At 33.5% G+C, this 288,358-nt stretch overlaps 1 long non-coding RNA gene across 2 annotated transcripts; it reads left to right on the top strand.

The window, feature by feature from the left end:
* The first annotated feature begins 131,896 nt into the window (after positions 1–131,896).
* Positions 131,897–283,371, top strand: LOC146997411 (uncharacterized). Of its 2 annotated transcripts, none has more exons than XR_015041036.1 (3): positions 131,897–132,431; positions 204,812–204,954; positions 280,707–283,371. It is a non-coding gene; the product is annotated as an uncharacterized LOC146997411 (long non-coding RNA). The 2 variants fall into 2 exon arrangements; XR_015041037.1 differs by lacking the exon at positions 280,707–283,371 and adding an exon at positions 272,253–272,385.
* The last annotated feature ends 4,987 nt before the right edge of the window (positions 283,372–288,358 follow it).

Below are 288,358 nucleotides of genomic sequence, written 5' to 3'. Positions count from 1 at the left end.
ACATTTGAAGCAACAGATTGAACAGGAATAGAGAATGAGAAAGGTCAGAAAAATCTCAAGACAGATAACGAAAATCAAGGAAGAGAAAGAGTCCTAAAAGATATAATGAACTATATGTTATATGTGAGATACGGATAATCGCGGAGATAATTAAACTATGCGGTAGTACTCAGTGGATTCATGTAACTTCATTGTCATGTGCAGAATTATCCATTGCTTCCAAAAGAAAAGGTAATACGAGGTCTGACACAAAAAAGGAGACTGAGTGTGTACCTTGAAAAAAGAGTGGAGCTGGCAACAAATGTTTTGGTGGAATCATCACAGACATCTCCTCTATGCATGGGCCAGTTTCGACTTAACCGATAACACTCGTTGGGTTATTGAATGAACATATGAAACTATTTTCTTCCGGAAAAAGTGCCTAATGTAAAAACGGAACAGCTGATCAACATCAAGTTTCTTATAAAACTAAAGAAATCAGCCACGGAAACATTTCAAATTTTAACTGAGGCTTATGGAGATGAAACTTTGTCTCGTACACGTGTGTTTGAATGGCATAAACTGTTATCAGTGGGAAGGGACAAAGCACGCATGTCAAAATCATAAATCAAGGCAATGTTAACTGTTCGACATCAATGGAATTGTAATGATTGAGTGGTTCCCAGTGGTCAGACGGTGAATAAACAATACTACAATAAAGTACTAAAGAGTTCGTGAAACAATTAAGGAAAAAAGGCCGCAGTTGCCGATCGATGGATGGTTGTTGAGGACACTGCACCCGCTCGCACGGTTCTATCTGTCAAGCAGTTTCTGAACAGCAAAAACATTACTGTGATCGTGCATCCTCCTTATTCCTCTGATTTGGCTCCATGCGATTTTTTATTGCCTAAAATCAAATCTTGCTTGTTCTAAAAATTAAATCTAGTCATTTGACCTCAGTTGAAGTGGTTTAGGCAAAAACGGAGAATTACCTGAAGGCTTTCAAAAAACCTCGTTCCAGAACTGTTACCAGCAATAGCAGCACCGAATGCAGAAGTGTGTGAATGCAGAAGGGAACATCTTTGAAGGTGATAACGTCACGGGGAACTAATTCTGTAAGTACAATAATTTATTGGACTAGTCTCGTTTTTTTTTTTTTTTTTTTTTTTTTTTTTTGTGTGTGTGTGTGTGTGTGTGTGTCACACGTTGTACATTAATTAAAGCTCAATATCAAACAACACTTGTCATGTAGATGGAGAAATGTGTTATAAAAAATAAATTTTCTTTTTAGATAATTATTACTATTGGTTGAAATTACAGGGAATTTATAATGCAACAGGCCCAATATGTTGACAACCACATTTCGTTTGGAATTCGATACTGGAATTCTCTTTTATGACTCTTGACCACCATTTAACATTTCTTAAAAGCCCACAGTCTATTTTTATTTCGAAACGTACATACTAAGAAGTTTTCTAGTGCTTCGACGCTGTTTACATTGCACTGTGTTTCTGTATAAGCTAGCGAACATGATTACAATTCTCTCACGATACAGATTTAAATGTAATGGCAATTATTCAGATCTTTCCTCTTTTATTTTATTTAACCAGAAAATACTGAATGGCATCAATATGTCTCAGAAGCGTGCAACAAGCTGACCACTACCGTATCCCATATACCCAATCCAAATTTAACTGATATCTAACTACTATTTAAAATTTACCTTTAGAAAACTTTGTTTTCTTATGCATTTTAATTTGAGAAGACAATTTTTCATTTAATTACCACATTTTAGATTCATTTACTGCATTTTTGCTTGCCATGTGTTTCTTCAAAAAGTACTTTCATGCCCTTCTTTCTGAATTGTTTATTCTCATTTGTTCTGCTTCTTCTAGTGCAGTATTTTCCCTTATACTATCCATTTTTATGTTACTCTTCGTGTTCTACTAGACGGTATAGTGGCTAGCAGAGGCTATTAGCTTGTTTGAAATCGCAGGATGAAAGTTCGAAACAAGATTTTGTAATTTTGGTATGTGTCTTTTTGCCTCCTGTGCACTGATTTGTGTTTTTAGTAACTTGTGTAGTTACTAAAAATACATATATATAGTAATTTGTGTATTTAGTAATTTTTGTATGTATCTTTTTGACTCTTGTGGTGGCTATTTGTACAGTTTTTTTGACTCATGTGGTGCACCATGCGTATAGCTGTCGGTGATGAAATGGCTAAATGGCAGAGAAGTTCGGCAACTGGATATACACAAGAGCGGGCAGGGTGCCTCTCGATGGTCTTTACTTACAGAAAGCCCCCCAAATCATTCTATAGTTATTAATATATTATATGCTAGATTTGTATGCAATTTTCCAGCTCTTGGTTTTATGAAATTATACGAAGAAGAAAACTCAGAGGACCTTTAAGGTTCCTTCCCTCAGTTTCTATATCTTTTACTTAGAAAAAGCGCATTAACACTGAGGAACAATTTGTACACAATTTCTGTTGAGTTCAATTTTTCAGCTGTTAAATATATATGCTGATTTCAAAACTGTAGTTAGTTTTCTTCTTCCTCGTCGAATTTGTTTCTACACCTTATGTGAATCTGACCACTGCTAATGGCATCGAGTGTGAGGTCCATACCGATGTAGAATCAAATTCTTCTTTGTATACAAGTTTAGCAGTGTTTAGTTTTCATTTATGAAATGAAACTTTTCCTTATGTCTGATAGTTTGTATAATAAGTGCTTAAATAGACCCGATTAATTTTGTTACATATGTGGCAATTGTACAGTTCTCAATCAAAAAACAAACATGAGTACACTTGACGAGCAAGCCTATTTTGCCTATTTTGAAGGAAAAATTTATAAATCATCCGGATAAATCATGGGCCGCGTACAAAATGTGCCAGAAACGTGTAGAAAGTTTACAGATGTGGATGAAGGGAATACGCTTTAAATTTCCACTTGGTATACGTGTGATTTGGCGAGATTCCAAAGATCACTCAAGGGACTTTTACTTTTGTATAATGCAAACTTCATGATATAGCAAGGAAAACAAATGTAAAATGCAGCATCCTAGTTCACCATTAACTAAACGCTCAATTCATCACCCAGGCGAGCCCCAAGTGTAAGTTTTCAAGGAATTTTCTTCTTTAGAAATACAAGAATACGATTCTGGAGAAAAAATTGCTTGAAAAGGGAGCTAGTGTATCCAACTTTCGATCAAGAGAAAATGCGTCTCTGCAATACTTTCGAAGTGATGATGGATAAGGGTATTGCCATAAATACATGGTTTAATGGAATAGTTGGGAACTTCAACCTATAATGCAACTAAATGGCAACTATTCATCAACAGCTTGGAGCAGAGCTTGAAGTGTGTCCTCTTCCACAACAAAAATTTATTTGGTACACTCCTAATAAGCCACTTAGTTTGTTTATGTAAGGAATATGAATACATAAAGACAAACATTGATCTAGTGATTCATGTGTTATTATCTGTTATAATAACACATGAATTAATAGATCATCTGTTCCGACCTTAAAATGATCTGCTTCCTCCTTGATCAGCAGCGCGGATGTACCAATTATCCTTGGGTTTTGTGTATGTCTTCCAGCAGAACTCGGGAGAAACATTGGGTGCTGGCAGATTTTACAGAAATTTGGTGATCGAAACATTCTATATCAGCTACGTGTCTGCAGAAAAAACGTTATATTTCCACCTCTGCATATAAAACTGAATGTCCCGAAACAATTATTAAAGTTTAACCAATGGAAGGATACTGCTTCAAGTAACTCATTTCGGCATTTCTTAGCTTGTCATTTGAAAAGATAAAGGACAGTATGATTAATGGTCCACAGATTAGGCATCTCCTTAAAGATGAACACTTCATCGGAACAGTGGTAGAACTTAGAAGAGTGCTTTGTTGACATTCAAAACGTTGTCAAAGACTTTCTCGGAAATATAAGAGCACAGAATTATAGCAATATTGTCTAACAACTTTGTAAAAGCTTGATAATATTTGGTTGCAACATGAGCATCAAATTGAGCATCAAATGATAATTTCTCGAAAAATCTTAGTGCAGTCAGCGATGAGCAGGATAAGCGACGGCACAGGCGACGATCTGAGGCAGAGACGAACATGGAAGCACAGTACTAAAGCGGATGGGATGTACATATAATGGCTAACTATTGCTGGAGCATCAAATGAGAGTGTCAACAGATTAAACGCCACAGGAAAAGCCATAAGCGAAAGTTTTTACCTTTATATATATGTTTACATTTTGGTTAAAAACAAATTTGCTATTTGTATGAACACAATTTAATTTACAGTAAAGATTTGTAGCCTTTGTAGGAATTCTTTGTGAATAGTATATTTGGTAACAATTCCTTTTATTTTTCACTTTTTATGCTTATTTTGGATGACTTAAGAGACAAAGAGAGGTATCCGGCAGCTAAAAATGGCTTACGTGATAGACAAAAACTGAGCTTATCTTTGGATTCAGAGATTAAAATTTAGTCAAAAACAAGCGACAGATTAAAGGCAACAAATCTGCTATTCCTCAGTGTACTGTACTTAATTGATCTACCAGAAATTGATATGATACATAAAATTTTACCTTTCATACAGCTTACTATTTGAATCATTATTTTAAAATGAAAACCCTCAAAACATTATCTATAAAATAAATGACATGCTCAGAGTTTAAACTTTACTCTTTAGAATCCAATAACAACATTTATTTTTTAAGGAAAATTAATGAATTTTCTTCTGATCCACAGACAGGGACAAAAAAACAAAAAATGCTTTTTAGTTAATGGGTAAACTGTGTTATTTTAATTAGCTGAAAGCAATAAGCTAAAAATCTTACTTGAAAGCACTGAGAGTTTTAGGAATATTCGGTTTTTCTGATAATGAAATTAATTTTCGACACTTATTTTCTGTACGTATGAAATTCCTCAACTCTTTTTATACTAAGAGATATACTGTGTCTAGAAACATAGCCTTAAGTAAAACGCTCATTTAATTTAATTGTTTGGTAAGCTCCTTTGACATGTTTGACTGAAAGCAGTTGTTCTGTAAGATTTTTTATCATTTATTATTCATCTGCAAAAAGATACTATTCGAAGACGGGATTATTTATGGATTTCAGTTACTAATGTAGGAAGATTTGCAGAGGTATTTTTATTTTATGTGAACTACGGAAGATGCTAACTACGGAAGAAATCAATGTATAACATAATAAAATGTTGCATTATTTGAGTAATGATCCCATAATGCAAACAAATGTTAACTTGGCCAGATGTTTTGGAGCTTTGTTTTTTTAATCTGCTTTAAAATATATATAACTGATGATCAAACAAAATTTTAGTGTTCAAATTTAATTAGCTAAATTAAATGGCTAATTTTTGTTGCTTGTTGACTCTTCAATCTAAAATTTACCTAAATTAGTTTATCTTTTTAGTCTTCTGCTATGTTAACACTGACTTCCCTACTTGTTTGGGTCAGTATAAACATTTCAGGGTTAGGATTACTTGAAAGTCAACGTCTTTTTCCCCTTATTACTGTGGGAGTCATCAACGTCCAATGCTGAATGAGAATTGCCCGTTATGACGTCATCAGTATAGCATCACCCAGCGCAGTAAGAATCATCCCAGACAGCGCTGGGACCTGGTCGAGAGTGGATGGCAGACGTGAGCAGACGGCTCACACGTCTTCAAGAGTTATTAACTTGATGTTATGCCTTAAAAGGACTTATCTTATGTTAATCCTGCATACCGTTAACTTCATCTTTATATACTTTTTTTATTTACTTTTATTTCTTTCTATTAAATAAACCATTTAAATATTACTTCGTGATCTCATGCTGTGAATCAAGTCAAATTCTACAAAAAAATATGGCGACCAACCGTGCGGCCTCGAATTCCAAAATGTTCGAGTAGTAGAACTGTGCTTTGAACTGTGAACTGAGTGAACTGTTGTCACAAGTTATTCGATTTATTGGATTACTCGTATAAAGTGTGATTACCCAATTGACGACGATCATCTGTCGGGTGAGTACAAAACTTTCTTTCCAATATGAAGTTAGTAGAAATTCCAGAATTGGAAGCAGCTTTAAAGAACAGTAAAAGTTCTGAAATCAAAAGTTTGCATAAGCTTATTTTTAATACTGATGGAGATCGAAATAACCGGAAAAGATTACGTGAATTTTCTGGCTTTATATTTAAACCAGATTCTGAAGAATTTAATAAGAAAATAGATGCAGTGCAGAATAGTTTTACTTTGAATGAGTTAATTAAAATTTGCAATGTACTGTGCATAAATTCAGAAGGTTTAAAGACGGAAGTCGTAACCCGAATTGTCTCTTACCTATGTGATTTATCTGTATTATTTGAAAATGTTTTGCATGAAGAAAATAGTGATATTGAAGATGAAACTATTAATAAATTTTCTGAAGTAATGCTTGATGATAATCAAAGAGACAATCCTGGTTTTAACGAGTCTCAAGTAAATAACAGTATGCAGCTTCCAATTCAAGATCATTTTAAACCTCATCTTAGTTTTTCTGATATTGAAAGTATTGTTAATCCTTTTTCTGGTAATGCATATGAAAATGTTGATAAATGGATTGATGAATTTGAAGATGTTATAAACTCTTTGAAATTGAGTTATTTGCATAAATTAGTTTTTGCTAAAAGATCATTAAAAGGTAAAGCGAAACTATTTATTCAGAGTGAACCTAAAGTTAATGACTGGTGTAAGTTAAAAAAGCTTTTGAAATCTGAATATGGTAAAGCTTTTAATTCTGCTGAGCTGCATGAAATGTTATGTAAAAGTAAATTAATGCCTAATGAATCCTTAGATGAGTATTTTTTGAAAATGAAAGAAATGTGTTCGCGAGGTAACATTGAAGATGCTTCATTAATTAAATATGTTATTGATGGTATTCCTGATTCTGTGGTTAGGAAAACTATACTATATGGTTGCGGAACAATATCTGAATTTAAACAAAGACTTAAAATTTATGATAAAATGAGATCGGACAATGATAAGTTTAAAAATCCGAAAACGAAAGTAGACACTCAAGTTAAAGATAGAAGTAAGCTTTCGTCATCAAACCGAAATCAATCTAACGTTAATAAGGTCAAATGTTTTAATTGCCAGGAATTAGGGCATTATTCTAAGCATTGTGTAAACAAATCAAAGGGTGTAAAATGTATAAAATGTAAGAAGTTCGGGCATTATTCAACGAAGTGTCCAGAGCAGACCCCCGAGACACATCAAGCAGCTTTATTACAACGAATTTGTGACAAGAATAGAATTATGAAGACTGTAGAAATAAATAATCATTTAGTTAATAGTTTAGTTGACACTGGTTCAGATGTAACGATATGCAGCGTAGAGTTACACAAGCAGATTGGTTCTCCTAATTTAAATTGTAGTGATATCACATTAAACGGAATTGAATCAAAGCAAACGTACCCCATCGGCTTTTTTATTTCTGATATTTTAATTGATAGTTTTTCACTTCGTACGAAAATTTATGTTGTTAAGTCATTATGTAATCAAATTGTATTAGGTTTAGATGTATTGAATCAGTTTAACTTCTCTTTTACCGAGAATGGCCTTCAAATAATTTCTCATCGGAATAAAAGTAATGTAAACTTGATAACTGCTGAGTCATCTCGAAATTCTAACGTGCGTTGCGTTATGGGAAATTTGAATATTGCTATCTCATTGAAGAATGCTTATGATCCTTCGCGATCGTCTGGCGTCTCTGTTAATGTAAACAAAAGTCCCGAAAGCGGAAGTAGCTCGACGTTTAATTACCTTTCACATCTGGTGAATGCTATTTCTGTCAACGAGATTGATTTATCGCATATTTCGAATGCAGAACATAAAGAAAGACTGTGTAATTTAATTAATTCTTACCAACCACGGAAAAATAGACAATCTGACTTCAAGATGCAAATAAATTTATGCGATGATATTCCTGTCTGTCAAAATAGAAGATACATGTCTTTCGCGGAACAAAAAATTGTTGACGATCAAATTAAGGAATGGTTGAAAGAGGGCATAATAAAGCCTAGCAATTCTAATTATTCGGCGCCTATTGTTTTGTGTAACAAGCGTAATAACTCGAAACGTTTATGCGTGGACTATCGGAAATTAAATAAGAAGATTATTAAAGACAAATTTCCACTACCTTTAATTCCGGAAGTACTTGATCGCTTAGAACAGTCCAAAGTTTTTACGACACTAGATTTGAAAAATGGCTTTTTCCATGTAGACATAGACGAAAATTGCACCAAGTATACCGCATTTGTAACACATAATGGTATCTACGAATTTCTTAAAGATCCTTTTGGTTTATGTATTAGTCCAAATGTTTTTCAAAGGTATATTTATTCAGTATTTCGTGACTTGCTAAATGAAGGTGTACTAATTATTTATATGGATGATATAGTCATACCGGCTAATGATGAAGTTGAATGTTTAGACAAATTATAAAGAGTATTCAAAACTGCTTCGGAGTATGGGTTACAAATAAATTTCAAAAAGTGCCAATTCTTAAAACGCAAAATTGAATTTTTGGGACATGTAATTGAAAACGGAACTATTCGACCATCACCTTCCAAAACTGTTGCTGTTCGAAACTTTCCACAACCGCGTAACTGTAAACAACTACAAAGCTTTTTAGGACTAACGGGATATTTTCGTAAATTCATTCCTCAGTATGCTAAAATAGCTAAACCTCTTAGTGACTTACTTAGAAAAGGTATTGGTTTTAAGTTCGATTCCGAACAACAGGAAGCTTTTTGCAGATTAAAAGAAATTCTCTCTCAGGCACCTGTTCTACACATATTTAGGCAAGGATATCCATTAGAACTTCATACTGATGCTAGTAGTCAAGGCTTTGGTGCGGTATTACTCCAATTGTCTGATGATGGTAATTATCACCCAATCCAGTATATGAGTAAGAAGACTTCACCGCAGCAAGAGAAACTCTGTAGTTACGAATTAGAAGCCCTTGCAGTAATAGAAGCTCTGAAGAAATTTCGAAACTATTTGTTAGGGACTAAATTCCAAATTGTAACTGATTGTAGTGCTTTTCAGAAAACTTTAGATAAGAAAGATTTAACTCCTAAAATTGCGAGATGGGCAATGTTTATTGAAGAATTCGATTACGAAATTGTACATCGTTCAGGAAGCCAAATGAAACATGCTGATGCTTTAAGTAGAAATGCTTTAATTTTAACATCATACACATCCGATGTAACTGAGAAGATTCGGTTAGTACAACAACAGAATGAAGATGAACATGTGAAGTTAATCAAGAATTTAGTTGAGAAGGGAGAAGAAAATGGATTCTTCGTGAGAAATGATATTTTGTACAAATTTGAAAATGGTAAAGATCTTCTAGTAGTGCCAGAATCCTTACAGAACGAAATCATAGAGAAGGTACATAAAAAAGGTCACTTTGCTGTAGATAAAACTGTGAATGCTGTAGAGCAAGAATTCTGTATTCCCAGACTGAAATGTAAAGTTGAAAAAGTAATTCCTAACTGTATAGAATGTATACTGTACAACAAGAAGCAAGGAAAAGCAGAAGGATTTCTTCATCCTGTACCGAAAGAAAACGTTCCCTTGAGTACGTATCATATCGACTTTATTGGACCTCTTCCATCGACGAACAAGAGATACCAACACATTCTAACTGTTGTCGACGCTTTTACGAAATTTACTTGGTTCTATCCAGTGAAATCACCAACTACACAAGAAGTTATTTCAAAATTGAAGCAACAACAGACTGTATTTGGAAATCCAGCCAGAATCATTTCAGATCGAGGTAGTGCCTTTACATCGAAAGAATTTTCAGCTTATTGTACTGAAGAAGGAATAGAACATGTCAAAATTACTACCGGTATTCCAAGAGGTAACGGACAAATTGAGCGAATTCTTAGAATTTTGATTCCTGTTTTGTCAAAATTATCACATGAAGATTCAACGAAATGGTTTAAGTATATTCCAGATGTCCAGAGAATAATCAACAGTACAACTACGAGAAGTACAAAATATTCACCGTTTGAGCTTCTCATAGGCACGAAAATGAAGGACAAAGAAGATTTGAGAATTAGTGAGATATTGAATGAAGAATATCTAAAACAATTGATACAAGAACGTGATGAAATGAGAGAAGATGCTAAAAACAACATTTTGAAGATTCAAGAAGAGAATCGAAAACAATTCAACAAGAAACGTAAGAAACCGAAACTATACAAGATTGGCGACTTGGTAGCCATTCAGAGAACTCAATATGGGACTGGTTTGAAACTACGACCTAAGTTTCATGGACCGTATAAAATCATAGCTGTTCGATCAAATGACAGATATGAAGTCGAGAAAGTAGGATGCCATGAAGGACCAAATTTGACATCTACTGCGGCTGACCATATGAAGCCATGGTCAAATTGATTTGATGTTTGTATCAGCTCAAAACCTAAGGACCTGATACTCTCTTTTTTCTTTTCTTTTTTTTTTTTTTTTATTTATCTTTGCAGGTACATGATAGTGATGTCCATTCAACAGACATCGAGGACGATGCCTCTTCAGGCTGGCCGAAGCTGTGGGAGTCATCAACGTCCAATGCTGAATGAGAATTGCCCGTTATGACGTCATCAGTATAGCATCACCCAGCGCAGTAAGAATCATCCCAGACAGCGCTGAGACCTGGTCGAGAGTGGATGGCAGACGTGAGCAGACGGCTCACACGTCTTCAAGAGTTATTAACTTGATGTTATGCCTTAAAAGGACTTATCTTATGTTAATCCTGCATACCGTTAACTTCATCTTTATATACTTTTTTTATTTACTTTTATTTCTTTCTATTAAATAAACCATTTAAATATTACTTCGTGATCTCATGCTGTGAATCAAGTCAAATTCTACATTACTTTACTTACTTTTTGTAGGAAGTATGTAATCCATTTGTTTAATTTAAGCAGTAGGGAGCCTGAAACCCGGTTGCTTAAATAAAATAATCCCTTTGAAAATTTATTCATTCAGCATCCTGAATGCTGCGGTAAATTGAATGTTGATAACGATATATATAAAATTGGCTTTCTGCTTATTTCGTAGAAACAGGCTAACAGTTAAGAGTTTTCGCAACATCTTAGCCCTTTATTTAATGTTTTTTCACTACTGTAGAACTCTTTTAAGAACATTATGGGAATTGAAATGATACTTACTGTTTTTTTAGCATTGTTTACAGAAAAACATAATCTAATATAACAGAATTTCTGTTAAACAACGGTCAATTAAAAACAATCAGAAAATAAACTTAATTGGATTTAATAATTGAATCATAGAATAATAGTAATAATCTAATAGTGATCGTGAAGAAGTACTGTATTGAAGCACTTTTATAGCAATAATAAACTTATCAGGTACTTTCTCCCTCCTTTCTATAACCTCCGTGTTGTAAAGTTAGCACACTCATCGAGTACTGGAGAGGTCCAGGTTCGAGTCCCGGCGATGGCGTTGCTCATCTTTTAAGTCTCCTGCTTCAGAATACCCATCAGACTCTACAGTGGCGCCCGAACTAAAAGATGGTGGACGATGATTCTCCACCACCAGTATTTGTTGATTTCGTCCTTTAATCCCCAGTCGCCCTTTAAAACGTGCGTATACAAGGTACTTAGATAGGTTGGCTTGGTTCGGGTATTCTGTTTGAAATTTTCCAACTAGCACAAGCCAACCTACCTATCTTAAATCGCGAATCCTGGTGGCGATTTTCTCCCTCCTATCTGTATGCCTTTTTTGCGTAACGGTAGCACACTAGGCGCTTATTCGAGATGTCCGGGTTCGAGTCACGGCGAGGTCATTGCTCATTTCTCATGTCTCCTGCTTCAAAAAATGCTAATGATTCTACAAACTGAATATTAATAGCAATCTGAAAAATGTATATTGAATTGTAATTTAATATATTCATATTAATGGAATATATTGCTTATAAAAAATGCTAGTTTTGTGAAAATAAAAACAGTAATTCAGTTTGGAAATATATCTGAAAAATTTAAAGATATCTCAAAAGCTCCTGATGATTTGGAATGGAATTTGTGTTCAGGGCATATAATTTTATTTACAGATTTAAAAATACTTACTAGTTTAAAAATTTTAATTGTAATATCGTCTCTTTTTAATTAAATTAAATTATATGCGTATCTACGGGAGGTAATTATTTTAAAGGCTAATTAAATAAAACTAATACAAACTCAAAATTGATCAAACTAATATAAACTCTATTTAATTTAAAGACTAATAAAATTTAATTTAAACATATAACATGCGTTAAAGTTTTTAGCAGTAATTTTTCGAATCAATATTTCTTCTTTTGTTTTACATTATTTATAAAACGGTTAGCTAGTAACATAAAAACAACTTGAAACATAAGTCATTTCAGAGGAAAAAATTCATTTAAAAAAATACACTAAATGACATTTTAAATGACAATGTCATTTTAAAAAAATACACTAAATGACTCTCTCTCGTCGGTTACGCATGTGAGTTTTATTAGGATATTACAAATACATTTGCAGTGCCTCAGATTCTATTAATATTAATATTGTTTTCGTACCATCTGGAAATCTGACTTTCAGCTCCCGTCAGCAGATATACCGAAAACGTAACTGGAACTGTGTCGAAGGAGTTTGAACTATCCGTGGTCATACAATATTTGATTGCCGCTCTAATTAATTTTGGAAACAATACACTTATTTACCAGGACGGAGATGGATAATGCGGTTCGTTAACTTCGCGATCCATACTTTTATTATAAAAGCATTTGACGTTCTTGCATAGGAATTACTGCTAGATATATATGATCTGCAACAATATTGCTAAATAACAATATTAACGAGCGAAATCACGTTCAGTTATTTTAAAGGAGAAACGTTATGGCTCTGGTAGTACACCTGTTGTGGTTCTAAATAACTTAGCCTAGTCAATTATCATAAAAATAGTGTGTTACGTTTGATTCGTGATGTGAATTATCACCAACAGCATATCTAACCATCCAAAAACAGATAGAGAATTTAAAAAAAAAAAAAAAAAAAAAAAAAAACTTCAAACTTATTTTACCTTATGATTTATGAATGTTCAAATTAAAATATACAAACCAAATACGCCAGCCTGGTTTCATCACAAAGCTTCTTTTCCAAAATGGATATAAATTCTACAGTTTTAATCTAGCCAAGGCAAAGACAATAAGCTTACGTAGATCGCAGCCGAGATTCAAACACATACTTACTAAAAGAGGATCTAACCTCAGTATACAGTATTTACAGCCAGACCAGCATTAGCGTTGTCAACAGATTTTGTTAGAATCGGCAAGGCAATGGACAGCAGACGAAATCCTCAGTAACCTCAAATCAAATTCTCAGTAATCCTTAGAGGAAATCCTGTTCGTAAAATTCTAAAGTTTGTGGTAAAATTGCTTGCCACTCAAAAATGCATAAATTCTGGAATGCATTCTGGAATTCGTAGCAGAAAGACAAGAATTAGAAGTACATTAAAATAATATTTCGTTAGTAAACCTTAAACATAAATGGCGCAAAGTTTTTGTAGAATATGAAGTCTACTTATTTCTGCTGCACGAACTAAATAATAATAATAATAATAATAATAATAAAAACAAAATCTGAAATGTTTCAGATTTTAAATTACGTCCAAAGGGGCGTTTTTTAACATTTTGTGTGTTACCTTTCTTTATTAAATATCATGTTCCTCGCACTTAAACCATAAGATCCAGTGCAACAGCAATATCGCAAAATAGTTTTAAAACGAGCATATCTTTAGAATTTCCGATACAGAGGCTCACGCGCTGGAGATAAAAATGTTTTTTCTGCACAACGTTGCCATTGCTCGCTTTGAAATCCTTGAGTTTGTTAATCAAAAATTCGTCAAAGTTTTAAAAAATAGGAAATCGATCATAAAACAAATTTCAAATTTCAAATTTGGTCTTCCACATGCTCATATTCGTTGGAGGATTACGTTATTCAAAATTCGATGACTCTATGTACCGTTATTTTATGACAATACGAGAAATATACATACATTTATGCAGATTTTTCATTATTTAATTTCTTCAAATATAATGCAGGACTCTAACATTTTGTGGCAACAGTTTGAAAAGTGAACCGACATTTATGAGTCCGACGCAAAATGCCAAAACGAAACTAATAGTCCTTCGGGATTCAAATCCCTTTGGACTAAAAAAAAAAAAAAAAAAAAAACACCAATGTTACGAAATTTGTACATATCCGTATAATACGTATAATCCATATATTATCCGTACATATCCGTATAATCCGTATAATACAGGGGTCAGTCTATTTTTCATAAGTAAATGGCTATCTGTTTAATTTGGCGAGCTATCGCAAAGCTGGCGACGGATTTGACGACTAATTTTTATCTCCAAATTTGGCGAGAAATCGCTGGAGACTATTTGACGACATTTTAGTCTGTATGACCCTGTATCACGACATTGCTGCTGTGCTGTTAGTAAATATTACACAGGACTAACATAAAAAATGGATATTACCTTATAAAGTGGGGTTTTACGGTATATTACTGTGTAATAGTTAGTGTACGTGACAATGTGAATAAATATTGAAGTTCTGGTATGTATCGAAGAACATATTTTGTCAAAAGGGTCAATAACTCAACATATCTTATTGTTTTTCACTCAGCTAGAGAAGATTGTAATACTGTGTAATTATTAGTACACAATATAATGTAAGTAAATACTTAATTGCAGACAAATCACCAGCATAGTTTCTCAAACTGACGAATATTTTAGCAAATATTCATGATATTAAGTATCTTATTCAGCCTTTTAGGCATTTTTTCATTGAGATGTGCGTGTGTGAGTTTACTGTTGAATGCATACGCGTTCGTGCTAGATTGAATGCACAGAGGTCCGATGATAGATTAATGAAATTTATTTTCATCAAATAAAAGACTTCAAAGTTCTGGAATTTTCCGCAGAAATACTCGTGCAGGTGTTCACAGTATCACAAAGTACAATTAGTAGTTACACTTCAAACTACTGAGAACCTTAAACGTAACATAAAGTAAAGCGCACATAAAGAGAAAGCTAACACAGAGATATCTCAATTCACGATGAAGTAACAACAAAAATAACTAAACAACACACTGAGAGCAGCTGCTCTCTGCGGCATTATATAGTTTTCAACTTGCAGCTGAGATATTTCTAGTTCTTTCTGCTTATCGAAATTAGCGGAACGCAATATGAGGGTCAAATACGGTTGCAGCTAATATACTGATCAATTACATTTATTCAATTATAATACCTATTACGGTGATGCAAGGACGCAAAATTTGGCGACTTTGATTTGGCAAACATAATTGCCAAATTTGGCACTTTTCGCAAATTTGCGACAAAATAAGTCGCCAAAAACATTTCCAGCTTGGCGATATCTCGCTAAATTACCCAGATACCCATTTACTCGATGATAAATGGACTTCCCACTGTAACTTTTCCGGCATAGCTTCTCTTTTTGGAATTTTCCCTTTAAATTAATACAGTTTCAAAAATAATTCCACTAAAATCATCTATGTACAAAATTCTTAATAATATTATGAAATATAATTTATAATACAACATATATTATTAAGATTGGAATATAACTTATTCTACGTAACACATTCTGTGAATTACCAGATGCGACGTAGTGCGGGGGGGAAATACCGCCTACGCGAAACCTCTTAGAATCCACAGCATTTTCTTAAAGTCTTGCACGTCGCCATGTCTTCTGTTATCATCCTATCTATTTAAACTTCATTTGAATAACTGCACAGTTAATTACATATAGCCTACCATTCATGAAATTACACTGCACCTACTCAAAATTAATAGAAAACTCCGTTACATTAGAAAGTTATTAGATAATTCAGGTGTGTTGAAGTGTATGAGATAGATAAAAAAAACAGTGATACTGTTATACATCATATTTACTGCAATTAAAAGGAAAAAGCTTTCATTCCCATTCTTTAAATTTTAGTAACTTAAAAATAACTGTAACTTATTTTACTCTTAACTGCCCTCATAATAAACTTCTGTGAACTATCCTCTATATATGCCCTAATTACAAGGAAACAGGAAAGTGACTTTTTGAATTTGTAATGGAATTTTAAGAGTTATCTAACAACCAATAAATTATTGAGTGCTTAAGCAATATTATCCCTGCCATATTTGTCCTTCTCCTAAAAGAGCGAAATTATTTTCCATGAAAGAACCAACCATGAATTTACCTTCCAGTATCCTATGGATGGAAAATATCTAAATAAATTCTCTATCCTGTGAGGTCCCAACAGCCTTTGATGACGAATAGAGGTTACTCAAATATCATTATTCATGTCATTAATCGATAAACAAGAATTGTTAATGAGGGATAAATAGCATGTATAAATAAAGCTTTGCCTTTAATATCATCTCCCCCTTCTTGAGGTAAACTTGTAGTGTTAAATGTAAAAGATTTTGTCTGAAAGGTATTTTAGCATTTAGCAAATTTTTAAATATTCCTTGATGCGTCAAGTTGCACGAATGATATTTAAAATGTATTCTTTAAATGACTGACTCGTGAAAAGGTTTAATCCATTTATCTTGTCTTAATTAATAAACGTCTACCTAAAAAACGACTTAATAAGTATTAAAATAGATGGAATTTATATTAAATTTCATGGATTGGTAAGAAGAATAATCGTAATTAAATTGGATCCGTAGTTTAATGAAATTCGGAGATGAAAATTTAAGGGATTCGTACAACTCGTAAAACAATTAAGTAAACAATATTAAAATATTTACCTTTTTCTCATTTTTGCTATTCCAAACAGCTTCAGTCTCTTACAGCAGAGGTAAGTGTATTACATGAAAGTAGTTTAAAATGTCCTACCTTCCATCTTTGGCAAAAATAAAAAAAATAATAATAATAATGACCGATCATCTCAAAATTTTGTATTGTCGGGCCTTCATTTTCCTGGAGGCTCAACCAATCATCTCGTTACGACGTTGTCCAAGACAACAAGAACAGTGGACAATATGTGGACGACTGTAGACAAGAGGACGAGTTTGAACATGGTCGCTTAGTAGGTATGCGTGAAGCGGGCTGGTCATAGCGATCGACAGGCCGCTACCTGCACCGTACAGACAGGGAGCTCAAAAATGCTGATAACAGTGGGTTGCTGCAAGGAACTTATAGGCAGTGTCAAAGCCCTGGAAGGCAAATTGTACTAGTTCGAAGAATGAATGCACAATTCTGCGACAGACCTAAATTGCGCCAATGGAATCATTAGCCCCTATCCAACATATTACAGCCTGCTCCATACCATCCGTGGCACCTTTCTTCATCTCGCAACACTTATCTGAGGCGGGGTTGCGCTTATAACTGCCTTCAGCATATGCGCTTTTAATACTCCAATATCGACAAACTCGACCCAATATTAACGGCAACAATTTCAGCTGCAACATAATTCCAGATAATGGAATTATGTTGCAGCCGATTGGCATAGTATTGTGTTCAGCGACGAATACCGCTTCAGATTTAGAGCAGATGGCCATCGTATCCGTTAGGAAGGTGCCAGCAATCCCAATCAACCTTTGTTTTACACAGGCACGCAGCCATTACCGTTGGTGTAATGGTTGGTGTTTTTCCTCTTACGACAGCAGGTCGATTCTAGTCATCCTGCATACAACAGCGCAGCGATGTGTTGATAACATCATGCTGCCGTTTGCGTATCTTTCATGGCACACGATCTTGGAGCCATTTTATGATAACGCTATATCCCATAGACTCGTATACCTCTGGACAGTGTCCGAGCTACTGACACTTCTTTCTTAGAAAGTAAGATGACCTGACATTTTGCCAATCGAACATGTATAAAATATGGTAGGCCGTTAGATTCGGGCGCCGTAAAAGTGTGGCAGATCTGGAGCAACAATTGAGAAGTGACGGGTAGAATTTATCGTGGAATGAGATTAGTAATCCTTATTATTTCCCACCTCAGAGTTTAGAAGAGCGCATCGTGCCAGAGCCGTTCACCAGTTACTAATTTGAACATTCAGTTTGAAATTGCAATTGATGGGTCCAATGGCCTTGAATTGTTGATCATTTCATTACCTGCGTATGAGATTTACGCATGTTTAATTTTATTAAAAGCAATAATTTTTTTTTCATGTTGCTTCTTTTTTTTTTTTTTTTTTAAAGGAACGTATTTATTTACATTGAAATATGTATTACAATTTGTTTCACTACTAAAGCAACAAAAATGCTATTTAGTTTATTACTATTTAGTTACTAATTTAATTTAGTTATTCTCCAGTCTTAGATGAGTTTAGCTTGTTTTATTACGATATAGCACGTGAGGGCTCACTGCCTAAAGGGAAGGATGGCTTCGTGTATGATGTTCTGAAGGAAGATTAATGATACGTTTCATACAATTATTTATTCTTTGTTTGAAGTGTACACCTCAAAGGTACTGTGTAACATCCAGTGGAAGAAAAGAATAACAGAATAACTACAAAGGCTTTACTTGTATAGGCATTACGTTCTTTTAAAGCTGTAGAGGTGCAAAATATCCAGTGACCTCGCCGGAACGTGTATCTGGAGCTTTCGAATACGAACCGAATGTGTTACTGTTACTCCACGAAGGCATGTTGGAAGGAGGGAGAAAATACCTTATATACTCTCCCCTTTTGAAGAGGGAATTGATATTAGGCAACCCAATCACCAAATCCTGGTGGTGACGAATTATTGTTTACCACTTTTAATTCGGGCGTCACTGTGGAGTCATTCAGTTATTTTGAAGCAGGGTATGTGAAAACGTGTAATGCTCTCGCCGGAACTCGAACCTGGAGCCTTCCAATACACACCAAGTGTGCTTCCAATTACGCCACGAAGGCATGTAGAAAGGAGAGAGAAAATATATTATAAGCTCACAAACTCTAAAATAGCGTTTACTTTGGCTATTATGCCATATTCACATTTTAAGAAATGAAGTGCAAGAAGTAGTTTTAAATTTTGTAAGCAAATTCATGTATGTGCATGGTTTGATGCCCCTGAAATGGCAAGCACTAAAGCATTAATCCTTAAGTCCAAACATTTATTTCAGTTTGATTATTACAGCTATATTCCTCTCTCTTTTTGTCAAGTACATATAATAAGTGTTAAAAGAAATAGCTTAAAACCAAACTGCTCTATGGGGAAGGTGGGGAGGTATTTCATTATTCTAAAAATATACAAAAAATATTGTGGTATGATCAAAAACAATAGTATCCCCCACATTGCGAAAGAAAGGATTTGTGTAAAACCGCGAGAAGGATGAAACACCAAAAGAGGTTTACTATAGTTCAAAATCGTATAGCCTCTTGTGAGTAAGGAATAAATTAATTTCTGAGAATTATTCAAATAAATTCTCTGAAAAAATTATTTTAAAAGACTTAAAAGCATCTCATTAACTCTCTGTAGAATTTTCAAGGATAAATTCTGTCAGCTGGGTTTGAGTAATTAATTCAATGAATAGATTATTTCCTGTAAGGTTACAGTAATAAATGTAAAATTGCGATTGAATTTATTTGCAAGCCATTTTCTATAAATATCATATAAATGTTTTGTGTCGTAAATGTGGGAGGCCTGCCCTCTTATTTTATGGACTAATAAAATTAGTCGCTTGATAAATAAACGTTAACTATGGAACAGTTATTTGAAATTGTGAGATATAACACATCTAAAACTGATGTAAATAAATTGCAACAACCTTATTTTCATCTGTAATAAATGTTTATCTTAATGGTCGTAATTTAAAAGGACTAGTGCATACTGAAGCTAATCATTAACTTTTCGATAATGAAAGCTAACTTGTGCGTTAATGTTTTATGTTTTTTAGTTTGGAAAGTTGCCCATCTTATTAGTCAGTATCTATTCCAGACGATTTTATCATTTAGCTGCTATCTGTTCATGATTAAGCGAAGGTCTTATGGGAGCATTAGATTTGCAATCAATTATAATACGTTCATTACTTTAGTCCATCACAGCTTTCAGAACGCATCATGAAATTGCTGTCACAAATATGGAGTTTTGTCCTTTTTACTCCCTCTCTTTATTAGCATTTGACATAGATTCCCGTCTCAGTAATGGCATTTAGCATCTCCTCTGTTGAACTCTGAAGCTAAATTAGGCTCTGTTCAATCAAGAACTCGCCAAGAGAGTAATTACAGAACTACGGAACTGCACTTACCATTCCGTGGAAAATGGCGTCTAGTTAATAAAGAAAACATTACCTTTCGTTGTCTAAATTGGAAATCTGGCTGAAAAGAAAGGTATTCGTGGCATTGTGAGCGAGAACTCTGCAGAAGGGTAGGAATAATTAGAAATCTTTCTAGCTGGTTACCTGAAACTCCCTTGAGTGGCTTCTCCTCAATCAAGAATTGCGATTGCATTTGAGGCACGCAGCTTCACAGGGGATTGCTAAAGACAGTGGCTTAAGTCAAACAAGAGTTAAATTTCTATTGCGTTTTATTATATATTGCAAAAGGAAATACATGACGAAATGGGCTAATTATATGAAAGTTTAAGAATTTTTTTCCATTTTAAATTTTTAGAATAAGAAAAGCAAACAAATGAAATAGGTATTACATATTCGTTAATTGCACAAAGTACGTTTTCCCTTTTTAAAGTATCCTTAATGATGTTTGTTTTCTTTTAAGCTACCGAAGAGTAACCAAAACACATGTATTAATCAAAGTATACTTTAACAAAGAGTGTCGCAAAGTGATTTATATAGTTTAGTTTTAAATGCTGTCCTCGCAGTGAGACAAAGAAATTATGTGAATATCCAGAAAATGTATAGTTATCCCTTCAAATCTCACATAAATACATTAAGAAAATATTTTTATTTACAAAAAAAAAAAGAATTCATATGTTCAAATAAAAAACGCAATGCATTCTAAAAATTATTCTGAGAATATAAAAAGAGCATAAAATACATTCATCTAGAAAATAGATCTAATAACTGAATTTGAAGATAGCAATGGAACACAAACAAGATATAACATTGGAAGTACTCCTTTTAAATACTGTTTTTAATTTCGAATATTTATGCTCAAATGTTTCGGCACATTTTCAGATATAATTTGTAGATCATTGCCTGTGATTCCATATTCAGGTTATCAAACTGCGATGAAATATTATTAAAGTTGAAAAATAATTTTAAAAACTCAATACAACATTTCTTTTATCACGTTATACAAGATTCGTTTGACATAAAATATCTGATTTTTTCCAGAATAATACATCCAATTCTAATCTGAATTATATGGTTTTCTTCGCTGTAAATTGCATAGCTGTTCTGCATGTGAGTATTATTGTGCTCTGCTGGTTCGTGGATTTGGAGTAATAGATGATAACACTTAATGAAGAGTCAAATCAAAATTTATTCGCCAGTAAGCACTATTACACAGGACAGTTCAAAACACACGTTTACACTCGTCGAAAAGCTACGACAAACACGCTGAAACACTCAGCAACAACACAGCCTTCAGGCTATAACGATAAAGACAGCTTCACGGCTGGTCCGAGAGGTTGCAACTTGATAGTAGTAACATCTTTGCTGCGTCATGTGCTACTTGGGAAAGCACTACAGTTCTTGACTCGGTCGAACGCTCTTAATCTAATCTCTGAACTCACGGCACTAGTCTCTCTGACTTGACCATAAACTGAATGGAGTAACGGAAGCAAAGCTCTCTTTGCTCCGTATGTTTTAAAAACAAATCAGTTGAATAGCAAGAATGCATTTAAGGGGACACTACTCTCTCCCAGGACAGGTAGAGTATGTATAGCTTTAATCTACCTTAAAGAATATTCTCGGGAAAACCGCTAAGAATGTGTTCTAGAATGTTCCTATTCCGTGTATGACACATCGCCAATTTTGTAAGCAAATATCGCCGAATGGGCAGTTTCGCGCCAAATCTGGCAACCCTATCGTTGCCTGCCACTTTCTGGGAACACTAAGTCGACTTTGCGGTAATAGTATCTCACCGCGTAGCAACTGGGTATTTCGAAATAATATTTTGTCTTGTGTCTAGAGAAATAAGAGAATTTATAGAAATATTAAATATTTCAGTGTTTGATTAACAACTAGCAAATGGATATAAAGATAATACAGCAGACATATTGGCACAAAATACAACAAGATGTTTTGAGAAAGAAACATTAGCGAATGGTCGCTTATATAGTAGTTATAGTATACGAATAAAAATAAAACTATAAGAACTTACACATGCAGCAGCACAGACTTAATAGATTCGCAGTAAGAAAAGAATGTAGCAAGAAGCGCTGCCCTAAAAAGAGAGGAATCAAAAACAGAATAAATAATAGAATTAAGAACACATACATATACAAGAATGTATCAAAATTAGTAGCATTCATAAGAGAATGCAAAGCTTTGAAATAATAATTGAATTGAAAGATGAAATTGATTAGAATTTATTTACTAAAACGCAGAAGACTATATAAAGCAGCAGTATTTTATTCTTTTCTGATTACCAACGAACTACAAACTATGTGCCACTCATATTAAAGTCAATATTTCTTTTTGGTTCTTAGCGATACAAAACATAAACGGCAGCCTTACAGACGGCCATATATTTATAATGAAATGCTGGAATAAATTGTAGTTTGAAGCGTCTTCCTCCAAGTTATCTTTTTCATCAGTTGGCATTCCTCGCTTGAAGTACGGACGAAGATGTTGCACGTGTACAACTTTCTAAAACTTGTTCTATGAAGTCTTAGACATGATCTATAGCATACGGCCCCACCTGGACGAATAATAACAAATAGACGAACAATAACAAATGGACCCCTACTGGATGAACAATAACGAATGGTTCCTTGAACTTTGGAGAGAGTTTATGATCTCCTTGTTTCGTATAATGTGAGATCTCCTGTCTTGAAAGAATGGAATCTTGGATGGGGATCAAATTGCGTTTGTTGCCAGTTGTATTTTATACACTTAATTTGCGGCTTGGGCTATGCCCAACGATGATAAAAGCTCAAGTCGATCTATGCGTGGCGTATCATCTGTGAAGTTCCCAATATGAAGTTTATGGGGAAGACTTGGCTCATACCCATGAAGTAAATAAAATAGGGCTCCATTAGCGGAATTCTCATCGCAGTTATTTGAATTTTTAGTAGTCATTTTTATTTCTTTGTACGAAGTAATGTAATCACGAAAAAGTTTGATTTTCAGATTTCAACGGAAATATCCATTCCGTATCTGATTATTGTACTGCAATCGAGAAAAATTTCGTTTTTCAGGATTTGAGCAAAAACATCAAAGCCCCGAATTTATTTTTACCAGTTCCGTCATGACGTCTCTACGTATGCATGTCACATGAAATATAAACTGTTCGCAGTAAAATGCTAATACTTTATGTTTGAGACTCTTATAATATCTAGTTTATACACCTCCCTTTTTGGTTGAAATCAGCACTGCCGAAAGGGTCCTGTTCCGGTTTGACTAGAAACTTTCACTATGCCAATGTTCCGGTTTGATTAGAAACAAACTTTTCTCTGCCTCAGAATGGCAACAGTAAGAACTTGACTTTCGATTTGTTATGACGCAGTTAGAACGCTGCTCCTAGATGTAACATTAGATTCGAATCTAGATTCTAGATTAGATTAATTTTAGTATTTTAATAAATCCTTTTAAAACTAGATTGAGTATTTGATCATAGAATTATAGCTGAACCAACGCTTGCAGAAATTTAGATGTGGCATTTAGATACATCGTTAGATAGTTAGATGCGTAGGCTGCGACATTCGTGATTCGATTAGTGTACATTAGTGCGTACATAAACAATTTTTTGGTTCTATATGCCGGGAAGTCGGCTAATATTCGAAAATATGGATTCGTAAGTATGGATTAGCACGGTGTGAAGTGTGCGAAGCCTGCAAAAAACAGGTAGGATAAGTTTTCTATTTTAAAATAATGATGGAAGATCCTGTGGCTAAGCTTAAATCGAAACGCAAAGTATTAAGGACAGCAGTGTCCAAGGTACTAAAGAAAATTGAGACAGAATTAAGCAAAAATGACGTTAGTATAAATGTAATAGAAGAAACTTTAGACATATTAAACGAAAAGGCAACAACTCTGAGTGATTTAAACACTCAAATAGAACAGGATTTGAAGGTCCCAGAGGATGAATTTGAACTTGAAGTTTCATCCGCTCTAGAATATGAAGAAAAAATCCAACTGTGGCAATTTAGGGAAAGAAAAAAATTGAGGGAATTGCACAAACTCGAAAATTCGGATCCTAATGAAACCGCTTTAGATTCCAAACTTGAAAATAATAAAATTATTCGCCTTTTAAAATTGACTATCGCTAAATTTTTTGGTGATTCTAGCAATTGGCAGGAATTTTGGAGTCATTTCGAGGCAGCTATCCATAACAATGACTCATCGAAAGTAAATAAATTCAGTTACTTAAAGTCATTACTAGGTGGGGTAGCTTATAATGCCGTTTCCGGACTTTCGCTTACAAATGAGAACTACGATTCAGCTATAGAACTGTTAACTAACAGGTTTGGGAGAAAAGATTTGGTAATAAATGCTCACATGAATAAACTGTTAAATCTTTCCCCTGTTAGAAATGTAAGGGGTATAGAAAATCTTAGGAATTTATATGATCAGTGTGAAATTCAAATTAGATGCTTAAAGTCAATGAACGTGGTATCAGAAACTTACGGTAGTTTACTTTTCCCAATATTGTTAAAACTAATTCCATCAGAGATAACATTAGAATACAGTCGCAGTAGAAACAGTGACCAAACATGGAACGTTAACGAATTAATGGAATTTATTCGTAAACGATAATGTAAACAACAAGCGCAGTAAACAGTTTGAAAAAAGTTCGAATAAAACGTATGAATATGTTGCTCCAGTCGCTAGTAGTAAATGCATATACTGTGACGAACTACACGATTCGGAGCGCTGCGAAATTAAAACCGTGGAGGAGAAAAGAAATATTTTAAAATCTCAAGCCCGATGTTTTTTGTGTTTAAAATCTCAGCATAAAATTAAGCAGTGTAAGGAAAGAAAAATGTGCGAAATATGTAATAAAAAACACAATAGGTCTATTTGTTTCCACCTCGAAACCAAATCGGAGAAAAACAAGGTCGTGTCGACAATTCCATCCAGTAAAGAAGATGTTCAGATTAGTCAATTAAAAACCGAAACTTTCCGCAGTGCATTGCTACAAACGTGTACTGTGATGATACGTCCATTTTCTGAGAAGGATAATTTAGAACCAGTTCGTATTCTCTAGACAATGGATCGATGAGAAGTTTTATAATTCGGGACATTTCGGAGAAGTGTAAATTACCTGTTATTCGAAAGGAGACTTTGTCCGTATTTGCCTTTGGGGTTAACCAGGCAACAGAACAAACTTACAATGTTGTGAAAGTTAAACTAGAAAACAGAAGTAAACCATCCCTAAATATAGAAATTGAAGCTTTAGAAACTAACCAAATATGTGCAATTAATTTAGCTTTCAATTAATTTTGATATCCCAGTTTCCAAAATTAACAAAGACATAATAGGACTACAATTAGCTGATTCTTATGAATTCAGTGACAAAAATATTGCTGTTTTGATCGGAGCAGATTACTATCCTGAAGTAATAACTGGTAGACTTAAACGTTTTAAAAATAATCTTATAGCTTCCGAAACAATTTTTGGATGGTGCCTTCAAGGCCGGACTGATTCTAACGGTATATTGTTAAACATGGACATTATTGTTGACGACAAATTGGTCTCAACGCAGTTAAAGCAGTTTTGGGAATTAGAAACATTGGGAATAAAACAAGGGAAGGAAATTAGTAAAATAGACAATGACATTTTAGAGAATTTTAACAGAACTATCAAATTTAAAGAAACGCGATATGAGATTAAATTCCCTTGGAATGAACATTCGTCTGAATTAAAAACGAATTACGTAAATGCAGAAGTTCGCTTCAATAAACTGGTTAAAAGGTTAAGAAATGATCCACTGCTTCATCAGCAGTATCACTCAGTTATAGAACAGCATTTAAAAATGGGTATAGCTGAGGAAATTGATCCAAGTTCTGAAGAAACAGGAAGAATTTATTACATGCCTCACCAGCCAGTTATTCGACTTGACAAACCCGTGAGAGTTGTATTTGATGCATCCAGCCATTCGAAAAATGAATACTCTTTAAACGATTGTCTCTATTCCGGTCCTAATTTAAATCCACCATTGTTAGAGATATTAATACAATTTCGTATACATAGCATAGCATTTACTGCCGACATTGAACAAGCCTTTCTTCAGATTTCTCTGTCACCTGAAGATAGGGATGCTGTAAGATTTTTGTGGGCAAATAACCTTACAGATAAGGATGGGAAACCTAACACGAAAATACTTAGGATGACTTGCGTTTTGTTTGGAGCTACATCCAGCCCATTTTTGCTTGCCGCTACTATCAAACATCACATAAATACCTTTAAAGAAACAAATCAGAAAGCAGTTAAACTATTGAACGAATGTTTATACGTAGACGATTTAATAGGTGGGGATGAATACGAAATGAAGCTAAACTCATGTATGAAGATATTAGATATATTTTGAAGGCTGCTGGTTTCAATATGCGAAAATGGAAAACAAATTGTGGGAATCTGCAGGAAGCTTTTGACGAATACGAAAAGGGTGAAATCCAGAAAGTTCTGAAACAGAAGGTATTGGGATATAAATGGAATTACAAGGAAGACCTTCTGAAGATAGAATCACAAAATCTAACTAATCAAGGCAAAACAAAGTTAATGACAAAAAGAGAAGTTCTTAAAACCATCGGAAAGCTTTACGATCCCATTGGATTTATAAGTCCATTCACTATTAGGGCAAAAATACTAATGCAGGAAATTTGGCAACTTGGAGTAGATTGGGATGATCCGTTACCATTGGACTTTGAAAACAGAACGAAAAAATGGATTAATGAACTGTCAGCGATTCAGGATGTAAACATTCCGCGACATTACTTCCGAAAGACTAACAAGTCTGAATTGAGAGATATTCAAATGCATTGCTTTACCGACGCAAGTCAGAAAGCATATGGAGCTGTGATATGCCTACGATACGTCACGACGGACAGTGAAATAGGAAGTAGTTTTGTCATTTCCAAAACCAGAGTAGCTCCACTGAAGAAGCTGTCCCTTCCAAGATTAGAGCTGATGGGGGCGCTCATCGGAGCAAGATTAGCCTCGAATGTCAAAGAACAGTTAGAGAAAAGTCTCCAGATGAATGTATATTTTTGGTCAGACTCTTTTGTTACGTTACATCGGATAAAAGGCGATTTAAATAAATGGAAGCCATTCATCCAACATCGAGTAATGGAAATACGAGAGAAAACATCACCCGAGTCCTGGAATTATTGCCCTGGAGATGAAAATCCGGCTGATATGCTGACCAGAGGAACAAAGACAAATTCCACGAAAGGAATAACGTTGTCTGAACTACGAAATAGTGACATGTGGTGGCATGGACCTAAGTGGCTATTACAGAGCATCGATTCGTGGCCTAAACTTGCAGAATCAGTAAGAGATTTCAAGGATCATGAAGAGCTTGAACTTCGAAGGGGAGCTGTAGTGAACTCAACAGTCACAGGTGAAAATTCCATTGAGAACGAATTCATTAAAAGGTATTCGTCATTCAGCAAATTGATTAGAACTACTGCGTGGTGTTTAAGGTTTGCGAACAACTGTAGAACCAATCCACCATTAAGAAAAAAAAAGTTTTTTGAGTGCTTCTGAATTACAGAATGCAACGAAAGTGCTAGTCAAATGTGTACAACATTCTGAATTTCAACCTGAAATTAAGTGCCTGCAATCGAAACGATCAGTTCCAAGTAATAGTAAGGTTTTATCCTTAAATGTATTTCTGGATGAAGATGAACTTTTACGAGTTGGTGGGAGACTACGTTTCTCCAATCTTTCAGAAGACCACTTCTTTTACCCAAAAACATCAACTTCTTTTACCCAAAAGACATCATTTCACTGAATTACTCATAGATTATTATCACAAAAAAATCTCTTCATTTCGGGAGTTCAAACAACACTTTCTCTTATTAGACAATTATACTGGATACCTTCCGGACAAGATAGAGTTAGACGCGTTATAAGTAAATGCATGACGTGCTTTCGAACAAGGAACCTAACCATAAACCAAATGATGGGAGACTTACCTAGAGATAGAGTTGTAATAACTAGACAATTCGAAAAAATAGGACTGGACATTGCAGGTCCAGTTATCACCAAGCCTAATTTGAAAAGATCTAGAGTTACGTTAAAATCATACATCGCGATATTTATTTGCTTTAGTACAAAGGCTATTCATCTAGAAGTAGTATCGGATTTGTCTACTGAAGCATTTGCAGCATGTCTTAGGTTTATTGCCAGACGATCTAAACCATCCATTGTTTAGAGTGATAACGCTACGAACTTCAAGGGAACGAAGAATGTTCTTGATAAACTCTTTAGAATTTGTAGATCGGATCTTATTCAGCGCTTTAGTTCCGAAGAAGGTATAACATGGAGATTCATTCCTCCTTCTTCCCCGCATTTTGGCGGAGTATGGGAGGCTAATATAAAATCAATGAAGGGAATTTTGACAAAGGTCGCGAAAACGACAATTTTGAACTTTTCGAACAATTTGAAGAGCTGTATACATTAATTACACAAATAGAAGCCTGCTTGAACTCTCGACCTCTATCACCTATTTCGGCTGATCCAACAGATCTTCAGCCTTTGACTCCAGGTCATTTCCTAATAGGAGCTCCACTTTTGTCGATACCAGAACCGAATGATTCTGTAGATTCTTTGACCTTGTCTTCTAGATGGACCTTAATTCAAAAATTTAGATCTAATTTCCGGAACCGTTGGAGCATAGAATATCTTACTCATTTGCAGAACCGCTCAAAATGGAATCAAGTGAGATCCAATCTCAAGGCAGGACATTTAGTCTTGTTAAAGGATAAAAACAAGACACCCATGAAGTGTACACTAGCTCGCATCGAGGAAACCTTTCCTGGTGCAGATGGACTAGTACGAGTCATAGAAGTCAGAACTTCAGATGGAATCTTTCGCCGAGCCGTCTCCAATATCAGCCCACTCCCATTTCCAAATGATGTTGGACAATTGTCCAACGGGGCCCGGGATGTTCCGGTTTGACTAGAAACTTTCACTATGCCGATGTTCCGGTTTGATTAGAAACAAACTTTTCTCTGCCTCAGAATGGCAACAGTAAGAACTTGACTTTCGATTTGTTATGACGCAATTAGAACGCTGCTCCTAGATGTAACATTAGATTCGATTCTAGATTCTAGATTAGATTAATTTTAGCATTTTAATAAATCCTTTTAAAACTAGATTGAGCATTTGATCATAGAATTATAGCTGAACCACCGCTTGCAGAAATTTAGATGTGGCATTTAACATCGTTAGATAGTTAGATGCGTAGGCAGCGACATTCGTGATTCGATTAGTATACATTAGTGCGTACATAAACAGGTCCCTTACTCGAAGGGTTTTTAAATACAGTAAAAGCATGTTACAAGCTTAAATTAAAACTTTAATGACCTTCCAATATTTCTGTTTTCATTTTATTGATAATTGCATCATAATAATTTAAAACGCATAGTAATAGAAAAATAAAAGAGTTATATTTAATTAATGATTAATAAATGGACTTTTACTCTATCCTAATATTTCTGGAAACATAGCTGAATTAATTTTTATAAATACCTGATGTTATAGAAAATAATATTTTAGCAACTGTATAACTGTCTAATTTATTAAAGAACTGGATGATCGTTTCTCACTTTCAAATGAAACAAGTTTAAATGTAATGCAGCAAAAATGTGTATATTTTGTAGAGAAAGGATCAGATTGTTTTTCAAAATTGATGCAATGATGTCATTGGACCATTCTACGATGCTGTTAGCCTGAGGCGAATAAGGCGGTGTTGTTGATTGTGTAATTCCATATTTTTGCGTAAACCGCCGTCGTTCGCGTGCAGTGAATGCAGTTCCTTTATCTGATAAATACATACTCGAAGGCTCATATCGAAGTATGTTGTTGTGATACGATGTATACGTGGCTAGAGATGCAGAGCCTTCGTAACCAGATAGCTTGTGGCTTCGTCAATCTAAACAAACATATTACGGTTCGCGGCTTTGGTTTGTGGCAAGCATATGATTTGATGAGCGGATATAATATCCGCGATGTTGATCGAATTGGCAGTTGTTGCAATAAGCCGTAGGCGTTAGTGTTTCAGTTTGACATTTGTGACAACTTCTGACGCATATTTGTCCACAATTATCATTACACAAAATTGTGAAGACTTATTGTGGCGTCCGTATATCCGCAATCATCTTGGCAAGCAACCAAGGTTTGTTTCCGCACTGTCTTTAGAATCGATATTAGATTTCAATCCATTGTCCTTTACTCAAAAAAGTGTACTGTTAATGATATCATAATTGAATTTCATCAAAATTATCTATTTACTAGGGTTTTTGTCCTTTAAGCGAGCAAAAAGTATACTGACAAAAGTCCTCACTCATCTGTTTTCCTAAATTTCGGATCCATAACTTGGAGTAACCCTTAAACAAACAGGTGATGTTGGAAAACGTGTGAGATCATTAGCGATAATATATTGCTTGCCTGGTTGGTGCACAGCTGTAAAGTAAAATTGAGCTATGTTTACCAATGTCGCGGAAGTTTCCATTAATTATGGATTTTTTGACAACACCTGTTGTTATAGTTCTGGGTAAATTTGTGACCAAGAAAATATAAGAGGAGTTTCTCAATGAGTGCCTAGTGTACAGCGGCCCACTCCAGCGCATTGCTATGATAGCGTATTTGAAAATTTATTAAAGTGCGTGATCTATATGATGAACAGATGAGTGAGGACTTTCAATGATGCGGCGTTTTCCATCCTAATCTCTAAATAAAACTTCACCTAGTCGAGAATAACAAAAGTTGGTAGCTCTTGTTTAAAACATGTAAGAATAGGAACTCTAAAAATCACAGCTTTTAAGGTGTCGAATGTGAGCTGTTGGTCATCTGTCAAAACAATGACATTATTGGTGGTCTTTTATTCCAATCCTTTTAGAACGTTTTAGAACGGGTTTAGCAAATAACAGGGGTACTAACGAATGTCCTTCCTGAATTGATGGGAAAATTCAAGGAAACCATGGATTTCTTACATTGATTTAAGAGTCGAGTAGCATTCAACTGATGCTTTGTAATTGGGATCACGGCCGTTCAATATCCTTAAAAGAATTCGACGAAAGAGGGTGATTTCTGACACTACGAATTACGATTTTTCTAATATGAACTGGAATCCCGCATTTTGCGTTGCTTCCAGGATTTTATAAAGCATTTTAAAATGGAATTTGAAAACATGCGCTGTTCAATTACCTTCAAATTATGTAATTACATTGACGATAGATGATTGTAAGCTAATTTAATCTTTGACGGATGACTGTGAACTAATTTAATAGCTTTCATCATTGTAGATGGGCTATTAGTGACACTAAATGGCATTTGGGGAAACTCGTTATGTCCGTCAGAAGTGACAAAGCCAGTTTGTAGATGTCAGTCTCTCTGAAACTAATCCTACTGACTGCGCCATACATGAGAAAGTACTTAAAAGATTTTGTAAGAATATATACATGTATAAGAACGCATCAAAATTAGTAATATATATAAGAAGAGGTAAAATCTTGAAATAATAATAGAATTGAGAGAGGAATTTGATTAGAATTTATTAATTAAAATGCAGACGAAGAATGTATGAACCAACAAAACGTTTTTTATTTCTCCAATCAACGAACAATAGACTAGTATATCCTTACATAATTCAATTATATATTCCTTCTTTTATGTTCTCCGTACACAAAACGCAAATGTGAGCCTTACGAATGTAACAAGATATATGATAACGTTACATAAAAATTGAGTAATTGCTTCAATAGATAAAATTTTTTTCATAATATTCCTTTGTTCAGAGATTTCGCAAAGATTTTATGTCTTGAGACGTGGAATAGTTAAATTTTGCAATTGTAGAATGTTGCACAGCAAAAGTAATTATATCAACTACCATTACATACATATTCTACACGATATGTAATGCATATTAACTATACCTTTGCGTTTTTGTAGTCGAAAATGCATTTGTTTTAAATCATAATATAATACCGTATAACTCTTACCGTTGTGCGTAGAAAAATAATACGCTAAATGATTTGTAGTCTTAAAAAAGCATTTATCTTAATTAGCCAAAACTACAAATAACTGTGAGAAGTAGTAGTGCAACTAATACCAAAACTACCAATGTTTAGTGACTTTTCCGCTTGATCATAAGACCTTTTGAAATTAGGCTAAACAATATATTAAAGAAAATAGAAGATATAGCACACGTAAAAACAAAATTGGGCTGAATTAAAGATTTACATGCTTGGTGAATGAGTTAAACTTATCTGTATGCCATTATGAAATATTAGGAACGCAGCATAAAAGCATCAGCGAAGAAGGCAATGGCAAATTATGCTATTAATTTCAATACTGCTGAAAAAATTAGAAATGAATTATATTATAAATCACATGAACTCGTTGCATTATAAATTACAGCAGTTATAAATATTATTAGCGTGATTTACCGACTATCTTTGTTAACAAATAATCAATTTTACAAATAATTCAGCCTGAATCTAGGTTAGAAACCTGCATGCTGAAGATTAAGCTTTACAAAGGTGTTGTAAATATCTTCTGTTAACTAGAATTATGATGCAAGAATTTGTAAAAATTATCATTTAAATCTAAATTGGCATAAATACAATACAAATTATATAAATTCTATATACATGAAAACTTAAATACAGTGCAACAATACGTGAACAAGAAATGGATAAAAAGGGAAATAAAATGCCAAGACATGAATATAAGGGAGTTCTAGGAAAATTCTGCAGACGCTCATAATTATCAATTTATTAATTACATGTGTATAAAAATTAAATGTATGCCAAAGTACATGAGGTAGATAATTGGAAAACAGAATAAATATTTAAACGTTTCTAGTATTAAAATATGGACTTTGTAAGAAAGTTAAATAACCTTAAAATAACTTCAAGGACTAAAAATGGAAACCTTACTTGCAATACTATTAGTGTGAATTTAGAACTACTTAAGAAATCCAATTTTTAGATTTAATAAAGAGAAATGTTTAAATTAAATTAGAACTGTTTACCTAAAATGGTGAATTGAAAGTTAAAACCATTCTGCTAACTAAGAAGATTTGTTAATATTTATCTAGACAAGAAACTTGTTTAAGATGCGCTACAAATCCGATATTTGATAGGTTGATTGTGTATCAGTTTTTTTTTGTGTGTCTATAACCTATCAATTTAAATATTCAAAACTGATGTATATCAGCGACTAATATCTACAACTTGGAAAGTTTTCAATTCTTACAGAAAATAAAAAGGATCTGGCTTATCATTCTTTTAAGCATCATAAAACTTTAAAATGAGTGTAAAATAAACTCATTTTTGCTTTAGCAGACGCCAGACTTTAAATTAATATTTGTTTTGTATGCATAATTTTTACAATATTGATAAACGGAAATAAAGGCTTGCAGTTTCAATAAAATGTCCCATTAATGGCGATAAAAGCCTTTTTGTAGCACCCAATCATTTTGGTAAAGAAAGAGGGGACAGAAAACGTCGCGCAGTTAGTGGATTAGATAATAGGGGGACGGGGATCTTCGATCAAATTTCGAGCAGTTCGTACCCTACCCGTGAAAAATGTGCAATGCTCTCGTCGGATCACCGGACTACACGTCGAGTATGCTTCCAGTTTCATTACTAAGGTATGGGAAACGAAGGGATAAAATACTTTACAACTTTTTTGCCTAACATATATTTCATGTTGCGCGGGTTTTGTTCTATGTTTGCATTATTGAATCAACTCATGTAGGGAGTATACTGCCACATGTAGCGCAGCTTTTCATTGAGAACAAATATTCAATTAGCCATTAACACTAAATAATATGCGAGAGCATGCTTCAGAGAGGCTTGCAGTCTCAATAAAATGAACCAATAATGTCGATAAATGACTTTTTGTAGCACCCAGTTTTCTTGGGAACTCAAGTTCTTAGAAAGAGTGAACAGGAAAAAGTTGCGCAGTTCGTCTATTAATATATATATTCTTTTTATTATGTTATACTCTGTTTTTGCATATAAATTATACAAAAACAGAATGTAACATAACACGGAAATTGTCAATCTCTAGATATAATATTTACATTTTCATTCCCCGTAACCTAAGAAATTTGTACAACAATCATTTGTGCAAGTTATATCGTAAATAGTCTTTCTACTTGCATTAAAGCATTTCTTTAATTAAATATTAACATGTTTAAAATAAGCTTTGAATTATGCAAAATATTTTAAATATGAGAATTTTAAAATTTTAGATGCGTTAATTTTTTAATTCTGCCGTTTGATTCTGTTTGGTAACAATATATAATAAACTGGAACATATTATGTTTTTAAAATTAATTATCATTTTTACCTTCCAGCACGCACGTATGCGGAATATTTACGACAAATTCAGTTTTTAATGCACACTTTTCGCATATCGAAGCTGAGACGTCTGAATGTCATTGCTATTCCTCCTTTCTACCCTTCCCCACATAATGGAATGTGCCAACAGGAAGTCATTTGACTTTCTTTTTCTAACTGGGCATTTGTGCTACGTGGCACCTTTTCCGTAAAAGTTACGACACGCGCGTGTTCGTGAGTGAAAAATTCGAGAATATTTTTTTCTCAAATATTTTGTAATTTTGTGTTATTAATTGCCGTGTATTATTTTAATTTGAATACATTTGGCTCTCTAAATTTTATATCAGTCTTCATGGCAAAAACATATGTGCAACCAGCTGATTTTGCTCGCATTTTTCAAGAATTATCTGATGAAGAAAAGGAAGACAAGAAAACCTTTGGAGGGGAGAACAATAGCGATTTGCATTCCTTATTTTCTTTTATTTCTATTTTTTTTACAAATATATTAAAATATTAAAGTTAGTTTCAAGTGCGTTTTTGTTTTGTTTTTGTTTCAGTAAGAAGTAAACTTCCTTGCAGAAGTAAGTAATGCTAAACTTATTTTTTTTCCTACCAAGGTGTTTTCCTTTTTTCTTTGGCCATACTTGCCTTTGATGAATATTAAAATTAGCTTCGGTTTTAAAATATGATTATTAAATAATAAATTTAAAATGATCTATAATGAAATACATCATTGCATTTCCATCTCACTAACATAAGAACTTAAAAATAATTTACTTATATTTGAATGTGATAGCATTTGTATTTTGCAATAATAAGATTAATATTTTATTTTTTAACAAATTTATTATCAATATTACTCATTTCTGTCGTTTTTCGTGCCAAAAACGGTAAAAAAACGGATGTTGTAAAAAATACGACGCTCGCATGCTCAAGTAAAATTGCCAAGCGTGCGTGCTGGAAGGTTAAGTAATAAACCTCTATTCACAAAAAATATCAAAGAAATTCTTGCTTTGAAATCAAGCGTCATTTTTATTGATTATGCTTCTTGTTTAGTTTGCCGATAACGAAGTGAAATATATTATTATGCATTAATATAATTTCAGGAATTCAGTGATAATAAATAAGGGATAATTAATAATTAAACATTTGAAGTGTTAGACATCTTCAAATTTTTAATTAAGTCTTCTCAAGATGGCAAAACTCTTGCATATTTAACGAGACGAATAAAGAATATTATTTTGTTATATTCAAAATTTCAGCAAATATAATGCCTGTATAAAACTAATTCCCTTTTCTCCGAATGCTGCAGAAATTAAATTAACTTCCATTTGATTATTCACCACGATCGATATATTCACAACTGCCTTTTAACAAGACTGTCATTTTGATAATCAAAATATTGTGCTGTAAGCTAATTGGTAAATTTTGCTGCTTGAAATTTACAAAACTTTTATGTGGCGCATTTCACATTGGATTTCTGAAAATTATTTGGCTCATTTAAAATAAATAAATAAATAAAATAAGTAAAACATTCTGAAAGGTTTCGGATTTTACAGGTTGCAGAAAAAGTTTTGTTAAGATTGTTTACGCTCTCGCTTAGCTCGCAGACCACATACAATTCAACAGCAAAATTACAAAAATATTAAAAGCAGATAAACATCCCCAATTAGAATCCCCAATGCAGTTTTAAGAGTTAGCATGTATTTTTCTGCCCCCCCCCGTTTTTTCTCGGTTAATGATATCAGTATTTAGTTTTCTCACTAAGATGGTTTCACAAAGCTTCTTTTTGTATTATTAGCGATAGAATTTACTGTATTTATTAAACAGCTCGTGGCGCTTACCCCATATAAAATTCGATTCAAGAGTAAAATCACAAAATAAATTAAAAATAGCACACCTTCAGAATTTCTTTCTTGCGCGCTGGTTTAATAATAAAAAAAAAAAAAAAATATTTTTTTTACAATGCTGCCACTGCTCGCTTTGAAATAGTAGAGTATTTTTAATCAAAAATTCGTTAATGTTTTACAAAATATGAAATAGATAATAAAACAAATTAAAAATTCAAAATTCGAATTACATACATACATACATACATATATATATGCGTATCCATGTATGTATAGGTATCCATGTTCGTATGAAGGATATGTTATTCAAAATTTGATGGCTCTAGGAATCGTTGTTTTTCTACAGTGAGAGAAACATGCATACATTCATGAAGATTCTTCATTAATTTCTTTAAATATAATACAGGGCGGTAATAATTGATGACAACAAAAATGATGTTTTAAATAGTTTTGTGTAACATTTTATGAAACGTGAAACAAAGAATTTGATTTTCAACTTTGATTTACTCTCAATTCCTATTAATTTGGGTAATATCGATGACGAAGTCCAAACTCAAACCCATGATTAGTTCGATCATTTGAAACTTTTTAATTTGGAGAATAAGTCTATTTCTTCATTTATATGTTTTTTCGCCCAGTGAGGTTTCGCCGACAAATATCTTTTGCCATCGACGGGCGAAAATTCGGCTTCCTTTTGATGATTATCTCCTCCTCTCTGATTTTCTTTCGCCCATATTACTTCTGCCCTCTTTCTCCAGCGAAGAAGTTATACTTGCAATAACACTGGCTCCTGCCTTGTTCGTCAAAAAGCCAAGATTCTTCTGTGTTTTTCTGCTCGTTAAGATATTCTTGGCTTAAAATTTTTCTACAGCTTAGTTGCATAAAGCTGTCTATATAAGTATGCAGCATAAATAACAATATTTTATGTGATATTATTATGTAATCAGATGATTATTACTGAACTCAATAAACATATGCAATGTTCCTAAATTTTAGTTTATTTTATAACTACTCATCTATTTAAAGCATTTTCACGACTTTACGTAATAATTTAGGATTATATGATGATTGTCTGAACTCATTCGTTAAAAATTTACTTTTTCTTTCACAATGATGAACATTTTGAAAATGTTAAAAGTGTAATTTCCGATTGAGGTAAAAATTCAAATTCAAACATTTGAGTGGTATTCTTAGGTAAAAGCGAATGATTATAACGAATTTCGCATGATAAAGCTAAATGAATGTTTTTTAATCCAGGTGTTAATAATTTTGGATGCAGCTGAAAATAGTTTAAGATTAAGGCACTTTATTGCTGTCGCATTGTTCATCCTGTGACTCAGGAATATGATTTGAAATTACTGTACAACACTTTATTTAGTAATATTTTTACGTGAGCTACCAAAAACCTAGCAGTTCAGGATCGAAATTATGCTAGCTGTTGTTCAAACATTACTTAACTTAATCTATAGAGCAAAATTTTACTCAGCTTGTGTCAGAGCTAAAGAAATAATACAATAAAAATTATAAAAATAATTCTAAAAGCTCTAAGATTTTATATTACGCGCAAAGCGACGTTTTCTTCATTTATACACACATACATGTTTCGAAAACATTTCGGTTAACGCCAATTTGAGCTAAAACTAATTGAAAACAGCATAACTTGAGAACTTCCGTCAGGCAATCTCGCCCCCCTGGGGATAGAAATATTTTGTTCCCTACAGTGTTGTCATTACTCGCTTTGAAATTGTTCTTTAAAAAATTCGTTCAAGTTTAAAAAATATAAAACTGATAATAAATTAAATTCCAGGTGCCCATATTCAGATGCAGGACTACGTTATTCAAAATTTGAATGCTCTAGGTACTCTTGTTTTTTTCACAATGCGAGAAATTAATGCCGATTCTTCATTATTTAATTTTTTTAAATATAATACCTTGCGATAATATTTAGTGGCAACAGTTTGAAAAGTGATGCAACGCTTTTAGGCACACTCAACGCAAAATGCTGTTCCGAGACTAATAACCCTTTCGCGTTAACGCCCCTTTGGGCTAAAAATTGAGGAGATGAAAGCGAATTTAATTTGATGTTTAATTTGAAACTTAATTTTAAATAATGTATGCCTTTATTTTTCAGGCTGTCTACCTTTAAAAAAGATTCGTATGGATTACTTAAATATAACATTATACTAAACTCGGGCAGATAAAAATTACTTAGCAGCCTAAACGATATCAAGAATTTTAAATAAAACCCACAGTATTCGTCTTGTAAAAAAAAAAAAAAAAAAAAAAAAAAAAAAAAAAAAAACTTTGTTTTTTAAATAACTAAATTGCGATATTCAAAAAATGTTACTAATCAAACGCTGCGTTCTTCTTCTTAATGAGTACTTAAAATAACCATTTTCAAAAAGTTAGACTGCATTAATCTTGTTTAACATTAAAAAGATAGAGGATGCCAGTGAAAAATAATATCCTACTTTTGCATGAAAGTAAGCATTGCTTTATGTATGCGGAAGATTAATTTTAGAAACTAATTATGTTAATGCACTAATTTAACTATTACCATAAGGAATTAACCAGCTATGTTATTATTGCTTATTACATTAAATGATTTGTAAATAACTAAATGTCTAAAATAAGATTAAGACTGTTACGTTCAAAATATTAAATTATTTAATCTAAAAAAATCTAATGTGTACATCACATGAATTCCTTGTACGGAATATTACGCATTTCTTCTTCATTTCGTTTAAACTTATTTCCTCGAATTTCATTAGAGATATATTTCTCATTCATTTAATTCCGTTCTAACTATGCGACAACGCGAAAATACATAAAAACTAAAAAAAAAAAAAAAAAAAAAAATGCTAAAAATTGAAAGATATAGAAAAATATAAAACACCGTATGCAGTTGAAACAATTAAAAAAAATTACAGCTAAAATTAAAGTTTCTACGCAAAAACAAGCAATTCGGCCAACGGGGAAGAAGGCACATTTTAGGTGCACAAAATTGAAAGTTTACTTTTGGTTTCACTCGGCAAAATGACACCGAAGGCGTAGAAACTGACTTAAATCTTGTTGACGCTATGCTGAGTCAATATAATATATGGAATAGTTTAATAACTTAAATGATAATTCCAGAATAGATTAAGCATAATTTAATTCACAGTAATAAAACAAGACATTACTTTGTTGTTGAAAGGCTTAGTTTCTCTAGATTGGCAACATATCCACTATTCTGCTAAGTTTCAAATGTAAACAAATATGGCTGCTGTGGTAAAAAATTAGGCTTTTCCGCACTTAAACAACTTTTAAATTGTTGATAATTTTACAAATATAAAGTGCAGGTTAATTAAAGGCTTAAAAACCTTAAATGGAAAATAAGAACATCATAATTCAATCTATTTTAAAGAAAAAAATATGCAATTTACAAACATATATGAATAAAGGAACTAAGTTCACTGAGCCGAGTAGCAGAATATATATATATATATAGATTCGTTTTTGAATTATGTGAGATACATACATACATACGTATGCAAGCACGTACATAAATATCTCTATTGAATCCATTTTAAATAAGTTTTATAATTCATTTGGGTAAAAAGAGTCCTTTTTTCTGTCCTTATCTATAAATGTCACACAAAAACGTCTTTAAATTGCATTCGAAGGGGTCAAAATGGATATTTTCGTTGAAATATGGTACCCGGAATTTTTCGTGATTACGATATTTCCTTACTTCGTACAATTAAAAAAAAGCAATTTTCAGCTATTATATATAACACAAAATCAAGTTAAATTTTATAAATGCATATGCAAAATATAATATGAAAAAAAATCTAAAACGGTTAAGATTTTAATGTTCGCCTAAAAGGGATCTTTCAAGGTTTATTATATTGTGGAATTACAACACATTTTATAGGATATTGAATGAATATACATTGTACTATATATCTTCTTTATATTTATATAATTCTATATATCTTTTATATATTTGAAAAGTGACAAAATATATAACGAAATTTTATAAAAATAATCAATGTTTTTAATTAGCTATATCATGAAAAAATGTATTTTTGATTTACCTGAAGCAGTGTCAAATGTTAAGAAAGAACTGCATCTATTGCTTTTAAATATTCTTAGTTTGTTCATTAGTAAGTAGCGCATAGATTAAATTTGGATGATAAATGGATTTCTTACATTTTACCAAATGGAAACTGAAATGAAAGAAAATTGAAACACGCGTTAAAACGAAACAACGCAAAATCACGTTTCGAGTCTCACAGCCGTTTGGGGCTGAAAGAAAAATAACGTTATTTAATATTTCGATATGAATGTAGTACTAACAACACTGATATTATTTTCTAATTAAAGTTTCGTTTTTTAATACGTGGTCTCTCTTAATTGATCTTGCCTTAGACGTTGAATCAATGAATATATGCTTAAATAAGGACCGGTAGCAATTTTTAACTTGGATGACACTTTTCAGCGTGACAATATTAGCTCTGGATCTATCATCTGGGAAGTGATTCTAGATACTTTTGCAAACGAAACTAGTTAACATTTAATAAAATCGCGCTCCATTTATAATTATTTTTCATCTAGAATATCTGTGTCATTTTCAATTAATAGTATTTCGCAGATACATAACAATGAATTCTTAACAATATTGTTGTCTTTGTGAAACTTTCTTTGCGTAGAGAGAGAGAAATGAGTAGGAAAAGAAAAGTTGAGAGAAATGAGTAGGAAAAGAAATCCTTAACAGTATACAGTCTTTGTGAAACGCACCGTAGAGAGAGAGAAATGAGTAGGAAAAGAAAAGTTGAGAGAAATGAGTAGGAAAAGAAATCCTTAACAGTATACAGTCTTTGTGAAACGCACCGTAGAGAGAGAGAAATGAGGAAAAGAAAAGTTTCTCGAGATTACTAATTTACTGAATTATTTTTAATGTACTGAATGAAAGTTAAATGATATATGTAGTTCCCCTATCTGGCATGTAGGGCTGAGATTAGGAGGACACCAGGGAAACTGGGAAAAAGATGTTTCTCCGTAGGGTGATAAGGCAGTAGCAAAATTGGATGAAACGTCATTTTGGGCGAAAAGACATATAAACCCATTTTATACATGAATTAAATCATTATTCAAAATTCGCTTCCATATTCTCTCGAGTGTGAGCCCGCTTTCCCTCTTTCTGCTATGCGCTGTTATCCTGGATGGATTTAGACTTATGAGATTATGGCAAAGCATTCTAGGGCCATCTGTCTAAAAGAAGGGCTGCTTTATGTCGGCTTTTTAAGAAATAATGGCTCGCATTCGTGCCACATGTAGGCATCAAGTCATATTTATATTTTATTTTCACTTACGATGCATATGATGTTTCGTTTTGGTTTACTCTTCCAAATTGATAACAATCAATTGAAAAAAAAAGTAAAAAGTAAAAAAAAAAAAAAAAAATCTGAAATGTTTCAGATTTTAAATTACGTCCAAAGGGGCGTTTTTTAACATTTTGTGTGTTACCTTTCTTTATTAAATATCATGTTCCTCGCACTTAAACCATAAGATCCAGTGCAATAGCAATATCGCAAAATAGTTTTAAAACGAGCATATCTTTAGAATTTCCGATACAGAGACTCACGCGCTGGAGATAAAAATGTTTTTTCTGCACAACGTTGCCATTGCTCGCTTTGAAATCCTTGAGTTTGTTAATCAAAAATTCGTCAAAGTTTTAAAAAATAGGAAATCGATCATAAAACAAATTTCAAATTTCAAATTTGGTCTTCCACATGCTCATATTTGTTGGAGGATTACGTTATTCAAAATTCGATGACTCTATGTACCGTTGTTTTATCACAATACGAGAAATATACATACATTTATGCAGATTGTTCATTATTTAATTTCTTCAAATAATATGCAGAACTCTAACATTTTGTGGCAACAGTTTGAAAAGTGAACCGACATTTATGAGTCCGACGCAAAATGCCAAAACGAAACTAATAGTCCTTCGGGATTCAAATCCCTTTGGACTAAAAATCTTGAAGCTTTCAGATTTTATATTACGCCCAAAAGGTCGTCTTTTTAACATTTTGTGTGATACCTTCATTTATTACATGGCACGTCCTTCTCACTTAAAGCACATAAAATTCAGTCCAACAGCAATACGACAAACTATTTAAACACAGCATGTGTTTAGAATTTCCGATACACAGTCTCGTTATACACAGTTAATTGTAGTTTAACAGCCCCTATTAGACAGATTTTTAACGTTACTGATTTTAATGTAAATGCCATTAATTTTAAAGTTTTTAAATCATATTCTATTGCTCTAATAAAGTTTATCAATGAAAATAGGGCGCTGGTAAGAATCTTCTATTAAAATTGAATTTCGTATTTATATGGGTTTTAAATATCTGTGGTGTTCTATGTTGTGAATTTGTGTTTATGGATTTTTTTTGTTTGTTTGTTCGTTTATAAATTTGTGTTAGATGTGCTTACTTATTTTTAACTTAGTACTTTTGCTTATTGTTTGGGGGTGGCTGGGTTACTGGCTGCCCTCGTTTGTGAAGGTACGGGGCCCCTTCGTTTGAGCTATGGGGACACTCGTGTCCAGGTAGGCTGAAGGGAGACTCCAATTCTTACAATTCTCTTACACAGTCTCGCTCGCTAAAGATATTTTTTTTCGTACAGTGTTGCCACTGCTCGCTTTGAAGTCGTTGAGCATGCTAATCAAAACTTCGTTAAAGTTTTATAAAATTTGAAATATATAATAAAATAAAAGGACTTCGTTATTCAAAATGGATGGCTCTAGGTACCGTTGTTTTTTCACAATGCGAGAAACATCCATGCATTCCTGTAGATTCTTCATTATTTAGTTTCTTTAAATATCATGACGATAATATTTGGTGGCAATAGTTTTAAAACTGAACCAACGCAGAAAGTTAAACGACGCAAAATGCCTTTTTGAAATTAATAGTCCCTCGGATATAACGCCCCTTTGGGCTAAAAATTACACTTTATTAATATTATAACAGTGAGAAATGTACTTTTCATGGATGATTTAAAAATGCTTATATATCCAGAATTCTATGCAATAGTTTCGCGCAAGAGAAAATTTCGAGGTAATGCAGTGATATCATTTGCTTTCACTGCTTTTAGATCCCGCCTTTTTCCTCTCATTTTTTATATATTGAGTACAAAAGTCTCCCTTCCCCCTTGATATTTGTGATCATAATTGTTTTATTATTTAGCAATAAATAATACATTTAGACTGCCCCCGATTAATATGCATCCGGACTATCCGGAACTATCCAGGATGAATAATCCGGATTCTATGTTAAACTTTTGTTGTCTCTGAAATTTTGGCGTAGATAGTTGTATAATATTATAGAATTTAATTCACATTAAACCTACCTACGCTGTTGACCATATATATTTTATACCTTTCTCTCTCTTTATTTACATTTAATTATAAAATTCACTTTGAAAAAACCCTAGTGATGATTGCGTCTGAAAACTCTGATATTTTCGTAATTTCGGGAGGCTTTTATTTAGCCCTTTTTAGTAGATAAAAAGTTGTAGTGTTTTATAAAACTATATTTACCAGCCATTTTAAGTTGCGTCACTTTCTGAAGTGACATTTTTGTAGCAGCTTTTTAAATTATATTTCAGATATTTGAGACAACGTATTTTATTACTTTATAAATACGGATGAGCGACACTTAAGTACGAAATTATATTTTAATTAAAAAAAAATCATTAAAATTAAGAATTTAATTTTGAATTTCTAAGGCATTTAAACATTTATTGCTTTGTTGGTCAATGAAAATTTGGAATATGATTGTAATATGTTGTTTATTTGGTACTATTAATTTAGAAATTTTCATACTGTGTGCTGCTGTATCAATCTTCTTTAATTACTAATTTTCCATCATTCCTTTCAATTTTTCGTTTATCGTATTAAATGCCCTTTTGGATCTCTTAATGTCTTTAGTTTCCATGCTTCTGTAATATTCACATACCTTATTTTTAGTTTTTTCTGAACCCTAAAACTGTTCTTAAAATCATTTCGTAGATTTTTAATGATAAATTAAAACTTATGTCTACTTTTATAATCTCATTAGTTTTGTATTATAGCATATAAATCTGGCCCTTTTAATGAATAATTTTAGAGCCACTACATTATAAAGCTACATTACTTATATTTAATCTGTGCCTGATTATAATTTGGGGATGGAATTTGGTGATTAAGGAATTGTCCAGCTATAACTTTAAAGTTCTCGTAGACAAATAACTACTTTATTCCACTAGTAATAGACACTCTATAAATTACAGAGTAAAATTTCATGATAATGAAAGTCTTTTGAAATTACCATAATTGATATGAATGCACGCTTTTGAAATGGTATTGTTGCGTGCGTACGGGTTCGCTATGAATTGAATGCACAAGTCGAATGAAAAAAATGAATAAAATGATTATTACCACAACAAATAAAACAAAATGCTTAAATTGCCTCAGATATTCGTGTAATATCCCAATATCTCGCAGTAGTTATCTTTTAAACTACCAAAAACGTACAACAGAACTTAATTCATAACAGAGAAACATACAGAAAGCTAATCCAATCTCGCCCCGAATTCGCCACAGTAAATAACAACAGTTTTATTAAAAAAACTCATAAAACAACTGAGCTGAGGTGCTTTTATATCTTTTTAAATCGGCCGCACGAGAGAATTCTAGCAATTTCTCGAAAGCAAAAAAAGAGTAGAATTATTGTTACAGTTAAATACACTAGTCAGTTACATTTATTCGAATTAAATATAAATTAAAAGAGATATTTATTTATGAAATGTTAAATGCAAGTGCTCTTGTATTTTAATTTTTTCGGATAGCTTTCTCTTCAAATAAGTCGCGTGCAGCATTGCACGGGGAAATGAAACAATTTATTAACAATTCTATTAAAAACTAGCAGCTTCGCTGCCAGCCTTTGTCTGGCTTTTAAATGTACCGGAAAAAGTGGCTGAAGGGAACACCAAACTTTAAATTTAAAAACTGCGTAGAATTTTACTCTGCAGAACAACTTCATAAAAAAGTTATTATGTACAACAAAATTACAACGAAATAAGGAATATCCCTTAATACAAATATTAATTATCCTAATAAATAAATTAACCAATTTCCCTTTGGAAAATCTTAAGAACTCAAATGGTATAAAGGAGTTTAAGAACTTTGTTTCCTAAAAAAATCACTCAAAACTTTTCAGTATCTTAAAAACAGTGAAATGAGCAATAAATAACATAAAAGAATACAAAAAACAAAAAATTCTGAAAAGCAAAGTATAACTAATGATATTTTATCTTATATTTTCAAGAGAGAGAAAATTGCAATGAAATAAGCTATATCCCTTAATACAAATATTAATTATCCTAATAAAAAAATTAACCAACTTTCCGTTGAAGGAAAAAAATCATGCAAAACGTTTCAATATCTTGCAGACAGTGAAATAAGCAAAAAATAACATGAAAGAAACTCAAAAAACAAAAAAAAAAAAAAAAAAAAAAATTCCGAGCACAATTTTAATCTGCAGAAGACCTTTATCACAAAAAATAATAAAAATGTATTATATATATATATATAAATGACCATGAAATATGCAATCTCTTAAAAACAGTGACATAAGAAATACGATGAAAAATTGTTGCCAAACCCATATTTCTAAAAGAATGAAACTATTCAAAATGATGCGATTTCATCAAAAATCTATCAACATTAATAAGAAAGAAAATTGTTGCCAAAATCACATTTTTAACGATGTGAGATGTGAGAAGTGTACGCGGAAGCTTCATTTAATTTTTTTTTTTTAAATAAGAAGTATTATCATTTTTCCAAAATTCTTTTTGTAAAAGCAGTCGCAAGAATGAAAGTTTAACGTGTCCAAAAATCAAAGAAAAATAAACTGTACATTTTTAAAAATAAACTTTTTTAGAAAAAATCAGATAATCAGATAATCTTAACACCGTTGAAAAGGTGTTAAGCTCACTTTGTTAAATAAATTCGAATTTAATCAATTTATTGAAACTCGAAATTAAATTAATCGAAGTTCGTAAAATAGCTAAGTACCAACATTTCATGACGATGTGAAAATGGAGTGTGTAGAGTAAAATCTCGCTTTCCTATTGCCCATTATGTCTGAAAATGACGCGATTTCGTCACAAAACATAAAATAAAAAATTGAAAAAAAAAAATCGAATTCGAATTTCGAAAAAAATCGCTTCGAGGTGCACTGGCTCTTGTCTAGATGCACCTATGTACCAAATTCCGTAGCCGTGGGTCTATTAGCTCACGCGCTGCGCGAACGAAAGACACACACACAGACAGACTCTTTCTTGTATTATATGTAGAGAAGATAGCAAACTAAATAAATAAATACAAAAACCGTAACACTATTTATTGTTGCCTTTTATTTATCTAGTGCATTGCCATGTCATATATTACATATTTACTAACTGGACTATAAATCCGGATGCCTTCTTTAGCGCATGTCGAATTTCCTATACTATATCATACAGAAAAACTGACGTTGCATATGTCGGTAATAGGACGTCGAATATGATAATGAATTATTTACAATGAAATATAATGGAATATAGGAAATCCTTCATAATGAAAATATAGCTGACTGAAATTTTGACATTTGGTTCTGTTGTAACGAGAGTTCGCCGACCAACCGGATTATTGATGCTGACTGCCGTACCGAAGTGCTTCTTATCCCGAGAAGGTATGGATGTTTGTAAGCATATAGTGTCTGTGTAGCAGAGGACACTCAAAATAAACGGCAAGCCGATACGCTTTTAAGAGGCTTGTGGTATAAAAGAGGGATGGGGCACCCTTGGACTGTCCTCCAGGGTGTTCTGTCTCGAAATTCCATTCGGAGCGTCAGCTTTAGCTATGTCAGCAAAACCTTAATTATTCAATAGCAATTATGTCAGCAGCATACCTGCACCATCAGTGCTACTAGAGATGTTCTGGCCTAGCTTCTATCTGTAATAAGGTTGCTAAGAAAAACGTTTCATAATTATTGACTTGTTGTAAGTGTAATTGTCGACACGCAAAATATTTACACTTCTGCTGCCATACTTATTCCTAAGCATCTACTCACCTAGTGAGGTTACGTAGCTCCGCTAAGTAATAAATAATGCTGAAAGTAATATAATTTCATGTTGTTTTGAAAAAGAGAGTTATCTTTCAGTCATAAATGATCACACAGATAAAACAAAGTGCTTAATGACTAAAGGACCGCAAACAACTGAGCGTGTTTCAGATTTAAACATTCGTCACACGTCTTCTTCTAACTCATATCATTATTACTCTGAACAACAAAGAAAGCTCTTCGCCCACAAATTTCACCGGTAATTTGCCTCGCGAACAAGAACGCTTTGGCACTAAAGAGTTTGATACAATCTCTCTTATCCGACTGTGGGATTATTTGTTTCGCATTTATTTTATCTCCCATACGCCCGCGTCAGAAAGTTAGCGAAGTCCAGGTCGCAATTTGTGAGAACCAGTGATTTGGGTGGGCTGGATTGCACTTTTGCTTAGTTGGTAAAGGCCTTCGTAGCATTAGGTGTCCTGAGGGGCAGTGCCCCTCTCTTAACAAGGAAACGTGAGAGCTGTTAATGCGACTTAGATTACTTCCTGTGTGCGTGCTCCTCGCCCCTCGACGGGTTATTACTGGAGCTCAAACTCATTCCATATCCAAAGATATTTTGAGGCAACGCGAGATCTTTTTGGGTATAATCCTCAGAGGTGTTTCGCTAATGATGTAGATTCTTCAATAAATATATAATGCGCTCGTAGTTATGTGTATATTGAATATAAGATGCGAGAAAAATATTGAGAGATGTTGAAAATTGTTTCAAAAGTTGCTGAGGATGATACAAAAATGAGTGAGTTCCGACTTAATAATTTATTCACTTATTTTTTTCTTATTTGCGTGTTACATATCGAAAATTGAACAAGAAATGCATTTAATATTATAACCTCAATCAATTATCTTGAAGAAAATGTAATATCGTTTTTTTGTTTTTATAACAATAATAAACAATTATTATTGTAACAAAGAGAAAAAAAAATCTTTCAGATTTATATTACGCCCAAAAGATCGTTTTTTTATAACGTTTTCTGTGTTACTTTTATTTATTAAATATCATGTTCGTATTTAAATCACTTATAATCCAATTCAACACCAATATCATAAAACATTTAAAAGCAGCCAAACAGCATATCTTTAGAATTTAAGATACAGTCTCGCGCGTTGGAGATAAAAATGTCCTTTACCATACAGTGTTGCCATTGCTCGCTTTGAAATTGTTCAGTTTGTTAATCAAAATTCGCTAACGTTTTACGAAATTTGAAAGATAATGAAACAAATTCGAAATTCAAATTTCGGGCTGCCAGATGGCCATGTTCGGTTGGAGGAATACTTTATTCAAAATTTGATGGTTCTAGGTACTGTTGTTTATACACAATGCGCGAAAACATTCAAGCATTGATGCAGATTCTTCAATATTTAGTTTATTAAATATAATGAATTGCGATAATATTTGGTGGCAATAGTTTGAAAAGGGAAACAATGCGAGAAGCATACATACATTCATAAAGATTCTTTATTATTTAATTTCTTTAAATATAATGGAAGAGGACAATTTAAAAAGTGATAAATCGCAATTTAACTATTCAACACAAAATGCCTTTTTGAAAGTAATGTCCCTTCTGGGTTAAAGCCCCCTTGCGCTGATAACCATAACTGATGCTGCACTTAGATTAATAAAACATTGTTACACGTTTGATTTTTCTAACATTTCCTGACGTTCTATTTGGTCAGGCATGACCTTTCAGATATTCCATTTCGTCTTATTCCTGACGGCATTTGAATAACATAAAGCAGCTCTATACTGTAACCAAGACAGCTTTTTATATTATTTATAATGTGTGGAGTATAATGTTACAAATCCTAAAGTTTAATTATGCAAAATAAAGTGGCATTCACGTCACACATCGAAAAATCATATGTATTAAAAATTTTGAGTGGCTGTAAAAGTGATGTTACCATTTTCGCTTTGCTAACATTTAGTATAATCTACAGTAAAATTCCAGTACAGTAGAACCAACAGCAGGACTGTATTTCAATTTAGCATCATTTAGCATACGGTGTTTGCTCTTAAGTATTAGTTTACATATCTCCTAAAACTTTTGAAAATTTAATTTTTTTTTCAATATTGCATCATATTTAATTTTCAATATTTTCCTTTCTAAAAGACGACTTAAGCTTTAAATGCAAATACTATTTTTGCATTTGATGCAGTACATGAGTAATCAGGAGTACCAAATAATTAGCAGTACTAAAAAAGGCAATGTACATTGATTATTTTGTTCGCTACTGATTACTGATTAACTTGATTACTGAGATCTTCTTTTGGCATTCGTGTTTTTGTTACAGTAAACTGAAATTACATTTTTTAGCAGAATATCATTTTTCAGTTTCTCAATTCGTCTCGGCCAAAAGCCACTAGGATCAGAAGGAGGAAGGACTGATTCTACTTTTCAGGAAGGAGTAAACAAAAGGAAACGTAAGTATAGAAGGCCAAATATGATTTTTCTTTGTTTGAATAATTTCGATAAATATTCTAATTCGGAAATTAATCGGAAGATTTACTTCCTACAGTTTCGAAAAAATAAACGAATAAAAATGAGTCGGTTTTTTCTTGAATTTTTTTGACGAATTTCCTGACGCCAAGAATGGCGCCAAAGAAGCAGTGTTTCCAAGATGGACATTACCCAAAACAACGCCAAAAACGTTGCAAAAACATTAAAAGTACGCACCTTCTGCATTCTTAGCTTACCGTCAGCGTCGCATGACTGCAGCCACGTACAATTCTTAAATACAATCTACGTAGTTTTCTTCCTACCGAACTTGGTATCCTGGTAGACGTGAAAAATGGGCAATGCCCTCGTCGGGGCTCGAACCCCGGATCTCTGGACTACGCGTCAAGTATGTTTCCAGTTTCATCACTAAAATATGGGAAAAGAAGGGATAAAATACTTTACAGCGTTTTTGCTTAACGTATATTTCATGCTGCGCAGGTTTTGTTCTATGTTTGCATTATTGAATTAACTCATGTAGGGAGTATACTGCCCCATATACCTCATCTTTTTATTGGTAAAAAATATTCAATTAGCCATTAACACTAAGAATAATATGCGAGAACATGCTTCTAGAATATTTACCATGTGACGTGGATTGAAAAAGTTGCTTTGATAAAATGTAGGAAGTCATTTTAGTCCAAAGAGCGATTCCCTCAGAAGGACTACATTAATTACGTTTTGGTATTTTGCGTCGATTCACGATAAGCGTTGTTTTACCTTTCAAATTGTTGCCACCAACTATTATCGCCCTGTATATTCAAAGAAATGTAAATAATGAAGAATCTGCATAAATGTATGTATATTTCTCGCATTGTGATAAAACAACTGTACCTAGAGCCATCCAATTTTAAATAACGTAATCTTCCATAGAATATGAGCAAGCAGAAGCCCTAATTTGATGAAATTTGTTTTATTATCGATTTCATATTTTGTAACACATCAACGAATTTTTTATTAACAAGCTCAACGATTTCAAAGCGAGGAAAAGCAAAACTATACGGGGAAAATTTATCTTCAGCGCGCGAGACTCTGTATCGGAAATTCTAAAGATATGCTCATTTTAAAATTATTTTGCAATATTGCTATTGAACTGAATTTTATGGTTTAAGTCCGAAGAACATGATATTTAGTAAATAAATGTAACACACAAAATGTTAAATAACTCCTTTTTGGATGTAATTTAAAATCTAAAACCTTTCAGATTTTTTTATTTAATTTTAGTTTTAAGCATGCACTGTTTACTGGAAGAAGGTGTGGATTATATATATTTCATTTCTTATATCATTGGCAGTTTTGAAGAAATAATTAAATGCACAAAATGAAGCTTAAATAGCTTTGTTTAAACGATGTTAGTAATATTTGGCATCGTTTGCGACATGAACTCATTTTCTCCCAAATCACTTACAAGTTTTTTCTAGTTTTCATGTCTTACTTGGGAAAATTTTTTTTCTTAGAGAACATTTTTCCCTAGACACATCTCAAGCAATATATTTTTTCTCAGAGCAAAATTAACTTAATGAAAATAGGCAGAACAGATGGTACCATCATAACAGTTTGTGTTAGCCTATTCTTTGCTAGCATTTTAGTTCATGATCTCAAGTCAGATGCAGATGGATCTCCCCCTCCTTCATTTCATTGCTATATATGCTGTAAAGAACGAGTTTTATTGCAGTAATTTGTTTTACAAATTATTTCACGACAGACGCTAGTCAGCCACGGAAATGAAGTTTGCAAGAGTTTTGCTTGATTAAATTTTTCACATCCATAAACTAGATGCCTGTGTTGTTGACTCTATCATTTTATTTTGTTAAACTTTTGATTTTTACATCTTTATTTCCAAGTTCAATATTTTACCCACAATATTGTCAAGGAAATTTTACACCGAATTCTCTAAATTATTATTTGCATACAAATTAATATAGCATGTAAACACAGAAAGGGCACTTTTTACAAAAATAAAAAATAAATAATAAAAATTAAAAAAAAAAAGTCTGAAAAATTGCATATTTTAACGGCCGCCTAAAAGGGTTTGTTAAGATTTTTTACGTTCTTGCTGAGCTCGCGGTTTGAAGCAATATATTCTTCGCACTCAGGCCATTATACATCACAACAGGAAACCTGCAACAATTTCAAAAACAGCCTAATAGTATACTTATAGAATTTACGATGTAGTGTTAAGTGTTGGCACATATTTTTATGTTTATTTTCAGTCTTTCTCCCAGTTCATCTTTTCAACTCTTTTTGTCTTTTTATTATTAACATTTTGTGTGCTTACTTATGTTATTAAATACCACGTTCTTGGCTCTTACTGAACATAAAATTCGATTCAAAAGTGAAATCCCAAAATATTAAAAAATAGCATATCTTTAGAATTTACTTTAGGCAGTCTCGTGCGCTGGAGATAAAAATTTTCCTTTTCTGTATAGTGTTACTACTACACGCTTTGAAATCTTTGAGTTTGTTACTAAACAATTCATTAAAGTTTTAGAAAATAGGAAATACTAAATAAAATTAAATTCGAATTTCTGTATTCGGGTATGCAGATTCCCCTGTTCGGATGAAGGAATACGTTATTCAGAATTTGATGGCTCTACCGCTGTTTTTACACAATGCGAGAAACATGCATGCATTCATGCTGATTCTTCATTATTCAATTTCTTTAAATATTATACAGGACGATGATAAACTTACTTTCAGATGATAAGTTTTTAGCTTCCATTGCCTGTATGGACGAGATAGCATCAGTGGTGTAAAGATATAAACTTTATTTTGACATAGAATTAAATCATGCAGTTACGAACTATAATCTCAGTTTTGAGATTTTGATTTTGAATAATTGGGAAGTTAGTAAACGCAAAAAAATATTTAGATGTCCGACCACTCCATTTTTCATCTGTAGTAGTTCTTCTATCAGTGTTGTTTTTGTCAAATGTCTTGACGCTTCTGACACGTAGAAGGGATAACAAAGGCTTTCATTTACATATCTATAAAAATATAAATTGTGACTCCCTTTGTTCCTTCATCACATTGAAAATGATATGCTTCGTTTCTAAGCCTGATAGGTCCTGCTGGTATATGGCAGCTAATCGGAAGCGATATCATCTATTATTTAAACATGATAGGGATATTAATTGAGTTGCAATGAACTGACTTTGTTGCTGAGAATCTACCCATAACATAAATGACTGACTTGTATCAGTCACAGATTTACTGAACCGGTTTTAGAGGATCCAAGCACTACCAGCAATTTAATATATATAAATAAGGTGCTTTTTAATTTATTGTACGAAGTAAAGGAAGTATTCTAGTCGGGAAAAATTTCAGGTATTGCAATTCAGAGAAAATATCTATTTTAACTGTTCTCGTATTCATTTGAATGATGTTTTCACCTTACATTTGTACGCACGTACAGAGTAAGGGACACTGTTTCCAAAAAGGATTTTGAAAATAGATTCAGAAGAGACTTTTTAATGATGTCTGTACGTACATGTGTACGGATGTATGTATCTCGCATAATTCAAAAACGAGTAGCCTCAGAACGTTGAAATTTTGTATATGAGACTGCTGTAACTCCTAGATGTGCACCTACCTTTTTGGTTATAATCGGCCGCACCAACTAAGTGAGCTAAGTTTTCTTTATTCTCATATGTTGATGAATTGTGCATTTTTTCCCTTGAAATTTGATTGAACTATATTGCTCTTATGCTCCGGTTAAGATTTTTATGCCTTTGGTTAATCTGCATGCAGTAGTTCTAGAATTATCAAAAATTTAAATGTTGTTTAAATTCCACTAAGCGTAATGACGCCCGCATTTGTTTATATTTGAAACAGTAGCAAAGTCAGTTTCTGCACCTTAGTCTCTTTTTGCCGAGTTTGGCCAAAACCTTCGCGCAACGAAAATTCTGTCTTTTTGCCTATTTTTAAATAATTTAAAATCTAATTTTAATTGCAAAATTTATTTTTAACTTTTTAAACTCTCTTTGGTGTTTTAGGTTTTACGGTATTTTGCAATTTTTAATGAATATGTTTTGAGTTTTTATGTGTTTTCGCCTCTTACCGCAAGATGAGAACAGAATTGATTGAATGAGAAATATATCTCTAATGAAATTCGAGGAACTGTGATTAAAGTAAATGCAGCAAAAAAAAGCCCAAAATTTAGCATGCCGTATTACGATCCATGTTTTGTCCACATCATGTTTTTTTAAAAGCGATTTTTGACAAATTACAATGAAAATGATAATTATTGAAGATAAATTTATTTATACATACGTTTTGCAAACACGCATCGACGCGGTTTAGAAAATTCATGTTTTCTAATTTTGAATGCTCGCAAAAATGTGTTTTGTTTTCGCACAAGAAAATGACTGTATATCAGTTGAAAACGAATTCGATGTAAAATCCAGCATATATAGTATAACGGAGCGTATATAGATAATACTTTGCTTTTGCTGTTTTAATCAAAATAAATTAGCACATTCAGCAGTTATAAAAGTAGAGAGAAAGGTGAGAGAGGTTGAATCAAGGATTGCATCTAAAATATATCTTACGTAGAAATAAATCTTGGACATGAACGATAGCAGTACACAACAAAATTTCTGTTTAACTTTCGTTATTAACTACTGAGCGGAAGTCCATGGAGGTAGGAAAGGAAAGAGGGGCCAGTCGGCACTAGAAGTGAAACACTACTTTGAAGCTTGGTCACCAGATGGGGTGTTCTTTGTTTACATTCAGAAGCTCGCTTGACACGGTTCTGATAGTATTTCGACACACGACAGTTCCATACAAATCGAAAAAGGGGCACTTTTGCATGAAAGAAACATTCATAGTGTGATGGATAATAGCAATTTGTATAGTTTAGTGACATTTACGCAAAAATCAAATCTTGGTTATTTTTCGATAACTAACAACAGCGCGATTTTGATTATGAATTTCTTTTATAAAATTCTAAGCTGTTGAACTACAAAAATATAGATTTTATGAAAAATGTTATGCTTAAAGAATTAAAAATACCTTATGGTACATTTAAAATTGTAACGTCTTTCGATACCCTTGATACAGTAGTCGCTACTTTTATTTTATTTTCAAAACGCCAAAATGTTTTAAATAAAACAAATTTTTTTCACATCCATATATTATTGTTGCATATTATTGCAAAAACCATGTATCTGCCTTTGACAAAAATACATAAATATTAATTAAATTATTTATAAATGTATTTGAAATTAAGAATTTATTCACTTATAAACAACTGTGAAAGTACTGTGAAGATATCTAATTATTAAATGTATCTAATTTATAATGATTATAAATGTTATCTAAATATATAATAACCTTAATATTGAATTGTAAACACAGATTGAAATCCTGTTGACAAATATGTTATAAAACTATTTAAGCAAGAATTGTTCGTATTGGAAAGCAATCTGTTAAAAGGTATTGTAAAGCAAATGCTATGAGATGCGCACTTAAGAAAGTAATAAAGAGTTTTGGAATATGCACTGTTGAAATGAAGGGTAAAAAAAATCTGATAAGTATAATTAAAAGAATTATTTCCCTTACATTTTATAATAACTCAGTTAAAAGTTTTAAATAATACTTAAGAAAAAAAAAACTTATTTTATTCCCTTTCAGAAATGTTCAGAGAAAGTCAAGTACTATTTAAAGTATTTCGCTAATTCCTAATAATTCTCTAATTTAAAATGAACCGAATAGAGCATTAATTATAAATTGACTTACATTTTTCGATTTAAAAGAAGCCAAAAAATCATGTCATATTTAAGAAAGTATTTTAGAAAGAAGCTTTATAAATAGAAAAGGAATAATGCATAATTTTAATATTAATAATAGAATAAACTTTGATATTAATTTTTATACCTTAAACGAATAAAATCGAATTACCTTAATTTTTTTCTAATGTAATTAACGAAAACTTGTGAAAATATTTCATTCAAATTAAACCATTCTGAGAAAACTGTCCTGTGAAAAGTATAGCATTTAATTCCGTTCAGAATGAAATGTTGTTTAAAAATATGTTGTTTTCATATACTCAGGACTCTGAAGTGTTGTAGGAAAAGAAAATATATACATTTATATGTATATTTACGACGTAATTACAAAATATTTACATCCAAACGCGTCAAATCCCATTGAACTCAATGGTAAATGACCCAATGTTTTGGTCACCAAGTAGGGATCGCCGGTGCTTCAGAGCAGCGTACGGGAGAAACTTGTTTAGGGCAACTCCATCTTACTTCCTACCTCCATGCAGAAGTCAGTAACTTGGCGCCTATCTGATTCTCAATTTCCGACTCGGTCAAAAGGGATGGGGAATCTACTCAATCCTCTATGCTAAAGGTATGATGTTTATGTTTACAAACTGAAGAAGTGATGTTGACCTACATTTGGATACTTTATGAGACTAGAATAAGCAATTTAAGCAGAATCTGTGTTTTTTCACAAAAAATCTCTCGGTATGATTCATATCCTTGAATGTATTTGTATATGGTGTGCGCGTTTTTGCATGCAACACAAGGGGATTTTCGAAAGTTATTCAACTATCTACGAGACCTTTCGACAGAAGAGATGAATTTTTCGAGGTTGCAAATTTGTTTACAGCCTTAAGCGGCATATTTCGCGGTACGCTTTCTAACATCTGACTTCGTTGTTTAATAAACTGCAACATCCATCAAATTCTGGAACGTTATTTGACATGAAAGTCATTTAAAATCTTTTCTAGGCTCTCGATCAGGTTTCTGAATAACATTTATTAACAATGTCACCGAAAATTTATCAGAATCTAATAACTTCCGTTCTTACATGATCTAGCATTGCTCGAAGTCATCGATTTCTTTGGTCGACACTTCACTAAGTTTGGAGTGGTTTATACAGTTCTTAATACGTGTAGCTACGATTATTCTTTAGTTCTCGCAACGGATGCTTTAAAGAATAACCCATACGTGTCGTCCAATGCTTGTATTATTAACTTTGCTTGCCTCGGTGCGCAGCGTGTGAATGAAAACGTTTTTGAGGATACTTTAAGTAAGGATTTTACACATTATATATTATTAAATATAATTTTAAAAGTACTCCACTCCTCGGATAAACCAGAAAATTCATATAGGGGGAATTTGGGGAAGAGGAATATTAGGTGTTTTGAAATTCGAGGCACTAGATTCATCAATTTTTAGTTAGTTTTTCGAACTTCTATTTGAATACTGAGTAATGAGGTTTACAAATCTTATCCCATTTGTCTCAGGACGTGCTTCTAATTCTACTAAAGCATGCACTGATTTCCTCTAAATCCTCGTCTTTTGTTTTTTTTTCTTAATATGCATTACGCAGTTCATTAAAATCCTGAAACAGAATATTTAAGGAATCTAACTTCTATATCAATACAGATTCCTCAGCTGCATCCGAAACGGCTAATATGAATCATTGTTTTGCTAGCTTCTATAAATTTTCCTATACGATTAAGCTTAGTCTTTAAGGCAGAATTCTGCCTATTCAAATAGACATTCTTCTATGGCTTGAAGGAGGACCATGTGTTAAAAATAAGAAGATCACAATGTTACTAATACAAGAAATATTACTAGCACAATATTACTAATAACAAGAAAACTAATTTATTTTATAAAATTTCAAGGTACAAAGTAAACGATTATTGAAGACACTAGAATAATATTAAAATACAAGTGAGCATTGCATCTTTAAAATTTTTACTGTCGTAGCCAATTTTAAGAAGACAAATCTTTTATTTTTTTAGCTCCTTGTACAAAGTGAACGAAGTATTGAAATAGTGAAAAAAATCAGTTATCATATTTCAACATTAATATCCATTTTGATTTCAACACTAATATTCATTTGACCCATCATCTCTGCGTACGGGCACAATACAGAACTGTTTTTGCCAAAACGAATTGTAAAATATATTTAAAATGGATTCAAAAGGGATTCTTTCGTAATGTCTGTACTCATGTACTATATGCTTGTATATGCATGCATCTTGCATAACTCAAAAATAAAAGTCTCCAGAATGGTGAAACTTTAAATATGGGTCTGCTATACCATTTAGTTGTGCACCTCCGTTTTTTATTTCAATCGAAGTACACAAGTGTTTAAATGACGAAAATATTCATGTTTGGGCAATGTCAAATCTAAAAATAAATTTAATTTTCTGCAAGTAATGAAATTTAACTTTTAATGCGGTATTTTGGTTTCTATAGATAAATCTGAGAAAGTTTTATAGTTGTTTTTACAAAATTAAATTAGAAATTTGACTCCCGTACAACAAACATTGAACGCTTTGTTTATTTTCAAAATTTAAGAATTTTATGTCATTTTTCACTTGCCTCGCGGAATCGGTTAACTAAGTTAGAATGATTGGAGGAAATGAGTTTAACTGAAGAGCAGTAAAAATTGTGCATGACTTGATAGGCCGTAGAAGGAAGTCATGTGGTGTCCAGATCAGAGTTTAAAAAAAAAATATGTCTATTAATTTCAAGCTTTAAGTTAATTGCTTCTTAATTCAGTTTGGTCAGTAACTGAAGCTATTATTTTTGCTTAAGTTTGTTTAAAGTTTGGCTGTAAGTTTTAAACTGTAAACTTTTGGTAAACTTTAAAATTAAGTTTGGAAACTTTAAAAGTTTTTCATTTTCCTAATGTGAAGTTGTTTAACTTTAATTAAGTTTAGGGACTTAGTTTGTTTTGTAAAGTTAATTTTGAAACTTAAGGTTATTTAACTTTTAAATTTATTAACTTAAAAGTTTTGTTGCTGCACATTTTGGAGTGTTAATTTTAGTTTTAAATTTGCTTAAGTTTAACCCCCGTCTTTTTATTAAAGTTTTCTTGAATTCATATTTTCTGATTGGCGGTAATTCAGTTGATTGTAGAAGAAAATCAATCTTGAAAATGATTACTCATCCTTATTTCTTCTGAAGAAACCATTTTATCATGTGTGTATTTAATTGAACTTTCAGTTGTCAAATATTGGTTTTAATTTACAATACTTAAATTGTTTAATTGTGATGAAAACCCTATTTACTAGTTCAGTATTTTTTCAACCAAAAAGTGTTGACTTGGAATTCGTTTCTCAGAATTTCCTTATCTTGGACCTGCTGCGTCCCAATTCCTTTGCCAAGTGTTCCACTATATGTGCGGAATTGCATATTTTGCATCCCTTAATTCCTTATCGCCGAGATTTTTTACATGGGTTTCTTCCTCGGGGGATTACTTACAGGGATGACAATTTTGACCGTTAGGTTTTCATCTGTGTCGGGCCGAGACCCCGAAGCGAGGCTAGTGTTATACGTCATTTTTCAGAGGAGGGGTATTTGACCTCTCGCAGTGGCTTTGAAGGCGTCATTACAGAACAGCGTTGTTAGCCAATTTCTGGTAGCCAGAGAAGATATTCCCCTACAGAATCACCGTTTCATTCCTTTTGGATTCCGTAATTGAGCGATATTCCTGCTACTCTCATCGCCAATTGTCAAGGTATCCGCCAAGGAAGAAAAAGGGTTCGCTGCTGGCAGAACGGAGAATGGGAGCCTGACTGCGTCCATGATTCCTGTCCCGAGTTAATTGAATTAATTACTTACTTCTTTCTGTTATTTTTGTAGATAACGCATTGATCCAACCTCTCCGCGGGAGGGAAGTGTTTCCCCGCAAAAGTATTGCATTTCCATCGCCAGCTGTAACTGTTATTAGCAGGAGAAACTTGTGTGGGATCCCACCCATGTGCAAAATTTATAAAATGTTAAAGGTATGTTACGTATTTTTTGTTTCTTCAGATATGTTAGATGACCAGCCACCACCAATTTACTTCAAAATGTAACTTTGTATCTCAAACATGTCACTAACAATAAACGTTAGATATTTTTCCATACTTATGCTTGTTTGTTTTAATTTAAATTAAATTTTAGACACTGGACCATCTTATCTACACTGCTGGCCACAAAAATTGCAACACCAAGAAAGACAACAGATATCACAACAAAATTTGTTTAGTAGATAGCATGTTGACCAAGTATCAAATGACTAAATTTATAGACTTTGGTGAAGTGTGGTTCCTTCCAGAATCAGTAGCCAGAGTAGCCGCCATTGTTGGAGAATCGCCGCTGCCACACGCCTCGGCATTGATTCAAAGAGACTTTGTGTTCTTGGGGTACAGCAGACCAATCAGCTTTCACAAGTTGTCAAAGTTGTTCTGGTGTGGCAGATTGAGATGTAATCTGGATAAATCGTTCAGCAACCATGGTCTGCATGTCTCTATCTTCGAAAGATCCGGACAGCGAGACGGCCAGGGAAGCAATTCAATCTGGGGGGATTGACGAAGAACCCTTGGACAATGCGTGCCACGCGTGGTCGAGCATTATCTTGTTGAAATATGGCTGTGGTCCAGTCCTGAAGGTAAGGAAGGAAAACTGAATTCAGCACCTCGCAGTTGTAGCGCTGGCTGTTTAAAGTACCGGCAATGCGTACTAGAGGAGTGCAAAAGTGTTATCCAATACCGCCCCATATCATAATACCCGGTGCTGGACCAGTGTGGCGGTGCATAACGTAGCTGTTCAGCATCCTCTCTCCACAGTGTCTCCAGACTCGAATCCGACCATCGTGGTGTTGCTGACAGAAGCGTGACTCGTCAGGAAAGACAATTTCATTCCATTCTGCCGTCCACATCCTTCTTTCATCGCACCATTGGCGGCCTGAGACGTCCATGGTTGTGCGTCAAGGGTAGACGAAGCAATGGACGTCTTGCGGACAGACCACTCTACTGTAAATGGCTTCGAATGGTACGCGCAGACGCTGTATGATGCGTTACAGACTGAATGTGCTGTGCTATGGTTCGTGATGTGACTGAGCGATCCGTCATTGCCATGCGCCCAATGTTCCTGTCATCACGTGAATTGTTGCACTGAGATGGATGCGATCGAACACGTCGGTCCGTCGTACCCTCCTGCATCCAACGGTTGCATATCCGCATTACAGTTGTTTGGTTTTGTCCAACACGACTGCCGATTTTCTTGAAAGATAAACCACACTCTCAGTAGGCCACTATCCTTCCTCTGTCGAACTCGGATACTTGAACAAACGATGGTCGCTGTTTACGAAGCATAATTGATCGTTTAAAAAAAATCGCAAGAAAAACACAATTGCCGAACTTGAAATCGTCGAAAACTAGAAGCCTTAAGTAGCGCTTTGAATTAGCGCCACAGGCACGCGTGATGTGCGTCTGCGCTGAAATTCTAATCATTTGCATATCTCACCTCCGCTAATGTATGTTGTAAACTTCATGTTATTTGCATGCTTCCTTCAGGCTGTTGCATTTACGGTGGCCAGCAGTGTAATTTGCTGGGTTTTGTTTGCTCTGACAACGCAATAATTTTAATTGGTATGATTGAAATACTTTTTATTTGTGTACACCTTGATGAATGCATATTTGTTCTTGACTGGTATTTATCCTGTTACACAGTGATGTCATATTACACTATCATGAAATTACTCCTTGAAGAGAGTTTTAATATATATAATGCTATTTACCAAATTTGATATTGAACATATTTACACATTACCCATCTCAAGTTCTCTAAAATGTAATTCGTTTAGTTTTGTAATGGTTATATGTTATACTCAATATTGTTATATACTTCATATGTAACAAATACATACATTGTAACCATCTTCAAAAGATGCTGCTACTGCAGTTTGAGAAAATGCTTATGAATACACGAAAATCCTCCAATTCTCGGATAAAATTAGAAATTCTGGATGCGTCATATTCAAATTTGTATGAATATCAGCCTGCAAAGGAAAATTTGACTTTTAGATTTTTTTTTCTCTCTCAAGATTTGACTGATAATATCAGTGCAGAAACTTAGAAGTATTTTCTGTGTTATTCTTAGAAAAGGAATTATTCATTATCTTGAAAAATACTGACGGTCAGACCTGCAACTCAATGATGGGTTGCATTTATGCAACAGCTGGCCCTAATGTATATCTTAAAAGTCTTTACGGTATCCCGACAGTCACACTGATATATGGCTTTAGTGCTGCGTAAATCCCCAGTCTGTATTTTATTCAAATGTAACTACCTAACAGGATTGAAATTTCAGCAGCAGATTTATTTATAATGCAGCATATATCCTCAATGTCAACAATGGAAAACAAACAAAACGAATATTACTACAAAATTTCAGAGAAATGTAATAATTAAACACGCATTTCTCACAATTATTTACTTCAGACTGTAGTTTAGAGATACCTAATAAGCAGTATTTATCAACGATTTTCCAACTTATCAATTTTAATAACTTTTCTTGTAAGATTCCAAATTCCGAAGTACGAAGAATTTCGATTGGATTCTTTGTACAATGTTGAAGAAATGGAGTTCCTGAACTGTCAAACTTTAATGAAACAGTATAAGTAATTCATAGGAAAATTAACATGGATCTTAATTTGTTAGGAAAATAGATAATCCCATACTAAAAGAAAATTAACACAAAAATATGGTACTTGTAAACAAATATATTCAATTGATTCTTAACAATGTTCTTTATAACTTCACGTTTGATCTACTGTTAGCATTTTAAAAATGAAATTAAAACTCTGAAAAGTCATAAATAACATTATATAATATTAAAATACCCACTTCAGCACGTAATCTGTCACTTGAGAATTTGAGAATGATCAGCATCAGAATGTGTAAATTACTTTTTTGTTTTTATTTTCCACTGACATGTATAACTATTTAATTTTTTCCCTCTAATTCTCTTTGGATTTGAAATATATCGTTTTTTATTTACAAATTTTTAATGTAGTTTCAATTTTTAATTAGTTTTAAATGCAGTTATGCATGATTTCTTATAATTTTGTGCATTTATTTGTGCTATATAATTTTATATAAATAAATTGGCTATAGTTCAAATTAAAAAATTAAATTTCTTAATTTTAAACTTTTAGCAAATTCAGTTTTACACCTAAATAACATTAATGTTACTATAATTATTTGGGTAGTTACAAAGAAATTCGCAAATTTAATCCCTGAAAGTTTCTATTAAAGCACTTCTGGAAGTTTCTTGGACAGGAGTTGCTGTTAACTGTTTAATTAACTGTGGGTTCAGTTGTTATCTTGAAAAATGTCGGTTGTTATCTAGGAATCTTGATCTTGAAGAATTTTTTCCAACTAATTAATTAAGTCTAAAAATGTTAGCTCAAATAATACATAAAATATTTAAGAATATTTTGAGTAAAGTTCCTTTGACTAATGACCTTCGTCTCTTAGTCATTTCTAATCTTTAATGGCAAATTTAAACCAAATAATGCATCAAAGATTCTAAAACAAACCTGAAGCAAATTTCTTTCGGAAATAACTTTCCGTTAGTCTGTTTTGCCTTTCTTGGATAAAAAAAAAATATTTCAATAGTTCAACAATGGAACGAAACTAAAGAATATTCGAGAAACTAGTAAAAATGCTTTTGGGAAGGGTCCACCTTGTTTAAAACCTCAAAAGTTTTCTAACTTTTCATTTCGTTTTAGAGAAACGCATTGCTACATAAGCATAAAGAGGGTCTTCTGGTGGCTCCTTTCCTTCAAGTAGGAAACCGCAACCTCCCATGTTAGTTGGAAAAATACCATTCTCTTTCTTCATGCTGCAAAACTACATTATCTGGCAGTTTCGTTATAAGTTAGGTATGGACGGAACGAAGAAAGGTATGGAAAGGCATTTACAGAAAAAAGGGAGACATCATCGCAATCCTCGCTGGTAGATTTTGGACTTCGGACCAAGGACCAAGGCGTTTGCTTACGGAGCACCTTTACTAAATAAGCAATTATATCCAAATCCTCATTAATAGGGAATAAATTAAGAAAGAGCAATAAGTAAAAAAACAAGAACGAAACCATTACGTATTCAAAGCACCAGAGTTCAATAAGACCCATATCACACACGCACTTGTTTTACACGAACAACCGTTTCAGACAAATTTTTTGCCTGGTTAAGAGATCCCCTAAAGGGACAGGAAAATGAGATCCCTGCGCCTAACCTGAGAAGAGGTCAGGCGAGGAACGAGGTACGCGCTTTGGGAATGGATGTGTAATACCAATTACCAACGCGCGTCAGTGTAAATAGTAATGGAATAGATTGAAAGAAGTTGAAGGGGGCAATAGCCAAGCTTAGGGAAAGGTAAGGTATACTACGTGAACTCAGCGAAAATCACTAAGAGCCTTGGTAGGCGGTCGAGGGTGGAAAGAGATCATTGACCTAAGAACTGGTTGAGATGTCTGACTTCCGTTGTCCTACGGCTTAGCTAAAGCAAAGTATGTCTATCTAAAGAAGGAAAGGCTTCATAGACGTAATGCAACCAGTTTGTCTTCTACGCCGCTAGAAAGAAGAGGGAAAATTAGCCAAGGGATTTGGCGACGGAACCTGTTGGCGAGGATTTTCCACTCTGTGATGTACCGGACCTGGCCGAGATTTTTCTCCTCTGCAACATGTACAGGAAATTGAGGAACACGGGTTAAGATGAATAAGAAAATTAGGTGAAGTTTCACTTTCACTGACTCTTGAATTTGCATTATCCATATCCTAATTCCTAGTTCCGCTGATATGCCGGAATTAGCATGCGAGCTTGCATGACGTGATCCGGCTCTCTGAAGTAGTGTCATTCGACGCCTGGCTATAGCATTTTTTGACTGACTGCTGCCGTTGTTAAAGGAGCGCTGATGGTAAGGCAAAGGATGTGAGCATTGCCACGTGGGTGTTGAAGATTCAACTCATTGGTCTGCAGGAGTCTTGATTTTCTGTCCTGCGTCTTGTGAAATATCCACATCGCGGTTTGATGTCTGATTTTATATCCGTGGCGCTTTTTATCGACAGATATTTCACGCATGCGCAGCTGTTTCCTTTTTCGTTCGAAGGGAGCCACTCCTAATACTGCGAAGTTTTTAACAATACATATTCTTTGGCTAGAGTCCTTTTCTCCTAACACCAACCTCACGAGAGGATTTTCGACTTGCCGCATATTTAAGAGTGCCCCTGTGCTGCACAGACACTATACATTTACAACATCCATGCCTTCTGCGGGTTTTGAATTCGGGCCCTTCGGTATCGCAGTAGGCTCCCCTATCCACTATACCGTCTGTCCGGCAAAAAAGAGGTATTCATTTCTGAATGAGATGAACGTCTTTAATGAATCGAAATAAATTTCACCCACCTGGAGAGGTTTAGCTATAGAGTTTTTAATGGACTGCTGACGTAACTGTCCTAGATATTCCACACAGAATCTTGCTCTAAGTTGTTCTCTCACCTTTTGTAGATACTTAGCTCGTTTACTCAGTTTTTCCTTATCCACTGTATCGATATCAGGTACTCCTGATTTGGAAATCTCCCGCAGGAACATTTCTGGAGTTAATGGGGATGAATCTTCAACGTCTTCCGACACGTAGGTAATTAGTATTGATTACTCTCTCACAGTCGCATAGTACTGTAAGCAGCTCCTCGTAATCCAGGGCAGCACGACCTAGAACTTTTCTCAGAATCTGTTTCACCATTTGAACTAAACGTTCCCACCAACCGCCCCACCAAGGTGCGGAAGGAGGAATAAATTTCCACTGAATTCTTTGCTCAGCGGCTTTTGATCGCAGACTCTCCCAATCAATTGTATGCAGAAGGCTCTCCGCTCCTTTAAAATTACTGCCATTGTCTGAGTATATTATAGATGGTCTTCCGCGACGAGAAATGAAACGTCTCAATGACTGGAAAAAAGCTTCAGTTGTCAAGGATGTTACTGACTCCAGATGAATGGCCCTATAGACCGCACATGTGTAAAGAACAATATAAGCTTTTCGACCATCCTTAAGGTAGAGGGGTCCTGCCAGATCGACACCCACTATCTCAAAAACATTTGCATCACGTACTCTATCTTTCGGCAAAATTCCTGGAGTTACATCACAACTTTTGGATTTAAATCTTTGACATTTAATACATTTTCTAATGCAGTTTCGTACTGTCTTACGAGTTTTGAGGATCCAATACTTTTCCCGCAAATGAGACATCACCATAGAAGTACCAGCATGCAGCAGCTCATTATGTGCATTCATTATTAGTAAGTTTACTACTGCATGATCAGATGGCAAAATGACAGGAAACTTAAAGTCATCAGTATCGTCGCGATAAGAAATATTGGTTTTAGCTCTGATCAAACCATCACGATCAACTATAGGTCTGAGGTCTTTAATTTTGTCATCGTTCACACTCTTAAATGATTCTCTTTGAACAAATAACATAAGAGTTATGTCAGCTCTTTCAATTTCCGAAACTGACAAAATTTTGGAGGTTTCGTTTGTAATTCTTCGTAATTTAAAGTAAAACCTAAGAATCCAACCTAACATGCGTACAATTTTCTTTATGGATGAAAAGTACCTGTAATACCAATTGTCAGGTTTAGAATCTTTGTTAAGAGTTGTCAATACTGATTTACGCCTTTCTGAATTTATGATCTCTTCGTCCGGCAAATCGGTGCCTCTTGACCATGACGATTCTGGTTCTAACAGCCATGATGGGCCCTCCCACCATTTCGACAGCAAAAACTGTTTAACTGAACAGCCTCTAGAAGGGAGATCGGCGGCATTCAGCTCCGAAGGGATGTAATGCCAATCTTCTATTTTTGTAAGTGTTCTGATTTCTTGGACACGATTCCAAACGAAAGTTCCCCACCGTACGTCTCGCTGGATCCAGCACAAAGCGGTTGTTGAGTCAGTCCAGAAGAATGTTCTTAAATTTGGCATGTTCAAATCTGAAAAGACCATACGTCCCAAGCGTGCTCCAATTAAGCAGGATAATAATTCCAAACGAGGAATGGATATACTCTTTAAAGGCTTAACTCTAGTGCGTGCTTGCACAAAATTTAAATAAACCTTATTTTCGGTCTTCACTCTTAAGAAAATGCAGGTAGCATAGGCATGCTTGCTGGCATCGCTGAAAACATGAAGACTTACATCTTCGTTAACCGATCTGTCAATATTAAGCCATCTAGGAATTTTGACATCAGACAGCAGTTTCATTTCCTTTACCCATTGTATGGACTTCTTTTCTAAATGTTCTGGCAATTTTTGATCCCAATTTAATCGTAATTTCCAACACTCTTGCAATATCACCTTTGGGAACAGGGTAACGGGAGAAAGGAAGCCTACTGGGTCAAATAACTTATGCGCGCAAGAAAGGAGTGTTCGTTTACTCGCGACAATCTCCTCTTTCTTTAGTGACTCAATTTTACAAGAAAGAGTATCATCCTTCAAATCCCAATTTAACCCTAGAACGCAAACGAATGTATCTAATTTAGAGTTGGGAATTATTTCGGTTTCACAATTCGACCGCCATCCTCTAAGATTAAACTTTCCCAGTGACAATAACATTCTCGATTCTAGTACAAATCTATTCAATTCTTCAACATTCTTAAAACTAGTCAGGCAATTATCAACATAGAAGGACTCCTTCAAAATGTTGGCTGTAACTGCAAACTGATCAGGGGCACGATTTAAATGATAGTTCAACGTAGCGGCTAACAAAAATGGCCTACAGTTAAGCCCAAAAACCACGCGACAATGTCTGTAAATTTTAGTATTCTCTTCTTCTGCACCTTTCCAAAAGAAACGCAAATAATCTCTATCCTTCTCTCTTATACCAATCTGCAAGAAAGCTTTCTCAATGTCTGAAATTACTGCAAGAGGATATTTCCGAAAACGATTCAACAATGTTGGAATTATTTCTATTAGGTTGGGACCTTTCTCAAGACAATCATTTAAGGAAAGTTCTCCTTTGGCGTGTGCCGAAGCATCAAAAACTGGCCTTACTCGCGTAGTTTCACTAGATTCTTTAAAAACCGGCCTATGAGGCAAATAGTGCTCTCTATCTACTTCGCCTTCATTTACCTCTTCAATAATTCGTTCCTTCAACCAAGTTTTAAATACTTCCTGATAAACTTTAATTTGATTCGAATCTAATAATTTCCTTCGCGTATTAGTCAGGCGTTTTTCTGCCAACGTTTTATTATTAGACAAGCGAGAGGGGTCCAGTACCCAAGGTAATGCAGTTTCATATCTCCCGTCTGAATCCAAATTCAAATTTTCCTCAAAATATTGCATGGTCTCCTCATGAATTTCAGCTTTCGTTTTAGACTCAACTGGGTCATTTATACCAATAACGTCTAACTTCCACAAGTTTTCTGCTGATCTTTCGTTTAGCAATAAAGAAACACATGCAAGAGAATCATTTATACCCGAAGATTCCTTCGCTGGAATTTTACCCATTAAAATCCATCCCAAACTTGTTTCCATCGCGACCGGACCACTTTGTAAACATTTAATATTTCCGGTGAATAATTTTCCAGCAATATCAGAACCTATCAACAATTTAATGTCACTTTCGTTTTCGAGAGCATTACCCTCTACATCTGACACTTGAATATTTAATTTACGAAGTTCTTTCAACCAAGGACCTTTAGGTATTTTCTTAACATCAGAACAGATAACAGATTCACTTAAACAATGCACACTACATACATATTTATTATCAAGGCTACTCAAATTAATTATATATTTAGAATGCAATTTTTCTTTTGTTTCTACACCTCCGAATAATTTATGAACTAATTTCACTTCACCAACACTGTTACATTTCAAAGAATCTGTAATATCTTTCGTTAAATAACTTCTCTCGCAACCCGTATCTATAATCCCTCTGACTATCCTTTCCCTGTTGCCATTTTTTACCCTTACGATTAATGTTTGTAGTAACACATCGGAGCTCGCGGATCTGCTAGCCAAAACATTGACCTCGTTTTTCGCCACAGGCTCTACTTGTTTAGTCTCTTTCAATTGAGAAGGAACTTGTTGACACATTACTGCCAAATGCCTTTTCTGGCAAACTAAACACTTAACCTTGGACTTACAGTTACGAGAAATATGGTTTTTCTTCAAGCATAATAGACATAAACCCTTCTTAAATATTAAATCTTTTTTATCCTGATATGTAAGCGTACTAGCTTTAAAACATTTTTCTGTTAAATGTGGCTTATCACAAAATAAACACGATTCCTCAACTTTCTTAATAGGAGCATTTTCTTTAAATTTGTCTCCTGTATACAAATCATTACAAGTAGGAATATTAGACTCATCATTAATGTAACTTTTAGATTTTATACTTTTATCAAAAGAAAAACGCGCTAATTTAATTCTCTCTTCAGATATCACTTCATTTTTCAAAAACAGAAGAATAGATTCAAGATCGCTCTTACCTTGTTGTGACGAGCTCTCCCGTTCCCTCTCCCACACGCGTAAGATGTCAGGGGGCAGGCAAGATTCAACTAACGGAAAAATAACACTAGCGTATTTATCTTCAGTCACACCGAGAGATTCCAGAGCACGCAGTTTTGTTTCTAAACTGTCGTACAACGATGATAGCGCAAAGTCCTTTTTGGTTGCATTATTATTTATCAACACAAGATTCAATAAATCCCGAACGTACACTTGTATAAGAATATCTTCACGTCCAAAACGATTCTTTAAATGTTCGATGACTTTCGGATAATTTTCTTTAGTTGTCGGGAAACTCTGCACTATTTCCCGTGCTTTCGATTTGGCAGCAGTAGCCTGGATCAGATATACGAATTTCAAATGATCATCTAGCACTGGATCTTCGTGTATCTTACTAAAGGTATTCCAGAAATTCAACCATTGTCGTGGATCACCTGTAAATTCAATCAAATTTATTTTCGGAAGCTTCAAATTCGTTGCCGTTGTTCTTGAATCAACAGTTCTGGTTTCATTTACCGATGCATGAGTCAGCAAATTTTTCTCTAGTTTCACAGTGATTTGCTTCACTTTCATCCTGGCTGCTATTAATTTCTCCTTGTAAGTCTCACATGACTCAAATTCTTTAGTATATTCTTCTTGCGAGACTTCTTTCGATTTTGATAGGAGATCCAATATTTCTTCATCCAACTGTTGTAGTCGAATTCCTTTATCTTCCAGGATTTCCAGGGACGATAATAGAACATCACTGTTCAATTCTGACTCATTCAAATGTCCATGTAGGCTATTATATGCTTTCGTGAAGGCTGCACGCAGTGGTATTCTTCTTACTTTCAAGGCTTCCATTTCTGCTGTTAAACCATCAAAAGTGTCCTTTACCCAACTAATGCGTCCTGTTAGACGGACGCCACTTTTTATTGTGGTGGTCCACGGTTTGAAAATGGTTTCTGAATCAGAAGAGATTCGTGCACTAACCTAGTGCTTCGCATTAGAGAGTAAAGAACATCTATGATATAAAAATATACTTTTATTTACACAGCGAAAACGCGCAGCAACATTATTAACGAAAGCTCATTCTCCTAATAACATACTTCTTTTTACACTCCGCTTGCGCATGCGCAATGACAATTACCAAAGGAGCTTGGCAGATACTGCCATCTGTTGGATAAACTATTCGCTACACTAGGCATTGCTGAAATAAAACAAAAATAAATAAACAAAGAAATAGAAAAAAGAAAGAAGAAATCAGAAAACCTGTTTCTTGAATTAATGTATTTACTTCAATCAAAAATTTTAAAGAACCTCCTATTAAATTCATTTCTGCAATTATTAAGAAATACGTCTCCGTTAAATTCAGTTACACTCAGTTTAGTTTCACCGCTATGAAACTATGTTAAATGCTGCTGTTATGATAACCGTCCTTTTCCTAATTAGATTCAATAGAAGCTCTATTTTTGTTAGAAAAAATTAAATTAAATTCTTCGCTTATAAATATTCAGCTCTGATCCTTGAACTGTATAACGATATGCAGATGAAATAGATTTTTCAAAAACAAAGCGTTTCTTTCAAAATTTCTGAAATGCAAATCATAGAATGCTTATTTTTCAAAAACTGTCTTGAGCTTTCTGTAAGTGAATGTGTTTAATAAATGCAGAATTTCCATTGTGCTTTTAAATGAAATCTTTAGCAAACAAAGTAAAATGAGATAAAATGAAATGCTAGTCCTTTTGATTACTCACTAGAAATTTTATTTATTTATTTGGGGGGTGAAGAACAATACGAGGTTAACAAGGAAATAGTATTCTCGAAATATTTTTTCCCCTCTTCGCTTAAGAACAATGGGATTAAGCATTTGTTTATTGTGGAATTGCAGTATGCAGATTAATTTAAATCCTTACTCTTCATTCTATAATCAAATATATTTGTATTCAATTCGATATTTTGCTTTGTAAGCATCTGAAACCTGTTGAGGCAAAATAGAGATTTGATTTTCTGTAAACAGTTACAGCATTTTTTTTTTTTTTTTTTTTCATATTATAAAACACACACATCATGAATCAATATTAACACTGATGCCCATGTTGATTTATCTGTAGAATGCGACGTGCCGAATACGTTTAAGTATTTAAAATATTTTTCATAAAGAATTTTCTTCTTCCTTACCGTAACAAAGACCCAATCACATTATGTTTCGACTACGAGGGACTTAACATCGAAAGGGACAATTCTCAGAACCCGCACATTTCCAGGGAACCCACGTAGCTAGGTTACCATTTTCATTTTCAATTTACTTGAACGCCAAATAGTAATCGATTATCGTTCAGATTGAGATCACGTGATCCTTCAAAAGCCGAACTTTCGTCGGATTGGTTGATCTATGCACGGGACAGAGCTGCAGCCGAAAAATTTTTGGCGAAGTTTAAAAAAATCCCGCGTAGCCGGTACGTCGTTTCCGTAGCTAGGCGGGTCTTCGCTTCCATCGGGGCTCTTTTTATAGGAATCCTCCCGTTTAAACCAGTGCTACCAGAAATCTCGTTTCTCAGAAAAGACCCGCCTAGCAGGGACCGTCGTTAGATGTGAGCCTTCCTCTTAAGCCTTCATTGTGCAAGTGCAAGCATGTCCCACTAGCAGGCGAGAGCTCTGGGTTTTATTCCCGGCAAAAACATTGCTGAATTAAAAATTTTTTGCTCCGAAATAAACCTAATGACTCTACGCTGAATCACATATCTCAGATCTCTGTCATATCTCTCGGAACATTGTGTTTTTAAACTTTTTTAAGTTGTAAAATCTTGGTTTATTTTTTATTTATCATTGCTGCAGATTCTGCAATTAATTACTGCCTCAGCGGATTTTCAGTTGTTAGCATCCCAGCGATTTAACATTAGAAACAGTACGTACCTTTTTCGACTATTCGTTTTCGGCGTCTTCTTGCCATGTAGATATAGCTCACGGTTTTCCCCTTTCCGAACAATAATGGTGCTTATTTTGCATTTCGGAATTTTCACAAGGTTTTTCAATTATGGAATATGAATATATGTCTTTGGAAAGCTCAAAAATATATCCTTCAAATCACAATATTTTTACATGCGGCATTAAAAAAAACTAAGTTTATAAATAGTAGATCATATTTGTCATTTAAAAAATAAGTTCTTATCAGAAATGTTTAGTCCAAAACATTTGCTGTTTTATAATTCTTTATTGAAATGATTTAAAAATGTGTAAACACTATCTGTGTAATAAATCATTTCATGCGTAACCATTTAATATAGTCATATTATAATATTTTAAAACGGCTGATAAAACAGCACAAATTTTTATCCACATGGTAACTAAAAAAATTTAAAATATTGGCTCTCGAGATGTACAAAGTAGCCCTCCCTAGAGTAAAACATTATGATCAAAATTAATTTAAAATCTGTTTGCTTAGATATAATATTCAAATGTCTTATAATATTAAAATCTCATATCTCTGGTGTTTAACATATATACAGTATAACTCCAATTATCCGAACCCCGACTATCCGAATCGTTGATTATCTGAATCGCTTTCAGAATTTCAGAATTTTTCAGAATCAACTGAAGAAGATGAGGTAAAAAGGGACAAGAAGCTCAAGAAAAGGAAAGGGAAGAGACAGGAGAAGATGAAGATGACGTATCACTTGAGAAATTAAGAAACATTCTTTCGAAAATTCCTGGATGTTCAGAAGTGAGTGCTGAAGATACAGCAGAATGGATGGTATGTGATTCGTCAGACTCAAATGAGTTTCAGATTCTAAATGATGATGAACTTATTGAAAATTAGAGAGAAGAAAGTGTCGAGGAAAAAGATGACTTTAATGTCGAAGTTGAAGCAGACACGGGACCATCAATTAGTGAAGCGTCTGCCGGCCTTGAAACTGCGTTGAAGTGGATGGAGCGTCAGCCCGAGTGTGACCAGCTTACTTTAACCGATATGTTCAGCAAGGAATGGCAGTCAGCACTAGTAAGTACTATACAGTGCGCTATATAACATGTACGTAAAAGTGTTGCCTTTTCATTTTAATTAATTAAAAACCTCTTTTTCTTTAAAAAAGAGTTTTTTCTCCCATTTTCAACATACAATACTCTCAGTAAAATTAATTAACGTAGACCCTTTCTTCGGGAAAAATCCTATTATCCGAAATTTTGGTTATCCGAAAGGGGGTCACAATTGATTCGGATAATTGGAGTTCTACTGTACATGTTTTTTACGAGAAATATTCGTCTTGAAACATAGTAAATAATCACTTAATTTAGCATATCATAATGGAACTTTTTTTTGAATTAGTTAGCGGCTTTTTTTCGAATCATTCAGAATTAAAATGCTTATTTCTTTTAAAATTTATTCACCCAGCACAAATTACACAAAGGTTCGCAGGATAAGTTAATTAATATTAAAAATTACGAAAATTATTCGCAAATGTCTTTTGACTCCTTTGGCTTCCTAATGCTAAACAGAGCAAATGAAATATTGTGCACCATTCATTATTCATTTTGAATAGGCATTTATCTTTCTTTTTATTTCGAATGCTGTACAAAACGACGATTTAAAATAAAATGAAAGGAAGAAGAAAGTATTTTAGAGATAGGATTCGAGAACAAAAGAAGCATTAGATAACGAAAAAAAAATCTGCGACGTCAGTTTCCCTGATGACTTCCCCTAAGCTTTGATAAAAATACAAGTTAAACAAATAGTTTCCCCAAAGCGCTTTTGCCACTTGCCAGCACCATCTGCATCCAAAGGTATAAATCTGTTTATGTGACTACGTACCATCGAATGTGGAAGTGGCATTCATGCCATGATGGCACCTCCTTTTTGTCAGAGTTTCAGTTCTACTGTAGCAGATGTTCGATAGAGATGTCATCCCGGAAAGTCATATGCTAGTGACAATTTTCCTCGCTCCCGTCTCTTTTTATTTGATTGCATAGTTGACTGCTTTGTTGGGGTATGGAAATAGCAAAAGAACACAAATGAAAGATGTGGCTGGATTCTTACAATAAAAGAGGCTCATGCAATAGCTTGGAGAGAGTTCAGTATGAGCTATGAACTTGCGAGTATATTTCTGGATAATAAAGGGAATTTTAACTTTCAATTTCATTTAGAATGAACGGTAATCAATGAAGCAAAATTTTTTTGTATTTCTGAGGAGTATTTTTTAATAATTCAGATAAATATTTTACCCAAAGTATTTCCACAATTTTTTAACAAATTTCTCTTTGTCAGTGGGTTTTAGATTAAGTATAAAAGCACATTTATGCAAGGTACTTTCTATGAGTTTCAATCTTCCACCAATTTATTGCAAAGGTTCAAAATGTATCATATAAAATTGTAATTGCCGTATATATTTATGAAAAGAAGATTTAGCGTAATTAAATATGTTCATTAATTAGCTTTTAACACAAGCTATGTTCCTAGCATGCATTTATAAATACTGCGCTATAGTCTGTTACTGCACAATAGAAATTTCAAGGTCTTAAGCGACACTTCTCATTTACGATCGTAAGGTGTGCCGCCATCAATAAAAAGTGGTAATTAGAGGCCTTTCGCAAATTAAAGAAGTCAGCGTTTCTTCGATACTATTTGCTACAATGGTTATGAGGCACGTAATTGGCCTTGAAGTATATATTTTAATATAACAGGCTATAATTGTAAATAATAATCCCGCTAAAATATTTTACATAGACTGTATGCAGCATTTAATGACGAGCTGTGTCTTTCTTCGTGTAAATTCGGCTGTGAAACATTGAGATTTCTGCTATGCTTTTAGGGACTTAAGAGAAGCGTAAGACATTGTGCTCCAATTTTTAAATATCCATATATATATATATATATATATATATATATATATGGATATTATATACATATATATATATATATATATATATATATATGAAACGGGAGAAATACCCACACTGGGACCGAAATTCTCGAATACGCGCCGAGTGTGCTACCGTTACGCCACGAAGGCATACTGGAAGGAGAAAAAGTTCCTTATACACACCCCCTTTGAATCCAGACACCGAATTTTGCTAGTGACGAATTCTCGTCCACCACCTCTTAGTTTCGGCGCCACTGCAGAGTGATACGGATTTTTTTATACGGGAGACGTTAAGAACAAGGAATGACCTCTCCGGAACTCAAACCTAGACCTCTCGAATACCGCCAAGCGTGCTACCGTTACACCACGAAGACATGCTAGAAGAAGGGAGAAAATACCTTATAAGCTTAAACTATTAATATATCCTGTTTATTTAAAACACTTTCATGAAATAGTTACGCAAGAAGAGAAATGTGATATTTGTATGAAAATAATTCATCTGATCAACTAATTTTCTTTTTATAATAGTTTATTTATCACAACTGAAAGTCGAGAATTAATGAAAATCTTTCAAACTAATACCTATAAAAATTAGCATTAAAATTAGTAATTTACCAATTGTTATTTAAAATATTTTATGACACAATGTATCTTTAATTACTTAGTAATTTTTTTGCAGGTGTTAAAAATTACAAATCAGAAACTGGGATCAAAAACCATGTTAAAAACGACATTAAGGTGTAAACGATAAAAAAAACCAAAAGGAACAGAAATGACTTTTTAAAAACACTTGAATCAACTATGAGAAAAAAATGCATTATGTTTCTACTTTTTATTTAGGCTTTTCGAATTTTTTATGACCATTACAATCTGTTACGACAGAAAAACCTTCACAATTTTTTCGTTCTTGTTTTTCATTATTTTTATTTTAATATTAGGACTATGATGATATAAATTCTTCAACTTTGGCTATATAAGGAATGCTTCAGTGCCTTTCATTTTAATTTAGTCTTAAAATAATAAATATTGCTGACAGAAAATTAAAAGGAATAAGGTAATTCCCAAATTAAAAGTTGCTTTCATTCTAAAGAAATTTTCACACATTTTTTGCAAAAAATTCTCCTTTCTATTAGCCTTTTATTGCAAAGATATACGCAGATTTTACAACACGAATTTCACAATCTCAAAACGTCTAAAATTTCTATCACTCTGACAGAAATTTAAAAACATAGGGGAATTGTTGAAGATTCGAACTACTCTTCTGTGTGGCGACATATATGTTGCCATAATAAAAGTACATAACTTCATGTTTAAATAAGAATTCAAAGAAACCTTGGCATGAAAAATATTTGTCTGAATAGTCTCTTCTTTTTTATCTGCACCCGATAAGTACCTTCTTGTAGTTTGATTTGCGTAAGTTGCCTTTCTTTATACAGAATTGTTGGTACAGACTACAGTGCAGAAAACATTTACGAAAATATTACCTGCAAAGACAATCTAAATCAACACGTACGTCTTTGAAGCTAAATTATTCAGTTATACTTTAGAACTACATTCTCTGCGATAAAATAATGTATTCACCTTTCACAATTATTCTACATGTTCACAGTTTGAAATAAAAAATTGTTGACCTTGTAGGATTTATATTTATTTTAACTAACATTTATTTTAAGTTTAAGCTATCTTTCCTGTCAAGCCTTTACTTTCCCCTGGAATTGCCAATGCCAGAGTATGTAAATTTTATGTAGAACGCGCAGAGTATTTAAATTTTTAGCAGAAGTAATTTGAGTTAAATAAAAGGGAAACGAGTTTGTAGTTGTGCTTTCTTGATTCACGAGCGTCAAGGTTGCTTGGTAGAAGTTTAAGAACCGGGCGTTTCGGCCTGTGTGCCTGCTTCGGCAGTTAGTTGAATCTTTGAACTTCTTATTCTGAAAGTTTGCTGAAATCTCAGCTGTATCTTAGAACGCGGTTAAGATAGTCACGTTTATAGAGCCTCGTAGATAGTGACTTCATTAGTTATGCATCCTGTTATTTATTTTTAGTTGTACTTTTCTCTTTGTATTTAACCGCCGGGTCGGCGTAGTTTGTGAGCGTCAAGTGAACGCATCTGTAACTTCTAAAGTGGAATAAAAAGGGTGTTAAACCCTTCTTAAGAGTTTGTGTAATTTCCAGTTCATAGCAGTCACTACTACTGTTGCGGACAAGTTGGGGCCACGCAACACCACAACCTACAAAAAGAAAAAATCCGATGTGGACGCCATATGACATATCAGACATATATGCGACCTATTAAAGTATTCGCAGTTTTTGCTGCATTTTATTTAAACTTATTTCCTCGAATTTCGTTAGATATATTTCTCACTCAATCAATTCAGTTCCCATTTCGCGGCAAAGCAAAAATACATAGCAACTCAAAGTATATTCATTAACAATTATAAAGTACGGGAAAACATACAGTACTAAAAACAGCTAAAAAACAATTTATGCAGTTAAATTAAAGTCTATGCAAAAACTAGCAATCCCGAAAGAAGGCAGGAAAACAGATTTTTCGGTGCAGAAAAATGAAAGTTTACGTTTGATCCCACTTGGCCAAAAGACACTGAAGTTAGTGCAATAACAGACTCAATTCACTGTTCAGCAAAGAGTTTAAAATGTAAACAAATATCGGCTTAGTTAGGCTTAGTAGCACTCAAACAACTTTTAAATTATTGACAATTCTTCATCTACTGCATGCAGATTACTTAAAGAATAAAAGCCTGAACCGCAACACAAAGACAACATAATTCAAGCAATTTTAAAGCATAAAATGCACAATTTACCATTACATAAAAATAAAAAACCGAACTCACAGCCGCATAACAGAGTAGGTATAGAGTATATTAGTATACATACACTTAAATACGCCCAATTACAACCAAAATAGAGGTGCACAATTTCATGTTATAGCAATCTCATCTTCAAAATTTGAACGTTCTCAGTTCATACATATGTACTCGTGTACAGACGTCACGTAAAACTCTCTTCTGAATACATTTTAAATCCATCATTTTTACTTCCTACATGGAAGTAAAAATATGTGGCAATAAGTAATAGAAAGACTCCCGAAAACAACATTTCTGATTGTTCCACTGACTGAAAGGTAAAATACACGTATGGCACAGATAACGTTTGCTAATACGATAAAGAATATATCATGGATCAGTGGTATATTTAGTCCAAAGGGACAATTTGCTCAGATGGACTATTGATTTCGTTTTGGCATTTTGCGTCGATTCACGATAAACGTTGTTTCACTTTTCAAGTTGTTGGCACCAAATATTATACCCTGTATCATATTTAAAGAAATTGTATTTAAGAAATAATGAAGAATCTGCTGAACATTGATAATATGAACTGAGAAAAGACTGAAAACAAAAACAGAAACTTATATATATTAACACTTAACGCTACATTGGGAAGTCTAAACGTGTGCTGCTATGCTGCTGTTAAAAGTTTTGTAATTTTGCTGTTGAATTGCAGCAGTTTTGCTGTTTGAAAAACTTTCAGATTTAGTTTTTTAATTTTTAAATTATCTATGCCATTTTCAACTTCTATGCCCCAGCTTCTAAAGATTTTTGTCTTGAATGGGAAAGACTTGTTAAAAGTTCATATAAATTTCAAAAATGAATTAATAAATTATGATGGCTTCTCTTATGTGTTTCATCCGTGTACAAAGACATAAGTAAATATCTAAATGCGAAGAAGAAAATAAAATGGGTGAAGAAACGTCTGTCATACGAGCTCCAACATTTTCTAACAAAAGAATGACATAAAATTGAGCATACATCTCAATCTGGTAACTGGGTAGGAGAAATGATTGATAATATATCCATTTAGTCATATCTGTAATGCAACCCGTCTCATATATATCTCTATAAAACTACGAAACAGACTGCATTAACTCAGCCATCAGTTTGCTGAGAGATATGGATCTGCAAATCCCAAGATCGTCTTCCATCATGCTTAGTTTTTTACTCTGTTTTTGACAAATACATTATTAAAACACTCTGAATGCTATATATATATATATATATATATATATATATATGAAATATATTCCTAGAGTATTTTCGTACCGTTTTCAAAAATGATATGTATGTGCCTCTTGAAATATGTCCGAAAACATTCAGGCATAATAAAATACATAATTAGGGTAAATATCAGAGGCATTTTGGCATTAAAATCAAGCAATTAAAATCAATCTTATTGTAGGTTTGAAAATTTGGAGCTTTTTAGCGTTTAAATTGAAACTCTTCCAAAGAATCTCTAAGGAGAAAAATGAAAGCTTCCATAGACGCAATGTAAACCTGTTTCGCCTCTGCGCCGCTGTACCGAAGAGCCACGGCTATGCAGTGAAACACCAGCGCAGGGTGAAATTTAAACAGCGCAGTTCGAGGAGATAGTAAATTTTTTGCTTTGAAATAACTCAAAATGTTTTATTTTCATACATTTCTGGATTTTTATGAGCAAAAGGATGTTAGTTGGAATTTTGGGGCGAATTATAGAAATCCTGTCCGATTTTTACTTTCAATTTAAACAGCGAGCCGTACGAAGACAAAATTTAAATGAAATAAATTACTTAATTATTTTCTTCTGTAAACTTAAAAAGGGGGGGAAACACATGCCATACAAAACGTAATAAATTTTTATGGATCCATAGTTAAAATTTTACAGTGAAATTTTAAAAGCAAAATTTGCAATAACTAACTGAAACAGAAAAAAATATTTAAAGACAATTAAAGGCACCCCTAAATAAATTGAAAACACTGAAATACATTATAATTATTCGACAACAACTTTAAAAACAAATTACCATGAAAACGTTTAGACAATTATTTGGAATGACCATTGTGAAAACCAAGAGCAAAGTTTTCACCCAATAGTCAAAACCATTTCATTTACAGCATTACATTTAAAAAGTCTTTGATTTTTTATGTGAACAACGTGGTAAAAGATTGCTAACAGGGCCGACGGAATGCTGCATTCTTTGATGCTGCTTTGTTGCCTCGTGATGTTATTTCGCACATGCGCAGTGAGTTACGGAGGGTGGATAACTTTGGAATGGTTTGCCCCTTTAAAGTAAGCTTCAGGGATATACATAATGTGTCTCTTCGGTCTGACGGAGCCACATTTGCCCCGGGGAACCTTTACTTCTTTGCAATCTTGCAATCAAATTACATTACAAATACCTTGCAATCAAATTACATTACAAATATAATATCATTGCATTTCTAACAAACAGCAAATTGCAATAAAAATGAACAATTATCATATGTCTAACAGACAGAAATATGGAAACAAATTACATTAAAAATAACTAAATTTTAAAATTACTAAATTTTAACAAGATTAATGTATTGATTAATTTATTTTGGCAGGACGATGGCATTAGGATTTACAAAGAATTTTTTGACTTTTTACGTATGTATTTGCTGCGATATGAGTTACAATTTCTTATAAAAATTGGCATTCAAACCTTGTAGCAATGTGACCAGATAAAAATGGAAATGACTCCAAAAATCAATATCGCGACCTCAAAACACAGCGTCAACCCTTATTTGTCTACCCTCAATTCAAATTTTTTAGGATTTTTATCCACCTTGCAACTCCACTTTAAATTTTGATGACTCCAGCTGTGGTCGCGACCCATATTTTGAATATCACTGGTTTACAGAAATGCAGTCTTGAAATATTTGAGAGCATCGAAATAGAATTTTTACGAACACTTTCTTTTTGAATTATCTTAACATCTACAGCTTTGCTAGCTCAAATAAAAGCTTCTTGCAGACATTAAAATCATTTAATATGTAGAGTTTGCTTAAAGTGCTATGTTTTGTACTTAGTTTGTAGAGACATTAGGTTATTTCGATGCTGCAGTCGTGAAAAATAAGCAATGTCCTCGCCGGGAAACAAACCATGGACATCTCGATTTTACGCGCCGAGTGTGCTGACCACTACACCACGAAGGCATGCTAAGAAGACGGGAGAAATACCTTACAAATTTACGTAATTTTTTCTTTAAACATATAACAATTATAATATTCAGGCTATCATCTCAACTCTAATAACAACAGTTATAATTTTCCGGCTATCATCCTCATCTATATTTATCACCGTTAAATTCTTATTCAAACGATTTCTCATACATTTACAGCTGATTTTTTTAAATTTGAAAATTGTAACATTTTACCGTTTGCTTGTTTGACGATTATTCTGCAAAACGTTGAGTTGCTTGAATATTTTCTCTAAGATTTCATCCAGTGCGAAAAAATGTCCATTTGCTTTCTTCAAAATCTTTCATGTCATTATCAAGGAAACGTTTTGTTTTTTACATTTCTATCATCATTCGTTTTCATTTCAGAATCGGTCTCCTCCTATTCGGTTAATATTTTTGTTTTGTTTAGTTTTTGATTGGTCCTGAAACATGCTACAGTTATTACATTCAAGTCTTCAATCGAATCATTCAGCTCAACTTCCGTATTGTTATCCTTCATTGCACCTAGTATCTTCTCATACTCCGGTCAGATTCCTTTCAGAAATCGGACATCATTAAGGAGCAAGATCTTCTTCACTTATAACTCCTGACAAAATATCAAATCGCAAGTAGGTTCTGAAAACTACTTTAGCTTTACAGCCAAACCTAGTTTCACATAGAGCTAGAGCAATGTGTTGTATGCTTCTTAAGTTAAATAAATTCCAATCCAGCTGAACATTTTGTTGTGTTGTTTTCGCAGCATCCACGTGCAAACCCAAGTCACAACATCTTTTCAGTGCTTACGTTTGTTCTTTCAACTGAGACTTGGGTTTGATCATGTTTTGGCTTTACATGAGAAATTTTCAGTTCATTCCACATACCATAATCTTCTTCCATAATTGTATTACCAAATTCTCCGACATTGTAACCCTGCAAGATGAACAGTACTCCATACTTTCTGAATATATCGGGCAGATGAGAAGCAACGTCATTTGATTTTTTTGTTTTAATGTTCTTAATAGAATAAATTTTATTAAATGGTGTTGATAAACCATTATAAAGTGAAATTTCACGTTCGACTGTGAATGCGTGTCCATGAGATCAACTTCACTCTTTGACTTTAATTAACTGCTTTCATTGGTTTAACAGCAAGGCCTTTTTTTAAAGCTTTGTTTCTTTTGACAAGGTTCACAAAGGCTTAGAAATATCATTAAAATTTTAACAGTTATGTTCCTATTCTCTGTCCTAACCTGCTTAGTCATTCCGTGTTGCATTCCATGGCCGACTACACTATGAATCTGATGAATTATTTGATAATTCTGCTCCATAAAAGTTGTAGGCAAAAACGCAAAACACTCTCATCATTAGATATTATTCCTTACTCAACTTACTACAATAGTCTCCAACATAGAATGATCAGTAAAACACCATGCTCTGTTCTCCGAGCCACTTTTATTTGTCCCACCCTATACAAAAGTAGTGCAGAGAAATTAACTTGTAGAAACACAGTGAATAGTAAATTCTTACTGCGTTCCTATTATCCCCTCCCAAACAAAAGTAAAGTAAATATATACAGAGAGGCATAGGTATGCTCCTGTTGCCTCCTTTGCTAATCTGTCAGCAATTTCGTTACTATTTACATGAATTTACATATTGGCGCGTTTTGAAATTTGATAACTTTTTTTAAGCCATAATAACGCCAAATGTGGTTTACGCACTTTGTGAAAATTATTTGAAAGTATGAACCATGCCATTTTTTTTCCGCTCGTCTACAATGAAATGAAGGAAAAGAAAATTGGTTGCTACAAATTAAGAAGTTCGCAAAGTAAATGATTCTTGCCGCAAATGAAAGAAAATGCGCCAAGATAAATTTTTGAATTTATTAGTAAATTTCGCAGCAAATTTTACAAAATTTAATATATATGCATAATTTGAGTCTTAGAATCGAAATGTGTAAAAATATTGGCATGTCATTTCAGACAAAGTCAGATTTTGTATCAAAATACCTATTTTAGAAAAATGCTATATATAAATCTAATATATATCCTAAGTCGCGCATTCGAGGCATGAAAAACGCAATTTGAATTTCGCCAGTCGGCCCAGTAGAACGGGACATATAGAAGTCCCTTTTTTTTCACAGTATACATTAATTACGAATACTAAAAGAAACATTCAAATAATTATGTACTTGCAATATGTATTGCTTGCATAATATACACTTGGGATTTCCATAAAAGTGTTATCTGAAATAATTTCCGTGAGAATTCTGCTCTATAATGATATTGTACATATGCAGGTATGCATGTAAGAAACAAATTTAAGTTTAGGAGTACGTACCATGACATATGTTACCAAAGAATTCTAGAAGAGAGTGAAATTTTGCTTTTTCATCTTAGTCTCGGCACATAATTGTGTTATAACACAAACGAGCGCAACTATCCCACTCATAATGTAGTACACAAAAGTTCGCAATTTGCTGTGCTGTCATTGGTCATATTTCTTACTAGCGCAATAAATAAGGAACATAAATCGCCCATAACCTATTCGGCACGCCGGACGCAGTCAATGTTATCAGTCCACCCCTAAATCAGCGATGAGGCGTTTCCTACACCGGTGTTGCAACCAGGCTTCAGTATTTTCTACAATGAAGAGACTCCGGTATCGTAGATCATTTCGGGGACATTTCTTGGCTATTAATCATTCTGCGTCCTCAGGAGTGATGACGGAAAGAAATCACTTCCGACTAAGGATTTTTTTTCTACGTGCAATTCCTCATCTTGCAGAGACGAGTTCTGGTAAACCACGTCGGAGGGATCTTGATTTATTAATCAATCAGGCTTTCAAGAAAATTTCTGTTATTATTAAACTGAGTTGGAGTTTTTTATACTATTAGTGTAGAGAAAGCGAGAAACCTTTTCTTTCATTTATATAACGCATTTTATACGTCAAATTAGCGTAGAACATATAAAATTTATAACAAATCTTCAGAATTTTCTGCAATCCGTATCTCAAACAGTCTAAGCTAAAGTATTCAGTATAAGTATATATAATTCAGTATCCAATTAATACTCTGTAATTATTTACTTGCATCAGAAAAGAATGCAACATTTATGGCCACGTTCGCGAAAATAGTGTCTCTGCATTGAAATCCGAAGCCGCAAAATCGTACGGAAGAATTCCTTGAAATTCAGTAAACTTCATTAAATTACTTGAACGTGAGTTGGTATGGAGGCTAGAAAATATGAAATTTCCTACACAGTTTTACTCGCGTATATGACGGGTTCTAAAATTGAAATTCTCAAAGAATTTAGTATTTTTGAAATTACAATATGACATAACATTTTCAAAAATTTATTGGAAACTGAGATTTGGAGAGAAAAATGCAATTTCATGAAGTTATAAAGTTTCGTTTGCTTTAGTAGCATAGACTTTCAAGCTCTAGAAAAACTACAGAGGAACTACCCTCTTGTCTGTCAGTAGTCGAATCAGAAGAAGGTCGTAAATAGCCCTTTAATTCGATCACAAAGAGTTCACAGCCAACCCCACTTGGATTTACATAAGTCAACACCTCTAGTTTAACTTAAAAAAGTAATGGGAAACTTAAAATAAAATGTAATTAGACTAGCCTAACGGTCCTCATGATAAAGTAGATGTGCAGGAAGGCTCTGGTTCCTAAAAGCCGGTGAGGCAAGAATAATGGCTAGAAAATTTTACACCACAGATTCAGGTCGCTAATAAGTCACGGTAACAACGTGGCCTGAAACAGGCAGAACACGCCGTAAAATCAACTTGCGAAACTTTCGCTAAAATAACACTTCTTTCTCCCTTAATCTAAAAAAAAAAAAACGCGCTATCTAACTTACATTCTGGCATGAAAAGTGTAGGGAAAAATGAGAGCGACAGGAAGTTGCTTTAACTCAAAATTAACTATTGGTCGAGATAATTAAATAAATCTTCACAAAGAAACTGTCTCTTAAATGATTAATCTAAGAAATTCATTCTATTTTTTACTTCATTGTTATGTACGTTCTCGCAAGCCTGATTTCACACTGCTAATAAAAAATTGAATCGTTATTTGTTTAATGCACCTTAAATATAAATTTTTAGCCAAAATTTCACGACAAACACGATGTTTATAAAAGATAAATCGCGGAACTCTCTTGGCACTGAATGCAATCTGCAGTGTAAAAAACTTCTATTTCAGGAACTGTTGAGTATTCATCCTTTATATTATATAACAATTGATCGTACTCCCTTTTTTATTATTTCGGAATTAAATTGCATATTTTACAAAGCAAAACGTTTTGAGAGATTAAGTCATATTTTTTCCCAAGGTCGAGTTAATAACTACTTTGAGGAAAATGATGCCCAGTAATGCCACATACTCTTGACTAATAATATCGTAATTGTTGGGGGAAGTTAAAAAGAATGAGTTGACTGTGAGCAGCGTTTCTACTGAGGAAAGACTCAATCAATCAACGTTAATGAAACTGCTTCTTATTTGCCAGAAGACTTTTTTTCTTGACAGATGAACCAAAGGAAACAACAATAGCTCTAATTAATGAAAAATTGGAAGCTGCCGAAGGGTATCGTTTGAAAACACGAGAAAACATAGGTATTTAGGAAAGACAGAAACACAGCTATAACAGAAAAGTACAGCTATTCGAAAATCCAGACAAAATGGTCACGATCTTTGAATGAAAATCAATTCCGTCTATCTAGCTTTACGTGAAGAAACTGTTTTGTATTTCTACTAGTGTAAAAATTAAGAAATAGTTTATATGTTACGGAAAATTTAATGAACTGAATCTCCTGTTTTATCACATTTCACTGAGTTGATTTACGTATTGATTTACTCAAATCACAAATATTCTCTTTTGTAGCTTACTGTTAAAAATAATTAAAAAAAACCATGGTTTCTATTTGTTTTAAATATATGACAGCTTTATAGGTTATAACTGCGCAAATGTATGTGATTTTTAATTAATATCTTTAAGATAATTTTTATGTTGAATTTATGTCTTGTCTACTACTGTGGTTCCTTTTTATTGAAACCTCCTTCATTTATTTACCTATTAAAAAAAATACTTAACAAGTGATCGAAACCAAACTGACCACAACGCAATTAGTCTCCAGATCGTTCCTTGAATTAAGTCTAAAATTTAGAATTCCTGCTATATAACCACGACTTCCTTGAAGAACCTGTAATGCTTTATCGTTACAGTTTCGTTTTGATGTTTATGTTGACAGTGTCGAACCGACAGTCTTCCAGTGAATGTTAATGATCATTTGAGAAAATATATATCATTATCCATTTTTCATAGCTATAGTAGCACGACCTTTATCTTGTGATTTTTAGATTTTAAACTGTCATTTCTTGCGATGCAACGATTTACGTTCTTTCTGCTTAGTACAAATATCTGTGCTGTCGTTATGTGTGTGTATATATGTGAGTATGTATATATGTAAAATAAATGTGAAACAAAGCTATTAAACTTAATCAATTGCAATAGATCTCCAAATTCATAAATTTTAACTACAACCATCCCCGCTTCAAAGGATACGCCTTCTTGTGTCACTTTACTACATGTTACGTCATTTTTCCCTGCAGTCTCCCTGCACTGTGACATTTGTAGCCCAGTCGCTGCTCAGGATTAATACAATGACTTTTCTGGCTGTAAATAGTACTGAAGTGAGCATGAATTTATTTTCCTCGTTTGCTGCTGTCTGAATAATCGACGTCTCTCGCTTCGCCTTCTTCTTCATTGTCTAAAATGTAAACTATGCTTATCGAAATAGTGAAAACTAAAACTGACGTTTTCACCAGCAAGTCAGTTGTAATTTTCACAACAGCCCTGAGCAACTCTCTACTCAACCATGACTGAAGCGTGACCTGTGTTTCAGCTCCCCCCCGAAAACCATATCACCATACATATTTATATGTATGTGACTGTGTATGTGTGGACATGTGTGGGCGTCTTTAAATGCATTGTTTCGGAAGTCTGTCAGCGCTATCTTAGAACTCATTTAGAATGTAATATATGTTCAGCCTGTCCTTATTCTCTTAATAAACTGATCATGTTATAGTTTTTCCACTAATCATGAAGTAATTATGGGTGCCCGAGTCCAAAAATCCTTTGACCATGTGGTTTGATTTAAAAACGGTGTGTGGGGAATTATGTGGCTTTACGTGTGGCAAAATTAAAAGCTAACTAGAGAGCTAATTTTAAACTGGCAGCAGAAACATCCGAACTAAGTCTGCTTTTTTTTAAAGTAGCTTAAATATTGCTTAAATACGTTTAAAATTTACATCTACGTCCTACAAAATTTCCATTCCGGCGGTAAATTGAAATCAGGAGAAACAGGAAAGTCAAACTAAAAGTAATTAGTTAGAATAAAATAAAACCTTACACATGAGCAATAATTATTTCAGAACTACAAATAGTGTCAGAACTAAAAACTCATCATGTACTTATTTCAAGGATCACGATCACTTTGAACATCATGACATAACGAGCAATAGGAACAGGGACACCTGCTAAGAAGTCACTGAGGCCCATCTGCTTCATTCGAAGAGAACAAATAAGAACAATGTATTACGACAGGCTATATTAAAGACTTTAAAGTGTTTTGGCTGACCTGTATAACTCTCCGTTATCAGGTGATATTGGAATAATAAAAACTGTTTAGAAAATAAGAGAAGTTGTTTATTTTCCACAGCTACAGATATTTATAACTAAATATATCAAGTACAGTAGCATTTTCCAGTTAGCTAAGGACAATAATATCCCGGTCAGCTACCTAAATAGCATAAGAGGCACATTTCCTAACGAAATTGTAGGAAGTGATTTGTTAGGCCCCTACGCGTGTAGTAAAAGAAAATCAGATTTTGCTCGCGATTCTTGCTAATTTTTTGAGTGGGAAAAATAATTCCTCTGAGAAAAGAACTCCCGAAAATTGTCGCATACTCATTTTTAAATACGTTGCGATTAAAATATTGATGTACAATAAAGGTCTGCTGTCCGTAAATCAAATTTTTGAGCAAATGTGTACGGCTCTTATATAAATCATTTTAAAACGGTTCCTTATCGACCACAGTAGAATTTCACGCAGAGGGTGAATAGAAATATAGCAGTTAAAATTACTCACATCTATGTAAGAAATTACTATTAACGCTTAGGTAACTGTGTTAATGAATTAGCTGCTAATAACGATATCACAGGTAGAACTGCTTGAGTTATGTCTAGGAGCTGATTACGCCTCTCCTCACACACGTTTTCGTGGAAAAAAACCTTTGTTTCGTGGAAAACGAATTTAACCCTTTGTTGCATACAAATAATCTAGAGAAGTTAAACGAAAATATTTGTATTTTTTCTACTTAAAATAACCTTAGTAATAATAATAAAAAAATATTCAAATTTCATTTTAAATATTTGCTACAGTTTGTCCACTGCAGTGGAGAGCATGCATATACGTACATGCATACAAATCTCTTCCCAGCGATTTACGGTCATTGCATTTGAAATCACTTCCTGCTTTGTTTGCAGTAATCATTACCATCTTCTAAATGGTAAATCTGCAAGTGACATGTGCATACAGATCCCTGAAAATACCTTCATTTCTTCGATTGTGGTTGAATTCATTTTGCTACGATTTTGTAACCTGTACCTATTGGATTCAAATGCCAAATGTTCTAGAAATTCCTTGCCAAAGATAAACATTTCCAGTGGTGTTTTGGCTTGATAAGCAGTACACTTGGCTTCAATTCACTCTTTTCGGTAGATCGTTATCTACCCACTCCACAATTTTCTCAAACTGACATTTAAAATAAAATGTCTAAAATGACTAATTATGAATAAAAAATGGCAGTATAAGAAAATGTAAGCAATTTTATATAATGTTTACTATGAGAAATTGTACTAACTTGGAAACAGAAGTAGCAGCCATTCTCCGAATAGGAAGGCTCGACAGTTGAAAGTTCTAATAATATAGAATGAATAAACCACGAATGGAATCTGTTAAGGTATTTACAGAAGAATAAATAAATTTAAACTTTTGTCTACTAGAGTGGACATGGTGCAACAAAGCGTTAACTTTGCAAACATTCAGATATTAGTGGAGAGACAACGCGCAATTCAAATTTGCACTTCAGATATAGCATGTGGAAAACAAAACTTTTATTAGCATAAGGAAATGCATGAAGTCGACTCTAAATGGAGATATAATTTTTAAAAGCTAAGCAATCATTGTCTTAAGCACCAGAAAGAAAATTGGGAAAATTCTGCAATATTCGAAGTTCCCCTTTTTAATCGAGAGAATCAAAGACACTGTTTTGTGCTTAGAAGAAAGGACTGATGAATCGGTAAGAGCAAATGAGTGTCAAATCAAAAGATACTATGAACGCTCATACAAGCTGTATTACAAGCATACTCTGGAACTACCAGCTCAGGCCTGACGGAAAGGTCACTGATTGCACAGTGGGGGTTTGCAATACAAGAAGTTGGGCAGAGTAAAAGAAAGGATTTAGTGCGTAGTTCTAAGGCATCTTCTAAAAGAGACACCCATCATTTTATTACACAGCAGGTGAAAGGAATTCTACGTGAATCAAAGACTGATTCGAGAAACGAATGGAGCCAGGAGTTGATAGTTACCAGACTCCGCCGACGATTACATGTCAAGAGAACCATTACTTACAGAACATGGAGTAGATTTATGGAACAGAGGATAGCTGACTTCCACAAAAGACAAAATATAAGTAAAAATTTACTTTAGTTCTTCAAGTTTATTTTGAGTATAATATGTGTAATGAATTTGATAATGTACTTTTGTTTTGCCTCAAGCGAGAATATCTAAGTTAAATGCATATTTGTGTATTAAACAGGAATGTTACCTTGGTCCAAAAGAATTCAAGTAAAAGAAAATTTTTCTACGGAGTTAAGTCAAAAATTAGCGTATAATATAAGCGTTTATGCAATTTTGTTTGTAATACAATTTTTATGCATGCATTTTACTGTATATCTACTTCTAACCACATAGAATTTGGTTAGCAAATTGTTGAAATACTACAGTTTATATATACTATTTCACCCCAAAAAAGCTAGAGAATTGGGTGAAAAAGATTTTAAGAGTAGAAAAGAAATTGTAAATAACTATTCTTGTACTTGTATATGCTACATCTTGTATGTCTCAGCTGTTATTTTCCCTCCCAGATTCCTGTCCCAGATGTTCCCAGATGTGAGACAAAGTCTGCAATGCTGAATACAGATTTAATAAAATTTTGTAGAATCACATGAAATTAGATGAAATTTTGTAAGAGCTGGCTCATACATTCAAATTTTAGAATTTAAAAATCTGCTCCAAGTATGCGCCACTGTAGAGTCATTAGGACTTTTGATTTTAATTAGTTTTATTTCTGGAGATAAAAATTAACCCCCTATTATGATTTGAAACTTTGTAGAGACATAGGGTTATTTCAGAGCAGGAGAGATGAAAAATGAGCAATGCCCTCAGCGGGACTTGCCGTGTAAACTGACTACTACACCACAAGGGCATGCTAAGAAGGCGGGAGAAATACCTTACGTATTCCCCTTTTTAAAGGGCGGTTCGAGATCAAGGGACCCAGTGGCAAAGAATCATCATCTACCACCTGTTTTTTTATTTCGGGCGCCACTGTAGAGTCATTAGGATTTTTTGAAGCAGGACACATGACAAATGAGCAATGCTCTCGCCGGGATTCGAACCACGGACTTCTCAAATACGTGTGTGCTAACCACTACAACACGAAGGCATGCAAAGAAAGCGGGAGAAATACCTTTAACTTCTTTTCATTGTTGGGTATTTAAACCGGGGATTTGAATGAACTTAAGCATTTTCTCAGTTAGAACTATACGAATGTACGACGAAATTTGAGACTTTATTTCTAAAGTTGAAATATATATTTCTAAATTAGACTTTATTTCTAAAGTATGCCTTTCAGAATTAATCACACTTCCAAAAGATACTAATTTGTAATATTTCAGCAAGGGCCGTATCGAATTTTCTGCGTTTTGTTTTAGTTTTTTCCATTACATTTTAATTGGCTGTTAATAATAGCATTTTATGAAAAAGTGATCGAGAAGAAAGATTTTACGTTTGTCGCATTAAATGTAGCATTGTTTAATAATGGTATTTTTTGAACAATCCTTACTGCAAAATTCCTCAATTGCGATGAAAACCAATTTTATATTTTGTTAATGCTGCTAAAAAATGAAGCTCCCCGCTGAGAGTAATGAAAGATTTTGAGCTTTTTTATGTCGTGTACTCAATGCAATTCTCAAGAGCTTAGTTAGATAATTTGTTTGAATAAATATTTGATAAAGCAGCAAGTAAATTATTAGAAGCATAAATAGTTGTTCAGAAAGTAAAAAATAATGCTCTATTTTCATTCCTATTTCTGCTACTTTAATTTTCGACTAAGAGTTCACAATAACTGTTTTGCATACAGCATTTATTACCTTGGAACGGTACAAAATAAAAGCATAACCTTAGTTCACATCTGAGAGGAAGCACTTTATAGCACAGAACGGTAGGCTAGTAAAATGCTTATTTTTATTATTAAAGCCTAATTCCGATGTGGTGTAAAAATGTTGTTAGAAGTGTTAAAATAACTAAGTGAATGCTAAAAAATTTCATATCACTGAAATCTGGGTGTTATCATTCATCTTCTAAATCCACTTACTATAATCGCTGGTTTTGGTTGGTTTATTTGATTACTGCAAAACACTCGAGGGCAGAGAGCCCTCGAGTGTTTTGCAGTAATCAAATAAGTATAAGAGCCCTCGAGTGTTCTCTGCTGGGAACCTTCGTGGAGGACTTTCTAAGTGAACCTCTCTCTACACATTACATATGGAGAAAATCATGAAAAAGTCCATGCAGGCAGCCTATTTGCCGAGATTCGAATCCCGGACTAAACTACCAGTGTTCAGAGCCTTTGCCCTTCTTCTCCTTGTTGATTTAGTGTTATCGTTGAATGAAACTTAACAAATTCGTAAAAAATTCAGGCTAAAATTAATGAGGTAATAATTAATGAGTATTAAATAACTTTCGTTCTCCTTTTTTAATTTTCTATATATGGCAACCAATTGAGCTTTTCCTCTGATATTAAATCTAAAAATTTAAATTCTTTACCACATTTAATTCTCTTTCCATAGAGTTTTTAAAACAGAATCATTTTGTTCTTTTTCCAGGCTTAGTGATGATAAGAGCAGGAAATTTATTCCCTGAGATGGGTAATTTGTATTTAGAAGAGTGAATAAATATACCATCATACGCGTAAGCTATCGCGGTAATATAGTTTGGTCGTTCAACCGATAAAACTATGCTAAAAGTGATATTCCATAATACAGGATCAGAACAAGATCCTTGAGGACAGCCTTTTGTTTATTTTATTTTTATTACTTCATTATTATAATAATAAGCAGTTCATTGTCTTCCAGAAGTTTCATGACAACATCAAGTAAATTAAGGAACACTGCGCTTCTTTTATTATTGCTGGCCACCAAAGCGTATTAAAAGCACTTTTAATATCTAGGCTTAAGATAAGTGCGTGGATATCTGCTTTTCTATTTTTATCTATTATTACTTTCAATTTAGGAAGCATTTATATCAGGTGCGAAATCAGTATAGACGATCATTTAAATCTTTTTCTGCTAATATAACATTTGATTATAGTGACGATAAGGTTTTCATGTATTCTACTTAAAGCATAAAGAAGGCGGACCGGCTGAAAAGATTGAAAAAAGCTCGAGAATTGGGTGAAAAAGAGTTTAAGTTCTTTATGTTTTTGAAAGAACATAATTTGGCCTATTTGAGGCCTAAACTTTAAGAAATATTTTATACTCTAAGAATTTAGTGAAACAGTTACAGAAAAATTTAGAAAATATGCTTTAAGTGCTATTTTAGTCATATTTAAACTTATGTAATTTAGATCTAGCATCTTTCGTTGAGGGAGATTATTAAATACCTGATTAATTTCGTCCGTGATTAAAGAACTATTATATAGTGTAAAAAACTATTATATAGTGTAGAAAATTAGCGTACTTTCTTTTGCTCTAAAGTGTCTTCAGCAGGTATATCATCTGAGAAAACAGAGTCTAAAACATCAGTAGGTCCATTAGAAGTGAACTTTATTTTTTACCTAATTTCAGAGTTATGCAGATGCAATTCAATAGGGTTGAATAATTTGCCGGTAGCTATTATATGCAGTATACTATATGCATTAGTGCTCTTTAAGAAAAGGTTTACCAACTGCTAAATTTCGCTGAAATATCATTTTTATAATGTACTCTTTCCTCTTTAAGCTGAACGCCCACCAGCGGTTGAGTAGTAAAGTTGTTAAACACTGGCAGTTCTGTTCGTGGTTTGAATCTCGGCGAACGGGCTGGTTGCATGGGCGCTTAAGTATTTTCCTTATGTGCAACTCGTATAACAGACAGTTTCCTCTAGAAGGTTCTCCACGAAGGCATCCTTCTTCTTAGGCAGGCAGCCCTCGATTGCATTCCCATAATCAAGCAAACCATATTGCTTTCGACAAATAGCAGTCAAATTATAGTCTTATTACTTAAATTGGCTTGTCAAAGATTAATCAGGTTCACACACAAAATTACAGCCAAGATCTTATGAATGAATGTAACCTCACGCTTCTGCACCATTGGAGCCAAGTCACACAGTATGTCGGCGGCAGCTGTGTCTTGAACATTTTTTTTAGGAGAAAGTCTATAATATTAGTATAGAATAGTGTCTTTAGAGAAATGTTTTACCATGGAATGTTTGTACTCCCATGTTTCGTAGTAATAATCTTATAGTTTTAAAAATATGTATTTGAGTATAGAGTCTACTCTTCTACACTTAATAAAAGTTGATTAATGACTTCAAATATTAGAGCAATTAATGATGTTCTTTTATTACAAACTTTTTCAATATATAATTTATTCTAGGAGAGGAAGGATAAAAGGCACATGGATGTTATTTAGGATGCATGGTCAACTCACATACGTCCTTAATAACAAATACGAAACGCTGACTAGTATTGAAATATACACGAATTTTTTATGGCATGATTATATTTATGGCATGGTATTATTCACAGACATGATGAGAGTTCTCTGATGAATAGATGATGGTTTCTAAGGTTTGTGGACAAAGATGGCAAGATATGTAACTCAGTAAAGATATTTTCGCGTAACTTTGCTACCCATCTCACGTTCTTTAGCAGAAGTCACGTATATGGAAGAGGTTTCGCGCGGATTCCATTGAAGCTTCGGAACCAGAAAAGGATATTGAAGAGACATGGGAAGGAGGAAGGTTTTTGTTGCATTTCCTGTCGGGTATCAGCAGGGGAAGTAGGCACAAGGACCACCCGTAATGTATGATGCGTTCAAATAAATAATATTTTGCTCCGAAATACTATCATAAAGAACATATGAGGTATTTCTATTATAAGCCATATTTGATACACAGGTAAGGAACAGAATAGATAAGATCCGAAGATAATTCAATCAAGCAGCAATTGTTGCAGTGTATGTTAGAATGTTTAGAAGTTTGATTAACAATTTTGTTCGGAATATACTTTTCTCTATAAGAGAAACTAATTTTTTATCGTTATAATAAATTCTTTGATACATACTTATTGCTTATGCTATGATTTGAATGTTATTCTTTTTCAAAGAGACTTTTCTATTACTCACTAATGAGGAAAATTATTTTTCTAAAGCATATCGAAATCGCATTTAACAGAAATGGTGTTAAAAATTACATTGAATCAACAAATTTGAAAATCAGTCATCTCCGATGATTTTAAACAACATACGCTTTTCTTCCCCTAATCTTTAGATGTAAACTCACACAGAAGAAGTTTGGATACATTTTAAAAATCCAACAAAATGGCGAATTCTTGCAGTTCGCACCTAAGGACTTACCGAAAAGACATAATTTTTACCTATAAAATTGTTAAAAACTTTATATATATATATACAATTTTAGTGAAATTATCTGTAAAATTCTAGTATCTCTTCCGTAATGTAACATGAAATGCCTTAAGTATAAGCCTTTGCAGAACAAAGAAGATTATATGGACAAGTTTATTTAATACTGAGGTAAATGGCTACCACTCTATTTTTTTTAAAGTTTTAAGATAAAATGTTTCCATTTTTATATATTTTTTCATGTATTTAGATGCTTGTACTTAATTTCCTTATGTTTTCTGAATTTTAATGATATTGAAAATTAGTTAGCAACACATATAACCTTTTATTTTATTTACAATTGAATTTTCATAATGTAAAATTTTCATTAGCCTAATATGAATGAGATATTGTTATTGTATTTATTAAATATATATATATATATACATATATATATATATATATATATATATATATATATATGTCATGATTCCGGGAACATAGAAGAGGAAGCTTGCAGTCGTCATAGCTGAGCGTGAAGGCTTATAGATGAATATAACAAAACATGAAATTGAATAATTTTCAATCTTCATTTTCACACATATAAAATCATCTCCATAGATCCAATAATAATGAAATGCGATACAATTCTACGATACAATCATAATGAAATATGATAAATTGCTGTTTACATTGATTCTTAAATAAGACGCAGGCACTTTAGAAGGAGAAACAAAGCGAGGAGATATTAACAAGGTGGGAGCTAGCAGAAAGAGTGACGTAATTAACTGCCAAGGGTTTTTTAGCCAGAGTAGGTGCGATTCTAAGCTATGATTGGTTAGTTATTAGTTTTGGTTACCCTTTTCAAGCAACATTACGAAATGTCGAAAGATCTCGAATTTGGGAGAACAGGTGAATTTAGGGGGAGATCATCAAATCTAGAATGTTAATTTTGAGGTCGTCAGTTATATTTTAAAGTAGCTATCATATTTATTATATCTTATACAGACACACATATATGTATATATTATCACATTAACGAAATTAAAAATCAAATGTTATTTACTTAAAAAAAATGTGTAATTCTTTTCTGAGCAATAATATTAAATACTCTGAAACACCTCGCATTTGCCCTTCATGAAAACAACTTTATACACTACATAGTTTTGAAATATATAACAAGTTACAGAAATAAATTTAAATATCCTTTTTTTCTGTATAGATGTTTATATTGCAAAACTCAAGATATACTTTAAAATGAGAAAGTATTGTTTAAAAAGTTTAAATGTGGCATTTAAGAATAAAAAGAGATACAAACATAAACGTTTCAAAGAATGGCAAAGGAAAACAATCATTATTTCTAGTTCGTATTAAATAAAGAACACAAAATCGTAGTTTTTGGCAGAGAAAATCTAGCCGAAAGTGGACTTAACTTTTAAATCAAAATGCGTTCTAAGTATATATTTTATACACATTTGCTTATAAACGTGGAAATTAGAAAAACAATGTCCTCTTTTTACGGCTGAAATTTTAATTTAAGCATGGCAGTTAGCCATAAATCTTAGAGCCAGCAATGAGAACCATTAATCATAAGCTTGAGCTTTTACCATAAGAACTAATACACGAAAATTTAATCTTTTAAGCTAGAGAACTGTAAGTATATTAGGGACTTTCGAATTTTAAGTATATTATACTCTTTGTGGTTGAAATTCTGTATATCCGAAAACTAGAAAAAATGAAAGAATCAACACTTAAACATAAAATTATTCTGTTTGGAAAAATATTTTTCTCTAATTCTTAGATATAATTATTGCATATAGATTGTGTTCGCACGATTTGTGGTTTTTTTATTGCAGCAACGTATTCTAAAAAATGCTGTTTTTGTGTACATGTAATCGTGTCACGAATTCGCACTCTGACATTTACGACGGAAGGCCGTTTATTACATTTACTGTGGAAACACTTCCCACTTCCTTTTCCATTGTTTTCCATTGTTCATCAGTTGTCTTTGGTTGATATGCAGAGAACATAAACTAGTCATCAAAATTAAAGGATAATGACAAAAAATAAATGTGACTCATAATTGGTGAAAGGTTATTAAAATTTATACAAAAGTATTAATTAACATAAATTACATTGATTGGCATTTGATTATTCACAAAATATTGATGTTAAATCCAAACTTATGGAAATTGGAAAATGTTGGAAAAATTAGGTAGCCTCTTGTGGAAAACTATTTTCTTTAATACCGTGTATGGTCACCTCGGACAGATATGCATACCTCACATCTTGATTTCATAGATTTTACAAAAGTGTTGATTATATCTTGTGGAATGGCACGCTACTGTTCTAGAAGTGCACTTTTCTTCAGATCTGGAGGGTCCAGGGGGTGAGTCAGGTGGCCAATCCATTCGAGTGATATTTTCTGTTTGCAAGTATTCTGACACCACATATACTGTATGAAGCCGAGCATTGCCATCCATTAGCAAAAGCTCTGGGTCAACAGTCCTCTAAAAAGTTTAAGTTAGGAGTCCAATACCCTGTCCACCATAGCTCCGAGCGGTAACGTAGGGATTGGCTTACATTAATATTCGTTGCAACCTTACATTAACTCCTTGAAAGATGTGCAGCTCTGTGAGGCCATTTGTCGTCATTCTTCCCGAGACCATTAAATCGAGATCGCGGAAACAGGATATTTCACGGTCAAGGAGGGAAAGTTGAGTTGTTCATATCTCTCTCCAGATAAAAAACACATCTAGAATCACTACTTAGGTTCTATCGGAACACTTCAATAAACAATACTCGATTCCCACCGTCTTGGCTCCACTGAACATGACGACGGCACTAGTATAAAAGGACCCTTGTGAAATCTGTAGTGCGTGGGAAACAACCCATTGGTTTTTCTCACGTATATTCCAACCTCGTTAAGCCTTAGTACAGCAGCAGTACGGTTAATTCGAGTTCTTGTGGCAACCTGAAAGTCTAAAACCAAACTTCTGGTAATCGCTTCTCGATTTCTTTTAGAAGACAATGACGGCAAACTGTCTTCTGATGCAGTTGTTGCTCTTGACCACCCTTGACCAAGGTGTCTATAAACTGATCCAGTGTATAAGAAGCTGCTCCAAGCTCTTAATATAACAGTTTGGAGAATAATCAAATTTCTGGTGACATCAATTTGCGTTTGACCTCCCTCGCTTCTACAAATTAGTCGCCACTTATGACCCTGATTTAAATGATGTCCTTGAGTTATAACTACTGATTACTGATCACTCTTCGAAACCACATTCCACTTTAAACAACTCTAGAAATCTCGTCCCTTGCACACCGCATTGTGAATCACCAAATTTGCATACTTCGGGTTATAACGTATGAGCGGAAGTGCATTTTTTTGACTAGATGTATTTAATTAACATAGATAACTACAGCACTGTGCATTAGTAATATGAACGTAGGGATTGGCTTACATTAATATTCGTTGCAACCTTACATTAACTATGTTTTTTTTTCTGATTATCATTTAATTTTGAAGACTAGTGTATTTTAACAATTTGAAAGCATTAGTTCTGTCTCAAGAGACTTTGATAGAAACTGTGAATGTTATATTTATTATAACTTCTTGTATTTCATTATTTTTTCCTCTAGAAATTTATCTGAAACTTTTGATGACTTTATTTTGGCGGAGTTCAAAATATTTTATACTGTATAGGTAATAAATCATGGCTTTAGTGTCAAATAGAAGTGTCCAAATATTCGCTTTGGATACAGCAAAGTTAATTTTTTAAAGTTTTGACGACAGTTCATAATTTTCACCTTACTTTATGGGAACAACTAAATTTGAACATAATTTATTTTCTTAAACTTTTTTATATTCTTGAAACCAAGTTTTAATATCATTTGTTTTCTTTTTTAATATGGCATTTTGATAACATTCTGTTCCAGTCCTTTAATTGACAACCCGTCGTCTATCTCCAGAACAATTTTTATTTTTCATGAGTTACATAAGTTTCTTAATGAGTTCTACGTTTGGCTTAACGTTGTACCACATTTCTCTGAAGACGTCAAAAGCCTTTTTTTAATTTAAATTTTTGCATTATATTTTATTTATTATACAGATTGTTACGAATTTTGTATTTAGTTAGATATTTTTAGTAGAATTATAATTTAAAATGTTGTATTATCCCCTGCAATGCAGCAGGAGACAAATATTAAGAGAAAGCTATGCTCGAAAAATAAAAATACAGGAGCACATGCATTTAATCTCTACATATAAATAAAAGGAAGAGTTTGTCTGTGTGTCTTTCGTTCGCGTTGCGCGTAAGCTAATAGGCCCACGGCTACGAAATTTGGTGTATAGGTGCATTTAGACAATAGCCAGTGCACATCGAAGCAATTTTTTCGAAATTCGAATTCGATTTTTTTTTTTTTAATTTTATGTTTTGTGAGGAAATCGCGTCATTTTGAGACATAATGCGCTATAGGAAAGCGAGATTTTACTCTACACACTGCATTTTCACATCGTCATGAAACGTAGGCACTTAGCTATTTTACGAACTTAAAATAAATTTCGTGTTTCAATAAATCGATTAAATACGAACTTATTTAACAAAGTGAGCTTAACACCTTTTCAAAGTGATTTTTTCTAAAAAGGTTTATTTTTTAAATAGGTCAAATATCCAATTACTAATATGCACGTTATATACATAATTTCGTAATGAGAAATTATGTATGTAACGTGCATCTCTATCTTCCGTAATGAGAAATTTATATTCTTCTAAATTTGCACTGAAACCAAACAATTTGAATGTAACAACAGTATAATTGTAGTAATAGGATACTTAAGAATATGTATAATTTAATATATACAAAAACTTCAGAATATCTGTTTTTAGTAAAAGAAAAGAATATGCCTGAAAGAAGATTTGTTTTTATTAAATTTATTCTCAACATTCAGTAGAGGTAATTTTATATTGGAACAGTAGCTGTAGTCCTTATTGTTGTACTGAAACTTGGAATCAAGAAACAATTGAGTAAAATGACCTATTTGGCTTGACGGCAGGTCCGTAATGTCTGCGATGTCAAGTTTGAGTTTTCAACCATCTAAAAGACACCCATCTCCCTGCTCCACCTGTGACGTAATCGGATCACGTGCGTCTGTTGTTCCGAGCCAGTAGCTTCGGCTTTGTGTCCATACATCAAACTCTTGAAAAGGAGATGACAGGGTACAAAACAAGAAAGATTAGACATGTTCGGCAATTTTGAGACAAGAATAAATTTGCCGAAGTTATTTTTTATAAATACAACAAATCATTTAATATGCCTCGAGAGTCGAGTTTACTGACCATTATGATTACATCAATGTAGCAAAGATTAAAAATTCAACTCTCCTTAGGTATCTTAAACTAAGATTTGCCTGGTATCGTTTTTTCTTTTCTTTTCCTTTACAAATCTTTGTTATGAGTGTTCAGATGAATAAAAGAAAGTCTTCTGTGTCTCATTTGAACCTTTTTCACGCAGCTGTGTTTAGACTAGCCTCACGTTCGAGCAGCAAAAAGATGCAATACCTATGCCATTTAAAAAAAAAGTGTCAAAAATCTACGAGGTTTCAAATTTTAACAGTCACCCAAAGGGTATTGTTATGGTTTTCTACTTTCTCTCTGAGCTCACAGTCTACCACCCTGCTCTTGCATTCACACTTATTAAATTCTCTTTTTTATGTCTTTTTAGCTTTATTATTAAGCATAGTTTTCTTCGCACTTATGCCATATACAATTCAACGCCAAAATCACAAAAATTTTCAAAAGCTGCATAGCAGTCTATGTTTAGAATTCTCGACGCAATTTTAAGTATTCGTATACATTTCTATATTATTTTCAGTCTATTAGTTCATCATATCGATATTCATTTTTCTTACTACGATGACCAGTAAAACTATTATTTTTTTTCATTACCAACTTTTTATGTGTTAATTTCATTTATTAAATATTATTTTCTTCGCACTTATGTCAAGTAAAATTAAATTCAACACCAGTGGTACAAAGTATTAAAAAACAGAATCTCTTAAGAATTCCCAGCAGAGTGTTAGCGGTTGCCATACATACTTTAACATCGCTGTATCATTTGTTTATAAATTAGAATGCCGCGTGACCAGCCGCCTAAAACCGTTATCAAAAAAAAAAAAAAAAAAAAGAGAAAAATTATAATAATTTTAATAAATCTAGCTAATTTAATTTTATGAAAGTATCGAATATTGACTATAATATAATTAGACATCTCATAATTTGAATACGTGTTTATTTAAATAAATCATATTAAAAATACAAAAGATTATTCTTAAGAACTGTGTTTATTGCTTCTAAATCGCTTAGTTTATTACTCTAACTTTCCAGTATCCAATTTGAAAGTATCTTAGGCTTTACTGAATGGCAACACGCTTACGCTTGGAAGATCGGAGTAATTTATTTTCGGCTGTAATTTATTAATATATTGCTTCCTCAGAACTATTTTTGATTAAAATTAAAAGATACATATCCTATATTATTTCCAAATGACAACAGTCTCGCACGCTGTAGGTAAAGATGTTTTCCTTTGAACGGTGTTTTCATTGCTAGCTTTCAAATCGTTGAGTTTGTTGAGCAAAATCTTATTAACGTTTTAAGAAATAGGAAATAAATAAGAAAACAAATCGAAATTCACAATTTCACATGATTGGACGGAGAATTACGTTATTCAAAACTGGATAGCTCTGTCTGCGTTGTTTTTCCACAAATGCGTAAAAAATACACACACATATGTGCACATTCTTCATTATTTAATTTGTTTAAAAATAATAGAGGGCGCTAATATTTGTAATGGCAATAATTTGAGAAGAGATTTACCGGTTACAGCGGCCTATCTAAAATCTCATTTCGAAAGTAATATACAATTCGAGCTTACGCCGTTTTGGGCTAATATAATAAAATAAATCAAACCAAAAGATTATACACCTGGAGACGTGAAAAATAAACGATGCGTTTGCCCGGACTCGAGCCCGGGACTCTCGAGTACGCGCCAAGTGGGCTAACCGTTACAACACGAAAGCATGCTGGAAGGAGAGAGGAGATACATCGTCCGATCCGGGGTTAGGAGCGAAAGATTAATCGAACCTTATATTCTCCCCCTTTTAAAGGGCGACTGGGGATTAAAGGACCTACCTAGTCGCCAAATCATGGTGGTGAAGAATCATCATCCACCACCTTTTTTAGTTCGAGCGCCTCAGTAGAACTATTAGGTTAATTTAAAGGAAGAAGCATGAATGAGCAATGCCCTCACCGGGATTCGAGCCTGGAACTGTCAAGTACGAGCCGAGTGTGCTACCGTTACATCACGAAGGCATGCAGAAAGGAGGATGAAAATACTTTAAAGCGTTATTAATTCCTAAAACAGTCGTACCTTTATTTTTCTACGATTTACAGAAGTTTATTCCACAAGTAAAATATACATGTCTAACTTAAATCACAACAAATTTTATTTATTAACATGGGGAGAGATAAAGGCTGAGCGGTTTTTGGTTTTCATGGATCCATTACTAAGATGTTAGATACATCAAAGTGAAATTTTATTTTTATTTATTCTTATTAATTTTAGATATACAGTCTGCCCTCTTCTATCGACGGTAGAAGTAAATTAATTTTAAAGGAAGCGACAACACAAAAATTAGCTACTTAATTAGAAACTATCGTAAAAGTTCAAATTAATTATTTTGAACAGGGCTAATTCTGATGTTTTTATAGTTGCTTGCATTATTTATTAGTAAATGTTCTAAACTATAATTAATACTATCACTTTTCTTAGCTTTTTAAATATGACTAATTTAATGTTTCTTAATATGAGTCTAGAGTGAAAGAAAATTAATTTCTACTCTTAATTCTAGCTAATATTACAGATTTTCTTCACTTTTAATTACGCAAAGTAAAAATGAATAGACATTTCTTTTATCTGAGCTAACAAATTACATAACTTCCTTATTAGAACTTAAAAATTTGAGATAGATGCGAAATTTGATTAGTCATATCTATGCAGGAGCGACATGACAGCCAGACCACAAAACCTTCATCAAACTATCACTACTGAATAGGATCAGCAATCATACCGACCGTGGCAGGTGAGAATTTCCAAAATTTCGGGATACTAGGATTCTGATTCCGTTTATAAGATGAACTGATTATCGCAGCCACATTATGAATTCTATACATATTTAACTAGCGAATAGAATATAGTCAAATATTTAGCAAATAAGGCTGATAGTATGTTCGAAGACTAGTGTATATGTAACTACACCATTTAATTATTCAGATTTAAAGAGTTTGTAAGTGACTATAATGAATGAAAAGGAGACACTTTGCGTTACAAACGGTTTGTTTTGCTCTTGGTTCGTCCTATACCCTATTTAAAAATTTAAAATAGGAAAACATTCAAAACGTAATAAAATAATTTCAGCACATTCGTAAGTAGACGATACACGAGAACCAATGTTCAGATTAACCCTTTGCGGCACAGTGTGTCCGGTCTGGACACACCTAAAACTTTCAATCTGTACGCACAGAAAAACTGAATGAAAAGGATTTATAGGTTACTATAGGTTACTCGGAACCTTCTTTATTTATAGTAGATGGCAGCTCAACACAAACCAGTCCATATATTTTAGCCGTGTTTAGTTTTTTAAGACCCTCATTCTTCAAAGAAATCTTCCAGATATTTTTAGGGTATAAAAGGAATTGTTTTGAAAAGAAATTTCTATGTTATGTTTTTGGCTGTATGCTGATCTCCTTATTCTATATTAGTTTTAAATTTTTACCTTGAAATCTTTCCTAAAATCAAACGGCGAACCCTAGAATCTAGGACAACTGAGAGTCTCTATTTTTTGTTTCGCCGCATCTTATCGGTCAGTTCATTGAGAACAATGCTCGTTTCAGCACTCTTTTCGAAGCTCTATTTAATCAGTGTGCCCTCTTCGGGAACACACACAGAAATAAACGATAAGTGTTATCTTCACAAAATTTGACTTGTGTACTCCTCTAGGCCTAATTAGACTGTCTACCTTTTTTTTAATAAAAATTCCGACTTTAAAAGGTAGCGTGCCGGAAAGGGTTAAAAGGACAGTAAACGTTTTACTTCCTTGGATGAACTAAAGGAAGTACTGTAATCGCGAGAAAAGTCGGGTATCATATTTCAACGAAAAGATTCATTTTGACCGATGTCGAATTCATTTGATGGATTTTTTTGCGAGATATCTGTACGTACAGACAGAATACAGACAGAAGGACCCTTTTTTCCAGAAAGGATGGTAAAATGAATTTAAAATAAAATAGATTCAGGAGAGATTTTCCGTGACGTCCGTACTACGTATATATACTTTTCTTGCAGAAATCTGAAACGAATAGCCGCAGAACTTTAAAATTTTGCATATGGGACTGCTATAACATCTAGTTGTGCACCTTCCATTTTTGCTGCAATCAACTACATGTTTATGTAAACATATAATTCCCACCTTCATATCCGGCTCGATAAGCTCAGTATTTTTATTTCTGCATGCTGTTAAATTGTGCATTTTGGGTTTTAAAAGTGGCTGCATTATATTTTTCTTATATTCCAATTAAGATTGTTATTATTTTAAGTAATCCATGAAATATTTGTAGAACTATTGAAAAATTAAAAGTGGCTCTAGACCTAATGATGTTGTCATTTGTTTACATTTGAAACTCTTAGTAGAACAGTGAAATAAGTCAGTTATGGCACTAACTTCAGTGTCCTTTCTCCCAGTGGGCCCATAGGTTAACTTTAAATTTTGTGCTCCAAACATTTGGCTTTCCTGACCGTTGGCCGAATTGCTTTTTTGCAGTTTAAATTCTAATTTTAATTCTAAAAATGTTTTCTTAACTATATTTGACTGTTTTAGGGTTTTCTGTATTTTACAAATTTTAACGAAGATGTTTTGTGTTTGTATGCATTTTTGTCTTGTCGCGAAGTGAGAGGTCAATTGATTGAATGAGAAATTTATATCTAATGAAATTCAGACGAATAAGTTTAAATAAAGCGCAGCAAATAATGTATATACTTTAATTGGTCATACAAGGAAATCATGTGATGTCCGTATCAGATATTTTACTTATAGCAATTTTAGGAATGCAGGTACTAATAGTGATGTGCAGCTAGTAAAACTGTAGTTCTGAGATTGCAGAACCTAAAATTTAAAAGTTGTTAGCAATAAATACTTTAATAATGTTCTTGTACTAATGTATATTTTCTGCCTAAAATATTGAATTAATTCTCAAGATCAATACATGTTTTAGAAATTTATGTAATTTCGATGTGTCTAAATGTCAACTAATCTTCAACGAATTTGAGAAAGTAAATTATAAAATAGCACCACCTTCATTTGTTTATTACACCGCGTATGGTCATAAAAATTAACATCCTACTTACCAAAGAAACTTTAACAGGATGAAAATTTAGTCCCAATAATATTGTAATTCTGTAAGATTCGAAACTGATAGAAACGCCAAGTATGCGAATTCCGCCAAATGTGGTTGGGTTAGGTTAGGTTATTTAATTACGGCAAAGAATCGAGAGCTCTCTGCCTAAGGGGAGAGTTGCCTTAGTGGAGGACTTTCCAAGGAAAACTGACTCGTATACACGTTACACATGGGGAAAACCACGAAAACACCCATGCAGCCAGCCCGTTCGCGGGATTCGAACCTCGGACCGAACTACCAGTGTTCAGCGACTTCACCGCTCGGCCGCTGATGGGTCCCCGCCAAATGTGGACTTTGGTGCAGAAGCGCAGTGAAAGAACTTCGCAAAGATTGGCAGTTGAGAAAGGAGAGGTGTGGATGTGTATGCGTGAGCCGGTATATTCTGCCGAAGTTCTACTATGTAAATTTAATTTATAATTTTTTATTTGTGTGTGTAAAATAAAATCACATTATCGTGAAACTGGTGTTTTCATTCTGGTGTTTGATCGAACTTTTATCACGAATTATCAAATTTTTCTAGGTAATGGATTATGCAGTGTAAAACCGTAAAAACACTTGAAGAACGAACCGTTGAGTTTCGTTCTTCAAGTGAAAAGTGTTATGATTTTAAGAATTTAGAAGTGTTCTTCAAAAGTGTTAATGTGTTGCATTCATTATTTACGAGGATAAGTTAAGTAAGATAAACTTTATAATTCCATGATATGCATGAGAATTTTAATACATTGTTCTCGAAAACTATCGTTTTCCCACACATATCGTTCACCATTTCCGAGTTACAAGTAAGCACGAATAAATAATTCAGGCATCCTTCGCTCCTCGAATTGTAATTTTAATAATATATACTCGGCACTTTGTTTGCTTCATGCATTGTTCCGAAAATGTGTCGATGTTTTTAGCATCATTTCTGATTTTTGTTTTTGTTTGTGTGTGTGTGTTTGTGTTTTCAAGAGTAACTGTGCCGCGAAACGGTCTAGTGGTTAGGGAAGGTAAACCGCTGAGTTGGCTTCCGACTCAGGTATAGATATATCCATGTAGAATTGGTTAGTAGTTAGGGAATCCTACTGCGGTACGGAAAGGCCAGGGTTCGAAACCGGGAGAAGGCATGGATGTTTGTAAATGTTTAGCGTCTTTGCGGTATGAGGACAGTCTAAATGTTTAGCGAGCCAAAAGTCCGCTCGTATAATTTGGTAGGAGGGCAGAGGGGTGGAAGGTCCTCGGACCAAACCCTCGGCAGCTCTCCCTCAAAATTGAGGTAAAAGTCGAAGTTCAACCTCCATGGGATACATGGACCATAAAATAAATGGACCAGACAGCAACAAAAACTAAAGTGACTGTCATGTTTTTTTTTCAGTCTGTGCGCACTAGAATATAGAAGATAGAAATAAAAAAGAATAGCAGTGGTGTAGAATTTCACCAAGAATTACAAAGTTTTACAAAATGTTAAAGTGTTTATCTATATGTGCAGAGTGAAAGCGGCGTAATCCATGCAAAGATTTTAAGTCTCGAAACGTCGGATGCTTGGTTGAAGAAAAATTCAACTTAGAATGGAAAAATAATGCGCAATTTATATTGGTTACTGGATGATTTGTTGTTATTTAGATAAGTAATATGCTATGAAGTTTTCTTTGGAGTTTCTAGTTAATATTGCCAAGTTGTAATACAAAGGGGAAGTTTAATTTCTTCAGGAAACTATTGATACACACTTATACAAACATTTTTATATGTCTATGGGCGTCTATAACCGTAACACAAAACGAGGCGAGCATGGTTTTGAGGTGAAGTACGAAAAGTTTCGTTTGAACGTATCAGTTAATCTGATGTATAATAATTAGCCTACAAGCAACAGATTAGTATATGCTTTGTGTTCTAGCAAAGTGTTTCAACTTGCTTCCCACAGGCCGCCTCCAGCACCCGAAGCAGTTTATACAGCCCTCGATTGTATTTCGTTTTATTATGTATTTATTTAAATACGGTACTCGTAGTTTGAGAGCCATAGATATATGGAGTTTACATTATTTCATAAAGAGTACAGCTGGTCCCCTTGGGGATGGTACTTATCAACCTGTTTAAGCCCCGGCTGTGACTCTTATTTCATTCACATATTTGGAAACAATTCTCTGGAAGCTATTTTTGTAGGAAAGCGAAACAAAAGGGCAATGGAGAGAGGGAAGTAATCCCTGTAACTAAATATTATCTCTTTTGATTCGCTGAGATGTTAAGCCTCCATAAAAAATTTACAGTGCCTTTATTTTAAAAGAAAGGGATCACTTTTAAGGGAATGAAATAAGTATTTACGTTACGTATTGGGAAAATTCATGAAGTTCTCGCGTTGCAAGTCCGTTCATCGTCGTTTAAATTCTGTCAAAGTAACTGCGTTCAGCGGATTTGCCCATCGGCCGGCGAGTATAATTCGATTTGAATAAATATGTTTTTTAACACGTCTATCTGATGGTTACACAGATCGAAAGATAGCAGAAAAAGGACTCCGTCAACTTGAATGTAAATATAACACCTTCCGAGTAAAACGAACGTAACACAATATAAGCAAAACCTAGCTATAAATCTTGGGTACTCCTGATGAAGTGATCATAAGGAAATCGCTTCAAGCAAAATCACTGCCGACAATTTAAATGAAACAACGAAAATCCAAAGCAACAAATAAACGCTCGATATGCAAAACATGCTGGAATAAAATTTGAAACTGGATGACATTTATTTAAACATTCAACTAATTTGCATAGAAATTGACAAAAGTAATAGAAAAGAGAAAATAATAATAAAACTGGTTAATTTAAAAAAATGCTTACGACTTCACAGCTCGAGCAAAGCTTGAAACAATTTCTTGCTGACATATTTGATTAAAAAAAAAGGATTTTTTGCATTTTTTTTTCATCTAAAAAATCCTAAAAAGATGGCTTTAATTACAATTCCACTTAAAGTAAATATAATTTTTTAAAGTTTTTGTGAATTATGTTTGATAGTCTAACAATAATAATAATAATAATAATAATAATAATAATTCGTATATTTGCTAAAGCAAGTCATAAAATCAATCCTTGTTTCATGTAAAAGAAGATCAATCCTTATTTCATTGAGTCATGTCTTAAGTTTAATTTAAGCACAAATTGTCCCAGTGCCTTATTAATTTCTACATTGTTATTTAACATTATTTTATAAGACTCACTCCCTTGCCTCATTAAGGTAAATTAGAATTCAGAATAATTTGCTTTGAAGAATTCATTTCTAACAAATAAGTATGAAAAATAAATAATGATTATTCTGGCTGTAAAAAGTAACGAAAGCTCATATAAACAAACCGTGAATTGGATTTAAAATTTAATGATGTTTCCGAAAAAAAGACATTTATTTCCTTGACCAAAGCAACATGAGCGATTTTCTAAAAACCTGAGTTACTCTTTCAGGACTCGCTTTGAGGGCAATTGTATCTCGTTTTCCGCATGCGTCCTCTCCAAGAGCTATCTAAGAACCAAACGTGCAACCAAAGTGTGACGACTGCCACAGGGAACCCCAAAACGCCTCATTTCCAGTAAGATGCCATGCCAAGAAATTTAATATACTCCATAGTAGCTTCTTTTTTTTTTGTGCGATTTTTGCAAACTTATTCAGACTTTCTTATGCCAACGCACTTGCACACGGCCTTGTGTGCAAACATGAGTGCTTGTATGACATATATTATGCATTATATCAACCTATATCCTTACTATATTTCGTTAAATCTGTCCATAGCTTCTCAAGATAATCAACTAAAATGCGGAAATTTTCTAATTTTAGAGAACAGTGTGCTTTGTTCTGAAAGATAATCTTACTGATTTGCATAACTTTCCGTCCCACAAGTAAGCTTAATTTTCCGAAAATTTGGAAATAAACTTATTAAAATCGGAAAAAATCCTTATAGGCAGACATAAATATTTGAAAAAATAAAAATATTCTACTGTCGAATCCAATCCATCGTGCTGGCTAGATTTAGAATGGCTGTAGTTAGATTTATGGTTCTAATTTTTAAGCATGTGCCTCTGGTGGCGTGTATTTGTTGCAATTTGAACCATAAATTCCAGTCATCTACATTCATAATCTAAATTTGAATCATCTACTTCCTTCTTCTCTGATAATTTTGATAATTTTACGATTTCACGTTATACAAGTGTAATATTACTCTAAATTTCTTAGACATCAATTGCGCAACTGAATAATAACAACGCAACTTTAAAGACATCTGCACTGGTGTTTGCGACTAAGTTGCCAACATATCCGGTTGCTACATGAAAGTGCTTGAGTTACATTCTTAGGTAGGCGGATATTTCAATATTCTTTAAAGAAGCTTTAAAAATGGTTCTGCAACTTTATCATCCATGATTTTAAGCATATTGCAACTCCGTTTTATCAGTTTGAAAAAAGAACGAGGAAGGAAATATGATTGTCAGGTAAATTTTTTACTTTTGTTCAACGAGAGTAAAATTTGAGTTGATCCAGGGGTTGATCCAGTTGATCAGGAAATATTGGGTTTTCCAATCTCCTCTTTGTTCGGATCTAACGACTTCTGATTTTTCATTAACAACAACCGCTAATATCGCATTGTCAATACAAATACCGCCTTGTTCAAATGTCGTTGTTCGACCATCTTCCTCACTTGATAACGAGTTAAAACCCTCGGGCTACGTTAGGATTTATTAGAAAGTTAAAATTTGGTTTTTTAGGTGGAAACATTAAAAATCCTTCTGCCCTGACTTCTTAGACGTCTTACATTTTTACTTCCTTGTACGAAGTAAAAAGGAAGTATTGTAATCGCGAAAAGCTTCAGGCAGCATATTTCAACGAAAATATCCACTTTGACCGCTTTCGAATGCAATTTAACGATGTTTTTGCGTGATATCTATACGTAAGGACAGAATAAAAGACTCTTTCCCTCCAAAAAAAAAAAACTAAAAAACAGCTTTAAAATGAATTCTGAAGAGAATTTTTCGTGGCGTCTGTACGAACGTATGTACGTACGTACGTATCTCGCATAACTCAAAAACGAGTAGCCTCAGAACGTTGAAATTTTGTATATAAGACTACTATAACATGTAGATGTACACCTCGTATTTTGGTTTCAATCGGCCGCGCCAAACGTATATAAATATATTTATAAATATATCCACTCTGTTACCCGGTTCAGTGATCTCAGTTTCTTTACTCTTATATGTTTGTAAATTGTACATTTTTTGCTTTAAAAATGATTGAATTATGTTGTTTTTATCTTCCGGTTAACGTTTTTATGCCTTTCGTAACTCTGGAAGCAATATTTGTACAATTATCAACAATTTAAAAGCTTCAGGCAAGTACGGTTAAGTTTTAAATAACATGGCGGACATATTTGTTTACGTTTGAAACAGCTGAATTGTAGATTTGTTGCCAATCTAGAGAGACTAAGCTTCGCAACACAAAAATAACGTCTTCATTTATTATTGCGAATTAAATCAGTCTTAATCCTTTCTCGAATTTTTTCGAGGAAATAAGTATTTAAGATTTACTTCGTAATTTTTAATACAGCTATTTTGAGTTTTGATGTATTTTTGCCTTATCGCGAAGTGAAAACTGAATTAATTGAATGAGAAATACTCAATCGTCTGTGAAAAACTGTTTCTTTTTCGTTTTGTTTGCTTAATTTCTTTTATACATCGTTCTAGCTTTGTTATAGTATTTGAATAGAACATGTGGCAACGATTAGGTAATTCTTTAAATGATATAAATTTTGTGCATTCTGAGTTATGATATGACCAGGCCTCCTTATGAAACTTATCGGAAACAAATTTCCACCTGGATTAATCCTCTTAATTTCAAGTTTTTCGGAAAACAGAACTTTTCAAGTTCGTATTAAGAACGAGCTATCTAATATCAGTGTAATGAAAGCAGGTGTCTCTCAGGGCTCGAATTTTTCACCTTTTCTTTTTAACATCTACATAAATGATCTTCCCAGCCACAAAGATGCCATTATCGCCTGCTATGCAGACGATACTGCAATTCTCAGCAAATCCATCAATCCGCAAAGAGCCATCCAAAACCTCCAAAATGCAATAGACTATATCTTCCCATGGTTTAACGTTTGGATAATTAAAATCAATGAAAGCAAATACACTACAATTTATTTCCAAAAGAACCCTTTCAGAAGACATCTCAACAATATCACAATTAATAATATCTCCATCCCAAATGAAAAATGTGTTAAATATTTAGGCGTTTATCTCGATCAAAAACTAACCTTCAAAAACCATATCGAAAATATCTGTAAAAAAGCTAACCAAGCAATAGGCAGTATCTATGCACTCATAGGGAGAAATTCTAAACTTAGTCTCGCTACAAAAAGAGTTATCTATCTACAAGCTATCCGCCCGATTTTACTGTATGCTTCCCCAGCGTGGGTTGCAACTGCAAGAACTCATCGCGAAAAAACACAAAGAATTCAAAACAAGGCCATACGAATAATTACAAATGCGCCTTGGTTCATACGAAACAGCACTCTTCACAATGATTTAAAAAATTAAACCCAGGAATTCTGAAATTCTAGAAGCTTCTCATAACTTTTTTATGAAATGTGACAGTCATTCTAAGAATATCATCAAAAAACTAGGAAATTATGATTTCACAATTGAAAAACGCCACAAGAGGCCCCGCACTATTCACCATAATAGTCGGTGGTAATGTATTATTTTTGTTTTCTTCTTAGTTAGCCAAGATTTTACTTCATTTTCTTTACTTATAGATTTACTTATCAAATTACAAAGCACTATGGACTTTGTTTCTGCCAAAGCAGGTAGATTTTGTGTGTAAATAGTTTTTACTCTTGTGAAACATTTCAATGTACTGCAAATTGTGTTTTTCATCATTTTACTTGCCAATTATTGCAAAGAATAGTTTTTATGAAATTTTAAAAATGCCTTACAATATATCCTGCAAGAGATGGAGCAACCAGGGCTCTAGTCAACTAAAATGCTTTTGATCACTACTAATAGATGGCGTCACACAAGCATCTCTTTTGTTCGAAGTTTACTTATTCTAAGGACGGCGGCACAGGAGACTCCGTCGCTAGTAATCTCTGAGTTCTAACACAGCATGTGTACAAGTACTTCCATATTATTGGATACAACTTACTCGATTCTTCAAGCATTTAAAAGTCAAGTATCATATATTGGTAAAGGCCGTTAATGGTCGATTGCCTCTTACTAAGTGATAAGACATAGACATAGACATAGACATAGTTATGATATGAACGAAATATAATACTGGTAAGTAAACCTAGCGCCAGAGTGTCGCTATGGTAAACAAAGTGAATTTTAAAGAATGCATTTATTCTATTGTGGTTTATGCGCTGTCGGCGAAGTAAGTTTAATTCAATCTAATAAGTTAAATGAAATGCAAGAAAAAATACGTATAATTTAATATTCCGTACAAGGAAGTCATGTGGTGTACACATCAGATTTTTCTTTTATTTAGCAAAATTACAAAAACAAATGGTATTTCACTAAAATTATTCCTCAGAAATAGTGGCCTTTTTGTTTACGTATTTTACGGATTGAAAACCTTTTTTTAATGAAAGGCATAAGAACAAGTTATTTGTATAAATAGGAATCTTTTCCCTGCATATAATCGTTTATTTGTTTTGATATTTTATTTCCTTACCATTACAATCATCACATTAACTTTGTAACTCTACTGCACAAAATCAGTATAATATATATATGTAGGATATAACAAAATACGAGGGCTGCTTTAAGAATAATTGGCAACTTCAAAATTAACTGTTCTAGATTTGGTGCTCTCCCCCTAAATTTATCTCTTCTTCCAAATTCGAGATCTTTCCATATTACGTAACACCGCTTGAAAAAATTAAACTAAAACTAAATTTAACCAATCATAGCCTCCACAATTGCATCTACTTTGCTATAAATACCGCTCGCAAGAAATTGCGTCATTCTTTTCCTAGTTTCCTCCATTGTTAGCATATCCCCCGCTGGTAAGCACACTTGTCTTAAAATGACGTCGTATCCCTCTATCTGTGTATGTATATAAGAATTATTTACCTTTAAAATTACACTTTCTACGCAAAAACAAGCAATTCGGCCAGCAACCAAGAAGGCAGATTTTCCGGTACACAAAACTGTTTTTTGGTCCCACTCGGTATAAAGACACAGAAGGTGTAGAAAGAATTAATTCACTATTCTGGTAAGTTTTAAATGTAAAAAAAATATGGCTGCTATGGTAAGAAAAATTAGGCTTGGCTGAACTTACACACACAACAACTTTTAAATTTTTGATAATTCTACAAATATTGCATGCAGATTAACTAAAGGCATAAAACCCTTAACCGGAATATAAGAACAACATAATTGAACCATTTTTAAAGCAAAAAATTGCATTTACAATCATATAAGAAAAACTGAGGTTACGCATCCGAGGAACGGAGTATGTATATATATATATACATACGTTTGGTCCAGCCGATCGTAACCAAAAAGGGAGATGCACACCTGCGTGTTATAGCAGTCTTATGCACAAAATTTCAACGTTCTGATGCTAATGGTTTTTGAGTTATGCGAGTTTTGAGCGCCAGGAAAAAAATCTCTTTTGAATTTGTTTTAAATAAATTTTATAATTCATTTTGGGTAAAATAGACGTTTATCTTGTCTTTACGTACAGATGTCACGCAAAAACTTCGTTAAATTGCATTTGAGGGCGGTCAAAATGGATATTGTTTTTGAAATATGGCACCCGTTATTTTTCGTAATTACAATACTTCCTTTACTTCATACAAAGAAGTAAAAAGTGTCAGTTGGTGAAATGTTTCATTTTGCAGCATGTCTTTCTCCTAACTTTTCATTATAAATAAAATTCTGTATTTGATGCTCTTAATATATTATTTTCTCATTTGTATAAAATACTGCGTACCCTAGAAGCATTATCGATTAAGCCTTTGTGAATATTAGCGGCACGCAGTGCTGTTAATTGGAATCGATTAATCCTGAAAAGTGCTACGTAAAGCTTAAAAGCTCTGCCCTTTTCTCATATATAGATTGAAATGACGTTTAAGCATTAGAGCAATCTAGATACGAGCTATAATTAAATAATTAGGATTTCTAGTTTAAACCCTCCATTTACCTCTAAGCTTAAAAAGAAACGTGCATGAAGCATCATATTCTTGAAACACAGCGTAAGGAAGTATAAATAATTTGCATGATGGATGACTCTTAAATATGCTTTACGAGTGACAGGTGCAAATTTTTCAATTTGCTAGAAATCCACTGATACCTCAGTCAATTTAGAGGAGTATTCTACATTTCTTGTTAATGGAAACAGGGATGGAATAAGATAGAATGCTTTAGATGGTGTATCGATCGGAAAACTTTGGTTATGGTATAAAGAAAGAAAGATTGTCTGCATACATTGTTTATGAAGACCACTCTTCCATTTTTTATAATGGAAGGTACAAATATTATACAAAAAATAGCACTGTTAATTATTTACTCTGAATTTACATTTTGTTTAGTCCAAAGGGATTTGAATCCCGAAGGACTATTAGTTTCGTTTTGGCATTTTGCGTCGGACTCATAAATGTCGGTTCACTTTTCAAACTGTTGCCACAAAATGTTAGAGTCCTGCATTATATTTGAAGAAATTAAATAATGAAAAATCTGCATAAATGTATGTATATTTCTCGTATTGTGATAAAACAACGGTACATAGAGTCATCGAATTTTGAATAACGTAATCCTCCAACGAATATGAGCATGTGGAAGACCAAATTTGAAATTTGAAATTTGTTTTATGATCGATTTCCTATTTTTTAAAACTTTGACGAATTTTTGATTAACAAACTCAAGGATTTCAAAGCGAGCAATGGCAACGTTGTGCAGAAAAAACATTTTTATCTCCAGCGCGTGAGTCTCTGTATCGGAAATTCTAAAGATATGCTCGTTTTAAAACTATTTTGCGATATTGCTGTTGCACTGGATCTTATGGTTTAAGTGCGAGGAACATGATATTTAATAAAGAAAGGTAACACACAAAATGTTAAAAAACGCCCCTTTGGACGTAATTTAAAATCTGAAACATTTCAGATTTTTTTTTTTTTTTTTTTTTTTTTTTTTTGTATTTTGAGTATCCAGTTATTTCATTCTATTTTTCTTGTTGAACTAAAGGACAATATTATCTCTCTTCCTTATAATCAGAAGAGTATTCGGAAGCAATCTTTACATAAATGGTGCTTCGAAGGTATAAAATTATTTGATACATTTAATACTTCTTTATTTATTATTTTTAAAACTAATCAAAATCGAGATTGTACAAAAACTAACAGTAAACATCATTTTTCTTGAGCGATTTCATGGATGAAACTATGCATTTGATTTAAGTTCAATCCGTTGAGTTTTACTACAGGAATTGTTCTAAGCAATTTGCATCCAGACATCATCTTGTTATCTGTTGTGAACCGTGCAATGATTTCATACGAAACGTACCGTAAATAAATAAGAATTTTTTTGTCTTAGACGAATCTTGCACCATTATCTTTAGCCTTTATTCTAGCTTCAATTCTTTAGGAATTACTAAAATGAATAATGATGACTAAACTGAAAATGAAATCAGGCTACTGAAAGCTTGATACAGTGATAATAATTTATGCTCATAAAAATCAGAGAAATCATTTTAGAACAAGATAAAAATTTTAAGGACTCATTTTTCAGCATAATCATTTAATAATTATAAATAATAATCGTTCATCATGCAAAACTGTACTTTTCAAAATGAGACTTTATCATTCCAAATGTTATAGATATGCCTTTATCTAATCAAATGTATGAGTATGCTCTTATCTAATAAAATGTATGGTAGTGATCTTATCTAATAAAATGTATGGTAGTGATCTTATCTAATAAAATGTATGGTAGTGATCTTATCTAATAAAATGTATGGATAAAAATATATGGTAATCATTAATATAGTTCCATACATATTTTCAGGGGCGCTGTAGTATAACTCGAGAGCGATTCAGTAGTGGAAGATACATGCTGCAAACTTGTAAAACGTTTTTACTTCATGTAAAAAGAAACATTAGAATAAGAAATTTCTTGTTTTAGAATCTAAAAAGGGAGATAGCGGGGAAATTCAAAACAAAAATGTAAGCCATTTTTAAAATATTTATTTATTATGATATCATTAAATAATAAAGCATTAAAATTTGGGATTCGAAAGTTAAGTAAAACACGATATAGAAGTTGTTGCGTAGTGTGCTTGGATTATTAAAAAAATGTTCGGGGACTTTTAAATTCTGCATCCTTGCTTTGATAAATAAACTGCAATTTACGTTCATATTGCTTTTCCTTTTTCTTTGAAAAAGGAAAAGCAATTTGAACGTAAAAAATCATTCTTGAAATTTGAAAAAAAATCATACTTGCTTCATTTATATTTTATCTGTTTTTAAAATGGAGTTTTACAGATTTATTAATTGTTTCTGCAAGGCAGAGCTACAGAAGCTCCAAAATTAGTGCGTAAATATAATTTTTTTTGTGGCAGTCGACAATACTACTTTACTACTACTCAAACTACTTTACTGCAGCAGACCTAACTTTCAGACCACTAATTCTTATTAATTTTTTCACTACGTAAAGGGAAAATATTGAATCTGAATATTAAAGTACCAAAAGTCAAAGTACATTTAAAACAACTGAACTGTATTTTGGCAATTCTCGAGGAATTTAAAGACCTAAGGATTTCTTTTTTCATTAATTAAAGGATTAATATTAGGATAAATATTGCAGCAGACCTAAATGTTATTCTCACTAACACTTATTAACTCTTTCACTAAAGTAAAGGAAAAATATTTTATCTGAAAATTAAGGTACCAAAAGTCAAAAAGCTGTTTAAAACAAGTCAAATGTGTTTTGGGAATACTTGAGGACTTTAAAGACCTAAGGATTTTTTTGCATTAATTAAATGATTAATATTAGGATAAAGAATACAGCAGAATTAACTGTTAGCTCACTAATTAATCCTTTCACTAACGTAAAGGTAAAATATTGAATTTGAAAATTAAGGTACTAAAAGTCAAACTCCGTTTGAAACAAGTGAAATGTGTTTTGGGAATTCTAGAGGACTTTAAAGACCTAAGGACTTCTTTTTGCCTTAGTTAAAGGATTAATATTAGGGTAAATAAATGTGTTGTTTTCAAAACAATTACAAATTATATTATGAAACATTCAAAAGATATTTATTTAAATATACTTTTAAAGTAAAGTTAAAATTCAAAACAACGGAATTTTATTTGGTTGGGCATTTGTCGATACGCGAGGAATTTTGCATAGTGAATCAATACAATTTAATATTTAGCTTGTGACATACAGTCAGAATATTTGTTACAGTACTGTACTTTCTCATAGTAGCTAGATATTCATTAAGAGTATTTCATTATGATTTCTTCAGCTTATTTTAATGCTCCTTATAAGTGCGATATGAGAATATTACACATGACACAAAACTGTGAAGAGTTCTTCCATTATTTCAGTCCTTCACTAGGCCTTGCAGGGATGAAGAAATAGTGTTGATAAATTTCGTCATTCTCAAGAAGAGTGCCTGCAGGGTGTCGGTGTTTCATTCATTGTACTTCAAGATGTGGAATTTCTTTCATAACTTATATTTTCATTAAGATGAAAGTTTCCGACGGGGTTGTTATAGTTGCGTAATTTTCGTAAACTAAACTGTTCATGTCTGCCTTTCATTTGATATATATTTTTTTATAAATGGAAAGCTTTGTTATTTGATTCCATTCCAACTAATCCCGATAATCTGTAAAGGTACTCACAATCTCTTTATCTGTTTTCTTGAGGAAAGACATTTAGTTTCTGTGATAAAGGGCACTGTGATACCATTAACACCTAACTGAACCGATTTGCCACCTCCTGACCATTCTGTTTTGTCTTTTCCGGGAGCGAGTTCAGCGTTCATTTTCTCATCACCAACGAGTTCAACAATGAGCTTCAATATTTATTTTAAGCTACCTGAAAGAACACGACGGCCCATCTTAAAGAAATAACGAAAAGAAGCACTCTATCTGTCTTTTCAGATATGCTAAGAATGCGGAAACAACAAACAAATTGTTTGCTGTGTTATAAATGTTACTATTAAAAAAGTCTTAGTTGGTGGAAATATTAATTGCATTTAAAATGATTATGTATTCCTAATTTTAACAAAAAAATGTTTTAGAAGAATAATAAGACTCAGCTTAATGTGTTAGGAATCTTCTTCTTCCTTTCCGCGTGTCTTCAATGTGGAACTGGTAAGTAAGTCCTGCTAGCAGTGGGGAGATCCGTTATTAAAATCTCGGCCAAGCATCATTGATTTTTCATGTTTCTTGCTTCGATACATCTAATGACTCAATTTAACATGAAATAAGCATTGCTGAAAAAAAAAAACTGTGCTTACGGTTAAAATGTGTTCATCGACTGTTAAACTATTTCCTGATAAGCTGTCCTGCTCAAATTTTACACATATGATCATTGGGGATAAAAATATAATGTGGTAAGGCGATAAGATTCTGAAAATTCGATTTAGATTTTTATAAATTTAATGTTGATAAAATTTGCGCGCACATCTTCGTTGAAAGAACAGACAAAACTCTCAGAATTTTATTCTCTGCATCATAGGCTTGAGCGAGATAAAATGTTTTATATGAAATTTATCTGGACTTTTTAGCGTGATTTCTGATTTTTATGGTGAATTTTTGGAAATTCATTTCTTTTCTATTTTTAACGCAGTGGAATTGCTAGAAATAAAAGAGTGACATTTCATTGTTGCGAAACGTATTCTCAATTGAGTAACTTACCTGAAAACGTATTATTGGAACTAAAAATATGAAAATAAATTACGGTTGAAAATGTCATGTAATACAATTCATTTAAACCTCATTAAATAATTATGCACAATTTTGGATCACGAATAATAAGAGCATGCCCCCCCAAATAACATAATCAGTTAATCAAATTTCATTAGCAAAAATATAAGCCATTATATTTGAAAAAAGTTATCAAGGTCCTCAAGACGCTTTTATTATATATAAAACTGCTACAAAGTTGTAGATTAATTTTGTAAATGTAATTGTTTAATCGCTTGGTGCCATGAAAGTATACGATAAATTAGTTTTCTGCTTTTTATTGATTAACCATTTTATGAATTTTATGTAAAAGCTTATTTTATAAAATTTAATTATATATAGGCTGAACAGTAGTCACGACTTTAAGAGGCGATAAAATGAGAAATTGTAGAAATTGAAACAACGTTTGAAACAACGTAAAATGTAGAAATTGAAACAACGTTTATGTAATGCATGCTCGTGCATGTGCATTGTGCGTGTTTCCAAGTTTACGTATTGCATTCCACACGTGTTATGCCACAAACTTGTTTCTTTTGAACGTGCTATCACCTATTAAAATTGTGAACATCTGTTCAGTTGCACCTTGTCTTTTTTTATCTTTATATATCTATCTATAATTAAGACACAATGGCACGCTGAATAAGTACCAATTCACAAGTCAAACAACAAAAAATCAGCGTTAATTTTCAAAATTTTCACAGGACTAGCACCACTTGGTCACAGGACTAGTGCCACTTTGGCGTCACTTGCTTATTCCTGTCCAGGCTTTCTTATCTTATCTAATCATTATTTCCTATCTTGTTCATTTGCAGTTTTGCAGCTGAGGATGGTAGTTCGGTAAAAACATCGAAACTAGTCCTGTGAAAATTTTGAAAATTAACGCTGATTTTTGTTGTTTGACTTGTGAATTGGTATCTATCTATAGTTAAATTTTTCTTTAGAAATATTAAATACATTGATTTTACCATTTAGCTGAGTTTTCCCTCTTCGGTGTTCTAAAAACAGGTTTTATCTCCTTTAGTTCCTCTAAACGATCTATACTATTTTGAATTTAATATTTATTTTTATGAAAATTAACTCTATAGTATATCTTTCTCTATACTCAGCAAAACTGACGACGTCTCCTCTAAACTGATATCTAAAACTTTTAATCAAATCATTTCTAAATTGTGAAGCATGACTCCGTTAGATGCTTGAAAAATGTGCAGCTAGAACTTCATGTTCAACATATTGTAATAATACGTTTATTATTCTTAACATATTGTAATAATACGTTTATTATTCTTAACATATTGTAATAATACGTTTATTATTCTTAACATATTGTAATAATACGTTTATTATTCTTAACATATTGTAATAATACGTTTAGTATTCTTAGCGAGCTTAAACTAACCAGACGATAGCAGACTGGGAAAGGAATTATCCTTAAATAGGACAAAATCCAGAGAAAGGAACCTTCATTAACCCAATATTGGCAATAAATGACGTCGTCTCATGCTTACAAAAAGTCAACACTTTTGGCTTCACTCGAAAGGTAACAAGTAACTTGAATAGAATTAAGCTAGCCTAACGGATTTTCACAAGTCACTTAAAGCGCAGGCAGGATCTGGCACAAGTCGGCACAAACAAGAAACACAAAAATCTTATCGCTAGTAAATGAAAGATAACAACCAGACGTTTAGGCAGAACACGATCTCTCTCTAAAATAACTTTCCAAAACCTTTCGAAATAAAAACTTATTAAATTCCTCTAAACAATAAAATAAGTCGATATAATCTTCATTCGTGGTATTTTTATTACATATTATCACTCTTTTTGGAGGATTTTCTGATGGAATAGTTCAGGGGATGTTAGACAAACAAGGAACAATCAGTTGCTGGACTAGCTAACAGTGCTGAGTTGTATGAAACATTAGGCTTCTGGTAGCTTTATACTTCGAACTTTGATACAAAAGTCTATTTTAATAAGTTAGGGTGGGATATATCTTCAAAACAGCATTTTCATAGAGTCTAATTTAGTACATGTTGCATTCATCTGTATTAACAAGTACGTATTTGAGCTCAAAGATGGTTCCTCGGTGAAAGCTTGTCTTTTGGGGAAGCAATTTTGATCACACAGGCGCAAGACAAGCCATGAGAAGGGAGGAAAATTAACGAGAGAACTTTAGGGTGTCAATGTACTGGAACTAACGGCTAGCAGAGTGAGGAATTGACACAAAATGTTCGTGGGATGATGACCTGTGACTTGTTAACATCATTAACTTACAAATTACAATTTTCCGTCTCATTAATGCTGCGTTTTATAGAGTAAGTTTATTTAGAAGAAATTCTGTCTTTCTACAAGTCTTGAATAACTGTCAATGAATAGAGTCTAATTCTTTTTGACTTGTTTTTCTAGTGAATACCTAGAATAGTTGAAATTTGCTTTCGAAATTTATTGCAAAAACGTAATTTAAGTTGCATTTATATACATATAAATATATGGGTAAAAAAGACGAAAAAACTTATATAGTATATATAGTATATGTACGAGTAAACCATGAGAAAATACTTTTCACATATTATTATGTATTTCCGATATCTAATGGACTAATCTAATTGACTGAGAGACAATTCCAGTTGGTTTGAAGAATAATGGCACGTCCATGCATCAGTTATTATATTGCAATTACGGGTCAGGTACTGAGAAACTAAACTGCTATAATGGAACTCTAAACATCCAAATTCCGAGTCATGGTGCTGGAAAAAGCTGAATACTGTTCCGAGAACGAAAATTAAACTGAATGTTAAGAAAGAAGTACAATACGTCAAGTGAATTAGTAATAGAAAATCGAGAAAATAAAAGATACTTTTTAAGCATACTTTTGTTTAATTTAAATAAATAAATATTTTCCTAAATGCTCTTTTGAACTTAAATTATTGTGAATTCACTGCTAGATTTATTTTTTCCTGCTTTGCAGGAAAGTACCCGCTGCTGGGCATTTCGTAACAATAATACTAATGACTACCAGTAACATAAAATACCAATGAGTCAAATGCCAAATTAAATTTCGCATTTGACTCAGTGGTATTATATGTAATCTTGCCACAAGTTGTTGAGCTGTAAGCACAAATTGTTGTTTCTGTTATTTAGTTATAAATACTCTTTTACGTTCTTTTCAAATTTCTGTTGTTACTCGAGATATTTCTAAGAGTGTGGACACTTCGGATGATTGCAAAGCGCACTAAACTCTAAAAAACCACAATAAAGATTGTTCGCGTTTTGAAATATTCTGTGTATTAAGATGCGTAATCTGAAGAAAAGAAGAGTAAACCATTTGCATTAAAAAAGATAGTAGCTTTGTTGTTAGAAAATAATACAAGTCTGAGATTATACATAAATTTGAAATTTTAAGAATAAAATTAGTCCTCTAAGCTCAGAATTTATAACTAAGCTTCATTCGAATAACATAATGTCTGGATTTTAATGTGGGCATCATTCCTCAAATGTAATTTGTATGACGTGTATAATTTCATGTTAACTAACATCTTTTGAGACATTAACTGCAATAAAATAAAGAATACATCCCAGCCGAGATATTGGCTAACAGCCGTACCGAAGGGCAGGAGTTCGAATCCAGGTGAAAGCATGGATATTTGTAAATGTAGAGTGTCTGTAAGGCAAAGTGGTACTTTAAATATTCGGTGAGCCAAAAGTTTTGTTGATAGGTTAGTGGTAGAGGAAGAAGTGTAGGAAACCCTCGGACACGCAACCCGCTCGGGGTGCTGTCCTTGAAAATTGGAGCGAAACTGAGCAAAGCCGTACTATCACCTGTAGTATCACCTGCTCAAGGCTCCTGCTAACGACAGGTGCAGACTTGCACTCCTTGCCAGGATAAAATTCAGGAGTTAGTTATGATGCTACTGGCAGACAAGTGAGTTAAGTCACAACACAACTGTAAAGCACTGAGGAGGAAGGCGTGCACTTCACCTGAACTTCTAGAAACATGCCAACTTACTAGTCTGCATTTACTATTATTTTTTTTTTCTTTTCTTTGGGAGTCATATGAAATGCAGGAACTCTGGCGACTGCGGCTTGCATGATCTCGTAGATCCGCCTCTGAAGGAATTAAAAGTTATATAACTATAACATTTCATCGTATATCTCAATCAGAAACAAAAAACAGGTAATTTTATTACTTATAATTATATAACACTCAATAAGTTACAATACTTTTAAAGGAAACATTGCTTTAATCACAGAAATATATTTTCAGAATAAAGTTAAATGCAAAACGTGCATTTAAATGAGTCTCAAGACACAGATAAAATAAAACTATTATTGCGCAAAGACAAGACAAATTTGGTTTATCGATGCAAATTATAAACAAATAAACAGTATTTAAATTAATGTTAAATATTTATTTCTTCTCTATAGTTGAATAACTAACTTTACAAAGCAAAAAGCAAATCTGCTCAAATTTGGGGTAAAAGTAATTAACATTCGGTAATTACTATCGAATTCAGCTTATTTAAAATATTTCTTTTATGTATTAAGTGATATTTAATACCAAGTCTTTTCAAAGATTCTGCTCAGTTTTCATAAGGGACAGAATAACCAAAGATTTAATAAAAATTAAAAGATTTACTGTGATAATGATTAAATTATGCAAAAGCCTATACCATCTTTTTTCCAGATTTGGAAACATGAGACAACATTCAAAATCGGAAGTAAGTAATATAACTAAATAACGAAGAAATTGTGGCAACATGATATATTCATGCTTTTGTATCGGTAAAGAACAATGGCTTTTCTTTTACTAATCTGTTTCTGAGACAGGGTGGCAACGGGAGCTCCTTTAACAAAAGACGCCATAATGAGAAGCAATTAGCCCAATCATTAATTTTGCATCCTTTATTCTATCAGTTTAAACAGGATACATCTTTTCTTTTCTTTTAAAATTAATTATATGATTTTTTTTTCTTCACTAGATTTGGCAACAAAGTGCTTTTTATGAAAGGACTATTTGGCTTGCTGTTCAGGAATTAATAGATAATTCGATGAATGAGCTTGTAAGTGATTTTTAATAGCTAAGAGACAATGAACGATATTCGAGTGCTCATTTTTATACCATCATCTGATCTGCGCATTTAATGCTGAAGGATTTTCCAACCTAATATTCATATATATTTTAAGACGGTACAATATAAAAATACAGAAAACATTGAAGCATAGTTATTAAGACTTTATGCTACAAGGTATTTTCTCCCTGCTTTCAGCATGCTTTCGTGGCATAATTGGAAGGGTACTCGACGCGTATTCGAAAGGTCCGGGCTTCGAATCCCGGGCAATGCACTGCACATTTTTCACCAGTAATTCAAGAACCTAATGACTCAATAAAGTATTTTATCCCTCCTTTCTGCATGACTTCGTGATGTAGCGGTAGCACACTCGGTTCGTATTCTAAGGGTCCAGGTTTGATTTCCGGCGAAGGCATTTCCTGCTTTTTCCTGTACATCTGATTCGAAATAACCTAATGACTCTACAGTGGGGGGCTGAATCAAAAGGTGACGGATAATAATTCTTCACCACCAGGAATTGGCGATTGGTCTCTCTAATTCCCAGTAGTCCTTTAAAAAGGGGAAAATATAAGTTATTTTCTCCTTATTTTCCGCATGCCTTCGTGGCTCAACGGTAGCACACTCGGCGCGTATTCGAGAGGTCCAGGTTGGACTCAGGAGAGGACATTGCACATTTTTCACGTCTCCTGCTTCAAAATATCCTAATAACTCTACAAGGAACGCGCGAGCTAACAGGCTGTAAACGATAATTCGCCACTATCAGATTAACGTTTGAGACCCCTAATCTCCAGACCCCTATATATATAAATTAGAATGGTTTAGTGTTCGAGTCCCGGTGAGGGTAATAAAAATTTTTCAAGTCTCCTTTTTCAAAAAAAAAAAAAAACCTAATGACTCTCCAATGCTTTATACAGAACAAAGAACATCTTACGAAACTTCGAAAGTAGGATTGTTAGGACAGAGCGTTAAGAACAAAACATGTCTGCCAGACATAAGAGGGTTCAAATATTCAGCATTGCGTAAAAACGTCTTTCACCTACTCAAGACGTAGAGAGATCCTGTGAAAAGGATAAACTGACTTACTTGGGTAGTATGAAGTTGACCATTAGAATACGCTAAAGGCGGAGATTGGGGTAGAAGTAGAAAAACGAACGAAGCTATCAATACTTTTATTCTTATCACAGTATAGAACAACATGTTTTACAAGAGTGACTAATGCAAGTCATTAAAATAATTCAAATCTGTATAAGTTGCCATTCTCGAAATTGCAGAAATAGAGTTTAAAAACCTTTTGTCAGACCATTTTTATTAAACATTTTGAAAAACTAAGGATAGTTCCTTAACCTTCTTTCTTAGCCAGGTTACTTGATATTGGCTAGTTGTGTTCCATTCTCTTTCGACATATTTATGAAACATTAATATATAACGAAATGCCCACAAATGAGGGCGTAGTTTCGAATCCCACTTCTGGCAGTGTTAGAAAATGCCCAGCTTCGGTAAGATAGCTTCCCCGCATTGCGAGTTTAGAATTTGGCGCTAAATTACCCATTTAGCGACAAAATTGGCGATATGCCATAGACGGAGAGAGGACATTCTAGAACGAATTCTTACCGGTTTACCTCAGAATGTTCTTGATAGCAGGTCAAAAGCTATATAATTACCCCGCCTGTACGCGGAGTAGCAGTGTATCGTGAGTACATCGTGAAGAATATCTAGAGTACGTTGAGTTCAGTAGTAATGTCTTGAGCTCCGAGAGCAATCGACCGAGTCGGGAGCTGTACTCTAGTGTTTTGTCGGGAAGAAAATGCAGCGAACAATATGTATGTCTTGCCTATTAACTTTCCCGTGTACATGTCTTCAAATATGGTATATGTACTATATGCAAATACGCATACTAAGAATTCTCTGCTTTAAACTAGAACAGTTTCAAGTTAAGTTAGAGGGTTATGGTATTATGTTCTTCGCGCTGAATTTAATTTCTTGCTCCTTAAATAAAATTTATCCACAAAAATATTGTAATAAAATGTTTTTAGGCTAAAATACCCTAATTTTAATAAGGCAGTCTTTCTGCTTCAAGATAAACTATTAAATCTCCAAAAAATATACTGTAGAGTTTTTTTTTTTTTTTTTTTTTTTTTTTTTATGTTCATGATTCTCAATGAGGAAACACTAATTGATCACGGGTTTTAATCAGTTTGCACAGGTTCTTATAAAGCTCGCCAAATGATTAAAATTTTCAAAAGTACCCAAATTTTGTCTGATGTTTTTCGATACTTTAGAAATACTTTCATTCCGCCTAACACCGTTTGAGAAAATACAGGGTGTATTAGTATAGCGGTGACAAATTTTCAGGAGAGATAGAGTATACCTAGACGAGGAGAAATCACGTACCAATGCATGGTCGGAAACGCTTCTCTGGCGCGGTAGGGATGACGCATAGCGCAAGAAAGGGAGCACACAAAGAGTAACACAAAGCATGTTTTATTATGTTTAGAACAGTCGAAATCTAAAAATTAAAACAAAAACAAACAACGATCGTCATTAAAGAAAGTTTTCGAAATTATAACCCCGGACCGGGTGCTGGCCTCACTTTTCCGGCGCATTGAAGATCGCATGGAAAATGCAAGATGTACGGTTCCTGCATCACGGTCCGAGTCGTAATTTCGACACCCTCTTTGATGGTAATCGTTGTCTATTTATGTTGCTTTTTCTTTGTTTTTGATGTACTTCAAATAATAAACATGTTTTCTTACCCCGTTCGTGTCCTTTCTTTCTTGACTTTTGTGTCATCATTACCGCGTCAGGAAAGCGTTTCTGACCATGCATTGCTATGTGATTGCCCATCGTTTAGGTGTACTCTATCTCTCCTGAAAGTTCGTCACCGCTGTACTGATACACCCTGCATATTTTTAGTATGATTGGAAGCATATGGTATTAGCATTCGGCATTTCTTTTTCTGTTTTAATGCGCAAAATAAATAACATTTTTTTGCATTTTATCAATGCAAAAAAATAATTGTCTTCTGAACTGCTGTTAAACATATCTTATTACCTTGTTAAATATTTTCTCGAAAACAGATTATTATTCGTTAGTCTTCATTTAAATATATAGCATATTCTTTCCAGTTACAAGAATATAATTAATCATTCAATTGCACCTTTTTAGGAATCATTAAAACAATCTGATTAAATGTTGTACTTTTAAAACCTATTTTGTTGTTTATTTGTGTTTCAAATTTTTAAACTATTATTTTCTTGCTACTGCTGTACACAAGGCTTAGCGGAATTTATTGACGTGGCAATAAAATCGGCATAGCGCAAGTCATTATGTCTTGAATGACTATAAATTTCGTAAGTAGTAGTCAGTTTAGTTTATATTGATGAATATAATAATACAATTAAGACTAATATATTTAAGTATATTTTAGTTTGTGTTTATGAATATACTGGTAAAATTAAGAAAAACACATTTTAGTATATTTTGATTTTTCCAGGATTTCACATAGGCTTCGGTTCGATATTTCATCCCTTTACTCAAGTGATCTAGTAGAACAGAGGGCAAAACTACTATTCCTATAGGAGAACAGTACACAGTTCTCGAAATAATAATTGTCAATTTTTGTTGTTGTTGACTAACGCAGACTTGTCTGACCTATAGTCAGCCCAAGCACTCGAAATTCTTCTTGGCAAGGAGGGCAAGATACGTCTGTCGTTGGCAAGAGCCTTGAGCACCCTAAGGGGTGGGTCCAAGGATTTATCATCCCTCTTACACTATCTTCAACCTCTCTAGAGGACTTTCGGCTCGCCGCATATTTAAAGTGACTCCAGGCCACTGCACGGACACTATACGTTTACAAACATCCATACCTTCTCTGGGATTTGAACCGGGCCCTTCGGCACGGCAGTCATCGACGCTAACCACTATACCGCTTAGTCGGCAAGAATAACTGTAGTTGATTGATTTGGAAGCAGCAACTGTTCCAATGTAAACGAAAGACATCCGATAAGAACTGAGATCCGGGGACTACATTTTTCACACTAGCTACTAACAATGTGTCCCTCTCAAGCTACTCGTTCTTCATTCCTGCTGTTCTGTGTAAATGAACGTCATGGCCCATCTGATATAGCTGAATTACATGAAGTATATGAAATTTGGAATCTTAACTTAATCTTAATCTGGCAGAAGTTTCAAAAAATTGATCTTCATATGCTTTCCCTCAGTTACTATGAGCAAATATTTACATATCAGTGTGATGAAGCCCTGTATCAGGAATGATACAGGGCTTGAAATGAAGCCCTGTATCAGGAACTAAACGATTCTTTCTCTCCAGAACATGCCTTACTTATTTTCAGGATCTAGGGCAACTGTGATTCACTTGAAACGAATTTATTAGCCTTACGCATTTCTGGTCTAATCGGCTGCTAATGTTATATATCGTCTCTTGTATTCAGATTAATATATCAATTCAGCTAAAACAAACGCAAATTGATAGCGACCGGAATTTTTTTTTTTGGCCTCTATTTCAAAGTATTTATTTATATAAAGTATTTTATTTCTGTTGTAACCCTTGTACGGAAGGATGGGGGGGGGACGTCCACTATAGATTGCGCTATAATGCAGAGTTCATTTCATCAAAGGATATTGAAGCCCTAGAACGATCGGGAAAGGGTCTCCGACAAATTGTTTTCTTCATGTGTATTGTTTCCATAAATGAGACATGACAGATTTTGTCTCAAAGGAAACGGGTAACATCTATAATGGCTTTATGACGTCCAATGAACAGTTTAGGACATCCCGCACACCACAATGACAAGGGAACACTGAAACCTTAATTAACATTTAAAAAGTACTAAACGTGATTTGTATCTTAAGTCGAAGAATCATTTCAGGTTAAATTAATCCTCCGCTTTATAAAACTGCCGATGTTTATAACTGTCAAATACATGATAGTTTTGAGAAATTTATAACTATGTTCTTCGTGTCCTTGGAACTAAACACAAATCGACACTGTTACATTTTAAATAGTAAAATCACAGATAAGCTTCCTGTTCTTTCCAATATTTACCAAATTTGTAAAAAACTAAAGGATAAATACTATTCACAAAGACCAGCGTTTTAAGTATTCATTAAGAGCATTTAAACTTGATTACGAGGCACAGAAATGTACTTAAATTTTAATTAAAAACGTTTTATATCAGCCTAATTAATTATTCTATGGATGAAAGTATTAAATGTAAATTGAATCTAACATTAGCCTGCTAATTATCTAAAAGAAATGTGTTCGCATCATGTGACCTAGTTACTAAAGAGCAGAGTATAATAAGCATAGATTGAAATCTTTATGTTATAATGTGTGAAAAACCCATGACACCTAATTTATTTAAACTTTCAAAGTGAATTAAAGGTTTTTAGAAAACGTTTGAAATCTTTCAGATATAAATACTTATGTTCATGTAAGATGCTCATCGTAATATAATATATTTCTTTGGTTGAAGAGACGAAGCATTTCTGGTATTTTCTGATCGAGCGATATTCCGTTTTAATATTTTTATTTTAATCTTTACAAGTCTGACTGAATTCATGTGCTGTGACAAAGTGAGAATACACTGAGGCGAAAAATCGATCTCCAGTTTGTTGATTTGCATTTGAGAAACGCTCAATTATTGCTTTGTCATATCGTTTTTGGATATGATGTAAATTGATAATAGCATTAAATGTAATTTGTTACTTAATTACGGAAGCATGTGTAATGTTTTCAAGTCACATGTTTTGTTACATCTGCTCAGTATAAAGAAAATGGTAGTAGATAAACTGGTCAAAACATTTAGCTGTCAACTTCGTGGCACTGCTGACCGATGGAAGAACTCAAAACGACAATATTACATGTGTTTTCTATGTGTGTCAATGTAATTATAAGGTGTTTTGGAAAAGCTTCCGTATGGGCGTTAATATACTATACAGCACTAGTTTCAACCCTTTTTTTCTTATGCTTTACATTGCTGGGAACTTTGATTATGCTTGAACTCTTTAGATGCAACCAGCGTTAAGCCAAGTAACTGAGTGATGATTTTTGACTAGCTATCATCCAGGGACACAAAGCTCTTTACTTCATATTCCTGTGGATGAAATAGACAAGGTCGAAAACACTTACTGCAGGGTCTGTGAAATGAAACCAAAAGTCCTTTCGAGGCATAATTCCTAGAGAAGCAGCTGGGTATAAGATTTGGATTTCATTTCGTAGAAATTTTTGGGACTAAATCCTTGTAACAAGGAGTAAAAACGCTCATGGTCTATGCTCGATGGCAAGCACAATGAGCAACACAAAATTTAAACAAGATTGCAGAGGAACTACATAAAATTTGGACCCAACAACAGGAATAATAGAGCAGAGTTGTGACTGATGATCAATGACGGCATATCGAAGATGTACAAAGTTTACTGTGAAAGCGAGACGTAAGAGAGGGAAATGGGACACTGTGGCCGTCTCGCCGTCGGGAGATTTCGCCGTCAACACATATTTTTTTACACAACTGTATTATATCCTGCGTATTTTATTAAGTTGATTTAAAATAAAAACTATGTTTATTTTAATAATTTGCTTTGGCGTACAGTTTTATACAAATACACCGTTGCACATGACATATTAATTTTAAGAGAGTAAAGTTCTCAGAAGATTAATGAGTAATTCCGTTTTCCATTCGGATTTCACAAAAAATTTGAATTTCCTGCTTGTATGAGGGATTTCTCTAAACTAGCCGATTAAAATTTCAAGATATTATGGCGAATCATGTAAATATTTTACCCGCATAATTTTAAAATCGATAATATAAATTCTGTTATATCAGAAGTTTAGCCGCAGTTCTCTTTGATTACTGATATAATTTTCCAACTATGTGTAATTTTTGTCTCACACGTATAAATAACTATATATATTAAAAGAAACCTTTATTAAGTATTGCGAGAAAGAAAATTTCTCAGATCACGCCGTTCATCATCATCATAAGATTAATCGTAATCGCAGAACTGCACGTGCATATATAAACGCCAGTCAAACGGGTTTTTCCCTCTCTCTTGGCTGACGTCGGGTTCGTACGATGTGCGCGGCTTCGCCCCTGCATATCTCGATCATGGAGTGTTGTCGCTCTTTTGAATGGTAAAGAAGCAGCAGCCAAAAATTGCAAAAATTAGATGAAAATGTTTAGATTGAAAATTAATCTGTCTTGATGCTGTGCTAAAATTTAAAACATCCTCAAGTAAATTATTAATGTGTGTTCGCATAAGAAAGTGCATTGTCATCGATGTGTCTCCATGTGGTTATTTCCGTGTGCTAAACAGAAGAATGTACGAAAAAGACATTCTTGCACATGTGTTAAGTAATATTGGTATCATACGTAATTAACGTTAAAAGATTTCCAGTGCATGAAATGAACAATGTGAACAGATTGTGATTTTGTGTTATATCTTCAATCAGACGGCGTCATTTTTCCGTTCTTCTTATTTCGTTTCTTGTGATATTATTTTTTGTATGGTGTGTCGATATATTTAATCCAGAAAATGTTTTGATTAAATAAATAAGAGATAGATGAAAGAAGTGTTTAGTGTACTTATGCAAGGTATCTGGGTAAGTAAAGTATTTTATTACTTATTACGCGCAGTGTACTAAGTGTACTAACCATATAGAATTCAGGCCAGCAAAAATTGGGCACGTGTAAATTGATTGATTACTTGTAGGTATCTAGTTAAGGTAGATTGTAACAATACAACACCACATAATGGTGTACAACACCACAAATAAACAGGATTATTAAACTAAATGTATTTAAATACGAGTATAATAGGGCAAGGTAAAATACAGTCATATAAAGAAAAATATGTCTGACGGCGAAACGGCCATTGTGAAATGGCAACGGCGAAAAGTCCTAGACTCCAAGAGAACTGATTAAAGCTTGTGACAAACAAATGCACTCAGACTTGCATCCAGCAATATCTCATTCAGTCTTGATGCCACGATAGTTATATTCTCACTTCAACTTCTAGTAAAATGCTCATTAAGTAACATTTTTATTACATAAAATTTCCGAAACGGAATACTTTACTCTTTTTTTATTGATTACGGCGCCGGACACAATGATATCAGTCAATGGAGGGATGGCTCTTGGAGGACTTTTTAAGGAGAACTGGCTCGTATGTACGTTACACTTAGGAATGCCATGAAAATCCCATGAATCTAGCCTATTCGCCGAAATTCGAACCTCGGACCGAATTATGTTTAGCATATTTACCCCTCGGCTGCTGATTGGCCGAAGATGAATAATCAATGCGGTTTTTTTCATTCTTCGATGTTCAGTTATTTTCTGTAATTCACGATTTTATTATAATTTATTGCTTGCATTTTAAAAAGACTAAAATGTTCATCAAGGATGACGCCTAATTGTTACTAAAACAGAAAATAAATTAATATTCAATAGTTTTTATGCAAAAAATATTTTATTTAAAATGCATATGAATATTAATGCACTAAAACGAGATAACAAATTTATTATATAGTTTAATGAGAATAATAGGTTGCGGAATCTGCAGAATTCATTTACAATTTTATATCGCGAATAATAAATATATGAGATGCCTAAATATTGAAATCTATTAATTTATTTGCGGTGTCAAATGTATAAGCTATTATCTTCTTTAATTTATCATATGTGCCTCACGTTTTTATTGTTCACGATATAAAATTGTAGATGAATTCTGCAAATAAAATTATTTATTTTCTTATTCCCATTCCATTTATTTTCTTATTCATATGATAAATTATTTTCCTGTATTACTGCATTATTTATGTCTACTTTAAATAAAAGCTTTTTGTATACAAACCATTTTAACAGCATTTTATTTATATGATAGGGTGAACAGGAATGCTGTAAAATAATAGGGTAAAAATAAGCAATAAGATGAAAACATTTCAATACATATTTTTTTTTAAATTTGGATTACTATTTTAGGAAATTAATACAAGAAATTGATTTTTCATGATAAACTAATAAATAAGTAAATAAATAAATAGTTACAAATCTTTTGAGCAATTTTGGAATGCAGAAACCCTTTGAAATGAATATGAATAGCTAATAATGCATTTAGTATATAAAAAATTATTAACTTCAGTTATATCACGCAGAGAAGGAAAAGTGGTGAAATTTCGAGAAGAAAAGAAAATAAGAATAATGATGTAAATTCTGTGAAATTTAGAGGGCGATTTATTCTGTAAACATCTGATAAATATTCAGAGGGTATACCGAAGTAAATAAAATTAATGGAAATCTCTGTTTACATTTTGACGCATGATCGTTTCATACTAAGCGATACGAAACGCTAAGACAGCATACACAAAGTAGCAGTGTCATCAGAGCATGCATATTAACTATTTCATAAAAGCAAATTTTTTAAAAATATTCCTAAGCTCTTTCTTGATCTATGAGAAAGCCATTTTAAACTAACACTGTTTTATAGTACGTCTGAGTACGTGTGCGTGTCAAGAATCATAACGTTAAATTATTAACTTGAAGTTCTGGAATCCAAAAGGTGCAGAGGAACATTCAAAATTTATGAAAGGGACGCTTTTATAAAATGACTCGGTTCTTTTTTGTTAACGGTGCGCCAGCAGTAACCAAATATGCAACTATTCATATTATAGTACGAACAGTTATTATGGATGTTATTAAAATAAGTCTTATAAAGTTTACATTTATTTAACATAAAGTTATATATCAGGTTATCTTTATATAAGGCTTTATAATAATAGCATATAAAATTTTTGTTTTCTTGTTAGTCATGGAAGAATGGTTCCCAGAGCATCAAGGACGTCAGATTCCTATTTCCACCACGGTCTTGAGGGAAAGCACAACAGGGGTGATCCAAGGATTTCCCACCGCTCACACCTATCGCCAAACCACACGATATGACTTTCGGCTCGCCTTATACTTAGAGTGCCCCCATGTCGCAGTCACACTATACATTCACAAACAATCGCTCAATCTGTCTAGGGATCAGTGTGCCAAGGTCCAGAGTTTGAATCTCAGAGATGGCATGGTTTTCTGTAAATGTATAGTGTCCGTGAGGTATGGGGGCACTCTAAATATGAGGCGAGCCAAACGTCCTCTCGAGAGGTTGGAGAAAGAGGGGTGGGAGATCCTCGGACCCGTCCCCCAGCGTGTTCTCCATCAAAATCGGGCCGCGGAACTGAGCTAAATCGCACTGTTACGTGAAAGGTGCTCAGCAGGCATAAACATGCGCCCTTGCCACGAGGAACCACGAGGAACTGAATATACGAGGGTTTTTCTGAATATAGGTCAAACAAGTGAGAATTAGCAACAACAGCAACAATATTTACAAACATTCATGCCTTCTTCTGGACTCGAATCTGGGACCTTCGTTACCACAGTAGGCACCCTAACCACTATACTGTCAGGCGCACCTTATAAGGTACATGGTAGTTATGGATAACAAGTAATGACCTATAACACTTGTCTTATTATTATATAATAAGACTGTCTTAGGTGCGTGGTAGGTCTGGATGTCATTGCGAATAAGTGAGAAGCATAAACATCAATTCAGTATTTTTTTTTCTCCTAAATCTTGATTCTACTTTTTTTAAAATTTAATTGATGGGAAGAATTGTGAGATTGCGAGGGAATGCAAATTCAAAATAAGCGTTAGCACGGTATTACCCGTTATCATCCAGATTCCATCCTAATCGAGCTAATTCTATTGCACGATAGGACATAAATATTTTCAGGAATGTTCATCGCAATCTGCTGCTCTATGAGTCATATCTAATATGGTAACACTGAAGTCAATTCGATAAACACTTTTTCTTATTTTTGCAGTCCTTCATTTTATATTTATTCTGGACGTTACAAAATAAAAATTTTACTCAATAATATGTATGCATTGTTAGGTGGCTAACTAATTAGTTTTTGCATTAATGTTTCTGTTTGGCACTAAGTGGTGCCTCGTTTACGAAAAGAAAATTCGTAAACGCAGTCATCGCTTATGTGTGTGTGTGTGTATTTAATTATGGCAAAGCACACTAGGGCTATCTGCCTAAGGGGAGGGATGCCTTTCGTGGAGGACTTTCTAAGGGAAACTGGCTCGTATACGCGTTACACATGGGGAAAACCACGAAAACCCCCATGCAGCCAGCCCGTTCGCGGGATTCGAACCTCGGACCGAACTACCAGTGTTCAGCGTCTTTACCGCTCGGCCGCTGGTGGGCCATCGCTTATGTTTAAGTCTAATATTAAGTTAAATATGTGTCAGCAATTCGTTTGGAGGAACGTCAGTAACGACTGACATATAGATACTCAGCTGGTCAGTTGCAATAATGCGTCTCTAGAAAGCATAATTGTTCCTCAATTCGACATCGCAAGAATGATAGAAATTCACAGTGAAACAATAGCATATAAGTCTAACTCAAATTATTATGTTTTATTGTTGAATATATTACATCATGTTCTCTAACTGCATAAATATATATAACTGTAATTTTCACAGTGTTCTGTTATCAAGTAACGTATATCTTGTTTGTAAATTTAATGCAACTTACATTTTGTTGTTGTACTGTATATATTTAATATATGCCAAGCATAAATCTTCTTGATATGATAATTTATATTATAAGAATTGTGTACTGTAACTGCAGGGAGAGTTGTTTTCTTTTAATTCAGTAAAATTAGTCTGGTTCTTATTAATAAATGGCTTCATCGCAGTTTACATTTTAAAGTACAACAACGTGAGTTGACTATTGTGCGTGATCGTGACTATTGTACTTTATTGTTATATCGCTTGCAAGTTTTGTAAATGTTGTATATTACTTTTATGTATTTCATTGTTATGCAGTGTGTACTTTATCTTGATCGTAATAGTTCCTGCCCTATAACATGTAACTTGTTTAGTGTTTGTTTGTAAAATAATATAAATGTAGTTTTAAATTTGCAAATACTCTTTATTACATACGTTCTGCCAGTTCGTGTATTTGTTATATAAGTCTTAGAATATATCACAACATTCAGTCTGAGAATGTGCGCTTTAACTGCATGCAGTGTTCTAACTCTCTTAATTTTGCAAGAAGAGCTGGGGTCTTGTTACTCTGGTAAAAATGCTTCTAGAACCGATTACCTGATGATATCTGCGTCTAAAGAACTTCATGGTTTCTCACTGGTATTTACTCTAAATTTTATGCATTCTTTTGCATACATCTTGGATTTGCAATGTGCAGTTTGTATATTTATCTTAAATGTGTAACTGCCTAGCATCAAATTTGGCTTCTCTATAAATGTTCTGTCCACAACTAAAACGAATTTAATCGGTACGGCTCAGTTAGATAGCTGCGAATATCGAGTCGCGTATTACGTACGCCTGGGGCAAGGTTACTCTACTATATACATGGTGCACCTCAAACGGTATAGACATTACGGGGAGGAAGGGATGCACAGTTCTTTTATTTACATTAAAAAAAGAACTTTTATTATAACCCCTACTTAATTTACTCGGGGAGGGAGGTTCGACTTCCTTCCCTATGCTGTCCGCCACTCAGCGGAATGGAAGCTCAGAAAAACTTTGAATTAAAATGTAGCTTTGATTTATAACAATTTCTTGTTAAATTGCAAGAAACAATCTTAGAAGCACAATTCACAGTAACGCTTCAATGAAATGGTTCTTTATACTTTACGAAAATTGGCACTCATTTTGCTACTTCGTATGTATTAAATTTTTCACTTAATTCGCAAAAAACAGAAAATTTTCAAGCTTGTTTTATTTTCTGTAATCAACAGAAATAAAGTTTTTATTAATTAGCAGTCAGATGCTTTTAAAAATAACATTTATGGTTGTTTTAAGATTTTCTAATAATACATTCATAGCTCATCGCTATCATTTTAGAAATTTCGTAAGATCTGGGGAAACATCTTTTGTAGAAAACATTTCATAGAAATCATCTCCAGGGCCAGCAAAGAACAGTTATGGATTGTTATCATAAAACTATTGCTGAATTTTCTCTCAGCTCCTTCAAGGGATATTTATATGCTAATACATTAAACACATATCTTTATTTATGATACTTATCTGTGTTTTTTGCAAGTTCTGAATTTGAACAGTAGTCAAAAACTAAAACCCCTAAATCCACTTTAAGTACAAAGAAAGACAATAATTCACTTTTACGATACCGCTTTTGATACTTCTTACTAACTGTCGACAATAGCGGCACTCCATAAAGAGCTATGGAGAAAGAAAATTAATTTAAAGTAACTTATTTAAGAGCATTCATAAATTTTAAACATGTATATGTTTATATTTTATTGTAGATAAGTGTTGAATAATAAAAACATATTCAATCTTCTTAAATTACAAAAAAAGGCTTTCTCGCAAATATTTGCTTTATCCTCTCTTAATTACATTCTGGCAGTAAGTATTCCAAAGGGATGTTGTCCACTCCATTCATTATTTAACATTTTTTCTTTTGCTCGATACTCATACTACTTAATAACAAATACTTACGTTCAACATCTGAAAAATGCTCATAAATGTTATTACTATTCTTTAATGGAAACCTTTTTACAGTTACAAATTACTTTTGAATTTTAATCGTATTCCTATGCCAATATTTGAAAAAGAGAAATACTTGTATTTGATATCAGAAGGGATAAAGGAGTTGAAAAGAATTTTGGAAAGATAATCTTAAGAAACTATCATATTTTCTATTAAATCAATAAATGAAACAAAATGTTACTTGGGGGATAATTAAATTCTATCTTTTGGACGTATTCAGTCAAAAAAAATTATTTATCATTCATATTGACAAAGAAAGTAAAATTTCAGGATACCTGTTAACATTTTGTATTCGCTTTAGTGGAGATTCAATGACAATGATTGCTCTTTAAATTTATTCAGGCTTCAGGTAAGTCTTGCAAACATGTTTAATGAATTAATTAAAGCATCAGTTATCTTTGTAATAAGTAAAAGTTTTCAATTTTATTGTTGCTCGCGTACGTGTTCATAGCAGATTGAATGCAGAAGTCCGATAAAATGTTAATGAAATTTATTCTTATCAAAAGAAATATAATAGAACCTTGGAATTTTCCTCAGAGACTTTCGTACAAGTGTTCAAAATATAATGAAGTAATAATCTGTAATTATCCTTCAAACTACTAAAACGTTAAATAGAACACAATCTACATCGCAGAGAAAGCTAATCCGATCAGGAATAACAACAGCAGCTAACTAAACAATAACTGAGCTGAGGTGTCTTTCTCCGGCTTTTTAAAGCTTTCAATCGGTCACGAGAGAGTTCTGGTAATTTCATTGCTTCTCGAGGTTTCTGGAAACCAACAAGAGGATGGAATTACGGTTACAGCTAACACAGTAGTCAATTACAGTTATTCAATTTCAATACACATAAAACAGATATCCATTTATTCAATGTTAAATGCACGTGCTCTTATATTTTTACTTTTTCTACGTAGCTTTCTCTAAACATTTATCACGGGCTGCATTGTACGGGAAAATAAAACAATTTTAATTAAAATTCTACTACAATTAGCTATCTAAATTAGAAATTCTTTACAGTATTTATTAGAAAAGTTAAGAAAATTGAATTATCAAGGAAAAATAAGTTACAGAAGTAGAAGACTGCTTGTATAAATTAATACTAAAAAAAGTACGCCTTACTTCATTAATAATTTTGATCACATTGTTCTAATAATAAGGAGCATCTTTTTAAATATTTATCGCCACTACCGTCTGATAGTATCTAAATACTTTTTACAATACGTCAAATATTATTTCATGGAAGTCCCTTTGAATAAAATATACAGGGTGATTATAATTAAAGTTTAAGTTTCAAAACGCTATAGAAAAAGAACCACTCATGAAAATGATGCCAAATTTGAAAGGAATGTTATTGAAGAAGGCGGAAAGCGTATGGCAGAAGAAAAAATTTAGTTTCAAAAGTTAGCAACAGATGGCGCTGCAAGCGGAAGAAGACAAATTAAAATGTTAGCTAAATTTCAGTGTTATAAAGCCGTCAGATACCAGGCTGTTCCTCATTTCGCGTCTCAGACGTTCGCCATGGGTGTTTCACTGCAGGACCGCTCTCTGCTGGTAAAGCTGTATTACAAGAATGATGATTGTGCAAGAGTAGCTCTGCAAAAATTCAGGACACTGAAGGGTATAAAAGAAAGCGTTGGTCCAATGAGTGTCGTAGGTCTAAAGAAAATGATGCAAAAATTCGAAACGACAGGTTCGTTTGATGTGCAATCTGGTAGAGGGAGAAAACGAGTGCATTCGACGGTAGTTGAAGAAGTGGCCACAGCATTACAGGAGGGGTCGGCCGGTGGTGTGCAACCGTGCAGTGCACGAGGAATTGCCCGAACATTGGACAGGCCTACGAGCACGGTGCTGAAAATTGTACGAAACATCCTGCAATGCTATCCGTACAAAATTGGCCATGTGCAGGAGTTGCTTCCGCCTGACCTGACAGCTAGGGAGACGTTTGCGTTAGAATTCCTGGCTCGCATGGAAGTGGATAATGAATGGCCGTGGAAAATTTTGTGGAGAGATGAAGCCCATTTCCATCTGACAGGATACGTGAATACCCAGAATTGTCGAATATGGGCAACAGAAAATCCACTGGCAACGCACCCCGTACCACTTCATCCTGAAAAGGTCACGGTATGGTGTGGCTTTACGGCATCATTCATCCTAAAACCACATTTTTTCGAGCTGAGTGCTTCCGGTCCAGTTACTGCAACCGTCACTGGTCAGAGGTATGCGTCTCTTTTGCGCAACCACGTGATTCCAGCTCTGCAACAGCGTGGATGTGTGGATGAAATCATTTTTATGCAAGATGGCGCTCCTCCGCACATTGCACATCCCGTGAAGCAGCTGCTGAGGCGCCATTTCGGAAATGCTCGAATTATCGGCCGTCATTTCCCTACAGCCTGGCCGTCCCGATCGCCTGATCTTACTCCGTGTGATTTCTGGCTGTGGGGATATCTAAAGGATGCTGTGTTCCGTGCTCCAATTGCAAATTTAGCGGAATTAAAGGCACGCATTTCGCAACACATTCTGAACATCACCCCGGAGACACTGCGATCCGTTGTGGAACATGCTGTTTGTCGCTTTCAACTTGTTGCACACAACACCATATTGAACATGTTTTGTGCCAGTCTCGCGACAGTTCCGAACTTCTTTGATGAATGGTTCTTATGCGGTATGTCGCCGCAAAACTCTTGAAACCGATTTGTCCCTTTCGATGTGATATGTACAGTCATGCAAATAAAATTATTCAACAATTCTAATTTGTCAATGCATTTTAATGTGTAACTTCTACCTTAGCCATTGTTTTACGAATCGCTTCTCGTTTCTCGTCGTGATTTTGCCGCTTACAGCGCCATCTGTTGCTAACTTTTGAAACTAAATTTTTTCTTCTGCCATACGCTTTCCGCCTTCTTCAATAACATTCCTTTCAAATTTCACATCATTTTCATCAGTGGTTCTTTTTTTATAGCGTTTTGAAACTTAAACTTTAATTATAATCACCCTGTACATAAAAGTGCTTAATATGTACAGCTATTTAGATTGCGATATTAAGTTTAACGAGGTTTCTTGACAAAATTTAGTATGAAACAAAAATAAATTTTTACGGTTTACTTTAAAAGTGAAATAATCCTTCAATTGGACGAAATTTTTATCGATAAGTTTTAGCTACTGAAAATATCTTAAAAGCATTAAATAATTACTTCACACTAAAGGTATAATTAAATTTGTTACGTTGTTTGAGTATAGGTAGCAGGAAGTTTCTTCATAATCTAGTTTTGTTGGATAACTATGGGAGGAATAATTATGAAGGTCTGATTGTCAGAATCTTTTTCAGTCATTCACCTGAGGCAAAAGAGAAAATGCGCTTTTCTGTGATAGATTATTCTAATACATCAAAACACACAAGGCTATCAGCCTAAGGAAAGGAATACCTTCGTGGAGGGCTTCCAAAGAGAAACTAGCTCGCAATTATTTTACATATGGGAAAACCAATGAAAGCAACAAGCAGCCAGTTTGAGTTTGTGATCGAGTCGAATTCCCAGTGTCCAGCGATCTTACCCACTCGGCCACTGGTGCGGCTATGCGCTTCTACATACTATAGTATGAAATTAATTGGTACAAAGTGATTTTTCGTAATTTATGTGCATGCTTTCATATAGAATGGTAATAATAAACATTAATAGGAAATATTTCCTCCTTTAGCAGAAGTAATCTCTAGAATGCGCTTAAGCATTGAGTGAACTAGTTCCGCATTACTAGTTTTTTTTTTCCTTTATCATGGAACCGCGTCTTTCTAGAGTACTGAATCATGTGCTCTTTGTCATCCAATTCGCTTTGCTCAGATGGTCCTTGAAATTGTGTCACAAGTTTTCGGTTGAATGCCCAGGTCTATTTCCAGGCCAATATAGGACAATAATTTGATTTTTCAACATGAAGCTTTTGATGGATTTCGAACTGCCGTATGGACCCAAGTCATTTTTAAAATGTCCCTTGAAAGGTTTAAAAAACATACAATTTTAATTTTTAAATTTCTATGTACTTCTACGAATTCATCATTCCTTCAACAGAAACTAGACTTCCAGTGTCATCTGCAGTGAATAAAACAAACAAAACTTTTGTTTTTGAGGGTAACAGTGAATCAAAAGACCAAAACATTTATTTTGAGGGTAATTTACGGATTTTGGACTATGCTATAGTTTATTCATTCACTCTTACTTCATCTAGCAACGTTAGATTTGTAATCAGGAGCAAATAAAAGCGTCTCATCGCGGGAAGTGACCTTTTTATTGTAGAGACATTAGGTATTTTTTGGAAGCAGGGTAGATTAAAAATTAGCAACTCCTTCCCCGGAAATCGAACCACGGACCTCTGGAAAACGCGGCCAGCGTGCAAACCACCACACCACTAAGGCACGCCAAGAAGGTGGAAGAAATACCTTATATACTCCTCCTTTTAAAGGGCGACAGTGGATTCTAGGGGACCCAGTAGGCAAATCCTGGATGTGGAGAGTCATCATACACCATCCTTTCAGTTTGGGCGCTACTGTAGAGATATTAGGAATTTTTGGAAGCAGGAAAGATGAAAAATTAGCAATGCCTTCGCCGAGAATCGAGCCACATACCTCTGGAATACGCGCCCAGCGTGCAAAACGAAGGCACGCCAAGGAGGTGGGAGAAATACGTTATACTCTAATAATTTATGGCCCAAGATTTGCATTTTGTTTGCCCAGAGTAATCGTTTTTGCTTCGTTTCACGTGTCGAAAGTTTGTATCTTAATTCTTAATTCTATTCTCACCTACCGACAAGCACTAAAATGTCTATGTAACACATTTGAAAGATGAATATCAATAGTGAATGGATATCTTTTAAGGTTTTTGTTACTAGAAATCGATCAGGTTTTGGAGTTACTTTACTTTCCCTTCCACATTTGCCCTTTCTTCCTGGAGAAAATGATCCGGGTTCATTGTCTTTCCTCAGAATTCGAGAAATGTTCAAAATTTAATATCAATCGCGAAAGGGATATTTTTTATGGTAATCAATGGATGACTGTTAAATGCGATAACTTTTGTTCTCTTTCTAAGCGTTATATCCATTTTTGCCCTCTAAAATTAACGAATTAAAACCTATTTAAAAATATGCAGAAATAATTTCTTTTCACTGAAACAAGCTTAAAAATGGTGCAATGATGACAGTTTATTAGCCCAAAAAAGGATTAGACCAAAAGGGCTTTTTTTTGGCACCGCTTCGATTTCTGCTTTGGTTCACTTTTAAAACTGTTGCCACGAAATATTATCGCAATGTTTAAGAAATTAAATAACGAAGAATCTGCAAGAATACATGAGTATTTCTGGCATTGTGAAAAACCAACGGCAGCTAGAGACATCAAATTTTGAATACTATAGTCCTCCAACCAAACAGGGGCGCTCTGAAGCCCGAATTTTGAATTTCGAATTTGTTTTATTATCTATTTCAAATTTTGTTAAACTTTAACGAATATCTATTAACAAACTCAGCGATTTCAAAGCGAGCAATGGCCCCACTAAAAAAAATGAAAGAAAATATTATATCCAGCGAGCGAGACTGTGTATCGGAAATTCTAAAGTTATGCTGTTTTTAAATATTTTGTGATATTGCTGTTGAATTGAATTTTATGGGGGTTTAAGAACATGATATTTAATAAGTGCGAAGAACATGATATTTAATAAGGTAGCATACAAAACCCTAAAAACGCTCTTTGGGGCTTAATATAAAATCCGAAAGCTTTCAAAATTAACTCTTTTATTTTTGTATAATTCTTTGTGACTAATGCAGACATTCAGACAACATTAAGACAGATAAAACTGCTGAGGCCAGCTGGATTTATATGCAAGAAAATAACACATATAATGTTTTATAATTCAAAATTTCGTTGATTAATTAAATTCGATGTGAAAGCTACAATAATAACGTTTGTCAATTTCCTTTCGAAATGAAGACAAAGAGACAGATAATTTCTATTATTGTAAATTCTGCGAAGACATTTATTGTTCTGTTTTCACAAGTGGCAAAGTTAAAATTAATCTTAAAGAAATTTTCATATTTGTATAAGAAAGTCCTAGAACAATCTTGAAAAATATAAAATTATAACAGTTATAGTATCCAAAATTGCTGAAATATTTTTATAAATTATTACCAAAGCAATTTTGCCGAAAGTTTGATCGTTTATTTCTTCATATGAAAAAAATAAATTATAAGGGCTGGAAAAAAAATCAGCTCTCTGCCTACGGGTAAGATTCTGTTCGCGTAAGAGTTTTAAAGGATTTTTAAAGTTCTGATTTTTTTTCTTTTGAGGAAAAGTACGAAATCCTCATGCAGGTTGCTCATCGGAAATAAAATCCGGAACTAACTACCAGGGTTTGATCAGCGTCTAAAGAAAATACTGGGTCAGTGTATATCGCATTTTTTTTCAAAAACAAGTAAAATACAAGCTTATATTCAAACTGGTTTTACAGAAACATTTTACACACAAAAGAGATAAACAACTGAGTTTTTTGTTTTTAAGGAGAAAAGGTATTTTCAATATTCCCTTCTAGGAAGTTTCCACTGAGATCATTCTGTTTATATATATCCATATAATTTTTAACGGAAGTAATTTTCGTTGCATAGTAGAAGTTACTAGTATGGAAGTTACTGCGAGCTTTCGAATAAGTAATTCTGCAATACATCTAGTGGGGAATTAAATAAAGTTTATTTCCTGTCATTAAAAATGGCAAAGCAGTTAGGTAGACACAAAAATCCGTAACACATATTTTACAGCATTTTTAATTCCTTCTACGAAGTAGGAAGTATTGTAATCATGAAAACTTTTGGGTATCATATTTCAACGAAAATATCCATTTTGACCGCTATCAAATGTAACTTAACGATAGTTTTGCGTGACACCTGTAATAAAGATATTATGTGCTCTTTGGTTGTGGTGTGTATGCTGGTTCTTTAAATTTAAAATCTCCAAAATAAGTCCAAAATTCCAGTAACCATGCCTAACTTTCATATCAATGGTTTTTACATTTTCCTTTCAAGACATAGTTTTCAACCTAATTAATTTTTCTTTTTCTAATTGTACGAAGTACCTAGTGCACAAAGCACGCTAGTCTTTATGACAAAAGCTTTTGTTTTCTTATGACTATCGTTCAATTTAGCACATCTGATTCGCCACCCGGCACTTAGCTGATAGTGGTTTCTTTCTTCCGCGGAATGGCATTATCCTGTTCGTTGTCCTGCAGGATAGCTTAGGTTAGGAGCCGTCTCGTCTTGTATAGCTGTACGTAAGGACAGAATAAAGCACTTTTCTCCCCAAACGAATTATAAAACTGATTTAAAATGGATTCAGAAAAGATTATTTTCGTGGCGTCTGTACGTACGTATATATGTATATATGTATTACGATGAGAAAGAAAACTGGAGGTAAACAATTTCAGCTGTTCACAGAATATACGAGAAAGTCTTAAAGACTTTGTGACTTCATAAAACTAAACTTTTTCTGTCTGGATTATCAGGCCGCTGAGGTTTAAATGTTAAATGTTAGTTGTTTATAAAACATTGAAAATACATCAATGTTGCCCATATTCCATTGAAAAATTGTAAGCAGATCATTATTAAAATATAAATATATTCATAAAATCATACTTATTTCATATTATTTTAGATAACAATAATAAAAGGAATAATACATAGTATTTAATTTATAGTTTTACGGCCAGCATTATTAAGTATTAGTACATATGCTGACACGGAATAATGTGAACAGCTAATGCACAGAAATACCTCTGGTCAGCACTTTTATTGAGCTTTAAGTTTTCCCCCTTTGAAAACTGAAGAGAATTGATTAGGTTACATATAAAAAATTGTAAAAAAACTTAAGATTCGTATTCCAAGCCGGATCCTAACAGGTGATCGCTGAGATTAGTCTGGCCTCCGCCAGTGGCAAAGTGATGAAGGGCACTGAGTACTGGGAGTTCGACATGACTATGTTCTTGATTTTCTCCAATGTAACTGGAAAAGAACGAGTTTACCTAAGAAAGTCTTCTCTTGATAGGTTTCTCTTCTTAGAATTCTTTTTCTTATAGTTTTTGTGAGCTTTCCCATATTGCATCCAGTGGGTGAGGGTTTAAGTGGGCTGAATGTTGAGAGACTGACCAAGGTTCCATTCCAGGCGACCGTTCCAGGCTGCCTGAATACCTGAGGCATTCCAGGCTGCCTGAATCGTTGGTCTTCAGGTTGTGCTCTTATGTAACGTGAATGCGAGCCAGTTTCCTTAGACAGTCTTCCAAGAAAGCATCCCATCTGGGAATATAGCTATCGTGTGCTTTATCATATTCAAATAACCTAACCATATTTCAGTAACCTAAGCCAACCAGAGATTGTTCTGAATATGCATCTTCCTTGCTTTTCCTCATAACAAAAAGGGAAAACCATCCCATCTGTACGAAATTTTACGTCCGTAACCGTTGGAGGAGAGTTAAGGCTAGTCCCTTAAACGTTACATGGAGCATAACGATTTTAAAGTAGAATTACAATAAATTACAAGCCGGAAACTGTGGTATGGAATAAAATCATTACAATCGAAAACCTACTACTGTTTACAGATTGATTAATATATGTAGTCAACAGAGAAATTATAACTTAGAATTGCTTTCTACTTTCGCACATTGTAATTAAGTTTTGCTTTCTATGTGCCCACGTAAGGAAATTTCAGATTTGCACTCAAACACCTGCTGTCGGGATTTGTGACTCACGTTACTTGCTGACAAGATTTCACATTAAACAATGCGTAGTGAGATTGAAATTTAAATTGCAATGCTTGAGTAGGTAGGTTTGTAGGTAGGTGACGGAGGGCGGGCACATTGGTTGCTGTCAGTGGTAACCAGGAATATGTCTGTCCTTCTCTAGTAACTGAAGACAACATTGTAAATCTAAAGATCTCCATCGGGAGTTCATGGAGCAATAGCAATTGCATTTATACTGCTAACCATGGATTGCAAAGGTGCTGTTGGTAACAACAATGGTATACAAATTGTGCTGATTACATAATTAAATTATATATTACATATTATACATAACATATGCGTTAAACATACGCAAACATACACATAGAACACACTGTAGTTTATTGTACACTACTACAAACATACTAATACGTAAATGAGTTCCTGCACATAGTCTGCAATTGTAAGTTTGTTATGCTTAGTGAGGCTAGCTCAGAGAGTGTGGGTTGATGAAGCTGGCAGATATCTTAGCCCATTGCAGTCATGATGCTGAAGACTTTACAAAGTTTTCTCATGATAATTATATTTTTTACAACGAAGCGTAAATATGCCTCCATCTTGTTTGATGGAAGTAACAAGTGCTTTGATGAATTTAAGCAGTAGTTGTAAGCATAGTACTCGATCCTATTGAACACCGGCACATACTCCTGTATTATAAAATATTGTGCCTCCTGCAGTACGAAGGAAATGGGTCTTGAACAGTGACGAAGCGGGAGAGTTGCGAAATAGCAATGTACTGCATAGTTGGCAGCTTTCTCAGGTAAGAGTATGCACGTCATATGTATCACTGTTCTTCCATTCTTGTTTGCCATTGCTGCTTAACTTAATCCAGGAAGAAACGTGTGAGATCTGAAAAGCACGCAAGTAGGTTTCCTGTCCAGCACTGATGTTATTCGTTGCTGCTTTTATGAGCCAATTTGCTGCTTCATTGCTTATGAAACCTTCGTGAGCTTTCACCCAAACTAATTTTATACTTTGGTCAATGGCTGTTGATGATCATTTGTATTTCAACTACGACCGGTGCAGTTGACTGTGATTACTGACAACCAGAAGTGACGGCATGCTCTCAGTACGCATTATCTTGATATCACATCTGTTGTCTGTTGATGACTGCGTTGGTTATTAAGGCTTCATCTTGAAAGTTACTAATGGGAGAGTATAGGTGGCCTTTCCATGTACAAGGTATGCTACACTGATTCGTATTCGCATTACATATGAGGAAAATTCCATGCAGTTTTCTTGTTCGCTTTAATTTATGCGCGAATCGAATTACCCTGTTCAACGGTCTTACACTTGACCACAAGTGTGATTGAAACGTGGTTACTCAATAGAAAGCTTTCAATAAAACTGCCAAGAACCTAGCCTCTGGTTCACTTTAATTTACGTTACGACTTGTGAAATATTTGTGATAATACAATCAAAGAGGGTTATCATCTGGAAACACATATGTACAATTTTGTCTCAAAAAGAATGCTCGATTAGGGACAGAAGCGTTGAAAATTCTACATGGCAGATTTTCAAGGATGATTGGGAAAATTTCTTGGTAAATTTTGAGTGAAAAACTAATTCAATATAGGGAAAATCATTTGAAGCTCAGGATGCAATACGTATTTGAAACCTTACTTATTTCCACTTTTCAATATATAATTCTGAGCGGTTAGTTCAGCGTTATCGCAAGCAAAATTCTCCTATAGATAAAAGATTTCTACAACATTTGAATAAAGTCGGAATAAAAACATATTCATATAAATTTGAAATCGTGTGTTACACGAAATCCTGTGCGTGGTAGGAGGCCACAAGCCGCCGTTCGGTAAATTGGCTGAACACTAGTACTTCGGCTCGGTGTTAGAATCCCGGCGAGCGGACTGGCTGTATTGGCGTTCCTGTAGTTTTCTCTATGTGTCATGTGCATTAAAGCAAGTTTAAGTTAGAATGTCCCCAGGAAGGAACCTTTTCTTTACTCAGATACACTTCTAGGGCTTTGCCATAATTAAATAAACAAAACAAAATCTTTGTGTGGATGACAAAGTTCAATTATGTATTTGAATTCAGAAATATAAATATTTTCAGCTTTATATATACATATTCGTGAGTAATAGAAAAGTCATGATTTGCTTCTCAGCATCAACAGGAACTAATATTTTTAAGCAATTCCTCCTTTACCATTCAAAAGATTTCTGATCTAATTTTACATCTTGGTTTATCATTTAAGGTGTAATAAGTTTCATTAAATGATTTGGTTTTCCCCATGTGTAACGTGTATACGAGCCAGTTTCTCTTAGAAAGTCCTCCACGAAAGGCATCCCTACCCTTAGGCAGATAGCCCTAGTGTGCTTTGCCATAATTAAATTAAATTAAATACACATTAAATGATTTTTCTCATTTACGAAATTTTATACCTCAGTTTTTCCTGTGTAAGGCAACAGAGATATAACAAATCTTTTACCACATAATCTAGAATAATGTCAGAAATAATTAGTCAGTTGAATATTATACGTAACTCGCTTTATCTTTTACGGTGCGTTGGTTTCCGCATTCTGCAGATGAAAGAACGTCTAAAAACTAGTATTTGTTCATCAAAATGAAAACGATAATTTGTAAGATATGGGCCCTTTTTCAAAAAACAACATTTTTAATAATTATAAGCAAACTCCTAGGATTAAAAATAATTTATTTTGAATGATAAAGTTAACTTTATCAGCAAACTTAATTTGATGGTACATAATTTCGATACTAGGTAATCATTTGACTCGAAAAATTACGCTATGTGAACGCTGAGCGATTTCAAATTAACGAAATGTTATTCAGAAAATGCCATTTGCAATTTAGAGTAGTAACAGGATCGTAAGTATGAAAATTCCAAAGTGAAATAAAGATTCATAGACCAGCTAATCAATTTACATAAGCGAGAATCTGTTGAATTATTAATTCTTGCCTATTATTTTATTTAGAATAAAAAATAATAAAAAAAAAATGCGAATGACTGAGAATTAGTGTTATGTGTTAATCCAATTATCTGTAACTAGAATCTTTTGCAATAATAATTCTTTGCGTCACTTAATTTACAATTTAATTTTTTGACGAGTAGAGACGACAGTGTGCATATCTATGCAACATAATATTTCTTAATGAATTTATTACTGAAATGATATTCACTGAATTAATACTCCCAATTGTAAAAATAAGGTATCTTAGCGTTAAATTTATATTGAGTTTCAAATAATCGTTCAAACAATTTTATGTTGGTATTTCGAAAATTCAAATGATAGTCAAAGCTCTAATGTCAAAATGCTAATGTCATGCCTAAAAAATAATAATTTAGAAAGAAAATTCACTTAAATTTTAATTTCCCCTTTTTGCCCCTTTTTCTCTAGCTTTTAAAATTTCAAGCATAAATAGTTTTTATTCTATTATTAGAAATTTTAGTTTACATTTGAAACTTATCAGAATAGTGATGAATAGTGATTTCAGTGACTTTTTGCCGAGTGGGACCAAAAGGAAACTTTTAGTTTTATGCACCGAAAAATCTGCCTTCTTGCCTGCCGGCCGAATCGCTTGTTTTTTTATAGAAACTGTAATTTTAATTGTAATTTTTTTTAATCGTTTTAACTTTTATATTTTACTATATCTTTCAATTTTTAATAAAGATATTTTGAGGTTTTATGTATTTTTGCCTTGCCGCGAGGTCTATGAAATAGCGGCTATGAAATAGTCTAAGACACAATAACACGCCGAACAAATACTAATTCAGAAGACGATGCAGCTGACGATGGTGGTTCGGTAAAACCATCGAAACTAGTCCTGTGAAAATTTGAAAATATAACGCTGATTTTTGTTGTTTGACTTCGGAATTAGTGTGAAATATTCTATTTCTTTATCTATGTCTAATGTAATTCGAGGAAACATGTTTAAATAAAATGCAGCCTTCTAACTCCTTTGCACTTCCTTCACCCCCAAGACCGTTTTTGAAGAGACCCTCAAGCATGTATTTAAGGAATGCTTTTCTCCTAATTTTTCTCATCTTTAACTGGAAAATTTTTGTTTGTCCTTCAGTTTCTGCCAGAGTCAATATCAAACTGATGACTTAACAGCATTTTATACACTTCATTTTCTGTGTGACGTTAAACATAATTTTCGTTTGTACCTTCATTTTCAGGTAACCCGCATTTGATACCCCTTTTCATAAAAGGCTGTACCATATTTGAAATCTGTGCTCTTCCATGCAAAGTTTTAACAAAAATTACCACTCACATGTATCCATTGAACTTGCAACTTCAAAATTTGAGAACCAATAGAAATAACTTGGTTTGCACAGACGGGAAAATCAATATAAATATTTCAAAAATATAATGGATTATTTTAAATTCATTATACCACAAACGATATATAACAAATCGCTTTTCTATAAATTAGATTTTTTGCTTGGAAATACGCTTCTTAATTTGTGTAGTAGATGCAAACATTTTAGATCGATACAAAATGAACACAATTTTGTGGTCGCGAATAAATGTATTTAATGATTCCAGTCGCCACGAAAGTGGTCTTCTTAGAGAAAAGTATTTTGATTAACAACAGCAATATCTTTTAAGCTTTTAGAAATGTTAATTGTTTTAGAGGAAATTAGCAGAAAAACGTTCACTGCAGAATGTAAATATACGTCTAAAGAAACAAATAAATTGCAATGCGGACAAAAAGTGAAGGTGATATCGTTATTACCTCAAATCAAATTTTAAAGGAAATGAATTAGTTAAAACTAATATCATATAAAATTAAGTAAACTTGTGAATTTCCACTTAATTAATATATCTAATTTCTTTGCAATATTCAATTTTTTTCGCTAATCCCAAGCATTTCTATCGAATAAATGTATTTTTTATAATTTAATGAAGTCCGGCTCAGCAACAGATTTTTTACTTTGTTCCTAGATATTGAATTGTAACCTGAAATTCATATTAGCCTAGTACATATTATCCCTTTCCTGCACAGTGTGCCTAATCGGACACACCCAAAACATTCCCTCCGCACATAGAGAAAAAATTGAATGGAAAAGGCTTTTTAGGTTACTTTTAACTTTCTTTATTTATACTAAATGGCAGCAAAATGCAAACCAGTCCATACATTTTAGTCATGTTTAGTTTATAAAATCCCTCATTTTTCAAAGAAATCTTCCAGATTTTTTTTAGATATAAAAGGAATTGTTGAAAAGAAATTTCTATGTTATTTTTCTTGCTAAATTATATTATTGGCTGTATGCTGTGACCTTTATTCGCTCTTAATTTTAAATTTTTGCCTTGAAATCTTGCCTAAAATTGAACGATGAACATATGGTGTGCCCAGAGAGGGATCACTGGGACCAGACCAAAAACTGCGCATTTGTTACACTGCTGTAAGTTCTTTTAGTGAGCGCATTCACACTAGAAGAAAGGTGGGTGCATAATTGAGTCTCATTTGCTATATTTTTTCTTCTTTTGAGATAATTATTGGTTATCAACTGAGAAATTGTTGGGTTGTTTTTCTGAAGATCAGAAGTAATTTTATCAGTTAGTTCTTTGATTTTTCACTAGATCCGTTCACTTTTTTTTCTTTCGCTTTCGCTGAAAGAAATATTGTTAGCTGTACGATTTTATAGTTTTGAGTTGCAGTTGTTTATTTAATTTTGTTTTATAGTTTATATTTTCTGAGTTGTAGATATACCATAAGTTTTTTTTTTCTTTCATTTAATTACTTTACAAATGGACCATTCCTGAACCCCTGAAAGTGCTGAACGAATTGCCTTCAGATTGCGAATATGATACCGATACATGTGCAAGACATGAAATATTTTGCTCTTCTTTTCCAAAGGTGGTGTCGATTGCTTCGAAAAGTACCACCAAGAAAAGAAAAAAAAATAGAGTAAACTGTAACTATGAAATGTCAATTATATAAATATCATATAACCAAGTTACAGTTTTTTTCATTTATACTCATGTAATCATCATATATTCAAGACAAGTGTTTTTTGGGGGGGTTAAAATAACAGCCCTCCCCGTGGTGCACCCTGGTAATGCTAATTCTGCTACCGTTATCTCAATCTAGTGTTTTTTTAATCATAGGCAAACTATTTTACTCTATTACGCGCTTTCTAGCAATTCTCGCATCAGTGCTCTTTTCGAAGCTCTGTTTGATAAGTGAGTCCGCTTCGGGCACACCCATAGAATTAAAACGGTAAGTGCTATCGTTGCAAAATTTTATATCTGTGCTCCTCTAGGCCTGATTAGACTGCTTACCATATAAAATATCACATACGATATTTGCTGAAATTCCAGCTTTTAAAGGTAGCTTGCAGGAGAGGGTTATATGTGTTTTTCTATTTATTTAACAATGGATGAACATATATTCATCTGAAAGATAAATACTGTTGAAAACCTAATTCGTTAAATGGGTATTTTTATGTTCTCAGTCCGAACCAACTAATTACTTAATTGCAAATATTTGTCATTACAATCTGCCTGATATTAAATACTTTTATATTGTAAACATTAGAAAATATTCACTAAGAGTACATGCCATGTTCTTTACGTTAGATGTTTCTCTTTGCCACTTTTGAATTCAGGTATTTGTAATCATTTGAGTTTCATTTCTGTTTTCTTAAAGCCATAGTGGTATGAATTTAGTTTTGATACAAATGGAATATTATTTGCATAGCTCTTAAAGTTAATCAGACATCCATTTTGTGTTTTCTTTCAAAACAAATGATCTAAAAATGATAGATAAATAAATAAATATTTCCAAAGCTGTTCTTTTTTAAATTACTGAGATTCCTTTTAAAAACAGGCAGCATTATTTAAATACCACGCATTAAAATCTCTTAAGGTATTTGAGCAGTATTTAAAAACTGGCATTTCGTAACATTCCAGATCGTTTTCATTTTTTACAAAAGTACCTCCAAAAAAGTGATAAATGTAACTCACCTCTCGCAAAGTTTCGAAATCCGGAAGATTTCTCGGAGCCTTCTGTCGAAAGCTTTTAAAGGAAAACCAGGTGCTGCTTCCAAGCACATTTGTTCTTTTTTCTCTTTATTCTTCGAGACAGGAATTCTTACCTAATCCCGAGGATTGCAGCAGTCTGATCTTGAAATATGCATGGATTTAGAAAAATTTTACGACTTCACTGGCCAGCTCCATGCAGTGCATATTTTTCACTTGATATATCCCGGGTGAATATAATAGAGTATTATGCATACATATATGGATGAGACGAGCATGAGTGTGACCTAAATATATAAATATTATTCTGTTAAGATAAAATAGCATGTTATTCTTTCTATATGCATGAGGAAAGAAGGCTTTATAAACATCTAGCAAATTCAAATTCATGACGGTATTTTCGATTTCCGAAGATTACGTGACGAACTTTTATGTTTTCATTTAATATTCAAAACTGAATTTTCTTGTTTCTTTCAATGTTTCTCTTTCTCCTGTGATCTTTTTTTCCTTATTGGAAGACTCCTTATAGTATAATAATAAGTTTTAAATGTAGTATCGTTACGTGCGTACAGGTTCGTAGTAGACATATTGCACACAGGTACGATAATAGTTCAATAAAGCAATGCATTTTTCTAAAATAAACACAGAAACGTTCTGTAACTTTCCGAAGAAATACTTGTATAGGAGCTCCCAGTATCACAGACTGCAATTAGTAGTTACTCATCAAACTACTAAGTTATAAAAATAAACTAAAATCTGTTAAAATCTGAAGCCTTATGTATTTCCTCCCTCTTTTCTGCATAACTTCCTGGTGTAACAGTAGCACACTCGGTATTTAACAGGTCCAGGTTCGAGTCCCGGTAAAGGCATGGCTCATTTTTCACGTCTACAGTGGCGCCCGAACTAAAAGACGGTGTATGATAATTCTTCACCACTAGGATTTGGCGACTGGTTCCCCTAATCTTCAGTCGTTCTTTAAAAGGGGAAGTATATAAGATATTTTCTCTCTCCTTTCTGCATGCCATCGGGGTGTAATGCTAGCTCATTCGACGGGTATTCGAGAGTTCCAGGTGCGAGTCCCGGCGATGACATTGCTCAATTTCCACGTCAACAGCATCGGAATAACCTAATTACCATATACCCTTCCCGCTATTTTCTGTTAGTATATCAGGATCAATGTTCCGTCTAACCTTCTTCGGGAACATGCAAGGACCTGACTCGGAACAGAGAGCTTACTAAAGCTATGTTCAAAACTGTGGGAAGTAGACAGGATACACAAGAAGGGTATACAAAACCCTTTATTTTTCTCTATTTACAATAACTTCCGTACTTCGGAATACACAGACCCGCTACTTGGGGTCTAACGTAAAAATATAAAAATAAAACTAAACTCTAATTTAACTTTAAAATAATAAACGTGGAAGATTCGCCTTATATTAACAGGAAGCCGTATGTAGTAGACAGAACTGTGAACACTACAATACGTTTAAAGTTATCAAGAGGATTAAACCTCTGGCCTGGAAGGCAACAAACAGCAACTGAGTAAAACTTCTAAGGTAAGCGGCCTGCTTCGACTAACTGCTTCCTCCCTCTCGCTTGGCAAAAAGCCGCAACTTAAATACTTGGCGTTCGCCAGACAAACTTTGCATAAATACTTTAACGCTTATAATTCTGGCCGGAAGTAGAAAATAAGAAGTGATAGTAAAGATTTAAAATAAAATAAACGTTAATAAAACTTAAGATCCTTACATACTTCCCGCCAGAGTTAATTAGTTTGAAACTGAGGTCTAAAACGATCTTGTTGAAAACATTTAGCTCTAGAATCTAACGCTAGGCCAATCTTTTACAAACAATTTTCGCTAGAAACTAGAAATTTAAAAGAGAGAAATTTGTTTTTACAATAGCAGCTCCCAGGATACACAATTTTTTCATCTGTACTGCATCTAAACAGGAGCTTTTATTCAAATCTGGTTCCTTCCAGAAATCTGGAAGGAAAACTAGTTTAATGAAATGTTACACAATGAAATGGCAAGTAACATGTATAATTATATTTCTCTTAACATTCTTATTTCATTCATGACTATTTTAATTATCTCTCCCCGTGCTCTCTGACATGTGTTGTAAAAGAACACCAAACACGAATGTGTTTATGTCTATGTGTTCCACACTTCCTCCTACAATCAAAACACTAACGTGTTAAAATTCAACATACCAAGACCTCGTAACACACCCTAATTTCAAATCTAAACCCTGAGGTACTATTCTGAAAGTGGCTAACTCTGAAGTGTAGCGTCAGAGAGCCTAACTACATCATTCAACCTTTAACACATATTCACCATGATTTAGTCTTTTTACAGTCACACGAATAAAAAAAAAATTTAACATTACTTTCACTTTTACCATATCACGGTATTTCTTAACATTTAAAATAACAGTTCACATTGTATATAAGAACATATTAACATGCCGTTAGTTTTATACATTTGAAAACATACATTAGTAGTACATTGTTATCTTCTATTCTTTTCAAAGCAAGTGCCAATTCTTTCTACATTGAAATAATTCATTTCAAAAAGTCTTTCAGACTAAAACTTCTTTCTTGACAGAATGTTTTAAATAATATTTATACAATAACTTTTTACAATATTTAAGTCTTCTTAAGTTTGCAAAGTAACATAAAATTTTACTTATCTTTGTGATATTCGGACATTCTTTTCTGGGCCCAGTCGTTAAAGGTAGTGCAGATAGTTGTTTGATTTATCCTCCTTCTTGTACGGGCTCGCCCTTCAGTGCCTTCCTCTAGATGCTTTCTTTTTTCTCCAGTTCGGTCACCCTTGAATACCTTCTTTTTCGCTTCTGCCTGTGGTCTTGGTCGTTTGATGGCAGCTGGTCTTGGCGGAACCGGGAAACTTCTTTCGTGTTCCTGCTTGGACCTCGTTGCTGGCCGTTCAAATTTTCCTTGTAACTTTTCCTCCGCCGCTGATGGCCCTTCCGCAGTTCGGCGACATTTGCTGCGGAGAGTCCTGTCGGATGAGTAGATCTTCCGTTTTAGAGCCGGGTTATAGTTGCCGTCATTTCTCCTGGCTCTCTTTGCATACGTCGTCCTTCTCCCTTCTTCATTCTGGGGGTGTTCGTTAGCTCTCTTTTCTGGACGGTGGAATGGCTTCTTTTTCTTGCCACCTTCAATTTTTCCGCGGGGAAACTTTCTTTTCACTTGCTCCTGCCTCTTAATGTCTTGCCCTTGTACTTGTCGTTTTTCCACCTCAGGAGCTTGTGCCTGCGGTGTCTGCCGTGCCGGATCCTTCAAAAGATCTGAAAATATTTGCATTTTATTACGATCATAGTAGGGTTTGATTTGATCAATGTTTGCGGAGCAGGTTTCACCATTTCTGGCTTTTAACACTACTACAGCGTGAGTTATTTTTCTATAACATATGGTCCTTCAAATCGTGGAAAAAATTTGGCAGTTTTATCTTCTGGTGCTGAAGAAAGTGAATGCTTAATTTGTAAAACTTCATCCCCTACTTTATAAGTTACTCCCCGTCGTTTCAAATCATAATAGAGCTTCTGTTTTCTTTGTGCTACTTCCGTATTCTTCTTTGCTTCCTTAATTAGTTTTTCTATATCACCCATTTTAAACTCTGGGGCTCTTTGTTGCACATAAAATAATTTATCTAAAGGCGTTATAATCTTTCTGCCTAAAAATAACTCAGCAGGAGTTTTGCCCGTTGTATCATGTTTTGCGGTCCTAAGGGCGAAAGCAAATTCATTGACATAGTTATCCCAGCTTTTATGAAAATTTTTAACATAACTAGGGATAATTTTCACTATATTTCTATTGACCCGTTCCGCTATATTTCATTGCGGCCGATACGGGACCATTTTTAAATGACGTATGCCCAGTTTTTGGCACATGTCTTCAAATATATTACTTACAAATTGAGGACCATTATCCGATATGACTTTTAGGAGCGCCCCGTATTTTAGAATATATTTATTTAAAATAGAATCAGTAACTAATTTCGCGGAGGCTCGTTTTAAGGGAACAATTTCGGTCCATTTACTAAAATGATCAACCATAACAAGGAGATAGCGACTTTTATTTAACTGACTTTTTGGGAAAGGGCCCAATAAATCGATGCCAATTATTTCATTTGGAAATTCGGATTTAATACTATTTAGAAACCCGGCCGGGCGGAAATTAATATAATTAACTGCTTGACATGTTGGGCAGGACTGGACATACGCCCTTGTTAACTTTTGCAGTTCAGGAAAATAGACTGCCTCGCGTACGCGTTGGATAGTTTTTCGAATACCAGCATGAGAAGCTAAAGGGCTGTCATGCAACTCCTGCAGGATATTTAATCTAAGACTAGCTGGGATAACAGGTCGAAATTCGTTGTTGGAATTCGTAGTTTTTGTATAGAATAATAGACCATCTATTAGTTCGTAATGGGCCGCCCTATTTCTTATCGCCACAATATCTTGGTGGCTAAAATTTTCAGGATCCTTTAAATACTCATAAATGCTTCCAAACTCAGGATCCTTACCCAGTTCGGTTATTACAGTTTCTCGGGAATTTATTGTACATGCTGTGAGCATTGCCACCTTTACAGTATTACCTTGTTCATCTATTTTAATTCTTGATAGGGCATCTGCTACGATATTTTCCTTTCCGGGGGTATGCTTGATTACCAGAGTATATTCTTGTAGCTTGAGTGCCCATCTTATTAACCTTGGGGATAAGTTTTTCCCTGAGTACAATCTAGTTACCGCCGCATGATCAGAGTACACTGTTATTGGCGTCTTTCCAAAATAGACACGGAACTTTTGCACTGATAACAGAACTGCAAGTGCCTCTCTCTCGGTCGCGGAATAGTTTCTTTGTGTTTGATTTAAAGTTCGGCTAAAAAATGCCACGGGCTGCTGATTTTGCGAAAGTACCGCTCCTACCGCATAATCCGAAGCATCCGCTGAAATTTCTAAATTCTCATCCTTTTCAGGAAATTTCAACACAGGGGCTTGCGTTAATGCTTGTTTTAATTTTTCGAAAGCACTATTGGCTTCGGCCGTCCACGAGAATCTTGCCTTTTTCCTTTTTCATTTTAACAATGGCTCAGCGATAGCTGCAAAATCTTTTATAAAGGACCTATAATATGAACAAAGTCCTAGAATAGAAGAGAGCTTCTTTGCCGTGTTTGGAGTCGGATACTTTTGTACAGCGATTATTTTTGATTCGTCTGTCTCTATTCCTTTCTGAGATATCTTGTAACTTAAATATTTTAATTCAGGGGCTGCAAATTTGCACTTTTCGACATTAACTTTTAGACCGGCCTCATTTAATAAAGAAAACATCTGTCTTAAATCCTGTACATGTTGGTCGAGATTATCACTAGTAATAATGATATCGTCTAAATAGATAAATGTGGACTTTCCAAGAACAGGTCTTAACACAATGTCCATACATCGCTGAAATGTTGCCGGCGCCCCTGAAAGGCCAAACAGCATACGCAAAAATGCATAAGTGCCAGACTTGTTTATAAAAGCAGTCTTAGGCACGTTCTCAGGCCTAACCCCTATTTGAAAATAACCAGTCGTCAAGTCTAAAGTCGTCATATATTTGGTGGATGTTATGTTCCTTAGAATCTCCTCAATAATAGGTAACGGATATACTGGATATTTAGTTATGGAGTTTAATCTACGGTAATCAATAGCAAATCTCCACCTTTTTGGATGCGTCAAAGGATAGTCATTATTTTTCTTACATAAAACCACCGGGCTAGCATAACTACTTGAGATGGGCGTTATGATCGTTTTACGTAGCATATCGGTGATATGCCATTCTATAATTTTTTCCTTATTCCTATCATACCGGTATGCTTTTTGGCGGACTGGCATTGAATCTCCGGTGTCAATACTATGGTTAGTAACCTGAGTAAATCCTGGAATATCACTAAATAACGAAGCAAATTCACTTACCACTTGTCGGATTCTTTCTTGCTCGTCATTAGGCAGGTGGTCAAGATTTAACATCGGCGGTTCAGCCTTTTCTGCACGAACTGGTTTCATTGTCAGCTTAAGGGACGCTTCATTAAAATCCAGCGTTGCTTGTGCTTCTGAAAGAAAATCTATTCCTAAGATTATATGTGCTAGCAGATTCTTTACTATAAAAAACATCACCTTTACTTGTTCGTCCTTGATACGGACATATAGCGGTACTTTACCTATACACTTACATAGTTCTCCTTGCGCCGCTAACACTGTCGTATTATCCGAATTATATATTCGGTATTTCCGAAAATACTTCCTAAAAAAATCTTCTGCCACACAGGAACACTGCGCACCTGTATCCAGGAGTGCGGTGGCTGGGATATTATTCACCAACACTTCAATCTTCGGAAGAGTCAAATTTTTCACCATTACTGTATTTAACTTGAAGGAAGAGGGGTTTTCTTGGCCTTCGGATTTCCGCACCCTCTCGTCAGCAGAAATCCGTTTTAGTTTAAACTATTTTTCATTTCCGTGCTTTCCTTCTTTTTCCACTGGCCTTGAGACTTTTTTCCTGGATTGCTATTGAACTGTCGACGTTCGCCGGCTCTTTTTGAATGTTCGGGTTTCCTTGCCCACTGATTCGCTTTGCTTCCGTAGCCGTGTGCTTGAGTTTGCTGTAGTCTTGGCGCACCAAATTGGTTTCGCTGTTGATATTGGCGTCTTCTTTCAATGTCCGCCGTTCTTCTATTTTCAAACTGGATTGCTAGCTCAAATAACTTTTCCAGTGTAGTCGGATTTCTTAATTCAATAAAGTCTTGCACTTGGGGCAGTAACGTCGGAAAAATCACTTGAATTATCTCAGGATCCGGACGGTTTCCATACAAGAGTTTGAAGACGTGAATTTTTCTTAAAATAAAGCTTGAGAGATTTTCGATTCTTTGTTGATATATGCTGAAAAGTTCCGTTTCTATTTTCGCACGATCCCTTACCACAGGGAAATCTTTTAGTAGGGCAGTCTTGAAATTTTCGTAAGTATAGGTGGGACTTCCTGCTTGACCCAAGAGACTTCTGCCTATACATTTGAACCAGTTAAGCGCTTGGCCCCTCAAAGCGCTGGTAGCTAAGGTAACTTTTTGAAATTCGTGCACGGGGTCAGCATGAAGTGGTCATCCAATTTTTCCAAAAAACTGGTTACCGGTGAGTTTCCATTAAATGTTGCTTCTGGTTTCATCGAAGCGCACATGGTCTGGACGATGTAACCAAATCCTTCCAGGGCGGCAGCTGGCATTTCTGGATTCTGAGCCGTTTCTGCAGGCAGCACAGGTTCTTCTTGAAACTCGGCCATGGTTATTCTTCTTCGTTGGGCGCCACTATCAGGATCAATGTTCCGTCAAACCTTCTTCGGGAACATGCAAGGACCTGACTCGGAACAGAGAGCTTACTAAAGCTATGTTCAAAACTGTGGGAAGTAGACAGGATACACAAAAAGGGTATACAAAACCCTTTATTTTTCTCTATTTACAATAACTTCCGTACTTCGGAATACACAGACCCGCTACTTGGGGTCTAACGTAAAAATATAAAAATAAAACTAAACTCTAATTTAACTGTAAAATAATAAACGTGGAAGATTGGCCTTATATTAACAGGAAGCCGTATGTAGTACAGAGAACTGTGAACACTACACTACGTTTAAAGTTATCAAGAGGATTAAACCTCTGGCCTGGAAGGCAACAGCAACTGAGTAAAACTTCTAAGGTAAGCGGCCTGCTTCGACTAACTGCTTCCTCCCTCTCGCTTGGCAAAAAGCCGCAACTTAAATACTTGGCGTTCGCCAGACAAACTTTGCATAAATACTTTAACGCTTATAATTCTGGCCGGAAGTAGAAAATAAGAAGTGATAGTAAAGATTTAAAATAAAATAAACGTTAGTAAAACTTAAGATCCTTACAAGTAAACGGCGATTCTTATATCTATGTGTTTGTAACAAAGTTTGCATTGCTACATAAATCTAAAGGTATTTAAAATATGCTGTGTTTGTCACTCTGTGAAGCAAGCTTATCTATCTTCAAATGCTATTTTTATTTTAGAATGAAGGATCAATGTAATTCTTGCCTAAATGAAGCAACAAGTTGTCACCAACAAAGAGACAAATCTTCCAGATATATATTAGAGATTATCATGGAAAATTGCGAAGCATTCCAAAAGGGGAATAAGTTTCACATTGATTTTGAAAGGAAACTAGGAATTCTGCAAACATTAATCACTTTCTTCAAACCACTCTACAGCAAAAATATGTGATTTTACTTTGTTTCTTGTTTTCAGGACATCATCATTAAGCTATTACTTATCGAAGATTTTCAGTTTGAAATACGATCTGGCGGAAAATTGCTGCAACATGGCTTTTGAGAATCGGAACACGTTTTCAAAATTAACTTTAATTTCAAATTTAATATTTTATATTCTGTGAAAAATTAGCTGTTCACAAAATGTACAATTAAACACTGAAAAAAAGAAAGGGAAACGAAAGAAGAAAAAGAAAATTAATTCTCCAGCCTTCTATAGCATAAAATTCTTTTATGTGAGTTTGAAGTATGTCCTTAGGAATCAAAATAATTACGCTCGCTAAAATTAATGTACTGCGTCCCTTGCCATCTGTGCTATGAAATTTAGCTCTTCTCATTGTAGAGTTAATACCTGCATTAAAAACGGAATTTAACAAGAAGTTCAAATGGTACACCAAAAAGTAGAAACTCAACGAAAGGTATAACATGAAATGACAGTTTTTTTAATCTCTCGCATTTGAAAGACTGTTTTGATACCTGTGAAAAATTGAAAATTAAGCAAATTAAAGAGTTACATTTCCAGTTCCTTCTTATGCAAACTATTTTTATTGTAAGCGGTAGTTAATCATTTCCGAATCATTAATTTCATCTGTTTAGTGGATGGTGCAATTTATCAAATAGTCTGATTTTGGAGGTTATGACAAGGCACTCTTTAAATGATTCATCACACTCTTAAACTGCTTTCTTAATTTTTTCATTCCGTGTATATGCGACTGGCAAAATATCGCAAATCAATACTCTAGTAGCACCAAAACCAGTTAACTTCTGATTTTGACGTTATCGTTATATAGCAACAGATCGTGTTTATTTATAAGGTGAACGTTCCAGAATATATTAATTTGTATTAAAACTTAGCAAGATTATTTTGATTCCTTATGAATGTCCCTTTCTTTGAAATGTGGAATAAATTCTGCTGGAAGCTGAAGATGGAGAAATCACGTGTGTTCTCTAAACTACAGAAATATCTCGAAAATTAGAAGACAGCTGGTTCACTTTGTGAAGTTAAAACTTTATTAAAGAACGAAATATCTAATGAAATGTCAAAAACCATTAGGTGTACATTAGTGAATAAATAGTTTAATAAGCAATGTTTTCCAATTCAGTAAACAGTGTTTATAATGTAGGGATTTAGTAATTTGTTTCTTTAGCCTTTAAAATTAGTTTTTCATATTTTAAAAGGTAGTTTGGTTAAAGTATTTCAAAAGATCTACAATAAAATACTTTCTTCTTCAGTTTTGCTTTATTTCAGGATTAAATATTACTTTCATTCATAATTTATTTTCAGTGCATTGCATTTTCTGTCGAGTAATTATTTGTGCTAAAGTTAACAAATTTAAATCGAATAAAGAGTCACTGTGCAAATCAACTACCTCCGTCACTCTTGGCCATCTTCTCAAAATGACTTCCTCCAGAGATAACCGAAATCATCTGAAGCTCTGAGCAGTCGTTTTCGATAGATTCATTATTTTTATTACTTTCTTGTACAAAGTAAGGGAAGCGTTATAAACACAAAACATTTTGGGTGTTATATATCAAAGGAAATACCCATTGTGATCGTACACGATTACCTTTGGACACTCTTTTGCTTAAAGTCTGTACGCACAGACAAAATAAAGAACACGTGTTTTTTTTTTTTTTTTTTTTTCAAAATGGATTGTAAAATGGTTTCAAAAGGTATTTTTTTGACGTCTGTACCTATGTATACATCTAGCATAACTCAAAAACGATTAGCCGTAGAGGATTCAATTTTGTATAAGGCACTGCTATAACATCTATTTGAGCACCCTTTTTATTGCAAACGGTAACAACATCAAATGTATATATATATATATATATAATATATATGTAAGATATAACAAAATATGATAGTTGTTTCAAAAAAATAATTGGCGACCTCAAAATTAACATTCTAAATTTGGTGATTTGCCCCTAAATTCATCTCTTCTCACAGGTTCCAGATTTCTCTATCCTACATAACGTTTTAATGCAGATACCTCTTGTCCAATCAAATTAATTGTAAATCAAAACTCTGACCTGAAACTTTCCCACTCCCACCCTTCTTCCTCTAAAGTTCTATGCTACTCTCCGTTTTGTCATATAAGCTTCCCTGCCAGCGAGATGCTTTTTATGTATGCTGCTGCTTACTTGCTTAAAATAACGTTGAAAATGTGTTATAGTTTAATAGTAGAAGACTAAGTGGGAATACTAGTCGAGTCTTATTATTGACATAATATTCAAGTTCCGTTTACATTTTCTAATTTCAACTGTGACACAAATCACCTAAAAGCGCCAGCATATATGCGTAAAAAATTGTTAAACTTAATCCATCGCTCACCGCAAGATATTTTCAGAAGTATTCAGTGACTTCTTTTGTTCGAGAAGAAGGAAAATGGGTGTCTGTGACTTTTATACAACTCAGAATTCATAACTAAGTTCATGATCACAGAGGTACATACATGAGAAAGCACAGTGGTTCTTGAACGCAGAGATCATGACAATTCTTTGCTGGCTTCAATACTGAGTATATGAAGTAGTAGAGCTTTTTCAGGCATCGGGAAAGGACCCGGATAATATATTTTGTCTTAGCCAGTGAATACAGGTACCGAGAACTCAGAAAAAGCAAATCATTGAAAAGGTTCATTGCTTTTCTTTATTGATACTTTACGAATAATGACAAATGTAGTTTCATAATAATATAAATAATTTTTGAAAACTGTTTCTTGAGACGGGCTTAAAGCGAGTTGACTTAGATTATTCTTATAATATTCTAATGCTAAAAAATCTTAAGCGAATTGAATGAATCTCCTTAAGTATACCTGTGGTTAAAAAATAAGAAAGTGGAAATACATTTTTCGCTAATGCAGTTTTCCTAGTTTATGTTTATTATTATACCAAAGCTTTAACAACTTTGTCCACGTTTGTGCTGTCTATCTTATTAGTATTTCTTTTAACCCTTTGAAAGCGAAGTCGCCCGAAACTGCCGCGCATTCAGACATCGGTAAGTTGAGTTTCTTTTCTGCCTGTTTCTGTTCCCCATCACGTTAATGCATGACTCATTGGTTCGGGAATTGTCAAATGACATAGCAAACGTTGTTATGGAGCGATTAAAAGTAGCTCTCTTATTTCAGTGCACGTTGCCTCTCCTTTGTTTAGCGTCAATGTTTAACTATAGACGCTCGCAACTGCAACAATGTCCTAACGGGACATTGCACATATTGGGTGAAACCGCACTAAGATCCCCAAGACAGAAGTAATCGCTTGACGTAAGTAGATTGTTGTTAATACTGTAGCATTCTACTTGGCATGGAAGAAAGAAATACAGTCCAACAAAAATCTGTATATATGGGGGCTTTAGATGTTTGGGGAGTAGAACACAATTTGGCCCGTACCGATGTTAAAGAGTTAAAAACATGAAAAGATCTGCGATTGGTTAATAAAATTTCCTTCTGACAACTGAATACTTTAGCTGTTAAAGTTTTAACACATATTCATTTCTTCTTCTCAGGTACCTGGAATCGAAATGATTTTTTTAAATTGCTTTCTTAAATCACCAAAAATGTGAAAATTAAACTCTTAGGGATTGCAAATACTTATTTAATTACACGTATGAATAACAACAAACTAAGGCTTCTATTTTGACCAATTCACTTCCAGAAGCAATTGCAAATACACTAATCTAACGCGGGGGATATTATGCAGTATTTGAATCGTATCTAAATAATCGGGTGGTAGTAAATAACTGTATTTTTTCCGCTTTTGTTGCTTTTTTAATACATTTATAGTATATAAAATCCTATTATTTTATAACTTTCCAAATATATATTTTTCTTTCATTCAATATATTATTTTATTTCTATTTATTGTATTCTATACGTCACCTAGACGCGAATGTGGTTAGTGACACTGCCAAGAGCACCAAAGGGCCAAGGTTCGAATCCCAGAGAAGACATAGATGTAATTTATCTGTCCACTTCTAAGAAGCAACGGTGGTCCATCTATTAGGTGCCTCCGTAAGAAAGCGACCACAGGTTTCGGCCTTAGTAGCAGCCAACGTCTACGGACGGCTTCGGCCCGCCATTGTTGAAAAAAAGATCTCAACGCTTTCAGATGTTAATTTATGATCAAAAGGGTGTTTTGTTTTTTTCATCTACACTCGCATACCCATTTGGAGAGCATTTGTGCTAAAAATATTTAAAACAACATAGTATTAGAGCTTCGATAGACAGTCTTGCCCACTGGAGGTTAAAATCTTTTATTCCGTGCAATGTTGCCATGCTGGATTTTAAAACTTTGAGCTTTTTAATCAAAAATGAGTTTACAAAGTTACAAGTTTTACAAAATATGAATAGATAATAAACAGATTCGAAATTCAAAGTTTGGTCTTCCAGGTGCCAAACTCGGGTGGAGGACTACGTTATTCAGAATCTGATGGCTTAATAGATACCGCTGTATTTTCACAAAGGGAGAAAAATGCACATATTCGTACAGATTCTTCATTTCTTAATTTCTTTAAATATAATACAGGGCGATAATATTTGGTGGAAACAATTTAAAAAATGATTCAATATTTTAGCGATTCGACGCAAAATGCGTTTCTCTTTCTGGATTAACTCCCCTCTGAGCTAATAGGAATATTTATTCTGCATTTGTTTTTACATTTATTGAAAATATTATAGATATGAGAGTTAAAATATGTGCAGATGCATGGCTATTTTAAACAACGTTTTCCTGGTCCACTATACGCACGTGAGAAAAGAAATACTTAAAGAGAGAAACTTAATAAAATATACAAGAAAATTAATTATTAAGTCAAACTGTCTTTGGAAAAGAAACTACAGTTTATCAGAAAAATCAAGTGCTATTAATTCACCAAATAAATAGATAGTGACAAAAAAGAAAATCAAAGCATTTTCTGTGACCAGGCTATTATGCTGTCGAATTTACGAAATGATAGCATTGATATGAAGTACGATAGCATCGTAGACAAAAACAGACAAGTCACGCGATTCTTCTGCTCATTTAATCGCTATTATCATTAATTATAGTTATTAGACAAATGTGTTCGATAACTTTTACTGCTCACTGATTATAATTATTGGCATTTTTCTAAGTTTTAAGGTAAAAAAAAAGGCACAGTTGGGACATCCCTTTAAAGGATGCAATACAGTATCATGATCGAAAATCTGTCTGCTCCAGTTTGAAATCTATAATATCTTTTAAATATTATTTTCGTATCGAAAACATATAATTTAAAAGTATAATTATGAACTATACAATAAAGGTAATTTTAATTGAATATGTAAATTTATTGCATAACGATTGAAATATTACTGTATTTTTGTTTAGCCCAAAGGGACGTTACTCAGAAACACTGTTAGTCTCGGAAACGGCATTTTGAGTCGCATCATTAGAGGCTTTGAATCAGTTTTTAAATTATTGCCACCAAATTTTATCGACTTGTATTACATTTGAAGAAATTAACAAAGATCCTGCATGAATTTATGCATGTGTCTCGCATTATGAAAACATAACGATACCTAAATTCATCCAATTTTGAATAACATAGTCTCCTACCCGAATATGGGCACTTAAAAGCTTAAATTTTGAATTTTGAATTTGTTTTACTACCTGTTTCATATTTTGATAACCTTTTACGACAAAAATTCAACGATTTGAAAGCGGGCAGTGGCAATACAGCTCGGAATAAGACATTTTCATATTCAGCGAGCTAGACTGCCTGCTGTCGAACTGTGTATATATGCGTAAATAAATATAACATCCCTTTGGAAGTAAAATAAACTTTTCAGTTCTGGATAAGGGGCGGCGCTTATTAACTTTTTACTCATGGCCCGAATACTGGCAAAGACGGCAAGCATACAGCGGATTTATATGACTGGAACATCGGAAACCACGGCTAGATTGATATAACTTTATTTTTTCCACCAATAATTTCTTCGTCATATCTTAAAACATCCCTTTTAAGTTCACATAACACTATGGGTGCTTTCAATGCTCCACAATTCTTTTATACTCATCACATCTTTAAACAATTGATGAAATCAGCAAAGCGACTGATTGCGCTCCTCCGAAGCATAACTGAATGTTATGAAAAAGGTGCTAAACTAGATTTTGACATACTTAAGATGCAATAACACGCCGAACAAGTATTAATTTAGAAGTCAAACAACAAAAATCAGCGTTATACATTCAAATTTTCACAGGACTACTTTCGATGGTTTTACCGAAGCATCATCCTCAGCTGCAAAAGCGCACATGAACGAAATAAGATATAGTGATAAGATAAGAAAGACTGGACGGGAGTTAAGCTACTAGTGCCATCTGTTGATGAAACGAGAACTTAATCATAATTTCTTTAAAGGGAAAGATGGATTGGAATTAGGGTCGTTAACTAGAACAGAAAGATTTGTTTGAATGTCAAATGTTTCCGGAAAATCCAATTCACCCATGCATGATATTTTTGAATACTTTTGGTTGCAGAAAAATTGAAATTCTCATTAATCACACTTTCAATTTGTCTTGTTTCATCAACAGAGGGCGACAGTAGCTTAACACCTTTCCAATCTTTCTTATCTTATCTAATCACGATATATTATCTCGTTCGCAGCTGAGGATGATGGTTCGGTAAAACCATCGAAACTTGTCCTGTGAAAATTTGAGAATATAACGCTCATTTTTGTTGCTTCTATATTAATACATTTTGACATATTTTAAAGGGGAGGTTTTTTTTGTTCAGATACGTTCCAATAGTCACAGCTATACAAGTTTTATACTTTGTTATGATTTATTTGTTATGTTAAGGTAATATGATTTTAACCTTTAAAAAAAAAAAAATGTTAGTCGAACTAATGTAATATCTGAGTTTTTTTACCTGCCAAGTTAGTACCTATTTTATTTGTGTTAGAATCTTACTAGTGTAGGTTTACTTTCATTATATATGAAATATTGAAACGTATCACCATTGACTTCATAACAAATATGGAGTGCAAATGGGATTACTATTTTAAATTAGATTTATTTTTTAAAGCTTTTTAAGACTCGCTGTTATGCTTTTTAACTATATCGGAAAATTAAGATTAAATTTATCTGTTCTTGCGAAGAAAGTAATTGTGGCTATCAGCCGTGGCTGAGGGATCAATACGCATAGGAGAACACTAAAATTAATCCCAAGCTTAACAGAGGGATCTCTCAATTACATGGAATTAGTGTCTAAAGAATGAGACATGTGTTCACAGTTTTACCCAGAATTAGTGTCAGTATTATCAGATAGCTTGATCTACACGGAAAAAAGTGTTTTGTAACAGATCTATATTCTAATCGAATTTTCTAACGCTTCCTAATTTAACTTTGCTAGAGTTGCTATTAAGCTAATACAATATTAGCAATAAATACAAAAGAATACAACTAATTTGAACTCTGAAATGCAATTAATTTCGAAAAAAAAAAAAAAAAAAAAACACCAAAAGAAAATGTAGTACAAATAGTTTAATGTACAAAAGAAAGGAGTTTATGGAAAGGTTACACATATTGCTAAGGTGTCAAAGACAATTCACGCTCACCAGCGGACGAGCGGTAATTACTGAACACTGGTAGTTCGGTTCGAGGTTCGAATCCTCGCGAACGGGCTGTCTGCATAAGCGTTTTCGTGATTTTCCCCATGTATAACGTGTATACGAGCCAGTTTCCCTTAGACAGTCCCGGAAATCACAGCGAATTTGATCTGTCCAGTCGCCTCATTCCTTTTTATCTGTTATACCATCAAAGAAAAGATCTGGAAAAAATGCCAGCAACTTTGGGATGTTCAGCTGCACAACAAGTTGAGAACTTTAAAGCCTATAATTGAGCATTGAGATTTTAATAAAAATCGTAAGGAGGAAGTTCTTTTCGCTCGCCTCAGGATTGGTCACACTAGAGTGACACATAACTATCTTCTGAAAGCTGAAAAGGAGCCTATTTATTTAAATTGTAATGTTTCTCTATCTGTTCGTCATATTTTAATTGATTGTTCAACTTTTAATAATCTTCGTCAGGAATATTTTAATAGCTGTAACCTACATCTCGGCCGTTTAATCGGAAGAGAAGTCAATTGCAATCTATTTGAGTATTTAAAAAAGGCTGGATTTTATTTTCTAATGCAATCTGTTTTGCAGATCGTGTATTGTATTTTAATGCGTCCTTTTACCTTGTTTTTGTATAACTTCATCCTCTGGATTTGGTAAACAATTTGAAAGCATCATTCATTCATGATTTCATCTATCACATGTTTGGCGCATTATAATCATTTTTGGTTTTGCGCCAATAATCTTACTCTCACTCGTTCACTCACCCTTAGAAAGTCTTCCAAGAAGGCATCTCTCCCTTTAGGCAGTTAGCCCTAGTGTGCTTTGCCGTGATCTCACTAAAACAAAGAAACCAAAGCTGATTAACTGATTCCTTTTTTTTTTTTTTTTTGCACAGCTACTTGCTACAATTCTATTATACGCAGCAAGACTTGATGACTTGTGTCGAAGATACTTTTGTGCATCCTTCAGAAATCTGGTTACCAATTAAGAGTGAATTGACTCTTGTGAAGCTACACACAGGTTATTTCTGTCTCACTTTAACCTCACTACCTGCTGCAACACTATACATGAATATGTGTACCAGACAACGACTTATTTACAAAACTTAATGGTAATACCAGCCTCTGATACCTTGCTGATTTATAATACCCTTGAAGGAATACAATTTTAGCTTAGTGAATTGTTAATTAAGCTGTGTTCAAATGCCGAAAAAGCCATAGTTTGAAAATTAAAATATATGTAAAGTAACTTCGATAGAAATAACAATATAATTTATATATTAAATTTCAATCAAATAAGCTGCATTCCAAAGTTTAAATGTAAATATATTCTGATAGAAAAATCTCTCTTCAAGTGAACGTTCGTGTTTGAAAGATTCATCCAGAACAAATATATTTAAGTTATCAGTGCTTTCGTATTTGAATTTCCAATATTTATTAGTCGTCCCTTGGAGGAATATTTGCTCTCGAAATCTTCAAATGCTCTTTGACAAGTTACTGTGAGATCTCTGTTGACAATTTATGACTAATATTCATTACAATTCAGTCAAGCGTATTTTAGATTTCTTCGACCGTAAGAAATGTGATCTTCTTTTGCAAAGTTGGAGTTATGCAGTGAAGCAAGATCAAAGGAAATTTAAGCAATTCAAATATACTTAATTTCATTAACTTAATGAAGTGAACTGTGATCATTCAGTAGGCTTTCTCCTTAAAGTATGAATATTTCATATTTGAGGTTTGTGTCATGTTTTCGTATGTCTGTAAACTATGTATGTAAACACAACGAACATGAAAACTTATAGTTTTAAGGAAATTAATTGCTCTCCCTACCACACATTTTAAAATTTACCCTGATTTGTGAAAATTGGAGCTTGTAATACTTCTTTGGCGAAATGAAGCAACTCCAATGATGGAACACAGCAATAACTTCTATTTAATACTCAAAAAAATGGCGACATACAAACAAGAAGAGAAAACATATTCTAACATTTAAAAATAAATTACATTCTTCGTGCGAGAGTCGCACGTGGCACTCCAGTCTGGTTTCAAATATTGCCATACACAAATACCTAAATGTTCATCTATTTAAATTATTTAAACTACAAAATTTTAATACTATTTAAAGCCGTTACAAGCTTCTCATTCAGAGAAATAGCTGAAGGTATTACTTAACTTTTATAGACTACATTTTAGACAAAAGAATGAAGCTGAAAATGAAAATGTGCTGCACTTTTAATCATATATTGTGAAGTTGTAGGGTTTATATTTATTTTAAGTTTAAACTATCTTTCCTGTCAAGCCTTACTTTCCCCTGGAACTGCCAATGCCAGAATATGTAAATTTGAGTAGAACGCGCAAGCATTCAAATTATCAGCGAAAGTAGTATGATTTAAATAGAAGGAATCAAGTTCGGTGAGAGAGAGTTATTCTTACTTAGCGAGCGCGGAGGTAGAAATCGAGAATTAAAGAACCCCGCGTTGCGGCCTATGTGCTTGGCGGGAAGTAGTTGCAATTGTTCCAGTGAGCTTCAAGTCTGCTGAATTAGCTGCGGTATTTGTAAAACGCGGTGAGTTAGTTATTTTAGAGAGCCTCGTAGTTAGAATATTGTCTTTACTTTCTTTTCAGGTTTTTATTTTTATTTGACTGCCTAGTTGGCACAGTTGTAAGCGTCAAGAGGACGCAATTGTAATTTAGTACGTTGAATAAAAAGGTACTTAAACCCTTTATAAGACTCTGTGGTTTATACAAGCTTTCACAGTCACCTCTAGGTTGCGTGCTAGTTAGAGGCGCGCAACGTTATATTGGCGCCCGAACACTTATCGAACTGAAATGGCCGAAAATTGGATGGAAGCCGCTGGACAACACCAAGAAATGACAACGCAGTTAGAAGGATTTGGATACCTGGTCCAGACTTTGAGAGCATCAATCAAGCCAAACGTCTATTTCGACGGAAAAAATTCGGTGGCGGTATTTCTCGAAGGTATAGAAAACCACTTTCAGCTCTACCCTGTGCCTGAAAGACAAAAAGTTGCCATCGCCACATCAGCACTAAGAGGACAGGCCGCGCGATGGTGGAAAAATATAGGCAAATTTCTTCTAGGTGAATTTGGAAGCCCGACGTATACATTTGAAAATTTCAAAAAATCGCCTTCCCCATAGTGAAAGATCGCGCACGGCTGGAAGCCGAGCTATATAGTTTCTATCAACGGGATACAGCACAATTGACGGACTTTATTTTACGAAAAATCAAGCTAACGGATATGCTGTATGGCAAGAAACCCGATGCGGAGATTATTGAAATAATATTACCAAGATTGTTACCCGCTGTCCAAGACTACTTTGAAATTAGAAACCCAACCACATTGCAGGAACTTTTCGAATTGGCGGTGAAGTTTCAAAATCGCAGAATCGCGGAAAGAGCGAGAGGGGAAACATATTCTCAAAGTACCAGAAGGAAGGAGGAAACAAGAAATGGAAATCGCTCATATGGGGGAAAGAACTATCAAGCTAACGCATCGAAACTTGAAGGGAAAGGCCCAAAAAGAAAATTTGAAAATAAGCATCCGCGTACCCAGAAGACACAAATTGAAAGGAAAGCTTTAAACGACTAGAGGGGCCTGTGAAAGGGAGGGTCCAGACCCCGGAAGTTTTAGAAAAACCCTCAAATAGACATCTAAATACAGTCATCGTAAAAAACTCACAGCTACCAATTATACAAGTCCTGGTTGGCGATGTACCAGTAGAAGCCCTCATCGATACAGGAGCAGAAGGAAATTTCATGAGTGAAAAGTTCTTCAAAAAGAATTTTTATAGGATACGACTCTTTAAAATCAGAAATACGGAAATTATAGCGGCGCAAGGAAAAACATGTCACTGCATCGGGAAAGTATCATTAAACATACAGGTAAAAGAGGAAAATCTCAAAGTATTAATTTTTGTGGTGAAATACCTCCAACACTCTCTTATTTTAGGTATGGACTTTTTAAGGGCCGCGAGGGCCAAATTAAATTTTCAAGATAGTTCCAGGGTGCTGGAGATGGACCAGAGGGTGGTGGAACCGGGGGAGACACCTGAATTGGACCTTAGCCATTTGAATGACCAGGAAAGTAAAGCAATACAGCAAGTGGTGAGTAATTTTTCTCATTTGTTTTCAGAAAAACCGGGAAACTGTCAGATCGTGACTCACAAGATTCAATTAAATGCCGAAAAACCTTGTAGGACTAAACCTTACCGCTATGACAAACAAAAAGACGTAATCATCGAAGAACATATTCAGGAGATGTTAAAGAATAAAATAATAACGCCCATAAATAGTGAATACGCGAGTCCAGTCGTATTATGTAGGAAAAAGAACGAGTTTCCTCCTTCGGATAAAAGGGCTTGGAGGTTTGCTATCGATTATAGAAAACTAAATAGCATAACTAAATTCCCAGTTTACCCTTTGCCGGTTATAGACGAGATCATTAGACAGATCAAATCGACAAGATATATGTCTACTTTGGACTTAACGTCTGGCTACTATCAAATAGCTATGAGACCCGAAGATATACATAAAACCGCGTTTATAACAAAATCGGGCACTTATGCATTTTTACGCATGCCTTTTGGGTTGTGTGGGGCCCCATCAACATTCCAGAGAGCTATGGACATTGTTCTAAAGCCTGTCCTAGGAAAATCAACTTTAATTTATCTAGATGATATAATTATAACGAGTAGTACGTTGGAACAACACGTTAATGACCTCGAACAAGTTTTTAAATTATTAAAAGAGGCCGGTCTTACAATTAACGCCTCAAAATGCAAGTTCGCAACTAAAGAACTTAAATATCTCGGTTATAAAATTTCACAAAAGGGTATAGAAACGCAAGATTCAAAAATAAAAGCTATTAAGAATTTCCCACCGCCCAACACCGCCAAGAAACTTTCGTCTTTCCTTGGACTATGTTCTTACTATCGATCTTTCATAAAAGATTTCGCTAATATTGTTGAACCACTCTTAGTAATCAAAAGAAAAAAGAGTAAATTTACGTGGACAGCGGAAGCGAACACAGCTTTTGAAAGATTAAAAGAAGCGCTTATTAATGCCCCTGTTTTAAAATTCCCTGAGGGGGACGAAAACCTGGAAATTGCGGCAGATGCATCAGACTATGCGGTGGGTTCGGTTCTTATGCAAAATAACCATCCCCTGGCATTTTTTAGTAAAACATTGAATCAAACACAAAGGAATTATACAGCGACAGAAAGAGAAACATTAGCCGTATTAATGGCTGTACACAAATTTCGAGTTTATTTCGGCAAATCGCCAGTAACAGTCTTTTCGGATCATGCGGCGGTTGGTAGACTTTACTCGGGAAAAAACCTAACGCCCAGGTTAATAAGATGGGCTTTAAAACTCCAAGAATATAATATCACAATAAAATATAAACCGGGTAAGGAAAACAATGTAGCTGACGCACTTTCTCGTATAAAACTGGACGATGAAGGTAATGAACTTAAATGCGCTGTGTTGACTTCAAAAATTTTAGATTCTAGAGATACGGTTATTACTGAACTGAAAGCTGATCCTGAATTTGGAAATATCTATGCTTATTTGAAAGACCCCGAAAGCTCTGAGCATACAGATATCGATGCGATAAGAAATAGAGCAAAAAACTATGAAATAATAGATAATTTATTATTCTATACGAAAACAACGAACGAAAATCTTGAGTATAAGCCAGTCATCCCAGCCTCGCTTCGATTAAGCATTTTGAAGGAGTTGCACGAAAAAAAAACAGCGGGCCACCTCGGGGTCAGAAAGACTTTAAAAAGGGTACGCGAGGCGGTATATTTCCCGCAATTATACAAAATAGTAACGGCGCATGTCAGGTCCTGCAATCAATGTCAGTTAATAAATGATATTAATTACAGCCCGGCCGGGTACTTAAATAGCATTCGCGCTACATTTCCGAATGAAATTTTAGGCATAGATCTCCTTGGTCCCTTCCCCCAGAGCGAGTTAAATAAAAATCGTTTTCTTTTAGTAATAGTAGATCATTTTTCAAAATGGATAGAAATTGTTCCACTTAAACGCGCGTCAGCCAAAACAGTCGCAGATGCATTCTTACACAGATACATTTTAAAATACGGTGCACCGATAAAAGTCATTAGCGATAACGGAAAACAATTCATTAGTCAAATATTTGAAAACATATGCAATGGACTTGATATACGCCATATCAAAATGGTTCCGTATAGACCACAGGCTAACATAGCAGAAAGAGTTAATAAAAACATTGTAAAAATAATTCGCAGTTACGTTAGCACACATCACAAGCGCTGGGATGGCTACATAAATGAATTAGCTTATGCTTTAAGAACGGCACATCATGATACTACGGGAAAAACTCCAGCAGAATTATTTTTAGGCAGAAAGTTAATTACGCCTTTAGATAAATTATTCTTTGTGCAACAAAGAGAGCAGGAATTTAGACAAAAGGACGTGCAAAAACTAATTGATCAGGCGCTTAAAACCTCGGATACGGTAAAAATAGGCAGAAAATTTATTATGATAAAAAACGCCGTGAAGCAGATTTTAAAGTTGGGGATAAAGTATTAAAACGGAAATTTTCTTTATCAAGTGCCCCAGACAATTTTATGGCAAAGCTAGCTCCAAAGTTTGAAGGCCCCTATGTAATTCAGGAAATCAAAGGAGTAGTCTTATATCTTAAAAACGTTAAAAACGAGAGAGGAGAAATCTGTAAAGCAAGTCCCGACCGGGTGAAAAAATACTATAATCCAAATGATTTTGAAATCCTTAAAAGTTTCTTGCAGGACTCAAGTCTAAACGAAATAGAAGGGCCAGAGACTGCAACAACTATTCCACCACCCAAGAAACGGAGAACTGAAGAGAGACCTAGCACTTCTACAACCCGGACGTCGGTATCAAAAAGAAAAAAGGATTTTCAAACTCCGGCGTTTAAGAAAAACAAAAATACAGATGAACCGGGTAAAGAAACCGTGGTAAAGACGAAAACACCACCTACAAGAGATGGCAGGAGAAATTACACATCAAGGAGAACGCGCACACGGCCACAGAGTCAGGTGCCAGCAAGGCCGCCGTTCCGGAAACTGAAACGCCAACAGGAGGCACAGAAGTACGACGAACAGAAGAAATTCAAGAAGGACTCCAGACCGGAGGACGTCAACACCAGCCGTCCCAGGCAGAAACGCAAAGGCCAACAACCGGACGATTACTCCGTCAAGAGGCCAGCATGTAGAGGACGCAAAAGAAAGAACAACGGGGACGACAATCGGAGATCAATAAGGAGAAGATTGACATCCATGACACCTCTAACTTGGGATCAATTTTGTCAAAAACGGATGACGGAGTTTCAAGCATCGAAAACTCAAAGATAAGTTAAAACCTTCTATAAATGTTTTTTCTCTTTTGTTCCGAAATGTTATGCATAAGTACGAAGTTCTATGTTTTGACGAAAGTCAATATGTCTCGGTTGAGACTTAGTTTTGTTTTACTTTATTTAGCTAAGGCAAAAGTATTATTTTCTTTAAGTGTAAAAGCTAAAAACAAGCATTTTCTGTTGGTCGAAAGACTAATTCTGGTATGTTAAAGCCAAAATTTGGCCGAAGATAAAAATAACTTCGTATTCTTGTATTAATAAGAATTTTAGTTTCAGTGCCGCCAGCTTGGCGAAGAATGAGTAAAGTAAAAATTTATTTTCTCTTATTCATTTTTATGGTAAATTGTAAAAAGCATATGTATTAAACTTTTGTAAATGTATGTAAATACTTGCATGTTATGTAAAAGTAGAATTTAGTCTAGAAGCATAAAATTGTGAATGCTTAAAAGCAATGAAGTCAAAATTTAAGTATTAAACTGTAAAGTCATGCTTTAGAGCGAAAGCCTGCATGTTTAAAGATGAATGAGGGGGAAGCTAGAATGAATGTGTTTTGTAGGGTTCTCCACCTACATTTGAATTTTTAAGACTGTTAAAGTAGCTCATTGAGTTGTAGAATGTCGAGTAAGGTGTGTCTATTTGGTTGTTGAATTCTAACAAATCATGGTGGTTAGGGGAAGTGTTGTAAGACTAAAACACGAATATTCCCGTTTGACACCACACACGGTGGAGAGCCAGGGTAAAGTTAAATTAATGCTTGAAAAATTGAATGAATGTGAAGTAAGCAATAACTAAGAAAAACGAAACGTTAAAAATAAAAATTTATTGTGTCAAGAAAGTGTAAATTATAATGTATGTAGAAAGATACTGATACTTATTCCTTCCAGATGCTGGAAGGAAAGACCAAGATTAATTGAGGAAGTCCAGGAAAAGTTGCTGTAAGAAGAAAGCTTTGTAACGACTAACAGAATTTTAATTGTTATATAAGATTTTTTTTGTGTAAACGAGGCTTTCGCCAGTTAGTTCAGAATTAGATAAACTTACAACAGGTCGTTTGTAGGACCTGCTTCCAAGTTTTCCAAATTCTGGCAGCGGCAAATGTAGGGTTTATATTTATTTTAACTAACATTTATTTTAAGTTTAAACTATCTTTCCTGTCAAGCCTTACTTTCCCCTGGAACTGCCAGTGCCAGAATATGTAAATTTGAGTAGAACGCGCAAGCATTCAAATTATCAGCGGAAGTAGTATGATTTAAATAGAAGGAAACAAGTTCGGTCCGATTCTTACTTAGCGAGCGCGGAGGTAGAAATCGAGAATTAAAGAACCCCGCGTTGCGGCCTATGTGCTTGGCGGGAAGTAGTTGCAATTGTTCCAGTGAGCTTCAAGTCTGCTGAATTAGCTGCGGTATTTGTAAAACGCGGTGAGTTAGTTATTTTAGAGAGCCTCGTAGTTAGAATATTGTCTTTACTTTCTTTTCAGGTTTTTATTTTTATTTGACTGCCTAGTTGGCACAGTTGTAAGCGTCAAGAGGACGCAATTGTAATTTAGTACGTTGAATAAAAAGGTACTTAAACCCTTTATAAGACTCTGTGGTTTATACAAGCTTTCACAGTCACCTCTAGGTTGCGTGCTAGTTAGAGGCGCGCAACGTTATAAAGTTAAAGCATTTCTAAGCTTAAAACAACATTCCTCAGAAATAAATTTAATGTACATATATATAACGGGTGCCATAATTAAACTGACAGTGTTCTGTAGCACGATCTATTTGCGAGAATAACGCCACATTTTGTAGGAAAATTAAACAAGACAGGGGACGAAGGATTCCGCGAAAAAAAAATTAGTTCCAATTGTCACCGCTAGGAGAATATTTGGCGCTGTGTAATAGAAAATAGAGTATTAACAAATGCAAATCAATACGGAAATTACCTATTATTTTGCATTCAAATGAGGTTCAATGTGGCTGCCGTTGTTGTGGACCACATATTGCATTCTGTGCACAGTATGCACAACAGCAGAATGTAACATGTCTGCAGGAATTTCCCGTACATTGCGTGATATGTTATCCTTCAACGTAGCCAGGTCCTGGACCACTCCTTGATAGACCTTGGACTTAAGGTTACCCCATTGCCAGAAGCCGCATGGGTTAAGACCAGGCGACCGAGGTGGCCATGCAGTTGGAAAGTAGCGGCTAATGACTCTGTTGTGAATTACTGTCGTAGCATCTGTTGCACCCGTACAGCAACGTGTGGAGGGGCTCCATCTTGCATGAAAATGCTTTCCCCCAGGCATTGTCTTTGCTGAAGTGCCGGAATAACAAAGCTGTTCAACATGTGGCGATATTTCTCTCCGGTAACAGAACAGGTTTCCGGTCCTGTCGGGGTAGTGTTCTCATAGAAGAATGGACCTACGATAAATTCCGCTGTGAACCCACACCAAACAGTTACCTTTGGTGAATGTAAGGGAATTGCTGTGACTGCATGTGGTGATTTGTCATCCCAAGTTCGGCAGTTCTGTTTATTCACAGTTCCATTCAGGTAAAAGTGGGCCTCGTTCCCCATAAGATCATCCATCACGGCCAAGCATCATCCATCTCCATTCTGGCAAGAAAGGTGAGAGCAAAAGTCAATCGCTTATCATGGTCGGGGTACAGTAACTCCTGCACACGGCTGATCTTGTACGGATAGAAGTTGATAATCTTTCGTAAGATTTTCCATACCGTACTGTAAGGCATATCCATATTCCATAAGGCATATCCAAAATAAAAGGTAATTTTATTCCGTATTAATTTTCATTTGTTAATGCTCTATTTTCTATTACACAGCGCCAAATATTCCCCTAGCGGTGACTTTTGGAACTAATTTTTTTTTCGCGGAATCCTTCGTCCCCCGTCTTATTTAATCTTCCTACAAAATGTGGCGTCATTCTCGCAAATAGATCGCGCTACAGAACACTGTGAGCACTGTCAGTTTAATAATGGCCACCCGGTATATATATATATATATATATATATATACATATTATTGTTTGGAGACTTCAGTCATTAAGAGAAAGGAAAACAATCACAGACATAAAATTTAATTACGCTTAAAATAAAATTAATGAGACATCCTGTTTGACATTATTTGGAATGTGGGGTCGATCATTGTAACAATGGCTCAGAGCACCTCAAAAATTGAACAGTTCTGAGGACTTACTTTTGTTTCTGCTTTTAAAGCTGACATTTGGTATATTTTTCCTAATTTCTTATCTAACATGGTGGTAAAAATTCTTAGTTTCCAATTCCTTTATAGTCCAATCATATACAAAATATTACCTTTTAAGAATGCTACTCATTTCCGATGGTACTAAAGGAGATTCTCCTGGCTTAACATAGTATAACAATAGTGGCGCTTCCTTCTTATGAATAGAAGGAAATTAGCTTAGGCAATCTTGCCCATTGCCCTTCCGCCATTTGATCATTTAAGACAAAGATTTTAATGGTAATTCCCATGAAAGGTAAATAATAAATAAGTATTTAAGATCCCATACTGACACCAAATATATAGTATCAGCAAAAGATCCCATCCCTAAATTCAGGGTGTCGGTTAAATCGTTAAAACTTCCCAACTGGATGAAGAGCCGATTCAATCCCTCCCAAACCATCAAACGCAAACTCTTGACCAAATTCCCCTGGCTTACTCCATAGTGGGTTGTTTTGTAACATTACTGTAACATATCCTTGTTTTTCCTTCTCATCTCCAGCAATGACCCATTTCATGAAATGAAATTCTTTATTTTATTCTCAGCAAAGCATCACATGCCAAAACTCGAACAAGCATATTCTGTTTTGCTGTGCTGTACTGAAGTATGCTGGTTGACCATGTTCCACAAGGCCTTTGCGCCTACATATTCTTTCCCAAAGTAAGCAACAAAAGATATACTTACATTGCTCAGCTAACATGCTCTGTTACAGGTCATAGCGCATTTCCAGGCTACTATCATAAACAATACCCAAGCAATACGAACCAGTGCATCTGTAGGTAACATGGTAAATCCCGAATATTACATGACGAGCTATCCACTGACATCCAGCCACAAACTGAGATTTCCGGACAATACATATGACAGACTTCCGAACGCTATACCAAAGACAAAGGCAATTCATCACAAAACTTAAGGTTACCTTGGATATCTTGGCAGCACACAGGCTGGATCTATGTGATGTCACTTTTTACTCAGTCGCACAACACATTCCCGCAGCAATATGTTTCTGACATTTCTCCCACTATTAATCCTCTGTATTACTTGACAAACAACAATGTGAAGCGGAATCTAGCTCAGAAGGGAATGTGAGACTACATCTGTCTAACTGACAAATATGACGGCAAAGTACTGGTGTTCCCGTCTTCCATTACCAGTAACTTGTTGAAGTACGGGATACACATATATTGTAGCAGCTTATATATAAAATTTTCTTCAAATGATCTGTACTGTCAGTACCTGTACGAAGTATATTTAGACTCTCTGATAGTTCCTTAATTGTATAACATGAAATTCCAGCTATAACTCCTTTTAATAGGACTTCGTTTACATTGGATGGTCATCCAGAATGGATGGCATCTTCGAAGCTGAAATTTCTATGCTTAAAATTCTCAGACTGCCTTAAAGCTGTAACATAAAAAATAACATTTACCGTGCATAGCAAATATTTTAGAAGTAATCTAACTAACAATTATTGTTTTCCTTTTTATAGTAAAAGAACACAATATGATGAAAATGAAATCCTGATTCCTTTCTTCTTAGCACTACACTGGGAAAAAATAACTTAATAATACATGCAATATTTTAGCAACATGAGCAGAAAAAACCCATATTTAAATAGTATCTTTGATCAAAATGACTCCGTATCAGGAGTAACAAAATAATTAGAAGAAAATGCGCTTGAGAAACCGCAGAAATTCCCCGATGACCCAATATATGACCCCTTGTATATATAGATATATGGGTATACATGATAAAGGATAAATTGTTGTTTTAGTTAAATAATGCAACAGACCTACAGCGTACATTTGTTCCGAAGTTGGGGTAACACTCAACAATTACTGATAAATCAGCCAGTCTATCTTTGCAATTTCCTTAAAATGTACTGTATAAACAAAGCATTTTCGTACCTTAAAACATTCTAGCTTATGATTTTGCAATTAATGCTTATTGCACCAATAATTCCTAGCATAAATGACAAAAAGTAAAATTGTATTTTGAAGGGCGAAAATATTAATGATCGAATAACCAAATATTCTCTGATATTGAAAACAGTTAAAAGCCTTCCTTCGAACAGTCCCATTAATCATTCCTACAGAAAACAAAATTACAGAAAGGTTCTAAAATGATAAAAATGAACCAATTGGAGGTTCAGTGCTGTTTACAAATGTAAAGATCTAAACTATTATGTCATTAGCTCTAATGGGTAAAAATTAATGGACGACGTCGTAAACCAAATTGTATTGAATCTGCTGTTAAAAAAAGAAATGGTGAGAGACGAAATACATTCACCTAAGATCATTTGGCATGAAGTTTTGAAGGGATAAGATACAGTTATGAAATTCACTTTGAAAGGGAAACATATAACGCTGAAGGATCATTGATATTCATATTCAATGGAGTGATCTAAATCTCATTTAAAAATAAGCACATGTTATCAAACACGATACAGATTCAAAATTTAAGAAGACTTCATGCTCTTTCAATATTGAAAATCTCAAATAAACAAACGATTAACAATAGCTAAATTATAAGAGTAAATTTGTTTAAGAAATTTTACTCAATATGTTTTTAGAATTATTATACACAATTGTTCAGTAAAAGCATTCCTTCAGTAATCATGCTCAGCATTCCTTCAGTAAAAAAAAATATCAGTGTTTAAAACTGATACAAATACGTAATGCCTTGCGAGCCATTATGGAATTTTTGTTCTCCAGTCTGGTTCAACAGAAAGCTCAAAATGCCAGATTATTGGAAATCTGGCATAGAAGCGTTTTGTAAATTTTCCTGCAGTAGCTGACAGATTTGATTATTAAATACACACAAGCACCTACATCAAACATACACAAAAGCTATTCGCACATTTTAGGCCATTTTACTTTGCATTAAAAACAAAATTTAAAAATTATGTTTTTAACTGCAACCTGCAAATTTATTTTTAAAAGTATAAATTATCGTTTGCTGCTTGATAGTTTTGCTTTCATGCAAAATGGCGCTTTTAAAGAAGTAATGAATGGAAAGCTAAGTTTGTGTTCTATCCGAAGAAATTTATTCGTGTCTAGTTGCTAAAAACCGCTGTGAAAGCTATAGTTTTTCAATACCTAAAGCTACGATAGGTAATATTGTCAACACAAAGTTTGGCTCAAAGTGAAAAAATTGTTAAAAATACATACCCAAGGAAAAGGTGTGCTGCAAATCGAATGCTGTAAAGGTCCCCAAGTCAAAGGACAGATGCAAAATCCTTATAATGCTCAGTGTCACCTGTAGACATTGGAATTAATGCTGATTTTAATCTTAAAGAGGACAAAAAAACATAATGTGTGTCGCCAAACGTAGAATGCACTGCAGAATTCTTTATAAAAAATATTTATCCGGATAAAAATGGCAAAATGTTGTCACAATAAATAAATCTTGGGTGTATTTAAATGACCGCAGTAAAAAGATATTCATTTATTATCATGAAAGAGGAGTAAAGCATCTTAAAACAGGGTTCAAAGAATCTACAGAAAGTTTTTCAAAGGTATTTATCATTGCTGCTGGTTATTCATATAGCGGTAAATTAAAATAAAGAGAGTGAAAAAAACTCTGATGTGTACACCACATGACTTCCTTGTACGGAATATTAAATTATACGCATTTTTTCTTGCATTTTATTTAAACTTATTAGATTGAATTAAACCTACTTCGCCAACAGCGCATAAACCACAATAGAATAAATGCATTCTTTAAAATTCACTTTGTTTATCATAGTGACTCTCTAGCTCTAGGTTTAGTTAACAGTATTATATTTCGTTCATATTATAACTCAGAATGCAAAAATTTATATCATTTAAAGAATTATCTAATCGTTGCCACATGTTCTATTCAAATACTATAATAAAGCTAGAACTATGTATAACAGAAATTAAGCAAACAGTTTTTCACAGACGATTGAGTATTTCTCATCGAATTAATTCAGTTCTCACTTCGCGAGAAGGCAAAAATACATAAAAACTCAAAATATCTGTATTAAAAATTACGAAGTAAATCTCAAACGCTTATTTCCTCGAAAAAATTCCAGAAAGAATTAAGCATGATTTAATTGGCAATAATAAATGAATGAGTTATCTTTGTTGTTGCGAAGCTAAGTTTCTCTAGATTGGCAACAAATCCACTAGTTTCCTGTTTCAAATGTAAACATCAATGGCCGCCATTAAAGACAGACTTAGCGGCAATTAAACAACTTTAAAATTGCTGATAATTTTAAAAATATTGCACACATTTACTAAAGGCATAAAAACCTTGACCGGAAGATAAAAACAACATAATTCAATCAATTTTAAAGCAAAAAATGTATTATTTACAAACATATAAGAGTAAAGAAACTGAGATCACTGAGCCGGGTAACAGAGTGGATATATATATAAATATATTTATATATGTTTGGTGAAGCTGATTGCAACCAAAATACGAGGTGCACATCTACATATTATAGCAGACCTATATACAAAATTTCAACGTTCTGAGGTTACTCGTTTTTGAGTTATGCGAGATACGTACGTACGCGCGAACGTACGTACGTACGTATATACGTTCGTACAGACGCCACGAAAAATTCTCTTCAGAATTAATTTTAAAGCAGTTTTATAATTTTTTTGAAGGAAAAGAGTATTTTATTCTGTCCTTACGTACAGATATCACGCAAAAACATCGTTAAATTGCATTCGATAGCGGTCAAAATGGATATTTTCGTTGAAATATGCTGCCTGAAATTTTTCACGATTACAATACTTCCTTTTTACTTCGTACAAGGAAGTAAAAATGTTAAGATCAGCTCTACGTATTATCAGGAACATATTGTATACCCAATTTTCAAATATGATATACTTTATGTTAATCCATTGCGCAAGCAGTAGAATTGCATCAAGATAAATCAAGCAGCCACATGTCAAAATCAGTAGAATTGCATCAAGACAAATCAAGCAGCCACATGTCAAAATCAGTAGAATTGCATTAAGACAAATCAAGCAGCCACATGTCAAAATCAGTAGAATTGCATTAAGACAAATCAAGCAGCCACGTGTCAAAATCTGCAGAATTGCATCAAGACTAATCAAGCAGCCACATGTCAAAATCAGTAGAATTGCATCAAGGCAAATCAAGCAGCCACATGTCAAAATAAGAAGAATTGCATCAAGACAAATCAAGCAGCCACATGTCAAAACAAGTAGAATTGCATTAAAACAAATCAAGAAGACACATGTCAAACTCAGTAGAATTGCATCAAGACAAATCAAGCAGCCACATGTCAAAATCTGTAGAATTGCATCAAGGCAAATCAAGCAGCCACATGTCAAAATAAGAAGAATTGCATCAATACAAATCAAGCAGCCACGTGTCAAAATCAGTAAAATTGCTTTAAGACAAATTAAGCAGCCACATGTCAAAATCCACTGTGAATTTCCTGGAAAAAATGGAACAAGAAACGAATACCAAGGCCATACCCTTCACTCGTATGCCGAGTAAATCTCTTGATGTGTCATCCATGGAATTTTTGCGTTTTTGAACTTTTAAAAAGCGGTCTATGCAAACGTCGACCTACAACCCACCTTGGACGTTTTAAAGCTGTTCAAGAGGAATGTGTTAAAATACCTCTTCTGATGCTACAAAAGGCATTATTATCTTGGAAATTACGGTGCAGAAAGCTTGTGAAGTATAAGAGTTATCAAATAAAACATTTAAAACCCAAAATTTAGACAAAATATTTCTGTAAATGCAATGAAAATCGTCTAAAAAATGTGCGAGCAGCATTTGCATACTCAAAATGGTACAGTAAATTGTCTAAAATTATGACAAAACAGTGTATCGAAAACCATATTCTTTTGCAAGTATTTTACAGTTTGTCATCAAACGTCCCTAAATTACTTTACAACTAAGTGTGAATGTGCGCCTCCTGAAGGCATGAACACAGTAAAAGCAATTCATGTTGTGATTTTTTGTATTCTTTTGTTGTGTAAATTTCGCTTGTTGTCGACTTCTCCAGACTAAGTCATAAAATATATTTTATTCTTCCGACGGATATTGTGGAAATTATCCGGTACATTGAGATATTTCAGAGAATACAAGAAAATATTTCACAGAGTAGGAAATAATTCAAGTTATATCAATTAAGAAGGAATTATCAATGCTTATTTCTTTATTAGTCTTTATTTATTTTGAATCAAGTATCAAATATTTCACTTGCATATTCCTGATATTAAAACATTAAACTTATGCATAATATCTCAAATACAATATAATCAAATTTTAGTACTGAAACTATTTTCCTTTAATCAGCTATTTTAAGGAGTCTATTGTTTAGTGTAAAAAAAGATTCAAACTACCAACCCTTTAGTTATAAATTAAAAATTTAATTTTTAGCTCAAAGGGGTTTAATCCAAAGGGCCTATAAAGTCTCGAAGCGGCACTTCGCGTCCTCACTTTGTAGGGACATTAGGTTATTTCGAAGCAGGAGACATGAAAAATGAGCAATGCCCTCGCCGAGACTCGAACCACGGGCTTCTCGGATACGCGCCGAGCGTGCTGACCACTACACCACGAAGGCATGCTAAGAAGGCGGGAGAAATACCTTATATAAAATCCCTTTTAAAGTAAGACTGGAGATTAGGGGACACAGTCGCCATTAGGGGACCAGTCCTGGTGGTGGAAAAGAATGATCCACCAACGTTTTATTAGTTCGTGTACCACTGTAGAGACATTAGGTTATTTAGAAGCAGGAGACATGAAAAATGAGCAGGAATGCTTCGCCGGGACTCAAACCACGGACCTCTTGAATACGTGCCGAGCGTGCTGACCACTACATCACGAAGGTATACTAAGAAGGCGGGAGATAGTTTATAACTTAAATCCGATGTATTACTTTTTAAATTGTTGCCACTAAATAATATCGCCCTGTATTATATTTAAAGAAACTAAGTAATGAAGAATCTGCATGAATGCATGTATATTTTTCTCCATGCAAAAAAAGCAACTGTATATAGATTCATCAAATTTTGAATAACACAGTCCTCAACCCCAACATGGGTATCTGGAAGCCCGAATCTGGAATTTGGAATTAGGTTTTAATGCCTATTTCATATTTTTTAAGACTTGAACGGATTTTTATTAAAACCCTCAATTATTTCAAAGCGAGCAATGGCAACACTGTGCGAAAAAAGTCATTATTATCTCCAGCGCGCGAGACTGTCTGTCGGAAACTAAAGATATGCTGTTTTCAAATATTTTTTTTAGCTCAAAGGGGATACCCAAATACTCTCGAAATGTGTATGTGTCTGTAAATAAAACGAACGCCCGTTTGGGCGTTATATATATATTTGTTTAATTTCGCAAAGCCATAGTACTCTTTTTAATGAGAAACACTTATTTTTGTGCCTATTTAGTGATGTAGACTAAATCGATCTACACAACTTGCTTAATCAAGTAACTCGTGCTGGGAACATTTATTATTTTCTTTCGGACTACTTTATTGCAACACTTTCGTTGACGATGTTTTACTTTGCGTGCTGAAACAGGATTAATCTTTCGTTTTCAGCGAAAAGTATACACGGAAAGAGGATTAGTTGACTAATTCTAGTCTCATTCTTTCAACTTTTAGAAATTTATTTTTCCATTTTTATGGGTTTCTGAATTCGAAATCTCATATATTATGAACACATATTTAATACCAGGTTTAGATTAAAGGAGATATTTTGATTACTTTGCTGATATTCACTTCCGTTGCTTCAATGCCAAGATTCGTAACTGTAACATTTTTTAGTTCAGTGTTACAAGATAGCCCATTTTTTGCTAAACTGTTGTTTGGCGCTATCTATCTATCTATCTTTATATATGTATATATAAAAAGAAGAATATCTGTTTTGTGTGTTTGTTTCTCGGTTCGCAATACACTCAGACACTACTATAGATATCGTTACGAAAATTTCTACAGTTCTTTTCTGGGTTGTGGGAAAGGCCAACGTCCAAGGTTTTCCAAACAAAATCAATATACGCATATTTTACGCGAATTTAACGAACTTCTGATTATAAACTTAGCGATCTGAAAGCTTTGCGTTGCCATTTTGCAAAAGCGTAAGAAAAGTAGGTTTCAAATTTAATCAGAATACTCGGCCATATAACAAAATTGTGTTGCCACTCGGAAAAACACAATTATATTTATTTGTTTCGAATTTAATATAAAACTCGGCTGTTTTAGAGAAATGTGTTGTACTGTCTAAACTAAAATATTTCAAATTGTGTCTTCGTTCACCAAACCATAAAATTAATTTTTTGCGCAATGACAAGCACGCATCGAGATGCATGTTATTGCATTTTCTTCGAAACGCATTTTCTTTTGTTTTGAAAGTGAATTTTTAATAGTCGTCACAAAGTGCTAATTTTGCTGTGAATTCTGTTATGCCACTAGAGCAAAAATCGGTTGCTCGATTTGAACCTTAAGCATGATAAAAAAGGGCATCACGAGCTTCAGAAACAAAGTGGCAATGGTAAGCAGGACTGGAGAACGTTGGACTAGGTGCTGCTCAAAACAGTTCTAAATAAATAAACTAGAAGCGGGAAGTAAGATTGGAAAATATTCGAATACGCACTGCTCGATCTAGACGAACATAGCACACTGATTTAAATCTTGGAGCATTTCATTATGATGCTAATTAAGATTGCAGGCTTCATTTAAGTAGTATGGTCGTTAAAGATGGATAAATTATAATGCATTTCAGAGCCCTCAAATTTAAGAATGAAGCACCACGAATGTTGCTATGCTGGTAGAAAAGTGAAATTGCACGCAGCAGATGGGAAAAAATATTGTGTATCCAAAAGCATTTAAATAAACAGAATTAAAACATAAGCACTTTCTTTCCTTTAAGCATCACTACAAAACATGCCGGGTAACAGCTAGTGAATAAATAAATAAATTAACAATGATCATACTCAGTAATACATATTTATTTGATATATACTATTAGTTACACTGCTTATTTTTGCTGTTTAAATGCTACTGTTTATTTACATATTTTTGTGATTGCTACTTACATTCTTTAATTTTCTCAGCCATATTCGGAAAATTTTGTTCCTTAAGATCTTTGTATGTTAAATATTCTTCAGAAATGACCTTCAGAATACGAGCTTCGAAATGCATTTTAACCTCTCTGTGATTGATGTTCATGAAAATAAATGAGTGCGTATTATCCTGTGATAGTTATTTCATTTATTTCATACTTCATTTCTATGGATATTTATTTTGCAGGATAGCTATTATTAACTGCAAATTACTTTTGTTTCCACTGATCGCCTAATTGCTATTCTGACAATGTATTTTTTTACTATCAAATAATTTATTTTAGCTTAAGAAGTAATATAGTTATCAAAATTAAAATATGCATTTTTTATTATAGGCATACTATACTGAAGAGCCACCACTTACTCAATAACGCGTTGTGTGATCTTTGGCCTAGAACTCGCCTTGCAAGAATGTCATAAGCTCTTGGTAGATGACTGGAGACAGGCTGCACTTTCTTCGAATGTCTAAGCAGCCGTCACCCAAAGTCGAGATATTTCGACATGATGTTGTTTGAGCTCTGAGTAGCACTCCATGACAGTTAGGAGAGGTAGGCGGCCAGGATATTGACCAGAGACGGGCAAAAATCCGCGTCCACTGTTGGCATTTTTTACAATGATGGCTTGGTGAAAAGAGGCACACGAGTGAGACATCTGCTGCGCAGTCCCATTTCCAACAGCGTTTATTGAACTGTGTGTTCCGAAATACTTGCATCTAGACCAGCCTTGTATTGGGCTGTCAGCTGAGCCACTCTCTGGCAAGCGGGACAGACTCTGACGTCCTCTTTCTTTGATGATGCGTGGACGTCTAATATCTTGGCGTCTACTGCTCGTTTCACCTTCATTTTCCCACTTTGCGTAAATACTATCAACAGCATATCGTGAACAACCTACCAGTCGTTGCAGTTTCGGCGATACTCGTTCATAGTCCTCGGGTCATCACAATCTGTCCTCTATTAAATTCAACTAAATCGCAGCCTTTCACATCACTTCCAATAGGAGGTGCAAGAATGACCCCTTACCACCTTCTCCAGCACCAGTTAAATATAATTCCCACTTAACCACTTACCCTCCACGTCACCCAATTGAGTTCATTTAAGAATGGGGGATGGTTATAATGTTTTGTACCGTCAGTGTATTTTCTTTATTTGCCAATGAGAAGATCACTTATTTCTTCTCTTTAATTTCAATGCAATAATTATTGATAAAATAAAGTAAAAAAAAAATACAGATTTTCTGAACGCTCTTATATTTCATTTAACTTTTTACCAAAAACAGCTCAATCTTCTCTAATATAAAAGAAATCTGAAACTTTAAGTTAGTATTCTAAGTTGAATGGTGTTATTTCAACAACCCAAAGGCTTAAAATTATAAACACACACAAAAATAGCTATGTAACGTTTCGTAAAATATTGCTTTATACAGGCTTTTTTTACCTGTCCACCACCCTCATGAAATAATAATGGAATCATATGTCACACTTGCGGTAACAAATGAGATTTTCTTATGCAAGTATCTGTAATTCAAATAATTTCTTTCAAATGTATATATTCCTTTTCTAATATTGATGCAGCATGACCTTTAAGTGTTCCCATACGTAAAAGTAGAGTTCAGATATAATGATCTCGGAAGCCACTCCACTGCTAATGCTGATTAAGATTTAGTTTCCTCTTTTTTGGTTAGACTTTGAAACACCCAAATTTCTTTTTCCAGGAATCGGTGCAATTAGTAATTATTTTTCTAATTAATTTTGAAACCTCTATCTGTTTTTTGTCAAATCGAGTCAAAAACATAGAAATATTTAGAATCGTTAAACGCAAAATTGCCTTTTTGACAGAAGTTCAATATTTTCTTGTATTTAATTAACCACGAATTGAATATTATTGAAAAAATATTTTTTCCAAGAACTGAGTAGAAACTTTACAGCCTAGTCTTATTGATCGTATTTGTCGAATATCATTGTTTTCAAACATGGATTATTATTAATATAAGAATGCTTCTAACAGTACTCCAAAAGTTAATACTTAAACAGTACTGCAAAAGTCATTTTTATTGTTATACTTTATACAAATTTGTATCAGCGTTTTGGGAATTTAAATAATATCTTTCTAAATGTACACGTAAGCTCTTTGCAGGATATAAGACGATCATGCAGTGCAGTTTAAAACTAACTTTGGATGAAATATTTGTTGGAAGGCGAAAACTAATGAAATGCTTGCACTATCTTTTGCGAATTTAAAATGGATAGAATATACATCAGCGATTAATACTTGATTTTTGAGAGCTACTGAATGTTGTCTGTCAGATATATTCGTCTGCCAGATATTTAAAAACACATTACATCGTTTGCTGATTGATTTCTTGACAAAAGCAAGCATAACAGGAGTAGATATGCATAACTACGCTTTAAAGTATCTCTGTAGAGCTTGGGCTGATTATTTCACTTAGTCTTAGCTTTAAATTTTACATTTCAGTTTTGAGTTGCCGCCAAAATTATTGGCGTTGAACTTTAAGCACCAGTAGTGTCACCTGTGAATACTCTTCTTGAGTTGAATAAAAACGGTCTTTTAACCCTTTCCACGTGTTGTTATTGATACAGTTGAACTTAGAGAATACTCGCTTTCCGAAAATAAATGACATTTTATTAGATTTGAATGGAAATAAGTATCAGTGTTTCATTAATGAACTGATAATATAAAAGGTCAGAGCAAGATGAGTAATCTGACGTTGATGCTAAAAATGCTCATAGAAAATTCGTAGGTTCACCAAGGTGAACTAAAACGAAACACGAGATGTGTGGTGGAAATGCAATGGATCTTTTCAACCCCACGAATTCAGAAGTCAGATATTTGCTAGGAAAATTTTGAACACCATTCTTTGGTATAAAGATGAATTGGTGGATTGATGGTACGAAGATTCACAGCGTACAGCCGTTCCCGCACTTCGGTATACAGAGACCAGCACTTATGATCTAAAAGGTAAAAAATAAGAAATACACTAACTTAACTAAATAAGAACTAAGATGCTTTACAGAGAACTAGTAAGTCTCTAGTTGGCCTTTTGACAATACATATGTAGTGAGAGAATTATAGAAACTACTGTATGTCTTTAATTATCAACAAGAACTAAGTTCTATCATTAAGGCAGACAAGAACTGACTGAAAAGCACGCGCGGGTAAGGCAACCAGAAGTCTCTTTCTTGTCTTGGTTAAGGGGACAGTGGACGATGATTTCAGCAAAAATCGACCAAAAATTGGGAAATAAAAATTTCATATGATAATATTCTTCGGTTTTAACTCTATCGTCTAGAAAAACCCGCTTTTATGTAAAATTATTTTTAAAGAAGTTATAAGCGTTTGAATACGCTTGTTTACCTTTTTTGTGACATTTAAATGTCAATAAAAAGGTAAACAAACATTTGAGAAACATTATTTTAATTTACGCGACAATAATTTTACTGTTAGTAAGATATACATGTGTAAGGTTATGAAGACTGCAATTTATGCAATTTCGTTTCACGGATGAGTTACCCAGACATTCTAAATACTCAACAGATGTCATATCATTTTTTTTTGAAAGTGTAGCATTGCTAAAAATATGAAACCTAAATCTCATTCAATGATGAAAAACAAATCAACAGTAAATGTTTTATCCAAAATATTGCCGCTGTATCAATGACTAGCCAATAATCAGCTTTTAGCATGATCCATATCTGAAAAAATACAAAACACTAACGAGAGTTCACATAGCTACATTTGGAAGAACTACCCGAAGGAAACATTTGTATTGAAAACAGACTCGAAATAGCTGTTATCACAGCAATTACTGACTTCAATGTTGAGTGTTTAAATACTTTACGTATGGAACGTAAAGATATAAATTCATGTTCAATATCAATTGGTCAGAGGCAAGATAAATGTCGTATGTCGTATACATCAAAGCAAAAAGAGGAGTTCGACTGGATACAAGAAAAGATGAATTACCAAAAAAGCTGTGTAAGGTAAGTAAGCATAATGAAAACGTAAATGAGGAAGGTGAAATATATGGTGCAGGACGTTTTTAAAGTGATTCTTAGTTTAAAAAAAAAATATTTGGATGAATTTCGTGAAAGTGTTCGAGAAAATTTCTAAAATTATATTAAGTATTTCTTGCCATTCTACGATTTTATTAGTAAAATCATTCTTTATGCATACGTAAAATAATGTTAAAATGTTTTATATTAAATACATTTATATATTAGGACATGTTAAGAAGTAAATAGCGTAAAAATAGGTAAGCGTAAAAAAATTCTTAAAATGTATTTTTCTCACAATGAAATTTTCGCGATTATTACATCTTCAAAATGCTCCATGCGCTTTATTTTATGTTCGAAATGACTGTAATTTGTAATTTAGATTCCCATTTACACATGTAACAAAAATTGGTATGCATTTTTAAATGCGAATTCATTAAGGGGATAAAAGTCCAATTAAAGTGTGTTAAAGTGGGAAATTTCGTCCAAAATCCAGGTATACGTGAAAGATATATTAATTAAAAACTAACATTTTGCAATTCACTAATTGATACCAAGTTGTGTTTGCAATGCATTTTTAATAAAAATAAAGCAAAAATAACAAGAAACGGAAAAAAATTAAGTAGCATGGAGCATTTTGAAAAAATTAAAAAAATTCAAAAGAAATTTGAAAAAAAATTAAATTGCAATGATCCAGAAATTATTTTCAAAGACATTTGATATAATTATAGTAAAATATACATGCATGCAAAATTTCATAATTCTATGACAAAAAAAAAGTATTTGAACGTCCACTGTCCTCTTAAAAGCCACATCTTAAATACCTATACAGTTTGCAACCTCATTAGCATAAACAATTTTGCTGGCGCTTATTCTGGCCGGAAATAGAAAATAAGAGAGGATAGCAAAGTTTTAAAATAAAAGAAACGTTAGTAAATCTTAAAATCCTTACAATCTGCTGACCTAATTCCCATAAATCATGACATAAGCCTTAAATTCAGTAGATATTGTTTTTGCACTACAACGCTTAAATTTAAAAGGTCTGAGATTCCCCAGGCTATTATTTAACAGTGAGGATTTAACCTTCTGCTGCATGCAGCAGTACCAACTAAAATAAGGAGTTCAGAGTAAAATGCTGGTTAACAATAATTTCAGTTGTGGAGGATCCTGCGATTCTTTCATGTTGATTCAATTAGATAACTATGATATTTCATCAAGTTATAAGGATTTATATTTATTTTAACTAACATTTTAAATTTTAAGTTCAGACTTTTCTATAAGTCTTAATTCCCCTAATTGTCAGTGTCAGAATAGTCAAATGTTGTAGCGCGTGTGAACGCATGCAAATTTTTTATGCTGAAGAAAGTAGTTAAAAGAAGAGTTTCGGTAGGAGGAAAAGGAGAGTTAGGCTCTAGCTAACTCTTCCTTTCTCGTACCGAAACTCAGCTGAAACTCTAGCTGCCATCTCTGCCGTAGGTACGTTTGCTTATTGCTAGTTCAAATGGCTTAATTGCATTGTTTTTCTGCCCCTAGCGTAGGAGGAAGTTGAAGTTCAGGATCTCTCTGAGCCCTGTAGGCTAGTTTATCACTTGTTAAACAGTCCAACTTTTTAATTTCAATTTAGCTGACTTTCAGTTACCTCCCAGGTAGAGGCGAAGTTTGTTAGCGTCGAGTTGACGCATTGTAAATTTTAAAGAGTTAATAAAAGTTTGAACCCTTCTTCTGTTGTAGTTTCCTGCTACTCCATTATACAGATAGAAGTTAACCCACTTGGACTCTACAACGTGATGACGTGGTTTTGATTTTTAATGTTTGTTTGTGTTGTATTAAGGAGACAACGGGGGCTGGGAGTTTTCTGGGTGGAGTTATACTAAGATATATCCAAAAATACAGTTTTGCTAGAAATATATATATTTTACAATTTACACTAATCTGTTATCCCTTAAAATTGAAACAAAGGATAATTTTTTCTTTGTTAGAAAGTTTTTTTCTTGGAAATAAGAGTGAAATGTCTAAACTCAAAGGATATCATATAGAGAAATGGGTATTTTATAAATTATACTTCCCTTTCCTTCTTTAAAATATATATAAAAAATCTTACTTAAAGTTTCATACGCAATGTAAAGTAACTTCGCGTTCAGATATTTTTATACATGTGAATGTATGGTATATGTAGAGTATAAACGAAAATCCATGCATCCTTTTTCATTTCAGTCATTTCAGTTTTCAATGAGCAATTTCTCACTTTACACGTCAGCCGCATCTTTAATACATAATACTTTGCATTGAACAAAAGTGATTTTTATCACACGAGCGAAAAATTACTTACATCTTTAAATCCAATTCTGCTGCAAAGAGAAATAGGGAAAATGGGAAAACAGGGAAAAAAATGCCCAGATGCAAAATTCTAAAGCCTCGTGTATTTGCTACAAATCAACATTCCGAAATACTCTTCCCCGAAATTACTGTTTATTACCAAATACAGCATACCCTCTCTTACGCGGCTACCGTCTCACCGGATGTCCGTTTTAACCGGTAGTAATTCATATTAGTACGAAAATTAAAACATAAGCAGAAAAATTGTAAAAAAATTAAAATTCTGTAATTATGAATTTTAAATACGGAATAAAATATAAATAAACTTCAAACAAAGACATAAGATGAATTAAAAGTGGGTGATATTGAGGGATTCTTCTTACCAGGTAACGTAACATCTCTATTAAGAACCTTTCACACTGACGTTTTTCTGAGCTAACGCAGACATCTGCCACAAACGACGTTGCTCCAGAACTTGTTTTACTTCATAGAGGAATGAGTTGAAAAATCTGAACTTCAAGGTATAACGGAACTACTCGACACATATAACCGATTTGGTTAACGCATATAAATCCTAGTGTGAAAGGCCCGTTGTAGCCCATGGACCAGGGTGTGATAGACAATTTAAAGAGACGGTATCGAAGAAAGTTTTTGACAGCTGGTTTGATGAGGAAGATAACTCTGATTTAAGAGTCGTTTATTTATATAAAGATATTAACATAAAGGAAGTTATTTATATGAGAGCTGAGTCATGGGAAGAGTTTGCCGGATCCATACAACAACAAAATCTTGGCTGCAACTTTCGGCACAGAGTCAAAGAACGGCAGGAAACCTGCCACTGGTCCTAGACAAGAGATTCACAAGATTACAAGTTTTACAAGATCTGTGAATACGTTCTGTGAATAATTTTTAAAAAAGGAATTACATTGATCAAAATTTTTTACAATAATCTGACTAGGACAAATCTACATTAGGTAATCTCTTAACATCAAAAACATTTTTCCAAATATGATTGTGGTTTTAATTTCGAGCACAAGCAAAGGTTTCTCGCTTCAGCTTGCCTACGGCCGCTAAATATGCTCCACGATTCTACGTAATATTACAGTATTGGCCCACCAGTGACCGAGCTGTAAAAGCAACGAAACACTCGTAGTTTGGTACGGGATTCGAATTCCGGCGAATGAGCTGGTTCCATCAGTGTTTCAGTGATTTTCCCCGTGTGAAACTCGTATACGAGGTAGTCTTCTCTAAAACGGTCCTCATGGAGCATCCCTTCCTTTTCATGTGATATCGAATGGCGAGGCTCTCAGTAAATGAAAAAGAAATATCTATATCAAGCTTTTTAGTACGGGGGTCAAACGTGTTGCGCTTTAATTTTTGCAACGAATACGAAATTCCTAAATATATGTATAGGAGTCGAAGAAAATCAAATTAAAAATCTTGTATTTTATATAAAATTTATTTTTTTGAACATAAAATTATAAAAACAAAATCTTCGCGCCATTTAGAGCATTTTCGCAGCTAAAAAACATATCCACCATTAACAGTTGTGAAAATAGCCCGCTCGGGTAAAAACTTATAAGGTATTTCTCCCACCTTCTTGGCGTGCCTTCGTGGTGTGGTGGTCTGCACACTGGGCCGGTATTCCAGAGTTCCGCAGTTCGATTCCCGGCGAAGGCATTGCTACGTTTTCATCTTGCTTGCTTTCAAACAATGCCTATTGTCTCTATGGTGGCGCCCGAACTAAAAGGGTGGTGGATGATGATTTTTTCCTACCCAGGATTTGGCAAATGGGTCTCCTAAAAAACCAGTCGTCCTTTAAAAGGGGGGAGTATATAAGGTATTCCTCCCACCTTCTTGGTGTGCTTTCAGGGTGTGGTGTTTTGCACACTGGGCCGGTATTCTAGAGGTCCGCGGTTCGATTCCCTGCGAAAGCGTTGCTAATTTTTCATCTTGCTTCCAAAGAATGCCTAGTGTCTATACAAACTTTTCTGGACACGGTACACACACATATACAAAACATGTCAGTGAATACATATATATGCTTTGCGCTTAATATTTTACAAAGTATTTTCTACAAAATACAGAAGGAAAATCACTTGTTTGATAAATAAGAGGCCTAAGTGTTGGAAAAATAGAAATTTGAATGACTGGTAATACAGTTCAAGATTTATCATCTTTCATTTAATATAACGACCTCAAATGCAAGCTGAGAAATATTCAGCACGTTATCCTGTCTTTGTAAAATTTATTTGTCATATTAGAAAGATCCTTATCATTATTCATTTGAAATTGGAGAAAGCAAACAGAATTTAGCCGATTATTTCTAGCATAAAGATTCGACAGTTTAGCTTAGTGATGAATTGTGTTGCAATCACTAACACTACTTTCCTTTCTGCGTCTATTGATTGAAAGACCGTATTGAGCGAGTATTAATCCTTAGATATGAACATGTAGAATTCTTAGTGTTAATTCTGCAAGAAAATTTCCCGCCTTAGGATCAAAGACAGGAATAATCAATAGTATGAGCGAAAATTCTTCAACATGGTAACTCTGTGACATTTGAGATTAATAATTTCTAAAATCTACGATTAATGACATTTGAACAAAGCTGAAAATAATCAATGTAGTAATAATCGATTCATGAAGATATATAAAACCTTGAATTCTGAACACATTTTCATACTTTTATTTGTTTTAATAATTACTGTAATCGTGAAGTACGCTTTAAAAACGCTGCCAACAGATGAAAGAAATGTAGCTAAAAAAGAAACGTTTGGCTATAATTGCTGTCTGTGGAAAAACTAGCTGCAGCGATCATTTACCAAGCCCCAAGGAGCAACGAAATGAGCTTAGACGATTTCTAAAAATGGCATTTTTTCCGAGAGTTTGTCTTTTATTCAGTTTTTCGCTGTTTGTGTATTTTATCGATCCAAAAATGAATCCGATAAACGCTATGACTCAGGTTTCCTTTCATATTATTTTTTTTTTTTTTTTTTTTTTTTTTTATTTTTGTGTTAAAATGTTCCTGATAGTTTGGAGCCTCATAAAACGGGTGGAACAAACTTCCTTAAAGTTGAAACCTTACTAACATTAAAGGAAAAATATTTTTTTTTCAAAGTGGTTTTCTGAGTGAAAGTTATAAAATGAACCCAGATTTTGTATGTATATATTTTCGAATGCGAACTCCGAGTAACTGCAGTTCACAAATATCACTGTCTCGTTTCATCGTTAATAAACATTTTAGTAAACTTATATAGCTACCTTTATTTCAGTTCCTATAAAAATAATTCTTTAATCATAAAATTTTATTACATTTACAAAAGTTAGTTATTTAAGGCAATATCCATCCTATACATTTTATTCCGGTGCAAGATTGCTATCTTAAAAATGAATGTTCTTTTATCTCGGTGCATATACTACCAACAGTTTAGAGCTTCTAGTCGCTAATGGCCAAACTTTCTTCAAGAAAATGAATAAAGAAAGAACTTATCTAATAATATATCTGTTCAATATATTCCCAGTATTAACTACTATATATCATTCTATTACTCTCTGTATTTTATGTTTGATAATGCACCTGAATCACTCTGAATTTAGACTGTTATAAAAATGTAATGTCCGTACATTTAGAATAGTATGGTCTTTTCTACATCCATTAATAGAAACATTTGACAAAGATAACGATGTTATAAGTACACAAAGAAGCATATTTCGGTGGCATCACTCTGTATTTAACTTAATATAAGCAGGAAAAACTATATGACACGATATATTTATCGTGTTATGTTAGTGGAGCACAAAGATTGTGACTAATTTAATTTTACGGCAATTAGTATACATTTTCTCGTAGTAATGCGATAGTGATTTATTTATATCATTGGTTTATAAGGATATAGGTAGATAATTATTATGTTACCATTTCTCAGTCTTCCAATATTTTCTACCAAATTTTCACTCACAATTTTCATTGCGCGTCTTTTTCATATGGTGGCAATATATGCAATAGCAATATATTTTGAATATTTCGACACTAAAGCTCCACTATGACTTTAATAGCAGAACTTACAAGTTACCAAGAATAGGGAAAATTATTATTAATATTTGGCAAAACGATTCTTTGCATGGACAAAACCAGAGTCAAAGACTCTCTATTACTTTTTGTCTCACGTCCATAATATCGAAAATTCTCTCTGTTTCATGATAAGTTCTAATTTTTCTCGAACATTCTGGAACGGCTGAAGTAACTAAAGTAAATGAAAAAACGGCCTCTGTGTGTCATTTGCTGAAAACGTTTAACAGTAGATAAACTTAACTAACTCAAACGATGTTATGTACAAACTGTTTATTAATTTCAAGCTTTAAGTGCTTCTTAATTCAGTTTGCTCAGCATTTGAAGTTATTATTTAGCTTTAGTTTGTTTAAAGATTAGTTGTAAGTGTTCAGCTATAACTTTTATCAATCTTTAAATTTAAGTTTTGAAACTTTAAACTTTTTCATTTTTTCTTAAAGCTGGTTAACTTTAATTGAGTTTAGGGACTTAAAGTTCTTATTGGTTTCGTGAAGTTTGTTTTGAAACTTAAGGTTATTTAACTTTTAACTTTATTAATTTAAAAGTTTTATTGCTGCACATTTTGATGTATTAATTTTTAATTTTAAGTTTGTTCAACTTTTACCCCCACTTTCTATTAAAGTTTTTTGAATTTATATTTTCTGACTGGTGGTAAAGTCAATCAATTGTAGCAGAAACTCAATCTTGAAAATGATTACTCATCCTTATTTCTTCTGAAGAAACAATTTTATTATGTGCGTATTTAATTGAACTTAATTGTCAAATAATAGTTTTAATTTTACAGTACTAAAGTTGTTTAATTGTGATTAAAAGTATATTTAATAATTCAGTAATTTTTCTGACCAAAACTTGTCCACTTGGAATTCTAATACTCAGAATTTCCTTATCTTAGGCTTGTAGCGACCCGTATTCCTTTGCCAAGTAATGCACCATCTGTACAATTACTGGGTTTATTTTGCTAACTACACAACGCAAACAGTATTTTGTAGTACTTGTAATTTTGAATTGTTTATCTTATTGCACACCTCATGCTTGCATATTACACTTTCATGAAACACTCCTGAAGAATGTTATAATGTATATTGTGCTATTTTACAAATTTGATATTGAACATATTTTTCACTTTACCAATTTACAAGTACTGAATTCACAAGTATATACCATGTGTTATTGTTTTCATAAATTAATATTGTTATATACTTAATATATAACAACGACATTTGGAACCGCTTCACTGCGAGTAAAAATGGTATGAAAATTAAAACTCATTTTTTAAAAAAAACTTTGTGAATGAAAAGGCTTTACATGTCATTTACAAAGTTTCATATAAAATAGCCAGATGGTCATATAAAATAGCCATGGTGTATGGTCATAGAATATTCAGATTTCACATAACACAGCTTGTGCTTAATGAAGAGCTTTCTTGCCAGCTGCAAATGCTATTGTAGAAACTATTAAGATAATTTTGCGCAAACATTGCAGTCTATACCTCTATAAAATGATACTGTTGGCGTCATTTCGGTGATACATTTCAGGATGTACAGCATCAGAGTTATGGAATGTTGCGTGACAAATTGTTTTCAGTTCAGCGTGATGAGTTAAAGATAACAATAAAGATGTTTATTTCATTGCCAATCTCCGATTTCGTGATGGTGTGAAAGAAGTAAAACAACTACTTTTTTTGCAAACCAGTTAAACTCAAAGCAACAGCACTTACATTTCTTGCTGTCTTAAACGATATATATGACGCAAACATAGAGTGGAAAATTTGCTTCGAAACAAGCACCTATGAAGATTCGTTCAGTGTCTGGAGCATTCCAAAGTATACAAGCATTTATGAAACAAAACACTCCATAGTGTATTTGTCTCCATTACATAACCAAACAGAAGGTCTATTTTCAAAAAAAATATGTGAATATATTTTATAGCCTGAATAGTTGGCTAACGAACTAAGCCTGAATAGTTGCCTAAACCATACTAAGTTATGTAAAATGAGACCTCTAATCAAACGTTTTTCTGTGCTTCGTACATCGATGCTTTTAATTTAGAGTTACTAATTTATTACGAGACAAGGCGGTTATCACGTGTGAAATTTTGCAATGTGTTTATGAATTAAGAAACGAAATTGCCCCTTTTCTAGGAGAGTAAAACTGACCGGAAGCTTAGAAGTGACGAGTTGATTAATTTTCAAGGAAACTGAGCTACTTGGTCAAGATATTCAAAAAATTAAATACCTTGAATCTTCAACTCTAAGGTTTAAATATACATATGTTAAATATAAGGAATAAAGTTAATGTTTTTCAAAGAAAATTGGAATTTTGGAATACATACTTAAAAAAACATAAAACGCAGAAACATTTTCAAATGTTTGATGAATTAATTAAAACTTACAATGTTGAAAGATAATATGCGAAAGTTATTTTTTAACCATTGAAAATCACTTAGCCATGCTGGCAAAGACTCGTAAACAGTATTTTCTTGCAGACGACAACTTGATAGCAAGCTAAGAGAGAGTTAGGCATCTACACTCATGTCCGTAAATTTAGGATAATTCAGAGTCGCACGGAAATCGAACTCTAAAGTAAAACTTTCACCTGTAGCAATTGCGCGCATCTCCAGGAATAATATGAGAATTACAGGAAAGCATCGGATGACGTCGATAGTACATCAGATGACGAATGTTTATATAAGGAATGATAGCAAAGAAGTAAAGTTGTTCACAAGCGTTCTGTAAGCCGCTCAGTCTCACTGAATAGTTATGTCACAGAGTACGCATATGGGTGATATTTTACGTGATACAATTATCGGCCACCTGGAATGGGGGCGTACTCACATGGAAGTATCCGAGGAGCTTGGAATAGCCCAAAGTGTCATATCTATGCTTTGGCAACGATTCCAAAATGATGGAAATATCAGTAGATGTTACAGTACAGGTCATTTGTGTCATAATTTGTGTTAATCAAATAATTTGTTAAGCAAAAGCATTTACAAATGTTATAGAGATTTTAAGATAATTATTATTTTCTGCAGGCTGCTTTGTATTTTATAATTTTACTTATTATTTTGTTTTATTTTACTTTTGTTCGCAGTTGAGAAGAATTAAAATTTATTTTATAATGGTTATAAATTATGGCTGTATTTCTTGCTGCAATTGCGCAAAATTTATTCTCTGAATTGCAAATTGTTTTCCTATTTTAAATTAAATTAATTAGGAAATAAAAATTGTTCCGTGTTATTGTGAAAATTATACTTGATGAAAACAATTATATGATGAAATTATACTTGATGAGCAATATAATTTAGCAAAAAAGTAGTAAATCAGAGCTAAGAAATAAATAATAAGCCAGATTCGAAGGATAACAACCGACTTTTCTCTTACAGTCATCACTCTTCATGAGGTTTGAATAATAAACGAAAAATAAGATATAATCAAATAAAGTCAGCAATTAACAATTAGATGTAAGCATGATTCACGTAATTATTTTTCGTATAGCAAAATTACTGTAGCCAATAAGTACATGGTAAGTAAATATTATTCACTTTCACACGTAAAATAACTACGTGGTAAGTAACAACTATTTCCAGCTTTACTGGAAATTGTGGCTATTAGACAAATTGTGGCTACCATCTCATCAGTAGTTTCAAAATAAGCATTAAAAAACTAAAACAGTTCACTTAAGTTCTAAAGAAAATTATAGGTTCCTTTCTATCCTGTGTTTTTTAAAATTCCTACTATTAGCTTACACTTTCCTTATATCTTGCTCAAATTTTCGATCGTTAATAAAATATTTTTATTTATCCACTCAAGTTCAAATATATTTTTTTAAACTTGTAGTGGATGAACTTGATGTTGATACAGTTTTTTCACATATTACCTACTTATTGATTCCTGGTTATCGGAACTAAAGATATGCTGTTTTTTAAATATATTATAAGACTTACAAATAATGACCGTTTATTATTAGGAATTGTCACGTGCTGTAAAAATAGATTTTATAACAACTTATAAATAATAGTACATGACTGTGATAAATGAGATTTTAATATTTAACAAAAATAAGTGGCAACAGTAAGACAGAGTTCTAAAGATTTTTAAAGTGTATGGAATTAAAGAATTGTAGTTTTATAGAGTTGGATGAAGCGGATGTAATGTCCCATTATGTAGCGAAAATTCTCCTCATATTTCTATGTTAACGCGATAATAGTGTATGTTTAAAATATGACCCTTTACAATGTCCCTTGTTTATTAAAATAAATAAATAGCACTGTATATTATGCAGTAATATAGGTAGAACGTAAACTCTTCTCAGCAGGTCAAGCATATGTCGCATTTGAAATCATTAGATGGAATATTAATTGAAGAACTGGACTGCTCGAAACTCACTGGAAAGGTTTCCTGAAAGGTTTCCTGCAATAATGAAGCATTACAAGAGATGGATAAAATGAGAAAATATAGACCGCCATCAACTTCATAAATTAGAAACGAAAAATTGTTAATAATGTTAATAAAAAGTAACTAAAATAATTTTTTGTTGACCTAAGTAGGAATAGACTTAATTTTTTTAAATATTACTTGCTAATTTTTTGTATTCTTTTTTTCAGGAAAAAATCGCAACGTTTCAAAATGTTACAGCACCCTTTTGTGCATTCACGTTTGAAAATCTCTGAAGGAGCGTGTTTAAAGTAAAAAGGATATATATATCCTCCTGAGCTTCGAATAATAGTCTACATTCTAATCGCTTCTGGTAAGAATTCCATATTGTATTTTTATGTATTTTGAAATAAAATCGCTTGAATGTACAATATCATTTACTAATTTCACTGAAAATATCAAATGTAACGTAATTAAAAAATGTATTATTTCTTATTCTTATATTATCAAAATTGCTACCGAAAAATGTAATCTCTTTCAGCTCAGCAAAATCTCGTCTATTACTTAGAATTCTTGCAATAAATGCTGATGCTGTTATTTCGAGTAATGTGAATGTGTCTAGCAAAACTACATTTTAGAGGACAGACTTGCACAATTATTGGTAAAAGCGCAGAATAGGCTGCATCAACACAGTAGGAGGAGCTGTGTGACGTCAATAAATGGGTGGGACTAAGCTTATGACGTCACAATGTAGTCTCGCATTTACACTACGTGTACTTTCTATTTTTTCTTAAAAATAACAATAATAAATTGTTTATTATTGTAAATTAATATCAAATTCTTTACTTTGATTTACATTTATAACATTTAAGCTTAGGCGTTAGTGATAATAAGTATAATAAATTGTTTATATTTAAAATTACCATGATACAGTGAGCGAATTCTACCAATTATTAAAACGATAAACAACGCCGCAGTCTCTAATACTTGTAGAGCTTCAATATTTTCAAAGATTTTTATTAAATTATTATTATTATTTTTATTATTATTTTTATAATTTTTTTTTATTTATACAAATAAAATATTTTTTTAAAAATTTAAATTCATATTGTGGAACATTTCAATTTTATCATTTTTACAAATTACCTTCTTGCCACGTAACGACATAATTCCTTACATACCAACAATTAGACAATTTTCATTATTTCTAAAAATTTTAAACTTTACATTAATCAAAAAAGACAAATATTTTTTATTGTATATGAACATCATTACACAGCTTTCATATCATTTTCTAAAATTCCTAAATCATGCCATATTCTGTGTAGACATGCTAGAATTCTAAGAATTAATAAATAAAAAAATCTAATTTCTCAAAATGAAAGAAAATAATATAATAAAATAAATACTACAAACTTGGAACACTAAGCAATGCTTCACGTAAGCACACACACACATATTATCAATGAACTCATATTATCAAGTGCAATTACGATACCAAACACTACGTATTAAAATATGAGGTAAACGTTACTTCAAGAGTTAAAGTTAACAATTTTCCTACTGTTGAGTAGATCGTCGGGCTATCGATATATGTAGTAAGTCGGAAAGCGTTATAAACATATCAAAGCCAAAAAATTAAAAATACAATTTAAATGAAAAATGACGTCTTAAATATAATTCACAATTAAAACAACAATACAAATTTAAAATACACTAACGATATGTTAAACATTGTACATAAATAATGTTACATTACTTCTCGGCATCACACACAACCTCGTTTTCTCTTCTACACAACGATCAGTATTCGCTCGAAAAACATCAAAGAATTCCACAAACTCGGTATCCATGTGCTCATCCATCTATTTTCACTTAAAAAGAAAAATCTGAGAATTGCTCAAACTCGGCATTGCGCAACACATCGACTTTGACCATGTGCACATCGATCTATTTTCACTTAAAGAAACATCCCAGAGTTGCACAAACTCGTCATCGCGCACAACCTCGGGATTGCGCACCCCATTGGCTTTGCCCATGTGCACATCGATCTATTTTCACTTAAAAAAAATCCCAGAATTGCACAAACTCGGCACCGCGCACAACCTTGGCATTGCGCACCACATTGGCTTGCCCATGTTCACATCGATCTATTTTCACTTAAAAAAACATCCCAGAATTGCACAAACTCGGCATCGCGCACAACCTCGGCATTGCTCACCACATTGGCTTTGCCCATGTACACATTGATCTATTTTCACTTAAAGAATCCCAGAATTGCACAAACTCGGCATTGCGAACCACACTGGCTTTGCCCGTGTGCACATCGATCTATTTCTTCCTTAAAAAATATCCCAGAATTGCACAAACTCGGCATCGCGCACCACATTGCCTTGTCCATGTGCACATCGATCTATTTTCACTTAAAAACATCCCAGAATTGCACAAACTCGGCATTGCGCACCACATTGGCTTTGCCCATGTGCATATCGATCTATTTCCACTTCAAAAAATTCCAGAATTGCACGAACTCGGTATCGCACACAACCTCGGCATCGCTCACAACCTCGGCATGGCGCACCACATTGGCTTTGCCCATGTACACATCGATTTATTTTCACTTAAAAAATCCCAGAATTGCACAAACTCGGCATTGCGCACCACACTAGCTTTGCCCATGTGCACATCGATCTATTTTCACTTTAAAAAAATCCCAGAATTGCACAAACTCGGCATCGCGCACAGCATTGGCTTTGCCCATGTGCACATCGATCAATTTTTACTTAAAAAAACATCTCAGAGTTGCACAAACTCGGCATTGCGCACCACTCAAAATCGTCTATACGTCTCAAAACCGTCTCTCTACTTGTTTCATATTTGTTCCACAAATTGGGCACTTATACGATATTGCAATCAAACTTTTCTCCATACACCACTCAATAACGCTCTTTTTGCTTCTTCGCTCCACCTGATTAAAAAAAATCCAGATTCAGATACTCATCCATTCTGCAGTAAGCACCGAATTAGACACACTCATCAATAATCAAGCAAAAGAATTCTTTTCTGTATTTTCAGAAGTTACGGTTATAATATTTAATTCATGCATTCAATATTTTTAACCGTTTGCTAATGATCGTTTGGTATCTTAATAATACATTTGTGAGAGATAATTCATTGCATTAAATGCTAACACTACCACACAACACACAAAAGTAGATTTATAATTTTAAAAATCTCGCGCAGAACATTATAAACCTACCATTTGAACTCAGTTAAAATATAATTTAAGTTTTCTATAAATAAAGCTATAGCATACTTATAACTTGTTTTTAAGAAGAAGCGTAACCAATATTACGTCATAAAAAGGCGTGTCCAAGCATAAGAGAAGTAAACACAGCATCGACTGATGCAGCCTATTCTGCGATTTAGCCCAGTTATTTATATTATTATGCCGAAAAAGAATTGTGATTTCCTATGTTAGCTAGTGTTATATTTACCTTTGTCTTTCTTTCTCTCCATTGATTCCCATTTCAGCTAATGTGAATTTCTTGGTGCTTTTAAATCAAACATTGGGTGTCGAACTAGGAGATTGTAAGGCTGGCAATTTCAAACTTTCATATTTTAAAGTTAATTTAAATACAAGATAATCTTCTGATAGCGTTGCTGAATGCGAAGCATTTGAAGTGCGAATTTATATTTTTGTCTAAAAATCCTAAAGATATATAAAGCAAATAAAACATTTAATTTTACTTTTCTTCAGTGCTTATTTCTAGTTGGTAAAATACATGGTATGGGCCAAATCTCAGCAACAGCTACAGGGAATAGTCAGTAAACAAGCAAGTTATAATTTTACCTAGTGCTTATAAAGTAGAATTCTACAACCATTTTATTGCTGTTGTGATTTATCTAATTTGTCTGACAGCATCAGAACAAGCACACGAAATTCATAGTGGCTTAGCACCATACAGGTGACAATACGACTTTGTTCAGTCCCCCCAAAAAACATTTGATGAAGAGCGCCCCTGGGTGTCTCCCATATCCTCTTCCCCCTACTATCATCCTCTCGAAAGGGCCTTCGGCACGCCCCATACTTAGAGTGCCACTATGCCGCATAGACACTATGCATTTTTAAACATCCATGCCTTCTCTGGAAATCGAACCCGAACACTTTGGTATAATCGTCAGAGTCACTAAATACAAGCCTGGGTCGGTCAGCACCATCATAATTTTACCTTTCCGTATGCTTTTTAGTTGAAGGTTATGGAGTGATTATAAGTGTCAGCGGAATTCTGATACAAGACCATTACGGGAATATAAAATGTAGAGTAAACAGGGCGTAAATGGTTTCTGATTTGCTTGCAAAAAAAGAAAACATCTTTTCAGGACTTCAAGCATGGAAAGATCATAGGTTTTGTCAGCTTTCAACATCATTGTCCCTGGAAAGTAGGAACAAAAAAAGGGGAAAAAATGCTGAAATATTACGATATAAAAGGCTTACAAATTCCAGACGAGAATAGATTTTGACATAAAAAGCTTTCTGTGTTTTCTTTTGAAAAATGTCTTTTTTTTTCCTCTCTACACAGCGCATTAAAAATAAGTATTAAGTTTTTTAATGGTTTAATGCATTCTGAAAGCGAAGCATCTAAAAGCCTCCAATACGAAGGCAATGAAAATCTTGAAGGGAAAAGACACTTTTTATCCCCGGCAATTTGCTGATGTAAAGAACAAAAGTTTCTTAATACATAGTATATATCTCTACGTTTTTGAATGAAATTATTTTTAGATACATGTTTCATTTTATCGCCTGAAAGAATGCGTAATAAATTCTTTGTACTGAACTACTCAGTATCACATTTATCAATTTGAATAGAATCTACAAACTGAAAAAACTGAGTATTAAAACTTTACCAAATAATTTAAACTTACAAAATAATAAACTCTTTGTTGTAATAAATAATCTCTTTCAATTTCAAATTCAGGTTTGAAATTTTTCAATTTTTATTTTGTATATTAATTACTTTTAATGAGTAGTTTTTAAAAGTCATTTAAACCGTTTTTATTTTCTGTTTATGCGAACGCTGACCGATCGCTAACAATATCGCATGGTAACGTTACAGTTTCATTGATAAATTTCATGATGAAACTTCGTAAGTAAATATGACAATTAAAGTACAAGGTTAGCGAAACACTATACATTGTCTTTTACCAAATAATAACAGTGCGAAAACAGAGCAGTCATAACCAGACAGACGTGAAAACTGTTGATGAAATCAGAGCTATGATACCTGATATTGTTTATATGGAACGCTTCACGTACCTTGTTTCCCATACATGTTATATAAATGTAAATTATATTCTATTGAAAAGGTCTCCGTAAAGCAATTCCTCTCTAAGTGTCTTGGAAATTGGATTAGCTTATGTAAAAAAAAAAAAAAAAAAAAAAAAAAAAAGAATTCAAAGTTTCCAGGTTTTATATTACGCCCAAAGACGCATCTTTTCGTTTATACATAAATACACATTTCTAAAGCATTTGTGCTAATTCCCCTTCTGGATAAAGATATTTAAAAACAGGATATCCTTAGAATACCTATAGACAGTCTCGCGCACTGGAGATACAAATATTTTATTCCGTACAGTGTTTTGCCACTGCTCTTTTTGAAGCAATTGAGTTAATTAAAAATTCGTGAAAGTTTAAAAAATATGAAACAGAAAATAAAGCAAATTCGAAATTTAAAGTTCGGGCTTTCAGGTGCCTATATCTGGGTGGAGGAATACGTTATCCAAAATTTGATGGCTGTAGGCACCATTGTTTTATGACAGTGCGAGAAATATGCATGAAGTTTTACAGATTCTTCATTATTTTATTAAATATAATACATGACGATACTATTTGGTTGCAACAATTTGAAAAGTGAACCAGATATTTAAAGTGATTCGACGCAAAATGTCGTTTTGAGATTAATGGACGTTCCGGGCTAACATATACCTTTGGGATAGTAATCAAAATAATCCTGAAGTTATATTAAATATAAATTGTTTAATTAATGTATTTTTATTATACTCTGAGACCATCGTTTCACAAACAAGTAAAAGGAAAACTGGCATCCTCAATTTCAATAATTTAAAGAGACTGTGGAAAACATTCAGCCCACATTTTCACAATTTCTTTAAGAAGTACTGTTTTAAATACAAGCACCACTTTGAAAAATAATATTTATCTTGAATTTATATCTGGAATTTATCTTGATTTTATACCTGTAATTTATCTTGAATTTATATCTAGAATTTATCTTAAATTTATATCTGGAATTTATCTTGAATTATGCTTGAATTTATATATTTAAATTATAGTAAAAACTCAGTTTTGACTTTACACTCGTCTTAATATTCTTCTGGAAGTTAAATTTACTCGTTAAACTCGTCAATGTCATCTCGTTGGTTAAATTCGAACATTAGTTTTAAACTTCATGAATTCAAATCGCAATGCTCCTTGATTCTCATTCAAAACAGAACGCTCGAGAAAGCCATCAATAAACCTCCTCTTTGAAGAGGTTAGTTGAGGCAAGTACATAATACTTCCCAAAACTTGACAGCTCTCGCGTGCTTAAATCAGGAGGAGTTAGACAACTTAACAAGTTAAAGCAGGCATCAAGGAAGCCAATCTTAGGAGGGAGAGATCTACATAGCTCTCTGAATTCCTCGGCACACATCTGCATTCTGGAATTAAGCTGCATTAGTGTCAGTCGCAAGAGTCGTCTCCTGTGAACAAATAAGGTACACGTTTCTGGTGAGTCATTATTATTTAAATTGGGACGGCTGACGCATGCTTAAGACGGCTGCTTTACACGATCAGCTTTTCAAGACTGGAATATGGTATAACATGGGAAATGCTCCTTAAAGCAGATGGTGTATTCTAAGTGCATGTTCGGTTCCGATTGCCCATTAGAAATGCTCCTAAATGGGATGTTTGGTAAATGCAATTTTTATTATAATTTCAGGGAAACTTGTGGAAGAATTTTTTCAAATTTGCCACTTTAATGATCGGAGAGCATAGATGTACTTGCTTTAAGAATGTATAAAATTAAAAAATAAAATTTCTAGGATATTATTTAATACGATTCATTGCCGTACCAGTTTTAGCAATTAATGTGGCTAAGTTTGTGATTTGGTTTATATTTATTTGTAAATGCTTGTTAAAAAGGATTTTAAAATTTTGTGAATCAAGGCTGCCAAACATAAAGTATATTTTAAACGTCATAGGATGCAAAATGCATAATATCTATACATAATCAAGTAGTATATCAGTGTTAAAAATAAAATAATAAAGAAACAGATTTAAACTATTGAGAATCGCGCCATTTCTTATGAATGTATGCCTTGAGAATAAAAACTAATCTAATATAGGTATTTTCTAGGGTAGTAAGGTAATCTAATTCTAGGTAATAGGTAATCTAAATTCTAATATAGGTATTTTGACACGAAATCGAACTTTTTCTGAAATGACATGCCAATTGTTTCCCATGTTTCGATTCTACCACTCACGTTATGCCTAAATATTATATTTTGGAACAAGTTTAAAAATTTATTTTGGGGCATTTTTTCAGTTCGCGCCAAGATTAATTCACATGGCGAATTTCTTAATGGATAGTAACCTATTTTCTTTTCAATTTTTTTCCTTGTGCCGGAAAAAAGGCATGGTTCATTCTTTGAAATGAATTTGACAATGTGAGCAATGCATATTTGACTTATTATCGCTTATAAGAAATATACCAAATTTAAAATTCGCCAGTATATAAATTCACATATTTCTTTGGAAACTTGTCAAGAGAATAAAAAACTCTAATTTTTTCTAAATGTGCCTAGAAAAACATCTACTTTAAGATGATGTTAAAAATTTCTTATGTTATAACAAAATTGTTTTTAAAAAATTTATAAAAATATTTAAAAATACAAATTTTAAAAATAGATCATAAGAAAGGATCGAATTTTATTTCGTATATACCTAATTTCGAAATGTGAAAGGAAGAATCAAATAAGTTTAATAAAAAAAGAGATATTAATAAATATATACCAAACTGAATTAACATGGAGGAGCTACTAAACGTTTTCCAAAACTTGGCTCTTTGGCCTAATTTGAGTCGTAGTAACGAAATATGGAAAAAATTGATATATTATTTCAGAAATCGTTCGATTTTGTGTTAAAATTTCTACGCTAGAACAATGCTATATATAAATCTAATATATGTCCTAAGTCGCGCTTTCGAGACACGAAAAACGCAATAGAAGTTTTACAAAATTATTTTTTAACAACTATAATTAAAGACTTATTTAGGATGTAAAAGTTTTGTTTTAATACAATAAGAACAGAGAATGTAAAATTATGAAGTATTATTCAAGAATTCAAATGTTTACTTTGAATTAAATTAATATTTGTTGTTTTATTTTTGCAAGTAGAGCGGAAACGTCTATTTAGGGGTTATTTTTTAGCACAAATACTTTGCATTTCCTGTTTTGAAATTACAAATGTGTTTTTTGACGTTTGTGGCGATTATTTCTATTTTCAAGATTATCTCTCTGACTCCTTACTTACTATCTCTCTAAGTTTCTTCAAAATGCTTTACCTAAAATTTGACAATATATAGATATATATATAAATTAAATCAAATTCTTGAAAATCGGAGCGAAAAGGAAAATGCCATGTTAAATATCTGAAGATTAAACCTATTATCTACGTGTAACAAAATAAACTGGTAAAACGCAAATTAAAGAAAATTACTAATTGAAAACAAAAATTTTCTTTTCGATGAGGAATAAGTATAAAAATCGATGAAATTTGGACATTTTAAAACCAAAACATAAAAATTATTAATCTCCTTTGTTTAACGCTTCAAACAGAACTTGTCAAGGGAAAAGTGTTTTGAAGCCTTAAAAGAAGTTAAAGTTGATTAAAGAGTGACGAAAAGCACGTTTCGCCCCAATGAATTCCTTGAGACTTTCAACCGCTTTAAATTAATTCAACTGGGTTCTAATTCTCTTCCTATCCCAATAACATCAAATCTTTATTTCCAAGGAAATTTTAATGTGTATATATAACAAGCAGCTTCACTTTTTAAAAATATACGTGTTTCAAGAATTTGAATAACTTGTTACAAAGGAGTACGCCATGGAAGAAATTCGTTAAAAAATAAACCAATAATAAGAAATAACAATCGACAAAACATTATTAAAAAATTGCGCTATTACTTACACTAATTCCATTTTCTTGCTATTGTCATCGTCATCGTATACTGGTTAGCAATGCTGACTGCTGTGCCGTTGGGTACCGACTCGAATTCCGAAGAAGGCGCCATTGGGGCACTTAAAATACTGGCGAGCGGGAAATCCTCTCGTAAGGCTAGGTGGTAAGCAAAGGGCAGTGAAATCTTCCGAATTGGTCTACCAAAATGTTCTGTATCAAAATTGATCCAGTTGTATATTTCAAATGCAGTGGGAATATATCTCAAAATCCGTTGGTGAAATTTTGGTGTCACACTTACCTTCTTCCTGTCTTGCTTCTTATTATTTCTTTCTTTAATATTTAGATGTTGTTCTGCTCTTTACTACATGTACTTTTTTTCCTAACGTTCAGTACATACTTTTTAAAAGAATTGAAGTGGTGGACTATGCAATTTAATTGGAGAGTCTACCACATCGTATCTTTTAAAAATAAATTATTCTGTATTTGGGGGTTTTAGGGAGTAAAACATTGTTTTTAAATCATGATAATCCCTACAAATATAAATTAATTCAAAAGCCTTTTGAAGCAAGAATATTTTTATAATAATACAAACAGGAAATTGTTGAATAATAATTACCTTCTAACTCAAAATCTATCCTTGCCTTTTTTGTTGAGGAAGACTATATTTAAGAGCATATATAATTTGTATATTTTGGAGAAAATATATAACTTTTTTATTTATCATTTTCTCCCTCTTTTCTGCATGCCTTTGTGGTGTAACTGGGAACACACTCGAGAACTGGGTACACACTGGGATATTCAACAGAGCCGGGTTCAAGTCACGGCGAAGGCACTGCATATTTTTGACTTCTCCAACAAAAAAGAAAATCTAATTACTCTACAGTGGCACCCGAAATAAAACTCTGTCAGACTATAATTCATCACCACCTGGTTTTGGCGGATCCCAAGATGTCCAGTCACAATTTAAAAAATCAGTCGCTCTTTAAAAAGGGGGGTAAAAAGTAGGTTTTTCTCCCTACTTTCCGTATGCTTTCGTAGAGTTCCAGGGCTCGAGTCCCGGCTAGGGCACTGCGTATTCTTCACGTCTCCAGCATAAAAAATTCTAGTGATTCTATAATTTTATTTCAAAGGCATTTTGCATTATTCTAACTAATTATTGTAACTTTGTATTATTCTAAAGTATTTCTTATTTAATTCCATGTCTGAATATTAGATGCAAAGTTATACATAACTTAATCACTGCTATCTTGAAATCTTCCTTGATTTCTTTTTTTTAATTCTAAAATTATTGATTATTTTTCTTTTTACAAATAGCAGCTACTGTGATTTTTTTTCAATTCAATTCTCAAAACATCACTTTCTCAACAACAGATTTTGAAGTACTTCCGAGTAAGGTAATGTAAAATATTTTCTACTCTGCGCTCAGAAATCCTCTTTCATGACTATAATTTACGAAAATATGAACGAGAAAAACATCACAGATGCATAATGCGGGGAAAGAACCGGAGAAATAAATGCTGTGTGTTGTTGTAATATTTATTCTATACAATCTTGGAAAGCCAGCGTATTTATTTTGCGTGCCTCTTCATGGATTTAATAGAATATCTCTCAGATATGATAATATATTTTTACTGAATATACTTGGATATTTATTTATCGTTTTATTTTTCTCTTTGATGCCTTGAAATCATTTTGATTTTTCTTTTAAAATTCAAAGTGGGTATGTGGAAATTATAAGCTTATGTATAATTACAGCATTTTCATTAACTTTAGAAAATGATTAAGATGTGCTTTAATATTATCTTGAAATTTTGTAATTAATTCGTTGTTCTGAACGTACACTGAAAGTAAGTTTTCAGAATATAAAACTCACATCCATTATGTTATTAAAAGCTTTGTTTCTACAGAGATGTGGCCTTCCAGATAGTTCTGAACTATGTAAAAGCTATGTATTTAGATTGTGATACCGTTACACAACGAAAGCATGCTAGAAGGAGGGAGAAAATACCTTATATATTTCCCCTTTTAAAGAGAGACTGGGGATTAGGAGATTTTCGTTATAAGAAGCTTTTAGCTAAGTGGAATGAGGAATATATTTCATCTTGTAACGATGAGGTCACCAAGAAGTTATTTTCTTCTGTTCACCATAGACTGCATTCCGAGTCTTTCCCCTTTATTAATTTAAAAGCATTTCGGATTTTATCTGGTCACGGTAAATTTGCAAGTTACCTGTTTCGTTTTAACCTAAGATCAAATAAACTATGCGAGTGTTCAAAAAGAGTACCTCAAGATGTTAAACAGGTAATTTTTTTCCGCCTTGCCTTCGATGGCTCTAAATTATACTTGCAGAACGATTGGAAAAAGTTTGGAGTGACTTGGCCAGTGAACGTATCTGTTTTTGCGAAATCTAGATTGCTTTATTTATGCATCTAATATTTAATGGTTTAGTTAACTTAACTTTCGTTAGATCCGTGTTGTACGTTTGTAGTGCTTGGGAAGATTGTATGTGTTCAAGAAGAAAAGTCTACAATGCAATTGCTTGGGATATAAAACGTATAGAAATCCTTGGTAGCCAATATTTTTATTGCTTGAATATGTTCAACTACATTCGAATGCTTTACGACTTAAAATATTGGTAATATTGACATACCCAGTGGCTAAAACCGCTAAATGCTTAAAGTTGGACTTAAGCTTGATCTCAAATTTCATTGTTGGTGTTCCTTATGTATAAAAGGAGTACGAGCTAGTTCTTAGAAAATCCTCTACAAATGTATCCTTTCACTTAAGCTGCTAGCCCTCATGTGCTTTTCTGCATTCAAATAATCTAACCTAAACTATTATTATAAATCATGCAAGTTGCCAAACAGAATATAGCCTTCTCGACATTTTCAATGAAAGAATAGGTGTAGTCATTTTTAGATTCACCATGTATTTAATTGATGTTCAATTCCTTCGCAGAATCCACAGAGCTTACCATTGATATACGGTAAAGAGAATTTACTGCATGTTTTTTCTTTATACAGCAAATCTTTAATTAGTTTCCTTTTTCAGGAGAATATTTACTCTACATTGAAATATAAGTTAATTCATTAAACTGGAGAAAATTTAGTATAAACCGAGATTGATTTAAATCAATATATTTTTGCTTTTTAAACATTATTAGTCCAAATGGGCCTTTTCCTGACGGACTATTGGTTTCGTTTTACGATTTTGCGATGAATCATTACAAATGTCGTTTCACTTTGCAAACTGTTGCCATCTTACCAGATTTAAATTGATGATCTTATGTTAAATATTAGAGTTACTAAAATGTTAGAGTCCTGCATCATATTTGAAAAAATTAAATAATGAAAAATATACATAAGTATATGTATATTTCTCGCATTGTGATAAAACAACGGTTCACATAGCCATCAAATTTTGTTTGACGTAATCCTCCTACGAATATGGGCATGTGGAAGACCAAATTTGGAATTTGTTTTATTATCGACTTCATATTTTGTATAACTTCAACGAATTTTTGAGTAACAAACTCCTCGATTTAAAAGGGAGCAATGGCAACACTCTACGGGGGGAAAAAACGTTTTATCTCCAGCGCGTGAGATTGTGTATCGGAAATTCTAAAGATATGCTCATTTTAAAATTATTTTGCGACATTGCTGTAGAACTGAATTTTATGCTTTAAGTGCAAAGAACATAATATTTAATAAAAAAAGGTAACACACAAAATGTTAAAAAAACGCCCCTTTGGACGTAATTTAAGACCTGAAGCCTTTCAGATTTTTTTTTTAATTGTTAAAGAGACATATATCATAAATGAAATAATAATGTATTTGCTTACTACAAACATTTAAAATCTCTTTTAATAAAACAAGCGTAAATTATCCAACCTCTAATTAAATATAAATACAGCTACACTAGAAACATTTATTTATTATTTTCCTTTGAAAATAAGATGCAGTTGTCAACAAGGGGTTTGGTAAACTCACGTCAACCACTTCAGCTGCTTTCGTATAGCAACTATTTTATTCTGAGTATGAGTTTAATCTTACTTATTTATTTCGAAAGTTTTACGTCTTTCTCAGAAAGCATCGCTTTCAATAATACCTAAAAGGCTTCTAAAAGCTCGTTTAACGTAAGTCTTCATTCACACATCTTTAATGGAATGTTTTTCCACAAACTTTACTCAGGCATTTTTTATCTTTCCCTTTAAAATCTTCCGTTTACGATTTGCCAGAGCAGGACTTTCAAACTATTCCATTTGATGTTCTGTCTTTTATCCAAGAATGTATTTTCGAGACTTTGAGTAAAGAGATTTATGAACTGGGAATACTAATTGAAATAACTGCTGGTAATGTTATTGCATGGAATTTATTCGAAAACAATTGTTTGGTGTACTCGTACATATGAATATATTTTTACTACACGTTAAAGACAAATATTCATATAAACTGATTGTAGCTATTTACCCTTAGCCTAGATTAAATAAAGACTTAAACCTCAGAATAATATTTAGTACTGCATTTCAATTGATTGATTTAATCAATTTATGTAATCAATTCAATTTTTCTCAGATGAATATTTAACACTGCAAGAAGTACAGCTTCTTCTCTGTTTCGCTGAACTGACAGAGTTTGTTTTTTAATTTAATTTTATAAAAGTTAATACTGTAAATGTCACTTCAATCCAAAATGTTTAATGCAAAGTATGATTAGGATTATTTCAGACATAGCTGATTTTTTCCCTTAATCCCCAGTCAAAATGAATTTAATGATTATGCGAAAAATTCAAATTTTAAATCTCTCTTCTCGATAAGTCAACAAATTTAATAGTAAATTTCTTGACTGAGAATTGTTACGACTGAATTATCGATTTTTTAAATTGAGCTTTAGTGTTAAATGGTTATTTCATTAATTATTTTATCCTGCTGCTGTTTATGAATCAAATTTTTTCCCTTTCGAATACTCGCCGAGTGTACTACTGTTGCACCACGAAGCATTAGGCAAGGAGGGAGGAAATACCTTTCCCCCCGGATGTCGACGTAAAGATCTCTGCGAATCTTCTTGCTAGTATCTATACCTAGGCAGTCTCAGTCTCGGGGGTACACAAATTACGAATCTAATGTTTCTAAAGGCCCCGAAAAGATCACTTTTTTCTCGATTCGTGGGTCTGGCACGTCCTAGAGCTGAAGGCTCTAGTAATACCAGGGGGGGGGGTCTCAGGCCGTCGTGGCACAAAACATCGTGGGAGAAAATAAAGCAAAGAGAAAATATCGCAGTTCTAAAACATCGTGGTGCAAAATATCGTCTTCGAAAATAAAGCGGTTCAAAAGCTTCGCAGTTTAAAAATGCCGTCGTCGAAAAGATCATGGTAAAAAATAAAGTACCTACAAATCATTGCATGGCGATAACATCGCAGACATGCATTTTTTAGTCTTTAATATTTGTAAATAGATATTCGCATGATGATTTGTGAGCCCAAGACGGAATGAAGGATAATTTTTACTTTCATGTTTTGTTAACTAATACATTTATTTAAAAAAAAACAGGAAATTTAAACAAAAAAGAAATAATTTTCACTATAAGAGTATCAGATTAACAAAACTAATAAAATAATCTCATAATTAACTTAGCAATTTTTTTATATATAAGGACATGCAGTTACTTATCTTCGATTTTCTAATCTTTTTTAGATTATACTTTTCACGACAAATAACCAGTAAATCTTTGTAATTTATTAATGACCTTTGTTACTTACCTTTGTCAGTTTAAAATTCCATTAAGTGCTATAAGTTACATTAATTTCCTATGCTTAAGTTTCCATTTTACATTTTAAAAAAAAATATTTATTTGTTAATAAAAATATGAAAGTAAAAATTATCTTTCTCTCCGTTTTGCGCTCCCAAATCAAATCATTATGCGAATATCCATTTACAAATATTAAAACCTAAAAAATGCATGTCTGCGATGTTATCGTTATGCGATGATTTGTATGTACTTCTTTTTTTACCACGATATTTTCGACGATGACGTTTTTAATCTGCGAGGTTTTTGAACCGCTTTATTTTTGACAACGATATTTTGTACAACGATGTTTTAGGGGTTCCAGTTTTCTTTTCCTACCACCAATTTTTGGGCAGAATTTCGGTTCGTCGTGTATTTTGAGTATCCTTTTGCGCACAAACACTGTACGCTTACAGAAAAGATTCGTACTCTTTCCATGATTCCCGCCCGGGACCTTCGGTACGGCTATCAGGCATACTAATCACTACCCTGTCTGGACAGCAGTAGCTTTAACTACGAATTTATGTCCTTACTTCGCAATAATAATAACCTTGTCGATTTGTAAAAGCTGAATTATTTAAAAGCCGATTTAAAGGGAGAAGACAAAGAAATAGAAATAGAGCAGAACAGTTATGATTCGCTTATAAGCTTTTTTTGAAATTTATATTTATAAGTTTGTTTTGAAGCTTGTGTTGAAAATAAAATTTCTGTTGGGGATTTTCACATACGAAATTTATTAAATCATGAAGAAATGAACCATGATTCTCCAGGAAATTAAGCCATTTATTGTGTTCAAAGAAAACTTAACTTTAGACATAGAAAGTTTGTCTGAAGATACACACCTGCAACACACCTGAAACACTTGTCTGAAGATACACACCTGAAACCAGTAACGAGCAGAAATACTAGTTCAATTTCAAAATAACATAAAATCTGAGAGTTTAATTATAAGTGCGTAGAGAAAAAAAATACTAAATACTGTATTCTCTGCAGCGCGGTATATCTATTATGCAGATGCTCTAAATTCCTTAATATGAGTAAGCCAAAACATGCTCAAATAATTCAAGAATCGAAGTTGTGTAAGATTTGCATTAAGGTTCACAAAGAACCATATAAATCAAATTCTACGCAAAGAATCTGTAAAAATTCCGAATACAATTTAATTCGTATATATGTTACCGTGAAAGACAGAAATTGGAGAATGTCGACTTTCACCGGAGAATGTCAACATTCACCAAATACGGTGGTGAAAGATCGAATATTGCATTACATTCTTGTACATTCGGACCCTCACCGGTGTATGTCGACAATCACAGATATGCTCTGGTGTAGGTCGAAAAGAGAGGAGTATATGTACACGCTGTCATTGCAAAAGGAAATTTTCCACAAATAAATGCAGTCGTAAAACAAGAGTCTCTTGTGCAATATAAAGTGTTATAATAGTTTTAGTTGTTGCAATAAATAAGATTTAAATCACATAATTTAGCAAGTTTTTAATTTAATCTATTACTTTCCTTTCTCATTTTGAATTTTAATTTAAGTGTTTTAAGTTCTTACGTTAAGTTTTTATTTTAAGTCCGTTTTTTCGTGACTGAATTACGGAAAAGAAAATATAATATTCTTATATGTTCAACATTCACCATTAGTACATGGTGAATGTCGATATTTACCGGTGTAAAACAGAAATAAGTGTATTTGGAAAATATTTCGGACCTACACCAGGCGACTATTGTTGTGTAGGTGATTGTCTGATCGCGTTATAAAAAATTAGGTGAATGATTTTCTGATTTAAGAAAATCTTAATTTTATTTGATTCTGAATTATTTATTTTAATGCTTTAATTTTGGGGAAAAACATATGCTTCTAAGAATATTATTTATTTCAAAGAATATTATTTACTTTCCTTTTATATGCAACTTTTGTCCAAGCTTTGATTCATTGTGAAAAGAAGCAGGGAAGGGAGGCGATTTTGCTAAGTCATGTTTTCGCGCGTTTTGTCCTTTAGAATGTTCTAGAAGAAATTTCTTTTGTGCAATTGACCTTTAGGACAGGACGTACGTGACAGAAGGGTCAGAGGTTGCCACTTAATTTTCGATGTAAGTCACTCTGTTTTTGGCGATCGGGGGTCCGGTTGTTGGCTAAGTGAAGAGAGGCGCACATGTGTGATCACCCTAATTCTGTTATTCGGGGAAATAAATGCAAGTTTTGTCCAGATTAAGGGCGCGATAAATGAAGCCATTGTGGGAACCCGTGTTTGTGAAGGAGACGAAGAAAATTCGAGTTTGAATCACTTTGGGGACTGATCTTTTGACTAAGCTTGGACTTCGAACTTGCTCTTGGGTTGAGCGATAGAAAGGAGGAGATGTAATTTCGTCGTGAGATGTGTTTCCGGCGGGGAGCGGCAAATATGCTCCTCGGCCGCGTTTTGGCAAAAGGGCGAAATTGAAGAGTGGACGAGTTATGCTGAAATATCTAAAACACTTTTGGACCGAATTTTCGACGGTGAGGTAGTGTAATTGGAGTTCTGGTGATGAATAAAGGCAGGTAGTTCGTCTTCCAGTTGTGCCTACGGCAAGGAACGGCAGTTATGCTATCCGGCCGCAGACTTGCTCTATAGCCTTATCGGAAAAATCAAGGACGATGTCTTTCGGTCTTGTATTAAAAAAATACCTAGCTTCATAGTCTACGATTTTCCTGGTGAAGCTGAGAGTCTATGCGGGCAGCCGTGCGGGGCCAGCGGTTCTCTTGCCTTCCAGAGTGAAAATTTTTCGTCTATGGAAACCAGTTACCCGGCCGCGTGTTTCGCTAAAAGTGCCAGGACAGGACGATGTCCTCTGAACTTCGACTTGTAACCGAGGGGCAGTGCCGTTCGTCGAAAGCCTAGAATTAGGATACGAGTTCTCTACTTCAAGATGTCTACCGAAGATAAGTCTTTTTTCTGTGTTTGATGTATTCCTATGAATTTTAAGTAAAGTTCCAGAAACTTCCTTGGAATTTTAAAACCAACATTGAATCTGAAAATCAATTCTAAATGACTAAAATTTGCCTCCTTTTTTCCCCTTTTTAATTTACCGAGACAAGCAGGAAAGTCGTAATAAGTAATTGTGGTGTAAAAATATAATTTGTTTTGTGAAATCATCCTTAGAATAGATGTTGAATTTCAGATAATGTGTTTCTTTTAACATCCTAGAAATTACAGCAGTAGTTCAAGTTAAATTAAATGATCATAAAGTAAATTTGCAAATCCTTGATTTAAATGCTTAATAAATGATAAATTGAAGAATTCACTTGTGTAACTAAAATAAGAAAATTGAGTATCTAGTTCCTAGGATGTGAAATTTAATTTTAATTGTTGAGGAATTTGAATAAACTTGTATTTTAGACTCGAAACATATTTCTTATGTTTTCTTAATATCTTTTATGTGTTTTCTTATATGTATATTGATTTTACATCTTGTTTATACGATCCTCTCACTGCACAGTCCCGGATGCTTAATAAACAACGCAATGCACTATACTTTCACTTATACGATCACTAGAAATATTGGAAATTAACTAGCCAAAAGAGTTATTATTCTGTTTGATATTTAGTTAGTTACGGTTTCACCTGTCTGTTTCTGCATTAGTTTCCTCCCTAAGAGAAAGTAGAAACACAACACTATGTGAATGTTGATATTCACCGGTGAAAGTCGACATTCTCCAGATTTCGGTGTTTCACCGTAACATATACACAAAACCAAGTCTCCGAATGCTTCAAATGAATCGTCCGCGACCGGCGTCTAAAAGAAAAAAAAATAAATTTACCACCTGCGTTAATTGCAGAAAATTCTGCGGAAGTGTAAGGAGCCAGATTAACAAGCAAAAGTAAATAAATTGTGTTGCTGTGTACGATATAACTATTCAATGAATAGGCGTTCGGAGAAAAAATTAAATTAAAGGAATCCGGAAATGTGAAAGCTCCTGCAATACATTAATTGCTGAAGATTTTGATGCATCGGGATTAAATAGGCATAAAATAAATACCACCATGACGGGAATATGTGGAGGATAAACAAAACAACCACAAAAATCTTAATTGCTGTACGGCTTCATCCATTTTGATTTCGCCTCCCATTTTTCGGCTGACGCCTACAAATCAAATTGATATTTCTAGAATAGATTTCCGAGCGGAAATTAAATTAGCAGATCTTACCTTTTATATACCTAGCAAAATTTATGTGTTACTGGTGCATGAATTATATACCTAATTGTTGAAAAAGATCTAAAAAATCTTCCAGCTTACCAGTTTGCCTAATTAATTCAAACTCTCACTGTTGAAGATATTAAGTCCAATAAATTCAGATTTCTGAATCTGTTTTTAAATAAGAATGAGATTTTGCGTGAAGGTGGAAGTGTGCATTGATCAAAATAATAAAGATCCCAAACTTTTGCTTTCTCAGCAAAAATAGACTAACATTTTTATGGAATTCCTCCATAAGAGGTATTCACATATAGCTCTTTAAACATTTTTACCTTACGTCTGACTGATCTAACTATTCTTCATACAATATTATTATTATTATGTTATTTTCACTTCAAAACTAATTACCAATTAATTAATCAAGGTAAAACAACAGATGCTTACCTCATTCCAAATGGGCCGAGCCAGGGCCACTGGTTGTTGATCCTTCTTCTTCCATATATCTCTGAAAATCATTTGAGATTAATAATCCACAAATGATCAATACATTCTTTACACAAAACACAGGTTTAATACGTCGCAAAATATCTACATATATATTTACAGATAAAAGGTTTTAATTTTGGCAGGACGCAGCGTGCAGCTTTACCCGTCAGGGTTCTCGAGCGATCTCTGCGAGCGTTCATAGTTCGTAATGACGTCACACAGCAACATCGGATCTCAACAACGTCAAGCAAGTATTTTGGACCATAAGAGGGTAATTTTTTCTTAAAATTGTAAATGAGGGATTAACATGCTTTACAAAGCATCAGCAACTTTATAATAAATTTTCTTCCTCCTTCCAGCAGGCCTTCGTGGTGTAACGGCTAGCAGACTCGGCGCGTATTCGTGAGGTCCAGGTTTGAGTACCGACGATGGCATTCCTCGTTTTTTATGTTTCCAACTTCAAAAATCCTAATGACTCCACAATCTTTTAGGACTATTACCTGCAGAGAAAGCTAGCCCTGCGGAATCAATATCAATGATTCATTTTTATTTTCTTGCGCCAAGTAAGAGAAGTATTGCAATCGCGAAAATTTAGAATATCATATTTCAAAGAAAATATCCATTTTGACCTTTCTCGAATCCATTTGAACGGTGATTTTGTGAAACATCTGTACGTAGAGATACCTCCGGGGGTTGACACAGGAGATTCTGGAAAGTACTGGCTGGGATCTGTATTTAGGCAATCTCGACCACAGGGGTATAAAATGTCTTCACATAAGTAGAGCCTCCGTTAATTCGATGTTTGTTTGGGCTTGGCAGGGACCGTACTGGTACTGTCGTGTCAGTTCCTTCGCAGTTGTGGACCTAGATCGGAGATCACCGACAAAGTCCTCAGGGGTTTAACCCCATTTAGTTATTGTTATGGAGACTGACAGAGTCGACAGAGTACAATTTTGACAACTTTGATGCCAATGGAGTGGTGTCCTTAGGCAAAGGTGTCTAGCGTTTTCAGTTTTGCATCGTATATTTATTACTTTGCCCATTGCTTTATATAAAGCCATGCGGGGACTGCGAGGATTGCGCCTGCATGGACGAGGGTTACTGATCATATGTATCATAACCCCGAGAAGACGTACCTCTTTTACTGATCCAGGACAGGGATATATGTCTCCCATTCTGTACGTGCAGACACAATAAATGGCCTTTAGTTACAAAAAGTGATTTTAAAATCGAATTTTATGGAGACAGAAGACACTTTTTTCATGATGTGTGTACGTACTTACGTACGTACGCATGTATGTATATCGCATTACTTAAAAACGAATAGCATCAGAACATTGAAATTTTTGTGGAAATTTGTGGAAATTTTGCATTTTGTATTATTCTTCATTTTAAATTAGGTACATTTTCTTTCTGTTCAAAAAATAGTAACTGTTCATAATAAATCAATCTGAGCTGCTTCATTTCAAAATTAATTCTCACTGTAATTTTACTATAATTTTGCAATGAGGACATTTTCGGTCCAATCAATAAATAATATTTCTAATGGAACCAATTTCTTTTAATTTCTCCCAGGTTTCTTCTGAATATGTAAACATGAATTCAAGTACTTTCCCACTCGCCTGCATCATGTACATGCCGTCGCTCGTTTCTGTTATCATCCACTTAACATCTAAGCTTCCCAAAATTGTGGGGTGCATACTGCGCCCATAAGTATATGAGCATCAGATTTTCTCCACTTTCCTTTCACGCCTTCGTGGGCATTTCTCCCACTTTCCTTTCACGCCTTCGTGGTGCAATGGTCAGCACTCTTGACGCGTATTCGAGAGGTCCGTGGTTCGAGTCCCGATGATGGCATTGCTCATTTCACATCTCTCCTGCTTCAAAGATACCTAATGTCTCTACAGTGGCGCCTGAACTAAAAGATTGGTTGATGATGATTCTCCAATACCAGGATTAGGCGATGGGGTCCCCTAATACCCAGTCTCTCTTTAAATAAGAAAGTATCTCCCGCCTATTTCGGCCCGCCTAAGGTATTTCTTCACCTTCTTAGCATGCCTTCCTAGTGTAGTGGTCAGAACGCTCGACGCATATTCGAGAGGCTCATGTCCGACTCTCGGCGAGGGCATTCCTCATTTTTCAACTCTTCTGTTTTCAAAAACTATGTAATGACTCTACAGTGGCGCCCAAACTAAAAACGAAAGGTGGTGGATGATGATTCTCCACCACCAGGATTTGAAGATTGGGTTCCCTGGTCCCCATTTGCCTTTTAAAAGGGAAAGTATATAAGGTGTTTCTCCCGCCTTCTTGTCATGCCTTCGTGGTGTAATGGCCAGCACACTCGGCGCGTATTCGAGAGGTCAGTGGTTCGAGTCCCGGCGAGTGCATTGCTCATTTTTCAAGTCTTCTGTTTCGAAATAACGTAATGTCTCTACACGATTATGAGGATAAGGAATTCTGTTGTCCAATAATGAAATTATATTCAATCTACGGTTACGTCTGTGTTCAAACGTCATCCTTCTAACTAGGCTGTAAAACCTTCCCACACGCAAAGACACAGACATATGATTCTCCACCACCAGGATTTGACGATTAGGTCCCCTGGTCCCCATTTACCCTTTAAAAGGGGGGAGTATATAAGGTATTTCTCCCGCCTTCTTGTCATGCCTTCGTGGTGTAACGGCCAGCGCACTCGACGCGTATTCGAGAGGTCCGTGGTTCGAGTCCCGGCGAGGGCATTGCTCGTTTTTCAAGACTCCTGTTTCGAAATAGCCTAATGTCTCTACAAGATTATGAGGCTAAGGAATTCTGTTGTTTAGTAATAAAATTATATTGAATCTAAAGTTATGTCTGTGTTCAAACGGCATCCTTCTAACTAGGCAGTAAAACCTCCCCCCACACAAAGACACAGGCATATATTTATATGTATATGTATGGGCGTGTGTGTGTGTGCTTTTATTTAAAAAAAAAAGCTTTTCCTTGTTATGCTGTAATTTGCAAGCAGTAAAAGGACTCTATGGAGAATGAGATCGATTCCCCTGCGCAATGGAAGAATTTAAAAATACATATCCTTCCGAGATTATGAAAATAAAAAGCTGAGACGATGCTTATCTTTTTGCATATTTTGTCTATTTAAAGTTTCATTTTGTTAATAGCCATTCATTGTTCAAAACATTTCTGAAGATCCAATTTTTAATCTGATTTTTCGTATGCTCACATTTCATCAAAACGTTCTATTTTATATTCTAACTTAAATCTGTTACAATTATTTCTTTAAAGGACGCGTTTCAACCTAAGTTTTAAAATCTTTAATTTGTTGTGAGAGTGGAATAAAAAAGAGGAGAACTTTTATTGTTGAATGTATTATAATATAAAATTTCAGCTGTAATACTCTTATATTCTTCATCACCTTAAGAACCTCCATACTTCTGTATATAGCAAATAAGTTTGAAAATCAAAATTAATGTATTTGAAACGGTTTCAAAAGAGACAAATTGCTAATGAGTCAGCTTCTTATGAAATTAGTTATTCTGGTAGTATCGAAAAGAGCAGCATTTAAAACTTATGACATTTATTTATTTAGCTTTGGGGTAAGAAAACATTCCGATATATCATATTATAAGTAAAAATGGTATGTTCATTGCTAATAGATTTAACTTTAAGGGCGAATTCTATACTTCAATACGTTAGTACCGTCTGTATGGACACAGCTACAGGTTACTCCACTGGAAAACCTCCTTTTGTCAACTTTACAGTATCTTTCCCTCTTTTGTCTTTCTGCAGAAACTAAAAAAATGAGAATTTGTAATGCATACTTCCTTCAAATTCTGTGTTATTAAAAAAAATAATGAAAATTAATTCTGATATAGACACCACATGACTTTCTTTCACGGCTTGTTAAATTACCGCATTTTTGTTTGCAATTCATTTAAACTCATTTCCTAGTTGCTAGTGTTGATAGGGAAGCTGTATCCTTGACAAAAAGTGTGGGTTCGAATCCCGAACAAGGCAAGGTTTTTTGTAAATGTATAATGTCTGTGTTTTATGGGAGCATTCAATCTATACATCAAGCCGAATGTCAATGGGATAGATTGTGTTAGGGAAAGAGAGCCTTGTTCGGATTAGCTAAAAATGAGTCACAACAACAACAGTAAAACTTCTTTATTTGAGAAACTTTGATGTGAAATGTTTCTTTATTAAGGCCATTCTTTATATAGTTGTGGGGCTGAGGGTTCTAAAGTAGATTATTTACCAGCAGAAAATTCGGTGACGTTTTGGATTTCATCTTAGAATTGGCGTCCACGACAGGGTTTTGTAAATTTAACCAACATTCATTAATATGGAATTGAATTATATTTTTATCAGTGCAATATTTCAAACAAGAAGATTTAAATTTTCTAACAGATGAATTCGACGAAGTAGTGCAAAAATTTCCAATTTATAGAATATTGTTCTAATCTCTAATGAGTTCAAAAGGGACCAAGATTTTGTCAAAACGAATTTTGGAGAATATTATTGATGATGATATAAGGATTTTAAGTTTATTTAATTTTAAATCTTCTCTTATTTTCCATTTCCGACTAGAATAAGCGCGAGTGCAATTTTTATGTTAATGATTTTGTAAACTGTAGGTATTTAAGAAGTGTCTTCTAGCCAAGAGGAGATAAGTGCCTACTTGTTGTATCTGCCACGTGCATTTTTTTCGATCAGTTTATGTCTGCCTTTAAGGCCAGAACTTAGTTCATGCTGATATACTTTGACGTATTGTAGTATTTGCATTTCGCTTACTACATACGTAGTGTCAAAGGGCCAATCTCCGCGTTAATAGTCTCTATAAAGCATTAAAGTTTAGTTCTTATTTAAATTAGTTTATTTCTTATTTTCTTCGTTTTATACCAAAAGTGTTGGTGTCTGTATCCCGAAGTGCGGGAGCGCTGAACACTGTGAGAAATAAACGGATTAAATTAACCCTTCTCATTTGTGTTGTCTCTTCCACGCAAGCGCGAACATAGCTTGAGTAAGCTCCCTGTTCCCATTCAGGATTACTAGATGTTTCCCAAGGCAATTAAAAGGCAATAATTTCCCACCAACCGGAGAAAATTATGAAAATGGTGAAGAAGGTTTAAAGGCTCGCTTAAAGAGAAGATATTTTGTTGGAAGTATATGCCAGAGAGTTGTTGAAATTAATAATCTCTGTGAAATCCGAACAAAACGTATCACTGATATCCCTCTACCACAAACTTTAAACTTATATGTGAGCTCTTGAAACACTGGGAGTTACAACGCAGAAATGGGCATCTATTCTTTATTCAGTGGTGGAATAATACTTTGATGAGAACATTTCAAAATGCTTGGAATGGAAGCCTTTTTCCGATTCTATGAAGGATGTGAAAGAACGTCTGAAGAACTTGATGTCGTTTTCCATGTACGAAGTTGAGGGAGACTAAAAGTATTTTTGGCAATATAGGGTTTTTATTTAACTGAAAAAGAAGATACGAAGATGCGCAGAAAAAAAAGAAATATAATGTGGAATCTCAAAGAGGCAAAATTCCTAAGGCATCTATGCTGTTGAAACCCACAAAAGAACCTGAAATGAAAGCAAGCAAGTCTTTATTGTTTTAATGCTCTAAAAGTGACAGAATTGTAACAAATTAAAGGTAGAAAAATATAAAGGATAAAAAGTGCTGTTTCACGTGCCTTGTTCCGGGTAATTCCTCTAGAAAATGTCTCATGTTTTTAAAAGTGTCATTTGTAGCAAAACACATGTTCGCTTGTTGTGTGATCAACTGCAGACCTGCAACAAGCCTAGTCAGAAGAAGGAAGAAAACATTCCTTATGAAAAAATGTTAACCTGTCAAATATAAGTTCAACTGCGAAGGTATTACTTTAGTCTTTTAAAGCCAGTCTTACCTTTAGTCATAAAGAAAGAATATATCGTATGTTATATGATACTGGCTTACAAGATCGTGCATTTAAAGGTATATTTCGGCAGAAATGAAATATAAGTTGTCAAGAAACTATTAAATAATATATTTGTTGGTGATTCTACTAATGAAGGTAAGCATAATTGTTACAAAATAAAGTTAAACTACTAAATGGAATTTGTTTTTAAATGTGAAGTCTTGGATCAAGGTATTATATGTGAAAGTGCATTGCCAATAAGTAAAGGCCCTTGGTTGGAGGAACTGAAATACTTAATGGTTGTTTTAATGGATATTCGCGCTTATTATGAATCTATTCAAGTCTTAAATGGAGTAGATATTATGGTATGGGTAGACTTTTGAAAAGCGGAGAAAAGTACGAGTTTTCCTCAGAATCCTCGTATTTTCCTCAGAATTGGTTACATATGAAACCCATCTAGGATGGGTATTAATGGGTGAGGTCTTACAAGTGGATATTATAAATGAAAACATGGCAATAACTGTAACATAACTGTTTGTCTCAAAAAAAAATAGAAAATAGAAATTATTGAATCTCAAAATAGAAATTACTGAATTCTGAGAATTAAATGTCACTGGAATCAAGGATCCCATGGAGAAAACGTCAAAACTGAAGATCTAAAAACTAAAGAATACTTCCTAGAAGCAGTGACATTTAATCGCGATAATAGTTATGAAGTTTGTTTGCGGTTTGCTGAAAATAGTTCCTCTTTGCCTTATATGTTTCACCTCACTCATACTTGAAATCAAAATTGCAGACCAGGCAGATATCAAAATGTTTTCCTGATGTACTTCATGAAGTGCTTCAGGAGCTTCCCACAAATTAAGATATTTGTATAGTAACTACCTACTTCATCGAACAGTCCATAAAGAAACCAGATGTTCAAATCACATTCAACCAGCATTTAAGGGGAATGTGGTAAAATTAGTTTTTAGGTTTTTGTGTTTTCAACAAGAAATTTTACACATATACATATTTTTAACATCAGTTTATAAAATATATGTTCAAAATTTCAATTTATTTTAAATTAAAAATTTTTAAAACAAATAATTAATTATTTTAATTAAAGATTAAAAAATGCTTCTTGCGCTATACTTTTCAATATTTTTTCCTAATTTTTCCTTTTAGTTACAAAGACTTAACAAACGTTTTTGTGTATCCGTTCTTGAATATGATGAATCAAAAATTTTTAAAAAGGATTTTTGGGAACTTAAACCCAGTTTTCGGAAAAAATATCATCTTTTGTTAAACATTATCACAAGTTTAAACTTCTTAATAACCTCATATTCAAAAATGCATACACAGTTCTACTGTAACGTATAATAAGATAGTGTCTTCCAAATATCCTTCATTTTGAACTAAAAATGTGTCGCATGGAGCATTTTCAAGGCATAGGATCTGCGAAAAAATTTGTGAAAATCGAATTTAAAGTTTTTCTTCAAACTTACCTTTAATATATGGTCATGAGAAACAGCAAATGAACTTTAAATATGAATTTGCAAACACTAGATAGCATTTTGTATCATTTAACTATTTTCAATCTCATAATATTAAATATGACAAATATAAACATATCGCAAATCGGTATGTGATTCAAAGTTATAGGGAGAAACAATTTATGCATTATTGCCAATGAAACTTTTAAAATTCACCCGCATCATATGTTTTACCTTCATTTGTCACATTTACATTATTTTTTAATGCTTTACTATTTCTCTTTTTTTTTTTTTTTTCTCCAATCAGGTAAACTTCTCTTTTTCCTTTGGTTCAAGCGACGTTGATCCCGCCTTTTTGCAACGAATGCGGAAAACGAGTTCGTTTCCCCATGCTGTACGCGTATAGCATTTACATAACCAAAGTTAAATTCATTAATAGTTGTCAATACTGACATGTCTAGCTTTTTTTTTTTTTTTTTAAATAAAAACTTCTTTTGAGCAAATATATAAATTGTAACTGTTGAAATACATTTTGTTTTTACATTTTCACCAACATTTAAAGGGTAAAGTTTACGTTGTTTATACATTTTAAACGCTTGTATATTCTTTAAAAATTAGAATATTTGAATTCGGTTTTTTGCATACGGTGTAGTGCCGTATATGGAATATTACGAGAGTAAAAAATCAAATTCAATATTTTGGTTGATTTTTAGCTATTTTAATGTAAACCGTCCCCTTAATAAGTCAATAAAGTTGTAAAGCCATCCTTCCTTTAACTAGTGTCTTCAATATAAGCAAAATGGATACGAGACATTTTATTGCAATTTATAAAAAAGAAATTTGGCGTCACTAGAAATATTAGAAAAGCCTTTCTGAAAGTAAGAGTTTGCAGAGATAACAGAGAATTCTTGCGTTTTCCTCGTCGGGAAACTTTAGTATAGAAGAAATTTAAAATTTGTTGTTATACAAGAGTTGATATTGGAGTTACCAACAGCCATTTCCTTCTTGCCTCTGTTACAGAATATCATATTGAAACTAGTCAAGATTTTGACTCTACGTTTAAGAAAAATTACTACAAATGTTCAGTGTCTACATTATTATAGCTAGTATTAATAGTATCACTAATTTAAAAGATTTTATTTCCATATACACTCTACTAACGTGAAAAGACGTTTTTGATCTCAGACAGTGTTAATATACAGAAAGAAACAAAACTGAACACGGTTGATAAATATCTGTGTTAAGAACTTATGTGAACTTAAATGAAGGTGGAAATGTCAGGTGGATTCCTTAAAGGTTAAGATAGCTGGATTAAAGAATTAAACCTTGAAAAGGTTATTAAAAGAGTCATGCTACCAGTGGTTCACAAAGTTTTTGATTAATACTTATATATTGCTCCAGTTATGATTTTCCGGGCATAAAGCTGCAATACGCTTCTAACATGGGTGTGAAATGGTATGCAAAAGTCACTGGTAATCTGAGGAAACAATTATTCTTTCATTGGTTTCAAGAATTAAAGATTCTGCAGTAAATTCATATTTCCAGAAGGATTCATATTCCAGCAGAAAATTTAAAGTATTGCGTAATTCGCACTTTCTCAGAGGATAAGCAAAGATGTTTTTACTGCTGTGGTATGTTTTAGATATAAAGAGGGAGGTTTATAAACTACCACTAATTCCTGCCAAATTCAGTGTGTCTTTTTAAGAAGCGGTATAATAATATATATGGAAATTATAGCTGTTTGGTTGGGAGGGGACAATATTGATAAATTCAGTAGCTGAAACAATGAATTAGAAGGATGTAAAATGTAACTACTGGGGCGATTCAACTACTGGACTCGCATGGATAATTAGAGAAGAGAACTGGTACAACTTCAAAGGAAAGCAACTTCAAACGAAAGAACTTCAAACGAAAGCAAGGTACAGGCAACTGTTTCTGTGAAGTACTAGGGTACGATGTAGTCCGGATTCGATCACGAAAGCTAAATCTCGACAGCTCAGTCTTCCAAACTGAGCTAGTTGCTCTCAGAGCAGCTAGACAATTATGTATACAGACAGAACATCACTTAACAATGTATAACGATTCAGCCTCAGCTCTCCAGGCCACCCAGGGTCAACGATATAAAATCCAAAGAGTGAGAGTAATTCAGAGACCATTGTTCTCCTTGCCGGAGAACATGAGACCGAAACTCAAATGGGTTCGTGCACATGCTTTGGGTTTTCGGTAATGAATGAGCCGATGAAATAGCAAAATAATCATTTATGGACTCAAACACAGGAACCGTTTTCATGCAAGCCCCAATCATGCATATGAAGGCTCCATGCATATCCATATATGGTTCAATGGAACATGGAACTTCATGGAACAATGAGAGAATAGCTGGAACGAGGACTCCACAGAAAGAACAGTATTCAAATACATCTATAGAGTCAGCGTGAAACTCAACAGCGGAGTTAACACAATACCTCACACGTCATTGTCCTTACATGAGTTATTTAAAGCGTTTCGGACTTCTAGACAGTGATCAATGAATTTGTGGGGTCGTTGTGACTTAAATTATTACATCTTTGGTTACCTGAAAACAGCTAGATTTCACCCTCGGAAACCAGCTAATGAACATTGCTACGCTTGGGCTAAGAGCACTTTTAATAATCTATATGCCATTAAAGGTATTAAGGGAATGCACCAATATTTCACTTTTGATTTCCAATAATTCGCAGCCATAATACAATTCTCTCCGTTGTGCCATAGTTGCTTGTCACGCTGCCTGCCAAATTTTATGTATTTACATAGAACTACATTTATATATTTTCTCATCTCGTACATGTTTCCATATGTCTTCAGGTTAGTTCACCAGCTAGCAACTTATAGCATTTGTGTTTTCGTATATGTATTACACATTAATAATATCAGCATTAGTAACCTATATATATATACATATTTTCTGTATCACATTACTTGATAATTTTTGATAACAATTTATATCTTTTTATTCCCGCACAGGAACACATATATCTATGTTATTTCAGTGTCACAATACTTGCAGTGCTGCTATCAGTTTCTATTTTCTCAAATTCCACATACTACTTATGGCATTCACGTCGATTTTTATATGCTACATATCCATATCGCAGTATATTTTAACTACACAAGGGTTTTATATAGCTTATATTATTATAATACCTTGATAAGTTTACTGTTTTTACTTCCTTGTACGAAGTAAAAGGGAAGTATTGTAATCGTGAAAAGTTTCAGGCAGCATATTTCAACGAAAATATCCATTTTGACCGCTATCGAATGCAATTTAACAAGGTTTTTTCCGTGATATCTGTACGTAAGGACAGAATAAAATACTCTTTTCCTTCAAAAAATTTATAAAACTGCTTTAAAATTAATTCTGAAGACAATTTTTCGTGGCGTCTGTACGAACGTATGTACGTACGTGCGTACGTACGTATCTCGCATAACTCAAAAACGAGTAGACTCAGAACGTTGAAATTTCGTATTTTGGTTGCAATCGGCCGCACCAAACGTATATAAATATATTTATATATATAACCACTCTATTACCCGGCTCAGTGATGTCACTTTCTTTACTCTTATGTGTTTGTAAATTGTACATTTTTTGCTTTAAAAATGATTGAATTATGTTGTTTTTATCTTCCGGTTAAGGATTTTATGCCTTTAGTAAATCTGTGTGCAATATGTTTTAGAATTATCAGCAATTTTAAAGTTGTTTAATTGCCGCTAAGCCTGTTTCTAAACGCGACCATTGATGTTTACATTTGAAACAGGAGACTAGTGGATTTGTTGCCAATCTAGAGAAACTTAGCTTAGCAACAACAAAGATAACGCATTCATTTATTATTTTCAATTTAATCATGCTTAATTCTTTCTGGAATTTTTTCGAGGAAATAAGCGTTTGAGATTTACTTCGTAATTTTTAATATAGATATTTTGAGTTTTTATGTATTTTTGCCTTCTCGCGAAGTGAGAACGGAATTAATTAAATGAGAAATAATTAATCGTCTGTGAAAAACTGGTTCTTTTTTGTTTTGTTTGCTTAATTTCTTTTATGCATAGTTCTAGCTTTATTATAGTTTTTGAACAGAACATGTAGCAACGATTAGATAATTCTTTAAAGGATATACATTTTGTGCATTCTGAGTTATAATATGAAGGAAATATAATACTGTTAAGTAAACCTAGCGCCAGAGTGTCACTATTGTAAACAAAGTGAATTTTAAAGAATGCATTTATTCTATTGTGGTTTATGCGCTGTTGGCGAAGTAGGTTTAATTCAATCTAATAAGTTTAAATAAAATGCAAGAAAAAATGCGTATTATTTAATATTCCGTACAAGGAAGTCATGTGGTGTACACATCAGATTTTTTTTATTTCTATTTCCAGTGATTCTTGCATAACTATATGTATGACTTTACAAATTTTTCTCGTCTGTAATAGCATCTGAACATCTATATATTTCTATTAGGAAGGCCTGCATCTACTTATTTATTTAAACCAGCAAATGTATTTTAATAATGATTGTATATATACATGTACTTATTTTATAATATCTCTAACAAAATTGCTATCTCTATATTTGAAATATATTTATTTGAACTAGTTAATGTATTTTAATAGTGATAGTATATATAATATTATTGTATACTTCTGCAACAGAACTCGGTATCAGCACATTTGCATTAATACTGTCCCATTTATATATTTTGGGCTAGTTTATGTACTGTCAAAGTGTGTAAATATACACACGTATTTCCTTACATATTTACGGTGTCTGTAACAACAAGTTAATACTTGTATATTTGCATTAGGGTTGCTTGCAACAACATATTTATTTGAACCAGTTATAAGGTTTCATCCCCCTCTCCATGCCTTCGCTGTGTAACGGTAGCATACGCGATGCGTATTTGAGAGGTCCAGGTTCGAGTCCCGGAAAGGGCATTTATCATTTTTCAGGTCTCCACCTTCAAAATAGCCTAATAACACCACAGTGTTGCCCAAAATAAAAGATTGTGGATGATGAACCTTCACATAAGTCACCACCAGGATTTCGCGATTGGATCCCTTAATCCCCAGTCGCCCTTTAAAAGAAGTATATAAGGCAGTGGTTCTCAATCTTTCGACTAACGCGTACCATCTAAACAAAGATTGAAAAAATTTAGTGCCACCAGTACATTTTACAACGATTATTTTTCAATTTCTCAATAGATATATTTAAACAAGTAGATATATATTGCCATTTGCACAACTTATTGGCTATTTTTATTAAATATATACGCATAAAAATGTATTACATTAAAAATTAGTTACAGTTTTAATGAATAAAATTTAAAAGCTTTATTTGAAATACTTTAAAATCATTGTTTAGGTTCATCCAAAATTAACAAATGCGTTATTTTTTAAATCTTCAGCTAGAATTCGATCACAGGAAATTTCTATAAATTGTTCTTTTTTTCCCACGAGATAAAATTTCCGGTATATTTGAAAAAAGGGATTTCTAATCAAGTTTTCTTTTCAATAATCCTGAGGAAAGGTACGTGCTAAAATTATTTCTCAATCAAAAACAATGGTGTTTAATATCGGATGGTATATATTCTTTTATTTTCAAATTATTTTCGGTTAAAAAGCTTTCTTTAAATGGTAAAAAGCTTAAAATACGATTATCCAATTCTGTGATTATTAGCTCGAGTAATTTTACCATTGCATTTATTTTACCTCTATTGTAACCAAATTAGCACTTTTTCCTTTTAATTCTAAATTTTAATTCATTTAACTTTCCAAAAATATCAGCTAAATATGCTAATGGCGCCAACACCATAATTCACTAAATAAACATTTCTGCAATTAAAATTTTGAATCACAGAAGAAAATTTGAATTTCTGGTTGAAGTTCAAAAAGACGATTTAAAACTTTTAATAGTTATGCAGATTACGTATTTAATAGTGACTGTATTTTTACATGTAATCATTTGCAATATAATGTAATAGTATTGGTATCTGTACATTTGCAATAGTGACGCTCGCATCAACATACTTAGGTGTATACACATGTGTTTATGTACAAATTTATAATATTTGTGACAGAAATTTGGCAACATGAAGAATTCCTTATTTGAATAATTGATCGGTTTGCACACAATGATACTGCTTCATAGATAGCAAATTGTTCCAATTTCCCCCTCGGAAAGATTACTGCCTTTAAAATTCAGCTTTCAGTGTTATTTTTTAAATTCCTTCACTCATTTTCCTTCGCAAAGACAGGTTTGGGGGAATTTGATCTAAGGCGCTAAGAAATAATTATAATCCTCTACGGAACTTAAACAGGCAGCCAAACACATTCCCTAAGCAGACCACCTGTCTGCCGGCAGAGAAATAAAGAACGAAATTTGTATCCAAGTAATCGAATGAGACTTGCGTTACAGCATTCAAATCTGTTTTTTAAGGTATTTCATGTTCCATACTCCTTAGATTGACAGCACATGCTACATTTCGAGCGGTCTAATTGTTGCAATGTATAGTAATGCCTCCACTGCTTGAGTATAATCTGTACTAACTTTTATAAGATTATCGTCATTTCCATTTTGAAGTAGTCTGCTCCATTAAAGTACATGCTGCTTTTCCTCCTGATATACGGATCTTTGACCTATTTCTTCGATTTCATGCTTTTCATTTATGACAACGATTTCGTCTTTAGATCTTTCGATATTTCTGCTAAGGTAATAGGTGGTTTCTGCTACGTCTTTGATTTCCATTTTCTCTTTTAGATGTTGGATTGCTATCGTTGCTCCTTTTTCGCTTTTTCGCACTTTTTATAAGCACTGTGTCATTCACATACAGCATTATATATATATCACATCACTGTATATATATTGGCTAAAATTGTGGACACTTTTGCAAATTTTTATGTTTTTGAACTTTGTATGCTTATAGAAAATGTTACGTTTCGCAAAATGTAAACTTGTATATATCATTTTAAAGAGAATTTATTACTGAATTCGATACAAAACACAACATTCAATTATTTGCAATACAAAAAATTTATATGTATTTTAATATAAATAAAAAACACAGTTATGAAGTGGCTTGTAATGTCTAGCTTTCCTGGACAATCACTGTTCTTGTTCTGAGAACCAATCAAATGTTAGTAACTGCCAGTAGAAGCTGACATCATGTGTACACTTGAAATAATTAATTATTTTGCTTCGTTCTGTAGAAGGAGGACCTGTTTCTTATACACTGCAATTACAAGTAGGAATTTTTGTAAAAATTTTTAATATTTTGTCAAGAAGCAATGACATCAAATAAAAGAGTAGATTGGATACCTAGAAAGAGATGTAATATTATTGTGTTACGAGAAAGTGGTCTTTCCTATGCTGAAATTGCAGGAAATGTAAGTGGTTCAGTGATCACATCTGGAGTCCGAAAGTTTTGTTTACGATATCAGGAGACAAATTCAATAAAAAACGAAAAAAGGAAAAGGCCGAAAAAGGTGCACCACATCTATTGATGACGGAAAAATAAAAAGACTATGTCTCCAAGATAGAAAAATGTCATCAGCGGCCATCAGAAGTGATCTGAATGATGCTGGTGTTTCTGTCAGTTCAAGAACAATTAGGATAAGATTAACAGATGTTGGACTGAGAGGTAGAATTCCACGAGAAAAGCCTTATCTTAATTTTCAGCAACGAAAAAAAAGAAAAAGACTACAGTGGGCAAAGGAACACATTAATTGGACAGATGCTCAGTGGTCACAAGTTATATGGAGTGATGAAACTAAGATATCGTTATTCGGTAGTGATGGGCGAAAATATGTAACACGTAGAATAGGAGAAGATCTACATCCTGACTGCATTTAAGCAAATGTGAAGAACCCAGTTACTGTTATGATTTGGTCCTGCACGTCAGCAGATGGTATTGGTCGCCTTCATGCCATCGATGGGACATTGAATGCCAGAAAATACATTGACACTATTCTAGAATCAAAACTTCTACCTTCCATCAGAGATCTCTTTCCCAACAATGTTTCGTTTATTTTTCAGCAGGATTCTGCTCTTTGCCACACGGCCAAAATATCGTAAGAGTGGTTTCGTACAAAGAGCATTAAATTGTTGTCATGGCCAGAAAAACAATCCTGACCTCAATCCTATCGAAAATTTGTGGCACCGTTTGAAAACTCTTGTCCGAATGAGGCGAACATCAAATAAAAGGGAACTGAGGCTATAATTGTTTCCTGGCATCATGTAATAACGAAAAAAGAGCTTAAAACTCTTGTCAGCTCAATGAAACGTCGATGTGAAGCTGTAATCAAAAATAAAGCGTGCCCTACTAAGTACTGATAACTCACTGCAATCATCACTATCTAATGTATATCGATAACTATTATCGTTTAACTTTTTTTGTATTGCAAATAATTGAATTTTGTGTTTTGTATTGAATTCAGTAATAAATTCTCTTTAAAATGATATATACAAGTTTGCATTTTGTGAAACGTAACGTTTTCTATAAGCATACAAAGTTCAAAAACATAAAAATTTCCAAAAGTGTCCACAAGTTTGGCCACCACTGTATGTGAATTTTCCAATGTTGTTTTTAAAACATAAGATTATGTCCATTTTACTTTGTATAAGCGATAAGTTTAGATGCACTTTTCCCATTCAGATTGCAAGCTCTTCCTGCTTGTTTTAGTCCATATATTAATTTCTTCAGCTTGCAAACTTTATGCACATTTTCAGTTTTTGATTATCTTTGAGGGTGAGTCATATAAATTTCATCTTTCTAAGAATCAAAGATGTTTTGGCATCAATGTATCTGCCAGATATGTTTCAATACAAGCTGCATAGGAAAATTCGTAGAGATTCAATTTTATCACATATTTAAGGGTTTCATCATGGAAAAATTCAAACTTCCCGCCAAAACATTTTAAAACTGATCTGGTTTTATACATTTCGATATTTCCATCTGCATTAAGCTTCGTTTCGGAAGTTCATTTTCACTAAGTGATCACTCGTACCGTTGTCAAAAACAAAACTTTCTGACGATTGAAGTATGCTGTTAGTAGGCAGAGCGGTGGGTACCAGTTTCCTGTATTTAAATTTTTGTTTCTCTTTGATTCATTGCGAAGGCATGTTTTGATTGGCAGGTTTTAGAATCCCCGTGCATTTTGTTGGAGTTTTGGTGGGGTTCACTCTTTTGTTTTTATTTAAGGTGAAAATAATCTCATTTAAAACAGTTATTTTTGTGACAGCAGGAACGAAATTTTTCTATTTTATTTTGACAAGGCATTAAATGGTCTTGATTCTGATGAATTAGCTTCAACATTCTTGTTATTGAATTCATCAAATAATTTCTCCTTTATGAATTCTGGCATTAATTCCGCTTCTGATATTGCTTAAAGAGCGGATTTTAGCAAGTCGTATCAGCTAGGCATTAGCAAACGTACTGAAATATGATCAGCTTTTGTGACATTTCTCATTGCTTTAAACTTATCGACTCATTCTAAGAGGGTATTGATATGCGTTTGCACATCACCATTTTTTCTAGCTTCAAACTCTAAAGCCTTTGTAAGAGAAATAATTTACTTGAGAGATTAGACTTTTCATATAACCTGCCTGAGTTTTTCCCAGGAGGCTTTAACTGTAGCTTTGTATTCAATATATGCCTATCGGGCCATCCTCGATAAATAAATTTATCATCGAGCGAAATTGTCGATTGCGTTTATTTCACTGCTCTGTAACAGCGCTTGGAGGTACATTGATTACTTCCTTTAGTAGCATTTGCATTTTAAATTTCCATACTGAAAACTTTCTGGAATTTAGTTTTACTATTTGCATTTGATTTGAATGCAACATCGTTTTTACTTTTGTATATATAATTTCGGCTTATGTATGAAATTGCTGCCTAAACTTGAAATGTTTTGAGAAACTGTAATCTTCTCTCAGTAATCTTTTCTTGTAGGTATTTACTCAACAAATTAATGAAGTAAGGAAAAGAAACAAGTGTCTTATTTGTTTTCTCTCCCGTGCGTCGTCTTAATCTCCTTTGTGGTAATTCAAAAGTTATTGCACACGAAATAGTACATGAAAATATTTGCTTTACACATTAACACGAACTTAATATGAATAGGAATATGAATAGTTCTATATTTTATATACACATAATTTAGAGAGCTTTATCATGAAAAATGAGGAAGAACTTTTTACACTTTTTACATAGGTGTGAAACGTGGAGAGTTTTGTGTATCGTAGTTCCTTGATTAGAGTAGAACTGGAATTGAATGTTTTCGCCCTGATGATGATTGATGATGTTCATCACTCTATACCATCAGGGATTCTCAGCTGGGGGGGGAGGGATTTCATAGTTTTAAAGCCGAATGGGAATGCGGACAGCCTTTCATTTGCCTTTTAAGTATTTTAGTTCTTGAATATAAAAACAAAACTACTTTTTTCAAGTTTGGGTACTTATCTAAATTTTCTATACTTTTCCTTATTTAGTTTGTAAAGCATATTTAAAAAAAAAGCCTAAATTTAAATAAATGTATATGCATTTTTTGAGTGTTGGAAAGAAGGGGGATCATCTAGCATTGAAAAAGGGGCATGATTCTCTATCTTTTTTGACGAACAAAAATAATTGTCGAATACAGAGTATATCAACAGTTTCATCAATTTGTCTTTGCAATTTTGCCATCACCAGATTTTTAAAGATATAGGTTCTTAATGAGATTTGAACAACGACAAACTGTTGGCATGCAGTGCATAATGCATTTCTCTCGGACCACCAGGACTGGTCCCCTAATGGCGACTGTGTCCCCTAATCTCCAGTCGTACTTTAAAAGGGAATTTATATAAGGTATTTCTCCCGCCTTCTTAGCATGCCATCGTAGTGTAGTGGTCAGCACGCTCAGCGCATATTCGAGAGGTCCGTGGTTCGAGTCCCGGTCAAGGCGTTGCTTATTTTTTCATCTCTCCTGCTTTCAAAAAGAATACCTAATGTCTCTACAGTGGCGCCCTCAAAAAAGGTGGTGAAGAATCATTATTCACCACCAGGATTTGGCAACTGGGTACCCTGAAACCCCAGTCGCTCTTTAAAAGGGGTTATATAAGGTGTTTTTCCCGGCTTCTTAGCATGCCTTCGTAGTGTACTGGTCAGCACGCTCGACGCGTATTCGAGAGGTCCGTGGTTCGAGTCCCAGCGAGGGCATTGCTCATTTTTCATCTTTTATGCTTCGAAATAACCTTATGTCTCTAAAAGCGTATATCAAATGATCTGCCAATTTGTCTTTGCCATTAAGAAATCATTAAATCGTGCTCAATTGACTCCTTGTCTTCTATTCTTTGCAGCGGTATGCTGTCACATGATTAAATAACTGCTATTTTGTGCACATTTTTACATCCCAAAGTTTTCCATTTGTAAAGGTTATCTTTGCACTTTTTATTTCGTAAGGTCGAAACAGATGAAAATATTTGGAAACCTAAAATAATATTTATTATTTATTAGATTATATTATTATCATTTATATTAAATTATTTAGGAACCTAAAGGAAAATGTATAGCGATATACAGCAAGTGAGATTTGACTTATTTCTGTTTAATTATATCAACTTTCTTGCCTTAAATATGAACCTTGGTTCATTTAAGTGAATAACATTTGTTTTGTATTCGGAGTTTTTTTCTGTTTTATTCATTGTTTTGCAATTCATTTTTATAAAGGAAAATGTTAAATTAAATTTTATAGAAATTTTAAGAAAAATAGAAATTTTTTGCTTATTTTACGTTTTTACTTTTTAATTCTGATTTCGCTTTTAAAGTATTGTGGATCTGTTTTCGATTTTGGACTTATTTAACGTTTTTAGTTTACTCATTTATAACAGCTCTAAAATTTCATGTACTTTTAAAGCTACTGTGTAATGCGATGTTATACATAGCATAATTTCTATTAATTCTTGCATATATTGTCAAAATTTAATCTTACTTTCATATCGACTGCAAATAGAAAATCTTGTTTCACTTCAATTGACAAACATGAGCACCCTATATCAGAAACTTCAGAACATAGGAAAAGAATGTACAAAAATAAGCTATAAGAGACTAATGTGTGTAATTAAACATTGGAAAAAGAGTCTAAAGAAAAAAAAATGTAAAAATAAGACAACAGAGCGTCATAAATCATATATTTCTTGGTATTTATAGTGTCATCTCTCGTTACTTTGATCCTAAATGTGATCTCTTATTTCTCAATATTGATTTCATCATTTAAGACTTATTTTCTCATACATGCATAGAATTTAATTTGAGTAATGCTTTTCAGTCTAGACGATGAATATGAACTAAGTAATTTTATACTCTCCATATATACTGTTTCGTCTAACAGAGGATAATGGAAGTCTTTCCATTACTTAGAAAAGATCTAATAAACATAAATAAATACAAAATCTTTCTTTTGCAGGTTTTAGTGCTTAGAATCATTCTGTTACATATGTAAAGCAATCCATTAGTGACTTTTAAAATAAAGCTGTGGTGAATAAAAACGGCGTTTGTTGCGGTGATTACATTTCTTTTGCTTTATATTTCTGTGCTTTATATTATCTTTGTTTTATAATTCTTTGCTTTATAATACATTTGCTTTATATTTCTTTGCTTTATTTTATATTATCTTATTTTTTTGTTTTATATCTATCTTTTGTTTTGTCGTTTTTTACTTCCTTGTACGAAGTATTTTAATCGCGAAAATTTTTGGGTATCATATTTCAACTAAAATGTCATTTTAACCGCTATCGAATACAATTTAACTATGTTTTTGCTTGATATCGGTACGAAGAACAAAATAAAGGACTCTTTTCCCCAAAACGGGATTCAAAAAGGATTTAAAATGGATTCAGAAGAGATTTTTTCGTGACTTCTGTACGTATGTATGTATGTATCTCGTATAACTCAACAACGAGTAGACTCGGAACGTTGTAATTCTGTATATAGGACTGCAACATGTAGTTGGGCACCTCTCCTTTTGGTTGCAATCGGCGACACCAAAAGCATATAAATATATAAATAAGTAAATATTATATATATATTCACTCTTTTACTTGGCTCCGTGATCTCCTTTTTTTTTTTTTTTTTTTTTTTTTCTTCTTATATGTTGGTAAATTGTGCATTTTTTCCTTAAAATTGATTGAATTATGGTGTTCTTATGTTCCTGTTAAAGTTTTTATACCTTTAATAAATCTGCATGCAATAGTTGTAGTTTGTTAACAATTTAAAAAGTTGTTTATGTTCTGCCTTTCTTTTTTTAACAAAGCTGCCATATTTTTTTTTATATTTGAAACTTAGTAGAATAGTGAATGAAGTCAGTTTCTGTGCCTTCAGCCGCATGGGACCAAAGGTAAACCTCGGTTTTCTGCACCAAAAAATCTCTTTTCTTGCCCGCTGACCGACTTGCCTTTTTCTGCGAAGAAACTCTATTTGAAATTTAAAAAATTGTTCTTTAATTGTTTTAACTGCATTTGGTGTTTTTTTTTTTTTTTTATTTTTCTATATTTTTCAATTTTTGATAAAGATGTTTTGAGGTTTTATGTATTTTTGCCTTGTCGCGAAGTGAGAACTGAATTAATTAATGAGAAATATATCTAATGAAATTCGAGGAAATAATTTTAAATGAAATGCAGGAAAAATGCGTGTAATTTAATATTCAGTGCAAGGAAGTAATGTGGTGTACGCATCAGACTTTTTTTTGTTTTATATATATATATATATATATTTTTTTTTCTTTATATTTGTTTATATTTTACCAAATGTATTTCTGAGCTTCTTGAATTCTCCTCATAAGATACCGTTTTAAGAAACAAATGAAATTTAATAGTCAGTTTTTTTTTCTTTAACTTTCTAAATAGCACACTTTTGTTTCATCGAAACGAATCTAAAAGTTTGCTCCAAGCCTTATGATGCTAGTGAAATACGATATATTTGAAGTATTTTATTCTCTCTTATTAACAGAAATATTTTAATTGGACCTAAACTTCGTAACTTTCTTTCGTTAGTTTTTGCTCTTGATGTTGACTTTGTAATTGTACTATGTTTATAGTACGCGTCCGCAACCGTTTTCGGTTGCGGGTCAAAATCAACCAAAATGTGTGCATTGAGAATATGTCTCGGGTCAGCGGTATCTGCAGTTTAGAACAGTCTTTCTCGGTGAATAATAATACACATTTTATTGAGAAGGTACTTACAATACGTGTTAAAAATTAAATATAAAAATTAAGTCTCTAGTGTAGAACTGTGTGACCCTTTGACTCGCGACAAATTTTGTTCAATTTTGGTGATGAAAACCCATTTCTTTTTACCATGATAGTTTAACTTGTTTTTAGCTTCATGCTTTTTTTGAAGTGAAAATAGATCGATGGCATGGACAAAAGCAAGGCAGTGCATAATGCCGAGTTTGTGCATTTTTTTGATTTTTTTAAGTGAAAATAGACCGATGTGTATATGGACACGGAGTTTGTGGAATCCTTATTTTGGTTTTGTGTAGCGGGCATCTTGAAATTATGCTTTCCTGGCGCCGATCTTGGCGTCAGAAAAGAATCGCCCAAATAACAAGGGGCACCCAGTTGTAAACTTTATCTGCATCTGGACCTGCATCTGGATTTTGAATTTTTTTTCTTAGAATAAATTTCATGTGTGAGAATATTAATTCGCATTAATAAGCTGAACCGGATGCGGACAAAATGGCAAAGCCAGTTTTTGGAATTATGAATTATGGATGAATATGAATTATGGAGTTTCCAAACTTATCGATTTGTCCTTGAATTATGTTACATTTTTTATTTTTAAAAATTAAAATGTATGTTTGTTACTACAACTTTGTAATAAAGCTAAAGTTTTATTGTTTATTATTATGAAAAGAAGTGTTACTGTTTTAATTTATTTTCGGTTTATTTTTTATGTGTTCTTCAAGTACAAACGTGTTATTGTTTTAATTTATTTTCTGTTTACTCTTTTATGTGTTCTTATTTATATTTTACAATTTATTTTTGTGTATTATACTTTTTTTTTTGGAATTCTAGTGGGACATTAGAATTCCAAAAATACTGACCTAGAATGGACACTAGAATTCCTGGGTCAATGACTGACCCATTATGAAATGGATCAGTCAGTGACCCACATGTCATAGGTTGTCAATACCAGGCCTAGAATCTGGGAAACAATTATTTATAATTTCTACAAATTGGAAGGTTTTATTTATATCTCAATTGTCAGTTGTCAGTCATCATCGGAAGAACACAAGAAGTTAAGAAGACATTAATCCTCATAACTCCTATCATCTATTTGGCTGAAATTAGTTTTCAGTCTACAGTTTGGCTAATATTAGAGATGATGACTATATTCCTTTGATATTCTAGAAGATCAAGAACTTTGGTTTTACAACCATGTCGAACGAAATAGCTCATCATTTTTTCATCAATGCTTAGATGATAGGAAAATACACCTAATTGTTGTAAAGCATCATTCAGTAAATCATAAATTGGACGTACTTTGTAAATAGCAGTCCGAATCAATGGTGCTATTGTCAATGAAACGAATGTACGACTTGATTTCAAAAAAATCTATTTTGTGGCATTGCTCGACTAACTAGTATAGTTCCTGTGTCTGGGGCATTTTCTGAGTGTATTTTTTTTCACGTGGCAAAATGTAGTAGCCACTATAAAAAAGCATACCCAAGAATTGCTTGAGTGTTTGTTTTGTCAATAGAAAATTATGATAATTCTCCTCCCAGCTGATCTGTTACTCTTAATAACAGCCTTGTCTATCATTTTTCAGCAACATATTAAAAGGGTAGGAGATTTTCCAGAAACAAAATCAGTTATAGACTAACTAGAATCTTGAGAAATGTTTTCTGAAGCACGTGAATATTTAGGAACGCGATCTTTCCAATCAGGTTTTGGCTCAGTATCTTTATTATCCAGTGTCATAAATATTCCAAATCTTCTTCAGCTGTCGACTCATTTTGGATGCGTAAAATAAATATACGTTACAAAATAAACATTCTCAAAAGTAAATTTCTTTCATATAAATAAAGATGATGACTTGCAGATGCTAAATATAACTCTTTATAAAAGAGGACGCGGGACAAGAGATAGTTGATTGCTACATTTTACAGCGAGGGGATGAAACGGACCTAACCATTTCACTCCAAAGCGGTACTGTTTTCGCATCATATATTAGCGGATTTTACCATTTCCCTATACATAAGACGCTCTAAAGAAGAAAGCAAATAAGGATCTATAATATATTTTTCTTTTCGATTTTTTGTCACTCACATTAATGGAGACCTACTTTATTTAAAATAAATCCACATTTTTTATTTTACCTTTCTTTCCCCGTTTTTTTAAACCCAGTTAAAAAAAATAAACTGCAAAAAATCAAAATTAGTCCTTTTTGAATGTTTTTAAAAAAACAGATTCCTAAAAGTAAAAATTTAAAAGAAACTAGCTAATATAACAAGTAGCTTTCTAGCAATAATTCAATGTGAAAGAAATAGTTTAAACATAATTACTTTTTGGTACGGTCATCAAATATGTACTGTCCTGTATATAGGACAATGATAAAATATGGTGTTTCACAAACAATAATCAATCAACAAATGGACTGTATTCCTACACTTTTATTTTATTACACTTGTCAGCGATGCGAAATAATTGATACAAAATAAGCGAGCCATTCTACATGGCTGTCACAAACACAATTCTATCAATCAAATTATCTTGTTGCCACACATAAAGTTCAAAACTAAAAGAAGAAAAACAAAAGGAATTTACGCTGTCTGCAACAATAAAATGAAGCAAACGATACTCACATAAACATATGGGTTAAGAATATTAAGCAAAAGCCATTAAATAATAATGCCTGTTTTCTACAGTTTCTCTTAGAAATGCATATATAATAATTCTACCTAAATATACCTAAAAATAAGAAGTAGCCTTTATTTTTCTATATTGAAAAAAGGAACTTCTCCTTGTTTTGCAACATTCCTTATCTATGCATCTTCTTTAAACTACTATACAGATGGATAAATTTGACTCATTTTTAAACTTAAATCTCTTTATTAATTCATTCAGTTATACCAAGCACTTTTGAACAATCACCAGAAACTGGCCCCTAGGCATTCGTAAAAGCGAAACAAACAAAATATTTTTGAAAGTGCGAAAATGAGCTGCTAAACGACATTTCAAAGACAAAAAAATCCACTGAGAGAATGAAAAACCAATTCTTCAAAAAAAGAGATCTACTGGCGTTATGCCAAGAAAGAACATGGGAATGAAAAAGCGAATAAAGTATATATTTCCTAACATTCTTTTACTACAGAGTTTGAATGATATGTAGCTCTTTTATGTTACGAGTATTTTTAGCTCATCCTATTCCGCTACTCAACGGGAATATAATACGGTAAAAAGTATAGCAAAGAAACATTTCCTATTTCCATATCTCCTGTCGGGTTCCTACCCATACCTTAACCAAGTTATAAAAGTGTCACATTTCGGATGATACAGCAAGGCATTGTTCTTGTACAGTTTCTTTTTCTTTCCCTACCTTTAGGAAAAATGCCACAGTAATCAGACGAACAAAATTATTTGTAAACGCTGAAATACGGCCTAAAAGTGAAATACGAGTTTCATTTTCAGTGGTTTCCCAAGACAATGAAGTAAAAAGTAGGCGAGCAAAATCATAGATGGATTTGAGTTACATTTATGTCATCTTCACTTATTCAGTTCATTTTTATTTAAGGCTGAATATTGTGACATTTGTTAAAATTGGAAAGCTTGCATGGAATTACATGTTTTGAAGTCCTTTTGCATTATAGATTATCTTAGATGAAAATTTATTTCCAAGTTTTCTGTTTGCTTCTACATAGTTTATATTACAGTTTTTCGCAGTATTGTTATATTTCCATTGATTAATTGTTATTCATTATATAATTTACATAGTAAATACAAATAACACACAGAACATTTTACCGAAGTTGATGTAGAGGTGATCTTAGAATAAATGGCGAAAGACTAAGCATTCTTTGTGACAATTTGCGTATTGTTCTATCACTTCGAACTTAGTCACGAGCGCTCGTTTTTTCCAGAGTGTTATGCTAGGTTTCGAGAAGAGCGTATGGATTTAATTAGTTAAGATTAGCATGTAGTTGGTCATATGGTCGATCGGTCAGTCGGTGGTAGCCTGAAGTTGTTTGATTCCTGATCCTGCCGAAGTTGGAATACCTGCAATATCGCAACCGAAGTCTAATAAGAAGCCTGGAAGGTTATAAGAATTGAACCATTTGAATCTGTAGCTCCATATTCTTCTTGTTGGAATAGATAACGATGATAAAATTGTCTGTCAAAATCGGCAAGCTAACGATTTTATGCCTAGCTTCATAAAAAGTAAGAATTGTGGTTTCCCGTAGGATTATTTTTGAACGGAGCATTTTAGTTTCGTCAAGTACAATGTTATCTTTATACTTTTGCTTATAAGGGCTGAAGAAGAGATTTATGAAAATTATAATGTTAAATGCCACTAAGTCTAGGTATGGAGGCAAACATCCCTTTCATCTTCCATACTCGGGAAAGGAAGTTAGAAGCATTTTGCAATCAGATTCCATAGCATTATACATGTACTGGTCACATTAACCTAAACATCCTAAAGAAACCCACAGCTACAATATTATACCTTCACCATTTTGATTATAAGTCCATTTAACCTTCTCAGGTACTAAAAGGTCTAAAAAAACCTCTTGTAACGAATTCCTTCGTGGACACAAAGTTGTAAAAATGTTATCAATGCTTGAAATGCCTTCATGCCTTTTTTTTCATATAGCCTTAAATAACATTCATCTATATTTAGATAGGTTTCCCAGCATTGTGTTTGGATCAATAGATAAAACTTTTACTTCTTAGAAGGATTCTACTTTATTGCTTTCTGTGGATTCTATTTTCATCCCGCTTATTGACGGTTTCGGTGCTTAGAAATGATATGCGAATCTACTATGTGTACTTCCAACATCTGATTTTGAAACTAAAGGGATCTGAAGCTATGAAAGCTGTCGTATGTATCCAAAGTATATAAATCAGAACTGAAAAATCTATACCATAATCCTATAATGAAAATAATTTTTCTCTTCTTGCAATTAAAGATAATCAACTGAATCTAATTCCTCACAACAGGCTAATAACTCCAGTTTTGATCCCCAACAGATGAGAGATTATCACAATTCCAGATCATTTTCCAACGTTGACAGGTCCGCGGAAAAAGATGAAAACCCTTCTTTTACGAAGGGTATTAAAATAGTATTTCTCAGAAGGCAAAAATTATTTTAAAATTCAAAGCAGCCTTGAATTTTCTGAAGTCCCTAACTACGTGAATGTAAATCCAGACAGCGAGCCAAATGAAGAGTCGAGCTTCCTACGCTGTTATAGACATTCGCTAAGGATGGAAGGCAAAGGGGAAAAGCTCAAATATTTTGAAAACAATCCATCAAAATGGTTCAAATCTAAGAACCTTTCCTAAAAATGTTCGAGTATGGCAATGCGAAGTGGGTTTGGAAGAATCTTCTCAATCGCACAGCTAATTCTCTGCACTGATTTCTTTAACCTGAAGTTTTGAGATTTCCTAATATCACACATCTACACAAAGCTGAAACAAAATTCTGGAATGAAAAATGTTACAAAAATTGGTAAATTCTAGAAATTAACTTATTCTCATTTTATAAAACATTCATTTCTGTCCTAAATTGGGAGTCGGACATTCCTTGAACGTTTCCAACAAGAATTGTCAAAAGTGGTACTGCTCAGTTTTGTACAATTAAGGGGACTCATACACCTTCAAACCCATAAGATCTTCGAATATGTGACTGTTGCAAGAATTGGGATAACTTATTTATTTTAAAAGCAATTACTTCCTACTTTTGCAGCTGATTACAGAATATAGCTGCTTCCTGAAATAGTGATCAGAAAGTTTGTGTTGCCACAAATATTTTTATAATTTAATCTTCTTTGCGACAAAACGTTTCGTCATATTTCCACCTTGCGCGCACAATTTAAGACATTCTGTTGCATAATTTAATTCCATATTTAATATATAGTTTTATAACATTTGGAAACTACTGTGAACCAAAAATTCTAAGAATTTCATGTTAAATTTTTATTTTATTTGGAGTTGAGTTTATAAAATGTATTTTATTAAAAAAATCTGTAATGTTTTCGTGCATAAAATTTTTTAATATTAAAATATTAATCAGATTTTTGGTTCTGTTAGAAAATAGTGCCCATATAAAGAATTCCATCAAATTTCAGGTATGTACTATTAGCCATTTTTAAAATATCATGCGCGCAAGGTGGAAACAGGGCGAAAAATTTTGTCACAAAGCGGATTAAATTACAAAAATATTTGTGGCAACACAAACTTTCTGGTTGCTAGTTTCCAAAGCAGCTATATTATGTAGTCAGATGTAAAACGTTGGAAGTAATTGCTTTTAAAATAAATAAAACATCCCAATTCTTTCAACAGTCACATATTCGAAGATCATGAGGGGTTTAAGGTGTATGAGCCCCCTTAATGTTCTCTCATTCAGTAAAGGGAATCGGTTTTTTGAATCAGTTCGGGAGCAGCTCTACTACAAGGGGCTTTCTTAATTATCTCAAGTCCAAATCTTCCTCTTAACAGTTAGACCATGCACCTGTATTACAAGGGGCTACTTATACGTTTTTACTAGCTGAAATCCAAATCCTACCTCTTAACAATTACATTATATATACTTTTCTTTATTGTAATGAGCTATTTATACATCTTAATTTATTCAAGTACAAATCCTGCCTTTTAAAAATTAGATCATACATCTGCTGTAAAAGGATCTATCCATATATTTTAGGTAACTCAAATTCGAGTCCTGCCTCTTATCAGTTAGATCATACATCTCTCTTACGAGGCGCTATCTATACATCTTAACTAGCTCAAGTCCAAATCTCACCTCTTAAAATTTAGATAGTACATCTCTGCTGCAAGGTGCTATCTATACATTTTAACTAGTTCAAGTCCAAATCTTGTCTCTTGACAGTTAGATTGTACATCTCTATTACAAGGAGCTACCTAGCTATGCATCTTAACAAGCTCAAGTTCTATTCTTACTCTTAATTGTTAAATCGGGCATCTTTATTACAAGGGATATCTAGTATATAGCTCAACTAGCTCAAGTCCAGATTCTCCTTCTTAACTGTTAAACAGAGCATCTCTGGTTCAAGGGGGGGCTATTTATATATCTTAAGTAGCTCAAGTCCAATTCCTAGCCCTTAACTTCTAGATCAAATTTATCTTTTACAAGCGGCTATTTATACATCTTAACTCACTCAAGCCACAATCCTGACTATTAACAGTTTGATCGTGTTACAAGGAGATATCTATAACCATACATATTAACTAGTTTAAGAAAAAAATCCTACCTCTTCATATTTATGTAAAGGTTATTATGGCAAGGTGAGCTATTATGACCAGCTTAAATAATTGATGAAATCACATAAACACAAATTACTACTTTAAAATTAACTTTTTTCTACCTTATCATTTGTAAAGGATAATGTAAATTATCACGAAATAAAATTAGGAGTCACCTTGACTTGGAAGTGAAACAGATATTCATTTAATAGTTTATTAATTTACAAACCTTAGTACATTCTGAGCAAAGATACAAGCTAGGGATCTGAAACTAAAATTTAGTTCAAATCGTAACTTACCAAAACAATTACGTCATGAGATTCTAAACCTTTTGGAGCAGCGGCTTTTGCTAAGAGCCAAGCAGTATGAGCGTCAGCCAACTTCTAGTCAACAGACTGCTATTTTTATGGAAAATATCGTGAAGTGCTTTCATGGCAGAATTCATTTTATTTTTACTCATATTAGAATACTGCTTTCCGTGAATAAATCGCCAGACTTCCAGTTAAGGTAAATAACAAAATAAATGCTTCGTAATAAATATAAAATGATTCATATTATTCAGTTGCATATTTGAGTAATGAAGTACCCGTACATAGAAATCATCCACATTCTCCTTTTTGCTCTGGAATCATTTCTCGCTTGACAGGAATTAATTATTAATTAAATGCAATTTTATGATTCATTTTCCATTTCATATATTTCATGTATTTACTCTCCTTATCATCGACTAATTACCTATTCCCATCTTAATCCACAGTTTCAAGTAAATGGTGGAACCGATCGTGGGTTTCGCTGTGAGGTGATCTAATAATCCGATCTAATTTCAATAAATATTAAAGTTTATTAAAAGTGAAAAGGATTACATGCTAATTAAATATACGCCAAACTTAATTATTTTCGCTCAGCGGTTCGTACTCAGGTCGTAAAATATTGTTCATATTTCCAATACGTAAATGAAAGGAGGTAATTTGAACACTTCAATGTTTGTTTTGTTTTAGTTGATGCTGAAGGTTTGGATGGATGCTATAACATAAAAATACTTTTCCCGTTTTCATGTAATTAAAACTCTCTTATCTGCATTTGCTGAAATTTTGTTGCTTTATATTTAATTTCATTTTTCAATTTCCGTATACATCATAGAACATAAATCACAAACATAACGAAAGTTTGATCGTATTTTGTGGTTCTGGCAATAAGGTTAGGGTAAATGAGGTAGAGACATTAGAAATCGTCAGACTGAAGAATAATGAACAGTAAAACCCAACTCATTTAGTTTCAATAAACCAAGTCATTTTATTGCCCTAAACACTCATTTACTCCAACGATAGAGCAGCTGGTCCACTTGGAGATGCTGCTTATCAGCCTTTTTAAGCCCTGCCAGCGATTCTAATTTTGTTCGCTGCTATACCTCAGTCTTGACAAAATATGAATATTATGCATTTTTCAAGTTTATGGCATTTCATTTTACAGCCCTTAGCTGCGGCAAGATGTCTTTTATTTATTTAGTCGATTGGAGATTCCAAGTGCTATTTCAGTGCATTTCTCGATACGCTCTAAACTGCACACTGTCTCAGAAGTCAGTCCTTTTAACTGTTGCTGCAAGTTCTTCCAAAAACATTCGTTTCTTGATGTTTTGTCTTATAAGCCGTCTTTTTCTCCGCTTTCCCACATCTGACGACCAGGGTGTCTTCCTGTTTCCGCGATTGTCAAAAACGTTCCTGTTTCCGCGAAATCATCAATCTTCATCCCCCCCCTGTTCAAAGGGTTACACAGTGAGCAGCCGAGTGGATCTTGACCTCTTTCAAAATGTATGAAAGGAAAAAAAAGTAGATTTAGAAAAAAGAATTTTTAAAACAAATAATCGAAAAATATTTACGATCTCAGATTTTTGCATGAATGAACCTAATACTGTATTTAAAAAGAGAGAGATGTTCAAACTCTGCGATGAGTTTTGGAAATGAACTAAACGATCGTTTCCGAAATTAAAAAATAATATTCTTCCAAAATTCTGTATAAAAGTAAGTTACAATAAAATCTCTCAGAACAAATATTCGTTCTAAAAAGTTGTTCTAAAATGACGTTTGTTCTTCTAAAACCACTTCTGGTTTGGGTTTAGTCGCGCCTTTGCAGATTTTAGTTTTTTCATTTATGAAAATCTAATAAACTACATTTTCCTCATATCTATTCCGAATTCGATACTGATAACCTTTATAAAGAAAGCGCTAAAGATTTTTCCTTTTAGTTTCAATAATGTCTAAAACATTTATATTGATTAACATAAGATGTGAAAATAACAGCTAATATTGTAGCAGAATTTTAAATAGAATGAAATTAAAGTTTTCGAGAGGATCCTAAACTTAACGAAGACTAACCTATTCACAAAGAAACTGCCCAGATCTTCTTATGACTTATCGTGACATCCCTTGAGAAGCTGTGTGAGGGGGAACTGTACTCTTCGGTTTCGCGGGAACAGGAAGAATTTTGAAAAACGCGGAAAGAGGAATTATGGAAACAGAACTAATTCGACGACAAATATATTGCCATTAAATCTCCCTCTCTATCAATTATCCAGTCTCCAGCGTCAAGCCATCGAACAGCCATATTTCGATGTGGATTTAAAGTCCTGCGAACAGTCTGGTTGTGTAGGAGCTTACGCGATGTTCGCCATATGTAATGTGAGTACTATAGAATTCTCTTAAAATGTCTTTCACGAAGGCATCCCTTCCCTCAGATAAGTAGCCTTTAATAACTTTGCTGTAATTTAAATAATTAAGTCACGGGGTCAAGATAAACAACGCCTATGCTGCAGTTGTAAATTTCTCCAGCATATTCAGTGTTATATTACCTAATTTAATAAACTCGGTCAAGAGGCGCTTCAGTATATATTTCTAATATTGGCTTTGAAATGAGATGAGACGGGGAAGAGAAACAGAAACATTCGTTATACCATTTACAGTTTTTTAATAATACATAGTAATACAACGGTATACATTTAAAAAATTTACAAAATATGTTTACTTTAAAATACAAAATTCGAGAAGGCAATACTTCAAAATACATTTACTTCAATAATAATTTACGATACACATTTACTTCAAAAGTTAGCCACATTCCTGACTCACCCTTCGTAATTAGGATAAATTTGATTGACCAAATTTGTATGATAACTTTTTCCCTATTAAGTTAGCTTTTTGTTTTGGTTCTATATGCGTCTTTCGTATTAATTAGCTATATTTCTCATAGGTGACAGATAAACACTATGTATTATAATTGTAAGCATTTGATACCCAATGTATACGAAAAGTGAAACCAAAGTGAAAATACAGAACAGGAAAATAATCCTGAAAGCTTAAAAGAAGAAATGTTACTTTTAGAAGGAAAGAAAATTGTAATACTTGACTGAAATAATAACGAATGTTTGAACTGACATCTACTTGATACCTTTCAAATCTAATGAGGAACTACAAAGTATTTTCAAAATAAGAATAAAAGTCGTACCTTTTTGTAAATTCTAAAAAAAAACTTTCAAAAGCTAAATGATGACATATTTTAACGCTAAAATTGTTAATATTATGATGCACTAATAATATAAAGAAGAGGGCAAACGTTTTATTCAATGTAGGAAAATTTCTTCACCAGCTGAACGTTCTTCATAATTCGATTAAGTTCGAGATAATCCACAGCACATAGAATAAAAGTATTAAATACAGTATTTCCTGCCCCTCCAGCTTTTTTAAGCTAGCTTATGAAAACCTTAAATATATTCTCATAATTTTACCATTCCTTTTCCCTCTGAAAGCTAGTTTATTGGTAAATTGCCTCATCTTGAGTATATTTAATTTTATTCCGTGTATCCAGTTTATATTTGCAATTTTTTGTATTAATATTTCATCCATTTATTTTTTCTTGTGTTTATTATTTGAAACGTGTTTTGTGCAGATCCTTCGTTAAGCTACACGGACAGGGTGGATGTTATTACATTTAAAAACTTTCCAAACATGTGATTTCACCTTACATCTAATATTTACATTCCAGCTCATTGTGGCCTATTGCTGATGTGTTTGATCTATCGAAATCTGGATCTTTTTATTGCCCCCTATACCATTGTTCCTCTGATGCCTCTCTTGAGAGCTGTTGTAAAGACTCATTCATGTGAGTTGCGTTAGGGGCATTATAAAGTAAAAGAATCGTGTACGTTTCAATCACATTACGATATCCCTCAGGTTTAATATTCATGAGATATTCTAATCACAATGCATTCTTACTGGAATGTACAGTTTCTTTAGAGCAATAGTTTTGCGATAGTTATTAGTTGTTTATCCATGACTACTTTTCATTTGTTATGTTCTTATTGTATCTGCGTTTTTGAAAAATTAAATTGCTCGCTTAATTTTCTCCTCTAGGCTTTCGGTCTATGAAAAAAATTTAAAAAAGGGGGGAAATACTTGACTTGTCATTTATAATGCAGGCTTCACGGAAAGCAGTTTGTTTAATATTCAAATCAAAAAGTACATACGTTGTATTAAAACGTCTTTGAAAATGTTATATAATAGCTACGTTGGAGTATTTCGTAGTGTACGTATTAAAAGTATCATGCAGTCTCTGTTGCATGATTTTCGCGATGCAATTCCATATTCTTTTGCAACTGTTGTGAAATTATTTCCGCCACATAAATTAGTTTGCCCCTATGCGTTTAACAATTGCTTGTTGCGCAGTCTGAAGACAAGCCTCACATTTCGATCCGATGAATTTCATAAAGTCAAACCCCTATAAGACGAATACTTGTCTGATGAGTCTAACTGCTCAGAAGAGCTTGGGAGTTAGAGCGACATATTGGCTTCTCTCACTCTTCTATGATAGAGACTTTTCCTTTTGTTTCAGATTGGTGACTTAGCAATGATACGATAACACTAATAAATGGTTAACGATGTTTCATGGCCTGAAAAGGAAAGCTTAATTTAAAGCTGCTAAAAGCTTCAAAATTTAAATCTACTTTTGTAATTTTACGACTCAAACCTTTTTTTGGAATAATCATGAGGAGGCTGCAATATTTAGTCGTTTATATTATGTAACTCATTTTTTTCCAATGAAAGTTCTAGATATATCCTTTATTGAAAATATTGAGCTAAAATGCTAAATGGCTTAGCTGAAGTTTTACTCCTATACAAAAGTTCAGCAGGTTCTTTTCGTATGCTAGATGTTGATGGATTGTTACATTTGAATTATGATAATCTGCTAAATCAGATAGCTGAACTTCGCTCGTCTTGTATAACAAATTCGGTACTTCGGTACGCCACGTTTTTACGTAGAATATTGTTAATTTCGCCTCAGTATAACCAAGGAAAAGATATTTCCGGATGTTAATTTCGACTATGGAAGTATGTCTACCATATGTGAAAAGTATGTGTAAAAATGCATTGTAGCAAAAACGCTGGAAGAAAAATTATTTATTTAATCAAGATCCTATAGTTGCACCTATAATGTTAACAAAGTTTAACTGCATCTGTTATCACTGTATTGCTCCAAGCAATGTTAAACACTGCAGTGGACAATTTGAATTTTCGCAATTTCGGCTTATACTTGTAATTTAAAATCAGAACATATTTCACTCGCAGCTAGGAGATCCAGTATTCTCTGTCCTAATATAGGATCTAATCTATATTTAACATTTACCAGTATATGATGGTACTATATAAATATAAATTCTTTAACCTGAGTTATAAGTACTGTTGATAAAATATTCATATATAATTTTCTAAGAAGCGGTAGTTTGAAAAGTGTTGCGTAAAAAAGTTCTGTACGCAAAATAACCTAATGTGCATTACTTGGTACATTTTACCTCTATTTTAATGCACCCAATAAAACTTTATGTAGCTTTTGTGTAAATATAATTTAAAAAGTGAAGAAAAGATTTGATGCCAGATTACTCAGAATATGAAGTATAAATTTTGGGAATGCAGAATTTATTTCGTCTGTTTCATTATTATCTTCGAAAGACTAACTTCGAAAGACTAACAATTCAACTAACTAATTCAATACAAAAAGAAAGCAAACGAAACGTCTCCATCTACAGAAAGAACACTTTGCCATTTTCTTTAACACGTTTTTATTCTATGGCTCTATTTTCTTAGATAAAGGTTTATTTCGCTTTTATGATCGAAGCATATAAGAAAATATTTCTGTGTGAGCATATAACCAGTTTCTTTAAAAAATACCTGAGCAGATGTTGTTCTATTTCTTCCTACCATTTGAAAATTTAAGCGGTATTACTTCCGAGTTTTCCATTTTAAAAAGAGTTCATTGCCTCTTTTTTCGTTTGGCATTTAATAACGCGGTATTGAAATCTCCTTTGCAGTCTAAATGCATGTATAATCAGGTGTCTGAATATTATGTTTGATATTCATTTGGTGAACGAATCAAAAAATCAATTTTGATTTTCTACGATGATATTTCGCAATTTAAGCACAGAATAGTTTTGCAGTCTTTAACTTTTCTCTATTATCCTGTAAGATGTAATTATTTTCGCTATTATGCAGTAAAAGGATCTTACTAGGAAACCTGATAACTTCCCGCGAAAGAGTCAATAACACTAATACCGAAAAAAATAAAATAAACGTTTATTATTCGTCAAACTTTAAACACAAATGCATGTACTTCGTGCTTAGAGTAAAAGCAACGAATTGCAGTGGAACTTAAGAATAATTTATCAATAAATTCCAAGCTAAATAGTAGTGCTGGACTAACAATTTAATTTAACCCATTAGCCGCTGGTGTTGCGTTGACGCAACGGTCAAAATAAATGCGTATATAAATAAAACTACCTAAGATGTTTTATACCCCCAGATGATTTTGTGTAGGGAATATTATGAAGATTATTTCTGTAAAAAATATTTGCCTTCAACAATCATTTTGTTTATAATAATTAATCTCATACTTTAAGCAAAATTTTCGGCCGAGTATTTTTGCTGAAAATATTTAACGAAAGAATCGCCGTCTTTATGGGTGATCTATTTTTAGTCAAGGTCACCGTTTATCAGAACATTACATAAGTCAGATGTTTATATTTGTGTTGGGAAGCAAGGAAAAACAGGTGTTGCGCTGACGCAACGTCAGCAGGAAACGGGTAGTCAATCTCCTTTTTCACTCATTCCTTTCGATGTTCTGATTCATGTTCTGGTTGTTTAAAAATGCCTAGAACGATCAGAAGAAGCCTTTCAAAGATTTTTTGATGAAGAAACAGATAATGATAATGTTCATAATGACCAGAATGAAACTGATATTGTTGTTGTTCCCCCAGAAATTGCAGAAACTAGTGACGAAGAAGAAAGGAATGGTAATATTTTAAATAATGATAATGATATTTCACCATGGGAAGTTGAAATTCACGTAAGAAGTACGTTTCAGCCTTTTAAAAGCAGTTATAGTCATACTAAAAAGTTTAAAAAGCAGAAGATTGAAATCTTGAAGTGGATAAAGAAGGAACTGTTAGTTATGTCTCAGGATAAACATGAAGAAAGAGATAGAAGAGAAATTATAAAAGACAAAATACAAGGTAGAACTAGTGCACAGATTTTCGATTTTCGTTTTGGTTTAGACATTTACTCTCTTCTCGTTGAACAGACAAATATATATGCTCAGCAAAAAAAAAAAAAAAAAAAAAAAAAGCCCAGAATTTATTGCATCTGAAGCCTATATGAGAGGATTTATTGGAATATTATTGCTTACAGGATATCATTCTTTACCTCAAGAAAAAAATGTATTGGTCTTTTGATAAGGACATTTCTGTTCCTGTTGCAGTACAGGAATATGAAGCAGAATTTGCATTTGACAATAGTCAAATTGACAATACTGATAAATTATGAGACCGTATCTAAACTTACTAAATATCACCAATTTTTACTTCTGGCAATATAAAGTCTCTTTTAGATTTCAGACGCGAGAATGCATTATTTCTTTTGCAAACTCCTATTGAGAGTGTAGAATTAGCCACAAATAGATCAGCAACAGGAAGACCTAGTAAATTCAGCATTCAAAAACCACTGCATGGAGATGTTAGACATTTTATCGTAAAGTCCGTTGATAACAAAAGACTTTGCTGTAAAGAGTACCATAGCCAGACTGTTTATAGATGCCAAGTATGTAATGTAGCTTTACATCATGATTGTAGTCAAGCTTTTCTTGCTTGAATCTTTCAAATGAAATAATCTGTATTTGTAAAAGAAATACAATGTATATTTTAAAATTAATTTAATGACAAGTAAAGTGATTTGTAGATTTATAAAACGTTATACAGCAAAAAAGCAATCCTGTGCTCCACTCAAAAGAAACATCACACGAATACAATCCTACTCACTAAACATCCGTAGTCTTATTTCGCTGACGTTGCGCGAACGCAATACTCGCTTTTTCCACAGGTAAGAGCAGTGTTTTTAGTTTCAATGTAAATTTATGTTCTAAATGTTTAATTTAATATTTGTTATTATTTTCATGAGAAAAGAAACATTTCTTATAGTTTTGGCGGTTAATGGGTTAAGGCTAACTAGGCTGACTCAACCCCCTACTGGACGCCAGACTTATTAAATGGCCAAAAGGGGTATCAGGTACTCAGATTAATAGCAAGAACCGAATAGTAACGTGCAACGGCTAGCGAAATCCCCGTCTAAATAAACTTTTAAATTTGTATGCATTTATACTCTCTACACTTGACATTAATTTTGCATCCTGGTGAGAAAATGCGAGGTAAAAACAAGATTTTCTGGAAAGATATGAAACTTAACCCTCTGAGCGGTCAGGGTTTCTCTAATAAAGCACAAATTTCCCCAAAATACTATGAGAACACATTATTTTTTTTATTTTAATGTAAAAACGCTCCTCGTATTTCATACCTGGATTTGTTTTCTTTGGATATATTGCCTTAATTTCTTTGACATATTTAATATGCACGTATATACACGTTATAACAGATATCGCAAAAAATATTTTAGGACGTATATATACGGCCTTGCCGCTTAGAGGGAACTTCTTATGCAAGCTAAGCGAAACCCTACAATCCTCTAATTTCCTTTTCCAGATGCAAATAAATATATTAAGATCATAGTATTTTGTAAATAATCGATGTAAATTACGACTCGTATATACGCCCTTGAGATCTGTTGATAAACATATAATGCAAGTTCTAAATCTTGAATATAGGGAACAAACGACTTGTGCAAAAATCCTAAGTTGCATATATGATGCTTAAGTACATTGGGATCCGATTTATGAAAAATATGAAAAAATAATGCATATTTTCTATATCTCCTCTGCATATATATTTCTGAATTTTCAGCTAAGAACGGGAAAATTAAGAACCAAAGAGAGCCTCCGAACAAAAGCATTTGCTACGCATCATTATGTTAATTTAATGTACCGAACGGCAGAATGCGTGTTCCATTTAAGAGTTTCTCATCAATACGCTTTTAGATACTAAACGCTAAATGTTATTATTATTTTTTATTTCGGATTATTTACTTTTTGCTAATTGCTGTATTTAAGGATTCACACCTACGACAAACTAACAAATTTAGAAGCTTATCAGAGAAAACTTTTCCAGGTTTCCAGAAATACAAGTCAAATCTTAAAATATTGAACCTGTCTCATAAAATCATGACTTCTTTGATTCAAGGCGCCCTGTACGGATTGCTACAGATAAAACCCAATATTCGAGAAATCGCTTAGTTTTTGCAACTCAATTTTAGACTGCTAAAAACTGAAAAGGAAACTGAAACAAACCCATATTTTCTACATGTAAATTTATGTAGTTGTAAATACCTAAAACGAATGTAATGAATTACATTGATGGAGAATGAAATCCAAACACCTTGAAGAAATCAGTTTAGAGGAATGAAATGCAAACAAAGCATTTGTCTAGATAGCAAATTCATTGGATTAATGTTTGAAAGTCACAGGTTAAGGTATGTGCCAGGTGAGCCATTTCAAGGGCGAAATGGCGATGCATCAATAAACCGATGTAGTCGCCATGATGTTTAATGCAACCATGCAACGTGCTTGCATTGTGTCGAGCAAGTGCGGTATGTCACTTAGTGCATGGTTATTGCACATGGTGAGTCAAATCAACAACGGCTGAAGCTGATTATGAATGACTCTAAATTTGCCGTCCAGTCAAGTCAGTCCGTCAGTACATGCTAATTTGGAGAAAAAACAGGTGATATCGCTCGCTAGGTTATTCTGTAGAGCAAGATGGGTGTCAGCAGTGGTATGGGTACAAGAGTTATACTATTGGAAAATGCCCCCTGAAATATTTTTAAGAGGACCCAGTACCTTTTAAATGATTTTTTTTCATTTAAGGGGACTCGTACACCTTAAAACCCATAAGATGTTCGAATAGGTGACTGTTGTAAGAATTGGGATAACTTGTTTATTTTAAAAGCAATTACTACCAACTTTTTACAGCTCACTAAATAACATAGCTGCTTTCTGAAATAGTAATCAGAAAGTTTGTGTTGCGCAAATATTTTTATAATTTAATCCGCTTTGTGACAACATTTTTCGTCATGTTTCCAACTTGCGCGCACAGTTTGAAACATTCTGTTTCATAATTTAATTACATATTTAATATATAGCTTTTATAACATTTGGAAACTATTGTGAACCTAAAATTCTAAAAATTTCATGTTAAATTTTTATTTTATTTTGAGTTAAGTTTATAAAATGTATTTTATTAACAAAATGTTTAATGTTTTCGTCCATAAAATGTTTCAATATCAAAATATTCATCAGATTGTTGGTTCAGTTAAAAAATAGTGCCCATATAAAGATTTCCATCAAATTTTATCTACTTTTATGAGTACTAAATAATTTTGCTTAGTAAAATAATTTTAAGCTTAAAGCATGTTATGCTTAAACATGCTTAAAACATGCTTTAAGTATTTTTATATAAAATTTTTTGAATGAAACTTTAACAATTAAAATGTTTTTCTTCTAGAGTTTTCAATATTTTCCCACCAAAAAGTTTTATTTTATTTTTTAGAATTTTCTTAATAACTTAATAGCTCGAATTTCCTAGTTTATGAGAAAGAAGTACGTAAAAGCACATTTATAATGTGAAAAAATTGAAGACAAATATGTGTTCAATTACATTTTCACTTCTAATACTTTTTTTAATATTCTACAAAACCAGTCCTAGTTTATGTTTATAATTTTAAATAGTTTATGTTTATAATTAAAATATTAAATAATTTATTCCATAGATGTATAAGTTTTAGGGATTTAAGTTAAAGGATTTATGGAAGAAATTAAAATTGAGAAAACGTAGTTTAAAGTGTAAATTGTCTGAATGGACATTAAATCTTTGAAATTTCTTAAATATTTTTATTATTGAATTTCAATACATATGTATCTAAATTTAAACATATTACTATTAAGTTGGTGAATATAAACATAAATTATAAGCTTTTATTTGAAACCTTATGTGATCGGAAATATTCTAAGGACAATCATAAAATCCAAGTAGAATTTTCAACTGCTTTTATTTGGTAAAACACGTTCAGAAAACTCTTAATATAGGAATTAATTATAAAATACTTTTGAAAACATTTATAATCAATATTAATATATTTAATATATCATTTTATTCATTTTTTTCTCAAAAAGTTAAATTTGAAATTCGAACAGACATAAAACCTTTTATTTAAAACCTCACATCAGCATATGTGATTCCTCCTCTTTTTTTAGCCATTTGGTCTCTTATATAAAGTTCATTTTAAATTAATTTAATTAATTAAAGTATTTATACAATTTTCAGCATGATTTTCATTAATGCCACAGTAATTTCAGAAATTCTACATGATTTTCAGTAAATTTATCACTTTTTATTTCCCTATCGTGTCTTATCACAAATAATTTCAATTTTTCAAGAAACATAACCATAACATAATTGACTGATAATACGCACAGAAATCGTTGCTAAGTTGAGTAAAAATGTTAAGAAAAAAACTTGGCAGTTTAAAAGTGAAAAGAAAATTCTTTTTTTTCGAGCTTCACAAATTAAAGAAGACACATTAGAGAAAAACTCCATAAATTGGTTAAGAGTATGTAGAGGGGTGTCATCGCGGATGCTCAATACCTTCTGCCAGAGGATAGCAGAAAGAATCCCATTACTTGGAGTTACTATATGGGGAAGAAGCACTTCATCTTATATAGAGAATCATTTTAAAAATGCTCAACCACCTTTCCTCTCGAGCGTCTGGTAAGGCTACCGTTCTTCTCCGCTATGAACGTCCTTGCTGGTATTCCTCTTTTACATTTAGCGGTCCAGACATAGTGCACAATCGGGTTCACCCTCAGACTGAAAATCAATTGTACAAGTTGCAATACTAAACTAATTGATACAGATTATGTAGAAAGCATTACCCTGCCACCGTGACCCCGGATGAATTTGAAGTTATAACAGAATGCGCAGCACCTATTACATCCACATTAAATGTCATCTATATCGATGGTTCCAGTGTGAGGTAAGAACAGGAAGTGGGTATTGCATCTTAAATGGCACATACATAGTAAACACATGGGCAAGAACACTCAACCGCAATAATTCTGTCTTTCAACTCACACAATTGTTCATTGGAAATGGACCTTATTCAGGTTTCTTCCATGGAAAGGGATCTTTACATATGCGGTGAGACTGGTGATCCCGACCATTGTATACGTTATTGCCCATTTTCATTCAACTACCAATACCAACAGCTGATAATTGCTCATGCATGGGCAACCAACATATTCAAAAACTACAGCAATATCTCTCATCAAAGCCTATACTTCAGATGATACACTATCACGAGTTGTGAAAAGCAATCACACTTTAATGTTTTATACTTAGTATAGCAACATAAACACCTGCAGCTGTATCAAGCTATTGTATAATTTCTACATAGATTCTTGTTAGTTAATATTGCAGGATTTTCTTGTTGGACATGTAATATTTAAACATTTGTACTGATTCCACTTTATATCTGCACTTGTAGAAACATCTTAAATTACTATATTTGTGTGTCCAGCTTAATACTATAATATTGCAAATGCAATGTCCACATCGTGGTATTTCCGTCCTTGTTCCGGGCCTCCTGATATTCCTCACTTTATATTGTCAAGTCCCTGAGGATATTACACTAAGCTCAAGTTTTTTTTATTCCATCGACGCGAGCCGATCAGCTGATGAGCACTTAATCCAGGGGACCAGCTGTTCTGTCGACAGCGAAGAGAAAAAGAAAACGTATGTACATTGTAACGATCCACAGATTGATAGCTTTTTAAACGAAATGATACTAAAACTGGATAGAACCTAATGACAAAGAAGCGTAAAAGGAAGGTTGAGAATATTTTATTTGAATATAATCTGTTATTAAATTTAATCAAAATTAAATAAATTATTATTGTTACTTGAACAACTACTTTCCTTCACGTAATCTGCGCAACGAGACCTACGTAAATAGCTGAATACTCAAAATTTGTTTTTTCTTTGTTTACTAACGCATGTGTAAAGAAACATTTTTATTCTTTCATTGCATATGCCTTAGTAATAATTAAATCTGAAAATTATGTACGAAGTCAAGCAGGAAAATTCCCCTGCCGTTGGTGGCTTAATTGAATAAAATATGATTGGCGGCTCTCTACTAAATCATCGCCAGCGGCGAACAGTCATCCAAGCAACCTTTACCATGTCTCAGAGGTGCTGTTGTTTGATGTATCAAAAAAAATTTGATTGATCTTCCAAATTAAAATTTAGCATTACCTAACAGCTTGGCCGATTTATAAGCAATATACGTACTATTATTTATTACACCTTAATTTTATCTAATTGATGTAACACATTGTAAATCTATATTATTCATATATATATATATATATATATATAATTGAATTTTTTATAAATATTTACACACACACAAATATATATATATATATATATATATTAAAGTGTCTTCATTTATTTGTTTCCTGTACTTATAAATATATTTAATAAAGATGTTTATAACGTTATATACTACTTCCATGTTTCGGCAATTTAAAGACCATCTGTAAGGTGGCATTAATAATTATTTTAGTAATTTCTTATTCCTTGAATGCAGAATACAGTTTATTTGATGTAGCCTTTTCATAAAATATAAAAGGTTAGAAACCTTTTTAACCTTAGCATAAATAAGTATTTCATAATACTATAATAAATTCGAAACTGTCAGAATTTTGTTTGAAAAATTCCAGTATGGTATATTTCTTTCAAACATACATCTCTAACGAAGACCATTCACTCTTATAGATGATTGTGATTTTCTGTGGTCGTGGTGATATTAAATTTTTGATATCCAATACTGACGTATGGCTTTTTTCAAAAGCAGTTTCAGCATTACTACAAACAAAACTCAGCGACTGCTTCATAATGTAAAGTAGAAAATATGGACTGTATTAGGTGACTGAAATTTTCATGCGTATTATTTGATGAGTTCAGCGAGTTAGTTCAGTTATATTTATTTAAGATTGCTTTTAAATATTATAGCAGTGTATAAATAACTAGCAACATAATAAATAACTACTTCTTTATCGCACTATTGTACAGGGTGGGCGGAAAGTAACTGCCTGTTTTGAATTTGGAATAGCTATTGGTGTTATCTGTAGATTGCAATGAAAGCTACTTTGCTTTGTTAGACTGTAGTGTGACATTATTTGTAATATTTTTTTTCCTCTTCCATGTATCTAATATTTTTTTCTTTTTGGTTTTTTTTAGAGAATGTCTAATTCACATAATTGTCTTTGCATTGTTCACCCTTCCACCACCGTTGAACCTGCGTTACCAATTGCCCCACCTCTTACCTTGTTGCAATTTTTCTCTCTATACTGAATACTTAATCATTGTGACATTTCTCATTCAGAGCCTCTGAAAAGAAATGATAAAGAAAAATATATTAAATATATGAAAAGAATAATATTACCTTTACCACACTCCAGTCTACGAAACAAGGTAACTTCCATTGCAATATACACATAAATTCAATAGCTATTCCAAATTCAAAATAGGGAGTTACTTTCCGCCCACCCTGTATATTATGTGGTGATGTGATGGTGCAACGTTCAGAGCACCATCATACAAAGGTCATAGAAAAAAATTGGAAAACTATCCAAATAATAGTCCTACCTTGCCTTAATAAAAGCTTGCTAAATAATCATCTTTTTCCTACTAAATTAAACTTATGCAATCCGAATGTGAAAGAAAATTTGAATTTAGTGTAATTAAGGTCATGGATATAATTTGATAATTACTATTTTTAATTCTCAGACAAAAGTGAATAAAAAAATATTCTAAGAAAATTTCACTGAAACCTTACATGCTTATATGAAAAATAAAATTAAATAAAGTCAATTAAAATGTAGTTCTTAAGAATGATAAATGAATCAAATAAATTAACGTCTGAACTTAAATTAAGGATGTTAAAACAAAATATGTAACTTAAATGCTTCTGAAATGTGTAATTATAGATTTAAACTAGTTCAGCTTGGATAATGCCACAATGTAAACCTCGTGTTGCTGAATATTTAAATAAACTATTATATCATTAAATAAATTAAGCAGAATACCTGATTTTATTTAAAACCATATTATTTAAAGTAATTTTCCCAGATGAGTATAGCTCTAAATTTCCACAAACAGAAGTTCCTGAAGAGAAAATTAAACACCAGGTAGAATTAATTGAAATATAATAAACAACAATGTAACATTTGATATTAGGAATCTCAGATTTTAGCAATTCTTGCGGTTATAACATTAAATATTGCATTCTTCAGAATTACCTCTCTAGTTTAAATTTTTCTTCAATAAATATTAAGATATCAGTTTAATTTTGATTAAAAAATCATTAATTATAACTCTCAAAATCGCAAAACATGTGGCTAGTCCATCAAGGAGCACAGTGAGCTTAGAATGGTGGTAAAAATGTCAGTGTGTTGTTAAAATTAATTTCATTGCTTCGAATGTTAAAAGGATTGAAAATGAGAACGTTGCAAGGGAGCAAATGGTACATTTAAATTTTCAGATACAAAGTTTTGTATTAAACGTGCCAGCGAAACACTAGAAATGTAAGTAGGGAAAGAATGTGAGTTGTGGGGATTTATTTAATTTACTTAACAGTTAATTTATGTTTAAGTAACCTTTCCTATCGCTTTTGCTCTTATTTAGTAATTTCTTGCCAGAATGCAAATTGACGAGCGCACGTATATTAAAATGAGGTAGAAAAAGGTTAAAGGTTTTGGAAGGTGATATCAGAGTGTGATTTGCCTGACGGAAGGCCACGTTGCTGTCTCTGAATTACTATCGATTAGATTTCTGTGGCGTTGAGAGTTTTTACCATGAACTATTTTCACCTAGCAAATAATGTTTTATTGGACAACTGCATGAAGTTTAGGCGAGAATAAATTTTAGGCAGGCAGAAAAAGAGAGTTGGCGCGAGAGCATTATAGCGCTATGATTTTAAAGTGGGATTAAATCAAGAAGAATGCGTTCAACTTCTACAGTTAGCATTTGGAAATAAGTGTCCATCTTTTTCTGCTGTATTCAGATGGTTTGCAGAATTTCAAAGAGCTCCAAACTCTCTTCAGGATGAGGAACACACAGGAAGGCCGTTGTCAGCAGTAATTTGGAAAATGTGTCTGCTATACGGAAATTGTTAACCGCTTCACATGACACGGAAGGAACTTAACATTGGATTTTCCGCCACACATAAAATTATTCATGAAGAATTGCATATGAAAAAACAAGCTTGCGGTTGGGTTCTCCATAATTTAACTGATCAACAAAAAGCGGAGCTAGTAACAAAAAGAGTAAACTAAAGTTTAAACTAAAGGTTCAAGCAGCAAGTTCATGAACCGAAAACTGAAACGCAAACAAAACCGCCTAATAAAATATAATAAAAAATATAATAACATACTAAAAATATAATAACAAAATGCTGAAATTTCTTGTGTCTTTTTTTGCAAAGAGCAGTAGGAGAATTGTCAATAGTGCAACGTTTCTCAATTATACCTGGATGATAATAAGTTATAAATTTCAGAAATAATTTCAAAAGTACTAAAGAAAATGTCAAAAAAAGTTAAATAAAAATTCAAAAAAAAAGTTTAAACTTTAGAAAAGGCCACTAAAATGTGATAAAATATAAAATTAAAAAATTGTTTTTAAAGTGTTCATTAATCATCAATATGTAATCTATTCAGACGTGAACCTAAAAAACATACTGCAAAAATAAATTATATAGAATAGGAATTATCAAAATTAGAAATTAGAAAAACAATTGAGTAAATTAAAAGCAATGGATTAAATAAATGTTTAAATAAATTTTGAACCAAAGAATTTCTAATTCAAATTTTTAGAAAAGAAAACTGATTTATTTTAGAAGCAAATTTGCTTAAAATAAATAAGAAGCTTTAATTATAATTTATGTACAGAAGTTTACAAATTGTAGAACAAAGGAAAAACCATGCAAAAAATGGAAAACTTATACCTCAAAACGTAAAATATTTAAAAAAAGGCAATATGTCTAAAGTTGGGGGAAAAGAATTTAAACTAAACAGAATCAATTATTTCAACTGAAAATTAATTTGAATAGAATATGAAAAAAGAAATAAAACCTGAATGAAATAATTTAAAACTATATGTTATTTCTCTCGAGACTTTTGGAAATACTATTTTGAAGAGCAGAGCCGAAGGGAGTGATAGGAGAGAAATTTTATAAAATACCAATAATAGAAAAGCGAGCACAAAGCTGAGTTGTATAAATAAAGCCAGTAAAATTAAATACAGAGAATGAAAGTGATGAAATTCTAAAATTTAATTACAAGAAATGAAAGGTTGAAAAATTACAAATCAAAATGAGGAAATAAATAGTAGTAAAATAGTTTGTAAGTTTGGGAAAGAAGATTAAAATTATCAAAATATTTTAGATTAATATTATTATTTTAAAGTTAAAATAAGTATGTAAGAATTATAAAAATATAAAGTTATAAAGAATTTCTTCCGCCTCTCCGCATGTCTTCGTGGTGTAATTGGAAGCATAACCGACGCGTATTTCAGAGGTCCAAGGTTTGAGTTCCGGAGACGGTATTGCACATTTTTGCACTGTATATACCGATAACACCAGATAAATCCGGTATAACATAATTTTGGTATAAAGTTTTGATGCTGTCGATATAAACTCGAAGTTTATGTGTAATGCTTTTTCATGCCTTGGAAGAGACACATCGAGAAGCGAAATTTAATATCTTTCTGAAAATGTATCAATGCGTCGTTTAAGCCCTCATCTGAAATCAGGTAGAAAACAACTACTTTTTCTACCTATCATTAGCTTGTAATGTTGCGCGGCCCCAACCTGCATGCAACAATAGTGGTGACTGCTATGAACTGGAAAGTACACAAAGTCTTGAGAAGGGTTTAAATCCCTTTTTATTCAACTTTAGAAATTACAGATGCGTGCTCTTGACGCTCACAAACTACGCCGACCCGGCGGAAAAATAAAAATAAGAAACTAAAAATGAATAATAACAAGTTACTACCTACTAGGTTCTCTAAACGTAACTAACCTAACCGCGTTCTGAGATACAGCTGATATTACAGCAAACTTTCTGAATATTAAGTTGAAAGATTCAACTATCTGCCGAGGCACGCACACAGGCCGAAACGCGTGGTTCTTCAATTTCTACCTAGCCACCTCCACGCTCGTGAAGCAAGAAAGCACACTATCGAACTCGTTTCCCTTCTATTTAACTCAGATTACTTCCGCTGACAATTTGAATACTTTGCGCGTTCTACTAAAATTTACATACTCTGGCATTGGCAATTCCAGGGGAAAGTAAGGCTTGACAGGAAAGATAGTTTAAACTTAAAATAAATGTTAGTTAAAATAAATATAATTCCTACATTTGCCGCTGCCAGAATTTGGTAAACTTGGAAGCAGGTCCTAGAAACGACCTGTTGAAGAGTTTCCATATTCTGAACTAAAATTTAAGAGCTTCGTTTACATAAAAAAACTGTTTTCTCACAAAAGTTAGAATAAATTTCTGTAGATAATTATTTTACCCTCTCTTCTTACAGCAACCTTTCCTGGACTTCAGCAATCAATCTGTTCTCTTGCTTCCAGCATCTGGAAGGAATAAGTATCAGTATCTTTCTGAATACATTGTAATTTACACTTTCTTGACACTGAATAAGTTTTTGTTTTTGATCGATTTATTTTCCTTAGTTACTGCTTAATTCACATTCATTCAAGTATTCAAACATGAATTTAACTTTACCTTGGCTCTCCACCATGTGTGGTGTCAAACGGAAATATTCGTGTTTTAGTATTGCAACACTTCCCCTAACCACAATGATTTGTCAGAATTCAACGACCAAATAGACACACCTTACTCGACATTCTAGAACTCGATGAGCTATTTTAACATTCTTAAAATTCAAGTGTAGGTGGAGAACCCTACAAAACACATTCATTCTAAATTCACCCTCATTCATCTTTAGACATGCAGGCTTTCGCTCTAAAGCATGATTTTATGTACAGTTTAATACTTAAACTTTAATTCATTTCTTTCGAGTATTCACATTTAGCATCTAAAGTTTTATGCTTCTAAACTAAATTCTACTTTTACATAACTTTCAAGTATTTACGTATATTTACAAAATTCTAATACATATGATTTTTATAATTTACCATAAAATGAATAAGAGAAAAATAAAATGTTTACTTCACGCATTCTTCGCCAAGCTGGCGGCACTGAAACTAAATTTCTCATTAATACAAGAATACGAAGTTATTTTATCTTCGGCCAAATTTTGGCTTTAACATAACAGAATTAGTCTTTCGACAAACAGGAACTGCTTGTTCTTAGATTTTATACTTAAAGAAAATAATACTTTTTGCCTTAGCTAAATAAAGTAAAACAAAACTAAATCTCAACGAGACAAATTGACTTCCGTCAAAACATATAACTTCGTATTTACGCATAACATTTCGGAACAAAAGAAAAATTTATAGAAGATTTTAACTTATCTTTGAGTTTTCGATGATTGGAACTCCGACATCCTCTTCTGGCAGAACTGTTCCCACGTTACAGATTTCATCGAAGTCAGTCGTCTCCTTTGTGTCCTTCGAGTGTCGTCCATGTTGATTTTTCTTTTTCGCCCGCTGAATGCCGGCTTTTTGGAGTGGTAGTCGTCGGGTTGCTATCTTTTCCGTTTTGCCCCTGGACGGCTTCACTTGGCGTCCTCCGGTCTGGAATCGTGCTTGAATTTCTTCTGTTGGTGGTGGTATTTTCGTTCCTCCTGCTGTCTTTTCGTTCTCGGGAACGGCGGGCTTGTTTGCTCCTGACTATCTGGCCCTGGAAGTGTTTTCCTCGATGCAGAATTTCTACTGCGATACGTTGTAACTGGTCTTTTCCTCTTTACCATAGATTCTTTACACGGCGGCGTTGCTTTCTTGTATTTCTTAAATGCTGGATTCTGAACGTTTTCATTTCTTCTTTTCGCAACCGTCGCATGACTTGTAGAAGGGCTAGGTTTCTCTTCAGTTCTCTGCTTCTTGGGTGGTGAAGCGGGTGACGTTACTTCTTCACCTTCCACTTCTTTTACGCTTGAGACCTGCAAGAAACTTTTAAGGATTTCAAAATCATTTCGATTATAATATTTTTTTTCCTGGTCGGGACTTGCTTTACAGATTTCCTCTCTCTCGTTCTTAAGGTACAATACGACTTCCTTGATTTCCTGAATTACATATGGGCCTTCAAATTTTGGAGCTAACTTTGCAGTAAAATTGTCTGGGGCACTTGATAAAGAAAATTTCCGCTTCAACACTTTATCTCCAACTTTAAAATCTGCTTCACGGCGTTTTCTATCATAGTACAATTTTTGTCTATTTCTTGCCGTATCCGAGCTTTTAACCGCCAGGTCAATGAGTTTTTGCACATCTTTTTGTTTAAATTCTTGCTCTCTTTGTTGCACAAAGAATAATTTATCTAAAGGCGTAATTAACTTCCCTCCTAAAAATAATTCTGCTGGAGTTTTTCCCGTAGTATCGTGATTTGATGTTCTTAAAGCATAAGCTAACTCATTTATGTAGCCATCCCAGCGCTTGTGATGTGTGCTAATATAACTTCGAATTATTTTTACTATGTTTTTATTAACTCTTTCTGCTATGTTAGCCTGTGGTCTATACGGAACTATTTTGATATGGCGTATGCCAAGTCCAGTGCAAATGTTTTCAAATATTTGGCTAACGAATTGTTTACCGTTATCGCTAATGACTTTTATCGGTGCACCGTATTTTAAAATGTATCTGTGTAAGAATGCATCTGCGACTGTTTTGGCTGACGCGCGTTTAAGTGGATCAATTTCTATCCATTTTGAAAAATGATCTACAATTACTAACAGAAAACGACTTTTATTTAACTCACTCTGGGGGAAAGGACCAAGAAGATCTATGCCTAAAATTTCATTCGGAAATGTAGCGCGAATGCTATTTAAGTACCCGGCCGGGCTGTAATTAATATCATTTATTAACTGACATTGATTGCAGGACCTGACATACGCAGTTACTATTTTGTGTAATTGCGGGAAATATACCGCCTCGCGGACCCTTTTTAAAGTCTTTCTGACCCCTAAATGACCCGCTGTTTTCGCGTCGTGTAATTCCTTCAAAATGCTTAATCGAAGCGAGGCTGAGATGACTGGTTTGTACTCGAGATTTTCGTTTGTTGTTTTCGTATAAAATAATAAATTATCTATTATTTAATAGTTTTCTGCTCTATTTCTTATCGCATCGATATCTGTGTGCTCAAAGCTTTTGGGGTCTTTCAAATATGCATGATATTTCCAAATTCAGGATTATCTTCCAATTCAGCAATAATTGTTTCTCTAGAATCTAAAATTTTTGAAGTCAACACAGCGCATTTGAGTTCATTTCCTTCATCGTCCAGTTTTATACGAGAAAGTACGTCAGCTATATTGTTTTCCTTACCCGGTTTATATTTATTTATAAGATTATATTCTTGAAGTTTTAAAGCCCATCTTATTAACCCGCGGGAAGGCGCGTGGGGTGTATCATACCCCAACCCTACATAAAAGTGGAATATTCCTAACTTGTGAAACTGAAATTCTGTGCTGCTTTTAGTAGCTGAGTTCTAGTTGTGGTTGACTTTCAGAACCGCCTTTTCTTTGCCTGCGTGTTTCAGAAAACGTTTATCGGTATTTTATTGGAACTGGGGTATGACACACCCCACGCGGCTCTCCGCGTAAGTGTTTTTCTGACTGAATATTTAGTTCAGAAATTTATTTCTAGAGTGTAACAGTAAATATTTCTACTCGCAAGTGATTTTAAAGTACTTGACATTAAATTCTTAAAAATTTCTAACTGCATTATGGTAAAAAGAATGAGTCCTTATGAACTGGAGATGCAACGCATGCGAGATTTATTAGAAATATTTGAAAGCGATGAAGATTGCATTTCGGAAACTGAAGATGAAACTAAGAATATTTTCTACAATGTTTTCTTTTCGAAAAAGATAAAACATTAATTCCTGATGTTCCTAAAAAAGGAAAAACTGTTCTTATGCTTTATATAACGATCATTATATCATTATAACATTATATAACGATCATACCGTAGATGATACTATTGGAGAAAATAAAACGTTAGGAATTATATGTTTTAATAATATGACTAAAGGAGTAGTGGATATGGGGGATGAAATGTCAGCCAATTATTCAATTGCCAGAATAACGAGAAGGTGGCTAATGATAATTTTCTTTCCTGCACTGAATGTTGCTGTAATAAATGCTTGAATTATATTACATTCAACTGCTAATCCACCAACAAGAAACAGAAGTCTATTTTTGAAGGACTTAGGATTACAATTAATGAAAAAAAGTATTGAACAAAGATCAGAAATTAATACTTTTCCAAGAAATTGACGTACTGCATGCAAAAAGAACACATGAATGCATTTCGTTCAAAGAATGAAGAAATAAAAAAAGCATGGTGTATTAGAGATGCAATGAAACTTAGATGTTTATTATTTTCATTTATCTTAATTTTAACTCTAAGATTATTTCGGAAATTAATTTTTTGAAACCCAATTATTATTCACTTATTTACAATACACGAGAACAAAAAAAAAAAAAAAAGTTTTAAAACTAAATAATACAATTTTTATTGTATTTTAAATATTGGGGTGTGTGATACCCCACGCGCCCTAACTTTTCTTGGTGCGCCTTCCGCCAGGTTAACCTGGGCGTTAGGTTTTTCCCTGAGTAAAGTCTACCAACAGCCGCATGATCCGAAAAGACTGTTACTGGCGCTTTGCCGAAATAAACTCGAAATTTGTGTACAGCCATCCATTAATACGGCTAAAGTTTCTCTCTCTGTAGCTGTATAATTCCTTTGCGTAGGGTTCAACATTTTACTAAAAAATTCCAAAGGATGGCCATTTTGCAAGAGAACAGCACCTACAGCATAGTCCGACGCATATGCTGCAATTTCCAATTTTTCGTCCCCCTCCGGGAATTTCAAAACAGGGGCATTGATGAGCGCTTCTTTTAACCTTTCAAATGCGGTATTTGCTTCTGCTGTCCACGTGAACTTACTTTTCTTTCTTTTAATTACTAACAAGGGTTCAACAATATTAACAAAATCTTTTATGAATGACCGATAATAAGAACATAACCCAAGGAAAGAAGAAAGTTTCTTGGCGGTATTGGGAGGTGAGAAATTCTTGATGGCTTTTATTTTTGAATCTTGAGTTTATATACCCTTTTGCGAAATTTTATAACCGAGATATTTAAATTCTTTAGTTGCGAACTTGCATTTTGAGGCGTTAATTGTAAGACCGGCCTCTTTTAATAATTTATAAACTTCTTCTAGGTCTTTAATATGTTGTTCCAACGTACTACTCGTTATAATTATATCATCTAGATAGATTAAAGTCGATTTTCCTAGGAAAGGCTTTACAACAATGTCCATAGCTCTCTGGAATGTTGATGGGGCCCCACACAACCCAAAAGGCATGCGTAAAAATGCATAAGTGCCCGATTTTGTTATAAACGCGGTTTTATGTATGTCTTCGGGTCTCATAGCTATTTGATAGTAGCCAGACGTTATGTCCAACGTAGTCATGTATCTCGTAGATTTAATCTTTCTAATAATTTCCTATATAACCGGCAAAAGGTAAACTGGGAATTTAGTAACACTATTAAGTTTTCTGTAATCGATAGCAAACCTCCAAGCCCTTTTATTCGAAAGAGGAAACTCGTTCTTTTTCCTACATAGTACGACTGAACTCGCGTACTCACTATTTATAGGCGTTATTATCTGGTTCTTTAACATTTCCTGAATGTGTTCTTCGATGATTTGTTCTTTCTGTTTATCATAGCGGTAAGGTTTATTCCTACAGGGTTTATCGGCAGTTAACTGAATATCATGCGTAACAATTTGACAACTACCAGGCCATTCTGAAAACAAGTTTGAAAAAGTACTCACCACTTGCTGGATGACTTGGCTTTCATGGTCATTCAAATAGCTAAGGTCGACTTGCGGTTGTTCCACTGGCTCCACCACCCTCCGATCCATCTCCAGCACAATAGAACTTTCCTGAAAATTCAGTTTGGCCTTCGCGGATTTTAAAAACTCCATACCTAAAATAAGTGGACTTGGCAAGTTTTTACTACAAAAATTAATACTCTAAGGCTTTCGTTTTGAACCTGTATTTTTAAAGATAATTTTCCAATACATTGACAAGTTTGTCCTTGCGCTGCTATGATTTTTGTGTTTTTATTTTTAAATAATCGTAACCTATTAAAATTCTTCTTAAAAAAAGTATCACTCATAGAATTACCTTCTGTTCCTGTATCGATGAGGACTTCCTCTGGTACATCGCCAACCAGGACTTGTATAATCGGCAACTGTGAGTTTTTTACGACGACCGTATTTAAGTATCTTCTTGAGGGTTTTTTTGAAACTTCCAGGATCTGGACCCTCGCTTCTGCAGACGCGGACGGTTGTTTTAAAATTTCCTTTTTGTGCCTTGACCTTCGAGCTTCGATGAGTTAGCTTGATAGCTCTTCCCCATAAGAACGATTTGTGTTTCTGGTCTGTTCATTTGAAGATTGTCTTCGGATACTTTGAGAATACGATGCCCCTCTAGCTTTTTCCGCTATTCTGCGATTTTGGAACTTGACCGCCAATTCGAAGAGTTCCTGCAATGTGCTTGGGTTTCTAATTTCGAAGTAATCTTGAACAGCAGGTAGCAATCTTGGTAAGATTATTTCAATAATCTCCGCGTCGGGTTTCTTCCCATACAGCATATCCGTCAGTTTAATTTTTCGCAGAATAAAGTCCGTCAACTCTTCTATATTCCGTTGATAAAAACTATATAGTTCGGCTTCTAGCCTTGCTCAGTCTTTCACTATGGGGAAGGCCTTTAATAACGATTTTTTGAAATTTTCAAATGTATATGTTTGGCCTTCGAATTCTCCTAAAAAAATTGCCTATATTCTTCCACCATAGCGCGGCCTGTCCTCTTAGTGCAGATGTGGCAATGGCAACTTTTTGTCTTTCAGGCACATGGTAGAGCTGGAAATGATTTTCGAGGCCTTCTAGAAATATCGCCACCGAATTTTTTCCGTCGAAATTGACGTTTGGCTTGATTGACGCTCTTATCGTCTGGACCAGGTATCCAAATCCTTCCAATTCGCTTGCCATTTCCTGTTGTTGTCCAGAAGCTTCCATCCAGTTTTCGGCCATTTCAGTTCGGCAAGTGTTCGGGCGCCAATGTAATGTTGCGCCACCCCAACCTGCATGCAACAATAGTGGTGACTTCTATGAAGTGGAAAGTACACAAAGTCTTGAGAAGGGTTTAAATCCCTTTTTATTCAACTTTAGAAATTACAGATGCGTGCTCTTGACGCTCACAAACTACGCCGACCCGGCGGTAAAATAAAAATAAGAAACTAAAAATGAATAATAACAATTTACTACCTACGAGGCTCTCTAAACGTAACTAACTTAACCGCGTTCTAAGATACCGCTGATATTTCAGCAAACTTCTGAATATTAAGTTGAAAGATTCAACTATCTGCCGCGGCAAGCACACAGGCACACAGGTTCTTCAATTTATACCTAGCCACCTCCACGCTCGTGAAGCAAGAAAGCACACTATCGAACTCGTTTCCCTTCTATTTAACTCAGATTACTTCCGCTGACAATTTGAATACTTTGCGCGTTCTACTAAAATTTACATACTCTGGCATTGGCAATTCCAGGGGAAAGTAAGGCTTGACAGGAAAGATAGTTTAAACTTAAAATAACTGTTAGTTAAAATAAATATAAACCCTACAAGCTAAAAGACTTAGAAAAACACAATATAACGTACGTACTGATCAAAGATTTCGTCTCGATATCTCACACCAGTCAAAATTCTCCATGGAACACATGCAGGCCAGTGTGACCCCGAGAGAGATTCCCAGCCCGAACCATTATTCCACCACCTCTATAACTGTGTTTTTCCACAATGCGGGGATTAGTTGTGCCTGGTGCGTTGTTCCCTCTAGATCAGCTGACGATCTGAATCACTCTCCAATGAGAATCTGGACTCGTCTGTGAAGAGAACAAACGCCCATTGTTGACAAAACCAGGAGACGTGTTCTCTTTCCCAACATAAACGGGTCCTTGGGTCAAAGGGGCACAGACAACTGGTCGTCTTGCATACAGAACTGTATTGTTCTGGCGTATGCGCACTGTCATAGTTGAGATTCTTTTTCCTGTTGCTACTAAATGATCTGACATGAGCCGAGGCACAGTAATGTTACTCCTCCTTTAGTCCAAAAGAGCTAAATAACGGTCTCCCGTAGGTGTTGTTACTCAGGTCTGCCTAGAACATGTCTTCTAGACACAGAATGTTCGGATTCAACTGATTCTATAGTCGGTGGACCACACTAAGAGAGACAATGAGATGTCTATCAGCCTCAACTTGTGACATTCCCATTTTCATCCATCCGGATTGGCAGACGATTTCTCCTGGACATTAATAGACTCTCCTGGATATTGTTAACGAAGCTTCTAATAACAAATGAGGGTGGAAGTTCGACACTCGTGAACAAAATTTACAGATTTTGCCTTTTTTCTCCAACTCCCTTTTATAAAATAAACTTCCTTTCTATAAAAACTATAAACATCCTTTCTATAAAATAAAAATGATAGCTATTGTTTTTGCATATATTTTCTTAAACGTCATTACTGTCATGCATATAAACTGTGAATATAAATGTTACTGAAATTTTTGTAATGGTGAACTTTTAAAAACATGCTGTTCCTTAATTTTTGGAGGGCAATGTAGTTGCGTTTGATTTCCAATTTTCATAACCAGTTTTGCCCTCTTTTGGTTCAAAATTTATTTGAATATTTATTTCGCCTATTGCTTGTAATTTACTCGATGTTTTCTCTAGTTTTCTATTTTGATAATTATTATTTTATGCTGTTTAATTTTATTGCATTTTCTCTTTCAGGGTCATGACGGAGCACATCATATCTTGGAAACTAATTAAAATTAAGAATGTCTTAAGAAATTTTATTTTAAACTTTATTACTTTTTAATTAATTTTAGTTTAATTATTTAAATTTTCAATTAATTTAATTTTATTTGCCACATTCATTTGAATTATTTGTAAACATTTCAATTTGTAACCATCTAGATAGAATTCAGAAACTAGATTCTGTTGAAAATTCTTCGGCTATTCCTTAAAACAGACCAAAGCATTTTCAGCATTTATTATGTTTTCAATTTATTATTTCATTTAACCCACGAGCCGGCTATGTCATACCCGGGGGTCATATTCTTTGTCCTTTAGCTTTAAAAAACCCTTTCCTAAAAATTGACGAAACCTTTTGTAGATGAATTCAATGTCACATTCATGAAGCTGGGAAATCCGTGGAGTAATTCTTTGAATACTTTTCTAGGAATTGTACCGTCTGGGTATGTGACACCCGCGCGCCTTCTGGCGTCTCTCAGATTTTCACCCTCACTTTCTTAGTTAGTCAGCATGGCGCGGCATCTACGTGATGATAAAGAAATGGAAAATGTTGAGAAATATGCTAGAAACAATTTCAACAGATGATGAAACGTTTAGAGAAGAGGAGGAAGAGAAGAGGAGGAATAGATGAAGAACACAACAGCAATTATAATTCATCAACAGACAGTGATACAGACACTACATTGGATAGTGAATTAGAAAATCAATGAAATGATGAAAATTATGTTGGTAAAAATGGCTTGGTGTGGAAGAAAACCAAATTGCGAACGAATATTAGGACTAATTCTAAAAGCATTATCTCTAAAATTCTAGAAATACTGGTTATCCGAAAGTGGAAGATTACTCAACGGCGGTAGCAAATCACGCTCTCTTTGAAACTAAAAGAAAAAAAAAATAATTTGAGAAAATTGCAACATGGAAACACCATCTGAAACGATGAAAAACGTTTACAGAAGATGCGCTGAGTGCCCTAAAAACAAGGACAGAAAGACACGGTTTCTGTGCTAGAAATGTTATATAAGTATTTGTATAGAGATATGTGTTCAGTCTGCAAGAGATATGCAAAATAATTGTATGCTAAGTATTTCATTTATTATATTCTTTAAAATATTCTAACGTTCATTGTTTTTTATGCTAATCCACATTTATACTCATATTATTAATGTAATTTAAAACGTGTTAATGGCTTTCGGGTATGACATACTCAACGCGCCTCCTCGTGTTCGTAATTTTGGCGCGCGTGCTGGCGGGTTAACTTTTTCGGTTTTCTTTCAATTTTGATACATGTACTTCCTGTCACCACCTTTTGTAATCAGGTCCCCTGTGGAAGGGGCGGTACGCTAGAGAGGTAGTGCATGGGAGCTATACTATTTTTGTCAATGGCGATGGCGTGGTGCCCCCTGTACTTGTTCCTGTCCTCTGTCCTGTCCTGTCACCACCTTTTGGGATTGAATTATATATTTTTTTCATTAAACATATGTAGAGAGAGATAGATCAAAAAGTAATATACTTAGAAACAAAACAACAAAGAAATGAAATATCAAACCAGTAGAATCCCAAAATTTCCCAATAATATGTAAATGCCCTCTCAACTCAGTGTATTCAAACCAGAAGAAACCTCAAAAACAAAACAAAAATGAAAAATACATATGTGTATATATGTTTATGTGTGTTAAAGATCAGATATGTATGTATGTATACATTACACCATTAATTAGTCCATGTGTTATATTTAACTGTTGGAAAATTATGTGTAACTAATAATGTTTAATCCAGCAAATCTAAAATAATGTTTAATCCAGCAAATTTCAATTTAAAATAAATGATAACATCTAACTGTTTGAGAGAGATCCCTTGAGCAAATTTGCAACAAAAAGATTTCAAAATTTGATTTACATGTAAGAAAAAATGAAAAAAAAAAAAAAAAAAAAAAAAAAAAAAAAAAAAACTTTCTTAAGTCTAACACAATCCTCGGAGAGAATCTATCAATATTTCATCACATTAGTCTCTTATTTATTGATGGGCTTCCGATAATCAGAGATATATGGCATAATTTCCGTGTTAGCAGGAACCGTTACGAGTACAACATGTGGGAGATTTAATTTTTCCACTGTTTTTAACTTATCGGGCTGGAATTTTAAGTTATGCAGTGTTTTTAGTCCATTTTTTGCTCCAACCGTAGAGTAGATGTGTGTTTTAGAAGAGGGCAATGTGGGCTTCGGTCGATGCCAATTCGAATAACTAAAAAATTTGATACATTAGTGGAATCTGAATATCATCTGTTATTTCCATTTCAAGGCAGAACCCATTTCTTCGAAAGTATACACCCATACTGTAATCGCATAAGCCAATGGGACACGATGTTCAGGTTCGTAATATTACGAAATACACTCTGGACAACAGTTGCACTACCGCCGTGCTTACCAAATGCTTTCACAACCAACTTACTGGACAGCTGCTCTATTATTGCTGAATAGCAAAGCCTTATGAAGGATGTCAATACCAAACAACTGTTAGCGATGCCAATGTAAGGTCGCCGACCTCCCGGGATGGAAGACATTTAAACAGGTGGTCTTCTTTGATTTATTTTAAAACTTAACATGTGGATTCAACAACAATATTTTTAAACAAGGGAATGTCAAAAGCTTCACTCACGCGAGACGCGTCTTAGTTCAACGGGATACTTCGGCCGACTTCTCGTTGTTTTGTTACAAAACGAAAAATCTATACACAGCAGGAGTCCAGTCCAGAAATCCGCTTCCATTAGTTTTTCTTGGGTTAGCCTTGAGCTATCCGAAAACGTCAGGGTTTTTCCATGAGAAAAGAAAACTCGCTAATTGCGCACAACGGTTAATTGTCACGACGGGCTACTAACGTTACATTCAGAATTTTCTTTATTTTTTTCTGCGCTTACCTGAACTAACAACTTCTACTGAAATTTCGAGAGAGTCACTGTAAGCAGCGAAAATAGATTGATATATTGTGTTTGATAATATCATAAACTTAGAAATAAATGTAAACCTATTTTTCATAAGAAATGTTTAATGATGGAGTTTTAAAATAAAATGGAAAGCGAAGCTCTTCATGAAATATCCGAGCCAAGCAATAAAGCCGCTGAACACTGATTTTTTGTCCGAGGTTCGATTCCTGGAGAGGGCGCTGCTGATTTTTCTTCATTCCTGCTTCCAAAATAACCTAATGACTCTACAGTAGCGCCCGAACTAAGAGAGTAGTGGATGATATTCTCCACACCCAGGATTTTACGATTGGATCACATAAAAACCCCACTCGCCCTTTAAAAGGGGGAGTATATAAGGTATTTCTCCCTTCTTCTTAGCATGCTTATCCTAGAATTTTTGCAATACTAATTTATAAATATACAGTAGAAATGCAATTAAAATTGCCTTATTCAGATAGTTATGTAGGTTTTCTGGAATGACAATAAAATGTATATCGCATACAATATCCAAAGGATACAGAAAAACATTTCTCTTTAAATATAATTTTAAGCAATTTGGATGTTGAAAATTATTGAATGCAAATAGGAAATACAAGAAAAGAGAGAAAATAAGATTGCAAGAAATGTCATCCCAAGGGCAGAAGCAGTTAATATGTTTGCACATGAGACATGTGTGGTACAAAACATGTTAAATGTGAGATGTGTTGAATGTGATGAGGTTCTGTAGAATGCGCTTGCTGTTCTTACGGTTTAAAATATAAATCTCGATAACTATAGGTTTAGGAGCAATATTTACTGGAAATTAGCTAGCTTCAAAGCACACTTTTGATCAAACTAGTCTACAACAGAAATACTGAGCTTCAGCTAATGATCATTACAATAAGTGTCACATGGCCACTGGGAAATTTATAAAAGTAAGAGCTATGGGACAGATGCCAGTAAATGTACATATGGCAATTAATTAGAGATGTATTTGCTGGAAAACATATGGCTTTTCAATGATCCAAAATGCGATTATTCTATAAATATAATCATACATCACTGAGATGAAATCACTCCGGACATGTTAATCCTCTGTGATACAATTATGATTGAAACATCTTCATAGGAAGTGACAGATTTACATCATTGCGCGATCTTTCTTATAAATTTCCCGTTGAAAAGATAGGTCTTAGCGTGAATATTTTTAATGGTTAAACTTTAAAAAAGGACGTAAGATTTTATTCTCTTGGCTGTCATAAAGTAAACGGATCTTACTAGGAAACCCGGCGACTTCTCCGACATGAAAAATACGAGGAGGGAAAAATACCAGCAAAGAAGAAGAATAAAATAAACTTTTTGTTATTTGTCAAACTCTTAATATCAATGCACGTACTTTGTGTCTGCAATAACACCAACGACTTGCGGTGGAATTTAAGAATAATTTAACAATAAACTCAGAGGTAAACAGTAATGATCCACTAAACAATTTAGTTTAAAGCTAACTAGGTTGACTCAACAACCTACCAGGCGATATACGTATTAAATGGCCAAAAAGGTGTATCAACAACTTAGCGTAACAACGGCCAGGACAGAATAATAACGTGCGCTGAATTGAGAAATCACCCTCTGAATAAAATCTTTTCGTCGGTATTTCTTCACTTAACTTTAAATTTACATTCTGGGGAGGAAATTCTAGGGAAAAATGAGAAGTTCAGAAAAGTTACCAAACTTAAAATAATTTTTTATGAAAATTAAGGGAAACTTACAAGCGTACGTAAAAATGTCATTTGTACTAAATAATCATTATTATGTCCCGGTATATTACAATCTTTATACGAGTTTTAATTATTTGACTGCACGTCTCCCCTGCTTTATTTTTGTACAGTATTACGATGAAACTACCAGTAAGCCAAAATGAACTAATCGAAGAAGCAAATGTCATTGGTTTATATAAAACAGCTCACATATTTTCCAGATATTCAAAACCTGTATTTGTCCAGCACTGTAAAATAAATCATAGGATATATGCAAAGTCCATACAAAGAAAAATAAAGTACGTACAGGATAGTTTCACTTTCCAAAACTAAAAAGATAATGGACAGAATTATAAACACTCTGAATGACAGTACTGCACTGATTGGATTTTAGGATATTTAACGGAGAGAAGTGCTAGACCTGAAATATAGGTGGTTGTGGGTGGAAATTCTTTATTAAAATCTCATAAGCATTTACACCCATAACGTTATTGTAATTAAGTTTCCATGTCTCCTTATCGGAAGTTTTAGGTTTATCCTTTGCTTTTTCATGAAAGACTTGAAAACGTTGCATCTAAAATAAGTACTGAAATATTTTTCTACGTGCAGCTCAACGCAGGTTATCAAAATCTTAACAATCTATTTGAACTTCTATGTTATTTCATATCTAAAGGCATACCAGTGGTTATGTGCGTTATACGCTAAACATTGGTATACATACTTGGATTTTCATCTCTTGACACAGCTGCTGTGTAACGTATTCGTGGTTTTCCCTTGTGTGGAGCTTAAATACTGATCAGTTTCCCTTGGAAAGGTCTTCAGGAAGGCATTCTCAACTTATCTGTATATCCTCAGTGCGCTTCTCTTTAATTAATTGTCCTAATGTAAGCTTTAATATTTAAAGTCACAGAATTTTGAAATTCAGACTTGAAGCAAACACTGATATCGACACGATTTCTTTTCCTAAAAGAATTCTCTTCGGATTCCAAAGTGTTAGGAAAGGAGGGAAGGACAACTATTCTCGAATACAAATTGCGTTTTTCTGCGTTAAAATTTGCTCGAAGCAACATTCGCTTCCCTGATAAAATAATAAAATAGCGGGTAATTTTCTACTGCAATGTTAATATTTACTTTGAGTAATATTTTTATTTGGAAAATATTTTTCTATTTTGCTTCAATACTTTAATTTTCGTTCGCTATTCTTTGCATTTAGCTGATTTTCTTTTATTACAGGAAGTGTTTTCTTTTTTTAAATATATTTAACTTAGAATGTTGAGATTTTATTGCTATAATTCATGTAATTTTTCTTTGTTTTCATTTTATGTATCTTATTTATCATAATCAAAAAGAAAAATCATACCTAATTTCAATTTTAGTATTGTTTTAAAATAAAGCGGAAAGGATTATTCCCAAGGAATTTCCAATATTAAAATAGAAAAATTTAATTTGTTTGCCTAACGAGAAAGGCATTTTATTTTGCTAAATCAAAAAGGATCTTTGTCTTCATTAAAAGTCGCATTATTTTACATTTTAAGGATATTAAAAAGCGATGTTATATTTTTTAAAGTTTGTTTTCCAGAAGCGTAGCATTTTCTTTCTTTTATTAGTATTTCCTACAGCAGTGTGACCAAACCTGCTTCTTAATTACATTTCCTATACTACTTACAAGTTACATTAATATAAAAGTCAATTTCTTTTAGAAAGACTTTCTTAAAGATTTCGTGATCCTCCTTCACACGATGGACATTTTGCGAGACCGATGAACATTAAATTTGATGGTGATTTTATGTTAATCAATGAAAAAACGAACTAGATTTTAATTTTTAAAATCATTCGCTTGTCCTTGACTCCCGGATCCCCACTAATCCCTAGACCCCAGTTTATGGAAATTTATCTGGTCTTAAAGGAATCTTCCAAAGCGTAAATCTTTTTAAAATATTGCTTTAAATAGATATTGTTTTGTTGCCAAAATCGACTGAACAACAGTCAAAAGCACCATATAATATGTCGACTGCAAAATCCCTAATTTTACTTCCTGTATATTCTACATTCTACAGCTAAATAAAAGGATAATGATGAATTTTTTAATTACATATAGATGGCAGTATTCTATATATAGATATTTGTTTTCTAAATATCTTTAAAATAGCAATCACATTATAAAACCTGTACTGCCTTTGTTACCTTAATTTTGATATTTTCCTATTCTTAAATTTTGCGCTCAGTTATAGAATGAGGAAAAAACACAAGAGCTTTCAAAACAGATAAACATGTTTGGTTTTTTTCCCAAGATGAATTTTAGTTTTATTTAAAAATAATTTAGTTGTATAAGTTGGGAAGAGTAGATATTATTTATATTTCTTTAAGTATTAAGTTTCTTCTGAGGTTTAAAATTAAAATTAAGTTCTTAGTTTGAAATTTTTCATATTTATTTATTAATTTAAATTTACTTTAATGTTTTAACCTATAGTTTACAAATTATTTTTGGGTTATTAATTTTTCATCATAGTGTTTCTCAGTTTCAAATATAGCAAATAGACTTAATAGTTCAAAAATTATAATTTCTGTAAAAATTATAACTTTATTCTTCTCTTTTGAAAAAAAAAAAAAATATTTGAAAAGACAATTTTGTAATTTTTTTCCATGCAAAGCATTTCTGTTAAAAATTATACATATATATACATATAGAGAGAAAAAAAATGTATTATCCGTAATGGTTACGCCCAAAAAAATTAGGATGATTAGTAATCTACTGATTTAGAACCAGCCAATATCGGAAATTGTATTATCAAATAAATAGTTGAAATCATTTAATGAACAAAAGATATCCTAATGTTTTATAGAAGTCTATTGGTACAATTACTTCAAACCTGTACTTAACCCTAGGTCAGATGCAAATTAGTTGGCGAGCATGTCATAGAGGGATTTGTAAA

The sequence above is a fragment of the Stegodyphus dumicola genome, chromosome 5 (assembly GCF_044657685.1).
Source record: "Stegodyphus dumicola isolate Sdum_Otavi_A_Nest chromosome 5, ASM4465768v1".
In the NCBI taxonomy this organism is placed as follows: domain Eukaryota; kingdom Metazoa; phylum Arthropoda; class Arachnida; order Araneae; family Eresidae; genus Stegodyphus; species Stegodyphus dumicola.
The sequence above is the reverse complement of the archived record's forward strand: the minus strand, read 5'-3'. Positions and strand labels throughout refer to the sequence as shown.